General features: G+C 51.7%; 2 protein-coding genes across 6 annotated transcripts; one reads left to right on the top strand and one right to left on the bottom strand.

Moving 5' to 3' along the window:
* The first annotated feature begins 78,080 nt into the window (after window positions 1–78,080).
* Window positions 78,081–240,532, top strand: RAI1 (retinoic acid induced 1). Of its 4 annotated transcripts, none has more exons than XR_012896197.1 (7): window positions 78,081–78,386; window positions 138,565–138,674; window positions 225,691–231,337; window positions 235,530–235,623; window positions 237,970–238,019; window positions 239,616–239,818; window positions 240,060–240,532. XR_012896197.1 is itself a non-coding variant. In XM_075899744.1 (6 exons), the coding sequence occupies exons 3-6, from the start codon at window positions 225,707–225,709 to the stop codon at window positions 239,628–239,630; spliced, it is 5,790 nt and encodes a 1,929-aa protein (XP_075755859.1). In that variant the 5' UTR covers window positions 78,081–78,386; window positions 138,565–138,674; window positions 225,691–225,706; the 3' UTR covers window positions 239,631–240,532. The 4 variants fall into 4 exon arrangements, 2 of the variants coding, with proteins under 2 accessions (XP_075755859.1, XP_075755860.1); XR_012896196.1 differs by having other exon boundaries at window positions 239,616–239,948; XM_075899744.1 differs by having other exon boundaries at window positions 239,616–240,532.
* Window positions 240,533–243,927: 3,395 nt separating this feature from the next.
* Window positions 243,928–274,126, bottom strand: SREBF1 (sterol regulatory element binding transcription factor 1). Of its 2 annotated transcripts, none has more exons than XM_075899746.1 (19): window positions 273,741–274,126; window positions 261,264–261,674; window positions 260,413–260,585; window positions 260,182–260,310; window positions 258,991–259,209; window positions 258,445–258,559; window positions 257,568–257,770; window positions 256,669–256,873; window positions 256,019–256,188; window positions 255,455–255,716; window positions 252,343–252,509; window positions 251,821–251,989; window positions 251,378–251,486; window positions 251,101–251,210; window positions 250,689–250,821; window positions 250,311–250,473; window positions 249,471–249,656; window positions 249,182–249,293; window positions 243,928–248,577 (listed from the first exon to the last, which is right to left on the bottom strand). In XM_075899746.1, exons 1-19 carry the CDS (start codon window positions 273,844–273,846, stop codon window positions 248,354–248,356), a joined length of 3,366 nt encoding a protein of 1,121 aa, XP_075755861.1. In that variant the 5' UTR covers window positions 273,847–274,126; the 3' UTR covers window positions 243,928–248,353. The 2 variants fall into 2 exon arrangements, with proteins under 2 accessions (XP_075755861.1, XP_075755862.1); XM_075899747.1 differs by lacking the exon at window positions 273,741–274,126 and adding an exon at window positions 265,922–266,074.
* Window positions 274,127–285,056: the final 10,930 nt, after the last annotated feature.

The following is a 285,056-nucleotide window of genomic DNA, read 5'->3' as shown; positions in this document are numbered from 1 at the left end:
CGGCATCCTTGCTGAATTCCTGCAGGTTTGAGCTTCTCCTTGTGATGGGGGGAGGCAGTGCCGTGTGCATGTGGCACCACTGCCCTCTCCTGGGTGGAATGTCAGAGGTGTGTGTGTGGGGGGGGTGGGGGGGCTGCAGCCACAACCAGGATAAAAGTCTTACTACAGCGACCGCAGATTCCTCTTTGAACTACAGACAGCTACGGTCCCAAGTGCCCCACATTTCCAGGTTTGCTGCTGACCCTGGTGTCTGTCTCTACACAGCCAGGAATGCATCCATTGGGGGCTAACCCTCCAGGTATGAGTAACCCTCTCCCAGAACAATCCAGTATTTGGCTGGGGGGAGGTGAATGATCCGCCCTGCCATGCACAATCACTGGCTGCAGCATTCAGGGCTGCGGGGGTGGGAGGAGAGGGGGTCACATGCATTTCCCCAGCATCTCGAGGTGCGGTTGGGTCTGTGTAATATGCTTGGTGTGTGAGCGGGTGACAATCATGGGGTTCGCCTGCAGGCGTGATGGGCGTGTAGCACATACATGGGCCTTTGTGTCCGTGGTGATGCACAGGCTGGCTCCAAGCTGCTGGGGGGGTGGGGGAGAGTGAACATATGCAAACAGGCACGATGGTGGGAGCATGGGAACATGACGAGCTTTTCTGCCTTATTAAGCAAAATCCCTGCAGCTGTAACATCAGCCACTGGCATCTCCACCACGCCTGTGCTCGCATAAGCCCCAGCACCCCCCACCCCCACACCAGTGGATTTCAGACCCCGAATGCAAAACCACTAGATTCCCCCCACACCTCCAGTAATTTGCCAGCTTTTATTCCTGCCACACACTCCCACACCCGGCTGCAAGTGATCCGAGACTTGGTGGAAAGGCCACAAGCCACAGAAGGGAGAGGGGGGGAGCCCGACTGCTCAGCTGTTGCAGGGTAGATCCCTTTCTGCAGCGGAGTGTCTGGGTGTGGTGTGAAGGGCAAGCAGGCAGTGGGCTAGTGGCTACAATCGTCCAGTAGCCAAAGCACACTGGGTAGAGGGAACACAGGCGCAGCTGTTCCTTCGGTTTTTTTCCCGGACCTGCCCAACTTCAGGGAAGGATTTCATTTGAGTCTGTATTTGTGAGCAAATTCTTCCGCTCCTTATTTATTTCCAGGGCACCTGCCAAATAACCTGCAGTCCCTTTCCCATTGCTTTCTGCTAAGGAAATGAACCAAGCAAAAGGGGCAACAAAAATAGTGAATGGGCCTTTGGATAGCATGGTTTCCCCTCCGCTTCTCATATCTACGTGGAGATATGGCTCGTTCGAGGCCAAGAGGATGGAGGCCATGTAAGGTCACGGGCTCATGTTCTCCCACGAGTGGCCTGTGACAACCAAATGTGGCCACGTGACACAACCTCCATTCCTCCTGGCCTGCTGATGTAAGGAGGCACACCGGTGAGGGCAATGACATCACCAGCACCACCCACCATTCAGGGGTGGAAATTGAGCCAGTATCGTGGAGTGACAAGATGTGCCAACCCATCCTGCCGAGCCAGATTCTGGGTTACGGGGGCTGCCTTAGCCCACTGGCCGTGTCATCCCATGACAGCGCGATCCTGGGAAGAGTGGGCAGGCACCCGGAGAATGCTGCCGAGTGCAGTGAAGTCAGCAGCTCTTTGCCTGCTCAGCCCATGTCAGGATTTAGGGCACCCCTCCAAGGTGACACCAGGCAGCGATAGCCAGGTTCGGCGCGAGGCAGCCAGAGAGATCACAGGCATCCCCATTATGCTCAGTACGATGAAGGCCTGTCCCGGCTGCACTATGAAGGGCACCCTGGGTCGGAGGCAGCTCGCGATGGCTGTGGGCTAAGAAGGGCCGATACCATGCCGCAGAGCAGTGGGGGCTGCCCGTCTCCTGCACCGTATTGCAAGTGTAGCCCTGTGGTCCAAGCGTGGTAGAGGAAGGAGCTCTCTGCTGCCATCTACTGGGGAACCAAGGAAGTGAGGCAGCAAGGGACACGTGTTCATAGGACACTCTTCCTGGCAGGTGGGGAAACTGAGTCAAAAAACTGCTGCCCACGACATATTGGGGGGAGGGCGGGGAAGAAGGTGGTGGTTACTTACTATCCAGGTAAACATACTGGTGATTTACTGTGCCCCCACCCCCTCTGTTGCATACACAGCCTCTTTGCTTGCCAGTGGAGAAGGGCTGCCTGTTTAGGGAAGCCAGGTGAGGTGTTTAGATTTTCTCAGGGTCCCGGGAAGGGACTCGAGTCCAGTGTCTGTCAGGTTTTAGTGAAATCCCTGGACATTTTACCCCGGCTCGTGTTGCAGTCGGTGAAATCTGGCAGAAGGGTTACACGGGTCTGACCCCCAGTTTCCAAAGCAGCGCTCAAGCTGTTTGATCATTTCACCTGCCACACCCCGGTGCTCTGCACCACTCTGGCTGGCCCTGTGGTCGGCAGCGGGTATATTCTGGCACATGGAGCTTTCCGAAAGCGTGGAGAGCAGCAGTTCTCTTCAGGCCCCGGTCTGGCTGGTGGCAGGGGACTGGAAGGTGCACGCCGCAAACGGGGAATCGTCTGGGACAATTGCAGGAATGCAGATTCAGGAGTAACCATGCACTTCTTATAACCACGCCCACCCTGTGACCCAGAGATGCGGCCCCGGGGACTGCCCCACCAGGGCATGTATGACCCCAACCACCCCGGTGCAGATGTCTCTAGAGCTTGACTGTGCTGGCAAGAGGAGATGTAACAAGTCATGAGCAGTGACGGTTGAATCTCTAGCTTCTTGATCTTAAAACCTGATCCTCTCCTGTGTGGTGGGCAAACACTGGCCCATTGGGATTCTATGTGTGGCCATCCATGCACCCTCCCCCTCCCTGCACGCTGAGGGCCCTGCACGTACCTACTCCTCCCACTTCCCCCCAACACCTCCAGAACCCGGTGAATCAGCTGATTTGCACTCTGTTCCTGCTCCTCCCCTTCTCCTCCAGAGCTTGAATGCCCATTTGCGGGTTCACACTCTGGGAGGGAGGGGGAGGCGAAGGGACAGGTGTGCTTGAGGGAGGAGGCAGGAAAGAGGCCAGTTGGGAGGTTTGAGGGAAGAGATAGAGTGGGAGCAGGGTCTGGAGTGGAGAGGAGGGGCATCGAGCAGCCCCTGGCAAAAGGAGAAGTGATGCGTATTTTAAGCAATGGCACGTGTGAGGTGCATGCTGATTGTGAGAGTCGCACGCTCCCTCCGCTGCTTTATGTTACTTTGACGGGCCATTTCATTTGCCCCTAATAAATGGATCACTTTGTGTTGAAAAGGCATGATAAAGGTAAAGGCATGGCAAAGAAGGATCTTATTCTGGGGGTCATGACTAGCTCACATGCCTGATTTCAATCTTGCAGCCTACTGAGATGCAAGAGAGCTATTCATGGAACCCCACTCACTATCCTTGGTTGCCCATTGCTGCTTTCCTGCCTGACCTAAAAGGCACCTGCGACAGATCAGCCTGTTTCTGTGTCCCAGCCACCACTAGAGGGTGACAGAGTAACTAGGGATGTCAGTGTGTAGTCGAGTACAAGATTAACCGGTAAGCTTATTGGTTAATCTTATCGACTACACGTACTCCCTGCTCTTGCTGCCTCTGGACTGGGCCAATGCTCTGTTTTCCTAAAGGGAAACAGATACATGTGGCTTTTGTCTCAGGGCCTTGGAACACCCTCACCCAGGAACAAGGGGGCTGGAACAATTGGTACAAGTGGGGAGGGCGGTGCTGCGAGTCACTGAACCAAACTGTAAACCTTGTACAAGATGGAAACCAGAATGCAAAAGAGGTGGGCTCTCACAGCCGTCAGAGCCAGGCTCAGGGAACGCCATTCACCCACAGAGGGAGTCTCTTCAGAATTCAGGCCCACCGCCCCCTCCTTATCTTCCTCCTCATTCCACAAGTCTGGGCTTGTCATTTCTTTACAGAGAACACGTTAATCATAAAACCAGGATCGAGGCCCCTTGGGTGCCAGGTGTCATACCCAAGATAGATCCCTCCCCTATCATCCACTTATAAAAACAGAGGCTAGGGACACCATACCTACCCATCCTAGCTAATAGGCATTGATGGACCTAACCTCTATGTGAGACATAGTGCCTGCCTCCTGCAGGGAGTTTAATTTTCAAGCAGTGGCTGGGAGGTCAATGAACACAATCTGTCAGTCTCTCCATCCGTCTGTCACCTTCCTCTATCAGCCTTCCCTGTCATCAAGCATAGGGACTTTTTCGGGTTCTTTCTTTCCCTCGGAGTCTGTTTATCTCTGCTCCAGATCTGGGAGGAAGGGGTGTCCAGTCACATGTATGTCTCACACACACCCCTACATGTCTCACTGTGGGAAAGTAACTCGCTGTGTGAGCAAGCAGTGTGGGAGGATGTTGAGAATTTAGAGCAGAGACAAAATTGGTTAATATTTCCCTTCATTTTCACACTCAGGCAGTAATGTTCTTCTCTCCTTTGCCTCTACATAAGAACGTGCCATCCTGGGTCAGACCAAAAGTCCATCTAGCCCAGTGTCCTGTCTGCCAACAGTGGCCAATACCAGATGCCCCAGAGGGAGGGATCAAAACAGGTAATTCTCACATGATCCCTCCCCTGTCATTCACTTAGAGAAACAGAGGCTAGGGACACCATTCCTACCCATCCTAGCTAATAAGCATTGATGGACCTAACCTCCATGAATCTATCTAGCTCTTCTTTGAACCCCGTTAAAGTTCTAGCCTTCACTGCGTCCTCTGGCAAGGAGTTCCACAGGTGGACTGCGCACTGAGTGAAGAAAAATGTCCTTTTGTTTGTTTTAAACCTGCTGCCTATTAATTTCATGGGGTGACCCCTAGTTCTTATGTTGTGGGAATAAGTAAATAACTTTTCTTTATTAACTTTTTCAACACCCGTCATGATTTTATAGTCTACTATCATATCCCCCCTTAGTCTACTCTTTTCTAAGCTGAAAAGTCCAAGTCTTTTTAATCTCTCTTCATATGGGACCCGTTTCAAACTCAATCATTTTTTTGCCCTTTTCTGAACCTTTTCCAATGCCAATATATCTTTTTTGAGATGAGGTGACCACATCTGTACGCAGTATTCACGATGTGGGCATACCATGGTTTTATAGAGAGGCAATAAGATATTTTCTGTCTTATTCTCTATCGCTTTTTTAATGACTCCTAACATTCTATTTGCTTTTTTCACTGCCGCTGCACACTGAGTGGATGTTTTCAGAGAACTATCCACAATGTCTCCAAGATCTCTCTCTTGAATAGTTGTAGCCAAATTTGTCCCCATCATATTGTGTATATATAGTTGGGATTATGTTTTCCAATGTGCATTACATTACTTTGTCTCTTGTTCCATCCCACAGAAGCAGAATAGTCCAGTGATATTTATTTGCATTGAGGTAGCACCTTGGAGCTGCAGCCATGCCCCTGGATCCTGTTGTCTCAGGCACTTAAGGCACAAAAAGACGTCCACTCACTACACTGAAGAACTTAAAGCTAGTCAGGTTGGTCCTATGCAGTGGGCCCCACAGCCTCAGCTGCCCAGAACACGTGGCACTCCAGAGCACTTCGATGATGACTATAAAATGAGGGACAACTGATGGAGTCAACCACCCATGAGAAATTGTCAAGGCTGTTTCCCACTCTGGCATTTTGAGTGCAGAAGGTGGGAGCCTCTAAGGGACTTTAAAATACTTGGCCACTAAAGGCTTCTGTTTAAAAACTCTCCAAGGTCACAGATTCCCCATCCATGGACTGGTATTGCTGCCACCACCCAAATGCAAAAACCCCTTTGAGAGTCCAGGAAGGTGCATTTTGGAATTTCTTCCTATGAGGCACCTCAAGCTCTTTAACCCTCCCTTTAGAGAGAGCTTGAAAATACTGTAATTTTTCTTAATAGCTGGCCTTGCAGTCTTAGGCATGTGCACACAGAGCCTCCTGCCTTTGAGGACACAGGAATCAGATCGTTTTTTTAAAAAGGTGATTTTATTTAACAAAATAAGGAAAAGGTACTTGGTGAAACACTTCTTGGTTGCTGGGTGTTACAGAGCAACTGAAAAAATGAAAGATTAAAACACAGAATTGCTTCCCTGGGATTCAGTTTGGAGAGTTACAATGTAAGGGGGGTCGTTACATGTGTTCAGCACAAAGTCCGACTATCCCAAAAATAAAGAAAATACCCTGATCACATCTGACTAAACATACCCTGTTCTACTCACATATCTGTTGTTTCAAGGTTTAGTCCTTTCCTAGGCATGGATGTCGCTGGATGCTCCCAGGCTCAATTCATGTCTCCCAGGTCCCCTCTGGTCAAACAAAGACTGGAACAGGAACACTGCTTCCAATTCAAAAGCTATTTCCATTGGCTCTCCTGGCTTCCTGCCAATGCTTCCTGCTTCCCTAGCATTCCTGGAGACTCTCTAGGACCGTGGTCACCAACCAGTAGATCACGATCTACCGGTAGATCTCAGGGGCTCTAAGAGTAGCTCTTGAGCCCTCTCTGAACTGCACACCTGCGCAGTACATTTACATTAGATTTCCTCATGTAATGTAGGCGGGGCTTCAAGGAAGGGGCGGGGCAGTAGATCTTCGCCTGTTCTGAGACTTAAAAAGTGATCTTGGGTGTAAAAAGGTTGGAGACCACTGCTCTAGGACATACTGTCTATGGTTAACTAAATGGCTGGAATGTCCAGAAAAGGGTAGTATCCCTCCCATTCATCACAGACAGTTACAAGAGTATAATAAACAGCAGTCCCAGCACACCACCCCGCTAAACGTTGAAATGTTATTGTAGGCCTCCCGACAGGGAATTCTGAGCACTCAGAATGCGGCCCTGTTGTGCTAGGCATGGTATAGACACAGGAAGACAAGCTCTACCCCAAAGATCTCCATCTCGATAGACAAGTGGCTTATCCGTGAACCACACAGTCTCCGCCAAGTTAGGAGTGGGCCCTGGCCTAAAGGAACATAGTGCCACACTGCCTGAGGGGAGAAAATACCACAAAGATACCACAAAATTGACTTCAGGCTGAGGCTCTGAATCTTACCGAATCAGTCCTGTTAGTGGGCTTCTGCCGTACTGAGCCACTCTAGATGCTGCGTCAGTCATAAAACCAAGTTCTGCTCTGAAAACTGTTCCTGTAAAAATGGCATCACAGAGGCCTAGTTTGCCAGTGAAGACATGGTTTAATTGCTAACAGCCAGCCTTGTACACGCATCTAAGAGTCAAGCTGTGTTCTTTCTGTCCTTCTCAGCCACCTTAGCCCAAATGGGGCAAAGAATGACCCCAATGCAAGTTTTTGAGGTTTGTTTTGCACTTCTGCAACTCTTCTGGCTTCCATGCACGTAGGCTGGAACAATTTGTATAGTGGGAGGGGAGGTGGAGAACCATTGAACCAAACTATAAACCTTGTATGTAATGGAAACCACTTCAAGCCAGAGGGTGCTGCAGCACCCGTCCATGTACCCCAAGTTCCGTCTTTGCCCACGAAAGCTTATGCTCCAACACTTCGGTTAGTCTATAATGTGCCACAGGACTCCTTGCCACTTCTGTTTCCATGGACACTCACCCTTGGGTTTCCACATGTGAAAGGAACTTAGGGCACGTGTACACAGCACAGCTAATGTCGAATTAAGCTACACAACTTCAGTTGTGTCAATTGCGTAGCTAAAGTCAAAATAGTTTAACTCGGCTTTTGGCGCTGTCTACACAGCAGGAAGTCAAAGGAAGAGCACTCTTCCTTCGTCTTCCCTAACTCCTCGTGCAATGAGGGGTACCAGAGTTGGAGCAAGAAGTCCTCCAGGTCACCATTATTTCGAAATAACAGCTTGCAGTGTTGACGCGCTCTTTGTTATTTAGGAATAATGTCCGTTATTCTAAAATAACACTGCTGTGTAGACATACCCTCTGTTAACAAGTCTGTTGATGAGGCCCAAGAAATGACTGAATCCGACCCCCCTGGAGTAAAGAACTGCATGTTGGGAAAGCCAGCTACTGAGACTGCGAATACCTGCAGGGCATGCTGAGTCCCACCGCGCTACTTTTCTAGAGATTTTTGGCACTTGAACCTTGTGGCCACATAAGCTCTGCTGGGTTTTGGAAATACGCCTCAAATGCATTTTCAGCAGCTGGATCCTCAGCTTGCTGCTGGCCTTTGCACCATCCCTTTGCTTAGAAGCTACCGATTGTTCTTCACCCCAGAGGCTGGGTCCAGTTCGGATTCCTCACATTCTCATCTGGACGTGTTCTTGTCTTTATCGTCCGTCTCCGTTCCAGGCAAGCAGATCAGATCAAAGGCACCTGCTACATTCCTAGAAACTTGATGCACTAAACAGGCAGGGCGAGGGCCGCATCACTGAGGTTGCTTTGCTTGTGCACCTGCAAAACCAGCCAGAATCTGCTAGTTGCCCTGGCAACCATGTGAATGTCTCCAAGTCAAGCCCTTGACAGCAGCTGCTTGCTGAGGAGAATTTGCCCTTACAGAGGCAATCAGACTGCAATCCATCAGCGCTCCAAGGGATCTGTGGAGAAGAAAATAGGCTTGGGGCCATGTGGTAACACTTAGACCTGGCTCTCTTTTCTTGGCCAGAGTGACACTAATTAAGCCACTGCAGAGCCCGAGAGCTGTTCTTGCACTGCAAACACTTAACCTTGAGGCTCGGCTTTTAGATCTCACAGGGGGCAAATTTTTCATCCTGCTATTTCCAGGTATTATGAACGTAATCCTGAAGAGCACAAAGGAGCAGTGGTGTTCTGAGTTTGCAGCCCTTACAAATGCAGCAGTCTTGGCACAGCATAGAAGTTAGCCTGACACTTCGGCCTTCCCAGAGAATTCTTATTTTCATCCATAGATTTCAACGGTGGGTAAACATCATCAGCCCCATTCTAGAGAGAATATGAAGGTGCGCAGATGTCAAGTGGTTTGACCAAGATCACACCGTAAGACAGTGGCAAAGGGAGAAAACAATTTTTCCTGCTGGAGCGTCAGACTGTACGTGTGATTATGTCACCCATAAGTGGCTGGTCCACAATGAGGCACAGTCTGCTACTTACTCCCAGGCTTTGTCTACACTGCAGGGTTTTTGCACAAGAAGCTTTTTGCGGAAGAGATCTTCCACAAAAACTTCTTGTGCAAAAGCATGTCCACACCTCAAAAGCACATCGCAAAAGTGATGTGCTTTAGTGCAAGAGAGCATCCATACTGCATGGACATTCTTGCGCAAGAAAATTCTGATGGTCATTCACAGAATGGCCATCAGAGCACCTGTGCTTTTTCTGATAGGCTCTTTTTGCACAAGAAACACATGTTGAGCATCCACACACACCTTTTTGCTCAAGAACTCTTGCACAAAAAGGAGCTATTCCTCATGGGAAGAGGAATAACTCTACCGGCAAAAGCCCTCTGTCCTATCAATTTACTGTATTTTTTTTGCGCAAAAACGCTCTTGAACTGTGGACACTCTGCCGGTTTTTGTGCAAAAACAGTTGTTTTTGCGCAACAACCTTGTAGTGTAAACATAGCCCCAGTCACAGAGTTGTTCCTTTAGCTCAAGAGAACAGGAGCCTGTTCACAATCGGATGGGTTCTGTACCTCTTGATTTCTGTGTGTACAGTGCCACGGACATTTTAGATAATGTGGTGACTTAATATACCAACCAGTTTGGGGCTGGGAGTGTGGCCATTGTACTGCCCGGCTGCCAAATCCCTGGGGCTGGTCGGGGTGGAGGGACTGCACTGCTCAGACGCTGAAGCCCCAGGGCAGCAGAGATTGTGCTACCCAGCTACCCGAGCACTGGGCCTGTGAGCACTGCGGCCATGCAGCTCAGGGTGCTGGCTGCATCCAAAGCCTCGCCTCTGCCAGCCAGTCTCTTGCTGGTGCGCCGCACCAGGGTGTAACAGCACACAGGAAAGGGAGAACTCGGCTAAGAGACTCCCTAAGCCCCTTGCTCCCTTGGCCTCTGGAGGCCACGCCTCTTCTAAGGAGCGCTCTCCATTCCAGCTCATGCTCAGAGAGCTCCCAGAGCCAGGCTGGGGCTCCCAGGAGAAAGGAAGAGACTGGATCTCAAAGGGATGGTCTGTAAAGTCTTGGCTGGAAGATCTTTCGTCATGCTGAGCTCTGGATCCAATCAGCCCTTTCCAGGCCTCCCTTCACCCAGTGTCACCTCCCGCCCCCCTTCGTCCCGTCCCACTGAACCCAGTTGCCTTTATTCATCCGCCTCCCGCTGCTGATCCCTGGCAAAACCAGCCGGCTGAGTTTAAAGAGCGCTTGTCAACCTGGCTGGCAGGGCAGACAGACAGACAGATCACCCCACTGCTTCCCACCGGTAGAGTGCCTCCTGCCGAGGCACCCGAGAACCTCGCACTCCGGACAAGGATGAGGGATGTGTCAGCAGAAAACATTAATCCCCTGCTGGAGTTCTTGTAACTTGGCAGCATTGCTCAGCTCTGCACTTCACAGCTTCCCCCAGGACAATCGTGTTGTCTCTGTGGCTGGAATGGCTTTCATCCCCCTTCTCCTCCAAGGCCAGCCCTGGCTTTTCCCTGCTAATGGCCCTGCGCCTGAGCTGGCTTTTATGTGGGTTGCGGTGACCTGGGAGCAGGAAATTGACTGGAAACCCCAAGTGTAATTAATCTCTGTTCCTTGGCCGTGCTGGGGGCCATGAAAAGGCGTAGGGAGGGAAAAGCAGATGAGACCTTTGACGCTCTGTCGGGTTTTATTGTTTCTGGTGCTATTTGTAATTCAGGCAAGACCTTTTTTCTGGTAAACATACACGTCCCTCTGACATTGAGCTTTTCCATTCATCCAGGTGAATCATCCTCATCCCCGTGGTTCCTTTTGTAAAGGGAAATGTTGTCCACCTCCCGCTCCGGGAAGACAGAATCCAGCTAGTTGGGGAGCATGGCGGACCAGACGGGGGGAACTAGAACCCATGAAGGGATCCTCTCTGCACTGCAGCAGGCTAGGGATGTGAAAGGTTAACCGGTTAACCGGCAAGCATCACCTATAACGTGCAAGGCATATCGGTACCAGTGGGGGCTAGAGCAGCTTCCTGCCTGCTGTGGCCAGGGAGCTGCTCCAGCCATGCAGAGCTCCAGCCATGCAGGGCACCCGCCGTGGACACGGGCTGCTCCGATCATCCAGAACAGCCCCTGCCTGCAAGGGCAGATGAGGGGCCCAGGGCGCGGGGCTTATTGAAGCGCAGGGCCTGGGGCAGCACAATTTCGTGCATGCGCCACAGCCACAGCCAACAGGTAGTAGCGCGTGCGCGGGGCCTATTGAAGCACGGGGCAGCCGCCCCGCTCGCCCTGCCCTATATCCGCTGCCTCCTGCCTGCAGTGGGGGTGGGGAAAGGCACTCCAGCCCTTCCCTAGCAGGCAGGGAAGCTGCCCATGCCCCCTTTGATTGGTTAACTGGCTAAACATAGTGTTAAATCGGTTAACCAATGAAATGGGATTTTACATCCCTATTGCAGACTCTGAAAGCTCCTACATGGGCGAGTGGGGGGGCATTTCAATAGCGAAGGCGAATGAGGCAGCTGCAACTCTGCCAGTCCCTGGATGGCTGGAGCTAATCAGACCCAGGCTTCTCTGGGACTGTCCACTGTGCCTTGACGCTGAGTCCATTGCAACTACAAGCGGCCCTTTGCCCTGCCGGGGGCCCTCAGCTCTGTGAGGAAGCCCAAGCGCCCAAAGGCTCGCCTGGCTGGGTCGGACCCTTCCCACGCAGAGAACGGCTCCGAGGAGGCGATAGTGTGAACGGTCGTCAGTGTCGTCGGGGGGAAAGGGCCCCTCATCTTCCTGGGGCCACCTGCCTTCTGGCTGTAGCTCTGCTGACTCCAGAAGCATATTTGGCCCCAGGTGCCGCCTTCAAGAGTATTAAGCCTTAGAACTAGAACGGGGCCAAAGCTAGAGCCGATCCCAGTTCCAGTGCATCTGAACCACCAGTGCTCACAAGGCCCTCTGAGCGGGTTTGGTTTTGTCCCCGCTGCGTACTGCGAAAGCACCTCTGGGCTATCATACCCCAGTTCGATTTATCTGAGGCACCAAGGCAAGAGCTGGCTGGCAGGGTAAAGCCTGCGCACTCCTTGACTGGGGCTTGTGAGCAATTTCTTCTGCAGGAGAAAAGGAGTTATCGACAGTTTCCAAAATCAATCGGTTTTGGTGGGGAAAAGTTGCACATTGGGGCAGCCCCCTGGCCTGCTCCCCCAGGGCTTATGGCAGTGACAGATATAGGGCAGGGTGAGTGGGGCGGCTACCCCGGGCCCCGCGCCAAGCCGCCGCCCGGGGCCCAAACGGCTGCGCAGCGGCCCGGCTGAGCGGCGCAGAACTCAGCAGAGCACAACAGCGGGAGACAAAGGCCGTGACAGAGACTCCAGGTCCCCCGGCCGTGTACATCTCCGCCCCGTCCCCCTTCACCTCCCGCCGTGGCGCTCGGCTGAGTTCTGCACCATGCAGCCGGGCCGCCGCACAGAAGCAAGCAGCGGCGCAAATGTCCGTTTGGCCTCCACGAGTGAGAGGCAGGAGGGGGAGGACTAAGGAGAAGAGAAAGAGAGAGAGAGACAGGAGGGGGAGGAGACTTAAATACAAATGAAATTTTTTAATTATTAATGCAGAATTTTGTTTAAGAATGACTTACAATATAATTAAAATAAAAATTATCCAACTAAATTAAGTTTCTATCAAATTTACCCAATTCACATTTAATGTGAAAATAGCCTTCAATTTGCACATTTGATGCCTTTTTTCTATTTTTTCTTCAAAGGGGTCCCTACAAATTGTGCAGCCCTGAGCCCCGCAAAACTCTCATCCACCCCTGGCTCATGGCATGGCTGTGTTGAGATATTGGCCTTCAGGGGCAGGCACAGAGCCTGGAAGTCAGCATGCAACAAATCCTTCATCCACTGAGGACAGCACGTGTCCTCTAAACACAGATCACCTCCACAGGGATGTCAGAGTTTAACCAGTTAATCCATACGCATTAGCTTATTGGTTGACCTTACCAATTAAACTCCCCACAGCCGCCAGGAGCCCACAGGTCCAGCAACCCGCAGAGCATTTAACCTTGTAACTGGCTGAATTTCAATTGGTTCCACAGCTAGTGGGATTTTTTTTAGTAGGGCAGCATGGTGTCGTGGGTCATCATTAGCCGGGCACAGAAGATCTGGGTTTTATTCCTGGCTCCATCGCTGACCTTAGGCTAGTTCCTCCATTTCTTTGTTTCCTTTCCCTTTCTTTGTCTGTTTCAGGGGTGAGGAACCTTTTCTGGGTCAGCAGCCTGCTGACCCAGTCGAGGGCCAATTAAGAAAAAAAAAGATTGTTTGCTCCAGCCACGGGGCAAAGGGTTTGGGGCATCAGTGCAGGCTCCTCAGTGCTAGGGGAGGGGAGCCTTGAGCCTTGGAGGATGAATCCAGGCAAGCAGAGGCTGCCCCCTGCCCCCAGGCCTTACGTTCCCCACCCCTCAGGATTACAATCCCTTTTGGGGCAGGGACCATCTCACTGTCTATATGTACCATGCCTAACACATCGGGGTCCTGATCTCAGCTGGGGCTTGTAATAAGAAGAGGAGGAGGAAGAAGAAGGTCAGACTGTCCAAATGAGAGTTCATTAAAGTCCCTCCAGACTGCTGCCTCCTTGCAAGCAGCACGCCCTTCTGACGCAGCCCCACTATAGCCACAAACCCCTCTGAATGCACATTAACGAGTCTAGTTTGATGCCAGCAGAGTCAGGATTGGGAATGATTAGCGGCTGTAGTCCTAGCCGGTGGGTCATGGAGATCTGGAAATAGCCGGAAAGAGAGCTCATTACCTGATGGGTTAAAGAAACAAATAGAGGACGAAAGGAAAGGGGAGAAAGTCAGAGTTATTTACCCAGACTGTAATAAGGGCTCCCTAGGCCCTGTACTGTGGCAGGTTAGTCGAGCTCATTAGCAGCAGCGACCAGCTTGGAGTTGGGCAAGTCAAATACTTCTGTTCAATGCTTTGACTGGTATCCATGTGCCAGATGGAGGCCAGGGCTCCAGGAATGGAGAAACAAAGGGAGCAACTTTCTGTTCAATTCAAACTGTCTGTGCAGAAAGACCGCTGGTGGGAGGGGGGCAGGGATGAAGGCAATACTGCAGACTCTGGCATCCAGCTAGCCGGGCAGCAGCTGGGTGCGTGGGTGTTACAATGGCACATGGCCAGGATGTACCTCCCCAACAGCCAAGCGCCTTGCCTCTTGAGAGCAAAGCTTACTGAGCAGCCATGCCAGTTTAGCACTGCCTGGCTCCCCGTGACTAAGGCTACGTCTCTGCTGTAGACACAGGCTAGCTGCTCAAGGCTGGAGCCAGGGTCCAGGTTAACCAGCCCGTGCTGCCATGGCTTCACTGCTCTCGATGCATGACCAAAGTGAGCGGGGGGATGTCTCCATGCACTGCAGGCCCACCTCGGACTGCAGTGGGGACACACAAGGGTGAAATCCTGCCACGATCCAAGTCAATAGGCTTTTGTCATTGACTCCAGTGGGGCGAAGATTTCACTCCAAGTGGCTCCACTAGCAGGGATTACAAGCAGAAGGATGTTTTCTGCACCAGGGGACAGTCCTGCACTAAGGGGGCTTTCAGCCTCTCCAGCATTTTGCAGGGCTGGGCACTTAGAACCAACGTAGGACTTTGGGGTGGTGTCTCCAGGAAAGGCCTGGTAGCTCCAGCCAGGTCTCTCTGCTCCATCTCCTCTGGGGCCAGGGGAACAAGCGCATTTGATGTACGGGGGCATCGGAGAACTCATGCTGAGAGTCAGAAAACTCAGCTGCGAGGACAATGAGCAGGGAATCCCCAGCCGCCCACATGCCTCCTCCCCCCTGTGCATTCTTTCCCTGTATGCCGTGTGCTCCTGCTAGCAGGTCACGCTGCCACAAATCCTTCCACTCTGTATTGTTCCTTTGCCTGCCCGCCTTGTGGCCTTGCCTTTTCAAAGAGTTTCCTTATTACCTCTGCCTGAATGGACAGTCTGTTCCAGGCTCTCAAGGCTGTGGCTCTCCACAGAACATCTCTGCAGCTGATGCTAGGCACAAAGCAGCTGCCTCCTGTCCATGTTCAGCTACTGAGATTTATTGTCCTGAACAGTTTGATGGGGGTGGGAGGGAGTAAACGGGTGGCACTCCCACGCTCATCACAGCCAGGCCTGTCTTTGCTCGGGAATCTCCCCTCCAGACACAGTGCCTTTCCTCTTTCCCCAGCGGTAGATGTTTTCCTGCCCTGCATGATCAATAGCTGGGGTGAACTCTGCCTCCTCGGCACATTTTATGATGCAGAAATATGAAAACACAAACAAAGGCAAAGTGTGGGAGTGAGGCCAGCTGCCCAGCAAGACCGTAAAACAGAGCTGGCCCTGCTGCAGGAGAATTGAAAGCAATTAAAATGTCTGGTGCAGTCAGCTTGGTGATTTTTTTTTTTTATTTTTACAAGTAAACATGTTTTTCAGGAACTGTCTGGACTCAGTTCATGTCCATGTGGAAGGCTGAGATCTGTCCCGGATTTTGTACCTGCTCTCTTGGGATTAGCAGGTCACACCAGTGTGCGTGCGAAGGCTTGCAGACCCCGTGGACAGGGCTGGGCATCAGGAATCCTGGGTTTTATTTCCAGAATTCTTCCCACTGACTTGTGGGGTAAAAATGAAAAATGAAAAGAATAACCTGTCCGTGCCTCAGTTTCCCCAGGTGTAACATGGGTCTAGCAACAATAATACGATGCTGACGCAAGAGCCCTGAAGCTTGCATCACATTCGGTACCAGACGCTATGCTGCTCTGAAAACTTCACTCCTGCAGAGATGCCAGAGACACAGACAAGAAAACACGTGGCAAGGTGATATGTGGGAGGTCACAGGGACCAGAAGTGGTGCCAGGTTCTTCCCACTAGCTGTGAGCATCCCTCCTAGCTCATCACAGAGATGCACAGAGCCATGGGTGCAGCCTTGATCACTTGCTGGCAGCAGCGTTCATGTGTGCACCTGGATGAGAGGACAAACGGAGAGTAAAACAGGCTGGAGAGAAAACCCCAGGGAAGACTGATGGTTCCTCCATCAGGCCTGTGCTGTGCAGGAATTCTTCAGTGAGAACTTAGCTAGTGCACGGACCTTGCTGATCCTCTGCCGAGGGATGAAAGCCACCCCGCTCTTCTCCCTTCTTGCTGCAACGGAGCCGTGCCCGTCGCCCCTGCTTGGTGAGGAAAAGTGAGCTGCTTCCCTCTCTCAGGCCTGGCACTGAGCGTGGACTCAGAGGGCCTGACCCTGCCGGCCTTAGTGCCACGGGGCAACTCTTGCAAATCAAATTGCTCCGCTGCGTAACAGCAGGACGATCCGGCCCATGTGGAGCGATGCCCCTCGTACATGGAAGCAGTCGAGGGCCCCATGAGGAGCTCAGTCCCCCAGCGTGGTTGGCAGAGAGCCTCATGCTTCTCACCTTTCAGATCAGGGTCTGATCCCTCCTGCCCAGCCTCTCTGCATGCAGCCGCGGCACTGTCAGACTCAGAGGGGAAGAGCAAACAACTCTCCTGACACACTAGCATGCAAATGAGGCCTTTTCCCATAACGGGGATGCCTGGCTGGGGAAACAGCCCTGTCCCAGCTGGCAGTCCAGGTGCCCTTTCAAACGCACCGTCGCTGGCATTTGTTAGCTCCACATTGCAGGCCAGAGCCTGGGGAAGTTAGAGCAGGGACGGGGGGTTGGGAATAATGCCAGCAGCTTTGGACGAGCTATGCTGAAAGCAGCAGGCGCCCCTGCAGCTGGGACCTTGTCATATGATTGCACCATGCCTGCAGCTGCTGCCCGTTATGGAGCTCAGGAAGGCAGAGGTGAGCTAGTGGAACAATGAACCCACCTGGGCAAACATCACCCATTAGCAATGGCTGCGGTTCTGGGCCCTTTCCAGCCAGTGTACCTGGGCATGGGTAGGGGGTTTCAAGGAACAGTATGTGCCTAGAGATGGGCTGCATGGGGATAGCTGGGGGCTCCATCTGTCTGTCCTCCATCTTCTAAAGCGGGGTGGGAAACCTAAAGCCCAGGGGCCACATCCAGCCCACGGCTTGCCTGGATCCGGCCCCTGAGACTTGGGGTTCCCCCCAGCATTGGGGAGCCCACACTGGTGCTCCAGCCCCCCACCGTCTCCCCATGGGGCTGGAGCACACAAAATCTACTCACCTGGGCCTCCCCCAGGCTCTGGTGTGCAAGGGGAATGTCAGGGGCCATATCACTGACAGGTTGTTGTTTTTGTTTGTTTTTTTGCTTCTCACTCATGTGTGGCCCCCAACTGATTTTTCTATGGGTCAGCGGTCCCCGGCCCAAAAAAGGTTCCCCACCCCTGTTCTAATGGGTGGCCCCTGTTCGTGTCAATCATCTCCTGATGGGCTGCCATGGTGCCAGAGATGCCCTCTGTGCAGCCTCCCAAGCGACTCCTCTCTTCCACCTGCCCCTGGTCAATATTCCCTCTAGACCACATGTGGGAGTGGCACAGCTTGCATCTTTGTACCCAGGAAGGCAGCATGCAGCTACAAGAGGCAGGAGGGGGTCTAGTGGACCAACCATGGGCCTAGCTCTAATCCCACTTTAGCTCTAATGGCAAACTGCCAGCAACCCGATGAGTGAGCTTTTCACGGTCCATGCCTCAGTTTCCACATTTCTCTAATGGGAGCAATTCCTACTCCTGGATTCCCAAGGACTGGTTAATTAATGTTTGCTAAGAGGAAGGGCACTATTTATGGGGCACTAGGAGGAGCAGTAGCCCTCCCTCCCAAGTTTGAACCTCTGGATTTCATACTTGAGGTCTGCTTAAACCTGCCGGACCTGTGGGCGACTGTGGTTCCTGTAGTGCCAGGGCCAAAAGAGGCACCGATGCCTGCAGCAGGACACACTCGGCAGAGGAGCCATTTATTAGACAAGGGGATGGAATCAGATCAGTTCAAAGAACAAACATGCCAAGGCAGCAAACGGGCAGCTGATGATTCTAACCCAGGGGCCCCAGGCTAGGGACGCCCGTTTGAATCCCTCTCCTTGAACACAGGTGTCTGCAATTGGACACAATATCCCAGATGGGGGCTCACCGGTGCCTTGCACCATTAATTCTTTAATACAGAAGAAGCAAGCCCAGAGTCACATTAGGAGGCATCCCTGTTGCCTGTCTGTTCATGGCTCGGCTCCACCAGGTGTGTGCTCAGGGCTCCTGCAAATGTTTTCATCACCTTGGGCAGTCGGTGCTGAAAAAAGATACATGAATCGCGTATCACTCTGCACTGCCATCAGGGAGAGCCGCATGCAGCCTCTTAGCCATCCTCCCCCAGCAGGGACAGTGGCGCAGGGGTTGAGACACTGATAAGAGCCCATCATCAGAAATGAACGAATGGTGGTTCGTGCTATTTTACTTGATCAAAAAGCACATTTGGCAGCACCTGCTGCAGCGCTTGAGCACTGGACAAAGGCCTCAGTGCATGAACATGCAAGAATGGACTTGCCCTGGTATGTGGACAAGTGGAAATCCACTCCATAAGGCTCTCATGTTGCAACATTAGGCAGGCTGGGAAAGATTGCATGGTTGCACCAGATCCAGATGCTGGTTGATCAGGGAGCAAGTTCCACCGCTGCTGAGAATGTGTGGCCACTGCTTACGCACACAGGGTGAAATTCACTCGTATGAGGCTTTGGCTCTATTTAAGCCCAAAGTCTGAAATCTGACCCTGTAGATGGTGCAGGAGATGAAGGGCAGATCTGCTAGCTGGACATGAATTTTCCACTAGCACTGGCTGCAAACCACAAATACAGAAGGAAAATCATGGAACTGGAGCAGATAAACAGCAAAGAGTTGCTTCTGCCAGCCACAGGGAAGTCAGAATTATCTTTAGGTTGCCTTGCTGACCTGATGGGGGCGGCAGCTACAGTCTCAGGCGTCTCTAGCAGAGTTTCAAGCATGCAGCATCAGAAGGGGTAAGAGGTGGGTGAATATCTGAAAAAGACTAGAGCTGAGCCTAAGCCCAGGACTACTGACAGGGAGGGGCAAAGGGGGCATTTGCCCCCAGGGCTGGGTAATTCAGAGGGGCCGGGGGCTTGCAGCTGCTGCCATTGCTGCTGCAAAAATGGAGCAGGCTCTTTAAATTGCCGCCAGAGCCCCATGCAGCTCCATGAGGCTGTGAGGGCTGGCTGCCCTGGTCCCGCCCCTTCTGCCTGAGGCCCCACCCCCTCAGGGAATGGGGAGCAGCCCCTTGCACAGGAGCCCAGGGTGGCTGTCAGCTCCCCTGCCGAAGCCACAAAGTTCTGATCTGAAGCCAAGCCTCCCCAAAGTTCAGGGCAACGAGGTTTGGATGCAGGGATTTGACAGAAGCCATTATCCAGCTGAGGAGGAGAGGAAGGAGAATTCATCCCTGGGGTCCCCTGAAGTCAATGGAGGCCATAGCACCAGAGAGGAGCTTGGCTCAGTTGCAAAATTTGAATCCATGCTTGAATGCAGAACACCCACGAATGCAGGGGAGGCTGGATCTGGGAGTTTGGTCTGTACCCAGCTCCTATACCCTCCCCTCCTCCACACTATATATGCACTGGCATCTTACGCCACCACCTAGCACTCCTTTTAAGACTGGCAGCAGCATTCAGCAGTGGCTCCCTTGGGGCAAATCCAACTTCTTTACCCCCAAACTCAGCCCCAACTTCTGCCCGCAGGACAAGGTCAAAGCACGTGCAGAAGGCCAGTGCCTGGCTAAGGACCCTGCTTCAAGTCCCTGGCAACCCTTTGCTCCTTGATAGGTCGGAACTAGCTGTTGGGTGGTAGCTTATCAGAGATGCTCAGGCGTGAGCCGGCCACACCGAGCTCCCTGCTCAAACCGGGAAGTGATCACGTGGCCGACAGGAATAGCGTTGCCAGTAATGACCCGGACAATCCAGTATTTTTGCCTCCTGTCCAGTAAAAAAATTCCGAAAATCCCAGACACCAGGAGGCGAAAATCCCGGATGCTTACCGGGTCGCAGGGGAGCTGTCTGGCCCAGCACAAGGAGGCAAGATGGCAGGCGACCACTGACAGCCTGTTCGGGCCAAAAAGCCTCAAAACCAAAGCGTTTCTTAAAGGGGCCACACTTTTTTTTTTGGTTTGTTTTTTGTTTTTGCTTAACTCTCGGGGTCTCGGGCTCCATTTTTCCTTTATTTTTTTGCTCAACAACTTTGGTTCCCCCACCCTTTTTTTCCTGTTTTTTGGAGGGAGGGGGGATGTTTGGTATTTTTTGTTAAACCATCTGGCAGCCCTAAATAGGAAGGAGGGAAAACAGCAGCACGAGCCTGGTGGTGGCCTGAGAGGACGGGGTCCCAGTGTGAGAAGAGCTGTTGGTGTTGGCTGGGTAGCAGGGAGGCAGGGGAGCATCGTGAGGAGAGAGGAACACCAAGTGTCTGAGGGGTTCTTCGTTTGCCAAATGTCAGAGGGTGAACTGCACCCAGTTCTGAGAAGAAGCAGGACAGTATCTACACAGTTGGAGGTGCCATTCACAGAGGAAATTGGCTCCTCAAATCAAAGAGCTCTTGTGTGTGTTGGCTTCTTCCTCGTCACATTGAACAGTGAAACAAAGAGAGAATGCTTAAGAGAAGCCAAGATCTCCACCACTCCCCGCCTTGCAGGGCCGCTTCGGGGCCCCAGCACACAACTGACGGAAGACACTGCAATGCTCCACAGACATGTGAGAAACCAGCAGAAATGCGCCTGCTCCCCGGAGATCTGGGGGCATCTCTTGTGTTTCATGGAGCTGGGCTGTTCCTGCGAAGGGGGCTCTTTTCCAGTCATGGCAAACAATGTGGCTGCTGTCCCTGGTCCTCAGCCCGGGGCCTGGGCGGCTGACCGTGATTTGATCTCAAGAATGCTGAATCTCAAGTGTAAGGAAATTCTGACTTTCTGTAGAGCTCCTCTCACCCTTCTGTGAATCAATGGGAGAATTTTGGTGGACCCTGCCGTGCCTCCAGGTTAAGTAGGTGGGTCTCAGTTCTCCTCTTACACAAATTTTACTCCTGGGGTGACTCCAGGAAAGTCCAGGGCGTTGCTCTGGATTCACCTTTCATCAGACCATACCCCAGTGTTGGTTGCTGTTCAACAGGGAGAATACTGCCCTGTCATGCAAGTATGTCTACACTGCAACACTATTTCAAAATAACTAGCGCAATTCTGAAATAACTTAGTCTGCGTCTACACAGCAGGCAGTTATTTTGAAATAGTGTTGAAATTCTGTCAAGCTGGAGGATTTCTTACTCCGACTCCTGTAAACCTCATTGTATGAAGAATAAGGGAAGTCGGAAGAAGAATACCCTATTTCGAAATAAGTGCCGTGTGGATGCTCCCAATTTTGAAATAAGCTATTACGAAATAAGCGACGCAATGGAAGTAGCACAATTTGCGTAGCTTATTTCGAATTAAGCCCTGCAGTATAGACATGCCCAAAGAGGGAAAGGTTTGGAATCAGATGCTCCTGTTTGCAGGGCTCTGGCTGGCTGCTGCTCCCAAATGGCTCTTGGACGTCAATTGTGTAACTTATTTCAAAATAGGGAGCATCTACACAGCACTTACTGAGGGTTTTTTTTAATATATGTCCTCCATTTTGTTTTCTCTCTTTAAGATGGCAGCTAGCTTCTTGGTCCCCATCTCCTGTCAGAAGGAAGGCAGTGGCGGGAGAAACTGGGCACGTGACTCTAATCCGCCCAGCAACCAGAGAGTTTATAGGGGGTGCTCACCCTCCCCTCAGGCTGTCTGCATGCATGAGAGCAGTACAGCTCAGTGGTGCTAGGGCGACAGGTGGAAATTGTCAGGCCTTGCAGGCCTCTGAGGCAGAAGCCAGGTAGCATTGCTAGGGCGACAGCCAGCCGGCTGTTTGGACTTTTAGATCACTTAGGCCTGTGGTTCTCAACTGGTGGTCCATGGTGACTTTTTCGGTGGTCCACAGGAATATTGTCCAAAGTCACACAGCGTGAGCAGGTGCCGCCATCAGGCTGTTTTCCGCCGTGTTCACAAGCACAAGGCGCGTCATCCATAGCGTCACCTAGGACGCAACCGTGTTGGGTTGCCAGTAACTTCCGTCTGATGCTCTGAGCGTCAGTGTAGCTGCCGCCATTGTGCTGAGCGGTTGCTGTGTCGTTCATCCTGTGCTACATGTGCTGGAGGTGGTCCACGAAAATTTTTTGACTGGCCTGGTGGTCCATGGACTGAAATGAGTTGTTAGCCACTGGTTTAGGCAGAGGTATCAAGTGCAATGGCTGTTGGCACAGGGTTTAGTTTGTTAGTTTGGGGTCCTTAGTAAGACGAGTCTTACACACACGCACACTATCCGTTTCGTTTAGGACGGCGTGTCAAGAAGAGAAGAAAGAAGACTGAAGATCAAGGAAGAGGGCTGTTCATGCACCTGAACCCGTAGCCCATTCCTGCCTCCGCTGCAGTTTTCCAGTCTGAAGGCATCCACTTACCTTCCAGCTCCGACGTCGGGATGGTGGTAGGATAGTTCTGTTACGGGGTTCTGGTTTTTCAGCCTTGGTTTTATGACAACCGGATTTAATTTATGTTTGTTCCTTAGATATGTAAATAAACCAGTAATTGTTTAATTTTCATTTGTCTGACTTGACTAGATACATGGTGATACAGATATGGAGCAGGTGGAGGACCTGTGTTTAGTAATCAGGACCAAGTCTTGGTCTAACACCAAGGTGTGCAAGGGTACTTTGGAGAATGTCTTTCTCCTTTTCAGTCACTTCACTCCTCGACTTGCTTCTCGCTTGTGTGGCCTCTGACTGATTTTTCTGTGGCCCCTGACCCAAAAAAGGTTCCCCACCCCGAGTTAAATAAACAAACAGTTTTTTTGTAGGCCGCACCTGAGTTCTACAGAAGGTGTTCTCAGCACCGATTGTGGCTGCCTGATTGTTCAAAGCAAACAAACAGTTCCACAGAACAGGGACAGAGCTGGCAAAAACAGTCACTGCACAGAACATGTGCTCCCCATCTGGCCAGCACGGAATGTCGCCATATAGGGGCCGAGAGTGCCCACTGAAATGCATCCACCTCTGGCCTGGAACGCACACCCGTCATGTCACACCACAGCCTGTATAGAACTCTTAATTCTGATAATAGCCAGATATCTGTGGTGGCCATCGCTGGTGGGGGAAGCCTGAAGCACTTGGCGGGATGGAGGGGTACTTTTAGGGAAGTCAGTGACAGACAGAAAGAGGCATCTCTTTCCTTTTCCACATTTGCAGGAGGAACGGCACTTCCAGAGAAACAAACACTATCAATAACCCGCCGAGATGTGTCATCTGCATGGAGCAGCTTCGTCTGGCTCTGTCGGATAGCAGATAACAAATGGAATTTATTGGTGGCAATACACCCTCATGTGATTGATTTGATATGTGCAGATTATTTCCCCTTGTGTTGTAATTATTCTCAGTTAATGCTTTCTCTGGGAAGCTGTTTACCCATAGCTTTTCTGACGGTAAATCAGCATTTTCCTGCCAGCCGGCAGTGATTTTGCTAGAAGAGTCGTAATGCACCAGTGACTGTGAATGGGGCATGATTGTCCTCGAGTCGATGGAATGATTCACCAATCTCAGTCTATGCAACCAAATCGCCCTCTAGTGGTGCTAACTTAGGGTAACTATAAACCCTAATGTTACAGCTACCAGAGAGTCTTCTGAAGCACAAGAGAGACCAGTAGATATTTTTGGCCTAGAAGGTCATGAGTTCTAGCCCTGAAGGTGTCTAGCATGGATTAGTTACACTATGCAACTATTCAGAACCCTAGGGAATACTAGCTGGGTGGGGTCGGGTTACTGACTGCTGGAATTTTCCCTTCTAGCAAGTATGTCCTTTCCTTTTAGAAACATGATGACCAATGGCAGAAGTCACCATGCGGTATTGTTAATTTCTGAAGGAATGCAGAGTACAAAACTAAGAAATGTATACTCTTCCGTGGAGGGGGAGCTATGGCAAAGGAGAATTTCCTCTCCTTCATCTTGCTAAGTACAGTTAGGCTATGTCTACATTTGCGGCTTCTTGCGCAAGAACATCTTGCTCAAGGGTTTTTATGCAAGAACTCTTGCACAAGAAAACGTCCACACTGCCATGTGCATGCTGTGCTTTTGTGCAAGAGCTCCCATGGCAGTGTGGATGCTCTCTTGCGCAAGAAAACTCCGACGGCCATTTTAGCCATAGGGCTTTCTTGCGCAAGAAATCCCTGCCGAGCATCCACACTGCCCTCTTGCGCAAGAGCTCCTGCGCAAGAGGGCTTACACCTGTCAAAAAAGAGCGTAGCTCTTGCGCAAAGAGCCCCCTCTTACCACGCCGTACTGTAAATTTACTTGCGCAAGAGCAGGCGGGCAATGTAGACGTTCTGCGGATTCTTGCGCAAGAACGGCCAAACTTGCGCAAGAAGCCGCGAGTGTAGACATAGCCTTAGTGTTTGAGACAGAGTTCCTTCTGGGGAATGGTGTTTGGGTTGAGATTTGTATACAAAGGGATTTCCTGCTTGAGGTTTGTGCTGGTTGTGACCACCTCTGTTCCAGGACTGGCAGATGTAATGTAAATTAGCAAACTATACTATGAAAATATTCGGATTCCATGTCATTAATTTCTGCTCCATCAGGGAATCAAGAAGCAAAATCCCAACAACTTCTACTAATCAGTGGAGGAGAGAGGGCAAAGGATGGAGGGCAGAGCTCCAGAATGTGAAACTGACTAGTGTGTTTTACTCGAGTGAAAGAAAAAAAAAGCACCGTCAATGGGGAAACATGCTTGCATGTGTTGAAAACCTAGTTCCTGCTCCCTTGTGATTATTAAAGATCACATAACATGTACTCCAAGCATAGCAATGTTGCCTGCTCTCTAGCATACAGACCAAATGATTACTCACCTATATGTGAAATTCTTTTTCACTCCCCCTTTTAAACTTATTTGTGCAACTTTTCTATGTGCTGCTAGCAAGCTGCCACGTTCCACTCTAGAGGTGGCTGCATTCAAAAGCTGGAGGCAGTAATCCATCTGTTTCTCCTTCTGCAAGACTCCTTCTGGGGTCTCTCTCGAGGCAAGCTGTTTGTTCAGCCTGGAAGCTCTTGGAAGCAGGAAATGTGCGTTTACTTTGTATTCTCTGCGGTCCAAGGGTTACTGCTGACAGTTAACCAATCAATGGTGAGTCGTCTGAATGTGAGATCATTACCATGCTACGGGCATGCATGAAATCAGGATAAACAAGGAGTGAGATGATAGAGAGGGCAGCAAAGAGATGAGAATCTTGGCTTATGTGGACGAGATGGAGTTACAGCATGTCTAAAGTACCAAGGAAATGATAGAATCATAGAATACTAGTGCTGGAAGGGACCTCGAGAGGTCATCGAGTCCAGTCCCCTACCCCCATGGCAGGACCAAATACTGTCTAGACCATCCCTGATAGACATTTATCTAACCTATTCTTAAATATCTCCAGAGATGGGGATTCCACAACCTCCCTGGGCAATTTATTCCAGTGTTTAACTACCCTGACAGTTAGGAACTTTTTCCTAATGTCCAACCTAAACTCAATCAAATCAAACCTAACCTAAATCAAACTAAGCATGCTCCTCTCTTACAGTGGCAGAGCACGGGCCTTGGCCACACACTTGGCTCTTACTCTTGAGTGCTGGCAAATGATGACTCCGCTACTTAAAAGCTCATTGTCTGGAGGTAAATGGCAGTTCAGCAAGTCACAGGGCCAGAGCCTGGAAGCTGGTGCAAGTGGGCACAGCTTTGCTCAGTTCAGTAAGCTATGCCCTTCTGCACCAGTGTCAATAAGAAATGGGACCTACTCAGTCTGCCCCAATTGTGAGGTTGGCTGGGAAAGTGGGTGAGCATTCACAAAATGGTCCCAGCGCCTGGAATAAGAAATGATAAAGGAACAGGTAACAAAAGGCCGACTCAGCTTGGACATAAAATGGTTCATACAACTCATTGAAAGTGAAACCCAGACAAAGTGAGTCTAAACTAAAAGGCTGTGTCAGCTGTCTACACTGGCCGCTTGAATTTCTGCAAGAACACTGACTTCCTACTGTCTGAAATCAGTGTTTCTTGCGGAAATACTATGCTGCTTCCGTTCGGGCAAAAGTCCTTTTGTGCAAAGCTTTTGCGCAAAAGGGCCAGTGTAGACAGCTCAGATTTGTTTTGCACAAAAAAGCCCCGATTGCAAAACTGGCTATCGGGGCTTTTTTGCGGAAAAGCGCGTCTAGATTGGCACAGATGCTTTTCCGCAAGAAATCAGCTGCTTTTCTGGAAAAACTATGCTGCTCCCGCTCAGGCAAAAGTCCTTTTTCCAGAAAACTGTTCCGGAAAAGGGCCAGTGTAGACAGCACAGTAGTCTTTTCCAGAAAAAAGCCCCGATCACGAAAATGACAATTGGGGCTTTTTTCCGGAAAAGCGCGTCTACATTGGCCACGGACGCTTTTCCAGAAAAGCATCGTGCCAATGTAGACGCTCTTTTTCCGGAAATACTTATAAGGGAAAACTATTCTGTTTTAAGCATTTCCAGAAAAGGGTCCCAGTGTAGACGTAGCCAAGGAGTCTTTTGGTACATTAGAGACTAAACGTATGTCTACACTACCAGGAAAAGTCAAATTAAGCTATGCAATTTCAGCTATGTTAATTGCGTAGCTGAAGTCGAAGTAGCTTAACTTGACACTGTGTACACTGCAGGAAGTCTAAGGAAGAACCTCTTCCTTTGATTTCCCTTACTCCTCATGAAAGCAGGGTTACTGGTATTGACTGGAGTGCCCCTCTCACTTCGAATTAGCTGTCTTAACTAGACCGCTCATTCGAACCCTGGAAGATCAACAGCAGCAACTTCTATCTTCCTCTGTAGTGTAGACATCCCCTAACAGATGTATTAGGGCATAAGTTTTGGTGGGTAAAACCCATTGCATCAGAGGAAGTGGAATGGAAATTACTGAAGCAGGGGTATAGGGAAGAAGCTGCTTGTGTTAATGAAGCTAATCAAGTCAGGGTGGAAGCTTGGAGTGTATCATATAATCTTTCTGCTTTAGTTTTAAAGGTACTTTCTACTTTGTTTCAGCTCCTTTCCTCTTGTGTATTCTAAGCAATCCATCTCCAAATGTTGGTTTGTCTTGGTGTGTTGACCATGGAACTAAGCAAACGGAGGTCTCTGAACACCAAACCCTAAACCTTAGTTACAGCGGGTTTAATATTGGACAGTTACAGGGTCATACTAATACCTTTGACTCTTTAGCCTCCAACAGCCCCATCTAAATTAAGCCAGCGCCCCTAGTCTGGAGGAAGCTGCCTTTCAATGAAGCATTTTTCCAGGCACACAGATCAGCTGCATGCCTTCGGCCTGGATGGCTTTTCTTTTGGATGAACAGGCAGGAGAAAGGCCCAAAGGAAAGCCTCCCTGGCAGTACAGTGAAAGGTGGGCGTCTCCTCGCCAACATGCCATGTCACTCTGGCATCACAAAATGGCTGCCATTCTGGCATGTAATGCTGTGGCACAGAGGACAATCAAGGCCCTCCTGGTTTCCCGAGTGACACACCCAGCAGGATGCAGCCAATGTCTGGTGCCAGGGCTTCATATCCAGCAAATCCCTGTATTCTGCACTTTGAGGGAATTGAGAGAACACAGCTATTAACCTGCAATGTTTCACCAACTTTGGGATGCTTCCCAGCCCTGGTGAACAGCCCCAAAGCTGCCTTCCCTTCCTTGCAAGCAGGGAGGAGAAATGCCATGTGTCCCATAGGGCAGTTTCCGCCCCTGCGTAGCTTTGGATTCCAACCTCTGCCCCCTTCCAGTTCTTGATTTCTCACTATATCACTCTCTGACGACAGGCCTGAAAACAGTATCTGCTTCCAGGAATGAAGGGCATGGGGTTTCCTGCTTGCCCTCCGCCATGCCAGCAAAGGACACAGAGCAAAACAGCCACCCGTTATGCAGGATTCTCATAAGACCTGGCCGAGTGAGCCTAGCAAGTTATACAATAACTCAGTGCAATCCCGAGGGATGCAACTGAGGTTCCAAAGTCCCTCAGCTCTTCATGGTTCTTTGTGCATCTTGACAGCTGCTTTAGGCAACTGTACACAGCCCACAACCCCCAGGGGGTACCTGCCACACAACTTCCCAGCCAGTTTTCAGGATTTCTCCTCCCGGGTGGTCCACTTAAGACAACTCCTATGAACTTGGGCTTCAGTTGAGACCCTGCCAGCTGGGCCTCCTGTATCTATTACCAGCTCTGGTGACCTCAGGGCAAGCATGGTTTCCATGCCCCCACCAAGATGCTTCATCCCTGGCTTGAGGGACCATCTCCAAGAAGGAGAACTTGGTTCAGTCTTCCCATCCCACTCCTTCATCTGCCTTTCTGGTAGTTACCAAGAGGGGAACTGCTTGGGAGCAGCAGTGATGGGGACTTTAGTGCTGTGTACACCTCTTTGCTGGGAGGTGTACACAAATTCCAGCACAGACATGGCAAGTCCACCAAATTCCTGCATAGATATGGCAAATTCTAGCAAAGCTTTTGACACTCCTACAAGCAACGGGGAGGGGAGGCACAAGTTTCAGGACTGTAAGGAGCAGCCCTGCCCTCTTCCCTTGCTCCACCTGTCACTCTGCTTCTCTCTCCCCCTCTGCTAATCCCCATCCCCTGCCCTCTCCCTGGAGCTCAGAACAATAAGTCTCGTTCCACCTCCATTAGGAAACCTCTCTGGCCAACCAGCCAATTGTGACGTAGTGGGGGTACCTTGCTGGTTGCTATGCTGGGGCTGTGGGTGACCTTCACTGGCTGCTGGCTGTAGCATGGCCCAGCAGGACAGGGAATGAGTCACTAGACAAGGGTCTCTCAACCTGTCTGACCAGCTACCCCCCCAGGGAGAGAAACAAAGGAAGGTGGAATGCTGCCCCTGGCTGGGGGGCAGGGCTGGAAGTTTAGTTTCTGGCTGGTATCATGGAGGAAGCAGCCTAGGCAACAGGCTGGGATTTAGGGGTCCAGGCTCCCCCATCTCAAGGGGGGCGGAGGCATCCTAGGCCTGCCCTGTAACCAGATGACTTCTGTGCTGTACTGAATCCTGGAGAAGCAATAAACTCCCTCTATTCTACTGGCTGGTGGAGTCTGTTCATGCCATGACGGGGGTGCAGGAGATGGGAAAACCCCAACGTGCCATCACACCGCTCTCTGTTGCAGACCAGGGCTGAGCCAACCTTCCGTGTTTCCAAAGGCCATTGGGCTCCTGGTAGGGTTGCCAGGTGTCCGGTATTGACCTGGACAGTCCAATATTTTCACCTCCTGTCCCATAAAAAAAAAATCAGAAAATATCGGACACTTAAAATTTTTTCCCAGCCAGAAGGTGAAAATCCCAAGCGCTTATTGGGTTCCGCAGGGGAGCTGTCCGGCCCAGCGCAAGGAGGCAAGATGGTGGATGGCCACCAGCAGCCTGCTAGGGCCAAAAAGACTCAAAAGCGTTTCTTAAAGGGGCCATGCTGGGTTTTTTTCTCAACAACTTTGGCCCCCCTCTTTTTTTCTCAACAGAGTTTTTTCCCCAGTGCTTTTTTTGGGGGGAGGATCGGTATTTTTGATTAAATCATCTGGCAACCCTAGCTCCTGGGTCTGATTCTTGGACAGCAGAGGTTGTAAAACGCAGCGCATCAATGGTCTGCTGATGGCAAGGCATGTCAACTCCCTCTTCCTCCCAGTGAGCACAAGGAGGTGGCATTATTGGGGTGACCTGTCCTGGAGGAAAGACCAGTGTCCTTTCCCACACTCTGCTATTCATCAGTCTTTGTACCAACCTGGGCACCTTGTAGTAGGAAGATTGAGGGGAATTGTAGGAATTTTTAGAAAAGAGCAACAAGAAAAAAGAGAGAAGAACATAAGCACAGCCGTATTAGGTCAGATCAAAAGTCTGTCTAGCCCAGTATCCCGTCCTCCCACAGTGGCCAATGCCAGGTGCTCCAGAGGGAATAAACAGAACAGATAATCATAAAACGATCCTTCCCCGTCACCCATTCCCAGCTCAGACAAGTAGGCTATGTCTACACAGCAGTGTTATTTCAGAATAACAGATGTTATTCCAAAATAACAAACAGTGCAGCTACACAGCAAGCCATTACTTCGAAATAATGGCAAGCTGGAGGACTTCTTAGTCCGACTCCTGTAACTCTCATTTCACGGGTAAGGGAATTTGAAAGGAGAGTGTTCTTCCTTCAACTTCCTGCCGTGTAGACAGCATCAAAAGCTGAGCAAAGCTATTTTGACTTCAGCTACGCAATTGACATAGCTGAAGTTGTGTAGCTTAATTCAACTTTAGCCCTGCTGTGTAGACATGTCCACAGAGGCTAGGGACACCAACCATACCCATCATGGCTAATAGTCATTGATAGACCTATCCTCCATGAATTTATCTAGCTCTTGTTTTAACTCTATTAAAGTCCTGGCCTTCACAACATCTTCTGGCAAGGAGTTCCACAGGTTGACTACGCATTGTGTGAAGAAATATTTCCTTTTGTTTGTTTTAAACCTGCTAGCTATTCATTTCATTCAGTGGCCCCTAGTTCTTATGGGAACAAGCAGTGCTTTTTTTGTGGCGGTACTGTAGTACCGGCACCTCCAGTCAGAGCTTCCCCGGAAAGAACGGAGCATACCCGCACCTCTGTAATGAAAAGGGCAATGCCAGCCCCACTGCCTTTTTTTTTTTTTTTTTTAATAACAGAAAAAGCACTGGGAACATGTAAATAATTTTTCCTTATTCACTTTATTCACTCCAGTCATAATTTATAGACTGCTATCCTATCCCCCTTTTAGACTCCTCTGTTCTAAGTCCCATGAAAAGTCCCAGTCTTTTTAATATCTCTTCATATGGCAGCTGTTCCATACTCCTAATCATTTCTGTTGCCCTTTTCTGAACTTTCTTCAATGGGTTGGGAGGGATGATTTCTATGGCCAGGTTAAAAATAGGTAAACATGTGGAGGCAGATGAGCAGAGCTGTAGCTCGGAGAAGGATGGAGATCATTTAGAACATCAGAGGCCATAACTAGCATGAATGGGATAAAATTGGACACAGAAAATGGGGGATGTACATTTGGGAAAACCTCCTGGGAGTGAGATCCATCAGGCTTTGGAAATCTCCCAGGGGAAGTGGTGGGAGCTTTTACGACAAGATAGACAATGCACTAGAGCATGTAGTGAAGAGACAATCCCTCACTGGTCAGGGAAGGCTTTGATGAGCCAATAGGCATTTTCCATCTAGAATTGTTCAGATCATTATTGCGCTGCCATTTGGATGCAACATGTTCTCCATATCCACAGGCTCTTCTTCCTCTGGGTCTGCTAGATTTCCCAGGCTGCTTCTTTCTGTGCAGGACCCACCTGATCCTATGGAGCCATGGTCCAGCAGAGCTGTAGAGGACCAATATTAGGTATAGTGCCAATGTCCTAACCTTCAGCAGATATTCTCCATCGCATTTATCAGCCCTGTGATCTTCATGGCCCCAAGACCCTGCTCTCCTAAACCCTGAGTATTGTCACATGACCTCACAGCCCAGCTGATATTATTTCCCAGAGCCCAAAGAACAGAACAAGGCAATGTTTGCATGCCAGGTAACTCAGCAAGGAGACTTTCCCAGGCCCTGGAAGCCCCTAGTGTTGAATTTCAGGCTGGCTTTCTCTTCTCAGCTTCATAAGGAACTTTCCATATTTTCTCAGGGGAGCTGAGACATGGCAAGCGTCATCCTGTGAGGTGTGGCAAAGCCGTAAAGCTCTGGAGGCCACTGTCTCTGGCAGCTCCGTCACCCAGCACGGCCAAATGCACGCAAGCAATCGGCAGCAAATAATCATCCAGGAAAGAGACCAGGGAGTGGCATCAGAGTAGATGGGATCCTCAAATCCAGGGTTCTATTTTGAGCTCAGATGAGTGGCCTGAGCAAGTCAATTCACTGCCTCAGTTTCCCTTCCTGTAGAAGAGGGACATGAAAGGTGTGGTAGAAGGTCTTTTTGCTCCATGTCTATAAAGCGGTATGAAGTCCTTGGTGGAAAGGTGCTGTGAAAGGGGAAGGCACTTGGACTCTAAGCAGTAGCTGGTTTTAGTCTGGGTTTGTACTTAAATACAGCCTGTGTGATAAACTGCCATAGTTAGCGGCTGTATCAAGCAGCGTGGGGCATTTTTGAGGCTGGAGTGAAGGAGGTATAATGAGCAGCAGAGATGAGACTGAAGAGAAGAAGGTTCGTTAACCCTCAGGGGAGGCAGCAAATAGCTGGCTGATCTTTCTGCTCAGACAGCAACACCACTGAAGCATCAGGAAGTGTCGTAAACATTTCAGGGGAACACTACCCACAACACCCCTGCTGGGAGAGCCACAGCCCACATACACATGTCTTGCTCAAGCTCACAAGGGAGTCAGTGGCAACCCCACAAATTCAGTCTCTGGTCTCCAGAGTCTCAAGCCACTGACCATCCATAAGGGTTATTTGACTAGGGGAGGCCGGAACTGCAGCATTGTAACTCGCCATGAGGGTAAAGGACTAGCAGATTTATTAGCTATAGCTGGTATGTGCCCTATCCCAGCATGCACTGGGCTTTGTGCAGCATCGTGGGAAATGTGTGACGGTTTCCCCATGCAGGTTATGTTGGGTGAGTTCACACCGGCCAGGAGTCACTTTCCTGGGAAAAGCTATTCCAGCCCTCCGGGTGATACAGGGCTCCCAAAAAATCAGATCTCAAGATACAGAGCTCACCACTTTGGGCTGAGCTCCAGGAGTGGGCATGCATCCTCTCTGCCATAGATGAGGCAGAAGCAAAAGATGAGGGACACTAGAGAACACTAGAATTTTCTTTGTATTTATCCCAGTAGCTAAGGAGCACCTTTACTGGCAGCCAGAGTTTCTCTCTCCTCTAATCTTGGACACAACTTATGCCCCTGAGCCAAAGTATTGAAAAAAACGTGTGTGTTGTGGCCATTGGACTCATTCATCTACCTCAATGCAAATAGGCCCGATGACAAAGCGGCTTAGATCACAGTGGGATGATTCAGAGCACACACAGACTGATGCTCTGCGTCTCTGTGGGGCTCTGCCTGCCTATCAGAGGGACACAGATGTTGAAGGAGAGGACTTGGGCCTCTTTTCCACAGAGATATCGTATGTGCACCCACTGCAGCCAAAAGAGAAATCCTGCTAGAAAAGTGGGGTCCGGGCTTCGGAAAACCCAGCCTCTCTGGAGAAAACAAGTCAGACAGACTCCACCTGGGGCAGGTACACATGTGCCATGTGCACAGCTCCCGGTGCCTTCATTTTCCACACACATTTCAAGGGAGGAGGCTGATTCCCTGGGGTAGGAGACCTTTGCTATAGCTACACTCAGGGGCTATTTTCCTGTTGGCTTTCGGTCAAGCCGTTCTGTTCACAAAACACATCATCCAAATGAGCTGCTCAGACAACCGGGGAGGAGGCACCCTCCAAAGAAGCCAGGTTGCGGGCACTTGTGACTTGAAAATAAAACAGTAAGACTATGCCCTGTATACACTGAACCAGAATGGGGGGCTTAACAACATGCTGCTTGGCTGGAGTTATCAGACAGCAATTTCCATCAGACACTTCCCTGCTGCTTTTTATCATGCTCAGGTGAGTCAAAAGCCCTGAGGATTAAACCTAGAGCTAGCTCCTGGAGCAGATTCATGTCTTTACCCCAGTTCTGTCCCAGGAGAGTATCTCCTTATTTACTCGTAGACCTGAAGGTTTTTTCTATTACCTACCCCATTTGCTGCAGATCACAGCCTAGAGACCCTTGCCCAAGCCCCACTCCATTTCTACCACTATGAGATCCAGCTGCACCTTGAACTCACAGCTCCTTCCCTAAAAGCAGCCCAGCCCAGCCTCATCTCGCCTCCCCCCAATTATCTGATCAATGCTAATCCCATCACTTTGGGTTCACCCTTTTATAAGCTCTTTCCCAGAATGCTCAGCTCATTACTTGCCCTTTAAATCTTGGAGTGAGCAACCACTGCAGCCTTACAGGGGTCATATTGTACCTGCAGTCTATGGGTTACTGCCTCCTTTTTCCTGTGCAGCTTGTATGTATGTGCAGTTGTTTGTCTCATTTTAAAGGGGGTGAGACATTCTCAAATACATTATTATTTATTATATTATATATTTAAAAGGGCAGAACATTGCTCAGTAAAGGGAACTCACAGAAAACTGCCCTGTGAAAGCCAGTGGGACTCAATGTTCTCTGTAACCTGCACTTGGACAGCCATGGAGCTGATCAGCACAGCACCCACAGCCATCAGCATGTGTTTCTATTGGTGGTGCACATCTGCGCATGCCTTGGTGCACATAATTTATTCCACACATGGCTGGAAAAAATGAGAGGGAACATTGCTGTACAGCTCTTGGCTACAACTTAGAAAATCTCTTGTTCTTGAATTTCTTTTGCCACTCCCACTATACCACCAGGCTGATTGGCCCCCTGGTCTACAATGTTCGTGACCCCCAGGGCATTCACTGAATGGTGAGCTTCAAGCCCTGGCAGAAATGTCCAAAATAGGTGTGTGTGGAGGGGGTAGAAAATGCACTGTGCATATTAACAGGGGAGAGGTGGAAGAGAGAGTATGGTATAGTGCTTAAAGGCCAGCACTGGTAGGCAGGAGAGTCTGGTACCAGGCCTGGCTCTACCATTAACTGGCTGTATGGCCTTGGCTAATCTGATTGATTTCATCTCCCTCGTTTAGCTTCTTCCCCTGTAAAATGGGGCTCACAATCCCTGCCTTACAAAGGTTTTGTGGGAGCTAAGGCGCCATGAGAGCTTGGCAGTGTTAGAATCAATAGTTTTGCAGTATGCACAATCGAGACTGGGAATTCCTGCACTTTCTCCAGGACGGGAGGCCCTGGGAGAGGGAGGGGCTGCCCACAGGAGGTGAGAAGCCTCAAGTTGGGGGGTTATACAGTGAGCCCACAGTAGCTCCTGTCCTGCAGGACTGGGATTAGCCTGGCCCTTAGGTCTGGCCTGGAGACAAGCTCCTTCCACCAAGTGTCTAGGCAGGGCCCCACTGGCCCTGGTGTGCTGTGTTTTTGCATGTGCATGATTCCTGAGAGATGTGTGTGTGGGGGGGGGGGTGCCAAAAGCATACCAGGCACGCCTCAGCACCTCACATAACCGTGCCTGGTATGTTGATTAATCTGGCCCCGATCCTCTGAGGGAAAGTGCTAGAGGAGTGGGATTTGTCGGAGTTCTTGTCCCACGTGCTGCTGGCTTTGGGTGTGTTGAATTGCTTTCCACAAATATTGAGCAGCAGAGGGGTGCCTTTTTCTGCCTAGAAATCACAAGCAATGCCTTTGGCACACATGTTCCAAGGCAATCCAGACCAATTCAGGCTGGAAGGAAGGTTAAATTCGGGGTGGGGAGCCTCAGACCCAGAGGCCAGATGTGGCCCCTAGCGTGTTTGGATCCAGCGCCCAAGGATCAGAGCCCCGCAGCACTGAGGAGCCTGTACTGGTGCTCCAGCCTCCTGCCACACCACAGCCACAACATCTACTAGCCTGGGCTCCCCGGGCTCTTGTGTGAGGGAAATGTCGGGAATGTCTTTCTCCTTCTCAGTCTGGGTTGTTGGGGGGGGTTGTGCTTCTCTCTTGTATGGCCCCCCAACTGATTTTTCTGTGGGTCAGTGGCCCCTGACCCAAAAAAGTTCCCCACCCCGGGTGTGAATGTTTAACACTGAGCATAACTAGCCCCCTGCTTTGTTTGGTGCGGAGGCTGCACGGAAGATGCGGTGGCTAGGTTTATTCCCACGTTAGGACTTGCTGGGTGCCTTCCCATTTGGGTCGGCAGGCATGGAAAGGCCTTTGTCCTCCCTGGCCAGCCAGGCATGGTTATGTGAGGCTATTTTAGTCACTCAGCCACCAACAGAAACCATTTGAACCTAGACTCTAATCCCTGCAATAAGGCCTGAGTTCCTACCTACACTGTGCTCAGAGCCATCCTTACCCATACGCAGAATACTCAGTTGCATAGGGCATCTGAAAATTTGGGGCACTGCTGGGTTTTAATGTCCACCCACATCTTCCTCTCCCTGTTCTGTGGCTCTGCTTCCTCCCAAGGGGAACTAGATAACTTAAAAGTGACAAAGCCTGCCAGACCTCTTAGCAGAACACTGAAGCGGTGAAAGAGTCATTCAAGTAGCAAGGATGCCATTTAACAAGCATTTGTCAATCCCGGATACATCCTGTCTGAATTTACTGAGTTAGTCGACAGGACCTGAGTTTAAAATTTGCTTTAAAATATTTCATTAGTGTGTTGCTGAATATTATAAAATCACATCTCTAAAAACTGTCACCCACCCGGGTTGCCATCGGGTATAGGGACACCAGTTTAATGATACTGCTTAGAGCCCCATCAATCCTAAGAACAGCCCTGTCCCTGATCCCTGAAATTGTTCTCTTAATGGAACGTGGTGTCTTCACTTCCTCTCCTAAATCCTCCTGGTATGTAGCATCTCTTGGGCTAAACCGTTGTTGTGTTCCACCCCAGAAGTGGCTGCATTTCACCGGCGAGGGAGTGAGCGTCAGAGACAATTTGCAAGGGCTTTGGGATCCTTCAGGATAAAAGACCCCCATGGAAAATGTATAGGTGTTGTAGCACGGAGAGAAATCCACCAGAGATCAGGACCCTCTTGCACTGGGTGCGGTCCATGAGTTAAGAGTCTCTGCCCCAAAGAACTTACAATCCAAATAGGCAAAAAAACCTTATTCCCATTTTACACGGGGGAAAACTTGAAGCCTTGAGAGATTCACTCATCCCAGGTCTGTGGCAACTAAAAGTCTAGTTTGTCCCAGAGCTGTCCTTTCCTCTCAACACCATCGTATGGTTGGCAGAGTGTGGCATCGCCATATGTGCAGCCCTACATTAACTTGGCTTTAGTGAGGCCCACACTGGGAAAAGACCGTTTTGCACTGTGCTCATACACAGAGCCGTAAATAGCTCCGCCGTGCTATTGCGGGGCTCATTAGACATCAATGAAGCCAGTGCTGAGCTCAGAAAAGCAAAAGCTGAACGCTGCTGGGGGAACGATTAACGTCCTCAGCCAATGCTCAGATGAGGTTTCGGGGCTATTTTTAGAAGGGCTAATATCTGTAAATGGCAGAATCGGTCTGAAATGAAATAAAGAAATGTGACGTGCAGAGCGGGCCTGCCACTGGGTTTTACTATATCTGGAGTCAGCATTGAGCCATCTTTCCCGAACCACCTGCAGGCCCTCATCTGGTTAAAGAACACTCGGGAGGTGGGAGGGAGTTATCTTTGTTTCCCCTCCCAATAGATATCTTTGAATGGGAGGAGGGTGTAATGTGCTTTTTCCAGGCGAGCCCATATGCTGAGCTGGGAAAAGCACTGGTGTGGTTTTGTGGCAGGCTGCACTCAAGTCCCTAGTCTGCCACGCACTCGCTATGTCACCATCTGTCAAGTCGCCTAGAATCACAGAGATGTAGGGCTGAATGGGGCCTTCAGAAACTGCCCAGCTGCAGCCTGGTTTTCAGCTGGTGGCAATCAGCAAAGCTCTGCTGAATGCCTGTGATAACACTGGAAGCATCTGATTGATGCCTGCCGGGCTGGACTCTATTTCAGCTCCTCTGCCTAGGGGCAAATTATCTCCGAAGGATGCTGAGTTGAGCTCCATGACAGCATGTGAGCTGCCCAGATGGCGTGGTGGGTATGAGCTTCCCAGGCTGACCTGCGGTTTGTCCTGCTTCTTTTTTCTGCCCTTTCTCGCTCATTGCTGGCTTTTATTTCATGTTACATGAGCAGGCTCCGTTGCTGCATCCTTAGCCTACCCTGCTGCGCTTGGGGAGAGAGCTGCTTTGCAATAGACGAGACCACCTGCTCCAGGGCTGCTACCATCCCTCTTCTCCAAAACCCCTCCCTTAAGACCAGGCTGATGCACATTGTTTCCACCTGTCATTTCTCCCCAGGCCCTGTCAGTTCCCATAGACTTTCTGAACTTGTGAATGTAGCCTTCTAGATGCAGGCCAGGGCAGTGAGGAGGCTGAAAAGAGACAGCCTGAGACCGGAGAGACACATGCTCTGCCCCGTTGTTGCAATGGGGGTTGTTGACTCTGGAACATAATGATAACACTGCGTATCAACACTCTTAGCACTTTCACTGCTGGTCATTTGAGCAGAAATACCCAGCTTCTCTGGTTTACAGGTGGAGCATGACTAATCCCCCCCACACACACACACACTTTTCAGCCCCTTGCTGATCACCAAGCTAAGATGAGGGAACACATCTTTTCCCTTTATCGTTGCATTCATGATGCCGCCATTCGCTTCCACTCCTGGAAACCTCAGTGTCACTGACTGACTCGGCAGGACACGGAGGCTGATTAGGAAGGAGACAGCATCCACTGATTTTTGCAAAGGTCTCTCGAATGTTGGACCTGCCACACAAGAGCGGCATGGTCCATCTAGTGCCACGGTGTCCAACATGCTAGCCACAAGCCATGTGTGACTATTTGGCCGACTGAGTGTGGCTAGTTGGCTCACAAGTTATTTACATTTTCAGAATAATGTGGCTAGTTCACTATAGCAGTAGCCACTACCGTGGCTATTGCATCAGCACTGGTTGGACATCATGCATCTATAGGTTTCCTCCTATAGCCAAAAGAAGATATAGGGAAAAGACGAGGATGGAGGGATGGATGGACAAAGCAAGGCCTTACCTTCAGGTCTCTCTGGGAATGGCTACACATTAACTGCCGGCAGCCTGCCCATGTCAGCTGATTCAGGCTCTAAGTGTAGATGCTGGTCTCAGACTGAGAATCCTCTGGGACTCTTCCCCCTCACAGGATCCTAGACCCCAGGTGCCAACCTGAACCCGAATGTTTACATTGCAACATGCTAGCCCCACCACCCAAGCCCCGTGAGCTCGAGTCAGCTGCCACAGGCCAGCCGCCGGGAGGGGGTGTTACTGCAGTGTGTACACTCACCCTGTCACACACAAATTTTGGAACACTACAACTCACCCAAACTGTACCTGAAGCCGAGATTGGTGGGAGAGTGGGTCTGAGCTGAGGGGGAACCCGGGATCCTACTTTGAGGTGGGGACTCGCCTCAGTGGTCCTTGCTGTTGTCGAGTTGCCAAGGCAACTCCCTGATGACAGAGGGCCACGGGATAGCTTTGCCAAACCCACAGAGGGAAGCAACAGAGCTGAGGGAGCTCTGGTGAGGGCCCCCCTGTGCAGCCCCAGTAAAGCTAAAAACATGATAGCCAGGTTAGCTAGGGAGGAGCACGCCAGGCAGCTCTTCTCCTAGAAGGGCAGGCAAGGCCGGCCCACAACATTTTGGCACCTGACATGGGGAGCTCAAATGCCTGTTATGTCTCTTGTGCCCTCTTTCCTCCAGCACAGCACTCCACCATCTTTGGGCATCTAGAGCAGAGAGAAGACATATGCACCAGCAGGGCTGGCCCAAGCCATTTTGACGCTCTGGACCCGGGCTTACGGCGCCGCCACTGGACGCACGACACATGCGTGGGCCCGCCTGCACCAGGAGCATGGGCCCGCCCCGGTGCGCATGGCGCATGCGCTGCCCCGCCCAGCCGCTGGCACGCAGCCTGGGACCCGCCCCCAGGGCGCACGGCGCATGCGCTGCCCCGCCCAGCTGCTGGCACGCAGCCTGGGACCCGCCCCCAGGGCACATGGCGCATGCGCTGCCTGGCCCGGCCTGGCCACTGCTGCTGGCATGCAGTGCCTGGCCGTGCAGGGCCCTGCGGCCGTGGGGGGAAGGGCGCTGCTGGCCGGTGCCGCGGGGATGCGGGCGGGCCAGCGGTGCGAGAGCTGAGCGCACGGCGCCTGATGGCAGCTATACAGGACACCGCGTGCCCCTTACAGCTGCCATCAGGTGCCCCCCATCGGTTGGCGCCCCGGGCAGCTGCCCAACTCGCCCACCCCTTAGTCCAGCCATGTGCACCAGCAGCAGACACAATGTTCTACACTCTGGGTCCTAGTACCGCCCCCCACAGTCTGGCACCTGAGGCGGCTGCCTCAGTTCACCTCATGGTAAGGCCAGCCCTGAGGGCAGGCAAAATGTGGCCTGTGGGCTGTGTCCGGCACACCAAACCACCAGGCCCAGTCCGGGCCCCTCATGTACCTCAGAGCTTCGCTTGCTGCCTCCGCCCCCCAACACAATCTCGCAGCTCCCTCCTGCACCCAACCCTCATCCCACAGCCTGTACCTCCTCCATTCATATCATGGAAGAGTGCAGCTCTTGACCACTTACCAAATTCTGGGAGTGCCCCCCCCCCCATCAAAAATTATAGCCTTCCCTGGGGACTAGAGACCAACTTGCCTGGGTGCACTCTCAGACTCTGGGACCACACTGCCCCCCGACACCAAGCTTTGAGTGGAGTGTGTAGCTGAGTGGGAGGTGACGTGTTAAAGGCATGTTTGCTTTTTGGACAGAGTTATTGGGACTGAATTGCAGAGACTGTGGAGTGGGGATGCTGCTTATCCATTTAGATGTAGCTTGTTGCTGTGTTTGCCCAAGTCGGTGCTCTGTCCCCACAGAGTCTTTCTTTCTTTCATACACAAGACTCAGTGCGGATGAGGGAGGCAGCGCTGCCTGATAAGGATGCCGAGGGAAGGTGTTTCATTTTTTCCCCCGGGTTCCTGGAACATGGCTCAAGTCAGCAGTGGGGTGTTGATTTCAAGAGGAACCCCCTAGATGTCTGAACCTGACCCCGACCTACATGGCAGAATGGTAACACAGGGAAAGGCTGTCTTTGGAGCCCAAGGGATAGCGCTCAAGAGGGCCCCCGCAAGGGAAGAGGTAAAAAGGTCTACTTTACTGGGCCCAGAAGGCCTTGGTGGGCCTGGCCCAGGCCGCAAATTGTGGTGCATGTGGGAAGAGGCCTCTGTTACAAGTTTGTACTGGGCCTGAAAAAGCTATGCTTGGACCCTGGTGCTCAAACACTGAGCAAATATAAATCTGCACATGGATCAGTAAAAGTGGGAGTTGGGAGGTGCTAACAGAATCTCTCTGCAAATGTCTGTTAGCAGGGAAGGAAAACAGCCTCACCATATCTGCCAATATTGACTGCCGGGCTCATTTCCATAAGGGCCCATTAAACCCCGCCTCCCCCTCCATGCAGTCCCTTAAGAACCAGGGCTCCATGATGCAAAGACCCTTGGCTGCCTCGTAGCATTCCAGGCTGCAGCACAGAACCCGGTGACATGCTCTTGACCCTGAGGAATTCACCCACTGCCAGCTGCAGGTGCATTGAGTTCAGGGGACGCTAAGTACAGCGGGTACAGGAGTTCACCGGGTACATTCTCCTGCCTTGGCAGGCTCTTTCATCTGAGCCATGCACACTCTACTCCCAAGCATGCTGAGTTGTTACTGATTTACCCAGCAGCTCCTAGAGTCCTGGACTTCTCAGAACAGCAGCAATGTTTTGATTGAGTTGGCTCCCTACCTAGCCAGGAGGCAATGATATGTAGGCAGGGTGTATAAAGTTGTCTGGAAGGCACTGCCAGGGCTGGCCTTACCATGAGGCGAACTGAGGCGGCCGCCTCAGGTGCCAGACTATGCGGGGGGCACCACTAGGACCCAGAGTGTAGAAAATTGTGTCTGCTGCTCGTGCCTATGTATTCTCTCTGCTCTAGATGCACAGAGATGGTGAAGTGCTGTGCGGGAGGAAGGAGGGCACAAGAGACATCACAGGCAGGCAGGAGAAAAGGTGGCATGGGGGCATCATTTGAGCTCCCGCCTCAGGTACCAAAATGTTGTGGGCCAGCCCTGGGCACTGCCTCTTGTCGCGCAGCTGGAAAGGACAGAGGTGTCTCAGCTTCTGAGGTTCGCTCCTCGCTGAGCAGCACTTGTGTTAATTGATGAACATTTTGTTCAGGAACTGAAGTTCCGTTTGAATGGAAAATGACAACAGGTAGTTTGCAAATGCGCTCTGTGCACAGTGTACGCAGTCATATTGTGGGGTAAGACTATCTGAACCGGGGACCAGCCCTTCTGGTTACAATCACATAATGTGCCAAGCGGATGTTTCCCATTGCTTTCCGAAATGACAAACCCCTACTCCTGGTAGAACAGGCACCTAACAGTCAGCCAGGACACTCTCCACCCTGTCTAGGGCATGCATACACCTTGTAAGTGTCATTAGACTGCATGGAAAAAGCACAATAATTGATAGGCACCTCATGTTCCCAGAGTCCTTCCTACCTTATAAATGCAATGTATATGAAAATATATACATAGAATAACATCCTTGTTCTATACAATCCTTATACATCTAAGTACATACAAATATATTAAGAACATAGGAGCCACCCTATGGCTGTGTCTACATTGGCCAGATTTTGCACAAAAGCAGGTGCTTTTGCGCAAAATCTTGCCAGCTGTCTAAACTGGCCGTGAGTTCTTGCACAAGAACACTGACGATCTAATGTATGATCATCAATGTTCTTGCACAAGAACTCTGACGCTCCTGCTCGGGAAAAAGCCCTCTTGCACCAGTGTTCTTGTGCAAGAGGCCAGTGTAGACAGGGACAGGAATTTTTTGCGGAAGAAAGTCCCGATGGCGAAAATGGCCGCCGGAGCTTTCTTGTGCAAGATAGCATCTACACTGACATGGGATGCTCTTGCGCAAAAGCAGTTTTTGCACAAAGGCACATGCCAGTGTAGATGCTCTCTTGCTTTAATGCAAGAACTCTTGCGTTAAAAGTATATGCGCAAGAGAGTGACAGTCTAGACGCAGCCTATGGGTCCATCTAGCCTCATATCCTGTCTTTGACAGTGGCCAGTAAGATAGCTTCAGGGGCGAGTACAGAACAGGGCAGTTGGGGAGATCCAACCCATCTTCCCCTCCTGGCTACTGGCAGTCACACATGGCTTGGGGTTGCATCGCTGACCACCCTGACTAATAGCCATAGATGGATCTAGCCTCCATGAGCTTATATAGTTCTTTTCTGAGCCCAGTTGTCGTTTTGGTCATCACAACATCCCAGGGCAATGAGTTCCACAAGTTATTATATAGCATGTATATAGCTACACTGTCTGAATATAATAATAGCTATAACAGGTATGTATAACTCCTCCACATACAACAGCAACTTAGAGGCATTTTATTATGAGATATACATTATTATTCTAATATATTATATAACATTTCTATTATATGAATTATATGATTCCCTGATATATAATATATTATTATTAGTGCGTATCAGAAAATAATACTGTAAAAAATAGATAAGAGATGAAAAATCATCATAGAAATGTTCTGGATTTTCAACCAAGAATCAAACTGAAAAGATTCAAAATGGTAAACACTCTGTCAGTGGTTCTTTCAGGGAAAAGGCCACTTTTCATCAGAAAAAAAAATAACTCAGCAGTTTTGATTGACACTAGCGTGCATACAATATACGTTTGTGTATCTGTCAGTATCTTGTGTGTATCTCTGATTAGAGACTGTGACAGGTCACCTCCCATCATGTTCTGAGGTGTCCAGAACAGGGCTGTTCTAGATCCATCTATAACCCTACTGTGTGAAATGATCCTTCATGCAGCATACAGGCAGTTGATAAGCTCTAACTTGATCCCTCCGTGGGCAAAGACCCACTTCGTCAGATGCATGTAGTGGAAAATGTTTGTGTATCTGTCAGTATACAACATGCATGCATCTGACAAGTGGGTCTTTGCCCACGAAAGCTTATGCTCCTACACTTCAGTTAGTCTATAAGGTGCCACAGGACTCCTCGTCGCTTTTGCAGATTCAGACTAACACGGCTACCCCTCTGATACTTGACAACTTGATCCCTGTTGCCTCTGACGTAGTGCGACACTTCATCACATGACAGCTGACACCCAGAAGCTCTCAGGTAGCTCTCAGAAGCTCAACAGCAAATCTAGGAAGGGTCATTGGTGAAGGATTCTGATTCCTAGAAGAAATGGCTGCGGGAAGGCTCAGTGCCCCAGCTAATGGACTGGGACCATCTGGGGTGATATGAGAGGGTTTTTCATTGGTTGGAGCACTTTTTGGGACATGAACGTTTTGCAGGCTTCTAAGCAATTCCAGAGGAGAAAACCTTGTGTCCTGCCAGTTGTCTTGCCTAGGGAGGAAGAGTGCTTGTGCTTCTTTCATACTAGAGTTTCATGTGCATTGGGCTTGCCTGGTGACTCTCCCAACAAAAACAACAACAACAAGCCCTGTTTAGGTGGCTTGACTCTTCCCTGCCCAGTCTATACAGCAGAACTGAATAAATATATTCTACAGGCCATTAGCGGGGTGCTGATCACTGCTCTCAAATGAACTAACGTTTGCCCTGCTTTTTCAGCGCTGTAGCCTGAGTCTGTCTGTCTCCCTGGACTCAGAGACTCGCTGCTGGGGGTGTATCTTGGCTGTACCTATAGGACTGTCCCTTGTCTTGACTCCCTGAAGCAATCTGTGCATTTGGCCTTTTCCCTGGTTCTACTGCTGTGCATACTCTGCCCTCAAAACCTGGCAAACACTGCCACTAGGTGCTGGGAACGAGTACTACAACGTGGTGCAAAGGGATTCGGAAGGGCCAGTTCTCTGTCCAGAGAGGGAGTCAGAAGTAGATTTTGGCAGGGGGAGGCAGAATAATTTTGTCACTTCCACTGACTTGGACAGAGCATCTCCGGCTTCTCCTTAGCATTAGCAGGGGTCAGGGCTGCCGAGGAAAGCTCCGGTCAGACCCATTCTGTCTTTGCTCAAGGATGGCTCTTTCAGCCCCAGGACTAGCTCATGGGATGCCAGAGCCCCACAGTCCCAGCTCTTTTACACAGCAGAAGCCTGTGGGTTTTTAAGGTTGGGGGAGTCTAAAGAATTTCCTAACCAGGGCTTGTTCTCACCGGGTGTGGGGAGAGGTTGAAGGGAGCCGGGCATCTCGACCAGTCTCACTTCCAGCAGCAAGGTCCAGAAGAAAAGGAACATGCTGCACGTTTGCCCAGCTTTGGCTACTGCCCTGCAGCAGGGCAGATCTCCAGGACAACCGTACCCCTAGGTGTGGGAAGTAGAGGTACAGGAAGTGCTGCAACACCCCCAGGTTTTCCGCCTGGCTTCCCTGCACCCAGAGGCCAGCCCCACGACCAGCTCTACCAGCCACATGTCCTGAACTCCAGGCTGCCCCTCCAGTGTCCCACTGGCCCTGCCAGCTTTAGCACCCTTGGTCCTACTGGCCATCGTCCCCGCAGGCTTTGCAGTCCACTGTCTGTGGGGTCCAGGCTACTAGCCCTGCAGGCTGAGCTGCCGCGCCGGCCCAGGGTCCCACAGCCACTTCCAACGGTGTCTGGGTTACTCCCGGACCAGATGCTATTAGCAGCAATGGCACCAGGTCTGTCCAGTCTGGGAGAGTTGGCAACTTTCAGTGTGACCCCACCTGGGCGGTGAGAGGTTCAAAAAGGTTTTGGAGAGGGGTGCCGCTCAGCACCCCACCCTAAAATTAGTTTCAGTGCCACTAGCTGTACTCAACCGTGACCTCACCTGGGGCATCAAAGGAGGAAATACTTGAGAATTTCCATAAACTCGATCCCAAGTGGCAGGAAACCCAGCCCTTTCGGTGCAGACGACAAGAAGCCTGCTGGTCCCATTCACCCGGTTCTCCCTTCCTTCAGGATATGGTCACACAGGAACATTCAAATTGTCGCTTGAGCCTACAGTTCACCGGTGCAGCGCTCACCCTGCCAGACCCACTTCCCCTAGATCTGGCTACCAGCAGCATTACCCCAAGATTGGCGTCCCCTATCCCCGCTTCTGGCAGCACATGGAGCGCCGAGTGACCGGCCTTAGGGCCCAACCTGCAGACTGTGGAGCATCTACGCAGTGCGTGCCAGAGAGAGTCCTGAGCTGAAAATGGCCCAGTCCAAACTCTGCCAGGGATTTGCCGGAAGGGCAGAGCCCAGTTTCGGATTGGACCCATCGCGCTTTGTTAGCTCCCAGTCTAGGCTCTGTTCTGCCGTGTTTGGCTCTCAGGGTTTAAGCCTTTAGGCAGGGCAAGTCGGCACGTGGCCATCACTCTTTGAATCAAGCGTCTTGATGGTACCCGTGTACAGTTCCCGTCCCATTCCCCCCATGGCTGGGCTTGGTCCTGAATCCCTCCCTGCCACCCTGCCCCACCCCTCCCATGAGGTGCACTGAGCTCCCAGGAGCTCAGGGCTGGGGCCCCCACATACACTTACTCACACCAGGACACCAGCCTGTTACCATCCCCCTCCTTCTAGGGCTGCCTGCATCAGCCTGAATCTCATTTCCCAACATTAATCAACGCTGCCTCAAGCCATGACTCATTAAACCCGCCTGCCTAATGAGCAGCCTCAGCTGCTGCAGACCAGACCCAGCCACCCAGCTCCTGTCCCCCTGGCTCCGGCAGGATGGTGTGAGCGGGGTTGCTATAGGTAGCGTTGTGAGCTCATCTGCCGGCCAGGCACGTGGGGAGTAATGACCCTGGGCCCGGGTAAGACGAGCAGGGCTGGGTTTAAAATGGCGCCTGTGGTACCATGGAGCAGGGCCCAGGCTCAGAAGGGTCCCTGGGGTGCTCTGCTTGTACTGTGCCCCTCCGGCCCGCTGGCTCCCCTCACACCCATTCGCTCTTGGCCTACCCACCGGTCTGCTGAGGGCTCCTCTCCACCTCCTGGCCTCACCTGCCGACTCCTCTGTGCCTTCTGGCTGGATCCCAGTGCACCTCCGGCTCCAGGAAACCTCTGCTTCCCCCCACCTGTCTCCCTGGAGCTGGGCCACTGGGCTCTGAGGGAGCCCAGCCGAGGCCCTGGGGTAATTCCCGACCTTGGGACTAGTCCTGGCTGAACTGGCGGCTGAGCTCGAAAGATACGGTCACCTCTCAGCAGAGCAGGTGAGTGTTGGGGGAGAGGGTCTCTGGAGGCCCTGAGCAGGATGCTGGGCTGGGCACTAAGGGGCGAGAGTTTTTGTGGGGAGTGCTGGGTAGCTGTGGTGGGGCTGTGGGAGGGGGGTGCCCGGCTGTGGTGGTGGTTTGCAGGGCATTAGGCATAGTGGGGCCGGGGGGACACTGATGGAGCTACACCCCTGGTGACCATGGGGTCCTATTTTTGCCACATCTTAGAATCATAGAACATTAGAACTGGAAGGGACCTCGAAAGATCATCGAGTCTGGTCCCTGCTCTCACAGCTGGATCAAGCACCATCTAGATCTCGCATCTGCCCACATGCATCTGTATGAGGATGGGGCACGGGATGTGCACGGCCATTTGCATGCACATCACAGTGTGGGCTTCTTGCCCTTGGCAAAGACTCATGCCCCAGGAGGTGAGAGGGGCTTGCTATTTCTGACCCTGGCTGCTTGCTCTTCCTCTGTGGCAGAGCTAATTTAAGCACCTCCCTGACTCATCAGATCCCTTTGGCAGTACAACAGCAGCTCTCCCCGCTGGCTTTTCACCGCACACGACCCTTCTCCGCTCCTCTTGGGTCACACGACTGAATCGGGACATCACAGCCGCCACTTCTCCTGCTCCAGCTTTGCCATTTCCCACGGGCACGTTTCAGGCCCTGAGTCACTAGGAAAGCTGTGGGGTAGCTGGGTTGCTGTCCTGCAGGCGATTCACTTCTGTGGGAAAGAGGGACAGCCTCTTGCAGGGCGTAGTCAATGACAAACCAGAGGGACGGGACAGTCCCGTCGTGAAGCAATTGCATGTTGCTGTCTGAGAACTGCCTTGGAGACACTGTCCAGAATGATGCTAACACGCACAGTCTGATTTCCAACCCAAAGGCTCCAGGGAAACAGTGGGTTTGGGCCTTTCCTGTGTGCATCAATGAGGATAGGGCTGAAAAAAGAGCAGCCACTGTGATATGGTGGTAGTGAGGAAAAGAAATGGGGGATGAGGTGAGGACCATGCCACGCACAGCCAGATAGAGAACCTTATCAGCTGTTTGAGACCCCTACACAGCACCCTAAACTCGAAATAAGATACGCAATTTGTCTACACGGTGCCAAATTTCAAAATAACGCACTATTTTGAGACATCCTTTAACCCTCATGGAACGGGGGCTATAAGGATGCCAAAATAGCATGCCTGTTATTTCAAAAAATATTTCAAAATAACAGGAAACTTGTTAAGACACGAGGTAGCTATTTCAGGATACTTCCGGTATCCCAAAATAGCCGTGCAGTGTAGACGTGCCCTTATTCTCAGGATGAGGCCTCTATGCTCTGCAGGGCTGTGTCTAGACTGGCCAGTTTTTCCGGAAAATCAGCCGCTTTTCTGGAAAAACTTGCCAGCTTGCCACTGGCCGCTTGAATTTCCGCAAAAGCACTAACGATCTCATGTAAGATTGTCAGTGTTTTTGTGGAAATACTATGCTGCTCCCGTTCGGACAAAAGTCTTTTTCCGAAAAACTTTTGCGCAAAAGGGCCAGTGTAGACAGCAGAGATTTGTTTTCCGCAAAAAAGCCCCGATCGCGAAAATGGCAATCGGGGCTTTTTTTGCGGAAAAGCGCGTCTAGATTGGCTACAGACACTTTTCCACAAAAAGTGCTTTTGCGGAAAAGCGTCCTGCCAATCTAGATGCGCTTTTCCGAAAATGCTTTTAACGGAAAACTTTTCCGTTAAAAGCATTTGCGGAAAATCATGCCAGTCTAGACGTAGCCCAGTAGTATAAACATTGACACAGAGTGCTCCTGCTTTAACCTTCTGTGCCCATAGTCATCACGGGCTCTGGGAACACCACTGTGACAATGAGTCAAATGTGGATCAAGTGTCAATGGGTGCAACTCCTTTTTGGTAGAGCTGCGTTTGCATTAATACCAGATCTGAGTTTGGCCCCATCTCTCTGTCAATTCAATGTCCTGACCACTTGAAGTGAGTTCTGCTGACCTAGAGCCAGCAGGGCGGGGCGGCAGCCAGCTTCCCAGGAGCAAGGCTGGCACGCACTGGCTCCTGGCTACTAGCCCCACACCCGGAGAGCCAGCTAGGCTGCGGGATTTTAACCGTAATGGAAACCAATACGCTGATGCTTATCAGTTAACCAATTAAACTCTGACATCCCTATTCCCCACCATGGATAATACTGGAAATTGCTTGCTGCAAATCAATGACCTGATCATTGGAGCCCATTTCTTCATCACATGGGCATGACTTTTAGGGATTCATTTGCCCTTTGTAATTGGGAGGAAGGAGATTTTTAATCAACCAAGTTTAGTGTTCATGGTTGATCACTCAAAAGCGCCATGTCGTTTTCTCATCTACGTGACACAGCAGTGCTTCTGCTGGATTATTTGTATTGCTGAAGGCCATAGCTCTGGAGTTATGGGCCAGGGCCTATTGTGCGAGGAGCTGTACAAACAGAACAAAGAGACCACTTCTCCCCAAAGGAGTTATTGGATTCGATTTCAAACTCTTTAAGTGGGGGGCTAGGATCCCGCTGCTGGCACACAAGTTCTTCTTTCCTTTGCAAGATGTAGAATTGCACCAGTCTGTCTCCTATGGACCTTATCTGGCCGCCAGCACTAGAGCTGGCACAGCACCTAGCAGAATGGGGCCTACTCTGGGTTGGGGCTTCTAATGGCTGAAGGCTTCACAATCTGCCCTGTATTGACTCATAGCCCAGCGCAAGGGAGGCCAACGGGGAGCCTAGACCCAGGGACACTTGCCCATGGTCACACAAGAAGCTGGGAATTGTGCTCAGGTTTTCTATGGCCCAGGCTCGCTGCTGAATCATCATCCGCTCCCCATCCCCCAGGCATTAAGCCCCATCTGTATGAATGGAGGTGACTAGCAAGCAAGGGGCAGGCAGGGCCGGCTTTAGGAAGTGCAGGGCCCAATTCGACGGGGCCCCAGCAGCTGGGACTTTTTTGTTGACCAAAAAAAAAACCAGCACACAAAGAAACAAGTCGCAGCCCCTTTAAATCTCCAGCTACAGGGCAGAGTCTCGCCTTCCAGCCAAACCCAGGGGCCGACACTCCCTCCCACAGCGCACCCAGCACGCCAGCACACTTCCGGGTTTAGGGCGCGAGACCCTTTTAGGCACAGGGCCTGATTCGGGTGAATCGGCCTAAAGCCGGCCCTGGGGGCAGGAAGGCGGCTCAGCCCAAGGGGCATTTGGAACACAAACGCCACCTGTTCTGCCTGTGCCAGGCAGCTCCAGGCTGTAACCCCTTAAGCTCAAGTGAGCTCCCAGCAACCCTTGGGCAGGGGGACTTGGCTGATCCTAGGTGGCTTTGACAGCCCAGCAAAGAAGGCCATGGCAGAAGGGAATTGGTTTCCCTAGAACAGTCTGGAGCTGCCATGTAACCAGGCTGGGGGAAGCCAACCTGCCTCCCTGACAGTCCCCAACAGGACCGGCCCTAGAGCCAGACCAAATGGTACCTCTTCCCCCATTTGTTAAACTTTGGAATGCCTGATTTTTTTATTCTATTTGTGGCCCGTTTCATGACTTGGGTGCACAATTTGCATGTGTGATTTATGATCGGTGACACCCCGCCTCGAGGACCTGGCTGACAGCATTCTAGAATGTGTGAGGAAAATGTCGTCTGAAAGGTTCCACGACATTCTACAAAGGTCCGGAACATTCTAGGCGGGGTCTGGCAAATGACTCCACCTATGGAATCCCTGGATCATGTTACTTCGAACATTCTATGCTCCCTTGTGCCGCTAACAACACCCCTAAACCTGGTGTCCTCACCGCAATCCCGGTACCCCAAGCAGTCCCTAAATCAACCCTTCTCCCAAGCAGCTTCGCCATTGACTGGGCAAATCAGTGGGTGGGTGGGAGAAGAATAGCTTCAGGTTTGGATTTTAAGGAATGTCTGGGGCTGGCACAACAAACTGGCTGGACAATCCTGGGATCAAAGGGTCAGTGAGCACCAGGAGCTGGGAAAGACATGCAATGCGATATTGGGGACTGTGATCCCTGAACTCCACATTCCCCAGAGCTACAAGCTGCAGGCCTCCCCGGAAGGGGGTGGGGGGAGAGTAAACCAGATCTGGGATATGATGGCGAGGGGTAGAGCTGCAAATAAATTCTCCCTTCTAACATCAGGGTGGGAGGTACAGTGTGCATCTCAGCTCTCCCCCCTCCCTGACAGCAGGGAAGGAGGGCAAAGCGCGCTGCATAGGACCACTAGCAAAGCAGTAGAAGACACACTGCACAGAAAGCTGCCAGCTGCAATATAAAACCCTCTCCAGGCTCCTCGCCAGCACCAGAAACCACAGAGCTTCCAGCCTGACAGCATCCTTTTAGCACAGGCTGGAGAGAATGCTAGCCACTGCTGTCTGGGCAAATGGCTCCCTTGACAGAATGCTCAGCCAACAGTGCTGGCCCTCTGAGTCTCTCCAAGTGCGTTACAAATGGCAGAGAACTAACCCACTGTGACAGGCTCAGTCAGAGATCCCCTTGAGACCGTCCCTTGAGGTGCTGAAAAATGCCACTAAGTCAGCCTACCTGCCCTCCGGCTAGAACCTCTGGTCTTCCCCAGAGCTAGCATAGAGTTGGAGTCCCAGCCCACAGCAGAGCGACACAGACACTAAGAGCATCTCCGCTCTGGGAAGACTCAGTCACAGGGTCTTGACACAGCATCCAGGTGCACACTCCCCCTGGGAACACAACTGTAGATAAATCGGTCTTACTCTGTATAAAGTTTATACAGAGCAAGCTCATCACTTATTTGTCCCCTTTATCAATGAGAGAGGAAGAGATGCACAGCTGCTGTCCATCCCCCCAACTAACAATTATTTATATTGGGTTTTTTAATAAACAAAAGTGATTGTATTAAGCATAAAAAATGGGATGTAAGTGGTTGCAAGTGATAGCAGACAGATCAAAGTAAGTGACTAAGCAAAATAAAACAAAATGCTCCAGCTAAGCCTAATACGTTAAGAGAACTTGTTACAAATAATACATTCTCACCCTAGTTCTTATTTCAGAAGAAGTTCTTCTCAGGACAGAGATGTTCTTCTTGACCTGGGTCTAGCATTTCTCCTTCACCCCTTTTGTTTTATTTTCATGTATCTTCTCGGGGTGGGGAGGCTGTCTCGAAAGTCAGCTGACGATAATTACTGTTTACTTTCCTAGGCATATTTCCTGAGGGTAGAAGCCTTCGCTCGATCCCCCACCACCTCTGTGGAAAAGTACAAAATTCAAGATGGATTCTGGTGTCTGGTGACATGGACGCATAGTACATCTGCAAGAAGACAATTCTCCCCAGATCATTAGTTTTTCCCCACATGAATACATTGATAATAAATCTACAGTCAATTTCAGATACAGAAATGATAGATGCATACAAATAGCATATACACTTTCAGTGGATTACAATCTTTCCAATGATAGGTTACATGACATACTTTGCATAAAGCATATTTGAGTTAGGCATATTCCTATTCATAAGCACATTTCAATAAAGAATATGGGGATGCAACATCACACACACCTTGGATGAGGTGGAGAAAATGAGACCGGAAAATAAGTTAAGGGACTTACCCAGGGTCATGCAGTGAATCAGTGGCTGAGCTGAGAATGGCCCCTTCCCCAGAGTCCGAGCTATTTCCCCTGATCCTTCCCCAGAGTCCGAGCTATTTCCCCCAATCCTTCCATCTCTTCACAGTATGCTACCACCCGTCCCTCCCCCCCGAAAATGCACTGGCTGCTATGTTCTATTGCTAGAGCTGTCACCTCTAGCCTCTTCCCCTCATTACAGCAGCGATTCCACAGAGATTGCATCTACAGAACGTCCTTCCTCCATGATGTTATATTAGCTTAATAGCTTTTTTCCAGTCCATTTGAGAGGAGAATTTACAATGATCTCTGATTAAGATCTCCTCGGCAGTGCTGTACATCTCTGCCTGGTCTTGCAAGCCAGACAGTCCTACTCTTTCCTGTCTGCATCGCTGTGAGCTGGAGGGCTGGGGACACAAATGAAACCCAGTTTCATCCCACCATCTGATAATCACCTCCCCCCGTCCTGTCTGAAAGCTCACAGGCTTCTCTGGAGTGCCCTGCAGTCTCCGCTCCATTTATTAACGGCTAAAGAGCGTTAGCTGCTGTCTGATTCATAGAGGCTCTTTTTCCCCCACTGACCCATCTCTCTCCAGTGACAGCTCACAAAAGCCAGCAGGACCCTGGGCACTGAGAATGAAAAGACATGAACAGCAATTAACTAGCCAGTACCCAAGAGTTCCCCGTGCAGGGCAGTACCCCCCGGTCCACAAGGAAATGTCAGTGACCGTTTCTCGTTTGGGCAACAACCTTCCCAACCATTCTGTGTAAAGCCATTGTGTCCAAGCACATGTGGCTATTTGAGTGTGGCTAGTTCGCTATAGCAGTCGCCACTATCATGGCTACTGCTTCAGGCCCAGTTGGACACCACGGATGTAAAGGATGAAGCTAAGGCTCTGACCAAGAGACTGACAAGGTGTTTTACAGGCCTCCTTTTAAGGCCCTCTCTCAGAGCTGGCCTAGTAAATAAAATATGCTACACCGGGGGTTGAATCAAAATCCCTTTATTGACTAGGGGGAAGGTAATGGACAAGGAACGGAAAGGAAGGGAGATGAAAATGGAGAGCTGAAACTATCACACATCACACACACAGGTAGGTAAACGGACAAACGAACGAAACCATCTACTTGCCTCATGGATGTCAGTGTCATGGACTGCTGGCGACAATACTGAATGTGTGCAGGATTCCCTAACTAGCCCCCACCCTGTCTCCCTTTGTGCCGCCCTATGCGTGGATGAGTCCTACCTAACTGGAATATGTTAGGAATGTGAATGGTTCCTCAGTAAGCATCACCCTTACTGGGTGATGATTACTGGTCCTGGTTAACCCATGCCTGGGAGCAGCCCCACCATCCACAACCCACCATGCTACAGGCTGGGATCGGCAGGCCAGCAGCCAGGAACCCCATGGGAACTGGCAGCCCCGTGAGCTGGGGGCTGCCCTGGCAAGGCTGGGTCCATCGTGCCGTGGGTAGGGGGCCACTCCAGCCCAGCAAGACTGGAGCGAACCCCGGCTGGCGGGATCCTGCTTAATCGGTTAGTTAACTGATTAAACAGAATGTTAACCGATTAAACGGGATTTTACATTCCTAGAATGAATCCACGAGTGTGTGTGCGCGCCCCAATAAAACAACAAACACCGAGATGTTCCGCTCCAACTCATGAGCAGCTGGCTCAGGCTGACAGCTAACACACCCTTCCAGAGAGAGAGAAAGACAGCTTGCCTCAGGGAGGCGGCTACCACGTGTCCGCTTCCTCTGAAAGGCAATCTGGAGAGTCCCTGAGTGAGAGTGCCCTTATATGGATTCCTGTCTCCTACCAACTCCCACCTTTCCTTTCCCGCCCTTTCCAACCTTCCTGCCTGTTCCTCCTCTGGGAGGAACAAGAGCCCTCTCCAACTTGGTGGACTCTCGTGGTTATGAACAAACAAAATGGTGATCACATCTAACATACATAAATGAACCCCCTTTTCAATGGACAAACCTCAGTTTAAACAAGGGAACTGAGCTGTTACATCTGGACTGGCAGCCACCAAATTTCAGGGGCAATGGCGTAATAAGCTGGCTGAGTGGTTGTGATCTTATCGTCGCCTAGTAGAAGTATCATAGAATACTAGAACTGCAAGGGACCTTAAGAGATCATTGATCCCAGTCCCCTGCTCTCATGGCAGGACCAAGCACCATGTCGATCATCCCTGATAGATGTCTATCCAACCTGCTCTTAAATATCTCCAGTGATGGAGATTTTGCAACCTCCCTAAGTAATTTAACCACCCTGACAGTTAAGAAGTTTTTCCTAATGTCCAACTTAAACCTCCCTTGCTGCAATTTAAGCCCATTGCTTCTTGTCCTATCATCAGAGGCCAAGGAGAACAATTTTTCTCCCTCCTCCTAGTGACACCCTTTTAGATACTTGAAGACTGCTAGAAGTAAAAACCTTCTACTGGCTCTTCATGTAAAGAGGTCTCCATTCATTCAAGTAACCTGGTCACTGTTAGCAATCAGAGAGCCTTTACCTATGTAGCCATGGTTTAGGACATTTAGATCTGGCCCGCACTCAGCAATGACCATGTATCACATGGGACATGTGCAAAGCACTATGCAAACAGGGACTGCTTCTCTCAGCACCAGGGAGATAGATATTGTTACTACAGTGCTCCATAAACAAGGTGCCTGCGTGGTTGTAGTTTATTCACTAAGGCTACGTCTACACTGGCATGATTTTCCGGAAATGCTTTTAACGGCAAAGTGTTCCGTTAAAAGCATTTTCGGAAAAGCGCATCTAGATTGGCAGGACTCTTTTCTGGAAAAGCACTTTTTGCGGAAAAGCGTCCGTGGCCAATCTAGATGCGCTTTTCCGCAAAAAAGCCCCGATCGTCATTTTCGCGATCGGGGCTTTTTTGCAGAAAACACTACTGTGCTGTCTACACTGGCCCTTTTCCGGAACAGTTTTCCGGAAAAAGACTTTTGCCCAAATGGGAGCAGCATAGTTTTTCCGGAAAAGCACTGATGATTTTACATTAGATCGTCAGTGCTTTTCCGGAAATTCAAGCGGCCAGTGTAGACAGCTGGCAAGTTTTTCCGGAAAAGCGGCTGATTTTCCAGAATAACTTGCCAGTCTAGACACAGCCCAAAGGCGCAGCTACACTGCAGGGCTTAACTCGAAATAAGCTACGCAAATTGGGCTACGTCAATTGCGTATCTTATTTTAAAACAGGGAGCATCTACACAGCACTTATTTCAAAATAGAGCACTCTTCCTCCAACTTCCCTTATTCCTCGTACAATGAGGGTTACAGGAGTCGGAGTAAGAAGTCCTCCCGCTTGACAGTATTTTGACACTATTTCGAAATAACTGCCTGCTGTGTAGACGCGGACTAAGTTATTTTGGAATAGCGCTAGTTATTGTGAAATAGTGTTGCCGTGTAGACATACCCTAATAGATTAGGAGCCAATAGACGGCACTCAAAACAAGGTGAAGAGTCTGGATTTTGTAGGACAAATAGAACTTGTGGACTTGTATGCCACACCCACTCTGTACGGCACTCTGGCCCCCTCCAGTGGTGGCTGGGCCATATATACAGGTTAGTGAGCTTGTGGCAGCTTTGACTGATAGAGGCAGGTGTTTTAGCTCCAATAGTGCAAGCTCAGGCATTAAAATCCAAGGTTCAATTCCCACTGGTGACAACCCGTTCCGGGATGAGGCAGCTTCTCAGCAGCTCTCAACCTGTACAACAAGCTGCTTTTGACAATTGGGAAAAACTATTCCCCTCAGGTCTGTTAGTGCTAACCCTCCCCTTGGAGGACAGGTCGGAGATGGCTTGAGCTAATCCAGCAAGAAATCTCTCTGCAAATCATAGAATCATGGAGCTGGAAGAGACCTCAGAAGGTCATCAAGTCCAGTCCCCTGCCCAAGGCAGGACCAATCCCAACTAAATCAACCAAGCCAGGGCTTTGTCAAGCCGAGACTTAAAAACCTCTAGGGATGGAGATTCCACCACCTCCCTAGGTAACCCTTTCCAGTACTTCACCACCCTCCTAGTGAAATAGTTTTTCCTAATGTCCAACCTAGACCTCTTCCACTATAACTTGAGACTGTTGCTCCTTGTTCTGCCATCGGTCACGACTGTGAACAGCCTTTCTCCATCCTCTTTAGAACGTCCCTTCAGGAAACTGAAGACTGCTATCAGATCCCCCCTCACTCTTCTCTTCTGCAGACTAAACAAACCCAAATCCCTCAGTTTCTCCTCATAGGTCATGCGCTCCAGCCCCCTAATCATTTTGGTAGCCCTCCGCTGGACCCTCTCCAATGTGTCCACATCCTTTCTATAATGGGGGACCCAGAACTGGACACAATACTCCAGGGATGGCCTCATCAGAGCCGAATAAAGGGGAATAATCACTTCTTTAGATCTGCTGGCAATGCTCCTCCTAATGCAACCTAATATTCCATTAGCCTTCTTGGCTACAAGGGCACACTATTGACTCATATCCAGCTTCTCATCCACTGTAATCCCCAGGTCCTTTTCTGCAGAACTGCTACTTATCCATTCGGTCCCCAGCCTGTAACAATGTTTGGGATTCTTCCATCCCAAGTGCAGGACCCTACACTTGTCCTTGTTGAACCTCATCAGATTTCTTTTGGCCCAATCCTCTAATCGGTCCAGCGTATCTACCTTTCCCCCAGCTTAGTATCATCCGCAAACTTGCTGAGGGTGCAATCCATCCCCTCATCCAGGTTGTTATTAAAAATGTTGAACAAAACCGGCCCTAGAATATGTTGATGTTAACAAATGGCCCCTCTAGTTGAAGCTTTTTTCTCCATTACCATCTTGGCATCAAGATGCTAGGGTGACCGGCACGTTATCTATGGACAGATTTCTTCACTGATTCTTCAGTTCCAGACACGCCCCTGGGGGCAGAGGAAAGGATATCCCCTTTCAAAGAAACACGAGTAGCCTGACAGGCCATGGAGACAGTACTCCTGGACCCTAATCTGATCTCTACTAAAGAGACTCTACAAGACCTTGGGCAAGTGACATCTCTCCTTCTGCCTCAGTTTCCCATTTGTATCTCCTTCCCTAGGATCTGGGCAGTCCTAGCTAATTATTATTTTAAGTGCTCTTGGGCCCTTAGATGGAGGGAATACAGAAGGGCAAAGCATTACTCTCTTGACACTTGTCCCCTGTTTGATCATGGTGCAGGCTGGGCTGCCTGTGCAGTACAGGGTGCTGAGGATGGGCGAGGTGAATTGGATGGCTTTGCCGCCTGGGGTTCACAGTTGTCCTGGGATACACAGCAGGGTCCTATCTGAGTGTAAGGGAGACTGAATAAAGCACTTCGCCCACACACCCTTTCCTGGATGGGCAGCTGCAAAAGACACACATGCAGCCGGATCAGGCCCAATTACACAGGCGACTGCAAGCCCCTTTCCAAAGAATTGCTTCGTTTGTGAGGCATCAGCAGCCACACCTCCCAGCTGGAATCTCAGTGATATGGTTGAACCTCTCTAGTCCGGCAGCCTCATGACCCGACCGGTTCCGAATCAGAGAATTTGCTGGACCACAGGTCAAGATTGTCTAGCAGCATGACCAGCACTTATACTGCTTCCCGGGTTGTTAAAGGACATTTAGGGGTAAATTAGAGCTAAATAACAGCACAGAACCCTGAGAGCCAGGACTGGTGGCAGTAAAACTTTATGGGACTGCAAGAAACTTGGCCACACCCATGAAAAGTGGACATCCAGACACTAAAATCATGTGGGAGAGGGACCATGGATGTTTCCAGACCAGAAGGTGCCAGACTAGAGAGGTTCAACCTACCCCTGCAGTCTGTATTGCATATGATGAATGTTCTTGCTTGTCAAGAGTAGACAAGAGAGGACAAGGTCTAGGTGTCTCCACTGCAAGCAATGAAAAGCAAATCTAAGCTCCATAAACTTAGGCAGGAAAGAATAGCCCAGGGCTACTCAACACGTGGCCCGGGGGCCACATGCGGCCTGCGGTGCAGTTTGGGTTTACTGTGTGGTTTGGGTTAATATGTGTTTTAGTAGTTAAATTCCTGGACTGACATTGCTCATTAAAAGTGCTGTCATAGGGGTGGAAATCAGGTAAATGTTGCATTTTATTAATAACAGCAGAACTGACTTAAATGGGGCTTGTGTGTTGTGTAGTCTTGCCTTAATCTTTGTATTCATGCCCATCAGTGTGAAAGAAGCTATTTGCATATATATTTGCATGTACATGCAACCACACTTAAGTTGTGGCCCTTGGCATGTGCTGTGGGTAACATTGTGGCCCCAGGGCTTCCAAAGTTAAGTAGCCCTCGAGTAGCCCAAGCAAAAATGCTTTGTTGGCCAGCCCTGCCTGCTTCCTGCCAGGCAAGTTGGACTCAACCAATATAAATACTGGACAGTAGAAATGGCATCACCTCTGCTATTTTTGCCTAGCATTCAAAAACAAATGGAATCAGAGCCAGAGAAACAGCTCATGGAAGCAATACACTAAGCCCTGGTCTACACTAGGGAGTTATTTTGAAATACCCCCTTTTGGAAATAACAAGCGGAGCATCCACACTACCAACCCCGTTATTTCAAAATAACAGGTTGGTTATTTCAAAATCTGTACTCCTGCTTTCCTCGGGGAATGATGCTAATTTTGAAATAGTTTATTTCAAAATAGCATTAGTGTGGATGCTCCGCTGCTGCTATTTTGAAATAACTACCCCCCAGAGGCATTCGAAGTAATTACTCCCCAGTGCTTCCTGGGGCTGTAAGTCAAGGTAGCATGTCCACAATAACGGACCCTGCCTCGGACTAATTTCAAGACTCCCCCGTAGCGGGGACACACTTTTTTGATTTTGTTATTTTGGGAGTTATTGTTCCGAATTTAGTTATTTTAAAATAATTTCCTAGTGTAGACATGCCTGAAAGCAGGACTAGTCAATATGCGGTCCATTTGTTTGCAGCTGGTGGTGCGGTTTGGGTTTACACGGGGCTCAACACATGGCCCGCAGTTGGGATCCTTAGAACAAGGCCTCCACTGGGAACACGCTCCACAACAGTGAGGTGTCTCCCAGGCAGGGTGAGCACTGAAAGATGCAAGCAGACAGGACTGGCTGGCACAGACGGGTACCGGGTGTCAGCATTTCTAGCCCTCAGGGAGGAAGTGCCGGGAGCACTGGGGCCTTGTGTAAAAGAAGCTATTTGCATATATTTGCATATATATTTGCATGTATATACAACCACACTTAAGTTGCGGCCCTCAGTATGCGTTGTGGGTATCATTGTGGGACTCGGGGCTTTCAAAGTTGAGTAGCCCTGCCCTAAAGGAACACCATGGGGGAGGGGGGGATGTATTCCAAATTCTGTCAGGAGGTGGCAGTGTGAGACATTCTTATGTACCACAGTTTGCATTGTAAACATTGCAAGTGCCAATATTTCCTGAGGATCTGGGCTCTTTTGTATTAGACCCACTGGGGAAATGACAAGCTGTAATCCACCTTGGCCTTCTGCTGCTAGTGCTAAAGTGACTGATGCTTTCCGATTTGCTTCAGTTTTTACAACAGAATGGATTTTTTTTTAAATGTATAGCACTGTCACTACTTCACACGTCCCAAAGCGGCCAGACCATGCTGTGCCGTCCAGGGAACACTGGTGTTGCAACTTGCCAACGCAGGGCATTGCAGTAAGTTCCTAAGTGCTCAGCCGTAATGCGCAGGTTTGGACATCAGATCTGGGCTTCACAAGAACTGGCCCACAGGCTGGGAGTGGACCCCTGCTCTCTGTAAATGGTGCAGCAAGAGCTATAACTTGCCCTGACCAGCTCCCCGCTGTGGACAGTCGCCATCTCAGTGTAATGTTTCACTGGAAAGACACCGCCTCTACCACCGGCGCTGCACTTCCCCCACAGTGCGCTGCAGTGGCTACTGGGTTGACACCACGCTGGAGAGACTGCAAGAGCCACAGCCTGCTTGGGAAGACACTCGTGGCAACTCAGGACTTTCAACTCCTCCTTCAGCTCCTCCCCCCGCGAGCCTTTGCCCAAAGGTAAATCAGATGGTGAATGTACAGAAGGGGCCATGAATAGGTTTTCTTGGGAAGGGGGAGCAGGGATCATCTGCTTTTCCCAGGCTCAGTGCAACGGGGCGCCGGCTGTCCAGGCAGGCTCTGGGTCACAGCATGTGCAGTAGGGAGGTGATCCCCAGCTGGGGCCTTAGGGCAGGATCTGATCCGTCTCTTGCACTGCGAGGCAGGTGCTGGGGAGCCAGGAAGGAAGAGGAGTTACAGTAGTCGTGTGAGCCGCATGCCTTTATTTTTAACCTGTCAGAGCAGCAGCCCAGAGCTGAGCTAGAAAGCAGGGGTGGAGGCGACAAGGCCCAATTTTCTGTGGCCTGACGACCTCTTTATGCTGCTCTGGTGCACCAAGGGGCCATACAGGCCACAGATCAGCCTACTGGGCTATACACCAGTGCAGGACCTTTCCCAGCTGGTGTAGCTGCCATAACCTCTTGGCATTCCCCCCTAGGCTCCCAGAACACAGGGAGGTGCATGGGGTGGGTGGGTATGAAGCAACCTCTCCCTGCCTTCTGCCTTATTCCAATGCTGCACTTGGCTCAACCGGGGTGGAATAGAAAGCCCCCGGAGTCCATGCAGGAAATGCTGCTTCCCTTCCAGCACTGACATCCATGCACTTGCTGATGAAAGGGTTAAATGAAATTCATCTCTCCCCTGGCAGCTCTTCCCAGCACTTGATCTTGGCGGGATGCTGAGCTGATGGCTGCACCCCCCACATCACCCGGGGTTCACTGGCACAGTCTGCCTCATCCACTCACTCCGAGCCTGAGGCTGCTCTTTCCCTGGGCTCCTAATCTGCCCCTCTCCTTATGCACAGGGGGCTCTGGGATCAATTACCAATGAGTGTGGCCTGCTCATTAAGGCTCATTATCCTCCACAGTAAACTTGGATGGGGATGCCCTGGCTCGGCTCAGAATCACAACCTTTCTTTCTTAACATACTGGGTCCCCCCGAGATTCCAGGAAAAACCTTGCAGCAGCGCCTCCTCCATGCCATGACCTTAAGCTCTAAGCTCCGGTCCAAAGCAAACGTGGGGTGTTCAGAATGTGGACGCAAATACAACTTCTGCCATTTCTACTACAAATTACTTTGTTAGAGGCCAAGGTGGGATAATGGACTCGGGTGCTAATCTTTCATCCAGGGAAAGATCCTCTCTTAGGTTACTGGTGGGACGAAAAACAGTACCGGGAGAAGGATGCTTTAGAGAGCTCTACCAAATTCGGCCTAATCTCAAGAGGGTATTTGCCCACCCCACAAAAAGGCCCAGGACTGGAATAACAGGGGAGCTATGGCCTATGGAGTAGGTTTGACTGGCATTAGCAGGAGGGCTGTAGGTTGAGGTTTAGGAGCATTGGCAGAGCTCTGAGGGTGGGGGATGTAGGTTGGAAATGAGAGGTATATATATAGGCAGAGCTGGAAGGAGGCTATAGCTCACAACTGAGGGGCACTGGCAGAGCTGTGTGCAGGAGATTTGCAGTGTCTGTCTGCACTTTGCCTGGCTGCAGACGTAACCCCTGACTTTCCTGGGTCCAAAATCCACATTTTAAAATAAAATGAGAGTAATGATGCTATTAACCCCCACATCCCCACAGGGAGCACCGAGGGCATGCCAAAGGCCTTGTTCCTTTCTTGGTTGGACCCATTTTAACAACTCTCTGGAGCTTATGCTGATGGTTGGGGAAAGATGTAGTTAAACAACTGAACTTTTCTAACAGAGACAAACTTCCTAGAACTTCGGCCTCCAAGAGGACCCAGCACAAATCAAACATCTGCAGGTGACTTACCACAAAGCACAGAGCAGAGATGGAGTTGCCATGACAACAGACAGCTTCTCTCATCTCAGGTGATTAACACAGCAGCCCACAAGGAAGGATTGGAAAAATAAAGGAAAGCAAGAACGAGGCTGATTGAGAATGAGGCAATAAGGATACAAATAAATCAACTCAACGGATTGGTAATTCAGCACAGATGGGGATATAGCCATATATAAATAAACCAGCTGGGGTAACACCTGAACCGTCTTTCTGAATGTTTCCACTTTCCTAAGGCTTTGGAGTGAGTGGGGGTTATGGCCTCATCTAAATACAGAAACTGCATCCAATTCCACTCCTGTCACAGAGCTTTGTCTATTTCTAACACAAACAACCAACATTCTGTCTGGATATTCTGCACTGAACTAACAAAATACTTCTGAATTATGGCAGCACTGGTGGTACTTTTGTACTCCCAAATGGCACAAAAAAATCTTTATCAACCCATGGGTAACACTGCCACTGAACTACATCAAAGCTCTAACTCCGCCCCCTGCCACTGAACTACTCCTAGGTTCTAACTCCACCCCCCTGTGTAGCCAGACAGATCCCCCCCCCCCCATCACATCCATCTTATTTGCCTCTCTGAGGTTCCTGAAGCATACAGGGCAGAGAAGGAGCAATAAAATCAGCATAGTCTATGCTGGCTCATCTGATCCTGAGAAGCTGAAAACATAGATATGAGGAGGAGAGAGCGATTAAGGCAATAAGCTGGCCTCGAGGCTGCGAGAACTGCCCGGACTGGCACCCATGTTGATTCGATCACACACAGTCCCTGGGAGAGGAATTTCCCACTGAGAAAAGAATGCCCAGTACTTCCAATGTAGTTCTCTCTCTTACAAGTGTAAATTAAGTTCACAACTCCCTTGTAAGAACTGGTCTCACAAAAGACAGACCAGCACTATTTGGCATCACAGATAAGAAAGAGAAATACGTGACCCCATGGGTATAAAGATGGGTCCAGCAGCACACTCACTTTGAGTGTCAATCTACCCTCTACCTGCTGGTCGGGTTAGGTGTGTGACCTCCCGAGGTTCTATGGGGACGCCCACGTTGTATTTTCATCTTTCCTAGGAATTGAGGGACCGGCCCTGGCCTGACACGCTGGAGTCGAGAGACACAGAAGGGGGTAAAAATTGTACCTGGATGTGGTCCTCTGTCTTAAGTGTACACATAGACTTAGAGCTCTTTAAAGATTAAGCTGTTACTTGGTACTATTATTTCTATTTTACTATCTTTATCTTCTTTGTAACCATTTTTAAGATCTATATTTTGCTAGCAGTTAAGAAATAGAGCAATAGCCATTGTAACCATATGATTTATAAGCTTCTTTAATAAACCTGTAACTGTTTAAGTTTTAACCTGACTCCTTCAGTTGCTGTAACAGAACCAGGCACAATTTAAAAGAACTTCAGCCGGTCATAAGGGACAGGTATAGGGAGAGCTTGGGCGTTTGGATTTGTGTCACTCCCAGGTGACAGGTCCGTTGGGGCACCTCTCAGCCTCCCCCAGGCTGCCCGCTGCGAAGGAATCACGGATTCTAGCAGCTAAAATCTGAGGTGTAATAAGCTCTCCCTGTAAACTTATTGGGGCGCCCGTCAACCTCCTCCAGGTTGCCCGCTGCAAGGGACCCCGGTCTCAGCAGTTGAAGTCTCGGGTGTATAGCACACACACACACACACCACTCACTGCCCTGACCGTCGGCTGACACCCTGTCACTGAACTACACCAGAGTTCTAACTCCGCCCATCTGCCACTGAACTACACCAAGTTTCTAACTCCACCCCTCCACCAGTATGCACTAAATTCAGGGTCTAGCTCTGCCCGGAACTACACCAAGGTTCTAATTCCAAACTTCCAGATGCAAATGATGCACTGACAGCCTGATAAGGAAACCAAAAATATCTGAAATTAGAGAGTCCAAAAAAATCCTCAAGCCTTCTGATAGCACTGAACATTGAGAGATCCCATGCACACCATCGGTTCCCACTTGGTAGGTGTTCACATGGCAGGAAACCCTGTCACAAACACTACTGAAATATTTCCAACCTCAAGGTGGTCAAAATCTGAAGGTTGCCCTTAAAATCGTAAGAATAAAAAAAATATAATAATAATGGCATCTTTCAATTTGCCTTTTGAGAGGGAGTAGGGCAGTCATTCTCAAAGACACCTAAAGACTGGAACAACCAATTTCTTATCAACTGGGTGAATGGGAAAAAAGTATCGTATGGAGCAGGGTTTCCCAACGTATAGGTCGGGACCCAAATATGGGTGGCCATTACATTTCAAAAGAGTCTCCACGTGTCTCCCCCCGTGGCTCTGCCCTCCCTCCTCCCCCCGTTTTTGAATTGCCTTGGGTGACCAAGTCTTCCTGAATTGTCAAAATGTGTCCCCATCTGGAAAACTTTGGGAACCGCTGCTCTGGGGGCTTTGAAAATTTCTTCCTAGATTTGTGGCCTTATACACTCACTTTGCACTGTTGTAAATGACAACAGAAAGCCCAGAATCTACTTTTGGTCCATAACTGAGTGGTAGATGGTATAAAGGCTTAAAGCTCAATTCGGTTTGGACCAGTGAGTTGCAGGGGTGGGGAACCTTTTTGGGAGAGGGGCCGCTGACCTATAGAAAAATCAGTCAGGAGCCACACACAAGTGAGAAGAAAAAAAAAACCCTCACTGATGTGGCTCCTGACCAAAAAAGGAGAAAGCACTCTCCTCATTCCCCTCACATACCAGAGCCTGGGGTGGGAGGGGGGACAACCTAGTAGATTTTGTGTGCTCCAGCCCCCTTGGGAGACAGCTTGGGGGGGCTGGAGTGCCAGCACAGACTCCCCAATGCTGGGAGGGGGGGAAGAGCCCCGAGGGCTTGATCCAGGCAAGCTGGAGGCCACATCCAGCCCCTGGATCTTAGGTTCCCCACTCCTGGTTTGGAGCCCCAGGGACAATAAGACTGCTAGCTGGGAAATTACATTAGTGTAAGGTGATCATCAACCCACTCCAGCGCCTGGAGCCTGGAGGTCAACAGTGCTATGCTGGGGATAGAAGAGGCAACATCTGAGGTACACTGCATGGATCCCCTGTAGGAGCAGTGTTTCTACCATGGTGAGGGAGGGACCCAGGTCAGGTCTTTAAGCTGTATATGTAGCAAAGTGGTGGTGCTTCTCCGGTGCACTGCACCTTAACTCTTCCGAGGGGCGGGTCTCAAGTGGATATTGGCCATTTTCTCAGACTTAAATTGAAGGGTCAGGGGAATATGTATCTTTAACAGAAATGTCTTCTCGTCTGCTTTTTTGTTGTGTGTTTGAGCTAAATAGGCAATACAAAAGCCCAAGCCAGAGACAGGCTAGAAAAAAAACTCAACAGTTTCCACTCTCAGTGAATGTGGTTTCACATCCTTGGAATTTGTGAAGTCACCAACACACTAGAGCCTCCTGGGGTTGACGCGACCTGAATTTCTAAGGCAAAAATCCCAAACAGTTAGATTTAAAAAACCTTCCAGTCTTCCTTTGTATATTTCAGAAAGGGTCATAACACCCTTATTTGTTCTTTAGTTGTCACCTTTAAAAACAGATTAGCTCACGCTGGCAGGTGCACATAGCATCCTGGATCCACCAACCTACAAATATATTGTCACTGGAATTCTGGGACATTTTGTTTCCTCTCTCTCTCTCTATTTTTTCCTTACTGCCTCCTCTTTTCTGCAGGTTGCTGGCTCCAGAAAGCTTCTGTCTGGAACAGATGTGTTCTCATTCTTAACTAGCTCCCACCACCCCAATTCAAGTGTTTGATATGGAATTCTGTGACACTTTGGAAGCAATCATCATAGAACCCTTTATGATGTCATAAACACTCCAGGGTGGCCATAATGAATGGGTCAGATCAGATGGAAGGGCAGGATTTTCATCCCATGGAGGTTTCTATATACACGGGAATAATTTGGTCACCAACAAAATTAGGAAAAGGAGGGGCAGAAAAAAATTACCCAAGATGCTGGCAGAATATTCTGTGTCCGGCCTTACACTGCATAGCCCCAGACATTTGCTCCAACAGTTTGTGGACTAGATTTTCACTAGAGCTGGAATAATTTTACAGACACGCTCCATTACGGACACTTGTTTTATCTAGCACTGTTCATCACCTGAGTATCTAGGCACCTCCTGTCTCAATCCAGCCCTGTCTCACATCTTCCCTGCAGCAATGGTTAGTTACATAAAAAAGTCCTAGCAGAATTCAGAGGGCTAGAATTGCACAGGCAGGACCAGTAGTTCATGGCCATGCTCCGCCCACTGTGGGATACCAACCACAGTGGGTGTGGCTGGTTGGAAATGACTAGAGCTCTTTATTTTATAATATTGGGGGAGAGGGCGGAATTTTGTGTTATTTCATGTTATCATAGAGTAAGATTCTGCTCTTGAGGGGTGGGAGAGCTTGGAGGGAGTTCTCTCCTCAGGATGGGCGCCTCATTGGTAGGGGCTATTGTAAAACATTGATGACAAAGGTGTGGCAGGGCCGAGCCAAAGTCATATTTGGCCTTCCCCCTCACCAGAGCGGTGCTGTGGCCATGTGGTGCCAGCCAGCTCACAATGCTCAGGGGTTGCCGAGGCTGGCTCTGTGGGACAGATGCCACCACCGAACAGTTTTAAATGTTGTGGTTTTTTTGTTTTATTTCATGCTGTTTCACATTTACAAAAACACAAGGCTCTAGGAACAACCCCTCTCTCTGCCTGTTGTCTGCTTGTGCTGGCTACTCCTTTTCCTGAGTACAGGACTGTGTGGGAACTTTTTTTAAAATGGGTGAAACAAGGGTTAATGAAGCTCTAGATTGTATCTTCCCCTCCCCCCCGCCCCCCCGCCCCCCCCCCTGCAACCCTTCACTGCTCTGATCTTGGATTTTAGAAGTTTGGTTAGGCCCTTGGGTGTTGGCTTCTTCTCTAGTTTTGGCACAGTCTGTAACCTGATCCCTGTTGTATTTGCGCCAAAAAACCTGGCACAGAAAAACATGAATCAGCCACACAGAGAGCAACTGGACACCTGGCCTTTTAATTATTGGTCTAGTAGTTGATCAAAAAAAAGCCTCTGGTGTCGCTAAGAGATTCCTGGACTGGCCTACAACTAACAGCACACACCATTGTTTGAAGATAACATTTAAAGGCCCCAGCTGAGATCTTAGGGCTCGCCGAGGCATTTATGTGCACCCGCCTAGTGATCAGTGCCAGCCCTGCACCTGGGCGCTCAGCGCATGGGTGGCCCCTGCCCTGGGTGCGTGTCACATGTGCAGTGATGGCCCCGGGCACGGGGTGCACGGTGCATGGGCAGTCCCTGCCCCGGGCACGTGGCACGTGTGTGGCCCCAAAATGTTGGGGACCACTGTCTTAGGGGGATAAGAGATATAGTGTACTGCCTAAATAGAAAATATAAACAAATGTGCGAGAAAGGAATTTCTCCCTCATTGGGGTACAGAGAAATTAAGTTTCCCAACATTGCACTGAGAGGTTGGGGGCAGGGCTGGGAATCTGACCTAGAACTCCTGGGTCCCAAACCAGTGTTTCACCAAGACGACCATCCCTATGCCACACACAGTACTGTTGTAAGCTGCAAAGCATGGTGCCTGAGAACCAGGAAGTGAAGCTGACGCTAAGCAGAACTAACACTGACCAGGGCCTTTTCACTGTCCACACTGAGCCAAGTGCAGAAAAGGCATTAATCCAATTGGATAATTGAAGAAAATCCTTTTGTTTTTAATAATCCAAGTAATACAGAAATAGAATCAGCTGCTTAGTTCCTTATGCATCTACTTTCCAACTCCAACCAATGGTTCTTCTAGTTAGTCACCGAATCTGGCTTGCTTTACACAACTAGGCTACGTCTAGACTGGCATGATTTTCCGCAAATGCTTTTAATGGAAACGCTTTTCCGTTTAAAGCATTTGCGGAAAAGAGCATTTAGATTGGCACGGACGCTTTTCCACAAAAGCACTTTTTGTGTAAAAGCGTCTGTGCCAATCTAGACGCGGTTTTGCGCAAGAAAGCCTCCATCGCCATTTTCGCCATCGGGGCTTTTTTGCGCAAAACAGTTTTTAGCTGTCTACACTGGCCCTCTTGCACAAAAACATTTCCGGAAAAGGGCTTTTGCCCAAATGGGAACGTCAAAGCATTTGCGCAAGAAGCACTGATTTCGGACAGTAGAACGTCAGTGCTTTTGCGTAAAATCAAGCAGCCAGTGTAGACAGCTGGCAAGTTTTTGCGCAAAAGCACGTGCTTTTGCGGAAAAACTTACCAGTCTAGACGCAGCCCTAGTGTATTTTGGTGAGTGGCACATGTCAATAATGATCAAATATCAGGTTCCTATAGTTACAGAAATCCAGTCATTGTCACTGGGCTTCGCTGTTAACATTCAGAAGGAAATGACTAAGGTAAAAGCCGTCTATCAGTTTAAAAAGCCAAATTAAATCTCTCACTAAGCACCTCTTTGTTGATCTTGGTGATGGAGCCATGCCAGCGACAGACACGTATTCTGCCAGCCAGAGAAAAACACCTGGTATAAGAGCAAGCCAAACTGCTTTAGCTTCTGTGAGCCAGGGCTTTAGCGCAGGCCACGAGGTCTGTGCCTGCATCATTAACACAATCCCTAGCTAGCAGCCTCCGTGGCATCTGTCCAGCTCTCAAAGGCGGCAAATCATGCCTGGGAGCACGCTCCTTCCGAAGCCCCTCTGTTACCAGTGCTGCTTTCATTGCAGACTTGAACTCACTCCCTGTTTTATTGCTGCCAATTGCCAACAGCAGAGATGCCAGAAACTGTAACGTGGGTTAACTCCTTCCCTGCTCCACTGATGTCTGCAGCCTTATATGTATTTCAGGTGTCTCACGTTGCTGCGTGTTCCGCTGCAGTGCTCAGGGGGTTAAAGACATGTTATCTACAGCCCCACACACATACCCACGCTCCCTTGGGTCTTCACAGGCAGCGGCTGCCCCCGATGAAGAATGATGACCAGAATGCACAAAGCCCAGACACCTACAAACGCTGTGCCCCCATGCTAAAGAAACGACTGTGCTCTGCTCCTGTCTCCTTGTCTGTACCCCCGTCTGCTCCCCTGCCCTTGCCCACAGCTCTCACTCCGGCTACATGAATATGGATAGCAAAGGGGAGAGGCTGCTACCCTTCTGTGCTGACCCTGGGACCTTCAGATCTCAGCGGGAGCTGAGCCGGTGTGGGGCTTGGAGCTGTAGACCACACTCCATTCCTGGGGAATGCTCTGCAGGCTCACGCTGAGAAAAGAATGAGCAGATAATAGGATTTTCTGTTGCTTCAAAGGACACACAGGCCAGACCCCATCACCAAGCAGAGCGCTGAAAAACAGCCACCAAGCAGCTAGCGTCCTTCCCAAGCATCGCCACGGGAAGGAGACTGTCAATATTAGTATTCATATGACTGCTGCAGAAGAGCCCAGTACAAGTGACAGTGAGAGAGCAAACGGGTGATCGCAGCCAAGAGGAATGGAAAGAGACCGAGATGGCAGGCCTGGCAAGCAGGGTTCCCTGTAAGCTGTGCGCTTGGGTGGCTACCCAGGAGAGATTCAGACACAGCCCAGTTGATTAGCAGAGTGCCCACAACCAGCAGCATGTGTCTACTTGTGGTGCACATTCGCACATGCCTCAGCGCACATAACAAAATGCATTCTGCACATGGATGGACAAAAATTAGAGGGAACATTGCTGGAAACCAACATCTTTGAAGGCCACACGGGCAATGACTGTCCCACTGACGTACCTCAAATCTAACCTAAACTGATCAGCTCTATAGCTGAGAGGCTGTGCCACTCTCAGTGCCCCATTCCATCCCTGATTTCTCTACCGACATAGTTGGCATGGAGAGGGACAGTTAGTACTAGCCATAGGGAAGGGTTTGAGGATACAACTACAGTTGGATTGAGCCTCCCCAAACTCACTCTCTCTCTCTCACACACAGCTGGCCTGCCCCACACCCACACACACCCCCACGGCCTGCTATTCGCCCCAGTGGGAGACGTTGTGTAGGCCAGGCTCCCGCAGCTGGATTCATTCTTACCCATTTTGAAACAGTGGTAAAAGGAGGTCTGAATGGGGTAATGTTAGAAATGGCCTCCGTGAGCAAGCAATCCTGTTCTCTCTCTCCTCCTACACAGCAGTAACATGCCTGATAACAACAGAGGGAAGCAGGAGTGAAAAGTCACCTGCAGCCTCTTTATGTAGGACAGTCCTAACACCTAACATGGCTTTTTCACGCTGAATAGCTGCTAAACAGGAGACTTATACAGGGCTCTCTACTGTGTATTAATTATGGCACGTGCATATATATCCTGGCATAGACATCCATACAGCATCGGCACCCACTCTCTCTCACACACACACCACAGATCTCCTCTCTAACTCACCCCAAGAGAGACAAAAACACTCGCACAAACACCCACCCAGGGACACGGAAACACAGACAGCAAAGCAGGAGAACCGGAAATCTTCTTGCTACATAGGAGCGTTTGATTCCCTCTGGCCCCAAACGGCAAAGCGGGGGAGATTGCGGGAGCATCTGGAGAGTCATTTGAAGAGCTCCCGTTTTCCTGTGTCTGCTCCCATTTCGCTTCGGATGGCTTATCAACAGTGACTTTCCCGACAGCGATCGATAGAAAACATTTTATCTCCTTCCCAGGCGGCAGAATCCTTGGAGTGGCTCTGATTTCTGTTACTATGGTGACATCTTCTGGGCTTATTAAAGCTCTTTCCTTTCTTGGTGTGGTGGTGGGGTTGTTTTTTTTAAGCAAAATAACAAGAAAGTCAAACAAATCTGGTGCCTGCAGCCTCTCTCCATGCACAGCGCTTCCTGCACTGACCTGCCTTTGTGGGGGAGCGGCTTGGAGCTGCTTTAATCTGAAAACATATTGGAGCCTCTGAAATTTAGTGAAACTCAAATGCACGTTGGCTCAGTTGGGGCCCTCCTGTGCTATAATCTTATCAGGTTCCTATCTCCCTCCTCTCTGAGTTTAACTCCCAAACCTAGGAAAATCTACTTGGCTACACAGCAGGAGCCACCTAATGCACAAGTGCAGGCTTGGGGCCCTCAATAGCCTTGACTTGTTTTATTGCTCCGTCCCCCTCCGGGAAGGAGTGAACTCACCATCCAAACCCACCTTCTCTGGGAGCCTTGTAAATTGCAAAGCTGGCCCTGAGGCCAGGCTCAAAGGAGGAGGAAGGAAGGACTCCGGGGCTTTGACTTAGTGTGTCCATGACACAACACACACACTTTGTGTGTTAGACCCCAGATTTCTGAGACTACTGCTAGTTGCTAGATGGTTATTTGTTCTATAGGATCTACCAGCTTTGCTACTGCTCTGTTTCTATGAAAACAACGAGGCATCCTGTGGCACCTTAGGGTATGTCTACACAGCGGCACTATTTCGGGATAATGGACGTTAACCCAAAATAGTGTTGTTCGCATCTTAACAGCATGCCCATTATTTCGAAATACATTTGAAATAATGGGCGGCTTATTTTGGCTTCCTGTAAACTTCGTTGCACGAGGAATAAGGAAGATGTCGGAATAGCAATTTATTTCAAAATAAGTGCTGTGTAGACAGCGCCAAATTTCAAAATAAGCTATGCAATTTGCACTACTGTGTAGATGCATCCTTAGAGACCAACAGATTTATTAGGGCATAAGCTTTCATGGGTAAAACCCACTTCATCAGATGAATAGGAGTGGAGTTACAGAGAATATATATACGTATATATGGAGATAGACATCAAAAGAATGAGGGTACTTGTGTAAATGAAGCTAATGAGCTAATCAGGGTGGAAGTGGCTCATTCACAGCAGTTGATGTGGAAATGCGGATATCATGAAAGGGGAAATTGCCTTTGTAGTGCGTTAACCAGTTAAGATCCTTCTTCAGTCCTAAATTGATTGTATTGAATTTGTACATGAATTCCAGGTCAGCTGTCTCCCTTTGTAATCAGGGTTTTGAAATTCCTTTGTAGAAGGGTGGCTCCTTCTGAATCCGTTACTGAAAGTCCAGGGAATTTAAAGTGTTCCCCTACAGGTTTATGGGTGTTACCTTTCCCAATGTCTGATGTGTGTCCCTATATTCTTTGGCACAGACACCATCTGATTTGGCTGCCCCTCTGAGTTATTCCTATGAGATTTTATCTCCTCGTTCCCCCAGATCCCAATTCAACGATGGGGGTAGCAGTTCATCCCTCAGACCCTGAATAAAACCAGCAAGGGATCTCCCTTGGAAGTGACTCTCTGCCCACAAGTGGCCACAGCAATCACGGGAGAGAGAGGCTTGGTGAGAGAGGTTAGCTGTGGTTCTGCTACTGCCAGAGCCCAACTCTGCCATGCTGGGAAAGTCTCTCTTCAAACGCACAGCAATGGCCCAAAGCACCATACTGATGTTCCTCCTCCAAGTGTCTCCAAGCGCCCAACTGAGCAGCTCCAGGATTAGCCCTGCCTGGCTGCCGGGTGAGCGGCCCCACAGCACAGTCCGACCCAAGATCCTGTGTTCTCACTCCATGCGCTTCCCCATGTGGGGGGCTAGGACGTTGGTGGGCATGCCCGATGCCTCTCTCTGCTGCCGAGGAAATTCTCCAAGAACTTGTCTGCCCTGCGAGGCATACGCAGGGAATTGTGGGAAGGCACCAGAGGACTATCTGCACGTTAGCCAGCATCCAGTGGCATGGGAGAGTTTTTAAAAGTGGCACTACTAAGCCCCCTTACTCTTGTCCACCAGCTGAGGTCAGGAGCAAAGTCCAGGCATGTGGGGGCAGCAGCCAGGACCTGGGCATGGGTCCAGGCTGGGGTCCCAACTGGGACCCCAGCATGCAGCCAGTAACCCAGTGTGCGGGGCCGGCAGGGCAGCAGCTGGGAACCTGTTGCATAGGGCTGTCAGTAGAGCCTCCAGCACATGGGGCCAGCAGCTGGGACCCTGGGCGCTAGGCTTGGATTTCCTGCACCTCTAGTTCTCCCACCAGCATCCACATTGTAAAATGGAGCAGAAGTGAAAGCATTACCCAAGCTCAAGTCTATAGCCCCAGTTAGACCAGGCACCTGGGTTGAAAGCACCACTGCAGGTAGGTAAGAAGCAATGTTCCCTCTATTTTTTTTCCATCCATGTGCGGGATAAATTTTGTTATGTGCACTGAGGCATGTGCAGATGTGTGCCACCAACAGAAACACATGCTATGGGCAGCTGTGGATGCTCTGCCAGTGAGCTGGGCAGCACCTGAATCTCTGCTGGGTGGCCGCCCGAGTGCTCAGCTTACAGAGAATACTGGTGAAAAGGTCTGGTATGTGGCAAGGAGGTAGGTAAGCAGCAACACGTGAGTATCTAGGATAACTCTACAGTGAAGACAAACTCTAACTCTGTACCCCTCTATCTACCTCGTTAGGCAGATAGAGCCAAAGGTAGACTGGGATACTAGCTGGTGAAAGAGGCTGTTTCCAAGGGCAGAAGTAGGAAAATGTCTTAGAAATGGTGCTGGAAGATTAGACAAGGCTTTCTGCCTCTGAAGCAGTCAGGAAAAAGAAAAAACCCAGAATATATTTGATGATGGCCCCTATTAAAAACAAGGTCTTTCAGAGACCAAAGCAAAGCTACTGGGGTGGTGAGTTGCTTGTGGACAGGGCATTTTCACTGTCGGAGTCATTTCATTCCAATTTCAAAGCTGCTAGGGGATTATCGTGGTAGGTTGGCAGCCCTTATTAGCTCGGACAGCTCTGCTCACTTCTTTAATTTAACCGTCTGACCCCTCTATTCCATTTAGTTAACATTTCTAAATGATAGCTTCAGCTTTGGCAACACACAAGAAAAAAAATGAAAGATGCTTAAAAATAAAAAATAAAATCTGGGAAATTCCAAAATCAAAATAACTTTGTTTAAAGAACCAGTTAAGGTCACTAAGCAACAGAAATGTCTTTACTCTCACATCACTTAGAAAAACTAAAATTCTGAAAAACAAGGAAAGGAAAAGTTAAGGATACCAAGAATCCAACATGGCTTAAGTGATAAATAGAAACATGTTATTCCGGCTTAGAACTGCATATGCATACATTCGCGTATACCACAACCTTCTCTCTCATTGACCCAAAATAAAAACCATTCCTTCATCAGCAATCTCAAAATGCAACATTTTGTATGTACATATTGATACCATATTAACTTCAAATACAAGCTCATATAAAATATATCCACAATTTTACTGTACTGTATATTGTACATCTTCAAAGAAATAGCAATTAAGTCAGCCAAAAACATCCAATGTCAATTTACAAACACACATATGATCAAACTTTCCTCCTAACAGAAAAACCCAGCGAGGTCCCTAAAGTTGGCTAAACGCTCAGGCCAAAGGTGACAAGAATATGTTATCTTATATTTCCCATTCAACAGTATTCCTAGAAAGAAAACAGTTATAGAAATCAAGATAGGAAAGATTCATAATGGGGATGAAAGTTTGTTGTGCTATGATGAAATACGCATTACTTTGTTTTTGATCAGAATAACGTGTTATTTATTAGTCTCACTTATGTTGCATTGTGGTAGGTTGCCAGGTCCCTCAGTCTGGATCAGGGACTCATTGTGCTAGGCACTGTTAAAACACAGAACTAAGAAAAGATGGGCACTATTATGTGGGCAACTGAAGATTCCCAATGCCCTTAGATTTTAATTTTCTTACTCTTACACTTGGCAACCCTGATTGTTTCTTTAAATATTTTTCATTGTTTCTGAAATACATGTAGAACAGAGCTTGGAACCTTTTACTCCTAGGAATAATACTTTTTCACACAAGCAAACCCATTGACTTCTATGGAACTACTCGAATCCAAAACAGCTTGTAAGACCACATGACTGGTGCTTTTATTTAAAAAAAAAAAAAAAAACCTCTTGGATCTTTGGGGCTAATAGGTGGGATATAAATGTAACGTATATATGAGAGGAGACCTTTGAGGAAATCAAGAGGCAGCAATTTTACATTGCTCAAAGGAAATACTTTTTCATGCACCCTACAATTAGCCAGTGGAACTCATTGCCACATATCACCACTGAGGCCAACAGTTAAGTAGCATTCGAAAAAAAGGATTGGACTTGTGTATAGATAACAAGACTATCCAGAATTATAATAGTAAATATCAGAAAGATAAATAAGAGCTTTGCAAAAGATATAGGCCCCCATGTATAAGCCAAGCTCTAACTCCTAGGGGATGGAAGGAACATTTTCTTAAGAGGGTAAATATCCCACAACTGGTTCTAGGCCACTGTCACAGACAACACACTATACTTGATGGATCCCTGTATGGCAATTGCTAGGTTCTTATTCAAAGCCTGGAAATCATCAACTTGAAAATTATACCTGTCTACGAATGGTTCACCCTCCATCAAGCCAAGGACTACAATGGCTGTAACTAATAGAGGAAAAACAGCCTCTGTGTCTCACTCTTTCCTCTCCGAGCATAGGCACCTTCCCCCTTTTTTTGTGGAGGGCTTTTGCAAAAACATAGAGAGGAAAATACGTGTTTGAATAAGAAAATGTGGTTGTAAAAGCAGTAGCCACGTGACTGGGGAGAAACTATATCACCCAAAGGACTATTAATTCCTTGAGGGCCCCCTTTCAAGGTCCCAATCATGATTATGATGAAACTTTGATATTACTGTATCATCAAAAGGCCTGTCAAGACGGAGGCCCAGGGTGTCACGCTTTAGAGACACACCATCCCTGCGGTAGAGCCCCCCCTTCCTACAGCCTGCTTTGGCCGAAGGAAGGGAGCGGTCTGCGGGGGGCTAATGGAATTTTCATTCGGGTTAATGCAAACACTGGGGTATTAGCAGACAAGTCCAACAAAGAATAGATGTTTACTATGGGCCTAACAGCAGTGTAGCTTAATGTAAAGATATAAAGTTCTTTTAGTGTACGTTGCTACCCTCGCTCTGGCATGCAACCCGTTAACTCACTGCAGACACTAAACATAAAAGAATGAGCAAAAATACTCCATGGAAAGGAAAATACAAAATAAGCATTAGACCCCTGGTATCCAACACATGTGGCTATTTGTCCAGTTGAGTGTGGCTAGTTGGCTCACAAAATTATCTACATTTTCCAGAATAATGTGGCTAGTTTGCTACAGCAGTAGCCGCTATAGTGGCTTCAGAACAGGTTGGATACCACGACTAAGGCTGGCTACAAGCAATTTTCTTCACTTACTGTGCTTCCTCCACCCTGCCTTCCCACTGCACCCCATTTCCTTCAAAATGACTCCATGCCAAGATTCGCAACTGTCAGTTACTAGGCCAACCTAGGCAAATGCCATTTGGTCTTGCCACTCAGTTACCAGTTTATAATTCTGGGTCTCAAGCTAAAGTGTTGCTGGTGGTCCTGCCACTCCCCGCAGAAGCCTTTTCTTAATGGCCTAGATCAGGGGTCTCCAAACTACGGCCCGCGGGCCGGATGCGGCCCGCGAGGCCCTCTCATCCGGCCCGTGGAGACCGTCCCTGGGGCACCGCCGAACGGGCCCTTCTTGCCGCGGGGGGGGGGGGGGCCCTGTCAGGGGTGTGCGGCGTGTACTCACGCCGCGCCGGGGCAGGAGAAGCGGGCCGCTCTGCTGACAAGCGGCCGCGCGGCGGCAAACGGCGCAGGGGGCGGGGGTTAGCACGGGCGGCGTTCCCCCGCCCAGACTGACAGGGCAGCCGGCCAATCAGGGGGCAGGATGGGCGGTGGTGGTAACGCCCGCCCGGCGACGTGCGGGGGAACGTGAACCCCGGCGGGAACTTTAAAAAGGTGACCCCTTCCGCCCAGGGGGGGGGGGAAGGAGTGAGCGGTGGCAAGCAGGAGGGGAGGACAGCGTGCAGAGGAAGGGGAGAGCAGGGGGAAAAGCCCCCCCCCCTTCTGGGAGAAACGGATTCGCAAAGCCAGAAATGTCTGCTATTTTGGCATCCAGGAAACAATTTCACCATTCACACTAATACAGGTGTTCATGTGTAGTGTATCAATGTGTTATTAAATAATAACTGAATAAAATAACATTAAATAAATAATTAAAAACAACATCCATGTTTTGATTGTTTTTTATTTGGACCTCAAGTGTGTAGTCGGCCCCCGAACTGCTGTTTGATAGTTAATGCGGCCCTCGGGCTGAAAAGTTTGGAGACCCCTGGCCTAGATCGATCTCCCAGGCCCCTGCTCTGCTAATGGAGATTCTCCTTCATTTCACCATGCTTTTGGATAGAGGATTGAAGCCAGGGTGGATGACTGCAAAATGGTGACTGCATAAAGTGGTGGACTTATTACCTAGCCGGGCACTTTATGACACCTTCCATCGGAGGCTCCTGGCCACACACGAGCTGTGAGACCCCTCCTTCCCCATGCTGGACTCGGAAAGCTGCAAAACTGCCACCGAGAGGCAGCTTTCCAAGCAGCTGGAGCCAGCCACCTCCGTTCCAACAGGCGCCTCAGCACAATGCCCCTGTCTCCAAGTTTGGCTTTCCCGAGTCCAGCCCCGGCCCCCTTGAGGGGCTCGCTCATGGTCTGCGCTTGTAGCCCATGCACGCAGCGGGCGGGCCCGGCCGGTTCCGACCCGCGGGCGGCTTTGCAAACCAGCCACGCACCCGCGGGCAGGCCCACGTGGGCGGCCGGCAGATGGGGCTGTCGGCCCGGGCAGAACACCTGGATTTCCCCGGAGGGAAACATGAGCGTGCACTTCCGACAGCATCCAGCCATGCCTCTAAGTTTCTTCTCCCCCCCTCCTCGCCCGCTCGCCCTTCCTGTGCGAAGTGGGATCTGGCTGCCATTGACACCCGCGCCGGAGCGCGCTGGGCTGCAGGCGGAGCGGCGGCGGAGCGGAGCCAAGCCCGGGGGGCGCCGTCCCTGAGCTGCCCGCTGGACTCGCCGCGCCCCCGGGGGAGAGGAAACCCGGCCGCGGGGGGCGCTCCCATGGACGGGCACCGGAGGAGCCCCCGGCCCGGCTGCCCCGCTCGGCGCCGGCGGTGAAGCGAGGTAAGAGCGGCGGAGCCCGGAGCGGAGCGCACGGGGCTGCGGCCGCGGCAGCTCCCCGGGGAGGCGAGGCCCGCGGGTGCGCTGGGTCTCCGGGCCGGGCTGGCGGAGGAGGCGGCCGGGCGGGGACCGCTGCTCTGGCTCCGGCGGAGCCCCTGCCTCCCTCCGCGGCTCGGCTCCGGGGCCCCAGGCTGGAAGTGACTCCGCCCCGGGGCTTGCGCTCCCAGGCCCGCGGGGGTTCCCAAGCTGCGGTGGCCGGCGCGGCTGCCAACTTTCCAGGCGCTGCACTTCTGTGTGTGCTTCTCCCCCGCCCCCGGCCTAACCCGGCATCTGCCCGTGCCTGGCTCCTGGGGAGCGGAGCCTTCCGGCTCGCCAGCAGGAGCGGCTCTCTGCCGCCGGCTGCAGTGACCGGGGCCAGCGCAGGGAGACTCTAACCCACCCCCTGCGGGACCCCCAGGCAGAACTTTGCCCTCTACACTCAGGTTTGCGGAGCCCCGGCCTGGCAGCCCAGGCTACCTCTTCTGCTGCTCGCCTCGGGCTGGAGCAGATTTTGCAGCGGCACGCCTGCTGTGGGAGCAGCTCTGGTGGAAATGCTCGGCCCTAAAAGGCAGCCGGAGCCATGAGGCCTTTGCGTGGCGAGTCCACGGCCCCCTGCACCAGGCAGCCTGAAGGAGACACCGTATATTGTTCCTTTTCGGCGAGGAATAGACTTTTCAAGGGCTTTCCATCTGCTTGCAATACATCTTGGCTGACGTCGGGGACCTGTCGGAGCCTTTCATTGACGTCAGAGCAGGGGAACTGCTGGGGTGTCTGTTTGCTCCCTGCTGCCTGGGCAGACGCCCCTGAAACTCCATCAAGCCCTTCCTTGCAAAAGGCTGCAGCCCTAGCTGCCCCCTTCGTAGCAGTCCCCTGCTGCCAAGCAACCTGCCCACCGGCCACATGGCCTCTTCTGACTGCTCAGAATGGTGCCATGTACTCAGCTTGATTTGGAGAGGGGTCTCTGGCTAGGGGAGTGTCCCAGAAGCCTGGGGCAGGATGGCTTGGGCTCCTAGGGTCATGGTGTATGATCACATAGGGGCCCCCAAAGGTGCAGGGCCTCTCAGAGGGCTGATCCAATTGGTCCTGCTTAGAGTCAGCTGCAAAGACCCGTCAGTGCCTGGCAGCCGCTGCCTGTTGCACATCTGTGTCTTTAGCGTGACCTGTAAAAGGGCCAATTTGTGAGGAGCAAGGATACAGCTCTCCCCCCCCCCCCCCCCACATCTGAACAGAACCATTGTTGTTGTGCTAGAACAATGCCTCCTTGCTGTGGTGATGGAGGGGGATTGTCTGGGAGTCGTGTTCGGCTCTTGGGTCGTGTGCTGATCTGTAGCAGGAAGGATTTTCATTCTCATTTATTGTTCGCAAGGCATGCTGCACGTAGGGATAAAAACATTGTTCTCCCCATTTTACAGATGGGAAAGCCGAGGGACAGGAGCGGTTATGCCCAGGGTCTCACTGCAGAGATAAATCTAAAATCCAGTAGTTCTGATTTCCTGCTCCTATCCACTGGACTTCCCTGGTTTATACCAATCAGAGTTCCCCCTCATTGGGCTGATGTGGTTAAGGCATGTCTGTGTCTCAGCCAAGCGTGGTGGAGGAAAGCAGGAGAGGTAGCCAGCTTCAGCCTCACCACCTTTGACTGCCCTATCGTGATGGTCTGGGTCTCCATTTTGCAGCTGGGTGACCTGGAGGTGACCTTTTCAGTGTGAGCGCAAGGGAGACTCAAATGCAAACCTGCAGGATTGTAGTCCTGCCTTAACCACTCAGTCATTGCACCAAAGGCTGATGAAAATGCAGCCTGAGCTATGTTGGGGGATGGGTTAGAAAAGGAAACTAAGCAGCCAGTAAAAATGGGGAATAGGGCCTGTTTTATGATAGGTTCTCTCCTACCCATTGAATCTCCCACTGACGGAAGGATGACCCAACTACACTGAGACAGGGGCTTTAAAAATAGCAGCCTCATGATATGATAACAACTGAATGTTTCTCTACTACTGCCTTTTGTCTAGGAGGCCTGCAAATTGCTTTGAAATGCAGCTTCCTCTGGAGTGGGACATGAGTTGTTCACAACAGAAAATGAAGAATCCAACACCCACTTGAAGCTACGTGGGGAAATGTAGAGAAGTAGAATATAGCGAAATTAGGAATTTAGTTACAGGACTATTACGGGTACTAGCCTTGTCTCATGAAGAGACCACCCTTGCTGGGGACTGGTGTCCAGTATCTCACCCCTAAGATGTATTGTTAGAAATACACACAGTTCTCCCCTTTAGAATCCACAGCCTCAGGAAATAGTTTCTGGGTTCATATAGGCAGGGCAGCTGCTCTCAAATGTGTAACACAGAAACAGCCATACTGGTTCAGACCAAAGGTCTGTCTAGCCCAATGATCCCTCTCTTGTCATCCATTTCCAGCCTCTTACAAACAGAAGCTAGGGACACCATTCCTACCCATCCTGGCCATTGATGGAATTATCCTCCATGAATGTATCTAGCTCTTTTTTGAACCCTGGTAAAGTCCTGGCCTTCACAACATCCTCTGGCAAGGAGTTCCACAAGTTGAGTGTACTTGTGTGAAGAAATAATTCCGTTGTTTTAAACCTGCTGTCTATTAATTTTTAAGAGGCCCCATTATCACACACAAACCTGGCACTCAGGCAAATGGGTTACCTCTCCCAAAAGTCCGCACCACCCATTGTGTCTAAACCACAGATTGAGTAACTGGGTCCATTTACATTTTGATTTCTCCAACAAACTGGCGCCAGAACCCAAGTGGGGGAAGCCCCAGGCTGGAAGAAGGCAGTCTAGAGCAGGGGTGGGCCAAAGGGCCTCTGCGGGCTGGATTTGGACCGCCAAGCAGATGGATCCGGCCCGTGGAGGCCCGACTGCTCCCCTGGCCCCAAGCCTTAATTGGCCTGCGGTGGGGGAGCGCGCGAAGCCTCCTCCCGCCCTGCCAGGAGCACATGGTGCTTTGAAGCGCTGTGCGCTGCTCGCAGGCCAGGGGGAGAGCGGAGGAGGCTTCCCGCGCTCCCCAGGCCCTGATTGGCCTGGAGATGGGGGAGCGTGCCAAGCCTCTTCCAGGGTATGGGTGCCTAGTGGGAAGGGGGGGCAAAGGGGCTCCCCCACCCTCAAACCAATCTTGGTCTGGGGGTGGGGCAGCCCCACCTCTTCCTGCTTAGGCCCCGCCCCTTCCAGGGTGGCCCGGGGCTACTTCAAAATTTTTTGAAGTGGCCCCTGGGCAAAAATTATTGCCCACCCCGGTCTAGAGGCTTATCCTTGAAGTTGGGCCCTCAATTGTTATCTGCAAAACCAATCTTTTCTCCTGCATTAAACCTTGTTCTGAGTTGTAAATGTTAGGTTCAGATTTGGGGAGATTCAGAGCTGGGTTTCAGTTCCTCTCCAGACAGGGCTCAGCCATGAAGTTTGGATTCAGACCCAAACTTCTCCAAAATGCAGGCCTGTTTAGATTCAGGCTTTACCTTCAGGACCATCCCTAGTGAAATTACATCTTTGTAACCACCTAGGCTACGTCTACATTGGCATCCCTTTCCGGAAAAGGGATGCTAATGAGACACTTCGGAATTGCAAATTCCGTGGGGGATTTAAATATCCCCCGCGGCATTTGCATTTACATGGCTGCCGCTTTTTTCCGGCTCGGGGTTATGCCGGAGAAAAGCGCCAGTCTAGACACGATTTTCCGGAAAATAAACCCTTTTCCGGAAGAACCCCGAGCCGGAAAAAAGCGGCAGCCATGTAAATGCAAATGCCGCAGGGGATATTTAAATCCCCCACGGAATTTGCAATTCCGAAGTGTCTCATTAGCATCCCTTTTCCGGAAAGGGGTGCCAATGTAGACACAGCCCTAGTGTTTGGCTGTTAGACAAGGGAAGGTGAGCTGTAAATCCTTCTCATTTACTGGTCAGTGGAAACACCCAAACCTTTGGGATGCTAGAGGTTTCGTTTACTTAAACTGGTGGAAACAGGCTTCAGCTTCACATATGTCAACTCTTCAAAGCCCTGTGACGCTGTGCCCTATGCGACATGCCAAGAACCAACCTCCAGACCCAAGAGTTTCAGTTAACCAGGTTTTTATTCTCATGGGTTTGGCTCACTCTTATCACTTTCCCCTGTTGCATCATAAGCCACCTTTAAAACTTTTGTCAGTTGCAGCCACACCTGCAGGAGCAGACCCATCTGTGGGTTTCCTGGTGCTGCGGGTGCTGCATGCCCAGCTTGTGCATTCACAGACCAATGTGCAACAGCGACCTGGTTTGGAAAAGGAGTGGGGAGGAGAGAGAGGGGAGGCAGGTTAGATGGGGAAAAAAAGGCAAAAAAAAATTGTTTTTCTCAAACTTTTACGTCTTATAATGTACCATCATCTTTCAGACCCTCACCTGCTGGGCTTGATTCCCCTCTCACTCTAGCTCAGTCTATACCAGCCCTGTTTCGAACCAGGACCGCACATCTGTGTTAAAGGTTTGCATTGAATGCAGCTGTGCTGACATAGCTCTGTTTGTGCAAAACATTCCCTTCCCCCCAGTAGTCAGGGCCTTGGCAGGGTTTGTACAGATATTTCCCCATTAACTCCATTGGAGCTACTCCTGATTTATGCCAGAATAAGTGACTGCAGAATCAGTCCCGGTGTTTTCAGCTAGGTCCTGCTGCCAGGTTATGCCTATAGCCTCGCTTAGCTCTATCCAACATACAGTTACAGCAGGGAAACACAGACTGCATGACTTCACTTCAGCTGACATCATCTCATCCATATCAGCAGCTGACACCCAGCTCCCCAGTGCCTTGCACCTTGGGTGGTCATTTACCCGGCGTGTGAAGACACTGCCATGTTGGTGCAGTCCCACCTAGGGATGTTAGGTAGCAGGTAATTGAATAGTCAAGTAACTGCATGAATTCTTAGCCGTTACTCGACTATTTTATAGTCCCCCCAGGGCAGGGCCAGGAGCCAGTGCAATCCAGCCCCACTCCTGGGGAGCCCCTTGCCACCCCGCATTGCTGCCTCTGATAAAGAGGCAGCAGCGTGGGGTGCCAAGCGGGAGCCCCTCTGAAATGGGAGCCAGTTTAAAAACCAGCTCCCCTCGCAGACCATCTGCCTGCCATCCTGCGCTGCTACCTCTGATACAGAGGCAGCAAAGGGAGGGGGGGATGCGAATAGTTGAGAAGATTAACCAATAAGTTTAGGCTTATTGGTTAATCATATACTTTACTACTCCTTTACAATCCTAGTCCCACCCCCGCTTTCCATTCAGGTAAGCGACAACACCACCTACAGGCCACAGAAGCAGAGAGAGCGAGACCGTTTATGTTTCCCTAATGCAGATAAGGGCAACGCTGAGGGATGCCCTTAAATTGCACCCCTGCAGTAATGGTCCCAAGAGGGATTTCCAGGGCAGGTGTGGGCTAGCTAAAGGACAGGTCCACTTTGGCCATCCTGCTTCCTTTCCCTTCTTCTCCAGCCCACACATGGCCTGCAACTCTCCCCATTCTTGGGGCCAGCCCTGTTCCCAGCATAAGAACACATGCACTATGGATCCTCCCCCAGGTAAACAATGGCACTTGCTCTGTGGCTCCTGTGTGTCAGCAGTGGTCAGTAGAGCCCGAGGTGTAAGGTAGAAATCCAGCACAGCCAGGTGGAGCAAAGATAGCCGAAGTGTAGACTAGGAGTCGAATGCAGCCCGCGTGACCATCACATGTAGTGTGGGAGTGACCCATGGATGCTACAGATTCCCGCAGGCCCTTGGCCGTCTTGATTTGAAGCAGGATGGAGCCTGGCCTGCTAGGACTGGTCTCCCAGGCCAGGCCATCCTCAGATAGAATGACCCCATTCTAGGCCATCCTGATGTTGGCAGGGCAGCTCTTGACGTCACCAAGTTTGGGTGTCCTCGTGTGAGAGCTGAGGGGATGATAGGCTCGGCTCGCAGATTAGCTGTGTGAGTCATTTTTGTCTTTCCATGACAACGCTTTGCCTTTAAGTGTACACGCATAGGTGGGGGACACAACAGCCCGACGAGAGCGGGAGTGTGAGACTTCTTGTCAGAAGAACGAGTCGGGTTTTATTATCCCTGGGAGACGAGCAGAGAAAATCTATACGGAAGGCATGAAATAGCAATAAAAATGGACTTTTTGCCAAAGCAAAATTAATTGAGTGAATCTCTCTCCTCAAGCCTGAGCTCTGAAAGGCTTAGGAGCTGGATATGAACGGCTCTGGCCCCTTCCAGGCTGTGATCCCCCGAGGATGGGAGGCAAAGCCCTCCCTCTGTTCCTGAGCACTGGATAATTAAACAAGATCTGACCAGTCTACAGGAGCAAAGGGACTTTTGCTGGGGACCTTCGCAGCAGTGACGGATCCCCACAAGGTCCAGTGTCAGCTGGAAGGTCTCCAGAGCAGGGACTCTATTTATCTGTGTCTGTTTGGAGTAGGGATGTGAACAAGTAGTTGACTAGGGGTTCCCCCTCCCCCTTGCTGCCTCTATCAGAAAGAGGCAGCAAGGCCGGGGGGAGGGGAAGAGGAACGGGTGGTTCAAAGCGGCAGTGCTGCGTGGAGCCCGGGTCAGCTGGGGACCCAGAGTCCCCAGCTGACTCCGGGCTCCATGTGGCACTGCCACTTTGAAACACTGCAGGCCACCTCCGGTCAGCGGGGGGCTGCCTGAATCCCCTGCAGCACTTTTGCCTTTGAAGTGTAGCAGCTGCTCCCAGGACTGTTGCTACACGTCAGAGGCGGAGGCACCCTTATTGACTAATCAAATAGTCGATGCAAATTGCATCAACTATTCGACTAGCCAATTCATCTAAATTTAACATCCCTAGTTCTGAGTCCAGCACCGCGAGCCTGGGTCCCGACTGGGTCTTTTGAGTGCGCCTGTACCATATATAATGTATTTTATACCAGTAATACAGACGTGGGTGGGTCTCTGTGAAGAGATGAGAGGTTGGGGCAATCGCAGAAAGTCAGTGTAATCAGCCTAAAAATCGCCCATGTTAATTTTGGGGGAAGCAGCCGTGATGTGTTATGCTCCCTTCAGCTGAACTTGGCCCGCGACAGAGCATTTCATTGTCCTGTGCTTTTGCGAGTCCTGATCTTTATGGGATGAAGTCTTGTTCCTCCCAACTAGTTTTCTTTCCACGTCTCCATTTACTCTCCACGCCCATTGTGGGCTCTGACCTTCTTGCACTCTTCCTGTGCAAAACCTGCATGGTGGCATAGCCATACCAGGGTCTCATCCTCTGATGCAACATTTGAGGGAGGGAGGGTCTAGCCACGCTCTGCTGTTGTTTTTCAGTGGGAGAACGGAGGGAGGAGCCGGGGCGCGAGACCAGTGAGGTGACAGAAGGACTCTTCTCGGCAGCTGGTGCAAAAAGGACGAAGCTGCATAAACCTCCTGGGCGCACCAGAGACGTGGCGATTAAATAGCAGGAGAGCTGGGAGGCAGAAGCAGCTTCCAGGCAGGAGGTGGGGGGGAAGGACAATTTGAACATGAATCTCCTCCCCCTCTATGTCTACCCTCCAATTCTGAGGTCTCAGATTCAGAACCATCAAAATATAGCCCTTTTCAATCCCTTATCTCGCGGCAGCAGAAACAATTGGCCTGTGAAGAAGGGGGAAACAGACTGTTTGACTGACAAACAAAAACACATTTCTGCACAAAAGGAGGAGGAGGAGGCAGCTGTCTGGCTGCCGCTTCTGCTTTTTTCATTCCCCTCCCTCCCCTGTCCCCGCGCTGGCTGGCGGTGTTGAAGCCGAGACGTTGCTCCTGCCAGCAAGACACCCGATGTTCTGACTGGCTGAGTTCAATGTCAGCCGCGCGGCAGCAAATGTCATTGTCAGCCCTGCTGTTTCCAGCCATGGCGGCGCTGACGCAAGCCGCTCGTGTCACAGTGGCGAAGGGCCCTGTGGGACGTGGAGGGAAATCTGGCAGCCCCTGGTGACCGTCTCCGCTGCCCAGGGCAGAGGAGGGGCCACAGGCAACGGTGGCGAGGACGTGGGCCCATCTGGTAGCAGAGCGAGAACTCAATCTAGAGAGAGAGACCAGAGATGGAGCTTTGTGAGGTGCTGAACTGGTTTCCCAGAGGGGAAATTCAGCCAGATTGCCAATCATCTGCTGAGATCTCAAAGCATGGGCAGTCTTGTCTAATGGTCACAGCATCAGGCTGCCAGGGTTCTGCTCTCTGCTTTTCCTGCTGACTCACGCTGTCACTGAGGATGACTAAGTTAGCAGCACCGTGCCTCAGTTTCCCCATGTGGAAGCCAAGGTTGGTGGGAGCTACTCACTATTGCAAGGCTGAGAGAGCCTAGGATTAAAGGCACCATTTGTAATGGACAGTGATTATGAGTTGATTATGCAAACATCATAGCCACCACGTTATTGCTGAGGTTAGTCCATTCGGGCATTCCTACCGCAAGGGACATCTGGAGAACCCACTGGTTTTGGGATGCTTTTCATCTCTCCGGCATGATTTCCCATCGTCCGAAGCTTTTCCATTGATTTTATTTTTCTTTCGAAAGAAGCTGATTCCCCGCCCGCCCACCTGTGAGCCTTGATTGGGTGTAGTATCACTTTCTTATCTGATTTGGCCTTTCCAGAGGGCACTGCCAGAAGAGGTGAAAAAGGAAACTGTAAGCACTAAGCATAATCCCCCATCCCTACTTGCAAGAAGTGTAAGAGCAGTCCAAGATGGCTGTGAACAACAATAAACACAACTAAAAGAATGCAAAAAAAGCCATTGAAGCCACGGTGAAATTCCTGGTTGCTTTTAGTCCAAAGCTGGTGTCCGTGGGAGCTAAATGAGGACAATTACCTTTTTATTAGTGGATTACTCAACTTTTCAAAAACTTGGTCTGTGGCACTACGCTTCCAGTAGCAAAGCAGTCCCACATCATAAAAAGATAGTTTGGCATTCCAGATGAGTTAACAGCAGAGTTGGCCCTCAATTCATGAATGGCAAATTTCAACAATTCTTCCTGATGCCTTATGCCAGGGATTCCCAAACTTTTTGACACGGGGGACCAGTAAATCCATTCAAGAGCTTTTGGAGGACTGGTAACATTCATTTGTATATTCATTAAGCAAATGATGAATATTCAGAAAAGTTTTTTCTGGTCCTCCCAAAGCCCCCAGTACCAGCGTTAGCAAAGCTTTTTATACAGTCACCCATAGTATTCTTGCCAGCAAGTTAAGGGAATATGGATTGGATAAATGGACTGTAAGATAGATAGAAAGCTGGCTAGATCAGGGTTTCCCAAACTTTTTACTTTAGTTAGAACCTGGTTTTTTTTTAGTACTGTTTTTTGCAGCCCCAAAATATAAACGCATATAAAAAAAGAATGAAAAATGAATACATTTTCAGTGTTTCATCCAGCTGCATCCTCCACCTAGCTGGGGCCAGGGCTTGCGGGACCCGGGGCTGCATGGGCACTCCAGGAGGCGGGAGCAGAAGCAGATTGGGGGTAGGGTATCTGGTAGGAGGGAGGGTGCAAGGAGGAGTAGGGTTTCCAGGTGTCCGGTTTTGTACTGGACAGTCCGGTATTGGAGGGTTTTGTCCGGGAAATAAATTGAGAAATTACCAGACATATAAAATGTCTGGTATTTTCTAATTAGGTAAGTTTTATAATTAGGTGTCTCAGTCCTTAGCTGCGAACTGCCTGGCTGGTAGAGGTGCTCATACTGGGTGAGTGTGTCTACCAGCCAGGCAGTTCGCAACTACTGGAGGGAGGGTATGTGCAGGGGATGGGGAGGCAAAATGGAATCCCTGGGGCCGGACTCATTCGTGTGCCCGGGTCTACATGTGCCTGGGTCAGTCCCACTCCCCCACACACACTTCTCCCGATCTCCCCAGTCCAGCTGCCCCTGTTCAGCCCTGCTTCCAGAGGCTGGTCCCCCCACCCAATCTCCCCCAGTCAGCGCTGCTCCCCCAACGACGACCCCCCCCCCCCACCAGTCCCACTGCCCCCATACAGCCCTGCTTCCGGAAGTTGGTTCTCCTGTCCTCCTCCTCCTCCTGATCTCCCCCGACTGCTTCCCCCCCCCCCCCGTCCCCGTCCCCAGCCAGCTCTGGTTCCGCTACCTGCCCTCTCTGATCTCCACCGGACAGCCCCGCTGCCCCAACCCTGCTTCCGCTGTCCACCTGCTTCCTGGCGGCCAGTTCTCCCCGCCCTCCCACCTCCTCCCAGCCTACCCCTCTCTGCTCCCCTCCTGGCAGCCATGCTGAGGCCCGGTATTTTTTACCCGTGGCCCGGTACCGGGCTGTGGCCCATAGTTTGGGAAACGCTGCCTTATGCCAAGGCCTTACTATGCATAGTCATAAAAAGTTGGTACAAACAGAAATATTTGGACCAGTTTTCATGCAAACGCATCTCACAAGGCTTTATTGGGATCACCAGTTCTGAGATTTAGGTCTAGTCACACCATTGTGGGCCGTCGATCGTAAGTTATGCAACTTTAGCAGCATGAGTAACGTAGCTGAAGTTGATGTAGTTAAATCAACTCACTGCGGTAACTCCATGTCAACTCCATGTATGCTTCTTGCTCCGGTGGATTACTGGAGTCGATGGGAGAGTGCTCGGCGGTCGATTTATCGCATCACTAGACACGATAAATCAAACCCTGCTGGATCGATCGCTGCCTGTCAGTCTGGCTGGTTGAGAAGACATGTCCTTAGGAGTTACAGGACTAAAACCATAATGCCTTCATCTGCTGTAGACAACTTCTTGACCCAATAAGCATGTATGCTGAAACACCTTCAAAAGAGCAGAACACCAGGAAACTAAAGAAGGAGAATTACTAGGACAAAATGCTGAGGAATTACCCCTTTTGCAAGTGGAAAAGAATTGCTGGCAAGCAGCCCAAACTTAACTATACTGTTCACATCAGTGTCATACATCATAACCCACCCTGAGGGGCGTTGCTGCCGGAGGAACAAAAGATTGTGAACCAAACCAGAAAATGCTTGCTCTCTCTTTAGGACGTTCAAAATGGTGCTGAAGGTGCTCATGCACTCACTGAAGTAGCATCTGCCCCTCCACTCACTGATGGTGACAAAACAGCAGACGTAGAAAAGGCAGGACTTGGGTGGCAGACCTGCCTCCATCACCAGAGAGGTCACAGCCAGAGGAATTGTTTGGCTACCAGGAAGTGTCTGTGTGATCACAAAACCTCTGAGAGTCAGACATGGTGCAGTAGTTCTTGATGGAGGTCTAACAGACTGGATTCCGCTCTGGACAAGTCTGTGTGGCCTTTCTGTAAGTTTGTGGTGGGTGGTTTTAGTTGACTGTTCATTTATTTGCGCTTGATTTTTGACAAACAAGGGAAGATGCACCTTGTCATTTGACTCAGGTACAATGTTTGTGTCACTTGGGCCAGGAAATCAAACCAGCCCCCTGTCAGCCCAGCACTCCTGTGTTTTCATATTTGATTACAGCAGTAACCTGCCCAGACAGCATTACACAGGATCCTCCCAAAACCAGCACACTTTGCCCAGTGGAGGGAAAGTGAACCACTAACAAAGGGCTTTGCAAAATCAGGTAGCCAACTGCAGAATTTCTATCTTCAGCACTGCAGTGCCACCCACAGAGAACGGATATCCAAGCATTCAGTGCTCTGTCTTGAGCCAAGGGACCTTTACCTAGAGCCGGTTGGAGCATTGCATGCTGGAACATGTAGTTTGCAAGGGCTAGACCTCCATGTTAAATGCTAGTACAGGCCTGGGCCTTGTTGGGCTGCACTATGGTCACTTCCTCCTGTCTTGACTGCTCTCCATTCGCTACTACCAGGGAAACAGGCCGCCAGCTATATTATTGGTGGTAGTTATCGAAGCCGTATGAAAAATGGGCACCACTCGACCTGTCAGTCTTTTGAGGCTCAGTGAGGCTCATTTCTGTCCGCTGGGGAGGTCCATAGTGACCTTTAAAAGACGGTTCATCCTTTTCAGCATGGGGCAGCCCTGTCACCTTAGGCTGCTGTTCTGCAAACCACCGCTCAACGTGCGGCTGTTCCAGCTCTTTGGCCTAAAGCCGGGAACCCACTTGGGCACTTTCTTCTGTGCTGCTTGGCTGGAAGAAGAGGCTAAAAAGAAAGGGAGACATGAGGGAATGAAAGGCCCATTATAGTGATTCTAGCAGTGATGAAAGAAACCGAGAGAGATGGGAGGCAGCTGCACAAATTAACTGATCCACTTGGCTGGTGACGGACAGATGCTGTTTCTCCGATCAGCCTAGCGACACACTTGTGCCAGTCAGCTGTTCCATCCGACTTGCTTTGGCCTGGCTGTTGTGACTGCCCCTCATGCCGGAGTGCAGATCCCTTCCTGGAAACACACCCCTCAGAGCTACCTTCTCCTTTTGCCCTTCTCTCTATACCAGGGGTTTTCAAACTAGGGGGCGTGACCCGGGACTGGCTGGTGGAATGTCGGCGGATGGCTCTTCTTGTTGCAGGGGGATCAGGTGAGCAGCGAAGGCAGCTACCTGCCTGGCCGGGCACCACAGACTGCGCTGTACCCCAGAAGTAGCCTGTAACAGGCCTAGCTCCTAGGTGTGCGTGTGTGGGGGGAGGGAGGAGAGCGCACAGGGCTCCATACACTGCCCCTACCCCGAGCACTAGCTCTGCATTCCCGTTGGCTGGGAACCGGCTGCTGGGTGCAGCCTGGACTGCGGTGCCAGGAGAGGCGGGAAGCTGCCTTAGCCCCCCACCGTACTGCGGACTGGGAGCTGCTCAAAGTCTGACCCCCCCCAATCCAGAACTCCCTCCTATACCCCAAAGCTCTCATCTTCAGCTCTATCTTGGAGCCTGCACTCTAGTCAAATTAAGTCATGAGCATCAACAATTTTCTTCAGCTGGGTCATGAGGAAAAAGAAGTTAGAAAAGCGCTGCTCTACACACCCTCAGCCTTCCCCGACCTGCCAGTAGCTCTGCATTCACATGGTGTCCTCTGCAGCCATGTACCCAGCCCACTCGCCCTGGTTCGCTCTTGTGCCCTGGGCTCCTCTTCGTGGGAGCCACACCTCTCAGCCGGCCCCCAAATACAGGCTCCCGTCCCAACTTTCTTCCTTCCTCAGCTGTCTCCTTGAAAGGGCCGCCTTATCCTCCCATCTCCATCTGCCTTGACCCCGCCCCTCTCCCAGCCTGTTCCCTTTTTCAGACTTACCTCCCCGTCAGTGCTAAACCATTCCCCTTGGGGATTCATCAGCTCAGCCTCGCTCGCCTCTCGGGGTGAAGGCCCTACAAAAACCACCATATAATAAAATTAAGCTAAATCCCGAGGCTACGTCTACACTGCATTCTTGTGCAAAATCTTGCGGAGCATCTACACTGCACGCATGTTCTTGCACAAGTAAATTTACTGTACAGCATCAGAAGAGAGGGCTTCTTGTGCAAGAGTTATTCCTTTCCCCACGAGGAAGAAGCCCTCTTGTACAAGAGCTCTTGCACAAGAAGGCAGTATGGATGGCAACGGGTTTCTTCCACAAGAAACCCCTATGGCTAAACTAGCCATCGGCTTTCTTGCGCAAGAGAGCGTCCACACTGCCATGGACGCTCTTGTGCAAGAACTCTTGTGCAAGAAGCCTGCCGTGTAGATGTAGCCCTAGAGTTTGACTAAGCTAAAAGCGCTAATTGCAGGCTTAGTTGCCTGTCTCTGACGGCTCAGCTCTTCCTGGCTACAGACACAGTAAAACAGGCCAGAAGGCTGCTCTCTCCACTTGTGAATCTTAGGCTTTGACTCAGCCTGGGATGGGGAAAGTACAGAGCTGTGCTGGGGTATGACTGAGTCTCATTCGTCTACCAGACCACCATGCCCCCCCTCACCAGAGGAGCTGAGCACCTCGAAGTTAGTTCTTTAATGCCCATCTCCTCACGTGCCTTGTGAGATAGGGCAGTGCTATTCTCCCTATTGGACAGGTGAGGAACTGGGGGGCTAAAGTCCAACTACTCAGAAGTATTGAGGGGTCTTGCTTTCATTGAAGTCAATTGGAGTGTGGTGTCTAAATAACTTTGAGGATCTAGGCCTAAGTGACTTGCCCAAGGTCACACAGGGAGTCTGTGGCAGAGTGGGAAATCAGGAAACCTCTCAACTGTGTTCAAGTCCCAGGCTATAGCTTTAACCACTTGACCCTGTCACGGGTCAGGACAACTGCGCCGGTACTCCCCCTCCATGGTCCACCAATGGCACTCACCTTAGGTTCCTGGCTCATAAGCTGTCCCCTTCCTTGCGTGGAGATCTGGGTTTCTCTCTGTGTCCTGACAGATTTTTCCAGGCTGCGCTGCGCTGCACTGCCTACATTGAGGTCTCCAGCAAGCTGGACAGCCTGCTTGGCTTTCTTCTCCAGAGGCTATACGCTCTGCTTGCCCACAGTTAGAGGCTACTATCAGTTCTCTCTAAGCAAGCACATGTGGTCAGGTGAAAACATTGCAGAGAAAACATATTAAAACCAATAAAAGAACCTGCAGACGTGCTAATGAGCTTGTTATGGATCATCCTGACTCTCTACTGGGGGTTCTGACAGGTGGTCAGTCCTTCAAACCTCACCCAGGGGGTTTTCTGTGGTTACGGGTTCATAACCCCTTTTGCTCAGTATCCTCCCACCCCCCATGAAGTGGGAGTCACTGCTTTATACAGCGTGGGCCTTTGCTCTTGGGACCCTGGGAACAGACGCTTGGTTAATTCAAAAGGTTGGGTCTAGCGGTGAGACTTTGCATTCCTCTCTTCCCATGTATTTCTGAGGAACCACACTCAGCAAAGAGTTCATTCTTGTCAGCACCATTGTTTAAAAGACGCAGAACACTTCCCAGGGTTTACATTAGTCATGTCTCCCCCCCTAGCCCCCCGAGATGTTCTATATATTCCCACAATAGTCATACATGTTTGCGCATGTAATACAGTGCCCTCCAAAAATGCTTAAACATAATTTGATAAGGGTTCACTTTAATTCAATAAGGTTTGTCCAGGAGAGTGCAGGAAATCGCTGTATCTGTTATACTGTCCTGCTTTTACCTTTTTCTCTTCTTCCTCTGGCGTGTCCCGCACTGTATTTGGAGGCTACCCTGAGCTCCTGCACATGCAGAAAGGGGTAGCCCGCTCTCAAGCAAAGCCAGGGTGCTGTCAGATCACCCTGACCTCACACACCAGCCTCGCTTCCCCTGTCCATTGCAAGACTCAATCTCAAAACGCCCTCCTCATTTTTAAACCCTCTCTCTTCTGCAAACCACCGCTCAAACCACCCTGCCTCAGAGACCTCAGAGTCTCTCTGCTTCCCTGCATTTGGCTCCTACATGCAGCCTTCTACTTTTGATGCAAGAGCATCTGTCACCTAGAACAGCCTTTCTGTATCTTGTTGCTTCATTACCTGGCCACTGGTTTACAAATAGTTTTCCTCTTGCTCATGCTGTGTAATTTATCTTTTTTTAGTGTTAATTCTGGAAAGGGTTTGGGATTAGAGTTTGCATGAAAAATACTATACGGCTTGAAGCTGTAGTGTAGAGTCTTCTCTATAGGTGCTGGAACTATGAGGGTGGGGCGGGGGGATATTGCAGCCCCTGACTTGACATGGTAACCGTTATATACAGGATTTACAGATGGGGATGCTGTGAGCCAACTATAAAAATTGTTCCAGCACCATGAATGTTGTGGGATCAATCTGTGTTGGTAACTGGGCACTGGTGTTATGTAACAACTAACACACTTACCTGGTGTTGCTCGGGTCTTTAAAGAGGGACTTAGGGCAGGGAGCTTGGGTGTGTGTGTGCAGAAGTCAGGGGTAAGGAGGGGCTCTAGGCAACACTGTATATGTAGGGGAGATGGCGGGGGCGGGGGGGGGGGGCTTTAAAGATCCATACCAAGGTTGCTTGCTCTTCCCCTTTCCTGTGACTGTCAGCTCATCTGTCCCCTGGATTCCCCAGCCAGAGGGAGAAATGCAGCAAACTGTGCACTCTGCAGTGGGTTGGGTCCTTAAATCAATTAATTTTCGTTGTTCTTCATTGAAATCAGTGCACTGGGGTGGGGCTGGGGATGAGGGATTCGAGATGCAGGCTACCCCAGGCAGAGAGGGGCTACCACAACCCCCTCTCTCCAGAGAAGCTGGGGGCCAGGTGCATCCCGTAGCCTAGACGGGGGAAGGCTTTGCCTTCCCAAACCACCAGACACAGCCCTGCTCATACTCTGCCCTGGGGGCGGAGTGTTGCTGCCTCCTGCAGCTGCCCTCCCTGCACTCTGGAGCTGGTCCGAGCGCCCCCTACCTCCCCCTGTGCTCTGGGGCTGCGCCACACAGTTCACCCTCCTCCCTCTGCTCCCCCAGTGCTCTGGGGCTTGGGAGGCTGGGCTGTGCGACGCACCCTTCTCTCTCTCCCAGTGCTCCAGGGCTGAAGAGGCTGGGCTGTGTGGCACCCTCCTTCCTCCCCCGGCGCTCTGGGTCTGGGTCGAGTATGTGCATGCCCACGTACCTCACCCTCTGCATGGCTGGGGGGTGCACACGGCGTGCTGCCCAGCCTCCCCCTAGGGGGAAGGAAAGGGGTGAGGCCTCAGCAGAAGGGGTGGGGCTAGGTGGCCCACGTGCCTGTCCATGGCCACTGCAGTTCCAGCGGGCACAGACAGGGGAGGGGTGCATGTCCCCCATCTGGGGCAAGTCCAGGTTTGTGTGCCCCCTGTGCTCCCCAACCAGAGTGAGGAATGCAGCAAACTGTGCACTTGCCCTTCACTTCCTGATGAAGGGGAACAGTCAGCAATGTTACTGCATGAATTGGAAGGGCTGGACTTCAGTTCCCTGCTGCCCTCCCTAAACGGTGTCTGGGGGGTGGAGAGGCTCGGGGCTGGGGCAGTCCTGGATGTAGGGGGCACCCTCAGCCTTCCCCTTTCACCTACCTGATGATTCTGTCTCTTTTCTGTATGGTTTTATGAGAAGCAATCCCATTCCAGGCACATCCCATTGTGCTGGCACAACCAAACCCTGACCTTGCTTTAAGTTGGGATAAGAGAAACCAGTATACCGAATTTGGTGGTCCTAGCTCCATGGTCACCAACAGGTCGATCGCGATCTACTGGTCGATCGCAAGGCCTCGACCAGTCACTCGCGAGGCGTCCTGTCTGCCCCGCCCCCATTTCCCTCCCACCCCTGAGAAGCCCCACTACTTACCTCAAGTGAAAACGGAGGCAGTGTCGGCTTCCTGGGGATGGACAGAAATCCCGCAGGTTAGCGCCACTTCCGGAGATTCCAGAAGTGCGCTAGCTGCTCTGCCGGGTGTACTGCGGGAGGGAGCATCGGCTCCCTGCACCGCACAGGAGGGGTGAATCAGCCCCGTGGGAGGTGCACACGGGTTGGCCCCGGGGCAGGTGTGCGCGCGGGGCTTCCCTGCGCGGGGAGGGGGTGTTGGCGCCGGGAGAAGTGCGCCCGGGACTTCCCTGCATGGGAGAGGGAGGTCGACCCCAGGGCAGGCACACGCTGGTTTCCCTGGTGGGGGGGAGAATCCTGGGAGGAGGGAGATGCAGGGGACTCTCCGCCTCCACTGGCACCCCATTCCCCTGTCCCCACCCTCCCGTCCCCACTCCCCGAACTCTGTCCCCTGCTGCAGCACCCTGTTCCCTCTCCCCTGCCCCCAGCCGCAGAACTCTGTCCCCACAAAATGTATAATTATGAATGCTTCATTTTAGATTTAAATAACATGAATAAAAAACAGACCATTTATTTCATAACTATAAACACGTGATTTTAATTTTATGTATCGCATAATTTAAAAATAAACTGTTTATCAGAGTATGTAAATAAGGGCTGGGGATAGCAAGTGATGGACAGGAGGAGAATAGAGAGGGCGGGGCTTCAAGGAAGGGGCGGGGCTTCAAGGAAGGGGTGGGTGGTAGATCTTCGCCTGTTCTGAGATTTAAAAAGTGATCTTGGGTGTAAAAAGGTTGGAGACCATTGTCCTAGCTCTTACTCTTTTGGAGGATTTCTTGAACAGACAGACATACAGATGCACAGACAAACTCACTTAAAAATATAATAGATGACTTTGAGTTCCTACGATTGTATTCATTATTCGGATAATTTCTGCAGTTAATTCATGGTGTTCACAGTTTTGTGAGTTCGTTGTGAATATGCAGGCACAGAAATTAGAGGTTTGAATTGGCCTTTTATGTCACATGACCTGTTTGTTTCCTAATTGGATGAGTTTAACTCTTAGTCGAGTTCCTGGAGTAAGTGCTTGCCAATAAGATTTTTAATTCCACTTTTACTCCAAGTATCCTGCAATCCCTGTTCAAAAATCAACTGTTTTGGTGACCATTCTTGCTGATGAAACCCATTGGCAACAATTTTTCAGAAAATGCAAACACAAATGCAACTGAATTCATTAATGTAAAAATTCACGTGGAGGTTTATGGACACTTGTTTGCAGAATTTCCATAGCCCCTGTAATAATAATGATCAAAATACTCTCAATACATAAAAATAATGTAAAAAGACATTGATAATAATACTTTCCTTACAAATCTTTCCTTCTAATGATCTTATTGTGCTTTACAAACTTCCTTGACTTTAGCCGAAGCCTTTGGTGAGTTTGGTTTGTGGTGTTATCCCGTTTCATACCGTAGGTTCTGAATAGGACCCTGGGCATTCAGAGCCGAATAGGATGAAAGCAAAGCACAGAGCGATCAAGGACCAAATTCTTCCCTGATTTACACCCTATGCAAACAAGACTCCAGCCATCTCATGCAGAGTTTGAGTCAGGGCAGTTTATGACCCAAGTGACTTGCCTGTGGTCACGCAGAAGATCTGTGATGGAGCTGAAAATGGAACCACGCGCTCTTGATTCTTGTTCTGGTGCTGCCAGAGCAGCCTTTCTCCCATTTAGAGATCAAAACTAAATGGTGCACAGAGTTCAGACATTTTCTCTAACCAGCAGGCTGGCTCCCGCCAGTTCTTGTAGAATCTCTTCAGTGCTAGGTTTGGTTTTTTCCCCCCTCTTTTGGTAGCAGTCTGAGTCAGTAAAGCCACACTCCTCCCCCCACTTAATAACAGACACTCGCATGGCATATTAATGCCTTCAGAGTGGAGCATTGTGTTAACGTTCTTGTTGGTACAGCACACGCACATTAGGACCTCGTGCTTCCGACAGCTGCTGCTGATTTCCCTTTAAAATAAAACCCCTCTAAAGGGACGGTGGGGATAGCTGAAATGCAGAGCCGGGGGGATGCCGTTCATCATATCCTCTTAACAGGTTTATTCGCTCATTAAATATTGAAGACTCGTTTCGCTTTATCAATAGCATGGAGGCATGCAGGCCCAGGGCAAAGATTTATGCTCGCAATAGGGCTGGCTCACGTGAGGTTGTTCGACGGGATCAGCGGGCTGGGTGGAATTTCAACCTTTTTCCGCCTAGTTTCTGATTGCAGTTGGAAGGCAACAAACAAGGGCATTTGGCCCTGCAGCTCCTTTTGAAATGCATGGGAGTTGGGGGCAAAGTCCCTACCTCCCCTGCCCCAGTTGGGTTTGAAAATCTCGGCCGATTTTTAAAAGCAGGATCAGAAACATTCTGGAGACATGATTGCGTGGTATGGTAAATAGCCCCTCTTAAATTAAGTATTAGGCTCCGTGAGATGGAATAATAGCAATTAAAACCAAAATCAGTGAAAACTGTAGCTCTAGTGGGAGGTGTTTTGAGAAGCAGCGTTTTGACCCCAGCTTCCTGCTGCTCTCTGTAGAAGGGTCTTCGCTGTTTGCTGTCGATGGGAATCCCAACTCTTGTGTTGTGTTGGGGTCGTCTTGTTTTCTGGCTGTTGCTAGAGCTGTTCTCTTAGCAGCATGCGGTAGGGGCTGATCTGGCCTTTGCCTCTCGGCCGTGCACTGGGCAACGCAGAGGTGGCCAGATCACAGCCAGGAAGTTACAAAATGTGACCGATTATAAAACACATTGCTGGAGCCTGCACTGACACAGGTCTGAGCATGTGATGCTTTCGTACAATCCCAGCGGCCTCTGCTCAGATCAAGAAGGTGCATCACATGCTGGGACCTGTCATCCGTCTGAGCTGCACCTTGGTATCAACAGCTTTGGCAACATATTTTTATGGCTAGTCCTTGGGTTCCTAGCAAGCTATCAATGCCCTTGTACATAAAAACGGCCGTACTGGGTCAGATCAAAGGTCCGTCTAGCCCAGTATCCTGTCTGCTGACAGTGGCCAATGCCATGTGCCCCAGAGGGAGTGAACAGAACAGGTAATTAAGTGTCAACAATTTCCAGCCTCTGACAAACAGAGACTAGGGACGCCATCCTGGCTAATAAGCAGGGCTTGACAAACAATGTAATCTACTCGCCCGTGGCAAATAGATTACACCCCGGAAGAGCCGGCGCAGAGCTATCTACGCATGCGCAGAACAATTTGCGCATGCACAGAACCACACAGCTGGCGAGCAGGGCTCGCCGCCACTCAGCGAACCCTGCTAATAAGTATTGATGGACCTAACCTCCATGAATTTATCTAGTTCTTTTTCAAACCCTGTTCAGTTCCTGGTCTTCACAGTATCCTCTGGTAAGGAGTTCCACAGGTTAATTGTGCGCTATGTGAATAAATGCTTCATTTTGTTGGTTTTAAACCTCCTACCTATTAATTTCATTGGTGAAATTCCGGCTCTTATGTTATGGGAACAAGTAAATAACTTTTCCTTATTCACGTTCTCTCTACCTTACATGATTTTATAGACCTCTATCGTATCCCCTCTTATTCTCCTCTTTTCTAAGATGAAAATCCCAGTCTTTTTAATCTCTTTTCATATGGCACCCATTCCAAACCTCTAATCATTTTGGTTGCCCTTCTCTGAACCTTTTCCAATGCCAATATATCTTTTTTAAGATGAGATGAGCACATCTGTATGGGGTATTGTAGATGTGGGAGTACCCAGGGATTTATATAGCGGCAGTAAGACATTCTCTGTCTTATTCTATCCCTTTTTTAAGGATTCCTAACATTCTGTTTGCTTTTTGGACTGCCGCTGCACATTGAGTGGATGTTTTCAGAGAACTATCCACAATGACACTCTCTTGAGTGGCCATAGCTAAATTAGTCCCCATCCTCTTGTATGTATAGTTGGGATTATTTTTTCCAACATGCATTACTTACATTGATCAACATTAAAATACATTTGCCGTTTTGTTGCCCAATCACCTAGTTTTGTAAGATCCTTATGAAGCTCTTCACAGTCTGCTTTGTTCTTAATTATCACAAGCTGTTTAGTATCCTCTGCACATTTTGCCACCTCACTGTTTACCCCTTTCTCCAGATCATTTCTAAATAGATTGAATATGCCCGGGGAAAGCTTGGAGGCACCTGGGGCAGTGGGGAGTAGGGGTCAGCACAGAACCATTCAAAAACCTGCCTCTAGCACAGGAGGCCGGTGGCAGTGGACAATAGACAGATCAGTGCTGGATACATTGCTGGTGGGCACATGTTAAATGCCTGTCTGGATTACAAGGGATGGTAAGCAGAGGAGGTGTGTGTGAGGAAGAGATTTCCTCTCCTGCTTTCCAACACCCTTCAAAAAAGGATCTGACAGTGTTAAAACTGTGAGGGGTGGTGGGTTTTTTTTTTAAGTTCTATGATGGCTTCCCACCCCCACCCCTTTTAATAGCTAATGCATCTGTCACTACTTTCCTAATGAGCATCCCGGCTGCCCCGTTGGGACTCCTACCTATCCATGTGGAGCTCAAAGAGTGGAGGTAGCAGACGGACTCCCTAGCTCGTCCCCTCCTCCCCAAGGGCAGGTCGTCCAGAGGGGGGGAGGCTGCTATATCCCTGCACAGGGAGAGCTGGCTTGCACCCCTTGCAGTCACGGCCAATAATGACAAAAAGACGTGCTGCTGCCAGAGATAGAAAGCCGAGTGCCAAGCACTACAGTAATGTCACAGCCCTGGGACGGCTGCTGCTGAAGAGAAATTTCCTTACAACAGGCAGGGCATGGATTTAATAACAAAGACCTTCTCCGGTTTTTTTCCTGGGGGCGAGGGAGGAGGTGGATTGTCAAGTCTCTTTCCTCCATGCACCATTGAAGTTACTTTCAATAAAACACACCATCACCCCCCAGCATCTCCTGCCGCGGTCTCAATAGTACAGAGGGCCGGGCGCGGCAATGCTCACATGCTAGCCAGCCTCCCTCCCACAATGGCGGGGAGGGTGGCTTTCCAATTGTAATAACAAAAGGCAAAGGGGGGGAACTGGGGAATAATGCTATGCTAGGTTCACCAAGGGTCATCCACGGCGTCAGTCTTTCTCCCAGACCATTGCTGGTTAAAAGCCCCGCTCGCTGGCAGATCCATCCCCAGAGCGCTGCATTAACCCAAGTCAGGCGTGATCTGAATCACTGGAGTCAACAGACTTTAGATCAGGTTTTCAAGGAGAGCTGGTCTTGTGGTTCACAGACCTGGCTCCGCTACTCCTTGCGTGGTCCAGGGTCACTTAGGACCAGATCTTACAAAGTGCAGAGGTCCCCCTCAGTTCTCGTTGTGTTCGGGGGGAGTGGAGGTGACCCAAAATGTTGCTGGATCAGTCCTGCAAGCAGTCCATGCATCTCCTGTCTGTCTCCTGGAGAGGGTTAAATACTCACCTACTGCACGAGGGGATTGCAAGATTAATTCAGACATTTGTGAAATGCTCGGAGACCTCTCGTAGGCGGTGCTAGAGAAGGGAAAGTGCTGTTATCAGTGTGCATAGCTTGGCGAGATGACTAAGGGAAATGCGATAACTGTCTATAGTTGGAGGGTATAAATGCCCCAGAGGGAGAGACTGGTACAAGGGACATGACCAGCTGCAATGGAATGAGGAATAGGAAAGGAAAATACAGGGTGACTCTTAGGAGATATTGCCCAATGGTGAGATCTGATCAAGTTGTGTGCTACTCTTCCCAGGCTAGAGGTGAATATGTGGACCCTTGGACTGGACAAAGAGCTAGAGAATATGCCGTTGGAAATAAGTGTGTGCTCTTCTCTAGTGGATGGGTATATAAAATCATGAGAGAGATGTAAGATCATGAGTGGTGTGGAGAAAGTGAATAAGGAAAAGTTATTTACTTGTTCCCATAATATAAGAACTAGGGGCCACCAAATGAAATTAATGGGCAGCAGGTTTAAAACTTAATAAAAGGAAGTTCTTCTTCACACAGCGCATAGTCAACCTGTGGAACTCCTTGCCTGAGGAGGCTGTGAAGGCGAGGACTAGAAGAGGGTTTAAAAGAGAACTAGATAAATTCATGGAGGTTAAGTCCATAAATGGCTGTTAGCCAGTATGAGTAAGGAATGGTGTCCCCAGCCTCTGTTTGTCAGAGGGTGGAGATGGATGGCAGGAGAGAGATGGCTTGATCGTTACCTGTTGTAATCACTCCCTCTGGGGCACTTGGCACTGGCCACTGTCGGCAGACAGGGTACTAGGCTGGATGGACCTTTGGTCTGACCCAGTACGGCCATTCTTATATTCTGGTGATTTAGCAGATTTCAGGTCTAATTTCTATGCTTCAGTGCAGTGCAAAGGTTTTATAACAGAGGAGCCAAAACGGAACCATTCAGACTTTGATTTCTAGTCCTACCTAATTCATGGTCCTGGTTTGGCCCATTATATAGATTCAGTAGGAGGGAAATCATGACAGCTGGGTTTCTAATTTGCATCCCTGCTTAGAGTGTGAGTTGGACTCATCCCTTTTTGGAACCAGGCACTGAGTGTGAAATTTGAATCGTGCATGTGGATTTTGAATGGCTCTGAGCCAGTGTTTGGTTTCGGTTTCCAGATAGGACTACTGAAGGGAGAGCTACCCATCCCTGATTGAGTTTCTGATTCAAACCCATTTATACTTGTAGTGGGAAGGAATCCCAGTAAATATGGCCAGTGAGGACAGCTGAAGCTGAGTAGCTATTGCTTATTGGCATTGTGCTGTTCCCCATACCCTGTTGGTGCCAGGTGCTGTACAAACTCATAGACAGATATGGTTACTACAGTGAAAAGTCTGTACAGTATTTATTATTTGTATGTCAGTAGTTCCTAGTGGCCCTCCTTCATCTCTGTGGGCCACAAGATTGTCGTAACCAAGAAGGTCTCCCGGGATAGGGTAGTTTTGCTAACGGTGCTTAAGTACTTAGAATTTGCGGTGTGCGCCAGTTGTACCGAAATAGCACTTTGATTGGCTGCAGAGGGAACGCACGGCTCTCACAGTCAATGTCATGTGCATTCAGAACACATCTCACTTGACGTGCCTTGCTTTACGTGTGTGTCGCTTTAGTATTACTGGTAGGGGAAAAAAAAGGTGGACGTAAATCTGAAGAATCTGACAACTTGTGCATAGGCAAAGGTAAACAAAATGTCTCAAAGGCCGCACGTAGAGTCCACCCCGGCCTAGAGAGAAAAGCCCGGTTGTGCCAGACCTTGTACAAACACCTAATCAAGAGATGGTCCCTTCAACAAAGAACTTGCCATTTAAGTAAGCTTAGTAAATCTAAGTCCCGCTCACCAACTGTACCTTCCTCCCAACTGTGAGGCATTTGCTAGTCAGTTTCTAAACACCTGGCCTGTGTTGTAGAGACCGCAGCCTTCCTGCCCTCCAAATTGCCGCAGCTTGTGATCGAGCACCCACACACGTTGTGCTCTTGCCCGTGAACACTTTACATTGGTTCTTTCTCCCGTCTCATTTCCCATTAAAATAAGTCCTTCCCACTGAAAATATAGAGCTCCTCTTTGTGGATGAAAAAACATCTCACCAAAGACAACCGGACCTTCCAGGGATTGTATTCCCTGATGGCAAACAGTGCTTCTTTGTTAGAGCTGTTGTCCCTGACCCGTCTCCAATGTCTGGGGCACTGTCTCTTTAAAGCTGTAGTGTGTAGTGTCAGAGCCAACAGAGAGTTCAGCTTATTAATGGATTCGCTCGGTTAATATCCCAACAGTTTTTTTCCCACCAGAATAACATAGAAAGGGGGAGGGGAGAAGAAAACCCAGTTGCATTTCTGAGGAGGGAGTCAGAGAATGGCTCATTGCGTTAGAGAAATGGACCTGGAATGGCTGGTCCGTGCCACAATGAAATGCTGGGCCAGCCCTTTGCCTTTCTATGTGTGTGTCTCTCTCTATCGCTTTCTCCTGCGGGGTTCCCTGCATCAAAGCTTCTTCCAGTTCTTATGCTAATGAGGTGCATTAATGCTTAATGACTGTGAACAGGCTTGTTTAATTGCACCTATCTGAGCAGGAGGCACGTTGCTGTAGAAGAGGGAACGACCATGTAAGCAGCTGCATGCCCTCCTGGACAGTCTTAATTACATGTAAAACTGATGTGATCTAAACCACCGGGTTGGTGATTAGTTTAGTGAGGCAGGTGGTGCTTTGCAATTCAGTGCCTCAGAAACTCAGAGCAAGTCAGATCCGATTCTTTCATTGGCGATGGAGGCGAAGGCAAGCCCCGATCATCCTTGAATTTCCTGTTGGGTGGGGAAAAGCACGGCAGAGTAGATTAATTTAATTAATTTATTGCAGTTAGTTTGCGAAGACATTATCCGCCAGCGTCTGCGCAGAATACTGAGCAGGCCCGTGAATGCAATGCTATTTTGCCTGTAAACCCTCTCACCCAGTTACAGGAGGAATGAGCTGCCATGGTCTCAGCTTTCTGCCGTGGCATCTCCCGCCGTTTGAATATGGCCGATTGTCTGAACTACAAAGGGGCCCGGCGCTGATGCAAAGCCATCCCGGTTGGCAGAAGACCTAGATTAGTGACTTTGCATGCCTTGGCTTGGCTGTAAACTGCATTTCTCCTAAGCGGCTCGCGGAGCTGCTGTCTCTGCTACAGTATCACACCGGGATGCGGTTGTTCTGCGGCTTTCACCGGTGGAATGTGGGTGCATCTCCATGAGCCAGGCGGTTCAGTAGGGGTGCCCAGATCTGAAAGTGCCTGTCCTGGCGAGCTGTCTGCTGCTAATTAACACGCCTCGCTTTGCGCAGTTGTTTGTTATGCGTTGATTCACTGGAGAAAAAACACTTTCGGAAACGTAGCACTTGTTGTGTAGCGGCTACACAAGGCCCAAACCCAGCAGTAGTGCAGGGCCCATCCAAACACAATTACGCCCCAGCAGAGTCTCCTCTTTCTGTCCCCCGCTACTCCTACCCTCTTGCTACCCTCCTGCAAAAGGAGCCTTTTGCTCAATCCTACTCCCAGAACACTTCCTCCAAGTTCTGCTTCCTGTTGGCCTCCCTGCTCTCTCCCCCACCCACGTGCCCCCAAACAGCCTGTTCCTGACTTCTGTGCCCCTCACAGTCACTTCCTCCTCCTCCCCTAGCCCAGTATTTCTCAACCAGTGATACGAGTACCCTTAGGGGTACTCAAGAGAAGTCTGGGGGCCAGTACGTCAACACACCTTAAATTTGGAGAAAACTTAATTTTTGTTTTAAGTTTTAGAGCACTTTATTATTTTTGTACTCTTTACACTCAAAAATGTCATCGCCCATCCAGCTACGATTAAGTTGCAATAGTAGAAATGTGTTGCAATAGTAGAAATGTGTTGCAATAGTAGAAAAAAATGGTCTCTCTGAAAACTGTAGGAACTGGGGGTACTTACAATCTTTTTAAGGGGTACTTTATAAAACAAAAGGTTGAGAAACATTGGCCTAGCCTACAAGCTCCTTTCACTTCCTCCCCAAGTCCTGTTCGCTGGACAGATGCTTTTTTTCACTTCTACCCCTTAGTCACTGCTGGATCTTCCCCTTCCCGTTTTCCAGCTGTATTTATTATAAAAAAGGCTTACCCGAGGCTCTTCTGCCTTGCACCCAAGTTAAAATCACATCCATGAGTGTAGGGCAGGATTTGCTTCTTGGCTTCTGCCAGACGTACGGCTCCCCTCTGGTTGCTGATCCCCGTTCCCAAAGATTTGAAGATCTTGCCTGAATCCCTAAATCTGTGGGATTTAGCTTCTTTTATGTGTTTGTTTCTCTGGCATTGGGGTTTGGCCCAGCATTAGAGCTCTGTACGGTCTGTATGTGCTGTTGCCAGTTGTTTTTTCTTGCAACAAGTAGAAGGATTTCCCCAATAACTAACTAAGCACTTGCACCCGGACAGCTGGCCAGCTCCCTTGCCTGACTTAACTTTGAGTCACTCAGTGCATTTCGCCTCCAGTGGTTCACTCGTGTGACTGTCCTCTATAAGGCAGATGCCCAGTGGCCATGCTGTAAAAGCACGAGGGTAAGTGACAGGGAAACAGCAGTGCTCTCGTGATGAGACTGGAAGAAACGGGTTTTGTTTCTGGAGAGGGAAGAAGGTGCCAGTGACTCCCTCAGTACTGCCTACCAGCTGATTCATTTCCTGTCTAGGGAGGGAGTGTTGCAATTGTGGGGGAGAGAGCCTCAGTTTCAGGGGAAAAGCCATAGCAGGGCGGGCCAGATTCACGCGGTTTACAGTCTCAAAGTGCTGTCATGGAGCCAGGAACAGGGTCCATACACTCAAGATGACCCCTACTATTAAACCCTTAATATTAAATAGTTTCCCCCTACAAGGTCCTGGGTGCAATTCCTCAGCATTCCCGGGGAAGACTTTGGATCAGCCAACGAGGAGACTCTTCCCCAGTAAATCCATCCCATTTCTTACAGCAAGCCTGGGCCTGTTAGGAAGAGAGGCTGGGGGAGTGGTCGCCCAAGAACTGCAGACGTGATGGGTAAGGCTCAGAGTTACCTATCTCACTGTCAAGGGTCAGGACCTTGGTTTCAGTGACTGCCAGTCAGAAGGGACGTGATCAGTCTCATCTGTGTCTTTGCCTCTGGAGCAATAGGTATTGATGTCCAGTGGGTAACCCAGTCTCTTGTCATGTGACTAGCATCAGGCAGTAAAGACCGTTCTTTTTTCCCAGCCATGTCTCACTTCTAGTGCAGAGTAACTAGGTTAATAGCTCCGGTTACTGCTGCTCGAGGTTGTTGCTAGATGGGGTTTAGGTTGGGCTCCTAAGGCAGCAGTGAATTTGCGATCTAGTGAAGGATGTTACTGAGGGATTCAAAATTTTACATCTGCTCTACAAATGCCCAACTTTTTGAGTGATTAGGGGCCAGCGCCCAACTTTGGAGGCCGTTAGTGGACTGGAGGGGAGCTCGAGCTGTCCAAATTGTGATTGAACGAAGTATCACATTGGCACAACAGCCAATGTTCCCTCTAATTTTTTCCCTCTTCATGCAGAATAAATTTTATATGCACCAAAACATGTGCAGATGTGCACCACCAGTAGAAACACACGCTGCTGGCTGTGGGTGTGCTGCTATCCAGCTGGGTGGCATTTGAATCTCTCCTGGGTGGCCTCACAAGCACTCATCTTACAGCCTGCTAACAACCCTCCTCACCCTGCTAGCATAGCCCAACTGAACTGTTTTCTTAGAGTTCCTCCATTTGCCAAGCGCACTTCCTTTCTTTTGATTCTTGACACCTACTTACAGCCTGACTTGCATCAACAGAAAAAAAAAATTACTGCATTCGGTAGACAGCTTTCCTGTCTAATGACGTTAAATTTATTAACCAAACCCCCGGCTGCACTAGGATGGGATCTAATAATATTCAGGCTATGGAGACATCAAGTAGAAAGAAGCTTAAAGCCCTTTTTATTTCACAGTAAAACTGTCAGTAAATAACGGGATTGTCTTGAGACTGGGAAAATGGGGATTTAGCTTCCTGAACATGAAAAGTGTGCTTATTTTTTTTATCAGCTTCAAAAAGCTCCCGCAACCTTGAGTTTTTTCCTTCCAATACCGTTTTCCACAGCTCTGCCAAGCCCCCAAACCACACAAATCAAGAAGCAGACTCTAAAGATCGTTTTTAATTAAATTATTAAATTAATTCCTTTCCTTCCTTCCTTGTCTCCCTCATCCCCCTCCTCCATTCTCCCTCACTGTTTCCCCAACTAATGACTTCTAAGCACTCTGGCATTTGTGCACTACCTGTCACTAACACCACACTTCCATGCTGGTGTTTAAATTGGCCACCGAGACATAATTCCCTGCAGATGTTTCCCCATTGATGATATTCTCGGAGGTAAATCTCCAATAGCTCCCTGTTTTCTTTAATAACGCTAATAGGCACAGATTAATTAAACTGTTTATATTACTTCCTCCTTTCTACCAATGCCAGTTAGAAATCATATTACCTGCTCCTTTCTGCTTGCCTTGTCCTCAAGGTGCTTAAATTCCAACCAATTTCTAAGATTTCTCTGAGGCTGTAGCACAAGGTGAAACTACAGGCACTGTCTCCAAAGGGCAAGATTCTGCTTTTGGTGCAGCCCTTGCAAACTTCTTGAGCTCCATAGACTCACATGGGTTTAAGTTAATTGAGGGCAGAATGTAGCCCTGCCTGTCTGAAGAGTTCTTTCTTGCAAGCAACAGCAGGCCTATTGTTGAGTCTAGATGCCCCCTCTAAAGGACTGCAGCTGTAGGCAAGAGGAACTGTATACATCTATCAGCTCCTTGAGGGCCCCAGGATGTATTGGTTAAGATTGTGGGATAGCATGTCTAGGCTGTCGTGAAGGGCTCTTTTGAATGACAGTCTGGACAGAGTGTTGCACATCTGTAGCTCTACAGTTAGACTTCACAGACAGTGGGAATGTGACTGTCCCAGGGGGTCCATGTGACAGTATGCGGGAGCAGTCGGGATAAAGGAGGCCGAGTGAAGAATGCATGGGTACACATTGGTCAGATATCTCAGCAGGGCATGTTGACCAAAACGAACAGGCCACAAGGCAGAGGCCTGTCTGTTCTCACACAAGGATTTGCGATGTCGTTGCAAATCGACTCAGGAGCTTCCTGCACTAATTACATTTATAATCATCATTATGCTAATATCCCCCATTCATCTCCTACTGTTTAGTCTCAAGGATCCCAAAACTTTTCGCAAGCAAGGGGCAAAACCCTGAAGTTCTGGCATGGTTTGTACTCTGTGGGAGTTGGGTCATAGTGAGAACAGCAGAATGCAGCCTTCCCTTCTGTAGTGATAGGAATTACTGCAGGGCAGCCACGGCTGGGTTTAAAAGGTCTGTTCAGAGCAAACTTCCCAGTGTGGGGGTGAGGAACATTTTGATCAATGAGACCTGGGCAGCCCCTATGCTTACAGAAAGTGTCATTTGGGGTTATTAATGTCCACGCAGAGTACGTGGGTTGTCTGCTTCTAAGGTCTCCCCTGAGAGACTCCAGGGATCTCATGAAAACCCCCAGAGGTTCTAACTTATGTCCACCTGTCCTGAGGGGCTATAGGCTCCATCACAGCCCAGAATCCCCTTAGCACCAGGTGTTATGGACCTGTCCCCTCCCAACCCTACCTCCAGCATCACCATGCCACCAGGCTTTACAAGAAGTGCAGCACAGGGCTGCATTAGGGATGTAAAATCCTGTTTAATCCATTAACCAGCTAACCATTCACATCCCTAGTCTGCATGTGGCTGCTCTGCACTAGGCTAGTACAGGAGGGGATTTGCCTGTGATGAGTTTCCTATATGTTGCCAGAGTGGCATATGGAGACCAGAGTGGGGGACCGAGTCTCTCCTAATGTGACAGTCTCCAATGAATTGAATGCAAAGAGCGTGGTCCTTGGAAATGTAAAGGTGGAGCACACAGAAAACAAGGCATCACAGCTGCATGACTAAATACGCCGCGCCAGTGCCTGATCCTGGGCAGGACTGAGGGCTCATAATTCTCACCCATATCAATGGGAGCTCAGACCCAGCGTCTTTTAGGATCAGGCCCGAATCTGGGCAGAAATTAGTCCTTAATGTTCATATGTGAAAGGTAAAAACCTGATCGGGGAAATTCTCATCTGTTAATTTACCTGAGTTATTTACTATACTGATTACTGAAGATACTCTGATTAGTATATGAAATATTTCTATAGCTTCAGCCTGATTAAGCGATAGCTGCAAAATAAATATTTGTCTCATTATGGTGGTGTGATCACGCAATCAAAAACCCGATCATAGAGGGAAGAGGAGAGAGATAAGGCTGGTGTGGGAAAGGAAGGGAGAGAATAATGACACAGATGGCGGGGGGGGGGGGGTGATGAAGGGAGATAAAAGGATGGACATAGTGGGAGGGAAGGCTTAGCAGTCAGTCTCTTAGGATTGACTATCTAGGAGGGCATGATTGTTCTCATTACAGTGGTGCTCCTTGGGTATAGCTCCACTGAAGTCGCTGGAAGGTATCTGACACCTAGGGTCCCTGGAATCAGAGGTTGGAATCCCGGGATCAGCTGAGCGCTTCCAACTTTTTGAAGCCGAGCAAGTGAATTCCAGGAAGTGTATGGTGTGTGCAATAGGGATGTTAAATTTAATCAACTAATTGATGGAAAATCCATCGACTAGTCGATTAGTTGATTAGTGGGGGAGCCGCAGCGGGGTTAGCTTCCGGCCCAGGAGCTAACCTGCTGTAGCTCTGCCTTTTAAATGTATTAAGGGCAGACAGGCTCTTAATACATTTAAAAGGGTAAAGCGCAGCAGGAGGGACACAGCACAAGCCAGAAATCAGCTGTCCTGGCTCACTCTGGGTCCCTCCTGCTGTGCTTTAGCCTTTTAAATATATTTAGAGCAGACAGGCTCTTAATATATTTAAAAGGCAGAGTCGCAGCGGGGGAGGAACCTGGCGCAAGTCTGTTCCCCGCTGCCTCCCGCAGAGATGGTGCTGGGGGGAACCAGCTTTTAAGCCGGCTCTCACCGGCTCCTGCTCCACCACTTGCTGCTTCTGATAGAGGCAGCCAGGGTGGGAGGAAGCGACTAGTTGAGGACTAGTTGACTATCTGATAAACTTGTGCTTATCGGATAGTCAGCTAGTCACTTGCATCCCTAGTATGCAGGTCTTTCGGATGATGCCTTAAAAATGAAGCCCTTGTCTGTTCTGTGTGAGCAAAAACAACCCACAGCACGAGGGCCGCAGGCTTGTGCCTCAACACCCCCCACACACACACGCAATGGCCTCCCCCCGTGAAGTTGGATCAGAGCACTAATACCCTGCAGCCCCACCCTGCTCCCTCCCACCCTCTCCTCTACACCCCCCCACAATCCCAGCCTGCTCCTGCATCCAATCACCCGTCCACCGTCAGCCCGCTCCTGCACCTAACCTCCCACCAAGACCCCCTATCTTTAGCCTGCTCCTGCACTCCACCTCCCAGCCAGACCCTGCCCTTCCACCCTCTTCTGCACCCATTTTGATTTCGACATCATGGCTGGTGGTCCATGGAAAGGTCTGTGTTGAGAGGGGTGGGCTGTGGGCCAAAAAGTTTGAGAACCACTGTTCTAAAGGAGTGTCTTGGCTTCTTTATGCTCATCTCTCTGGCCCCGATCCTTAGGTCTGGCCCAAGAGGGTAGGGTAAAGATGGTTTAAAATTCAGTCCCTAGAGTAAGCCGAATCCAGCCCGAGGGCTGCTCTAATACACACTGGCTGGTAAGGACCCCCCAGGGACCATTGCACACCTGGTGATCACGAGGGATGTAAGAGTGTAGCCGTTTAAAGGGTAACCGATGTTTATTGGTTACCCAAACGGCTACACACAGCTTCCAGTCCTGCTTAAAAGTTGACTCCCGGCATGCACTGGCTCCCAGGAGCAGCTGCTGCCTCTGTATCAGAGGCAGCAGCGGAGGGCAGCAGGCAGGAGCTGGTATGTGTAGGGAGCCGGCTTAAAAGCTTGCTTTGGTTCACACCAGCTCCTGGGGAATATAACACTGTTAGCCAATTACTTGCATTTTTACATCCCTACTGATCACTGGAGCACAAGGCATTTGGGATAGAATCATAGAATGGAATCATAGAGTTGGAAGAGACCTCAGGACCCTTTAATCTCAACACATGAAATAAGTTGTCTGAAAGAGATTTAAAAACATGCTACTAATGTGAACCGCCCCGGTACCATGTTCTTTACGTAGGATCTGGTAGGAGAGCAGAGCAATTTTACTGTGGTTGCTGGAGAAGCTATGGCCAGAGGTTGCCTTGAATTCAGGAGGCCCAGTGCTATGTCACCCAAAAGTACAGGAAACCGCCCCAGATGCCGCATATAGTTAACGCCTCGCAGTGCCGTGTGCCATCACTGCACCTTGAATGAATGTAAACACTGTTATACTGCAAAAAAAGCTGAAGTCTTTCTTCTAAAGGCAGGGTGTGGTGGGGAGAAAGTATGTTGCTAAAGGGAGGCTGCTCTTTGCATGGCATTATATTTAAGTAATGTTCACAAACGGCTGTACACTGACGAGGTGCGTATGCGTCAGCACTGTTCTCTACTGGATGCCTGCTCGCTAGATGACTAGCGCTGCCGTCTAAAGCTTTAAGACCTGCCACTACATCGAGCAGAGCGGCTTTTTTAGCTCAAGCAGCAGCAGGCTGCTTTTGGAGCTGATGGTTTTGAAGATCTATCCTGGATGCGGCACGTTTTCAGATTAGCTGTTGTCTGCAGTGGTCAGTGTTTTACCCGCAAATTCATTGCCCTGGTCTAGGAAGCACAATAGGACCTGTGTTATTCCTGTGTTGTTTTGTGTCCTGCCATCGATCATCACATTAAAAATGACTCCGGGCTTGCGTCTGATGCCCCTGTCTGAGTGTCAGGAATAAAAGCGCTCGGGAGTTTAACCACCCGGTCTTCCGTGTGATGCTCCCGCTGCATCAAAGACCAGCTGCTCTGCATGAGACTTCCAGAGAGAGCGAGTGAATGGCAGCATTCACATCTTTGTTGCCATGAAGCATAACCTGGGTTCAGCCCCAGATGCTAAGAGAGTTGTGGAGGCAACATGCTTAGCCGGAGGGCTTGGGGGGGTGGGGGGAGTGCTCTTGTCATTCCTCTGGCCTGTGGTGTGGCTGGGTCCTAAAGGGAGTCCCATTCAGTCCTCAGTCTGGAGGAAGGGAAGTGGAAAGCCTGACTGGGAGGCAGGGGTGGCCCGTCCATATAGGAGAACTAGGCGGTCGCCTAGAGTGCCAAACTAATGGGGTGCCAAATGGTGGCGCAATATCATTGAGGGGTTTGGAGGTGGAGGTGCCGATTGCATGGTTCACCTAGGGCGCCAGTTGCTGGCAGCTAGTCTAGGTGAATAGTCCTAAAACAGACGATGGGAGATCTCAAGGGTTTTCATCGAGCAGCCGTGTTTCACTAGATGCAGAGACTTGTTCTGGACACCTCGCCTCCTCCCTCATATACAGTCATCTGAACAACCTCCCCTCCCAACAGTTGTGCAACCTCCCAAGGGCAATAACTGCAATTGTTTACATGGAAAAATAATATATGTCAGGAAAGTATTTAGTCATTTTAACTGTTCTTCTGGTGGCTCCGCTCCCTTAAGGTGGTTCCTGGCGCGTGGGGTTTTTTTTTTTTTTTTTTTCTTCTGCTCATATTTTGTAGAGGCGATTTCTAGGCCAAGTTTACACTAGGAAATTAGGTTGGTATAATTGTGTTGCTATGAGGTGTGAAAAGCCCACCCTGATGAGAGACGCTGTTAAATCAACCTAACCCCTGGTGGAGACAGTGCTGAGTTGACAGGAGAATTCGCTGGTTGATTTAGCAACTGCCTCTCGGAGAGGCAGGCTACCTCTGCGGACAGGAGAACTCCTCCTGTAGGTGTCAGTCGTCTCTTCACTGAAGCAGTGGCACAGCTGCAGTGTTGTAAGTGTAGATCTACCCCTGGTGGCGGCAGGGAAGCTGGCTGCTCTTTTCCATTTCCAGCTGCTTCTGCAGCAATCAAGACGCTTCTTTGCAAGAAAGGCCCTGTGAAGCAACCGGAAAGCTAAGCTAACGGTTCTGTGCACCCCTCTCTGAGGACTGCTGACCATCCATCCCGCACGCTACAATGGCATCTGAGCACTTATCTGAGGCTTTACAAATGTTAACTAATAGCAATAAAGATGTGGGCTCAACCCACTGGGACGGCTTTTAGAGACTAAAGGAAGCATGTGATATGATCTGGTGGCCGAGCGGGACTCAAATGAGGTGCAGGGTTCAAATCCCTCCAAATGCTTCCCTGCACTCTCCCCATAGTGATTTTTCCTTGGGGTAATAGTAAGCAAGAACGTCTGTTATGGCAGTTTATAGAGTGGCAGTTAAACTTTCCCTGCTTCCCCATTTCCTTCACCCATTCGCAAGGGGGTTTATTTGCATAATACAATTGTTGTCAGAGGCTGATTTGCATAAAAGACATGGAAGAAAGACCACCAAGGGATTGGCTGGGCCAATAAGAGGCCTTTTAAGACACCGAATTAGAAGCTGTGTTTGGGCCTCATCTGGATGCAGTATTGGTTACCCCCTCTTCATAAGGATATGGCAGAATTAGAGGGGGATCAGAGAAGGTTTGGGGACATGGAAAAACTGTCCTATGAAGAAAGACTGAGAAGACTGTGATTGTTAATTGTTGTTAATCATTATTGAGGTTGCAAAGTCAGGCCCTCAAAAGTAAGGATATGCTGGTATTACAGTTGCTTGTACACCTTAATGCAACCCCTTTGCGCGTGCACATTATGATACGGGATGTGATCACATACTGGTTTTTTTCTGCAGGACCCCTGCCTCATCGAGTGCATGGAATGGAGAGTGCTCACTTAATAAGCAGCTGATCGATATTTGGTTTTCTCCTTATTGTTCAATGTCTGGTCACTGGCCTTATATACTGTATGCACTTCAAACCCAGCTCTGAAGACAGAATCGTTAATTTCCTCCTGGGCTTTTCTCTGCTGCTCATTGCTGTAGTAGTTGATCTCTTTGAAGATGTTAGTGGCTTTACCGTCACGATATCCCTGAGATGTGGGGGTGGAGTTATCCCCATTTCACAGCTGGGGGATTGAGGCAGAGAGAAACTGATAAACAATTTCCAGTCATTTTGGGTGCCCTGTTTGAAGTGTGTCACTGATGGTTTTTCACAGCCCTTAGCTCTGTGTGTTCAAACCCCAGCTCCCATTGACTTCAGTTGTAGCTCTCAGCATGTCTGCACATCAGACCCTAGGGTGTCAAGTGGCCACTGAGAAAATGAAGAATGTGCCATCAGTGACTACTTCTGAAAAGTTTGGTTTAAGGGACATGCCCAGGGTCACACAAACTCAGTGGCAGAGCTAGGGATAGAATCTTGTTCTTGGAGGCAGCTTTCAACAGAGCCTCCTTTCTCTTTCTGCAGTCCCCTGTTTCGGTTGCTACAGACCTTTTCACTTCTGCAACAAATGAATCAGGGTCCAATACCTGCCTTCATTACACAGCTCTGATTCGTCCCCAAAGCAGATCTGTCCTGGGCATTGAATGAGGCCTGTGAAAAAAATAAGATGTGATCATGTGATTTAAAGATTGTATCCCATAGTGCATGTGCAAGGGGGCCACATTAAGGTTACAATAGCATCCTTAGTTCTGGCATGCCCTAATTTTTGAATGTTTTTACTTTGCAACCCTAATAATGTTCATTTAATATTTGGGACGGGTGGTGTACAATTTCCAAGATTACTTTTTATAAGCAAACTGGTATGTAGAATCATATTGACAGCCACATGGTTCGTCAGCAGGGTGGAACCTTTAGAATCCACCACACAGACCTCTGCAACTTGTGCTAACAGAGTAACTTACAGTGGTAGTAGGTTGTTGTCTTCAATGTAGACCTTCACTAGAAAGGGATAAGACACGCACGTTGCCAGCTATTTAACAGCTATTTACTGACCAAGAATGGTGAGACCCAGGAGGAGCGCCCGCTAACTGGCCCAGACTTTTCCTCCTGTTTCTCCCCCCCCCCCACTTATTCTGCTGCACCCCATCAACTTGTCCTTGTCCCAGACCTGTCACTTCCCTATCCTTGGCTCTTTGTCCCAGTTGCCTTCTCCTCCCCTGCCTGTCACAGTCTCCCCTCCTCAAGCTTTTCATCCCAATTCATCTCCTTACCCAGCCGGTCCTCTGGCTCTCACTGAGTCCTAATCTCTCCTCTTCTCCCCACATCTAGCTTCGGCTCCCCCCTCCTGCCATATCTTGTCCCTAGTGAGCGCCAGTCCCTTCCTCTTGGCTTCTTGTCAGATTTGTCCCTGGCCTCCCACCCCCTTGGGATCCCAGGCCTAGTCTTTGTCCCCAGGAACCACATCCCAATGTTCCCCTCCCCCGCCCCCCCGGCTACTTTTCCCAACTCTGCCAAGCCAGTCCCAGTTCTTCCCCTGCACCTTCTTGTCCGATCTGCCTCCCCTCCCTTCTCCTTTCTCCTGGTTCCTACCCCCCAGTTGCTATGTCCAGCAAGATCCAGTCTCCCCTCCATCCCACAAGCACCTCGTCCAAGCTTATTATTTCCCCCACAGCCAGCAGGTCCTCTTGCCCATTTCCCTTCCAGGCCCAGCCTCCCCACGCCACGGCTCCCAGTCCCTATTTCCATGATCCACACAACCTGTTTTTGCTCCCTCTCCATCCCTCCAATCTTCCCAGACTCTCTCCCTGGGATACGGGCATTTGGGCACTCGGAATTGGAATCCTCTTCCACTCAGCAGCTTTGCTCCTGTAGCCCCGGGATGGAATATTCTCAGTCCTCCTCCTGTGTGGCTGGCAGGTGTGGGGTTAGATTAGATGACCCTTATGGTCCCTTTTCACCCGATGCCTCTGTGTGTAACTCACCTGCACTAGGCTGCAGTCCCCGGGTTACGTACAAGATAGGGACTGTAGGTTTGTTCTTAAGTTGAATCTGTATGTAAGTCGGAACTGGCGTCAGCCACTGCTGAAACTGATCAGTTTCAACAGCAGCTGAATCTGGACGCCAGTTCCGACTTACATACAGATTCAACTTAAGAACCCCAGGCGTCCCCAAGTCAGCTGCTGCTGAAACTGATCAGCGGCTGATTCCAGGAAGCCCGGGGCAGAGCAACTCTGCCTCGGGCTTCCTGTAGTCAGCCGCTAGTCAGTTTCAGCAGCGGCTGACTTGGGGACGCCTGGGGCAGAGCAGCTTGGGTGCTGCTGGGTTGCTCCAGTAGCGCCGCTCCTCGGCGCTATTGGACCAACCCAGCAGCACCCCATCTGCTCTGCCCCAGGCGTCCTGATTCAGCCGCTGCTGAAACTGACCAGCAGTGGCTGAATCAGGACGCCTGGGGCAGAGCCGCTGGGGTGCTGCCGGGTTGGTCCAGTAGCGCCCAGAGCGGCGCTACGGGACCAACCGGCAGCGCCCCAGCTGCTGTACCACAGGCGTCCGGAGCAAAGCCGCGGAGCACGGGGGCAGCGGGACAGCCCAGACGCACCGTGGCTGTCCTGCTGCCCTCGGGCTCCGCGGCTTTGCTCTGCTTTGCTCCCCGTCTCCCTGGTCTGCAGACCAGGGGGATGGGGAGCAAAGCTGCAGAACACACGGGCAGCGGCCAGCCCAGACACGTCTGGGCTGTCCGCTGCCCGCGTGCTCCGCGGCTTTGCTCTGCTTTGCTCCCCTTCTCCCTGGCCTGCAGACCAGGGAGACGGGGAGCAAAGCAGAGCAAAGCCGCGGAGCACGCGGGCAGCGGACAGCCCAGACGCATGCACCGCTTTGCTTCCTCTCCCTGGTCTGCTGGAGACCAGGGAGAGCCCCGTTCCTAACTGCGGATCCGCCATAAGTCGGATCCGCGTAACTCGGGGACTGCCTGTATTTGGTTTCTTTGACCCAGAGAAAGGGAAGGAAGCAGTGGCCAGGGGACATGGATTTTTGTTGGCACGCTCTGTGTCTCGCCGCATCTGCTGCATGTAGGGCAGGATTATTTAGCTAGTGAGGCCCAGCCGTTCCTGGACTAGGGTGAGGGTGTCAGCAGACGTACTCAGTAGCTGTTTCTAAGGCCATATAAAAAGTTTTCATTTGGAACCTGCAGTCTTCCCGGCCCCACTTGTATTCACCCTCTGAGAGCAGAGCCAATCAGAGCTCAGGGGGGAAAGGTTATAAATGTCAGGGTTAATTAAAGACAGCCCTGTGGACTCGGCTGCTGATGGAGGCAGGACCAAGAGATGTCGGTTGCTGAGGGCAGGGGAGGGGAACAGTACCCGTATCGTTGTGGATACTGGTGAATGCTAGTCCAGATTTATTTACTAGGGATAGCTTCCATCCTGCTAGTGCAGTGTGTTTTGTGGACCTAGGAGGAAAACTGGGAGGGGAGCGTGTTTCACACCTGGAGGCTACAGAGCCTAAAGAATTGGCGTTTAACTGCTTGAAACTGGAATTTTGTCCAAGTTAGAGAGAGAATTCAGGGTAGAATTCAGTGAGATGAAGGTATGTAAATTCTTACCTGACTTAGCTGGGCTTACGTGGAAAAGACAATTGCCTGTAGTGCAGTATTCCCTGTAAGCTGTGCTCTTATGCTAGATTCAAATGCTGCCCAGCTGATTAGCAGAGTGCCCACAGCTAGGTTTTGTGTTTCTATTGGTGGTGCACATTCAGACACAGTTGTGTGCACATAACAAAATTTATCCCGCACTTTGATGGAAAAAAATCTGCACATGGCTGGAAAAGATTAGAGGGAACATTGCTGTAGAGCCATGGTGTCCAACACACTAACTGCTAGCCACATGTGGCTATTTGGCCCGTGGAGTGTGGTTAGTTCGCTATAGCAGTTGCCATTATGCTTCAGAACTGGTTGGACAGCACAGCGGTAGAGTGAAAGCCTTATAGAAATTCATGGATGGATACTCTCTATGCTGATCCCACTTAGACATAGCAGCTAAGGAGCCCCGTCAGCTCCTAACCCAGATCTGCTGGTGGCAAAGATCTTCAGACTTCTGTTGGCTGATGAGGCTCTGAAATGCTTGAGAGAGAACAGAGATGCTGACGAAGTCACGTGACACGTTACCTATTGTGGCCATGCCATGGAGACCAAGAATTCGTCTCTGAGAGAAGATCATATACAAAAAAATCCAGACGCGTAAATGTTCCCTTGAAACCTTGCCTTTAAATGTAGAGAACAGCAACAGAGTAGGGAAACCTGGAGAAGAACCAGTAGATGCACTGCCTAATAGCTTATGTTTAAAAAGTTAAATATTCCAAATGCCATTCGCCCTGTTTTTGTCGGTATTCAGTGATTGTTTACTAACATAGGGGGTACTAGGGAATTCAACTGAGCAGCTGCATTCAGGGTTTTGCATCAATAGCCCTGATGTTTAGTTGTGAGTAATACTTTCTAAAAAGTCCTGAAGAGAATAGTGAGAGCACTTTGGCCTGTGGTTCAGAAAAGGGTTAGGGAAAAATGGTGAATGTGATAGAATTAAACAAAATCTTTCAGCACCCCCGTCCCAGCGGGGACGGCACACGCACAGTCTGGTCAGCAGTAGATGCTGGGAGGGGATGATTCCTTCTCAGAGAGAATAAAATCTTGCACTAGAGTTGAATTATTCTCTACCTACTCTGCTTTTTTTTTTTTTTCTCGACAAACGCTTATAACTTGGCCACACTTGGGTAGATTTTCCCAGGGATGACAAAAGGCACAGCCTTGATACAAAGGCCCATCCCCCTGCCAAATTTCAAATCCCTGCTCCAAAGAATGGGAGTGCAGAGCTGTTCAAAGAACAGGCCAACAGAATGTCTTTTACGTGCACCAAACGTATATTTTCCTACCCTTGTTCTTGGCAATGGCTGAACTGTTTTGGCTGAAAATTTCCAGAAATATTCAGCTTGAGGCAGACACTGAACATGGAAAATTTCAGCTTGGAAGGTTAAAGTTTGGCAAAGTTATGCACAACTGAAAACCAGGTCTTAAATTGGGAAGTGTTGGGCAACTTTAATAACAGACAGCATCACTTGTCTTGACAGTGATGAAGAAGGTCTAGAGAAGGAGAATCAATAATTACTGTTTTTCCTGTCTCACACAAAGAACAAGGGGACATTCAGTGGAATAAACAGGTGGCAAATTTAAACCGACAAAAGGATTTTTTTTTTCATGCAGTGTGCAATTAGACAGTGGAACTCTTAGCCACAGGAAGTAGCTGAGACCAAAAACCTATGAGGGCTCAAAGAAGGATCAGATATTTACATGGATAATGGGACTATCTGGAGTTATAATAGTTAATGCTAACAAAAGCTTTGGAAGGGATATAAAATCTCATGCTTCGAGTTCAAGACAGTCTCTTAACTGTTGGGGATTAAGAGGTAACATTCACGAATGCGGATTATCCTGCGCCTGCCTAGCACATGGGCTTTGTGAACCTTCCTCTGAAGTACCAGGTGCTGGAAATATTGAAGATATTGAAGGTTATGGACCTCAGTTCTGATCCTATGTGGCAATTCAGATGTTCTTGGGGCTCAGCCAGGTCTAAAGGCATCCAATGGGAGGAGTGTTATGTGAGCATGGTTTTGTGGAATTGGGTGCCACACTGCACCTAAGATATGGGCACGACCGATGTGCCCGCTAATCTTTTCTAGTCATATGCAGGTTTTTCCTCCATCTGTGTGTGGAATAAATTTTGTCGTGTGCACCAAGGCGTGTGTGAAAGTGCACCACCAGGAGCAACACAAACCTGGCTGTGAGCGCTCTGTTAATCAGCGGGGCAGCATTAAACTCTCTCCTGAGCAGCCCCACAAGAGCTCAGCTTACAGGAAACACTGGGCACAGCCCCATCTTTGCAAGTGAGAGGAGAACCCATAGGGATCCAGCGGTGGGCAGCTGTCTCAGAGAGAGGCCCCGAAAGAGGCAGCACAAAGCTGTATAAGTACAGCGGGAAGTGGTTTTGGAGGGAGCCCCAGATGGAGCTGAGCCCTCCCTGGAGAGAAGAGGACAGGACCGGCCTATGGGCCTCTCCTCTCTTGCGGAGGCAGAGGCTCAGCCGGGGGGCTGGGGCAGAGCAGAATGAGGGAACAAAAGGGACGGACGCACAAGCAAAGTTTCTGTTTTCAGGCCAGATCAGGCCTTGTTTAGACTTCACGGAGGGCTCCCCGTCCCAGGTGCTTCACTTCAGAGAGGTGATCAGAGTTTTGCTGGGAGGGGGGAGAGTCACCTGGAACAGTATGTAAGCCACACCTGTGCGTTAGAACAGGGGTGGCAGTCCCCGGCTTCCCTGCATCTGGCCCCTGAGGCTCGGGGCTCCCCCCCCCCCAGCATTGGGGAGCCCACGCTGATGCGGGGTAGATTGTTTTGACTCACTCGTGTGCAGTCCCTGCCTGACTTTTCTGTGGGTCAGTGGTCCCTGACCCTAAAAAGGTTCCCGACCCCTGCTTTAGAGTCTGTTGTCTTGGGCTGTGAGGCTAGCTTCACAATGCAGTTTAGAGACAGACCCTACAGGACCGTGGGCTCAGACTTTCAGGCAGCTGTTGGAATCTTACTGGGCAAAAAGAAAGGTGGTGGTTTAGGTCTGAGGCCTCCCAGAAGAGCCTTAGATCTGTTTTGTTGTGTTTTAAAACGCTCACTCTTCTCTATCTGCTGGATCATCTGCTCCTCACATAGGGGGCTGTAGCAGGGCCTAGTTCTCAGCTGTGCTTAGCTGAGTAGTAGTGATAATAACCTCTAGCTCTTGGGTAGTGCTGTTTCCTAGTGGATCTCAACGCTCTTTACAAAGGGAGACAAATAGCACTGTAAGCCGTGTTCCCTGGAAGCTGTGCGCTTGTGCGGCCACTCAGGAGAGATTCAAATGAGTAGCATAGGGCCCACAGCTGAGGTTTTTTTTGTTTTTGTTTTTACTTGTGGTGCACATTTGCACATGCCTCCGTGCCCATCAAAAATTATTCTGCACATGGATGGAAAAGATTGGAGAGAATGTTGATTGTAAGGATTTAATGTCTCAGGGCTGTCCCTTCCTCAGACTTTCTTTAGCCAACTCTACTCAATATGGCAGCCTGTAGATACACAATATACAGAATCAACCCAGCACTGATATCTACACCAGAGGCACAAATCTTTGGAATACAATGTGTATCACAAAGCTACGGCTGCAGCTGTGGTATGTGTGTGGGTTGGATCATGCCTCCCAGATAAAAGCTGCCCCACAGGCACCTTTTGTACTAGACCATGGAGCCCTGAAAATGTGAAAGAAACAACAAAATGTAGGACACCACGCCAAGCTGACCCACTGGAGACTCAGCAAAACCACAAGGGAGGGGGCTCGACACACAAAAATTGTTTATTAACAAAGCATCCTTGTTCCATTTTTGAATGAGTTTGGCGGAAATGGTAAAACTCCCCATGTGGAGACAGATGGGAAGTTCTCTGGCTCTGGAAAGGGAAGGGGAGGAGGGAATGTGGCAGGCTGACAGCCCAGCAGATAGCTTTATACAAGGGTGGCCATAATTTTTGATGGGGAGGGCACACCAAGAATTTGGTAAGTGGTCGAGGGCTGCACTTTTCTATGGAGGAGGTGTGTGGTTTGGGATGGAGGTTGGTGCAGAAGGGAGCTTGGGGTAAGGGACTGGAGTGCAGGAGGGGGTGTAGGGTCTGGTAGGGAGTTTGGGTGACGGAGGAGACTGTGATCTGGGACAGATGCTTGGGGTACAGAGTTGGGGAGTTGATACATGTGCAGAAGAGGATTCTGGCCGGGGCAAGGGGTATCGGAGAGGTTGCAGGGTCTGGGAGGGAGTTGAGACCTGGGGGAGTACAGAGGGGGTGTGGAGGGCTTAGGTGGTGACCCAGGGCAGGGAGTTAGGGGGGAGGGAGGGGCAGGGGGCCAGAGGCAGGTCATGGCCAGGAGGCACTTACCAAGGCAGCTCCCAGCCAGCAGCCCTGCAGGACCCCAAGGCAGGCTCCCTGCCTGCCACAGCCCCAGAATGCTCCAAATAGCTAGCTGCTCCCTGTGGCTCTCTGCTCTTGGGTGTTGAGCGAAGGGGGAGGATTTGTGCACTGCCCTCACCCCTAGAAAAATCTTCCAGCTCCCATTGGCCAGTGACCACGAAGCCCCTGTCCTCTGGGTGCCTGGAGAATAGAGCCACAGGGAGCAGCCAACTGCTTAAAGCAGTCTGGGGCTGCTCTGAAGCAACTGGCTGGGTGGTGAGGTGGTCCGAGGGCTGTATCAGGCAGCCAGTGGGCCGAATCCAGCCCACGGGCCATATTTTGCCTACCCCTGGCTTTATAGGATGCTACCTGCAAGATGCAACCTCGGCTCACTCCTCCATTGGGCCAGGTGTGGCTCCAGAAGCTGATGAGCTTCGACCCGTGGAGGAAGGGCGGTTGGAAGACTAGACAGCCTTTCTGAACCTCACCAAGCGGGCCAGCCGCTTGCATGATCTGACGCTCCGTATCTGTTCGCGGCATTGCAGGCTCTAGCCGTGGTGAGTTCTGACCCCAGAACTGCCACTCGCTGCTGGTGTGGTCTGGAGCCAACGCTCTGACTCTGCCTATGCCCATGTTCCAGCTGCAGGGTGTGTTCGGAGGGGCTAGTGGTGCCTCATTGATTGGGGCTGACGGAAGCACAATTGGAAACAACATTCGTGGTGTCTCCCCGCCCCCGAGGATCCACAAATGCTCAACCACAATGAAAGGCCTTACATCAGACTGACCATTGTTCCATCTCCTCTCCGGGGTGAGCCTAGCCCACTCCTGCCCCCCGCCCAGGTGGTGAGGAACGACTCTACCAATCCAGAGAAGGGGTGAGATTGGGGTACAGCTGCCTCGAGAGCCCTGGCCAGCTCAAGGATCAATTAATTTTTTTAAACTGGAAAGTTTACCCTACCGGCAATGGCAGCGTTTACTTCCTGTACCCACCAGGGGAAGGGGAGGTTTGAACTGGGATCGTTTTCGTGACGTTGGGATTCTCTTGTTTGCACTTGCTCCTGGAAATGAGTCAAAATTTTGCCTCTGCCTTGGCCCTGAGTGAGGCTTGTGAGAGAAATCCAGCGTGTGGGGAGGAGGGGACAAGGTGGCCTGGCCAGTAACAGTGGTTTTTGGTGTCAAGGTGAAGGCTACGGCTAAGGCAAAAGGCGGTGGTGGGTGTGTGGACGGCCTGTGACTCACTGGGGTTCCACCTGTGGCCTGTGCGCCCTGTCTCTATCCCTGTCCCCCATGCCTCTTGTGCACTGGGGTACTGGAGCCCCGCTTCCTACTCCTCCCCCTCACTCCCATCAATTTCGGAGCACCATGAATCCGCTGGTTCGCACTCTGTCCCTACGCCGCCTCCTCCCTCCCTCCCTTCCAGGCTGGAACGCTGTGAACAGCTGATTCCCAACATTCAAGCTGGGGGAGTGGGGACAGAGTGCAAATTAGCGCAGATTCACAGGGCTCCGAAAGTGCTGGGAGGGAGGAGGATGTGTGGGGGCTCCCATGTGTGAGAGACATGGGGGAAAGGGGCAAAGAAGGGGGGCACGAGCCACAGGTGGGACCCCAGTGGAATGTGGGACGCAGGTTGCCCACCGCTGCAGCCCACTGAGCCGAAGGAGGGCCACTCATGCAGCACACTTGCTAGTCTTGATTGCCCATCGCTAGCATAAGGGGAGGAGAGAGGTAATGTGCAGGGAATCTCAGGGGTCCCAGAATGCAACATCTGTAGGACCTACAGTTTGCAGACCTGTACGCAGGGGCTACGTCTAGACTGGCATGATTTTCCGCAAATGCTTTTAACAGAAAAGTTTTCCGTTAAAAGCCTTTGCGGAAAAGAGCGTCTAGATTGGCACGGACACTTTTCCGCAAAAGCACGTTTTGCGGAAAAGCGTCCGTGCCAATCTAGACGCGCTTTTCTGCAAAAAAGCCCTAATCGCCATTTTCGCGATCGGGGCTTTTTTGCGCAAAACAAATCTGAGCTGTCTACACTGGCCCTTTTGCGCAAAAGGACTTTTGCCCAAACGGGAGCAGCATAGTATTTCCACGAGAAGCACTGATTTCTTACAGCAGGAAGTCAGTGTTCTTGCGGAAATTCAAGCGGCCAGTGTAGACAGGTGGTAAGTTTTTCCGCAAAAACAGCTGCTTTTGCGGAAAAATTTGCCAGTCTAGACACAGCCAGGGGGTGTGAAGAGTGCGAACGCAACCTCCGCATGGTCCTCCAAGGAAGCATGCTCTGATCAGCTGGGGGAAAGCTTTGGCTGATTTCCCCACTTGCTTGGGGACCATGGAAGGTGCATTCACACCCTTGCAGTCCACATTTACAAAAAATACCCCCCCCCCCCCACACACACACACACAAGTTCCTGTGTACGGGCCTGCTTTGCAGTTGGCCTAGCTCCTCGTTGAGGTTGGAAATGAGGGAGGGAAGTTCTATGCTTGAACGCCTTCGCTACAGCACAAGCTAAACAGGACGGAGATGGTTTATGCTAGCAGACTGTGCTGCTTCTGTAGCTGCCTGCTCTCACTGCAGATGTCTCACCAGCAGCTCCTGCTCTCTGCTCCCTTCCCTGCCTGCCCTGAAAAAACTCCCTGATGGGTCTTGCTCCTGCTGCTGCCTTCTGTCTTTGAGGGATCCAGTCCTGTCCGCTGTGTCTGAATTCCTGATTGCTTGCTAATTGCTTGACACACTCTGCTCGCAGTGCAAGAGACAGGCTCCGTGTCATCCTCTGCGGTTTGCTAGGAGAGCGTAGGAGCCTCGTTTGGCCTTGACGCGGAAGAGATGAAAAAGGATGGTATTTGAGGGGATTAAGGCAAAAGCTTCAGCTCTGTTTTCTGTCTCCGCCGCTGCTGCTGTTGGCGTGCCCTTTGCACGTTCGTTTTAGCAGGACTATTTCCTAGAATGGTGGAGGAGCTCCCCAGTCTTGGCTGTGTACGGCCCTTGCAAGTGGAGGATGCCTGTGGGGAGAGGGCTAAGCACTAGGCATACGCCTCAAGCCCTTCGCCAGGCCTGCCCTCTGCTCGGGGGAAGATGGGACAGGGTGCAGGCAGACAGCGAGCGTGTTTGGGGTGGGGGGCACTGGGGATCAGGCTGAATCTTCTGGAAGCTTGGAAGCCTCCAGCTCTTGGGGCGTCCTTTCCTGATTCCCCCCTGCTGCGACTCTGGCTTTTAGCTGTGGGGCCAGAGCAGGTGGAACCTTCCCCAGCCAGCCAGGGAGACCCCTGTCCTGAGGTCCCACCAGAGAAGCAGAGGCAAGGTCAGGGAGCACTAGCAGTCTGTCCGGGAAGCTGCCGGCCTGGCAGGTGTCTGAGGGAGTGGAGTGGGTGGAGGGGGACCCAGGAGGAAAGCTGCCTGCCTGGCAGGTGTCTGAGGGAGTGGAGTGGGTGGAGGGGGACCCAGGAGGAAAGCTGCCGGCCTGGCAGGTGTCTGAGGGAGTGGAGTGGGTGGAGGGGGACCCAGGAGGAAAGCTGCTGAGTCCTGGATGGTTTTGGGTGCTTGTCTAGTGGCGTGCCCACTGGGGGGGGCTTTACGCTTACAAATGTCCATTTCTTCTGGGTTCTGGCTGATACGGGATGGCCGGCCTGCTGCAGCGAGTCAGCTCCCGCCATCCCTGCGGTGACTCCCATTCACCCTCCTCCAGGACCTGCCTCTGAGTGGTCAGTCAGGCTCTCCTCTCTCTGCACACTTGCTGTGGGGGGGTGCTGTCTTGTCTGGTGGCACTGAGACCACTTGCAGAGAGAAGGAGGAGTCTGCTCTACAGCCTTAGCCGAGAGCTGGCTGGCTTTTAGCTCACACGCTAGAGCAGTGGTCACCCACCAGTCGATCAGGATCTACTAGTCGATCGGGATCTACTGGTGGATCTTGGAGTCTCTGACAGGTGATCCTGATGGGTTTGGCCAAGAAGCTATCAAGTGCCAGCACTTCGGCTGCTCCTCCCCCCACTGCTGCACACCTCCTGCCCTCTGCCTTGGAGCTGTCCCCTCAGGAGCCTCCTGCTTGTCGGGCAGGGGAGGGAGAGGAGGGTGAGGATGTCAGGGTGCCCCCCCCACAGTCTGTATCCCATCTCCACAGAGCAGAGAGGGGACACAACAAGGCTTGGGATGGAGTTTGCTGGCTGCTTTTGGGAGTGGTGCAGGGCGGGGGCAGGGGTGAGCCTGCTTTAGCCCTGTTGCACCACCATCCAGGAGCCACCTGAGGGTCCAGCCGGAGCCCACATCCCAAAATCCTACCCCAGTCATGAACCCCCTTCTGCACCCCAAGCTCCTGCCCTAGCCCTGAGCACCCCTACATCCAACCGCCCTCCCAGAGCCTGCACCCCAACCCTCAGCCCCAGCCTGGTGACAGTGAGGGAGGATGGGGGAGGGAGGGAGGATGGAGTGAGCAGGGATGGGGCCTCGGAGAAGGGGTACAAAGAAGCCGGGGCAAGGGTAGTAGGGAGTGAGGTAGATCTTGGATTGCGTTTACATTCAAAAAGTGATCTTGTGCTTAACAAGGTTGGAGACCAGCTGCGCTATCGGCTCCTGCACTAAGCTCCAGAGGTCCCAGAGTGGAAGATAAATGGGATCAGCTCCCCCCCTAGGCTTTAATGGGTGAGTCCCGGGGGGTGAGGGGAGGGGCTGGCCCATGTGCGATCCAGGATGTCCATGTGTAGTCCGCTATACCATGAACAGATAAGCCTTGGCTTGCCAGAGGCAAGAACGGGGGGTGGGGAATGGGAGATGGTGCCTATGAGGAGCTGGCTTTAAGCAGGCTCTCCCCACCCCCATGCTGCTGCCTCTGATAGAGAAGCAGCAGCACAGAGGGTGAGGGAGGCAGGCTGGAGCCAATATGCGCAGAGCGCCAGCTTTTGGCTCCCTGCATGTGCCGACTCCGCCGACCCACCTGCCCCCCTCCCTGCTGCCTCCCACAGAGGCAGCGAGGGAGACAGGCAGGAGCCAGTGCTGGGTGGAGCCGGCTTAAAAGCCAGTTCCCCCCAGCATCAGCTATGCAGGGGATGGAGCGATGGAGGCTGCTCTGTGAGAGCTGGAGCAGCGTCGGTCCACAGGGAGCTCAGACCCCCTGTGGACAGGGACTGCTGCCACGAACCAGCTTCTGCCCTCAGCCAGCCTGGGTCGCTGTGGACAGAGGCTGCTTCGCGGCAGCCTCCTACGCTCCCCCCCTCCCCAGCAGCAGCCTCTGTCCACAGGCAGCCAATCTGGGCAGGGAGCTGGTTTTTAAACTGGCTCCCCTCGCGGACCGGTTCCCACCTGCCCCCCTGAGCTGCTGCCTCTGACACAGAAGCAGCAGCACAGGGTGGCAGGGGACTCCCTGGGAGTGTAACGGCCGCTGACCCTGCCCCCGGGGACTATCGAATCATCGTGCAACTGCTAAGATTTCATGCCGTTACAGGACTATTCAATTACGTGCTGTCTAACATCCCTAGTGTGATCGTCCGCACGTTCAGGGCTGGAGATGTTAATGAGTTTGCAAGAATTCCCACGCTGGTGCATGATTGTGGGAGCACAAGAATATTCCTGTAGAATGGAGGCTGTCTTGGGGAGAGGGGGGGGCTGTCCAAAAATTATGATGCCCTGGGCTTAGCTGTTCACTAGGCAGCAATAGCTAGCAGAGTCCAGTGCCTCATGTTCCCTGCCCTGCTCATTCCTTGTTGCCCTCTGCTCAGAGGTGCATTACTGCATCCCCTGTGGGGTGCAGGAGGCAGCCCTGCTTAGAGGGCAGCACTTGTGCAATATGTAAGTTGCACGCTCGGAGTGCCGCATCTTGTATTCGCATAGTGCCGCTCAACCCACGGGGCCCTGCAGCGTTTTACAGCCTGTGACTATGGGTCACCGCCTCCATTGCTGAAATGCAGCCAACTCTGGGGTGAAGCGTGGCCCTCCAGGGGAGCAAGCGCAGGAGACTGTATGCAATTGGCAATGCAAGGTGACTTTACGTGGGTGGAATGTATGTACCCAAGTTAGAGCACAGCCGAGACCTGAGGTTAGCGCTGCTTGTCTTACAAAAATTGCCACTGGATCTTCCAGGAGACCTTGCAAAAGGCAGCACCTCGTACAACCGGTGGGCTGTAGGCTCAGGGCAGGGAGCCGCCTGCTGGGTGAAAACCCAAGGCCCCCTTCCTTCACCAAGTGCCAGGTGAACGGGACTCCAGGCAAATCATAAAGCTGGGGGGAGGGAGGGAGGAATTAAGAAGCTGAAATGAGTCACGTCCTGTCAGTCACTGCTCTCCTGTTGTTGCATTGACCCAGACGTGGTTTTGAGGTTCACATGCCACGCCAAGGTAAAGCCCCCATAGAAAGCTGCTTCAGGATTAGGGATGTTAAAATCCCGATTCATCAGTGAACTTGTTAAATGTTGGCTTAACCTAAGGTGGAACCAGTTAACCAACTCAGTGAGATCCCGGGCAGGGGGCTGCTTTAGCCCAGCTGGAACAGCCCCCAGCCCGCGAGGCTCCAGCTGCCAGCTTCATACGGGGCTGATTGCTGGCTCCCAGCCCCGCAGTGGGGCTGGGGTTGGCTACAAGCTTCCGGGCCCATTCTGCAGCCCAGCAGGGCTGGAGCAGCCATCTGCAGGTGGGGGGCTCCTCCCAGGCCTGGGTTAACCATTGCCTGGTAAGGGTGATGATTACCTGGTTACCCATTCCCATCCCTAGTTCTAGCCCTAGATTTGTGACTGGTACGTGCAGTATGATCTCCGGCAAATCTTTGAACCGCCGTTTGTCTTTCATAAAAACGGGGATAACAGTATTGAGCCACCCTGGGGGGTGGGGTCTGTAATCCACCTTTCTGATCCGGAGCCCCTGGAATGAAGAGTGTTGCATGAGCACAACATAGATTCATCTGCCGTCACTTCCCACACAAGTGGCCGAACACCGGTGCGAGAGCCCGTGGAGAAGGGTAGGATGGTGAAGAAAAAGGCGTTCAGAAGGGACGACTCGGGTTCAGACACTGAGCCGTTAGGTGGCTGTGCCTAGCTGGGTTCTGTGGCTTCCTTTGCTTCCCCGCTGTTACCAGGTGGAATCAGCATTTTCTGCAGACAAACTGAGATCCCCATCGGGGCAAGACTAGGGACACGGGGGCACTGTGATCGCGAGGGGCAGTTGGTGAGTGGGTGGCGGCGGTGGTTCCTCACAGCTTTTCCTCATTAGCAAGGTATGCCCCTCATGGCTGGCTCCAAGGTAAACAAGCTTTATGTGAAACCCCGCCCCTTCCCTCGTTGAGCGTTGGGAGAATATGACAGTCTGGCGTCAAGAGAAGCAATAAACGCTCTGTGATCAGCTCCGGCTCCTGTGCTGAAATGCGAGGGGGATCCGGTTACAGGGAAGGGGGGGTTAGCACAAAAGAGATTTCCTCCTTGAATCAATTCTTCTCCATTTTGTAGGGAGACGTGAAGGGAAAACAACAAGCGCCTCTCTCTCTCTCTCTCTCTCTCTCTCCCCCCAATGAAGGTGGCTGGGGTTTGCGGAAGCAGCAGCTCTAAAGCCGGCACACACCAGCTGCGTCGCCTCAGAAGGGTTCAGGCATCTTGCAAAACCATTTATATTCTGAGGCTGGCTGAGAACGGAGGGTGATTGTCCCAGGAGGGGTCCAGAAATAGAAGCTGTAGGACAGGTTTTGTGCCGGTTTGAAATCAGCCACAACAAAATGAGGCAGCTCCGTGCTAGTTTCAGCCCCTGCTCAGTGATGGGCCTCAGTGAGGTGCCGAGGGATCTAGAGGTGGACGTTCAGTGCCCTGTACAATCAAGTAGAAGGGTCCGAGAGATTTAGCGATGGTGCCTTCTGCCCTGCATTAAAAGCAAGCCAGCTAGAAAATACTAACCCCTCCAAAGCGCTTTCCGCACAAGGACAGCTGCACCAACATCACACGTACTGAGCTTAGTGAGTATGCGTGGGCGGCGGGTGTTAGAGGCAGGGGAAGGTAATGCCTTCCCAAAGGGCCAGCCTGGCCCTGTCCTCATTCCGCCCCCCAGGCCTTACCCCCCTTCAGCACTTCTCCCCCGTCTCCTGGGGCTGTCTAGGTTTCAGCCCCTCTGAGGTTGGAGCTGGGCACCATCCACGCTCCGGGGCCAGGAGGGCCACCCTCTGGAAGCCTTCCAGGGCCAGAAGGACCCACCCTCTCCATTCTCTGTAAAGGCTGGGGCTGTGCGATACCCATTGTAGCAGGGGTGACCTGCACCTAGAGTGCTGTGGAGGTTGGCTCCCATGGGGCCTTGAGCATCAGGGTGGAACTTGGGGGCTTGCCTCCTCCAGCCTTAGCCTCACCCGCTGCCCATGTGAATATAGAAACCTTGCCTTCACACGATCCTGAGCGAGATGGAAAATCCAAGGTGGTGACGGAAAAAAGGCACAAAGGTAGCAGCACGTTTTCTTAAGTCACCATGGGAACGTACATGATTTCCGTTTTCCGTCTAGAAATCCGACATGTAGAAGTTGGAAAATGTTGGTTGTTTCGTTGCTAAGTTTTCTGATGACCTTGGGTTCCCAAATGAAGATACTGAACTCCTACATTAAGTGGGACACCAACACCGCCTTCCGCGTTAAACTTGACAAGAAACAAGTTAGACGGAGTTGTCTTCTGGGTTTTCTGCCATTCTGTCTACCAAATCTTGCTCTGAAAAGCAAGCTCCCTCCCCCCGCCCCGTGACTAAAGCCTATAGAAGTCCTCAGAGCTTTTCCCAGCGGTATGTGGGAGTTTACCACATGCTGAGAAATGCTGAAATCCATTATCCGTAGACGCGCTGGATATGTGACGTTGATATGGGGCTTAGCAACTTTGGAAAGAAGTTTGTAGGTGTACGCCGTATCGTTTCAGACCCTGCTTTGCTAAAAGCTGGAGTCACAATCGGAGAGCAGGGGCTATAGTTTGTTTGTTTTTTTCGGGGGGGGGGTTTCCCCCCTCAAACATGAATTAAAAAACTGGCATTCTGGCTTATTTCTTTTCAAATTTTAACACATACTTCCAGTGCTAGCTGCTAAAGTTTGTTTCTTCTAGGAACCCGGCACCCATGTGAATAACAGCACAATTAGAAATGTTCTTACCTAGGCCTTCATCTCATCAGACCACGATTGCTGGAGGTCCCTTTTCCATAGCCTCTCTAGATCCCAGAACTCGACTCTCATATGTGCACAAAGCTGTTCCTTACCTTCCTACACGCCGCAGAAGTCAAGACTCTGTCACACCTATCCTCAAATGCCTATACCAGAGCTCTGTTCAATTTACGATCAGGTTCAAAGTTGTCTCCCCAGAAAAATGACCTGGCCCAAGGACCAGAATGACAATATTCCATGCTGCATCAGTGATCGGTTTATGGCCCAACATCTCACAATCCCGCGGCGCTAGAAAAGAGGGCCGTACACGACTGGAAAGATCTGAAGCCGTTTTCTCTGCGTCCACCGCAGCTCCAAATCAGGAGCCCCGCTCAGACGCTGCAGCTCTTAACAGATGACTTGGTGAGATTTTTCATCTGCGTGGTAAAGATCGCAATGGGCAAAAGGCTCCTGGAGAGGTACTGCGTTCCCGGTCATCTGTGCACTTACGTGGACGCTCAGGAAAGATTCGAATTCTGCTCAGCTGATTAGCAGAGCATCTGCAGCTAGGATTTTTTGTTTCTTTTGGTGGTGCCCATTTGCACGTGCCTCGATGCACATAACAAAATGTCTTCTGCACATGGATGGAAAAGATTAGCGGGAACATTGGAGGGGTAAGCTACTGTGATGGTTCCAGCTCCTCTTGGCATCCCTGGAGGGACAGAGATGGTTGTAGGGCAAGTTTTGTGTGTGCTTTGGTCTCTCCTGCAATGAGTTGGTAAGGGAGGAGGAGAGGCTCTCTTCTTGATGCCGTGGTTTTCCAGGCTGCGAGGGCTGGGTGTTAAACTCTCATGTTCAGATGCTTACCCACCACCTAAACACTGGGCTCACTACCGCTAAGCCTACACTGGCGCGATCTTGCGCCAGAGCTATGCAAATGAGGCTAAGCGTGGAATATCGCCGAGCCTCATTTGCATACCTAATGAGCCACCATTTTTGCGGAAGATGCTCTTGCGGAAGATGGAGCTGTCTGCATGGCCCCTTCTTGCGCAAGAAAAACCCTCAGGAATAACGGCATTGCAGACAGCTCCTTCTTGCGCAAGAGCTTCTTCCGCAAAATGGCGGCTCATTAGGTATGCAAATGAGGCTCGGCGATATTCCACGCTTAGCCTCATTTGCATAGCTCTGGCACAAGATCGCGCCAGTGTAGACATAGCCTTCATGTTTTGTGTTTTAACATGGACCCGGGAGAGGGAGAGAGACTCTTCCCTAGACAGCATTCTGTCTCCTGGTGTTCCCTCTCATCTTTCCATTCATGTGCGGATTTTTCCCATCCATGTGTGGAATAAATGTGTATGGACACCGAGGAATGTGCACCATCAGGAGAAACCCCAACCTAGCTATGGGTGCTGTGCTAATCAGCTGGGCAGCATTGAAATCTCGCCTGACCAGCCACACAAGTGTCCGGCATATGGGGAACGCTGCATCGGCCTGTGCTTTGTAGGGAGTGATGCCTTGTGGTTAGAACATCAGCAGCTCTGATAGTCTGTGCTGCGGTTCGGGGGCCAAAGGAACAAGGCGACTTTAAGCCACCTTTGAGCCCGGCGGATGATGCTAGGGAAGCTGCTAGCACAACTTATACAGCTCTCGGGGCTGCCCAGGATCTTCACGGCTCTGTGGGCTGCCCCTCAACATACTCTCATACCAAGGCTTACAAGGGGTTCCTCAGAGGGCAGCCTGAATTGCTCCAGGGGAACCTCCTGTGGCTGGAGCCAGGTCTTTCAGGACCCTTTATGCACCTCAGACCCTTGTCTGAGATGTAAAGGTGCTAGAACAGGTTCACCCCTGGCTTCAAATCATGGCTGTGCCACTGACTTCCCATATTATCATAGGTATAATCTCCCGGTGCTTCATCTTCCCCTGTTTTTTAAAGGGAGCGGATCATCCGTATTCCTTCCCCATCAGAGTGTGGGGAGTCGGACTTCTAGTGTACGTAAAATGCTTTGAGATCTCCAGGTAGCTGCCTACCTGTGAGTCTCATCCAAACGCCGGACCGGGCCAAGAGCTGCTAACGTGGCACACAGACACGGATGAGGATAAATTAAAAGAAGTGAACTGCCAAAGCAGGGAAGTGCAATGGATTTGGAAAACATGAGGCGCCATTAAAATGTATTAAAAATAATTCAGAGCTGCTAGGACCAAGGATCGAACCTAAAACCTTGGGGAGAGGGGAAAAGAAATTGCTTCAGATTGTTCTTGCATTGCTTACCTTAAAGAAAAAAAAATCTGCTAAATGCAAATAAATATTCACACAGACTACGGAGAGGGAGGAGACGGGAGGCATGCAGGGAAAAGTGAGTGGGATCTAGGTTTTGCATCGTTCACTGAATTACTGGCAGGTCTTTTGTAACATCTGTTAAAAATAAAACAAACATTCATTTCCATTTCTTGCTGCCTGAGATGGCTCCTGCAGAAATTTCAACCTGTCCAGGAATTTATCTGGAAAGTTCCCCTCCATGCCTCCTCTTCTCCAGGGGAGATTTCCTTCCCAGACTTCCCAGGGGCTCCATTAGCCCCACATTAAAGCTTTTTACGCCACTTTCCATTGAAGTAAAAGGAATTCTAATAACCCACTGGGGGAACTCTGCTATTCGCTCCTCCCATGGAAACAAGGTCCTGACTCAGAACAGATCTCCACTCAAGGAAGCCAGGGTCAAGACAGAAGGAAACCAAGGAGAGATGGAGAGATGGTTTCCATTACAACAGATCCTTTGAGACAAATCACTCCTCCCCCAGCAAGGCAGCCCTTCAGGAAGGAGATCAGTTGTTCTAAGTGGACAGGCTGTGGTCCGAGGCAGCGTTCCCTGTAAGCCGTACACTTGTGCAGCTGCTCAAGAGAGATCCAAATGCTGCCCAGCTGATTAGCAGAGTGCCCACAACTTGCTTTTGTGTCTGCTGGTGGTGCGCATTCCTCGGTGCACTTAAAAATTATTCTGCACATGGATGGGAAAGATCTGCAAGTGGATGGCAGATCCTCCGCACACTTCAAGTGAATGACAAAATCCCTGCTGATGTGCGTGGGCGCAGGCTCTATCCCTGAGGAGAGAGGAGCAGCAACGTAAACCAGCAGCAGTGATGTAAGCGCCTGTAGAAGACTTCCAGAAACTACATTTAGATCAATGTGTTGAGGACTGGTGAAGTCTGAACCCTCTACAGTGGCTTCCTCTACGTGCTTCCACTTCCATGTAGCGTCACCGAGAGGGAAGATGGTGCGTGAGAACTGAGTTGATTAGACATAGGGGAACCCCATGGAAGAAGAGACAGGCTGAGCAGAAAGTCTCCCCTGGAGTCAGCTGAGAGCTTGGCTGCTCACAGAAAATGAGAAGCTGGGGGAGAGGCAGCATCTCTTGAGGCGCACTCATGTTGGAGCAGAGAATTTGCGGTGGAAGGCAGAGAAGAAGACCGTGACTGGGGGTGAAGGAGGGGGTCCAGGAAGACCAATCCGGGCAGATGATTCCAAATAAAGATTGCAAATGGGGACTTTGCAGTGTGAGAAGCTTCAAAGCCAAGGGAGGAGTTGCACCAGCCTGGACATAAAAGGCATTTCTGAAATCTGCGGTATCGCCATCAGGGTGATGTGATTCCTAGCTCTCCAGGAAAAGTAGGCTTGGTCACCGAGCTACACAAATGAGCCACATGAAGTCTTTCGGGGAGGGGGGGGGGGGAACAAACGTGTCGTCACGAGGCTGACTCCCTGCAGATGTAAGTTGCAGGTGAGGGAACCCGTGAGTTGTGCCGTCCACCTCTGGATCGGAACGGGGGCGGTGAATACAGAGTGCTGGGAGAAGTCACGGCGCGGACAAAATCTAGTCAGAGCAGCAAAAAAAGGGTGGCTCTTAGCTCCGTGAATATCAACTGAATGTCACCTGAGGACGTGGTATGGAGAAACAGTTTCTCAAGATCACAAGCTGTTGGTTCATGTAACAGCTTGTTCTGGAAGAGGAGAGGTGACCGTTGACCTAATTCTGAGTCATGCGGAAGTGTTGGCCCAAGACATAAGGTGTGACTGGGCCACAGATAACAGTGGCCACTGATAATTCAGTTCCAATATCCTTGCAGCTCCGGTCATACCAGAGTTAACTCCGTGAGAGGTGGGTTTTTTCCCCCCAAAATGAGGACGCTAGCGGAAAACAAGTCTGAAGGACAAAGATAGGAAATGAAAACCCATAAGAGCAGCTTGGAAGCTACAAAGTATAGTTTATGGGAGTCAGAGAAGGTCTGAATATTCACCAAGAAGGAATCAAAAGGACAAGAGGTGAACAGTACTGTGAAACGGCAAGATACGGGGGTTAATTCAAGCCAAGAAAGTATCCCTCAGAAAAAAGAAATCCAGACCGAGTGATGGTAACAGACTAGAATGGCAGCTTTGAGATTAGGTGTAAACTAGAGTTGAAGAGGAAATGTGCAGAACCAATGTTCTCCCAATTTTTTTCCACCCATGTACAGAATAAATTTTGTGATGTGCACCAAGTCACGAGTGATGTGCACCACGGGTAGAAACACATGCTGCTGGCTGGGGGCGCTCTGCTGATCAGTTGGGCAGCATTTGAATCTCTCCTGGGTGGCTACCCAAGCACTGAGCTTTCAGGGAACACTGGCCACACAGCTTAAAGACAAATGGTAAGAAATGAATTCAGTATCTGGGAAACTCAGAGCAGCTCCTCCCAGATCAGCAGATCATACCAGGGCAATCTCTGTTTGTAGGTGACGAAGGAGAGACACTGACAGGACTCCAGTGGCATTGTTCTAGCAGCTTGAGTACTAACATTGTATCGGGGTGTATTACTTTAAAGGGATGCTTTTGCCTTTTATTAGCCTAGTGAACCCTGCCCTCTAGAGATGGGTGTGGAACAAGTGGCCAGAAGGAAAGGGAGGGGCCGTGATAAGTGTATAGCTGGGAGACAGGTCTTTCTGTACCTCGCACATTGTCTTCTTATTCCCTGTGTTCATGGTAGCTTGGAGGTGGTGTTCATTTGCTTGGTGCAAGCCACAGACCGTGGCAAGCCAGAGAATCCTTAACCCACTGTGGCAAGATCTTGAAAATAAAGGGGGGGCTTTGTTTGATAGCTCCGTGGGTTGCTTGAGCAGTACTCCAGAAAAGAGGTGCCCCCCCACCAGGCATTGCTCATAGCTGGATGATATTAATTGCTTGGGGGCACTGAAGGAGGTAAAGAAGAAAGTAAAGACCCTGATAGGCAGGGGGCCTAAGAGGCCGCCTTTGCTCAGCCAAACTTCCATTAGATTGAGCTGGAACAGCAGTAACGTATCGTTAACATAGCTACCGTGCCAGTATGTTAATGGGTAAGCAATGTTGGATGATAGTCAGTATTGCCGACCAAAGCAACAAAAAATCATGAGGCAACCCCTCTGAAATCATGATGGTAAATGTGGGCTGGTTTTAATTTGCCTTCTGACTTTTGCTTTCTGCTGCTAAGCACTAAAGGAGATTTTCTTTCAGGTAAAGTAATAGGAAGGGAGCTCTGGTTTTGGATTAAGAGGATCTGACTTCTAGCCTCACCGTTGTCTGCAAGTTCTGACTGCCTGGGATATAAAACATTGTGAAGTCCTAACTGACCACAGATTTGTTATATTATGTGAAGGAATAAACCACCCCAACTGGGTCTGGAGCTAGGAGCACTCTTGTGGGGGAGGGGAGAAGACTGCTGTGAAAAGAACTGTTCCAAAGAAAAAGAAATTGGAAGGAGTTATTTTAAATGACTATGGAACACTAGTAGTGAAACCTTGGTCGTCTTATGAGGATTGATCTTTATTTATTGTTTAACCTCTGAATATATACAAAAAATAATAGTGAAAAAAGGGCTCCAATATACTCTTCCCCATAAGTCAATAATACGTGAAATTAAATCATGTGAAATTAAAAGCCAATAGACTGGAAATGGATCCAAGGGAATGCTTTTTTACGTAAAGCACAGCATGAAACTTGCTGCCATGGGATATTATTGAGGTGACTAATTTAGTAAGGTTAAAAAAGCTGAAGTAGCATTTGCAGAAAGGGATATCAATCTTCATGCTTCAGGGTCTGATCACTGGCTGGGGTCAGGCAGGAGTCCCCATTCTTCCCAAGGGAGAGTATTCTCCAAAGAACTGTATTAAGAGGGTTTTATCACGTCCTCTGGGGTATCCAGCATGGGAGGGGGACTCAGACAGAAGCAGAACATTTGGCTTTGGGGGGGCAGCGGTCTGTCATATCATGGTGATTCTTCTGGTTTTGAAACTTTTGATAGGGCCACTGAGCTTCCTTTAGGCGAGGTCGTAGGGCTCTGTGATTTCCTTTAACTTGGCAGCGCCTAATGTCCTTGTTTTTCTCACGATTGTTCATTTAGAAGAGGGGCTTGGGGAAGGATTGCTCTTTGTTAATGTTCCCCTTCCCTTGTTCCAAAAGCAAAACCTAAAACGACCACGCAAAGAGATTAGCTGCCGTCAGATCTAATTTGCCAGCCACCATCTACCTAAATCCCAACAGATGCACAAAGCTTGGAGTCCAAGCTTCTGTATTTTTTCCTGTCAGTCACTGCCTTGGCTGCAGCTGGCTATGCAGAACAGAAAAAGCTGCAGGTGTGATTTGTTCTCATTCCTCCGCCCCCACCCTTGCTCTTTCTTTTCCCAGCTACCTTCCGCGTCCACCTCTGTGATCATTGCATTCAAAAATCAAATACAGCCTCAGACCCCAAGACTGCTCTGTATCTCTCTCATGCAGGTTTAGTTCAGGACTGGGATGTTTGGGGTGGGTGGGTTTTTGTTTTTGTTTTTTGTGAATGTGATCGCTTGAGACTGAGGAAAGAAAAATGAAAACCTATAAAGGAATCAGCAACCTCCTTCCTCCTTTTCTCTCCCCCCCCCCCCCCCCGAGGATTAAGCAAAAAAAAAAAAAAAGTCTGCAGCTTTCTGTTGACCCTGCATGATGGCATTTTTGTGCTCTGTGTGCTGCTTCTGCTGCTGATTGCTATTCCTGGCACAAACACGCGCACACACACACACACTCACACACACACACACAAACCTAGCATAGATCACACAGGCAAGCAAGCCTGCTACCCACTCAATAATAATAATAATAAAAAGACACACACTGTCACTAGCTCCTCTCTGCATCTCTTGCCATCCTGCCCAATGACCTGACGTCTCTATCAGAGATCGGACGAACCACCTTCCCGTCTTTTCCTTCCCTTCCCTCCCCCCCCCCCCCAGCCCTCACCTCTTCCCTAGCTCCACCAAAGCACTCTCCTGTCTGCTGTAGCAGCCCGCAGCCAAACCCCCAACCACTCCTACCACTGGCATTAAATTTTCAGGCTGGATGCTATAGGGCCGTTTCTAATTACCTTATATCCCCCAGTGGTCCATGAATAATGGCTACTGAAGGAGCTTAGAAGGGTTGCTGAGAAGGAAAGAAAAAAAAAATTGTGCTATTTCTCACATTTTTTTTTCCTAAGGATCTAATCTGGCTACTGTGTTCTGGAAGAGGAGGAGGAGAGAGAGAGAGAGACAGCCCGCGAGAGTGAAAGAGAGAGAGAGAGAGAGAGAGGAGCACAAAAAATTACAGGTATCGTTACAAGCTATCTCTTTGTGCCTTTTTTTACTGGAGGGTCTGCGGAATGCTCTGTGGGAATTTATAGCGCTTTTCCCCGATTTATTTTTCTCTCGTGCAACTTGCCACCCTTACCAATGAGACCGCAACGTACATCTCTGGCATTGCAGAGTTTGAGTCCTGCTTGCAGCAGTTGGGGTTTGGTTTGTTTGTTTGTTTTATAATTAACAAAGAGGGTTGGATTTGTTGCAAATATCTGGGGACTTTCTTGGTAATGGGCATCTGCACAAAGGTATGGCTTAAATTTAGCAGATTTGGGTCTGGACATGTACGAAAGAGATTTGTTCATTTCGCTCATCCTGACTCCCACTTTTCGGAAGTTGGAATAATAAAAAAAATCCACCGCTGGGGTTTGTAAGTGAATATGGGAGTGAGGTTTGTCAACGAGGTTTCTTTAACGTTAGTTATTCATGTGCATGTTTTTCTACTTTACAAAGTTCCCGCATTGATGAGCCTCCGTGTCCCACAATCATTGCTGTTGTCTTTGTGTGCGAACTCTGCTTTGATTTGTTGTCTTCCGTTGATTTGGTGTGCATCACGCTCGCCTGCCAGAAAACATTGTTCTAGCAGAGATGTGAGTAATCCCAGGATTTGCACATCTGGCTGGGTGTTCGGAAACCCCCTCGGTGGGACTTTCACATGCTCTCCGGCTCTCTCTTTCCCATGGCAAATTTATACAAAATCCCTCCATTGTCATTAAAAAAACAACCCCAACAACTCACAGCTCCCTTAAAGAGATTTCACTTTTCAGTGTGCGTGCGTGTGTGTGTGTGTGTGTGTGTGTGTGAGAGAGAGAGAGAGAGAGAGAGAGAGAGTGAGAGAGAGAGAGAACGCTTTTGTTTTAAGTAAAGAAATGCCAATGATTGAAAACAAATTCTGTGTCGCATCCTATTCATATGTGTGTGTTGGGGGAGGGGGGATTGGAAAAGTGCTTATACTACAGAAGCAGCGCTTGAATGACCGTGTAGTACATGACAGCCGGGGGGTGGGGGCTGTCCGTTCTCTATCATTACGGAGCAGCTCACAGGGGCGTGTGTGGGGGGGGGGGGGAATGGAATTTGATTTTTCTGAATGCAAAGAATGATTTCTGCAATTGTCAAACTGGCAGTGGAAAACCAAAGTGGTCCATGAGATGATATCCATTCAAACTTTACTGGCTGGTATTGTAACAAAGCCAGCACACAGCAATTAAAAAAAAAAAAAAAAAAAAAGCCCAGAAGAGAAAACATATGTGAAAATTAGGGAGTCGGGGAGAGCACAACTATAACATGAGTCCATAGACTTTGAAACCTTACCAGCCGCAGAAATGTGGCAGGGGCGATATTAAGACATTATCCAAGTGTGGCCACTGCTCTCTTGGATTTAATTTTTGCATAGCAGTTAAAATCTGTTCAGTGCCCTGGGAGAAGCGTACTGCTTGGAGTGCATCTTTCAAAATAAAATTAAAAAAAAAAATTCTGCACGCTCCCCTCTCTTCCCGCACTTGTTTTGTTTGTTTGTTTCCAAGGGGAGGAGAGTCTGGGGGAGTGGGCAGGGCGGGGAGAAAGCTTGGGGGCGGAGAGTCGATTTAAATTGGACTTAATGGATTCCCTGGGCAGCTCTTTTAGATGAAAGTCGAAATAAGAGCCAAAGTGAATCTCAGCAGAGCTGTCTGTTGCATTAAAGATGCAGCGTGCCTCTGCTTTCCCCCTCCCTCCCTTTTTTTCTTGAAAAGAAAAAAAAATGTGTTAGCCGTACAGAAAAGAGTAGAGTTTCTAGGCCTATAATGAGAGCTCTAATTGAAGAACTTACAGCCTCTTGGGATAGTCTTTACTGATTACTGCGTTTGTTATCCCTGTCTTGGTCTGGCTTTTTATTGGGGGTTTTTTTGTGTGAGAGTTGCATGCTATTTTTATACCTCCTATTTGGCCCCTGGCAGGTAAGGTGCTCCTGTACACAGGTAGGGCTTCTCTTCAGTGTAAGCATCCCAGTATGAAGGCAGGATTCCATTAGAATAGGCTTGGCGTTTTCTGATTCACGCGCAACATTCAGCTAAGAGACACCCTGCCCTGGGAAGATAACTCCAGCATTTAAAGGGTTAAAAGTAGGCGAAGGCTTTGTCTACACCAGGGATGGGCAATCATTTTTTATGGGGGAGGCACTCCAAGAATTTGGTTAAGTAGTCAAGGGCTGCACTCTTCCATGATAGGAACGGAGAAGTGTGGGGTCTTGGGGTAGGGGACTGGGGTGAAGAAGGGCATTTGGGTGAAGGAGGAGACTGAGACCTGGGGCAGGGGATTTGGGAGCAGGAAGGGGGGACAGGGTTCAGGAGGGGTGTACAGTCTGAGAGGCGGCTGTGACCTGAGGCAGGGGATTGGGATTCAGTGTTGGAGAAGGGAATGGGTGCAGATGTGGGGAAACAAAGGGTTTGGGTTGTGACCTGGGGCAAGGTGCAGGGGGGGAGCAGAGAGTTGGGGGGAGGGAGGGACGGGGGTGCCAGGTGTAGGCTCTGGCCAGGAGGCGCTTACCTAGGTGGCGCCCAGCCAGCAGCCCAGCAGGACCCTCAGGCAGGCTTCCTGCTTTCTGCGCCCTCTCGCACCGCTCAAAGTGGCTGGCTGCAGGGACCATGTGCCCTCTGCAGGCCGTGCACCTCTGGGAGGGGGAGAAGTACTTTGCGCACTGCCTGCACAGCAAGCACGGCCGAGGCAGCTCCCGTTGGCTGGTTTCTGCAATGGGATCCCCTAAGATGCCTGGTAGTTGTGCTCCTTAATAAGCCAGAGATGGCCCCTGAGTCTCCTTCTCATTTCCATCCCCTTAGCCTCTCTGGGTCAACACAGGGCCAGGTCTGAGAACTGAACTGGCATCTCCTGAGCATCAGAACGCAGGGACTGTGCTGGTTGGGTTCCATGTGGCGGAAGGGCTTGCCTGATAAGACTCCAGGTGTGCCCATTCTTAAGCCCCACTCTGCTTTTGTTCTTCTCCCGCCGCTTAAAAACTTCTAGGGCGATGGTTCTCAGAGTGTGGTCCGAGCGTCTTGCAGGTGGGCTGTGTGCTCAGGGCTCCCCCGCCCTGCAGTGGGCACCCCGAGAGGTTGGAGCACCATGAGGCTGCACCTCCATCCCACTCCTGCACCTTCCCTCCTTCTCATACCCCCACCCCGCTCCTGCACCCTACCTCCCGGCCAGACCCCCAGCCCACTCCTGCACCCAGCCTCCCACTATCCCCCACCCTCAGCCCACTTCTGAACCCTGCCTCCCAGCCAGATCCTGCACTCCCACCCCCTCCTGCACCCATTTTGTCATCATGGGTGGTTGGCTGGTGGTCTGCGGAAAGGTCTGCATTGAGCAGAGTTGCTGTGGGCCAAAAACCACTGTTCTAGGTAGGGATGTTAAATATCAGTGAATTGAATAGTCCATTAACCTCTTTCATTCTTATTGGTTATTCGACTATTCTATAGTCCCCAGGGGTGGGGCCGGCAGCCGTGGCGCTCCAGCCCCACTCCCGAGGAGCCCCCTGCCTCTCCACGTGGCTGCCTCTGATAGAGGCAGCAGCGCAGGGTAATAGCAGCCTCTGTCCCGGTGGTGCTAAGCTCCTGGACCCGGCACAAGCCAGAACTGAGCTTGTCTGCCTGGCTGCTAATACACTTTAAATGCAGAGCCACCCCAGGGGTAAGTCCCAGACCTGGTGCAAGCCAGGACTGAGCCCGGCTGCTAGCTAGCCTGCTAAAGAATTTACTGCCGGGCGTAATCTATAGCATTAACCTATAAGCTTTTTCTTATCGGTTAATCAACTACGCTATTACATCCCTAGTTCTAGGGCTGCAATTAAGATGTAGATTTAAAAATCAGGAGAGCAGTGAGCTCTTGCTCTGTGGTATTTATAATTTGCAAGGCTGCACACTTGCATAACAGAGGGAGAAGGGGAAAAGTTGGTGCGCAAACGCTAGGACGATGGGGACCTTAGGAATACCATGGCTAGGTAGGTTTAGAATGAAGGGAAAGTAGTTCGCCTAGACGTCCGCTCACTTAAAGAGTTGCATATTGACAGTGACGTGTCCGAAACTACAGATTCTGTTTTCTTTGGTCCCGATCCTTCCAGTACAGGGTATCCCGATCTACAATTGGGTGTAATGTCTGGCACTGCTATACAAAATAACAGCCCTTCGTGCCTGTCGTGTGACCATCTCAAAGCATTTGGCAAACGCTAAAGCTTGTGTTGGGGTGACTTACGTCACTCAGGGATATGAATAAACCTCCTCGCCCTCCCAGAGACACAGGTTGCATGGACACACGGGCCTGTGTGGACAGCACTATGTTGGTGTGAGTTGGTTTTATTATGCCGACAGGCGAGCTCTCCCATGGTGTAATGTCTTTACCAGACTGAAGAGGCGTGCCTTGAGGCTCTCAGCCTTCCTATTTGGCAGGCTAGCGTTACACCCATGGTATAGATGGGGCAGGCAGAGGCTCAGAGGGTTAGAAACTTGCCAAGGGTTACATGCTGAACTAGTGACACAGCAGGAGGAGAACCCCAAGTCCTGGTTCTTAATCTTCTGCTGTCACCTCCAGGACACCACTCCTTCCCTGCGGGATGAATTCTAGCTGTTGGTGTATAGAAGATAGAGGGAAGGTGCTGTTTCTCTCCTGGATGGGAAAAGCCTAGATGGGATGGGAAAAGCCATTTGATCGACTTTTGACACCGATGGGGAAACACCACTTTTCATGGAATCCTAGAACACTAGGACTGGAAGGGACCTCGAGAGGTCATCGAGTCCAGTCCCCTGCCCTCATGGCAGGAGCATCACTATAGTTCAGTATAGAAAAACTTCTCATTGGAACCTGCCTGAAATCGCCTGTGAGGATTGCCGTAGGTACCTACAAGAACCTTACCTTTAACAGCTCTTGATTATTTTTTGATGAAGGCCAAACTTGAATCAATAGCTAAACTCCGGTTGACTTTAAAAAGGCCAGTTTTTGGCTCTCCATATCTCTTGTGGCTGCAGGGAGAACTCATATATTCTATTCCTGGCCGGGCTGCTGACTCTCTGAGTGATCTTGAGCAACTTGCTTGACTGTTCTGTATCTCAGTTTCCCCAGCTGTCAGATGGGCACAGTAGCACTTAATTAGGCCTGAGGTAGGCAATACATGTTTGTCAGGCCCTCTGAGATCTTAATCCACAGAAGGGCAGATTATTTGGACAAGAAGAACCCTTTCTTTCCCCTTTTGCTACTTTGCACTCTCTCTCCTCCTTTAGCGTCTTGAAAGCATCAATAAAGCACAAGCAGGCTGAGGCTGGGAGGAGAAAGCTGCTTGTGGTTTAAGTGCACCTCCCTGATTGAAACAGGAGGGGGGACTTTTGGGTTTTTTGAGAGAGCCAAGTTCTTGTCACTGGACCAGGATGCATGCTGCCTTGCCCCAGCAAAGGGATCACTAAAAGCCACAGGGGCAGTGCAAATTTTGACATTCTGTCAGTCCCTGTCTGTCTCGGAAGGCGCGCACTCGGCTGCATGGAAGAAAACAAGTGAGAAGAGTGGGAAGGAAAAAGAGAGCCTTTGCTGCAGGCAGTAATTGTATTCAGTCAGCACCTGTGAAGTTCCTGCATTACACTCACTGAGAGAGAGAGACCTTGTCCTCTGCCCCAGCCCCACGGAATAGGAGGAGGATGCAGGGTAAGGAGCAATTGCAAAGGACGTGATGGTGGACCCTAGCTGTGTGCCTACAATACACTAGAGCTTCCTGCTGCATTACTTATGACTTGAAGTAGGTGAACCTTTCAACTCCCTGCCCTTGGGGAACAGCCAGGCTGCAAGGAAGGTGTCAATAGCCTTTGCTTCACAGCAGGAAGGGAGGGGGAATTATCCTTTCTGAACTTCTACATCTCCCCATCCCACTCCTCCCCTGTGGAAAAGGTGGTCTCAAATGTTTAAAAGAAGAAAACACTTTATTATGTGCCCCTCTCTTAGCAAAAGTCAAGGCAAAAGATCAAGCAGTTCTCCCTTTTATGCAGTGTTCAAGATTGAAGATACACTGGTAGAAAGGGGAGAACCAAAACAGCAAGGCAAACTCAAATCTTAAAGAGATTCCTTCCTTTTTGTCCCCAAGAAGACCAATCCATAAGAGGTTCCAGTCCACCTGGTAATTAAAATGACTGCCTTGATTGAAACAGTTTTGTTATCATCTCGCTTGCTTACAGGACACTCGCGAGTGAACAATAAAATTCCTCTCCTCTAGCTAGATGGATGGATACAGAAAATAGTTGGATAGACAAATAGATGATCTATCTGGTTAATCTAATCACAAGCATAAAAGAAATGGATGGTGCCATATATTAAAATACTATGGAAAGATACATAGCTGTTGGTAGCATTTGGTTGTATATAAAAATATTAGGCATCGTTATATTTAAAGAATGAGACAAATCCTTCTGTTGAAGTCAGTGGAGGTACGGTGGAGATTAATTTGGCCCAGTATGTAGTGTTTGGTATGTACTGCAGTGATGCTTTGTTCGAAACAAGGGTTAATCAGATCTATTTGCCATTGCTGCATTCTACTCCAGTGGGAGGGCAAAGCCAAAAATCACAAATTGTTATGTCATTAGGTCTAACGCAGTATAACTATGCATGAATATGTCAAGCCATACATGGTTTACACCACTCACCTACCAATGAGAATATGTGCGTGTTGTTGCATAATAGACCTGGACCTACCTGCAGTTCCGATGCAAAAAGAACTCCCATTGAGTTCAATGGGAACTTTGTCTTTCTCTGGAGTGCATGGCTCTACCCGACAAATGTGGGCCAAAATCAGTCGTGGTGCAAATGGGCTCACCTCTAGTTAGCCCCAGGTTTTATGCTCGCACAAAACCTGAGATGAAACAGGGCTGGTTTCATTTTAATTTGGAATATCGTCCTCAATAAAACCCCATGAGGTTTTTTTTTTTTCAACTTTCTTACAATCAGACTTTGCTTCCTTCCCTGTAATTGCATCTCCATTGTTAGTCACTGCTTGATGTCTCACCAGGGGATACCTTTTTTGGTGCATTTATCATCATGGCTAAAACTTGCTGTTGTGTTCACTGTCTGTGTTTGTATAGAACAGTAGTCCCAGCTACTGGGATATTGGGAGACATTTCAATATTGTGCGACTGGTCTTCATTTATTTTAAACCTCCCTTTGGCTACTCCACACTTGCTCCCTGTGGGGTACCACATGTGGACTCTTATTCCAGGACAAAAGTTACTTCTCTCCAGAATGGAATGTTCACATGAGGAGCTGATCTGCAAGAGCTGTTCTAGACCATGTCCCCGTGTAGACAAGGCTGTCATGCAAATGAACATGTAAGACTACGTTCAGTAGACAAGAATGATTGTTTTAAATATGGTTCTGACTGTTGACTACTAAAATTAATGCCTAGCAAATGTGCATACACCTTACTCAGTGCTGAGAAGGGAGGAAGGTCATAATATAATCCTGTAATACTGTATCTCTCCCTGTGACTGTTTAGATATGGGTCACAAAACACTGTATTCGCCAAATAGCGTGACCTTCACCATGGCTGTTTCTGTATACACAGAAACAGTCCTATAAAACCATGACTATTGCTAGCTGATCTCTAGAACAGTGTAGTTCTGTAATGCCATGGGCCTTCACCGGGGCTGTAGCTGTGTAAGCCAGAGAAAAGTATAGTCCTATAATACCATGTCCTTCACCATGACGATTGCTATATGAGAGACACAACAGCAGAGTCCTCTAATACTTTGTAATTCACTGGGACTATTGTGATTTGATCCACAGAATGGTATTGCCCCGTATGACGTGTCAGATTTTAAGACTGTTTGGTATTAGCATCCTCTGTCTCTCTATTATCTGGCTTCCGAGCAAGGGCTAATGCCATTGAGGGGGAAAAATGTGAAAGAAAGCAAGGAGATAAAGAGAAAATAGGACAGAGAGAAGAGATGAGGCAGGCAAAGGAAGATGACCAAGAGCAGACAAAAGCAAGTAAAGCAGTCCCTGAAAGAGATGGAAAAGAGAAATGAAGGCCTTGCAGAACTGATGCTCCGGAAGAGACCCTGGGCTGGTCCAGCTCATGAAGATGAAGCCGGATTTTGGAGGTAGGCTTGTAAATTAGAGTTAAGTGATGAGATCTTTAAGGCTTCAGTAGGAATGCAGGGAGTGATCTACAGGCAGTCCCCGGGTTACATGGATCCGACTAACATCAGATCCCTACTTACAAACGGGGTGAGGCAACCCCACACTAGTTGCTTCCCCCCAGCAGACTAGGGAGATGGGAAGCTAGCGCCCCCCCTCCAGCAGACCAGGGAGACAAGGAGCGGCTTTTCTCAGCAGACACCTCAGCTTGAGAATAAAGGACTGAGGGAAGTGAGGTGTGGGAGAATAAAACTGAGCTCTGGAGAAATGTTTGGTTAGAGTTTCCCCTACAATATGTACCAGTTCTGACTTGCATACAAATTCAACTTAAGAACAAACCTACAGTCCCTATCTTGTACGTAACCTGGGGACTGCCTGTATTTGAAATCAATCTGGGCACCTACTGTTGGAGAGCGGAGGAAATTTCCCCTGCAGATGTTAATAACATGGTCCGATGGAGTCATCTCCCTTCTGAAGCCAGAAAAAGGGAATAATCATTGCTATTCAATATGGGTTGTTCTATACACCTCATCTGTGCTGTTATTGTCCTACTGCAGCAGTGAGGATAGGGGCCGCATTATACCAGGTATTGGACAAAGTGCCCTGACCCCGAGAGGTTGCAAGCAAAGCAGATGAACAAGAATCCTAGCATAATGGCAATAGCTGCCAAAGGAAGCGTTTAGGTGATTTTATTGATGTTTCATACGACCGTTAAGCTAGCTCTGTAATAATACCATAGCAACTCCTTTCCTCCCTTTGTCTTTGATCCTGGGGCCCACGGTATATAGTTGTAGTGAGTCAGCTTGGCCTCCCTCTGAGCTGGAAGGAGAAGGACACCTTAAGAACCTCTGGTGGGCGGTGCCAGAGCAACCCAGCCCCGCCCACAGGAAACAGGAAAGCCGAGCAGGAAGTATAAAAGCAGGCGCTCTGACCTCAGTTGGAGCCAGTGGCTGAGCAGGCCAGATGCTCTGCCCAAACTCTCAGGGAGGAACTGCATTTCTCTAGACGGGAGAACTGGCCTGAGCCTCCGCGGGGCCTGGAAGACTGGCCGAGGCTGCCACGGTCATTGCAGGCCCGAGACTGGGCTGCACCGCCAGGACTGCTGCTTGACCCGGACCCAGGGCCCACGGACACTCTGCCAACATCACCATCCCCAGTGGACCCTGAGGAGCAGAAGCTGAGCCCAGGAAGCAACCCAGGGGTAGCCGACCTAGGGCCAGCTGAGGAGATCATCCGGGCAGCGTGTTGTGGCCAGGATCCCTGCTGACCCTGTGACCTGGTTGGCATGTGGCGGCCAGGATCCCAGCCGACCCAGTCTGTTAGGGCCCTGGGCTGGGATGCAGTGCAGCAGGGGGGCTAGCGTCCTCCCTGCCATCCCTCACCTTGGGTGGCAGGTCCCCCCCACCCAGTTCAAAAACCTCTGCACTTGTCGGCTTTCCGCTAAAGCAAGGAGACCCCACCCCCCCCCCACACACACACACACACACACCGGCTCAGCCTGCAGACAGTCCTGGGCTTCTCTCTAACGCGCACACACACACACACACACCCCCCACACACACACCCCTTGACCTGTCTGTTAGCTGCCCTGCCCAGCCCAAAGGCCTGAGCCTATAAACTGTGACACGGCCTGCAGCCAGGCTTGAGATGTAAACTCTGGACGGCCTGCTCTGAGCCGGGGCTTGAACTGCTGCTTGGCCGGAAGAAGGCCTGAACTTTTATTTTGTTGCTTGTCCTGCCCTGAGCAAGGCCTGGGCCTGTGAACAAGACCGTTGATAACCTCACCCTGAGCTAGGGCCAAGACGTTGGACTGCTACCGAGCCGAGCTAACGGCCAGAGTCAGCTTAGTCTCCCTCCAGGCTGCGACCAGCACAAGTGTCTAGCAAAGCAATACCCCGTAGGATTTTGTGAACGTGCCTGTTTCCTTTGGCTGAGCTCTGCTGTCGCATCTCTACAGCACCTTTCACGCCAAAGGACCGCTTGCTTCAGAAACTTCTGAATGGCAAGCGACAGTTGCCTCCACGGCTTAAATGCATCTGCTGCTTGAGTGGAAACAGACGCCATTTGAAAGCTCGTAACACTGCTGAGCAAAACAGGAAGTGAAGAGCTATCTATCCCATTGAAACTATGGGGGGGGCTTAGGTTCAGTCCGTAATGGCGTGGGCTCTGCATGTGCATTCGGGGCTCAAAACTGAAAGAAACTGAACGCTGCAGCGCTCCATGAGGTGTGCGTGTGTGACTTTCCGGGGGGGACAGGAACAAGGATCTGATCCTGTTCTCAAACCCCCCACTGACTTCAGTGTCGGGATGTGAAATGTTGGTTAATTGAATAGTCGATTAACCTCATGAATTCTTACTGGTTACTCGACTATTCTATAGTCCCCTGGGGTGTATCAGAAGCCGCAGCATGGGGTGCCAGGCGGGAGCTGGTCCGCGGGGGGAGCCAGTTTAAAAACCAGCTCCCCTGTGTGTTGCTCTGTGCTGCTGCCAGCAGCCCCTGTCCAGGGGGGTCTGAGCTCCCAGAACTGGCACAAGCCAGGAGTGAGCTGGACTGCCTGCCCACCTGGCTCCTATATCACTTGAAATGCAGACCTGCGGTGAGGGTAGGTGCTCCTGGACCTGGTGCAAGCCAGGACTGAGCCAGGCTCCTGGCCAGCCTGCTAAAGCCTGTCTTTGCTTATATTGCCTACATTATAAGTGAAGTCTCTACCCAACCGCCCCAGGCAGAGTATGGGATGGAGTATGTATTGGATAGAAAGAAGGAGAGAAAAACACTCCTCTGGCTGGTTTTCTGGTGGTGCAATAAATGTCAAAAAAAAAAAAAAAAAAAAAAAAGCTAAGAAGTAGGAACCGTATGGAGTGCAGTTGTTTCAGGAGCTGATTTACTGTGAAGATGGAAAGGGTTTTGTGATGCTTCCATATTAGCTGGTTAATCCTAGTCCTTAAATATAAACATCAGCTGGGACAGTCAAGTCATACAGAGGTTCTATTATATGAATTTGATTTTTTTTTAACGTTCTGAAGTGGATGGTTTGCACTGTACATTTTTTCCCAACAAACTGCTTTAGTTAATATGTGGGCAGAATGTAGATGTCCCTGTAACCTTTTGGTAAAGAGACAAAGAAAGATAAAAGGGTCCCAAGAGGGAATGTGGTTTGCAGGCACTGTAATTTGGGCTGAGGGGACATCGCATACCAATGGTCTTACCCTGAAAGAGATGCTGTACTATAAGATCTCCCTTGATAAAATGCAGAGCAGAAAGTCCTAGCGCCTGGCCCTGTGGGAGGTCTTTAAGGTGCAGCTCTAGACACCGAGAGCAAGCAGCTGAAGGCCAGCTGGTGATGGGATGCTGTTGATGTTGGTTTGTTTTTGTTTCGCTGGGTTTTCTTTGCAAGGGGACATGATGCAAAGCCATCCGGAGAGATTTCAATTTGCAGGAGGAGCAGGGATGAATGAGTCCAAGATAAGAGGCATTTGTGGGTCTTGGAAAGGAAAGTTCACAACTGTTTGCAGGAGGGACTGAGCGATTGATTAGGAGGCGCATTTTAGGAGCAAGCGGGTTTCAGGCAATCTTTAGCTCAGCAGTTGGCATTTAAGATAAGGTTTGCTGGCGTGTTCAGAACAGCACCTAATAGATCAGGGAGAGGAGCTTATGTGCTCATTTTCATAAAGGAACAGGCTAGTTGCACCTCTCAGTTACACCTGTGGAAATCAGAAATGATTCCATTGATGTCAGTGGCCTCACTTCCAGTTTACTCAGGATGTAAATGAGAGGATTATCTGGCCCATGGCTTTCAGAGCCTTTTCCTTTTTCCCCTCCTCAGCAGTCTATGCCACATATCTGCAAACAGCTGTAAGAAGAGCAGAGATCATTAGCTGGAAGGATCAGATGGGCTAGTTTCTTAAAAGGATTGTCTGATTTCTCTATTGATCAGGTTGATTTAGAAGGGGTAAGCAGGTCAGGGGTTATAAATTATCATTTGAAGGGGAGCGCGAAAGACAGTGCTGCGCTTCACTGCAGTGGTAAGGCAAGGAACGTGTCTGTCTGCAGGGACATGAGTGGCTGTATGCTGCGGCTGGCATATAGGCCTCCCACACGTTAAACTGGTGTTAAGGAACCGTATTTGAACTCATGTTTTGGTTAAACTAGTTTCTGCAGTTTGTCTGGCCAAACAGACAGGAGAAAGCTTAATTAGATTTGCATTTAGATGGGGTTTTGAACACTGCTGTATTATGATTTTGATTACATATGCTGTACACATCATGTGCACGGAATAGTTTGCAGAAGAACTCCGGGGAGTGCAAGCCATGAACTCACATGCTGCGTTCTAACATGGCAGGAATTCTTGAGAGGTTTGTAGTCACTCCTTGCACTCTTTTCCCAGGGAAAGAAGTAATGATACGGTTTAGAGCAACCAGGAGCCCTAGGTACTATCTCTGACTTTCCTGCAGACTTTTTTTTGGGAGGGGGTGGGGAGGTTGGGGCAAATGACTTAACTGTTCTGTACTTCAGTTTTCCTGTCTGTAAAATGGGAACAGTCTGCATCGTAGACCGATGGTGCTGCAAACTCTCACGATTTTATTGCGGTCTCATGATTTAATGGTTTATTAAATCCCCAGCTCCTGGAATCAGGTGATTACATTAGACTCCCTCAGCTGTCAATTAAAAAAAGAATTCTAGCCCTCAAGGCTGCAGGAAAGAAGGTGGAAACCCCTGAGAGCTCAAAAACCGGAAAAAAAATCTCCCCTCCCCCCCCAACATTTATTATATTTTAATAAAATCTCATGGGTTTCTTGAGCCAATCCTGAGCTTTGGCTTTGGGCTTGGGCTCATGATATTTGAAGGCTTGGTATTGGTGACACTGGAATTATTGTGCGGCAGCATGAATATTTGCAAATGATGTTGAGAGCCTTGACTGCGGAAATGCGAAGTGTGATGATTATTCACTCAGGTAACAGCTGCTGTAGTCCAGGATGTCACCGGCAGGTCTCAGTGACGTTGCCACGCACTAACGTATCTATATCTGTCTGTCATGTGGCTAGAGCAGCCAGCGTCACAGTACGTGGGCCGAGCCAGTTCACGTGAATTGTTTTTTTTTTTCCGTGCTGGGTCCTGTGCCTTTGAAGCCAGAGAGAGTTGACTTCAGTGAGATGAGAATCCGGGCCAGTGCTGCTGGAAGAACGGTCGCGTGTGACTCTGTGTGTGATTAACAACAAAGATAATCATATGGGGCTGCTTTCTAGTCCTCTTCCGTATGCACCTGGCACGGCTTAGGTGACTGAACTTTGGGGGAGGGGCGGTATGCAACTTTTTCTTTTGCGGTGGTAGATCTTTCAGTGTAGGGACACGGGGGTGGCCCTAGGAGGTCCTGAGCCTGGGGCAACCCCCCAGCTCCTTCCCCACCTCTTCCCACCCTTGCTCTGCCCTCTCCCTACCCCCATTCCACCCTTTCTCCCAACACCCACCCCTGCTCCCCTCTTCCCCCTTTTACCTCTTCCCTGAAGCCCCTTCCTCAGAGCTGCACGACCCTGGAGATTACCAGGGGGCTGGTGTGGGGCAACAGAGGGGCTGAGGCCCCTTCTGCACTCACCGCGGCAGCGGGAGCTTGGGAAACAGAGCAGTGCAGCAGCCCTCTCTGTTCCGCCGCCCTCTCCCAGCCAGGTTCAATACAGTGGACTGTCCCATCCATAGGAAGACTGGAGCGGCTGCAACAGGGTCCCTCAACACACGGGGCCCGGGGCGGCCAGCCAGAACTTTTTATGGCAGGACGGCTCTGTAGGGACATGTAATACTTTCAACAGAGGAGCAGGGGGAAAAAAGCCTGGTGTGATGGGGCAACGTACAGCTGTTTGCAGTATTCCTCTGCTATGGCAATTGGTTTCCCGGGGAAGATTGTTCTGTCTTTTGTCATAGATTCATAGATTCCAAATCCAGAAGGGACCGACCTGCTGCCTAACAAGCCATCAAACTTCCCCAAAATAATTCTTAGAGCAAATCCAGCCTTGATGTAAGAGTTGCCCAGTGATGGAGAAGCCCCCACAGCCCTTGGTAAGTTGTTAATTACTCTCACTGTGATCCCTGTACACTTTATTTCCAATCTGAATTGGTCTAGCTCAGGGGGGGCAATAATTTTTTGCCAGGGGCCATGTCAAAAATTTCTGAAGTGGCTCCGGGCCGCACTGGAAGGGGTGTGGCCTCCAGCAGAAGGGGCGGAGCCAGGATACTTCCGGGTTCCCCTCCCCCAGGCCATGATTGGTCCTGGGGTGGGGAGCACCTTTGCCCCCCCCACTTCCCTTTTCTCCTAGGTGCCCATGCCCCAGGCTGGGAGATTTCCCACACCCCCAGATCAATCAGGGCCTGGGGTGGGGAACGTGCGAAATATCCTCTGCTCTGTCCCCAACTTGCATGGTGCTTAAAAGTCCCACACGCTTCTGACAGAGCTGAAGGAGGATTCACATGTTCCCCCGCCCCCAGGCCAATCAGGGCCTGAGGGCGGGGGAGCGTGCGAAGTCTTCTCCCGCCCTGCCAGGAGCGAGGCCAGAGCAGAGAAAACTTTGCATACTCTTCCACCCCCAGGCCTTGATTGTCCTGGTGGCGGGAGAGCACACAAAGCCTCCTCCAGCCCTGTCAGGAGCCTGGGGCGGGGGAGCTGCAGGGCCTCCGTGGGCCAGATCTACTTGCTTGGCGGGCTGAATCTGGTCCACGGAGGCCCGTTTGCCCACCCATGGTCTAGCTTCATCATCCAGCTATTGGATCAGGTGGGTTAGCCCTGCCTCTGCAACTAGAAGAGCCTATGAGCAAATATTTGTTCCCCAGTAGATACTTGGACTCATAGGAGTAGAAGGCACTAGGGATGTAATAGTGTAGTCGATTAACCAATAAGCAAAAGTTTATAGGTTAATGCTAAAGACTACATGCATTCTCCCCCAACCTGCCAGTACATTTTTTAGCAGGCTGGCCAGCAGCCCAGCTCAGTCCTGGCTTGCACTGGGTTCTGGACTAACACCCGCTGTGGCTCTGCATTTAAAGTGTATTAGGAGCCATGTGGGAAGGCAGCCGGTTCAGTTCCAACTTGTGCCAGGTCTAGGACCTCAGTCCCTCCCCTCGACAGGGGCTACTGCCACCCTATGGTGCTGCCTCTGAGCTCAAGGCGACAGGCAGCCATGAAGGGAGCTGGTTTTTAAACTGGCTCCCCTTGCGGACCAGCTCCCGCCTGACATCCCACGCGGCTGCCTCTGATGCAGAGGCAGCAGCATCGAGTGGCAGGAGACACCTTGGAAGTGGGGCCAGAGCATGCTGGCTTCCAGCCCCACCCCTGGGGACTATAGAATAGTCGACTATCCGATAAGAATTCATGCGGTTAATCGACTATTCAGTTAACCGATATTTAACATCCTTTCAAGGGACCACAAAGGGATCAATTCTAACTTTCTGCAAGGATGCAGGATTTGTTGGGTCTAAAGCATCCAAGACGGATGGCGCCAGCCTCCTTCTGGAAGCCTCCAGTGAAGGAGTTTCCACAACCTCCCTACACTTCTGTTCCATTGTTCGACCAGTCTTAGCATTAGGAAGTTTTTCCTGGAATTTCATCTAAACCTGCTCTGCTGTAGTTTGAACCCATCACCTCTTGTCCTGCCCTCTGTGGCAAGAGAATAACTTTTCTCCATTTTTGCGATGGCAGCCTTTCAAGTATTTGAAGACTGCTGTCATGGCTCCCGCGTTAATTCTCCTCTTTTCCAAACTCAGCATACCCAGGTCCTTCAGCCTTTGCTCATGTGGCTGTATTCCAGCCCTTTGATCGTCTTTGTCTCCCTTCTCTGGATCCTTTCCAGTTTCTCAGCCTCCTTTCTGGACGTTGGTGACCAAAATTGGCCAGAGTACTCCAGCGGAGGCCTAACCAGTGCCGAACAGACCGTACCATGGCGTCCTGTGACTTGCATGCTATTGCCTTTGTTCGTGCAACTCAAAATTGTATTTGCTTTTTTTGCAGTAGCATCACATGACTGACTCACGTTGAGGTTGTGATCCATAACTCCCAACTCCTTCTCAGCAGGGGTGCTGCCAAACCAGTTTTCCCCCAGTCTGTATTTGTGCATTTGGCCTTTCTTCCCCAAGTACAGCATCTTCCGTTTGTTAAATTTTGGTATATTGTTTATCGTCCAGTTCTCCAATTTATTAACATCCCTCTGAATTTTAGTTGTAACCTCCAACAGGGGGTGCTGACAGACTTGCTGTGCAAGATGAGGGGGAGGGTAGCTCCACTCCCTCGGAGGGGGTGGAGCTTTGGGTGGGAGGGGCGGGGCTAAGGGTAGCCAGCCCTCTGTGCTACCTGTACTGTCCCCCTCCCACCAGCCCTGAGTGCCACCCAGAGCCCTGCGCTCCAGCAGCAATTTAAAAGGCCCTTTTGAACTGCCGGGCTCTTGGGCAGCTGCCTGCTATGTCCTCCTTCTCTCCCCCCATCAGTGGGCTTGCTCCAAAGTGTTGGCAACCCCCTCACCGTGCTATGTCATCTGTAAATGTGATCAGTCTGCTCTCTCTTCCTACATCCAGGTGATTGATCAAGAGGTGATTATCTGAAAGAACATCAGAACAGATCCCTGTGGATCTCTATTGGAAACCTCCCTCTAATCGGACATCTTCCATTCACAGCTACTCTTTGTTCTTCTTCGAGTGCTTGCTCATGCCCGTTCCAGGATAGGTGTGCGTGCATCCCACGCCCAGCTGCCAGAACGTTTCTCCCTAGTGGTATCCGATGGGTTGGCTCCAACGCCCTTTGGTGTTGCATGCTCATAGAGCCAGTATAAAAGGCCCTTCCAATCTCACTCCCCTTCTATTCCTTCTTAGCACCCATGGTAGTTGCAGGAATCCCTCATTGTTAGGTAGTCCTGCTACTGGTGTTTTTTTCCCTCAAAGGACTGGAGAGGGTGTACTCACAAGTTAAATATCCCTTTCCCCACTGGGACCTGAACCATGTCCTGGCAAAGCATATGGGCCTCTCAATTGAGTCACTAACACCTTGTCTCCTATTATATCTTTTTTTGGAAAGTGGCCTTCCTGGTAGACATGACTTTGGCCAGCCCCTATATGTGGTGTTTTTGGAGGTCAAAGTTCAGTTATGACCTGACCCTTTGTTCTGCCCGAAGGTGGTGTCTCAATTCTATTGCAGCTAAGCAACCTTCCTTTTGATGTTCGACCCAGGGATGTGAAGAACTAGTCGACCAGTAATTCCTCCCACCCCCACCCCTTGCTGCCTCTATCAGAAAGAGGCAGCAAGGAGTGGGGGAAGGCGGGGGTACTTCAAAGCAGCAGCGCCACTTGGGGCCTGTGGCCAGACCCTGGGCTCCATGTGGCACTGCCGCTTTGAAACTCCACAGTGAGCCCAGCGTCGGGCTCCTTGCGGCGTTTCAGAGCGGCAACGCTGCGTGGAGCCTGGGATCAGACCCCAGGTTCCATTCAGCGCTTTCACCTTTGAAGTATAGCAACAACCCTAGGCCTGTTGCTTCACTTCATAGGCAGAGAGGTGCCCTATCAACTAATCGAATAGTTGATGCAAAATGCATTGACTATTTGATTAGTCAATTTAATATTTAACATCCCTAGTTCTACCCTAAGTTCAGAGGAGCAGAACCTCCATTGGTTGGTTATTAGGTGGGCTCTGGCTTTCTACTGTCAAAGCACCAGACAGCGATAGTGGAAACAATGAAAGGTCTCCCCCTCTCCGCACAGAATATCTCATCCTGACTGACTTCTTGTATCCGAGCATGTTACAAACTCGCAGGCATCTCACCCCCCGCTAATCTAACTGCTCACTCCAAAAGGTCTCAAATCTTCCTCCACCGCTTTCCCAGCACAAGTCCCGATTCAGGACATCTGCAAAGCAGCCAACTGGCTGTCCCTTCATACATTCACTGCTTGCTATGCTGTTACACAGCGGCCGAGAGATGATGCCAACTTCGGCCACACAGCCTTGCAGTCAGCCTGTCCTTGAACTCCGAACACACCTCCCGTAACACTGCTTGTGATTTACCTGCATGGGAATGGACACGTGCAAGCACTCGAAGAAGAAAAACAGTTACTAATCTTTCTGTTACGGTTGTTCTTTGAGATACATTGTCCTTGTCATGTCCATTCCAGAACCCTCCCTCCACCCCCCTTTTTGGAGGCAGTCGGCAAGAAGATATACTGATGGGGCTTGGAGTTGACAGGGCCTTTCTACTGGTGCTATGAGCTTGTGGCATCAGAGGGTACTGGAGCCAACCCAAAGGATACTACTAGGGGAGAAAATCCAGCAATAGGGCTTGGGGAATGCACACACCTATACTGGAATGGACTGGTGCAGTAAGTCCCAAAGAACAACCATTACAAAAAGGTTAGTAACCCTGTTTTTGTGGTTGTATAACCAAAGACGGTGTTCACGTCTCCTCTTAACTTTCTCTTGATTGAGCTCCTTTGGTCTACTGCTTTAAGGCAGGTTTTCGAATCCTCTCATTGTTCTTCCGGCTCTTCTCTGAACCAGCTCTAATTTTCCAACCTCCTTCTTGAGTTGTGGACATCAGAACTGGACACGATGCTCCGGCAGTGATTACCTCAGTGCTGAATAGAGAGAGAAAATAATCCGCTTCTACCGGAGCACCCCTGTTTATGCATCCAAGGATTGTACTGGGATCTCATGTTCAGCACTTCAGTTCCTGGAGGACCATTTCACTTCGGTAGATGATTGTGTCTTCCTACCACTGTGCTTGTTGTGTGGGAGACGGAGGCTGTGCACAGTCTGTTTGTTAAATAGCAGAGGTACGTTGGGATGTCACAAGGGCTGAACTGTAGGGAAATGTTGAACAGTTCTGGCATATTAGCAGTCTCCTGACTGATAAGGTTTGTGCCCCTTAGAAAAGATCCCCAGGCCCACCTCGTCCTGTTCTTGCTGTCCCTCGTTTCTTGCTCCTGGGAAGTATTCTGCAAAACGTAACACCTCCCGGGGAACACACGTTTGGAATGTGTGCACATTGGCCAGTGAATGCAAAGTTCTATCAGATAATCACATCGCCTGCGTCTCCTCTTCCTATCTCCGTGGACGGTTCTCCTCAGTCCTGACCTCTCATAGTCCTTGTTAATCTTACCCTATATCCCCCCCCCCCAAAGCACTGCCCCTTTGCCTCAGTCTTGATCTGCAGCATCCCTGTTTCTCCAATCCTGAAAGCCAGGTTCTGCCAGGGCATCTCAGTCGTGACCTTCAGCAGCCCCTTACAATCCCATTTTCATGCGCGGAAGCGGCCAGGCATAGGAAATGGTGTGACGATTTCCTGATGGGACTAAATAGGGACTAGGATAAGAACAGCCAACTCGTTATCGCTTGTGACCTAGCCCAGACGTTCTAACTCAGGGTGTTCAGATGGAAAAGACCCCAGCGCTAACCCATTGCCCGTGCACCCGGCCTCCTGGCCGTTGTGTCTTGGAGCATTTCTGCCACAGGGCTATAGAAATCTCAGTGTGCAGAGCCATTCAGATGAGACGAGAGCTTCTGACACAGAACAAAGAATCCACGGCAGCGAGAACAGCAGGAGTCTGCAGTCGGGGAGATTGTGGCAAGGGGACCAAAGGGATAACTTATGGCTTAGGCAGCAGGAATGGGGAAGGGGGCGAGTTTAAGTGGTGGGAATAGGGGGAAGAAGCAGACTCCAGCTTGGGCTGTTCCTGCCCTTTCAAAGAGAGCAAATGTCCTTCTTTTTTCAAAGTGCCTCCCACCGCCATACAGCTCCCACCCTACCCCCCTTTTCCTTTATTTTTGTAAGTGGTCACCGCTGGCAAGCCGCCTGTTGGCTGGAAATATCCCTGTACTTGTCACATGTAGCAGCCCGTTCTGACATGCCAGGATGCAACAGGAGGAGATGACTGGGTGTGCTGGCTTTGGCTACCGTGTTAGAGGAAATATGGAGCGGTGGGTAATTATTTCTCTCTCTTAATTGAAATCTCAGCCTCAGTGATTTGCGAGAACGGGCGAGGGAAGAGGCACGGGCAAGCGTGACATCCGCGGAGGGCTGCGTAATGGCCCAAGAGGGAGAGGGAATTCATTGAATCCACAGGTGGGCAAAGGATCTCCTAACTCATGGGCGGGTACAGCCGTTGCTGGGTTAGCCAGCCATTCCCTAATGAGGTGATGGGAAAGGATTTCCTTCCCCCATTGGCGCGTCCCAACACACCAGCCTTTTATTAGAATTATTAGGATTATTATTAATACTGTGCTGTCTTCTAATGTTTCAAAACAGAGGGTTGGGTTTTGGGAGAGTTTTTTTTGTTTTTTTTTTTTTGCCTTGAATAGAGGGCCAATTAAATCAAATTATCATCTGAAGACTGCCAGGACACCCCTTGATGACAGCCAGCAATCAGGTGTAGCACAGCATGGCTGATAAGGGCCAATCAAGACATACAAATGAGGTGTTGACATTCAAACAGCAGGTACCGTACCATATAGCATGAGCCTTGTTTGCTGTCTGTCGAGATGGTGCCGAGCCAGGCCTGGGGGAGACTGGGCTGTGAAAGGCAGCAGAAGGGAGTATGGATGGCAGGCGGGCGCTCCGTTGCTCCTGGGAATCATTTATTATTAACGACAGTCATACTATGAAAGCAGGGCTGGATCATGCAAGCCTTAATCAAGGCAATTGCCTGGCCAGGCCAGCGTGTGCTTGGGCCGATAGAGGGCTACAGAACTTCATCTTTGCACTTCTAGAGCCCAGTCCTTCCACGCAAGCCAAGATCACTCAGCTCCCTTTCAAGAAGTGCCGAGGGCCAGACCTACAAAAAGGGGAATTAGGAGCACAACTTCCATTGATTTCTGTAGAAGCCAAGCGCCTTAATACCTTTGAAGATCTAGGCCTGTGTACCCTGCAGGATCAGGCCCAGCTGGCACCTTGAAACAGAGCATCTCAAAGAAGTAAATTAGTAGTCTCCTCATGTTACAAATAGGTAAACTGAGGCACTGGGCAGTGACATGATTTGCACTGTGAACCAGTGCCCGAGTCATTGATAGACAGCTGTTCTTGTGACTCCTAAGTCCTCTGCTCTTACCGATAGACGGGGTTCTCACATTGGAGATCAAGCCTTTCTTCATGGTTGGCTAGGATGGGAATCCAGTCACTTTCCCTGTGGTAACATGGAAAAAGCAAAGACCCAGTCGATTATGCTGCCTCCATCCGAACATTCAGAGCAGACTCCTGCTTGTTTAAACACTGTTCCGTGATGGTTTCCTTAACCAACGTGGACGGGGAGTTTTGGCCTGAGAACAGTGATAGACCTATGACAGATTGTTATAGTGTGGTTTGGCTAGACGGGGTCTCCAATAAAAAAAGGGGGGGGGGCCTGTCTGCAGTGGTCAGGGAAACCATGCTAAAGCCCTATTAAGCAGGAATATAGCCAGGAGGACAAGACCTTAGACGGCATTCGGGAAGCAGGATCTCTCCTCTGCCTTTAGAGGCCTGACCCGAGTACATCCTCTGAACGGAGTTGGGTGGTCTCAGCTGAGCTCTTCGTGTGGTCTTACGCTCAAGTTCCTAGCACAGTTTTTTGTCTGCCCACGAAGCGTCTCCCTAACATTGGCTCCATTATTCACGGAGGCCAAATCCAACCTGTTTGCTCGGGGAGGGAGGCTGCTGCAGAGCAGCGTGACAGAATCTGGCAGTGTGAAACTTTCCACAGGACCTCACTGGGCTCACACCTTGCCAGGACAGGCTGGGAGAGTCCCGTCACCGCCGCCAGCACTACACTTCACCAGCATTTTTGAATTAACAAGGGGGGCGGGGGCGGAGTGAGGGGTGCTAGCGATGGGAGGGAGGCCAAGAGGATGTTGCAATAAAGAACTGATCAAACCAGTTTGGAGCCCGTTTGGAGAGAAGAAATAAGCTACATTTTGAACGACCTCATCAGCATTTCCTGTCTCACGGTGGAGAAACTGCATGTGGTGAAAGGCTCTAAAAATAGGATCAACAAACTTTTAACCACATTTGCAGATGTGAAGGTAAAGTCAGACCAACCCCGTAGGCACTGAAACTGAGAGAATATCCCAGAGCCCTTCAGACGCTTCCCCTCTCTCCCTCCCCAGCGCCACCAGCCTTAAAACCTCTGCAGGATGCAGGAGAAGGTTTCCTGAGAGGTGTCAAGGGGGACTAGGACGTAGCCTGGCGTATTACTCGGGATTTGCCTGGGGTGAAAGGTTACCGCATGCACCCGCTGCTTGTGCACCCAGCCTTCCAGGGACCGTGTCTTGGCGCCTGTCTGCCATGGTACATTCGCAATGGCAATATGAGATGGTGGCTCTGGGAGGATGCAGATAAATGTGGAAAAGGAGCATGTGGCCCCGAGCTGGAGTGGTTGTGATGGAGACTGAGTGGAGGGCAGCAACCCCTGGATTAGCAGCTGGAATGAGTCTCTCCGTTGCTGCGCCGGCCTCCTCCCTGTCCCCATTAAGCTTGCTCAGGAAGACATTAAGATCAGAAGCACGTACGGTGAGACTCTGTCTAACAGCGCTGCTGGCTGACCCTGATTTGTAGCAGGGCTGAACGCTGAGGCTTGCTGTAACGGTACAGCTCTTCCTGTAGTAATAGTGAGCGAGAAGGAGTCACATGCACACCCTTGCTGGAGAAAGGAAAAAGGGGGGGAGGAAGGGCCAGGCAGGTCAGCTCCAGGGAAGCAGGGGAAATGAATCCTGGGTGTAAATGAAAATCCAATATCTCATTTGTGGCACATTTGCTTAGCAAGCCACAGCAGTGCAACCACACACAAAATAAGTTGAGGAAGCCCAGGAGTGAGTGTGCATTAATTCTCCAGCCATGTTGGGGTGGGGGAGAATCAGCCAGACAGCACAAGGTACAGGGCAAAGGGTTGTCTCACCCCACCCTGGGGGCGGTGCCTCTTGCTCAATGACATGGGTATTGCACACTGAAAGCGAGGGTCGTGCAGGGCTTGGGGATAAAACCTTTGTAGCTGGGAAATGACCTTCCATCTCCCCAGTGAAAGCTGTCGCCCCCTTTCCTCCTCCCCGCCCCCGCTTCCTTCCTCCCCTGCTCTCCCTGCTGCAGGATCAAATCAGCTCCTTAGGTTTGGTTAGTTTTCCTCTCTTATTTGGATCCTCCTGCTGGATTCCATGCCAGGCTGGCCCTTTCTCCCCTCCTCTGTATGCTGCTTCATTGGTGGGTGCCCATCGCAGTGGGAGGCTGGCGAACCCTGGGGCCAGAGGCTTGCTTAGCGCAGCGACGAGGAGAAGGAGGGTCAGGGAGCTCCTCCATCAGAAGTGAAATTGTCGTTGGCTCTGCGTGACCTAGAGACTGTCTTTGGGATGCATGCCACAGCCGCTAGTGCTGTTTCTCCGGCGCGGATGGCAGGCAGCCAGCCGGCCGGCTTACCACACAGACCGACCCACTCACCTTCAGCCCAGACAAAGGGAGAGCAGGCTCACCCTCCAGTTCCTGAGAGCCAGGCCCATCGCTCATTACGACAGCCCGGCCATGTGGGCAGAGACCGCGCCCTCTTCCTGCAGGTCACACAGCCGCCTTCTCACGGATCCGCTCTCCCAAATGAGCCGCTTCTCTTGAATTGGTGTAACGGTGTAAGTCAGGGGTGGGGAATCTAAGGCCTGGGGGACAGATGCGACCCCCTGCTTGCCTGGGTCCAGCCCGTAAGGTTCAGGGCTTCCCCCTGCCCCCGAGCATTGGAAAGCCCACGCTGGCATTCTAGCTCCCTCCGCCCCACAGGGCTGGAGCACACAAACTGTAGTAGCCTGGACTCTGGTGGGCGAGGGAAATGAGGGGGGTGTCTTCTTCCCCTCTCAGTCGGGGGCCACATCAGTGAGAGTTTGGGGGGGGGGTTGTTTTTTCTTATCGCTTAGTGTGCGACCCCCGATTGATTTTTCTGTGGGTCAGTGGCCCCCGACCCAGAAAAGGTTCCCCACCGCAGTCTAAGTGGTGTAATGATTAGAACGAGCGCTTCAGCCTTGGGAAGCCTGAGTCGCAGTCTCTGATTCTGCCCCGCAGTCACGAGCGTGGGGAAATCACATCGCCAAACCTTGCCTCGCTTTCCCCATCTGTGAAGCGAGGGCTTTTGGGAGCCTTCATGTGTTACCCCGCGGTGGCAGGTATGGAGGAAGGCAGCGCCGGAGTATATTTGTCATCACCGCGGATGATATGATCTTGCATGGCGTTTTTGTCCATGATGATTGTGTTTAGTACCAAACTCTGCCTTTGCCACAGTCACATTTGCCCTGCATTGGTTACGTTACAGTCCCTGAGTTGCTCTTGCAAAAACTAGAGAGCAAAGTTAAGGCAAAACGAGCCTATTCCTGTGACAGGGAGGGGGGACGAATCCTGTGGTGGTGCTGTTTACGCAAGAATGGTGAGAAATGCATTGCCCTTGAAAGGTGTGAGACTGACGTACAGCGAGAACCTGTTTATAGTAGCCACTTTTCGGACACACGTACAGCGGTTGTACGTGGCTCCCCTTCGCAGGGCCGGCTTTAGGAAGTGCAAACCGTTTCGACAGGGCTCTGGCAGCCAGGATTTTTTGTTGAACCACCCTCCCCTCCCTCCCTCCCCCCCCCCCCAAAAAAACAACCACACACACATTTTGGTTGAGCAAAAAAAAAAGCACACACAAAAAAGTCACAGCCCCTTTAAATCCCCAGCTACAGAGCAGAGTCCCGCCTTCCCACCAAACCCAGGGGCTGACGCCCCCTCCCGCAGCATGCCCGGCATGGCAGTACACTTCCGGATTTAGGGAGCGGGGCCCGATTCAGGGGAATCGGGCGAATTGGCCTAAAGCCGGCCCTGCCCCTTTGCCTGACCAGTCTCTACAAAAGCAGGGCAGTGTTGTTAATGGGAGTTTTGCAGACACCCAAACCAAGAGGCAGAGGAAGAAGAAATCTTGTAAAATTCCAAACCTGGAAGGATGAATCTGACCATTGGAGAAAGGAGAGACAGGGAGAGAGAAACATTAAAGGAAAGAAAATTAGATTCCTTGGGTTACCTTAGTTACCCAGTTTCTAATGACTCCCGCTTCCAGGCGCTCATCACCTTTTGTATATAAAGATTCTCCAGAGAGCTCTGGATCGCCCCATTAACAAGAGAGAGACCCTTGTTCGTGATTTCTGCCAAGGAAGGGGAGGGGATCAAGGAGTTCTCTGTGGGAGACGCCTGCCTAGGAGGTTTTTAATAGTTCCTTTTTGTGAGATGGCTAGGGGGTAATCTATATCTTTCTCGCTGTAATTGCCTCTCTTTACCTATCTTTCTCTCTGTAATTGCCTGCCTGCCTTGTTGCTTGGGTTTGGAGAAGCTGTTGTCAGCCTTCACCCGGAACCTTGGATTATCGAGATGGAGAGAGGAAATCGTCCTTTGGAATTTTATTTAGCTTAGAAAAAAAATCCAACCTGGGTAGTTATCCCAGAGCAGAGATTTAGGTGGCTCTGGGGAGTAGGGGGGGGCAACATTTAACCTAAAATTGTTAGACAAAAGAATTTCCGCTCAGTCCTGCTATCTACCTTGTTGTGTAGTCTCAGTAGGTTTCCTTTTTAACAGAGTGTTGATGTGTTAGCTGGCCAAACAAGGAGTCAATATTTTGGCAAAAAGTGTCACCTTTTTTTGTTAGAATAATAATCTGGAAGGGGGGGGACGAGGAAGGCAGACAAGCAAATCCGTTTGATCAGACACCGCATATTTTATGAAAGCACATTTCAGCTCTTCAGCTTTGGAAAGCTTTTCATACCCTTTAATTTTCTAATAAAAAGGAATTACATTTGCTGAAAAGCCAGTAACAAGATTCACTGTCATTGTCTTTTGTACAGACCATAATTCCTGTCTTGGGTGCCTGCCTAGATAGGAAGAAACCCGTTTGTGTGGTCCTAGATGAAATCTCTCCAGGAAACTCTGGGGGAAGTGGGTGGGATGGGGTGGCTGACCAAAGAGTGCTGACCTGGGGGATAAAAAACAAGTTGGCTAATCAGTCTGAAACCTTGCATTCCATCAAAAGACAGTTCTAGACCTTGGGGAGAATAAGGTTGCTAGGTGTAGTCAGCAGGAAAAGCCAAACTTCCTTCAGTAAATGCTTTGAGCTAAATTCTGCTCTCATTTAAACCAGAGTAACTTCAAGCAAATCCCCAGGAGTCAATGACATTTCTCCAGATTTACATCAGCACCTAGAGAGTTGACTTTGGCCCTTCATGGAATCGTAGAACGCTAGAACGGGAAGGGACCTCAAGAGGTCATCAAGTCCAATCCTCTGCCCTCACGGCAGGCGCAAGCACTGTCTAGATCATCTGATAGATGCCTATCTAACCTGCTCTTAAATGTCTCCAGTGATTCCACAACCTCCTTGGGCAATTTATTCCAGTGCTTAACCACCCTGACAGGAAATTTTTCCTAAAGTCCAACCTACACCTCCCTTGCTGCAATTTAAGCCCATTGCTTCTTGTCCTGTCGTCAGAGGTTAAGGAGAATAGTTTTTTTTCCCTCCTCCTTGTTAACACCCTTTTAGGAACTTGAAAGCTGTTATCATGCCCCTTTTCAGTCTTCTCTTTTCCAAACTAAACAAACCCAATTCTTTCAGTCTTCTCTCCTAGCTCATGCTTTCTAGACCGTAAATCATTTTCGTTGCTCTTCATGTTCGTACCCTTGAAAGTGGCACGGTATCTTTATCCTCTGCTCGCTAGCAAGTATGCTCTCTTGTGGGGCTTCTCTTTTGCAGTCCCCCCAAAAGTACGTGTCTCTTCTTTCCTAGGCGGAACGGATACCGTAGATAGTAAAGAGAATATTAAAGGGTGGCTTGGTTACTGTCGGGGAGTATCTACATCGGAACGAATATTTGGTAATGGACTCTAGAGAAAGGTGTTGCATGAGCCCGTGCCTGGGAGTTGAAACTGGACAAATTCAGACTGGAAATAAGGCGTTTATTATTAACGTGGAGTAATTAACTATTGGAACAATGTACCGAGAGTCATAGTATATTCTCCAGCACAGACTACTTTTAAATCCATGCTGGATGTGTTTTGTAAAAGCTCTGCTCTAGGGAGTATTTTGAGGAAGCTCTCTGGGCTGTGCTGCTCAGGAGGTCAGGCTAGAAGATCACACTGGTCCTTTCTGAGCTTGGAATCTCGGAGTCTCTGCTGCTGCCATACCCCCGCCCCCCTTTTACCCAGCAGCCTGGAGTACAAGACGCGTAGTGTCTCTGTTAATGTTGTTACCAAAACGGCTCGCTTAAAAAGCAGCAGCTGGTTCTCAGTCACAGTCCTCCTCTTTAAACTAGTGGATAGTTATATATTTATTCATATTGCGGGAGTATCTAGCAGCAATGGACCAGTGTGTAACTGCGCTAGGCGCTGTACAGACACAGAACACAAACACAACCCTTGCCTCAAAAATCTGTGCCATTCTCTCTACCCCTTTTTACCCCACATCTTAAAGCATTTTTCTGATATCCGTGGGTTTAGTCTCTCATCCCCTGATCAGAAAGTATTCTGTGGACTGGGGAAACTGAGGCACAGAGCAGTCAAAGTATCTTTCCCCACACCGAGGTGACAGCGGAGTCTCAAATAGAACCCAGACATCCCGATCACCCGTTCCCTGCTCTGACTGTTGGGGTCACTTTCCTGCCCAGTTTTACACACAGGCTGTTTTTGGAACAAGATGATCAATGATCGTCTTTGTTGCCAAACAGCCAATAAGTGGCCACATGAGGATTAGACTTCTCTAGCCATGTCTTAGTTCAGGTTTATGTAGTAACCACTAGACCACGTTGGCTCATTACAGATTTTAAAGGGACTATCCTTTTTATTCCTGTCTGGTGATATCTCTTGACACAGGCAAACGTTGATGTCCTCTTTGCATGTGTAATGTGGGTATATTACGTTTCCACGTATGTACAGACAAATCTATACCACACATCTACTATCTATTTGTCTGTCCAAGAGCTCCTCCTAAACGGTAAGAACTAGGACCATCACATTCGGCATGCAGCTTCCTTTTATAATAACTTAAAGAAAGGTCCAGGTTTGGTTGTGCCAGGACAATGGGATGTGCCAGGAATGGGGTTGCTCCTCATAAAACCATACCAAAAAGAGAATCACCAGGCAGGTCAAAGAAGCTGGCTGAGGGTGTGCTCCTCTCTCCTGTTTGGGACTGCCCTAGCCCCCCACACCCTACCTATGCCATCCCTGAGAGGGGCTGAAGTCTTTCCCCTCCTCCCAGTTCATACAGGAACATTGCTGGCTGTTCCCCTTCACCAGGGAGTGAGGGGAAAGTGCACAGTTTGCTGCATTCCTCACTCTGGCTGGGGAACATAAGAGACAGACAAAGCTGGCCCTGCCCCATTTGGGGAACATGCACCCCTCCCTCAGCTGTGCCCATTGGCGCTGTAGCAGCCATGGAGAGACGCTTCTCACCTGGCCCCAAGCTGCTGCGGTGGGAGAGGCTGGGTTTGTCCTCTCTCCCTGGAACAGCCTGCATCCTGAAGCCCTTTTTGGGCCTTCAGGAAGGTGATGAACGACCCACCCATCAGATGATTTTTGGAAGGATGAAGAGAACAAAGATGGGAAGGGCTTTAAAAATAACATCTGCATTAGTGACTGGATCAGAAGATGCCTCTGAGGGAAGTGGCTGGACCCAGGCTTGGTGGAGCAGGAAATACTGACTTTTCCCCCTCTGGGGATGAACCTTTTTGACCACCAAGCTGGGCATTAAGATGCCCACCTAGGCAATGAAAACTAGCAGCCTTCGCTGTGTTCATGTGCTTGGCTAAAAACCCCACTTCCTGGGGAACAGGAGTCCTGATCGCATGGCACTTCGCACTGTGTTTATGCCTAAGGACATTGGCCAAATGGCATCCCAGTTACGTGACAGCTGAGACCTTTTTCTGTCGCAGCAAGGTGGGAAAGTAGGTGAATCAGCCAGTTTATAACAGCCTGCACTGAACTTAAGAGGTCTGCACTGGAATGAGTTTCATCTTGTATGAATGCCCTGTACACAGAGGCAAAGAGGAGTAATTACTCACTGTTCGCCATATGTTATTCTCCTAAAAGTATCAGTTGTCCTATCGAGGAGCAGAGACCGTGCAACATGATTGAGATGACCAATCCCAGGCCACGAATAATGACTAGCAAACAGTTTGCAAACTGAGGGTCAGTGAGTGGCAAGTCACAAGGCGTGTCTAGATGAGGTTGTTTTTGAAAACATATTAGCAAGCCCGTGTGTAGACAGGGCAGGTCATGTGTAAATTAGGGATGTAAGTTTAACCGGTTGATTGATTAAACAGGGGCGGGGTGCTGGTGGGGCCACTCCAACCCAGTGGGCTAAAGCAGCACCCTCTCCTCCCCCCGCCTGCTATACCCAAGCTGGAGTAGGCCTTGTGCCGCTGCACCAGTCCGTGGGGCTGCTAGCTTCCGACCCGCATGTGTTGGGAATCGGCAGCCTCATATAGGGGGCAGGGAGATCAGAAGCCGCAGCGGGAGGGCTGCTCCCAGGTAACGGTTAACCATTACCCGGTAAGTATCACCTGTTAAGGGTAATGCTCACCGGATATCCAAAGAACCGATTACCCGTTCACATCCTTAGTGTAAATACATATTAGGTGTCAGGGGTAACCAGTAGCAGCTAACACATGTTCAAACGCAACTTGTCCTGTCTTCACTAACTCCGGTCATCTGAAGAAGTGGGCTGTGCCCACAAAAGCTCATGATACCATTTCCGTGTTTTGTTAGTCTATAAAGTGCTACCAGACCATTTGTTGTTTTTCAAGTTTATCCCGTACAGACTAGCTCGGCTATCCCCTGAAGCATTTAGAATATGTTAGGCTGTGTCTGCTCTACACAGCTTTTAGGGACCAGGCTGTCTTGACATGGCCCTGTCACTCAATGTCAGCACATGTGAATGCTGATTGTTAGCACTTTTGCCAACAAAATACTTCTAGCCCCCATGAGTGGCCTTCGCTTTGTCGACGGGAGCATGCTCCTGCCAACAAAGCAACGTCCACGCTTGCACTTGCTGTGGCAAAACTTTTGTCATTCCAAGGAAAGGGAGGGAGGGAGGGGAACGTTTCCGCTCCCATGAATGACAAAAGTTTTGTTAATCAGTTGCAAGTATAAACAAAGCCTAAGTTACGAGCAAACATTTTTTAGAGGATCCTGGTCTCGATATGGCCGCTCTACGTGTATCTTCTTAACCTCTATCACGTGTATGTGGAAACTTGGTTATTTCTCACTGAGGCCTGAATGCTATTCCCAGTAAGGTGCCATTAAGTCAATGAGAAGGTGTCCTGTCAGAGGTGGCCCGTGAGCCTAGGCAAACTAGGCAGTTGCCTAGGGCACCGCTGGCCCGGGTGCCCGATGATGATGTCACGGAGCGCCCCGTGATGACGTCATGGTCATTGACGGCTGTGCAGGCGGGGACGCCAATCGCTCCTTCCACCTGGGGCGCCAGCTGCCGCAGCCAGCCTCGAGACGCTCCTGAGGCCCGTTGTTTCTAGTGGACATTCCTCCAGCTCACGACACCATCCCGAAGTTTGGCCCAATAGCGACTCTGCTCCAGGGCCTCCCAAAGTCTAGAAGTGTGTGTGCGTTTGTTGGGGTGGGTGCTGAGATCCATTGACAGAGCTGTGTGGGAGAAACCTGATTGCCATCTGCTTGTACTCCCTTTCAAGGGGCCTGCAGTTCCATGAAGCTTTAAAAGAAGAGCGAGATTACATTTGAAGAAGGGTAGCAGCACACAGTTGCAGATAAACTCTTGGGTTGTGTCTAGACTGCATCCCCTTTCCGTAAAAGGGCTGCAAATTAGACATATCGCAATTGCAAATGAAGTGGGGATTTAAATCCCCCCCGCTTCATTAGCATAAAACTGGCTGCCGCTTTTTTCTGGCTCGGAGCTTTGCCGGAAAAAAGCACCAGTCTAGACACGGATCTTTCGGAAAATAAAGCCTTTTCCGAAAGATCCCTTATCCCAGAGTGCCTTGCCCAGAGGGATAAGGGATCTTTCGGAAAAGGCTTTATTTTCCGAAAGATCTGCGTCTAGACTGGCGCTTTTTTCCGGCAAAGCTCCGAGCCGGAAAAAAGCGGCAGCCAGTTTTATGCTAATGAAGCGGGGGGGATTTAAATCCCCACTTCATTTGCAATTGCGATATGTCTAATTTTCATCCCTTTTACGGAAAAGGGATGCAGTCTAGACACAGCCTTGTAGCAGCACCGAATCACCTTCCCTTCTAAAGGAGACTAGATGATATTATCCTGTCAGGGATCAACAACGGCAGAAGGCATTTAAACCAGCACGATTTTGTTGAGGCCCATTGAAACCAATAAGAGTCCATCTATTCACTTGAGTGGGCGCTGGATAAGGGACGTCACTAAGAATGTGAATGCCATATGGAGGATCAGGGGTGAGGGAGGAAAGAAGAATACCATGGACTTTCCCCTGCATAGAGCAAGGCACTGTGTTTAAAGTTTCTGGTGTTCGCCTGTTACAGAGTGGGCCCAACGCTGCCAGATCCTGAACTTTAATTCAGATTGGGAATGAATGATCGTATTCCTGTTCGTAGCCACCTCTCTGGTTCCCCCGCTATCAGCTCAATCCTGCAAGGTGCTGAGCTGACCCGGATCCAGCAAAGCGTTTAAGCTCATGCTTAAACTCCGAGTAGTCCCATTGAGTTCTGTGCCTCTGCATGTGCTGAGCACCCGCCTGTGAGTACTGCCAGCCTCAAGCATTCAGAAATCACAAACCAAGCTTCCAACATCATGAATTTGCCTTCAAAATTAGAAGCTTTTGGAAAAATGGCTTTGGGATCCTTCCGGTTTTTGAGCCTACAGGGTGAGCTTTTCCAGTATTAACTCTGCATCCGTGAAGGCTAGAAGCTTGCCTTTGAATTTGGGCTTTTGTTTGTTTGTTTGACTGTTTTAAATGAAAGCCAAGATTCTCCCTTGTTCTCTCTGCTCCTGGAGCTGAAGCTATCCAAGAAACATCAGGTATCACAAGACTCATGGTAAAATCACAAGAGCTGGCATGACTGATAATTGTTTTGCTGGTTTGGAGCCACACCGAATCGGGGACCGGAGGCAGGATTAGTTTGGGAAATGGCTGTTTTTCCTGGGTGAAATTTATCCCAATAACAGAGGCCCGGCCTATTTTGAAGGCTACCACAGGATTTCTGTCGTGCCTGATCTCTCTGCAGGCCCTTCTGCACAGGAATGAGTTTCATCTCGTATGAATGCCCCATTCACAGGAGCGAAGAAGGGTAGTCATTACTCACTGTTGGCCATTTGTCATTCTCCTATTCTAAAAGTATCAGTTGTCCTATCGAGGAGCAGAAACCGTGCAACGTGATTGAGGCGACCAATCCCATGCCACAAATAACGACTAGCAAACAGCTTGCAAACCACCCCATAGGCTGAAAATTGTTCATCCAAACCATTTGGCAAATACAAACAATGAAGGCATTTGTGGCAACCAGAGAAACAGGGCTAAATCATTAGAGAATTTATTCCCAGTACCTTAAACCTTCAAGCCCTTCTTTAACATAAGCTTGTTTTTCTGCAAATGGGTATTACTCTGCTCCCTCTGAAGGAGGGAAGAGACCATAATGATTAGCTCTTGTTTTCCTCCAAAGTTCTTCCTTTGATCCTCAAGCTTGCTTGCTTTCCTGGGTAGAGAAATAAGAACCCAACCCTACAAACAGAAATAAATATCTTTTCTATTTTTTTCCCTTTCTCATTTTCATCGTTACTTCCCAGATGGTTTCCAGGGGTTTAGCATTTTCAAAGCTTTCCGCAAATGTGGATGACAATAGGAAGTGTTGCCTCTTAGCCTGCGGCCGGCACAGTTTTAAATGAGGTCCTAGGTAGTCATGGTTACCTCTCCTCTTCAGTAAGAGATGCCTTTTATTTCCTGCCTTTTGTGTTTGCACATCTCAGATATACATTCTCCCAAACCGGATGGGTATTCACAGATAGAGGGATGTGGACAGTTAACACATAAATGGTGTCGGGGTGCCAGGTTTCCCCAAATACTGGGGAGTCTCCTAGATTGAAATAATTTTCCTTCTCTAAAATTGGGAAACGACTCTCTCTCTTCCTACTCTCCAGAGTAAATCAGGAGTCACTCCCCTACCAACAATTGTGTTACTCTGCTAGTAAATCAGTAGTGAGTAAGATTAGAATCAGGCTCCTTGTCTTCCTCTCTCTTTTTCTCACTCCTTCTTGCTATAATAATTAACAGTCTGGCAGGAAAGAGCCTGGATCAGCTCTTAAAAATGAGCTTTCCCCTTGGAATATACATAGACACGCACCCTCGGAGACAGCAGGCACTCAGCTAGCAGTGTGATTAGAGTGGTGTCAGAACCGAAACAGAACAGCATCGAAAGCCAGGATCTTTGCACAGCCACCCGTGAATAAATGGGAGGTGATGGAATGAGCAAATAGCTGTTGGGGTTGGGTTTTTTTTTCCGAGAGGGAAGTTGTGGTGTTCTGGCTGCTGTTTTTTGCTCCTGTTTCTATTCTGAGGCGAGTGCCTTTTATTGGTTATTAGAGGAAACGGATAGCCCAGGCATTTGAGAGCCACGGAGCTTGTCTCCTTGTGCGCGCTCAGACGCAGACTGCACTGCACTCCCGACCGCCGTGGACCTGGCTAGGTGAGCAAGGATGGTATTAAGAATCCTACGCAGCGAGGTGCTGCTTCCCACCTTGGGGAAGTGCGGGGGGAGCCTCAGCCGGGTCTAATTGCCTCCCCCAGCGGCAGTCCTAGATGGCCACGTCAGCTATGTAAGTACAGAGCCCACAATTGAACTCGGCTTAAAACGCTGGAGATCAACCTTCTTTGCGAGGCTTCTTGAGGAGCGAGCAAGTGGCTTGTGACTTAGGGGTGGCGGAGGGGAGGCGGGGAGAGAGCGGGCTGTGGGGGGAGGAAGGAATGATGTGTCTAATGAGGATCAGCGACAAGAGGAGGTGCTGTAACTTTGGAGCAGATAATCGTATTCATATGAGTTCGCTGTGATTTATATGCAGCCTTTGCATCTCCCCGATTTGCACAGCGCACGCTGTGCGTGATTGGAGATACGGTAGCTCAAACAGAAAATACTGGACAGTGTGATGAGCAGCCCGCAGCAATCAACCAATCCCAGGTACCCTTTGAGTTGAATTTGAGGGTCTGTGTTCATTTGCTTTCCCCGCAGCCGGTGCATAGACGTAGCTCTAAATATGTTTCTCATCAGGACCAGGGAAATGACACCAAGTGGCTTGATTCCCTTTGGATAAAAGTGCTGCAAAATTTGTACTTGCAGTGTGCACACTCCGGTGGGCGAGAGGGGTGTGTGTGCGGGCGCGCGCATGACTGCTCAGGCAATGACTGATGAAAGATCATAGCCTTATTCTGCAGGATCATTGCATAGAATATGGGCAATGCTTCTGCTCCCCCAGGGGACGACTCTGCATGTGTGTGCGGGGGCGGGGAGGTTGAAGCGGAGAGGATTGTACGGTAACAGAATCTTGTGCCCCCCTCCTCTTTTAAAAACCAAAAGCAGAAAGGTTTGAGGATTCCTTCGGCTTCTATGGAAACTTAATATGCTGCGAAATAACACAGATGCCTTTAAAGCAAGCCGAGTTTCTCAGCAGTCGCTCTGCCTTTCCGACAGGAGGACAGACAGCTCAGAACAATTATTGCAGCATAACAGTAGCAGCAGACATATTGGCTTTTCTCAGCCAGCACGAAATAATTTGCAAAACTAAGCAGATGCACTAAAGGAGCAGGCTCTTGCTGGCTTAGATGTACGAGCTGTAGTGCCTCCGATTAGCAGATCACCATATTTGCCCATTGCAGCATATCAGTGAATTGCACATTGGTTGCACCTGGTTTTCTATTTACATTTTTTTGCCAGCACTGGGCACAGTTACAGGCGCAGTGGAAAGTGTCTATAATTGCCAGCATATTAGCATCAAAATATAAAAATAGCCATGCTGGGTCAGACCGATGCTCCAGCTAGCCCAGTATCCTATCTCTGACCGTGGCCAATGCCACGAATGAGCAGAACAGGGCAATTTTCAAGTGATCCATCCCTTGTCATCCGGTAGGTTTCCAACAGTCAAGCTCTTCCAAACATGGGTTCCAGCTCTCCAAGTGTACAGCTTAGAAGCTGATGAGGACAGTTGACATCTTTTTTTTTTTTTTTTTAATGAGAAAAATGCATTCTGGCCATGAAGGATGTATTTACAAGTGGGAAAGACTAAGGAAAAAGATGGCAAAATCAGTATAGCTTCATTCATTTCAATAGCTACTTGACACCGGATGAGGATCTGGCTCTTGGGATCTTGATTTTATTGAGTAACAAAGAGAAATGAAAAGTATACTAGAGGCCAGATCATGAAGCCTTTGGGCATAACTGTTATATGATTGAATCCTGGAGGGATTGCTCGGAGCTTACACAATTTTACTCAGGATCTTGACCTCTTACATCATTTGCGCACCCATGACATTTCATTGCCTTCGTGAAGTTCCTTTTCGTTGACACCAGTATGAGTAGAAGACAATCAGGCCCTCCGACCTTCCTCAGGAAAGATGTTCCTGGAAGACAATGGTTAAAACTCTGCTGAAGTCAGTGCAGTTACTCCTGATTTTAAGCAGGGTAACTGAGAGCAGTATTTGGCCCAAGATATAAAGGCCTGGTCTACACTAAGGGTGTTAAAATGCGGTTAGTTGACTAGTCAATGGAATTTCCATTGAGTAGTCGACTAGCCGACAGGCACTTCAAAGGAGGAATGCGGAACTCCATGTACAGCCCGGGGCCAGCGGAAAGTTCCGCTGACTCCAGGCTGCACGCAGCATGCCTGCTTTGAAATGCACAAGAGTCCACCGCAGTGGATGTTGTGCATTTCAAAGCCATGGAGCCTGGCGTCCATGGGGGACTAGTCCCCCGCTGACCCCAGGTTCCATACTACGCTGCATGCTGCTAGGCGCCCAGGGTCAGCTGGGGAGTCCTCAGCTGACACCAGGTTCCGGGGAAGAGCTGTGTGGAACCTGGGGTCAGGTGGGGAATCGCCAGCTGCCCCTAGGCTCCAGGGCTGCCCCCTTTGAATCACGCAGAGGCGGCGTTTTAAAGGGTCAGCGTGCAGCACAGCTGATCCACAGATCAGTTGTGAGGCGGCTGCCCCTTTAAAACATCAGCTCCGCGCATTTCAAAGGGCAGCTGCTAGGGAGTCTAGGGTCAGCTGGGGACTCCCAGTTGACCCTGGGCTCCCCGCGGCATTTCCCCAGAACCTGGGATCAGCTGGGGCATTCGCCTTGCTACGTGGAACCTGGGATCAGCTGCGAACTCCTCTGCTGACCCCAGGTTTCAGGGAAATGCCATGGGGAGCCCAGTATCAATTGGGGGAGTCCCCAGCTGCCCCTTTGAATCGGGCAGAGGTGGCATGATTGAATCTCATAGAGGCAGCAAGGAAGGGGGTGATACTGACTAGTCAAAAGACTATACGATAAGCAAATGCGTAACAGATAGTAGACTAGTCTTTAACATCTCTAGTCTACGCTGCATCGGAAGGTTGAAGTAAGATACGCAACTCCAGCTACAAAAATTATGTAACTGGAGTTGACATATTTTTCATCACTTTTCCATGTCATCCACACAGTGGGAGACCCATTGGCTTCCTTTACTCCTCATAAGGAGCAGGACTACTGGTTGCCAGCAGGGGCACCCTCTGAGTTCGATTTAGCGGATCTATAGTAGACATGCTAAATTGAACCACAAAAGATCGATTGTGGCAGCATCGATCTTCTGTGTAGTGTAGATGTGTCCAAAGGTTCCACTTCTGATGCACGTACTCACATTGGAGTCATACGTTGCCTACAAGACGTCCTGTTATTACTAATTGAGGCACTTGTGAAGAAGATGCTGTGTAGCAGGAGCAAGGAGAGTAGAATCAGGCCTTGAGATTTCATTCGCATTCAGAATGTTTGCCTCCATACCTGAAAGAAAGAAAAGTCACGTGTCACCCAAATCTCCCAGTGGTCCTTTTGAAAGGACCAGTTGCTAAGGGGGCAGCTGTAGTGGGAGGTTACATGGCATCTTTGTTGTCAGTGCTGAGATTAGGTAAGTCTGGAGTCAGTCCAGAGTGTTTGACACCTTCCATTGGTGAGAGAGGCAAGGATGGAACCTTCTTTGGGTAACATGATCAAGATGCGATTGGCATGCAAAACTGAACAGCAGCTGCAACGGCAACTGAGGGAGACTTCGCTATATTAGCAACATTAATTAAGTTACAAAAATTATGCATGTTATCAGTTATGAGACGACCTTTCCTAAGCTCAGTTATTAAGGCAATAAAGCATGACCTACTAGTCCTAGCCAGTTTAATGGCTGGCTAAGAGAGGGGTTTTTCACGTAATACTTTTAGCAGGTCATTAGCCGAGCTATAGGCCAACATGGAGAACCTAAGTGATGTGCTGGAACAGCAGCTGAGAAAAATTCACACTGTGTTCATTTGGGCATGTGGGGGAGGGCGGATAACAACTTGCCCTTCTGGAGCCGTTTGTCAGGATAAACCAGGCAGAAGGAGAGAAATGGATGGGAGAGTTTTGGTTATAGGTTTGTTATTTGAACACTTTGCCGGAGGAGGAGTTTTTCATCCCCAGATTATTTTGGGTTTGTTTGTCTCAAACACAAGCCCAGGAACGTAGCAGGCTGGGCAAGCAACTAGTCCGCCCCCTTGTTTGAGCTGCTGTGCATGACTTTCTTTGGGTTTGGTCCTGTTGTTGTTTTTGTCAGCCACACTGCCAGCCCGTGGGCACCGTTGGAGAAGCAGAGGTGGAAGCTATGCAGGCTGACGCGTTCCCTTCGAGGGCTAAGCCACTGCTGTTCCAGACCTGGCGGTTCAGAACAAAATAAGTAGGAATTAATGAAAACCACGTGCCATTTTGTGTGTGTGTGTGTGTGTGTGTGTGTGTGTGTGTGTGTGAGAGAGAGAGAGAGAGAGAGAGTGTGCACGCAAGTGTGTGTGTGTGTGTGTGTGTGTGTGTGTGTGTGAGAGAGAGAAAGAGAGAGAGCACACAAGTGTGTGTGTGTCTGTGTGTGAGAGAGAGCACGTAAGCAGTGAAGATTGCTGTTGTGCAGTGTGTTAAGGAAGCGTAGAAAGTACCCTCGACTTGGGTCATGGAAGATAAAGTCAAAGGTATGAACTTGGGGGCTTAAAAACCTTGTTGTTGGCCTGTCGCAGGAATGGGGTTATCAGTGATTTATCTGTGCAGTTTCTGGATGGGTGGGATGTCTGGCAAAGCTCTCAGAGCTGTAGGTTGAGGTAAACGGGGCTGATGCTTAGCACGTAAGCCGACCATCCGTACTCACCGACTCCCCCGGGGCTGCTCTCTTGAGTCAGGACCATGCACACATTTATGGGCCCTGGCCCATACCAAATATGCCACAGTGCCAACCCCAACCATTACAGGCGCAGATCCTGCACCCCCTGATGTCAGTGGCAGTAGGATCAGTCTCCCAGATAAGCCGAGAGGGAAGAAAATAAATCTCCAGGCAGGGGAGTTATTGGCTGTGTGGAGCTAAGGAACAGATAGTTAAGAGGGAGGTGATGCTGGATTTCCCCTACAAATAAATCACAGAGGGTTATTAATGCAAGTGCAGGCAGAAAACGAGCATGAGCCAGGGCTGTGCGTGTGCCGGGAGCTTTCCAAACCGGCAGGTAAACAGCGAGAAACCAAAGCAGCGAGTTTGGTGTATGAGAGAGAGGAGCGGGCTGAGGAGTGACAGATTCCCTGGCTCCTTGCCGGGAGCATCATGGATTCTGACACCATCCACCCACAGAGGCAGAAGCCAGTTTTAGCGCATCCTGCTACCTGCTTCCAGGAGCCCTCCCGGGTGTTCGCCTGCTGCATAGTTACAGCAGCTGACACGGGAGAGGTGGCGAGGGATGCTGCTGTGGAGAGGGGCTGGCACAGAGCAGACGGCCAGGGCTTGCTTCAGAATGAGCTGCTTAAAATGGCTTGATGAATGTGCCAGTCCATGCAGCTTTGGGCACTGCCAGAGGGAAGCGGGGGAGGAGGGGCTCATAGCTCTGAGGCAAGGCAGGGGAAAGGGAATTGGCAACCGGTAGAAATTACCTTGAGAATATATAACGGGAAGGGGTAGGAGTCTGGGACCTGCCTCTGGGGCTTGGAATCAGGAAGAAGAGGTGTGAGGTGGCTGTTCCAGCTACTCTGCAGGGACCGGCTCTTCCTCAGTATGAGAATGGGACCAAGGCATCCTTTGAGGAGCGCCAGTGCAGACAGAGAAGCTGCACCTGGGAAGAATTTGGCCCAGCACATTATATGAACCTTGGGATCTTGCTCCTGCCCTCAGCAAGTCCTAGCCAGGGAGGGCGAAACGCGATTGCACTGGGGCGGAGTATGAACAAGCCATGCGTGTGAATGCTCCTGATTTCAGCCCAGCTCTCCTCTTCTTGGCTTTCCCCCGGCTGCTCTGCTGCTGGGCCGGTGGGTCCTGGCCCGTGTGGCCTCAGCTCCCCTGCTCCCTGTGAGCCTTTCAAGGAGCAAGAAGCTAATGCTAAGGAACGGCAAATCTGCCAACCTGCTTCACAGCATCCCGGGAGATAACCCTGCTCTCCCTCGTGGCCACACTGGAGGAAGGAGAAGGCCCCAGCTCTGCAGTTATACGGGAGGAGAGATCAGAAGGGGTGCCACAGCCCGCAGGATTCCTGTGAGGGCGCCTGTAGCAGCTCCGCAAAGCAGCAGGCTGGCCCCCTCGCCATGCTCGCTCCCATGGCCCAGCTCTGGGGACGGATTTGGGCACTCAGGCCTGACTCACTTTAGTAGTGGGACAATTCTTGAGCTGGTGGCATTCTGCCTTTGTGCCTCTTCCCCCCGCCTTTGTCAGGGAACATCTGTCTGAGGTGTCTCCATGGGGAGAGGGTACGGGGGGAGGGGGTCTGTGATCTAATGCTGGCTCTGCCTCTGGGAACTGCAGCATGTTGCTGCACAGCCCTGCCTCAGTTTCCCTATTAGTGCATGAGGGAATACTTGTCTGGCGAGGGATTCGGAGGGCTCATTAGGTAACGCCCATACAACTCTTTGAAAAGGCCCCTCCTCCTGCCTAAGGAGGAGTGCGGACACATACTCACCTCAGGGGTCTTATTCCCCTTCTGTGGCCCATTCCCCCTGTGACCTCCTGAGCTGCCAGCTCTATAGCAAGAGAGTAAGGCTGCTGCTTCGTACTGAGAGAGGCCCTTTCTTCCAAGGGTCTCAGTTCTCCCCAAGCTTGTGAGACGGGCAAACTTTCCCAAAGTATGGGGATGGTAAAATGAGGCACGAAGTCTAGTGACTTGCCCAACCAGTCACTGGTGAAGCTGGGACTAGAGCCCAGGACTCCCAGCTCCCTGCTTTAACCGCTAGACCATGCTTCTTCCCTACGGTGAAACCACATTTACTAAACAATCTGGACTTTCTCCAGCCCTCTCCGAGCTTTCTTCAGTCCCCCGTCAGGCGCAGCCCATGGTGAAGTGGAGGGAGACCGCGATTCTCGGAGTAAGGGCCAACAGGAAGCGAGCAGGCTCTTGCTTCCTCAGCAAATAAATATGTTGTCCTTCCATCTAATACCATAACTTGTCTAGTTAGCTTCCAAGGCCAGCGGGGGCAGAGAGCAGGGAGATGCCACCGTTTAGCCAGATGCTCTTCTCCCCTAGCCAGTGCCCCACGCCAACCCCTTTCCCCATCCCTAATAGGCATTTCCAAACACTGACCCTCTCGATAAACAAAGGAGAGGGGGAGGAAGGGTGGCTGGCATGTTAATGCACTTCCCCCCCCCCCCTTCCTCCCTTCATCCCTCTGGGAAAGGCCTTTGCAGATATAAGCAAACCTTGATTAAAAGCTGCCTGACAGCCAACGGCAGCAGCAAGCAGCAGGCAAGGAAGCGCTTCAAGTCTAAAGGGAGCTGCTGCTGCTCCTGCCGCTGCTGCCTCCATTCTCAGATGTCCCTGATCCTTTAATCAATCACAGCCAAGGAAGAGAAGAGCAAACACGCATGCTGAGGCAGAGGTATGTACGTGCGTTCATGCTAGCCGCCGTGCAAGCGCCAGGGCTAATGCATGTATTTGGATGGATAGAGGTTCCCGTGGAAGGAGCAATCATTTTATTTCTTGGGAGGGAGGAGGGAGAAGTGGGGGAGGCAGCGTATCAGTTTCCTTTTCAGTTTGGGAGAAGCCTCCTCTCCCCACCGTTTCCCAGTTAAAAACCCAGCGTGGATGCTTACTGTACACCCACGGTAAGGCAGACGCTGTAACGGATGGGTTGTTTTTTTTTAAACATGGGATGATAATGTGTTATGTGTCTATAGCACCTTCCATCAACGAGTCTCCCTGTGTTTTAGGGACATGAAACCCACACTATAGAGAAACAGTATCTTTTCCATTTTACCGGGGTGGAAACTGAGGCATGGAACAACGGAGTGATGGGAACCTAGCGTTCCTGACTCCCATACCCACCTCGCATCTCCCGAGTAGAAACAGCCTCTTATTGGCTTTCAGGGATGTGTATTCTGTGGGATTTACTCCACTTTCTCTTTTGTTCCCTTACCGCCCAGGCATCCCTATATATTGGGCTAATTTATCTTTATGGCCTAGGAGAGAGCAGGATGGTTCAAAAGGAAGCTACTTTCCCTTTGGGTTGGCCAGAGCTAAACCTGGACTGGAACATCGTTTTTAGCACTTATGTGGGCTCTGCATTTTCAGCACGCAGAGTTCTTTAAAACTCACCAATTCTGAGGGGGAGTCAAGTAGTGTTGTCTTCCTGTGACGGGTGGGTAAACTGAGGCAGGCTCAGTGACTTGCTCAAGACCTCAGCGAAGGTGCACGGCAGAGGCGGGAGAAGAACTGAGTAGCTCCTGATGACTAGTCTTTTGCTTAGGCCACGATACTGCTGGGCTGGATCAGCCATTCCTAATCTTGTCACCCAAACACCACTAGGGAGAGCAGAGTTTTGGGGCTTGGCTAAGAAGCTGCTCAGGCTCCTCTCTTGATTCAGGTTGTCCCCTGGAATGTCTTACTAGCTCGGTCGCCTACAACGGTGCCAAATGGAGCTGTCTCCATTCTCCTCAAACAAGAGTCATGGAGAAGACTCTTAAGGATGCCAGCAGTGCAGGATTTCACCCTCTAGTTAGCTGCTGCAACTTGACTCCACACTCCGGACCTCATAATTGCATGTTGCACGAAAAGTACCTCGTGCAATGGAGCTAATTGCTCACGAACATACCAACTAATGACCAGCCTTTTCCATCTTAAGGGGACATGGGGATTGGGGAGGGGAGAAGGAAAACGTGTGTAATTTCAATGCCATAGGTTGAAATTCTTTAGCCATAACTCAGGCCGTACCCGTCGGTGGGAGTTTTGCTTGAGTAAGGGCAGCAGAAGTAGGCCTATCGCCTTTATAGAGCTGTTTATTTTGGTTACTGATTCTTTTTTTGTACCTCTCTATTAATATATTTTGGCAGTGCGCTGGGACTCACGGCTCCTATATTTGTATTCTAGGGTGGAGCCACTCAGCTCTGTAAATTAGCGTCACCAGATCACCTCAATCAGAAAGGCTAATGAGACGCCCTCTGCAGACAGACATACTCAGGGGCTTGAGACAGCTATAGACAGATACCTAAATACGTACAGTTTGCCGGTGCGCCATATGCTTAGGATCCAATGTGCGGTCAAGTATCTTCAACCCTGAGAAAAAGGGCATGCATGCGTGTGCTTGTGTGTTTGGTAAGAGGCTGAATGTCTCAACCTCTGCAGCAGTTTTACCTGACTCTGGCATGATGTGATCCGTCACCAGCCCATTGCGCTCTTCTCTTTGTAGTATCCACCTGACAGCGATACATATACAGTGCCTGCGAGAAAGGGCTGGAGGCTAGGAAAGAGGAAAGCGCTCTCTATTTCTGCCTTGCAGAGGAGAGCGGAAGGCACCCGGGGGCAACGCTCAGTCCTTTCTGTTTGTTCCTAAAGCTCAGGCACCCGTCTTGCTGTGTAATAGCTGTGAGCTGGGAAAGGCACGCCGAGCATCGACATGCAACGGAGCAGAGCAAGTGGTTCTCTTGACCTCCGCGTTCCTCGCCAGCAGACACACATGTGACATGAATGCACATACCTTTCACAGGTGGTGTCATCTGTAGGAGCAAAGCCTCTCCTCCTGCATCTCGAGTGGCTTGATGCAAAGGGCGCAGTACCAGTGGGCTTATGGACTTTCCCCACCCACACTGCATGGAGTGGCCACGGAGGTGTGTCATGACCCCTTCTACAGGCCTGTGGCTACAGGAGACTCTACAGCAGTGGTCACCAGCCTGTAGATCGGGATCTACTGGTAGATCTTGGAGCCTTTGACAAGTGATCCTGACAGCTTTGGCCAGGAGGCTAAGTGCCAGCACTTCATCTGCCCCTCTAAGCATTGCTGTGTTGCTTCTGCCCTCTGCCTTGGAGCTGCTCCCAGCCCCAGGAGCCTCTTGCTTGCTGTGCAGGGCACAGAAAGAAGAGGGAGGGTGCTGATGTCAGGATGCCTCTCCCTCCACCTTGTACCCCATCTCCATAGAGCAGAGCGGAGGCAGGAAGGGAGAGAGTTTGCTGGCTGCTTTTGGGACTGGTGCAGGGCCAGAGTAGGGGTAAGCCTGCCTTAGTCCTCTGCACCACCACCCAGAAGCCACCTGTGGTAAGTGATGCCCAGCTGGAGCCTGCATTCTAAACCCCAACCCCAGTTCTGAACCCCTTCCTGCACCCCAACTCCCTGCCCTAGGCTCAGCTCAGAACTCCTCCCACACTCCAGATCCTTTAGCACAAGACCAGAGTCCGCATCCCCCTACCCCGCACCTCAGCCCTCTGCCCCCAGCTTGATAAAAGTGAGTGAGGATGGGGGAGGGAGGATGGAGTGAGCAAGCGTGGAGCCTTGGAGTAGGGGCGGGAAGGAGGTGGGGAAGGGTGTTTGGGTTTGAGGTGGATCCTGGATTGCATTTAAATTCAAAAAGTGATCTCATGCTTTAAAAGGTTGGAGACCACTGCTCTACAGTCAGCGTTGTTGCTGAGAGAGCACTAGCTTACAACAGTGACCCCTTGACCCCTTGAAGGTTGTGCCTCTAAGGACCTCAACACCTACTTTTTCTATATGGAAAGCTTCAAGAATTGAAGTCCCCATGGAGAGAGGAGGACTTACAAAATAGCTCATATTGGCCGGCCACAAGATATCAGCCATCCAAGAGGAACTAGTTGGCTAGACCAATACTCTTCTTCAGCTGATTCACTCCTCTTGGGCAAGGGACATCAGCTGTAGTTATTTAGCTTGTCTCTCCAAAACAAGACACTTGACTCCTCTTCCCACAGGGGAGAGAGCTAGCCAATTTTAGCCTCTACCTCCCCAAAGGGAGCATTAGAATCATAGAAGACTAGAAGGAACCTTGAAAGGTCATTGAGTCCAATCCCCTACCCTCATGGCAGGACCAAGCACCATCTAGATCATCCCTGATAGGTGTCTGTCCAACCTTCTCTCAGATATCTCCAGTGATGAAGATTCCGCAACCTCCCTAGACAATTTATTCCAGCGTTTAACCACCCTGACAGTTAGGAAGTTTTTCCTAATGTCCAACCTAAACCTCCCTTGCTGCAATTTAAGCCCATTGCTTCTTGTTCTGTCATCAGAGGTTAAGGAAAATAATTTTTCTCCCACTTCCTTGGGGGAAGTGTTGGGCTCCTGTGAAAGCAGAATGTTCAAAGGAACCGGCTATGTGAGTTGGGGGTTTTTGAGGCTGACCACATGGTAGGTTCTGTAGGGCTGATATAATGTTTGCAGGCTGCTGCCCTGTTGGAAATGCTGGTGGAACTGTCCCTCTCGAGTTTGCTTGTGAGGGTCCCGTTGGACTTGGTGGAATTGCACACCTGGACTGCCAATCTGTTGTATTGATCGTTCTCCTTTGGACACGGAAATGTTTTCCTGAAAAGACAGCAATCTGCCCACACCCCGGTGTGTTCTCAAAAGGCTGCCAAATTCAGCATTGAATGGGGGGGGGGGGGGAGAAAACAAAACAAGAAGGGAAGCTCACCTGGGAAGCTGATGCATTGGGGGAAAGGAGAGAATAGAAGCTTTGGAGAGGGGCTATGGTAGTGAACTGCATGCAGCAGAGGTTGACGTACAACAACAGATACAAAGCTTAATGGGGAGGGATCGCAGGCTTGAAGGCTGGATTCGGAGACAATAGAGGGATGATATGTTAAGTGGCTATAAGGAGAAGTTAGAAGATGTGCTATTAGTATGCAGTTGGGAAGTGGAGGGAAGAGGATAATGTAATAGGTAGGGGAGCTCTGAATGTCAAGAAATCCTTAAAAATAAGTCAAAAGATGACAAATAAAAAAGGGAATGAAGCAGAGGCTGGATCTTTAATTGAATTCAAGAGATTGGTGGGACAAATAATAAAGTTGGTTTGGGTTGGTCATTTGTGGTAGGAGTTTGCTTCCAGTTCCGAATCATAATGAAGCCTATTCGTAATGGATCTTTGTGGGACATTGTCCTCATTAAGGCAAAATGTCTTATCTGTCAAAGAAACTTTATAAGGAAGTTATACCTCGTATAGGCTGTGTATATGCAAATCATGCAGCATGCCGTATACCATCCTTAATTGAGACATCCATGGGTACCTTTTCAGCTTGGTGCTCAGAGAAATTCCAAATACTGCGATTAGATCAGAGTAACAGAGGGCCGGGGACATACATATGTCCTAGCTGAAAATGGATGGCCACTTTCTGAAAGGGCAAAAAGCAAAAGCCACACCAGGTTTGCTTCCTTAGCAGTCCTGGAAGTTCACATGCAATGAGCGCTTGTCTCCAAATTCATCAACTGTAAATAAACTATAGGGCCAAATTTTCAGCCAGCTTCTGATTTTGCATAAGCAGTTTGTTGCATCCAGAAACTGGGTGAGCACCTGTTTTGTGCATGCAAATTCTACATTTGCACCCACCTGTCTCAGAGCCAAATGCTTCACCTCCCTGTTAGGGATGTAAAATCTGGTTTAATTAGTTAATAGGTTAAACATTAAGTTTAACCAGTTAACCAATTAAACCGGACAGGCAGAGGAGCTCACCACCCACCACAGCTGGACTGGAACAGCCCTCTATCATAGTCGGGGGCTGCTTCAGATGGGCTGGAGCACTCCCCACCCACTGTGGGCCCCTGGGGGCTGGAGCAGCTCTCTACCTTTGGTAGGCAGGGGGGTGCTGCAGCCCCACTGGTTAACCAGATAACCATTAATATCCCTATTCATTGTATGAATGTCCCAAACAAATCTGGACAAACTATTGTGCATGTAAAGTCCGATACCATGACAAAAAAATTAGGCCCAAGGCTGGCTGATGTGACTCTTCTGCACATTCGCCATCTTACTGGTGGTGACCTCTGTAAATGTGGCAAAGACTGCGAGTCAATTTTCACTAGGGATGTGCATGAGTAAGTGATTAACCGCTATGCCCAGGCTTATTGGTTAAATTAGTCGACTACTCGCATTTCCCGCCCCCTTGCTGCCTCTGTAATAGAGGCAGCAGCATGGTGGGCGGGGGCAGGGGAGGCTGCTGTGAAGCAGCCTCTGCCCACGGCGGCCCCTGGCTTATCGTGGGCAGGGGCTGCTTTGTAGCAGCAGCCCCTCTCCATGGGGGGGGTGTCCAAGCTTCCTTCCCCCATCTACTACCTCCACAGCAGCCTCTGTCCATGGGGAGCTCGGACCCCCAGCGGACAGAGACTGCTGCCACCCCATGCTGCTGCCTCTATGAGAGGCAGCAGCGCAGGGCAGCAGACAGCCAATCCGTGAGGGGAGCTGATTTTTAAACTCATAGACTTTAAGGTCAGAAGGGACCATTATGATCATCTAGTCTGACCCCCTGCACAGTGCAGGCCACAGAATCTCACCCACCCCTCCTAGAATAATCCTCTCACCTATATCTCAGATATTGAAGCCTTCAAATACTTTGAAGACCCCAAGATGCAGAGAATCCTCTACCTGTGATCTGTGCCCCATGCTACAGAGGAAGGCGAAAAACCTCCAGGGCCTCTGCCAATCTACCCTGGAGGAAAATTCCTTCCCGACCCCAAATATGGTGATCAGCTAAACCCTGAGCATGTGGGCAAGACTCACCAGCCAGACACCCAGAAAGTTCACTGTAGTAACTCCTATCATCCCTGATACATCAGCAGCAGCACGGGTGGCAAGGGACTCCCGGGAGTAGGGCCAGAGTGCACTAGCTGCTGCCCCTGCCCCTCGGGACTATAAAACAGTCAACTAACCACTAACAATTCATGGGGTTAGTTGATTATTCTATTACCCTCTGTCTAACATCCCTAATTTTCACTTGGCCTTAATGTTGGTGTCAGTGATGACCAGTAATGTGGCATTGCCAGTAAGTTGAATGCAGACATGTAAAGCCAGCTTTATGCCCTTGGATGCTCAAAGAGGCTCCAGTTAACTGTAAAAGGATACGGGTCCCAATGAACCATTGGGTGATGATCTCTGCAGATAATGTTCTTGACCAATTCTCCAGGCTAACTTCAATGGGAGCAAAACACCTGATTCATCCAAAGGTGGAACTTGGCCCTTGAGTTGAAAATCCATCTTATGCAGCTAATATAGCCAAAGAACTCACCAGGGTGTCTGTAAGAGCTTCAGACAACGGGGAGCTCCCACATCCGCATTCAGCCATGGGAGAACATGTGTTGGCACATGAGCATTGTGCACTACTGAGGCCTCATGGGAAATTGCAAACAATTCTTCCTTGTAGGACAGTCCTCCTTGGCATTTCCCTATGCTAGGACCTGAAATCCAAGGCTCTCAATGTGCTTTGCAAGTCTCAGCATGGAGGGGAAATAATACTCTGAGGCTGTGTCTAGACTGGCAAGTTTTTCCACAAAATCATCTGATTTTGTGGAAAAACTTGCCAGCTGTCTACACTGGCCACTTGAATTTCCGGAAAAGCACTGACGATCTCCTGTAAAATCATCAGTGATTTTCCGGAAATACTATGCTGCTCCCGTTCGGGCAAAAGTCTTTTTCCGAAAGACTTTTGCGCAAAAGGGCCAGTGGAGACAGCATAGTACTGTTTTCCACAAAAAAGCCCAGATTGCGAAAATGGCAATCGGGGCTTTTTTGCGGAAAACCGCGTCTAGATTGGTCACGGACGCTTTTCCGCAAAAAGTGCGTTTGCGGAAAAGCATCCTGCCAATCTAGATGCGCTTTTCCGAAAATGCTTTTAACGGGAAATTTTTCCATTAAAAGCATTTTCGGAAAATCATGCCAGTGTAGACGTAGCCTGATTGTATAAATGGAAAGACTGGGTTAAGTGACGTGCCAGCAGTCGCTCAGGAGGTCTGTAATGGATCCATGAATATAACGTACCTCTCTGGATTCTCAGTCTGATGCTTAAGTTTAGTCACACTCCTATTACCCTTGGTTCTGTATGTCACAATTAGCAATTTCTGGTGCCACTGAAGTCCAAGGATCTTTTCTGCTGCCCTCAGTAGGACCAGTCCTTATATTATCTTCACTCATTATCACTGGTAGCTCAGAAGTGAATCTGGAGTAACAGTGGAGCTACGCCCAGTTTGCACTGAAGTGGCAAAGCCCCTTACCTGCTCCCCAACACAGCACTCTTCCAGGATGAGGTGGGTACATTGTCTTGTAAGAGACACAACAGCACCTCAAAAGGAAACGAAGGTATTGTAGGGCAAAGAAAGTGTTGCTTAAGGAGTGATTTAAACATGTAAATGGGCTTGAGTAACATCTCTCACTGGTTGTAGGCTGCCTTAGTAACTCATTTGATTTCACTGATTCATGCTGGGGTAAACGAAATCAGAATCAAGCCCTGAAACCCTAGCTTCATTCCAGAGATGAATTTAACCCCTTTGTGCCAAATTCTACCCTTGGATTTCTGAATGAGGCTTTTTCTATAAGAGCATCAAAAGGAAGGATTTGGCCCTCCAATCTTTGTCACTTTAGTTGGAAAGCAGAAAACATTTTTTAGTTTGCTCCCCGGGTTTTATCAAAAGTTTTCTAAATTTCCTGCCTCGCTCTAATTACCAAGGAGATCTTGTGCCAAAACTGCGAGAGTGTGTCATTAGAGTTCCTCCGCTCCTGCTAATTATTCCCTTCCTGAAGCCATCCTGATCCTTCAAGGATTTAATATTTGTGGTCATATAAATGGTTTCGCAGCAGCCAATTGCAATGTATCAGGATTTATAGCTCCAGGTGAGCAAGCAGCTTTGCAGACTCTTAAAAACAAAGAGCCAAATGTATTCCTGGTGAAACTTCAATTCAGTCAGTTGACTAAGTGACACCAGCCATTAATTTACCCCCAAGATTCAGCTCGAATGCTAATTTGTGTGTGTTTGTTTTAACAAAAGAGAAGAAAATGAGAATGTTTGATGCCAAATCCTGAAGTCTTTACTCAGGTTTTATTGAGTCCTCTCTCGGGCCAAACTGCAACTGAAGTCAATTGCAATTAGCCAGAATGAGGACCATGGCAAAACAGATAAAAACTGCAGGATTTATCCCAAAACGAGTTTTATCCTGAGTGAAAAGTAAGGAAGGATTTCAGGATTTTCTCTCACTGATCTAAATGATCAATCTAAATAAAGCCAGTCTATCCTGCATTTAACACCTCATTTTTACATCAAAAGCTAAGTATGGGACACTTCCAGTCCACTTAATTAGCCTCATTAGCACAGGTCCTACAATTGACAAGTACGATTTTTTTTTTTACTGTTATAAAATACTTGGTTTCTGTTATTCCTTTCCAGCTCATCATCTGAAGAAGTGGGTTTTGCCCAAAAAAGCTCATGATAATCTATATATTTTTGTTAAATCTCTAAGGTGCCAGAGGACTACAGCCGCTCCCCGAGTTGCGAACGGTCGAGTTACGACTGTTCGCACTTACAACCAAAGCTCCCATGGAGCGGTCGTAAAAGCGGTCCCCGAGTTACGAACGTGACCCTCGCTTACGAACAGCGCGGTCGCGTGTAACTCAATGGGGTCCGAGTTACGAACAACTTGAGTTATGGCCAAGTGTTTGGTTCGTAACTCGGAGAGAGGCTGTACTAGTTTTTTTTTTAAGTTATTGACTAACACAGCTATCCTTCTGAGACTGATCTAAATGAGGCTTTTGCCTGAGAAGGGAGAAAGTAAAAACAGCGTAGCGTAAAGTTTTCAGCCTTTGACCAGCAATATGGACTTAGAATTGTTTCCTAATCTTGCATCTCAGTTTCGCAGATGTAAATCAGGAGTAGCCCGGTTTGCAGGGGGGTAACTAAGCTGAGAATTGTGCCCCCCCCTCCCATCACTCTTCTATGAGGAAGCGTCAGTGGATCTTGTAAGAGACACAACAGCACCTCAAAAGGAAAATAAGACCTTATCTTCTTTTCTTTGGCACAGTGTTTCTAATCAGAGCACAACAGCAGGCCATCATGGGCATACAGACCTGTTCTATTTCAGGAGACTACTTGAAATACACCTGCGAAAAGGGAGAGAACCTGAAAGCACCACAGAAATAGATGACAGAAGCAGCCTTCCAGTGGAAAAACAACCACAAGGATGCCTGCCAAATTAGAAAGGCAATGATAAAAGATGTTGTAGGGCAAAGCAATTGTTGCCTTGTGAGTGATTTAAACACATAAACGGGCTTGAGTATCGTCTTGCCAGTTTTATACTGCCTTAGTAACTCCATTGATTTCACTGATTCACGCTGGGGTAAATGAAATCACTGAAACCCTAGCAGTTATACCAGAGATGAATTTGACCCCTTTTGTGCCAGATTTTGCCCTTGGATATCTAAATGGGGCTTTTTCTATGGGAGCATCGAAAGGAAGGATTTGGCTTTCTAATCTGTGTCTGTTCTCCCATCACTGAGCACAGGTGATGCCTGTCAGTATTTGTGTGAGCAAGACGCATGTAGCAATGGAGAAATGAACCCCTACAATTGTTTTCTTAAGAATCTGTGTGTTTACCGCATGCTGCGGTTCCACTTCTGCCTCCCACCCACCCCCCTTTTCGGAAACATTATAAATCAAACGGCTTAAAATGTAAAGCATCAAAAATTCTAAAACCTTCATCTATTATTAACTGTGACAGTAAATTCTACCTCAGAATGTTTTACATAGCAACTGTTACCAAGACACTCTGCATCTTAAGCTGATGTTCCAACAACTTTAAATCACAACAGCGCATTCCAGCAGTGAATGACGATGACTAGACAGGCCCAGCAAGAAACATGCTGGCATTCCTGGTACCTTTTCACTTGATTGGAAAACAATCAGAGAAACTAATCAGAGAGTTAGCAAAAGCAGCCCATACAAGCTCTCTCTGTAGTAAATTATATATGTGTATTTATATACATGGGGAGTCTATCGTCAGGATTCTGGAGACGTGACATTTTATCACCACCCACTACTGTGAGTATCGTTGCGAGTGTATAATACAATGGCAATATTTCCTATTTATGTATTTCCTTTCATCTGAGAGCTCCAAGGGGCTGTAATAAAAGAAGCTTTACGACATACCCATGAGGGAGGGATGTATTATTATATGCATTTTACAGAGGGATAAGATTAGGCAAAGAGAGGTTATGTGGTATGCTTAAGGCCACTCAGCAAGTCAGTGTCAGAGTCCAGGTTAGAAGCATCTCTTCACATTCCTTGCTTTGACTGCTTGATCATTATTGTTTTGAATGATAGTGGCAGCTGGAGAATCCTGTTGTACCGGAGACTGTAATACATGTCCCCAAAAGTTTGTAATCTATATATACAAGACTGACAAAAGGTCGGAGAATGGCAGGATAGTGATCTCCATTTTACAAATGGGAACTGAGGTACACCCAGGATGGCTGCGTCAGTCCGAGGTGTGGGAAAGCTACCCTCTGACTAACATGACTATGCTGATAGAAACTCCTGGGTAGACTAGACACTAGGGATGTGAATGGTTAACAATTAACGGGTAAGCTTTCTGGTTCTGGTTAACCAGTAGGGGTGAGAGCAGCTCCCCGCCTGCTATTGGGCTGCTCCAGCCCTGTAGGCCTTCCACAGCCAAGGACTGCTCCAGCCAGTCGGCCAGAACAGCTCTTGTCCACAGCGGGCCAGGCCCAGCCCCCCCCCCCCCCCCAACGCAGACTGGGGCTGCGAAGGAGGGAGGCCGCTCCAGCCGCTTAAACATAATGTTTAATCTGCTAACCAGTTAAGCAGGATTTTACATCCCTAGTAGACACAGCCATGCGGACAGGCGAGTGCCCGCTGAAATGCTCTCCCAGCGCATGCTGTGTCTGCACTAGGGGACTGTGACTGCCTAACCTTTGTCATGTAGACGTAGCCTTAGTGATTTGCCTGAGGTCTCACAGGAAGGAGCCTAGTAGAGCTAAGAAATAAATTCACATCTCCTTTAATCCAGTGGGTCTCGACCAGGCATCCAAGGGCCCCCGGTTGGCGGGGGGTCGTGATCAGGTTTCAGTGAGGCTGCCAAGCAGGGTCAGCATTAGCCTCACAGCCCAGGGCAGAAGGCTGAAGCCTTGTGGCATGGGGTTGAAGCCTTACCCCTGAGTACCCCTGCCCCCCTCTCACAAGCTGAAGCCAAAATCGGAGCAATGTAGACTTACGGGGTCCCCTGTGGCATGGAGCCCTAGGCAGTTTTCCTGCTTGCTACCACCTAACACCAGCCCTGACTTTTGTCTGCACAAAAGTAGTTATGGTGGCACAGGTAACTGTGGAGTTTTTATAGCATGTTGTGGGGGGGGGGAGGCAATGGGGAGAAGGGACTCAGAAAGAAAAAGGTTGAGAGCCCCCAGGCCCTTTTTGCCACCCCCAGAGTGCCAGGCAGTGTGTGCCGGGCGGCTCTCAGAGCTGCTGGGGGTGGGGACCGGCATACTCCAGGCAGTGCTAAGGACTGTCCCCTTTTGCTCATGGCCCCACCCCTTCGAGTAGCACAGAGAAACCCCCCTCCTCCAATCTTGCTCAGGGGCCCGGCAAGTCTGTCAGCCCCCCTGCTTAAACTACAATACGGCCATCTTCCCTTTCCTTTCCTGCCCTCTTTTTCATGACTAAAGTTTGGGCCGGACAGATGATCTCACAGCACTGGGACTCCAGAAACTGTGAACCGGTTTCTGGCTCGGCCTCAGGCTTCCTCTATGATTGAGGGTAAATTGTTTAATCTCCCGGTGCCTCAGTTTCCCATCTGTACAGTAAGAGGTAGCACACCCCTGCCTCACCCGTGCACTGTGAGGATAAAATCCATTAATGATTATGTGGCATTCAGTTGCTATGGCGATGAGGCCAGGCTAAGTAGAGAGCTGTGAGCTGACTGCATACTTAAAAGTCCACCTGTTTTGTGGTTGCCCATTTGATCTCTACAACTCTGGGTGAAAGCAGCTCTCTCCGGCTGCCTGCATGCGGAGTCCCTTGCTTGTGCACACACGCTTGCGGTAGCTCAACGGGAGAGAGTGCGAGTATAAATAGTAGTGTAGCCGTGGCAACGGAGGCCCTACCTCCCAGCCCTGCTGAACCCCTACCCTTGGTTGTCAAGTGGGTTCGTATTTGGTACAGCTCAGCCATGCCTCTATGGCCGCGCCTTGTGCAACCGCAGCCACGCTGCTGTTTACACGTACGTGAGTGGGGAATTGCACCTTCCTGGCCCGGAGTGTAGATCTAGCCCTGGCCTCTGTGCATGTTTCTTTTTAGGCACATGAGTTGATCAAAGCTTAAATCAGAACTTTCAGGATTGGGCCCAAGAACAATTAGAGCCGGAACCTGGGAAGGGTGAAAAAGGAGGTGAAAGCGTGTGACCAGATGGACAGAAAAGAACTGAAATGCTACGTGTGTGACCATGTGTAGAGTTCTGAGGGAATCCAGCCCTCGGTTGCTGATGTGCTGAGGCTACTACTTGTTCCACCAATCACCATAATCTCACTATTACCTTGGGCACATCTGCATCGTCTATATACCCTCGTCAGTTTGTTGAATCCACCTGCCATCTCTCATCTGATATTGAAAGTCTTTGGGGGCAGGATCTTTCCTTTTGTTATGCAGCGCCTAGTGCCTCTGGGTGCTACTACTTAAACAAATAACCATAGCCTCTAGGGGTGTGTCTAGACTATAGAGTTTTGTCCACTAAAGTGGACTTTTGTTGACAAAACTATATCTGCGTCTAAACTACCGCTGAGTTCTGTCGACAGAATGCGGCAGTTTTGTCGATGGCGGTAAACCTTATTCTACGAGGAATAACGCCATTTTTTGACAGAGTTATGTCGAAAAAAGGTGCTATTGCATCCATCTAGACTCTCTGTCGAAAAAGCGGCTTGCTTTGTCAACAGAACTAGAATTGGCTGTAGTCTGGACGCTCTTTTTCGACAGAGGCTTTGTTGACAGTATCTGTCGACAAAGCCTCTGTCAAAAAAAAGCCTGTAGTCTAGACGTACCCTAGGAGTATGTCTATACTACCCCCCTTTTTCAAAAGAGGGATGTAAATTATAGACAGATTGAAATTGCAAGTGAAGCTGGGATTTTAATTTCCCGCACTTCATTTGCATAATGGCGGCCGTGCGGTCTTTCAAAAAAGGGCTTTTCGAAAGTAAAACCACCATCTAGACGGGGTTTTTCCCCAAAAAACTGAGGAGTACGGATCTTTCGAAAAAGGGTTGTTTTTTTCCCGAAAGAACCCTGTCTAGATGGCGGTTTTACTTTAGAAAAGCCCTTTTTCGAAAGACCGTGCGGCCGCCATTATGCAAACGAAGCGCAGGAAATTCAAATCCCGGCTTCATTTACAATTTCGATCTGTCTGATTTACATCCCTCTTTCGAAAGAGGGGTGTAGTTTAGACATACTCTAGGTGACACAAATAATACCAACCACTGAGCCTTAAGTCTGCTTGCTGTTATAGCTGCCACTACCATCCTCCGTGATGCTGAATCAGATCTAATCCTCCACATTTTGAAGTCAGTGGGAAGATCTTGATAGCAAAAAGAAGGGCAGAGAAGTAGGCCGGGGGAAGACAGATGTTGAGAGAGACAGAAAGCATCTCTCTGGCTCTAAGAGTTTTATAACATACGTACCAGGTTTTGAGCAGCCAAGCTTACGGTGCATATGACCAACAGTGTAAATAGCTCAGATTTTTTTCATCAGCATCTCTTTGTGTTGTCTGTCTGGGTGAATGCATCTTGTCCTCTGTAAGGCTGGTGCATGTGCTTTCTTTTTTTTTCTTTTTTTTTTTTACCCCAAAATATGTCTCTCCACTGCTCAGCAAAGATTTAATGGCCAAGCTAGTGCTGTAATGAGGTCTCATAATCCCCAAACTTCATTACTTGTACTAAATAGACTCTACCAACATTGCCAGTTCACTACAGAGTAACGTAAATAAAGAAAACTAGACTACCGTAGTGAAAATGAATGAACAAATGATATTTTGTGATGGAAAATATTCACTTTTTATTGCTTATTTTTCATATTGCTTATTTAAATTTTGCTTTTTAAATTGTATTCCTCCACTTACTTGCCAACTCGCAAATCCTAGTAATTTGTGGTAGGTCTCCTAGCCACAAGTAGCAATTAGTGAGCTCCTGCTATATATATGTGTATCTGCTGGTATACTGTGGTTTGGATACTTGCATCTTTCTTCTGCACTACTGTGGGAACTGAAGTCAGCTGGCATAGTCTCAGTAGAGGTTCCCCACCTTTAAATGGCTGGACTTTTCCAACGTCTGGCCCTTGATTCTGACATTTGCTTTGCCAGAAGCCAGCATTTGTTAACCTCCAGCACATAGAGGGTAGCACCTCTCTTTGGTCAGGGTTTTGCCCGCAGGGTCTGGCTTTATCTTCTGGTTCTTTTTTTTTTTTTTTTTTTTTTTTTTAAGTGAGTGTCCCAGTGGGTCCCTCGCTGCAGAATGCAAGTGCATGTGGGCACCCTTGATTGGAGACTTTAATTAGAAGTGCCCAGGTCTGTGTCCGCATATTATACAGATTGAATTGCTCTAGTCTGGTACCCTCTGGTTCAGAAACATCTGTGGTCCGGCATGATTTTAGTTAGCTGGATGTCCACTTATCGTGGGTGTGGCCAATGTTCCTTCAGTGCCATAACACCACCAGTCCTGTGTCTCAGTGTTCTGTGCTGTTATGTAGTTCTAATTTACCTCTAAATGTCTCCTAAGAGCCCAAAAAACAGTGGAAGTGTTGGTGATGCTGCTAGACAGTATTGACCTCCTGTGGTTCTGCAAACTCTCTGGTTCAGCTCCTGTCAGGTCCTGAGGGTGCTGGACTAGAGAGATTCAACTTGTACACTTGTGCGCTGGTGGGGGAGCATGCAGAGACCACTTCACTTTGCACTGTATTTGGAAGCACTTGGATTTGCCTGGGCACGCAGGGCCACAGCCAGGAGCACAATGGATTACAGCTGAATTAGAAATGAGGCCAATTTCCCATTTGGACTCTGCAGCACTCTTCCTTCCTGTAGGAGAAAACTAGCCCTTTCTAGCAATCCAGGAACCAACAGTCACATTCAGATCTCGATCCAGGGCTAGCTCATGAAGCCCCCGAACGTTTGGATCTATTTTTGCTGTCTGTCTATTGTCCTGCACATGTATAATTATTATTAATGCTGTCTTTCCTACAGCTGAGCAGCAGAGCTAGTGTGCACTTAGAGCTCTCTGTAATAGGCAGGAAATCAAAGCACATAGAAACAGGCCTCTCAGAGTGACTCACTGTTAGGATTCCTTCACTCTTGGGAATCAGCCACTTCCGTGTCACAGCGGCTTGTCTCTTGAGCAAGTCTGCCTGGCACCAGACATCTCTTCCCCCCTCACTCCCCGTCACAGCCTCCCTCCCCATCCTGTAGCATCTACACTTTGACCACAGCGCATATAATACCTGTCAAGGTCAAAAGGTCAGCAGGCACCGCTTGAATTCCATAATTGTTCTCTGTTTCACAGCAAACTAAAAGGACATACGCCCCCAAAAGCCCTGGGTCTAGATTTCCCAGCCTGCCCCTGGCAGCCAGAACACCACTCAGCTGTTCAGTCTCCCAAGTTGCATCCGAGTAGCCGTGATTTATTCATTCATAAGGAAAGCAGCATAGCTGATTGTGCGTATGTATAGCAGCGGGCTAAGCCATCCCTCTTTCTCTCCGCCGCCGCCTCCTTTCATCTCTGGGGACGGGCAGCAATTTTCCTTCTCTGAAGAAGCTTGTGAGGGGATGAGTGAATCTAGGAAGCAAATCTAATTGGCAGCCTAGTAATTCCCCATGGGGACATGTACTTTGGTCATATCTAAGTACATTCCAGCCAGTGTTTAAGACGCACTGAATCCAAACTTGGACAGTAAAATACCAGCGGCTCTAAGCTCCTTATCTATCTCAGGCAGATTAACTCCTTAATCATCCCTTTTGGAAGTTCCCTGCCCCAAATACCCCCACACACCCCTCCTTTTTCTTTTTCTTTTTTTTTTCCAGCTGGAACAAAAGGAACAGCTCAGATTTTACAGGGAGGTAGAGGTTGGGGTGATTGACAGAGTCAATAAAAGGGCAAGAGATGAGGGTCTTTAGAAAGTCTTCTCCCCTGGTTAACCTGCAGGAGTATTTGTCTTTAGGATTCAGAGCGGGAATGTATAATACCGAAATAATTTACCACACATCAGACGTTGATTTCCTTCCCTGGGATTCCTGCTTGGCGTCCTGTGAAATAGGTTAAGCCTGCAGTAACATTTCCCCTGAGTGCCCCCACTGAATCCTCCCCCCGCCCCATCCCTGCATATGCCTGGTCTTTTCATTACACTGCCTCCAGGGAAAGGGGGAGCAGAGTAGTTTGGGGGTGCAGCATGCCCTGGGGGCAGCAGGTACAGTGAGGATTGTGTTTGGCTGCAGAGGAGTGGGGAAAGCAACGGCTAGGACTGGAGACTTGGAGAGTAAGTGACTCCGCCACCAAGCCTGTCTCAGACACAGGAGGTAAGGGCGGATTTTTCCCTGCAGAGCAGCCAGCTACTCCTTCCAGCAGCCCGCCAGGCAGTGCTGAGAACCATCCTTAATCCCCTCCCTCTCTGGGCAAGGGGGAGGAAATTGCTTCCTAGAACCACCTCCTTCCATTGCCACTATGGCTAGCAGTACTGTCAGCTCCTGTCTCTCTTCCCTTGTCCTTCTTTCTTCCACTTACTACCCCTCGCACTTCTCCCTGCTCTCTTTCTCCTTTAGCTTCCTTGTCTTCTCTGCCCCATCTTCCCAGTCCCCATGCTGAGGGCTCGGAGTCAGTGAGCCAGGCGTTGGCCTGGGTGCCCGCAGGACGGGCTGCGTGCCGCGTTGGGGGGGGACTATTAAAGAAATGCCTCCTTTGTTACCCACGCGATAACTGTTCTAAAGGGGTTTTTATGTTAATGTTTTTTTTCTAACAGGGAAAAAGAAAAATGAGGCTTTGATAAGCTGCTGAGACTCAGCTGGTGTTGGCCAGTGTCATTCATAGGAGCGTCAGAGCATTACGCTTCATTACAGAGCTGTCTGCTCCTTTCAGGGAGATGACTTAGAGGGCTCTCCTGGCAGCAGTACAGCTGAATACATCTCTGGCGTACCGACCTGTCTACCAGCAGACGCCAAACCTCAGCCTCAAACGGGTGAGAGGAGGAGAAAGAAGGTGGGGTGGGGACAGGTTTTCCTTACCAGGTGAGGGATCATTTCTGCACTTTCCAAACGCTGGGAGAAGGCAATGCTGAGAACACCGAATGATTTGCAGAACACCGCGCGTCACATGGGTTGTTATGGGGGCATTTGTCTCTTTGTTTTAGAGATGGTCTCTAATCTGCAGGAGACAGGCAACTGTTTAGAAGGAATGTGTAGTCAGGGAATCCAAACATTTGATGCCTCAGGTCAGGGCAGTATAGGGAGCATGGATCAAATGGCTTTCCTGGAGGCTCCTGCTTTGTTTGACCTGGCCCCAAATTATTTTGGGGATGTAGTGCTGGACCGCTCCCTTACACAACATTTTAAGGGACCATCTAAAGTAGCATTCTCCCTTGAAATGTCTAGGAGCTCTTGTCTATGCCCACAAAAATCGAGCGTGTGAAAATCAGGCTGTGCATCTGTCTGATTTTCACCCATAGAGGCCCTGTTTTGTGCCTGCACATGTGGAGGCTGGGAGGCTGCCTTTTCAGAAGGCTGTTGAAGATTAGACCCAGTGCATTTTAAAACAAAACAAAGCTAAACAGGAAAATGAGACAGGCAGTAACTGCCCCCTTGATTTTGCGTATCCTAGCAATTTGACTAAATGGTTATGAGGACCGATGGGGGGAGCAGCCAAGCTGTTGTGATTCTGAACTCGTTAGACTCTTAAGAGAGGAAGTGTTGGCAGATACAAAGTTCTTGGATTTTGGTTCTGGCCCATTGCAATGCAGAGAAAAAAAGAGGACAGGGAAGGAATCTCGTGTCAAATCTTGATCTTGGTGTAAATCCGGAGTAACTCCATTTATTTCCATATGCTACTCTGAATTTACAGAGACTGAATGGAGAGCAGAATTTGAGTCCTTGAATTTCAGCAGAGCCATTTTGAAAGAATGCTCAGCAGAAATTGATTGAAATAAAGTGAAAAGGACACAGAGGGGAAATGGAGAGTGTTCAGAGGTAAATCCGTTTATGCCCAAAGGGTTATGGTATAACATCAAGCAATAAATACACTCTGGGGTGGTCTGGTCTCACATTGATACGTGGGAGAGGATGGAGGAGGTTATGTGGGTAATACTTAATAATACTATTGGGAATTGTGGACATAAATCCTCCTGCTCGTCATTGGGGGGGAGAAGAAAGCACAGCATGGGGGGACAAAAGGGAGGGGGGGAGATTTTGTTTTGAAAAATCCAATGTGGATTGAGCAGGGAGAGCAAATAGCAATCAAGTCTCAGAGGGGGGCCGTATATGATGGGAAACAAGGGGTACAGAGGAGGTTACTGACAGAAATTAAGGAAGTAAAATAATAAGAAAAGCAAATGTGCAGATTGAAGGGAAAACTGCACAAAAGATTGAGATAAATGAGTTCTTTTCCAAGTACACAAGAAACAAGAGGGTCAGAGGAGACACAGGGGCCCCTAGGAAGTCGGAAAGGACAATTTATTGGCAAAAAGAGGTAATCATTGCTTTAAAAAAATTAAATGAATCTTTGCCTCCATGCTCACAAAGGAGAGAAATAGGATGGATCCTGGAACGGGAGAGACAAATTTCCCTGGGGAAGGAGAAGAAATATTGAAGAAAATCAGGCCAGGGCTTGTATAGGTGAGCAAAAAATGAGGATGTCTGAAGAATGCCAAAATACTATGCGCCATCCCAGAATTCCATCTGATTAATAAAACTTCATTGGAAATGGGAGAAGTTAAAGTAAGAGGCTGTAGCCAAGAAGTGATTGAGAGAAGGACCAGCCAACTACAAAGCGGGGGCCCAGAGACTGATTTCACTTACATCAGTATAAAGCAGACCTGGCTACTCTGAAATTCACAGAGAAACCAGTGTGAACAGACTCAGGTGCATGGTCTTCATGAGGAAAGTGATGAAGAGCATGAATCGGGGTTGATTTGGGGAATGCTCATCACGTAGTCCTAAGGCTACGTTCTGACTTCATCTACAGCGGCATAAGTCTGGAGTAGGCCCATTGGACATTACTTTGGATTTACACTGCTGAAAACTAGGAATGTAAAATCTCGTTTAATCAGTTGCCTGTTAGATGTTAGGTTTAACCAGTTAACCTATTAAGCAGGATCCCAGGCAGGAGACCACTGCAGCCTGGCTGGGGCAGCCCCCATCCCATAGGTCTGCTCTTCCCAGTCCTGTGTGGGGCTGGCTCCTGTCCTGGCCCACAGCGTGGGGGGCCCGACAGGTCTGGAGCAGCCCTCTGCCTATAGTCGGTCACAGGTGAGGAGCAGCTTCTGGGTGCCAGTTAACCATTACCGGGTTAGCATCACCCAGTAAGGGTGGTGCTGACCGAGTAACCAGTTAACTGGTTACTTATTCACATTCCTACTGAAAACTAGAGCAGAATTTGACCTGTAGGGATTAGGTGGGGAAAGACCTCTCAGGCAGAACATTCTGCAGCACTCTGTTCAGCCTAGTTTCAAAAGGTGCGTCTACACTGTAGGGCTTAACTTGAAATAAGCTACGCAAATTGAGCTACGTCAATTGCATATCTTATTTCGAAATAGCTTATTTCTAAAGAGGGAGTGTCCACACAGCACCTATTTCGACAGAGCACTCTTCTTTCGACTTCCCTTGTTTTTCATACAATGAGGTGTACAGGAGTCAGAGTAAGAAATCTTCCAGCTTGACAGTATTTCAACACTATTTCAACATAACTGCCTGCTGTGTAGACGTAAACTACGTTATTTTGGAATAGTGCTAATTATTTCAAAACAGTGTTGCAGTGTAGACCTACCCAAAGAGTGGGAGCACTTTCCCTCGCTGCCCTAGGAAAATGGCATTCCTAAATCCCCTTGACCAAAGATCCAGTTACTGTGGATGTAAAATCCCATTTAATTGGTTAATCATTTATATGTGATATTTAACCAGTTAAAGGGGCGGAGGGCAGAGGGGCCACTCCAGCTGGGACCCACCACAGGCGGAAGCTGCTCTGACCAAGCTGAAGCGCCCCTGTCCATGACAGGCCACACAGGGCTAGAGCAGCACCTAAGAGCCCTGGTCTGGGTCTGTGGGCCCGTTATGCTGGGCACTATGCAAACACAGACCAGACAGGCTGGTTCCTAGCGAGCTTATTTTTCATGCCCCTACTCTGGTCTCATGCACGACTCTTCCACGCGGTCAGGGAGAGGGACGTGTGAAGAGGGGAGCCACAAGTGAAAATAGAACGGGCATGGCTCTGGAAGAGAATGGACGCACTCTGCAAGCTGAAGCTCTGTGCAGAGCTGAGGGCACTAGAAGGTGCTCCAGGAGGATCAGTGCCTAGCCCAGTCAGGCCAGTGAAGCAGGTTGGCAGTGAGGGGGGTGGAGCTGGTGGATGTGAAAGAGGGTTCTTACCAGACTCGCCCGGTGCTGCAATTACACAGCACGAGAGGAGTCAGACTTTGCCCTTCCATAGCGACTTTCAGACAAGGATCTCCAAGCACTGGACAGCTGGGCTACGTCTAGACTGGCACGATTTTCCGCAAATGCTTTTAACGGAAAAGTTTTTCCGTTAAAAGCATTTGCGGAAAAGAGCGTCTAGATTGGCACGGACGCTTTTCCGCAAAAGCACTTTTTGCAGAAAAGCATCCGTGCCAATCTAGACGCGGTTTTGTGCAAGAAAGCCCCCATCGCCATTTTTGCCATTTTGTGCAAAACAATACCGCGTTGTCTACACTGGCCCTCTTGTGCAAAAGCATTTGCTCAAGAGCACTTTTGCCCGAATGGGAGCAGCATAGCATTTCCGCAAGAACACTGACAATCTTACATGAGTGTTCTTGCGGAAATTCAAGTGGCCAGGGTAGACAGCTGGCAAGTTTTTCCGCAAAAGCAGTTGCTTTTGCGGAAAAACTTGCCAGTCTAGACGCAGCCCTGTAGTTTAACGTAGCCCTCTGGCCTGGGTATTAACTCCTGTTTTACAGGCAGGGAAATGGAGGCACAGTGAGGTTGATTTACATACGGTCACATGGTGTCAGTATCACAGCTGGGACTAGTACCCAGGAGTCCTGAATGTCAGTTTCCCTGCTTTAACCAACCTGCCCTTTGTGTAAAACACTTGATTCCCTTGTGGTGGTGTTAGCAGCCGCTCTAGAAAGCTAACGTACTGTGGTGTGCTTCCTCCAGGGTTATTTGGAGGAAGTAATTCTAGCTCTGACTAAGGGATTTGAGAGAACCTACCTGGAGCGCTGGGTGCCCCTTGGACCTTTGGGCTTTCAAAGGAATGAAGATTAAAAAGATGCAGGACTCGTTCTTCTGCTGATTTCTCATTCTCCATCGATTCACCTGTAACTCAGCATCCCATTTCCTCCTTTGCCCTCAGCTCCCTTCCTGTTCAGTGGCTGCCCTACCCTGCCTTTCTCTCCTGGTCCCGTGTATCGTGGATGTTCTCCACCACTGCATCCAGGCCCCAGCCCTTTCACCATCCACCTCGCCTCTGAAAGAATCCCACCCCCAAGCCTTCCTCCATTAGAACCCTCCTGTCCAAGCTCTACTCCTGCTTGCGACTGGTTTGTGTGTCCGTTCTGGTGCAGGGGCTGCAGCCTGGAGTAGGAGGAAAAGCAGCCATGGATACACACCAGTGACTGAGGCTGGGAATGGAGATGGCGTGGGGTGAAGTGCTGGCCCTGTCAAAGACAGTGGCAGTTTTGCCATAGTCTTCATGGGGTCAGAATTCTCCCTCGAGGATTGGTAAGAATAGGAGCCGAGGTGAGGGAGAAGGCGGCTGCAGAGGTAGGGACAGGACTGGGGGGGCTGGATCGGTCGAATGTGCTGCAAACTAGGGATGCTAACTGGTAACAGTTAACCAGTACCAGTAACCAGCCCGGCCGGGCCCCCACCTGACTATGTGGTGGGCTTCGACTTCCAGCCCTACATAGGAGTGGAAGAAACCCGGGCAGAGCAGCCCCTGCCTTCAGTGGGCCCAGCCGGGCTGGAGCGATCCCCCAGCCACCCTTGTTTAAGCAGTTAACCGGTTAAACCAGCCGTTCTCAAACTGTGTGATACCGCAACCCACCTCTAAGTTGCTCACGACCCCCTGGGGGATCGGGACCCACAGTTTGAGAACCTCTGGGTTAAACATAGCGTTTGACTGATGAAATGGAATTTTACATCCCTTCTAGAAACATTAGCGAAACTGAGGTTTGGCGCACATGACAACTTTGCATTGGTATAGCCACATCTCTCAAGAGTGAAAATCTACCCCTGTGAGGCATAGCTCTCGTGCCCTAGCCCCCAGTGTAGACAGCAGTAGGTGAAAGGAAGAATTCTTCTCTTGACCTAGCTACCGCCTCTCAGGAAGATTGATTACCTACACCAGTGTTTCTCAAACTGTGCTCCGTGGAGCCCCAGAGGCTCCACAAGACATCTCCAGGGGCTTTGCAAGGTTGACAAACTGGAAACATCGATAGGTACAACACATACAATCAGTGGACCGCTGGGATGCCGCATAAATTTTTACGCATGTAAAGGGCTCCGGAGCCCAAAAACTTTGAGAACCGCTGACCAGAAAGCCAGAGGGGCTTGGGACATAAATATAAAAAAAATGAAGAGACATGAAAACAAATTAAGGCACCCAAAAAAGATGTAATTTGAATATTTTTTTTTATTGCAACGAGTGCTTTTCTCACCTTTTCCTGTGCAAATGCACTTATTACTGAGGGGGAAAATCGAGCTTTTGGGCAGTGTCCCAGTTGATATGAAGCAGGCGGAGCTCATTCCAATGCTCTTGTCCTGTTGTTGATTGTTCTTTACCTGCTTCGACATGTTATCAAATGCCAAAAAAGTAACAAGGCTGTACATTTGAGGCCTCCTTTGAGCTTGAGGCCCAGGCCAAATGGCCCTCCCCGTGATGGGCCCTGCCCACAGGACAGCCTTTCCCAGCGGCGTTGGCAGTGTCTACTCTGAAACGCTGTAGCTGTGCCGGGGTAACATTTTAAGTGTGGAGAAGTCCGGAAAGAAAAGGAAACACGTGACCTGATTATTGGCATTGGACTATCCCAAGATGTCAGGCCCCAGGGGAGGAGGGGGGGAGGCTATTGTCGCCATTAGCCCAAATAAAGCCACTGACACTCACCTTCTTGCTCTCTGAGGCTCCTCACCACCATATTCTGCTGGGCCAGATGGTCTCCCCCAGTCAAAGCACGGAGCTGAGATAACCACCATTCCTGCCGTCCCGCCCCGGCACCTGCAAAGAGCAATACAGACACTGACTCCAGCTCTGAGGAGAATGCAGTTCAAAGGCACAGCATTTAAGAACCCAACTCCCAAAGGGGATCAAAACCCCAAATAAATCCGTCTTTCACTGCGTGAGAGTTTCCCGCATGTTGAAAGCCCATCCAGGTGAGCCCCCATTTAACAATGAAAAGAGAATGTGCACAGGTATCAATTATTTACACTGAGCTTGATAGTAAATAAAAGCAATTTTACTAAGTATAAACAGTAGGATTAAAGTGGTTGTAAGTGAATGAAAATGGACAGAGCAAAGTAAATGACAAATTTAAAATAAAACACGGTGCATAGCTATTTCTAATACACTAGAGCTTATTGCACACGTACCCTAAAACTGTTCTTATTTCAGGCAAACCTTCAAGCCAGGGTAGCTCTTTTACTCTCCCTGGGGTCCCTGGCTATTCTTTTGGATGTAGCATGCCCTCAATCTTCCCTTATTGACCGTTTTTTGTCCTTACCCCAGTAACGTGGGGCCATTATTGATGATTAAGTCTTAAACCATAAATGCAGCTTCTCTCTCCAATCACTGATTAGCATGCTCCTCTCCTCTCTCAATTGTTCTGTGATGCTCTGCACGGAGGATACGCCATAGAAATCAATTATAACTTCTATTGTAGAATAGAAGGACCAGAGGCGTGACACAGAACTGCCAGGATGCCACAGATTGAGGGTCCCAGTTCTCTGATCTTACAGTGAGTAAATGGGGGTGTAACCACACTGAGGTCACTAAGGTAGCAGTAGCATACGGACAAGAATCAGGCCCTTGGTCTCTCTTTCTTGGAAAAGGAGCGATTAAGAGACGACCTTGTCGAAGTGTAAACAGTTCGGCAGGGGTTAGAGAGGAGAGATAACATGTCTGGTTGGGTAAGCAGAAAAACAACTGGGCATAGATTTGACCTAAGGAAGGTGCAGGGAGGGCAGGAATGTACAGAGCCTCCTCTGTCCTTTTAAAGGAATCATCCTTTGAATTCTGGACAAATATTTGTCTAACACAGACATGGAGAGTGTTGGTTTATTTAGGCTCCTTGCCTCATTCCATCCGAAAATACCTCAGAGTATGAAGAACCCTCAGCAGATGTCAGCTAAGTTTCATGCAAGCGTGGGAGAATTTCCCCGCTGACTCCATTTCCTTGTTAGACCCACATGGAGGCTCGACCCTCTGCCTTTAGTAAGGCCCTTTTCCACCACTCCGGCGGTGTCAGACAGCAGCTGGAGATTCCTCTGTTGTTGGGGAATCTCCCAGGGACATGACTCCAGGTCTGGCTTGCCACTGTGCCAAGTCGGGAACGTGCCACGGTGGGAAGGTGGGAAAAGCACTCTTGCCTTTTGCTCCTCCTGGGCAGGCAGAATAGCCCCACGGGGGAGATAAGAGCAGCTCCACGGCTTCTCTGCTTTGCATGCGGGAGTTGCCTTAGCAAATGCTGGGATTGGAGATGGCGGGAGAGGTGAAAACTGAATCCTCAGTGCCTGGTTTTCCTCCCGGTGACGTCCAGGGGGGACCTCGCTTCCCTGGGAGAGAGCAGACAAGTCGGTGAGGTTAACGCCACGTCCACTTCTCTTCTGGTGCCCCCTGTAGCAGCTTCCTCGTAGCCCCTCCTTTTACAATTTGACAAGGGGTTTCTCTTCTTGTGAAATGGGTGGTGATGTGGGATTGGAGCCGTTCCTTTAGAGTCAGGGTGAACTCTTAGACTTTCTACAGCCGGGGTACCAACAGCATCTGCAGGCCCCTGGGCAAGATCACGGGGGGGGGGGGAGGGGGTGGAGCTCCACACTGCCAAAAGGGGTGGGGCCTTGGGCAGAAGGGGCGGGGCTGAGGGAAGCCAGCCTCCATGCCACCCAGAGCACAGAATGCCCCCTCCCAGCCCTCAGAGCCGTATAGAGTGCACCGCATGGCACTCCAGCAGCAATTTAAGGGGCCTGGGGCAACTGCTTTACCCCTACCCCCACCCCATCTACCGGCCTGTCTCCAGCACTGTTCGTACAGGCACGTTGCAGTGCTTTACGGACATGGGTGAATCAGGACTGGCAACACCCTTGAGCCACAGGAAAGGGATCCAATCTGTAGGCATCATTTCACCCACCGGGGTGTAACGCGGCAGCTGTTCCCAGGTTCCCAGCAGCCTTCGACATCAGTGTAGGAGAGGAAGTGTACTGTGTCCTGTTACCAGCCCTTAACAAACATTTCACAACGACTGGCGGTGGAATTTGGTCAGAGCCTGAGACACCCTCCTCCCCTTACGAAAAACACTCTGAGCTCTTCACCGCAAGTGACCAGAAGCTCTTCTGAGACCACCTCCAACCTCGCAACCTAGGCATCTCTTCAGTGGAAAGACCACCACTAGCTGAGTCACCCTGCCCACTTCCTGCCGTAGGCCTCCCATGCAGCGAACGAGCTGGCACAGTCCTGTTCGTTAATGTGATCTTCTGGGATCACAGAGGGATTTTAATCCCGTCCCTGGGAGTTTGGAAAACAGGGCTTTGAATCAGGAAAGCCTGAGTATTGGAACCCAAAGGGTTAATCATTTCCTTTCTGCCTACATCCTTACTCGGATTTCAGTTGTCTCCGGCCTTTATTTAACACATCATCCAGACAGACCATGGAGTTTCCAGCATTGTTGAGCCCAGGGTATTGGTAGACAGAGCATAAGAGCTTCCTCAGACTTGAAAGCTCTAGCCAGCAAACCGCAAGAAACACTCAAATGCAAATGAAGGCAGAACTAAAGTCCCTGGTAGGTGCTTGGCCCCGGGAAAGGAGGAAGCTGCTTACAAAGCAATGTGATCCATAAACTGAGTGAGGATTGATTTGATCTTTACTCCTAAAAGGTTAATTTCCTCCATCAAACAGACAGAACCAGTATTTCAAGCGTGGTCCCCTTGGAGCTCAGAGTCAGCCTGGAGTGAGAGAATATCCCATGGAAGTGTTGGGGCTGACAGCAGAGGCAATGTGAACAACCGTGCAATTTACACAGTGGTCGTAAGCAGGGCAGGAAGTGGATGGAAGTGGTAAAGTGGGGTAAAACTGAATGCATTTGATATTCAGTGGTTGTACAAAATGAGGGTCATATACGTAGTTAGCAGCCGGATTCTGCCCTCCGTTGTACAGATATAAATCTAGAGCCTAAAACAGTCAATGTGACCCAGATTTTTCTATATATATAGGCACTGTTCCACTCAGTTGCAAGGCCCACATGACTTAGATGGCTAAATCCCATTTTCAGAAGCACAGTGGATGCATAAGAGGCTATGTCCCAGTGACTAGGAGCACATGACGGCCATGAGAGGCAAAAGAAGGTTGTAAACCAGAGTTCCTCATGTTACCCTGCATGCTCCTCCTCCTCTTCTTACCTTCCACCTCACCCATGTTTGCCCCCTCCACAGCTCAGCGGTCCTTGTTCTGCACACCCACTCAAAGCCAAATTAGTCGAGGTTCTTCTGATCAACACCGATTGACACCTTACCCTGCAGTTTCCATTGCTGCAGAATTTGGCCCATGGACTCTTGTGGCTTGTTTCCTCCAACGTGGCCTCGGGATAATGAAACAGCAATTTGTTTCTATGCTTTCAGCGAGACAGCTTGTCTGATCACAGTGCCGATAAAAGGGCATTTTGCACCCTACCTGTTTCTGATGGAAGAGGCCTCTCCCAACAATTTGCATGAGAGCAGAGCACAAACTATCTAGAGCAATCAGGCAGGGTGATCACATAGAGAAGACTCTGTAATCCATACGTAGTATGCAGTAGAGCAGGGGTGGGCAAACTACAGCCCATCAGACCTTTTGCTTTGGCCCTCAGTCTCTCAGCGGGGCCATCACATGTTATGACTCCAAGTGGCTCCTGGAAACAGGGGCAGCCAGGAGGCTCCGCATACCGCCTCTGACCCATGTGCCAGCTCTGAAGCTCCCATTGGCCAGGAATCATGGCCAATGGGAGCAGTGGGGGTGGTGCCAGCCACCTGACCGCACCTCTGCATAGGAGCCAGAAAGGAGACATGCCACAACTTCTGAGAGCTGTTTGAGGTAAGCACCACCCGGAGCCTGTCCCCTTCAGTCCCTCCTGGGTCCTATCCACCTTTCCTAGCCCTGAGCCCCCTCCCACTTTTCATACTCAATCCCAGCCAGGAGCTCCTGACTGCACGCCAAACCCCTGCACCCTCAGCTGGAGCCTTCATCCCCTCTTACATCCAAACCCCCAATTTTGTGAGCCCTCAGGCCAAAAAGTTCTACCCTATGCTAGAGTGAGAGGTGGAACAAAACAGTTTTATTAGTATTATTAATAATAATTAATAACTGAAGCATTTGGCACCTAGTCAAAGATCTTAAACCTTCTTTATCAGTCTCAGTGAATTTGGTCTCACAAAACCCCTTCTAGGTAGGTATTACTATTCCCATATCACAGGTGGGGAAACTGAGGCAGAGAGGTAGTGACTTGGCTAAGGAGGTCTGTGACTAAAATCTAGACTTTCACCACCCCCACACCTCCTCCCGCACACTTGTGCATCACAAGATTATTCTTCTCTCCTAGGACTGGACCAACATTTCTGCTGGCAAGCGGTGATCCGGCAACTCTTATGTGTTGCCTACGTACAGGACATTGTGATTATATAAGCAAATGAGTTACTTCCATGTTTAAATATGGTATGGATTTTGCATGTACCTACGGTTGTATAAACCCTTACCCAGTAATGGCTTGAAAATGGTGGATGAGGGAGAGGCATTGGTTAAGTAAAAATGTGTAAATGAACGGTCTGTAATGTAAAACAGAATGATACTATAAAGAAGCATGGGAAATGATTTGGTTCTTTTAAGACACAAGGTTGTTGTGATGTTTTCTTTTATATTTAAATTACTTTGGAATCTCATGGCTCTTTAGAAAGAAAGGAAAGTCACAGTGTATGAGACAGAAAATAGATTTTACAAAAAGAAGAGAAGGTAAATGCTTTGTATCCAGATGACCTGTCACTTTGCTCTGAGCAGCAACAGAGGGTTATTGAAAGCTTACCATGGTGGCTGACGACTTTCAGTCTATTCATAGTGAAAGTTCTGTCTGCATGTTCTCTTGGAGTCCCTATTTTCAGATCTAGAGCAACAAACAGCCACCCATGTGAGTTCCCAGGGGTTTCCGTTGAGTGCGTGCTTAACATCCATGCTCCCTGGTAGGAGCCCAAGAACTCAGTATGAAATTCAGACAAAAGCAACGTGTGTAGTGGGATCCTTTGCGAAACTGGTTGAGGTTTCTCCTTTACAGGGATGAACAAAAGTGCCATAAGGAGTTTTTAAGGATCAGCACTGCGGAGCTTTGAAGGGACCCTGTCTAAGTTCCATCGAAGCATGATTGGTGCGGCATGGGGCCATGAGAGGCAGTGTTGAAAGAAGAGGGCAGGGTGCTCTTTCGAGGAGATGAAAAGGTCCAACAGGGCCTACAGTGTAACCAGAAGTGTAATTTACAGTGTACATAGACGTGGCTGGGCTAGATTAACCGAGCTCACTCACTAAACATAGCACTCCGGATGCAGAATCGCGGGCTACTGCACCAGCTGCATAAGCACGTACATAGCAAGGGCGCTAGGACTGGCCACGCAGAGGTGTGATCATACAGATATACTCAGTGTTGCTGTAGCCGTGTTGCTCCAAAGATTATGAGAGAGACCTGGTGGGCGAGAGAGAAAAGCTTTGGCACTTATGCGGAGACACGTACCCAGGGTTGATGGAGCCCTACCCAGTACTGTTAAACTGGTGCCACTATGCCCAGTGGCAGGTGGGACCGTGTGTGACTTTTCAGTGATGTGATTTATGATCTTCAGCAACAAACTAATGAAATATTTCTAAAGAGGATTTTTACCTAAGGTCCTGTTGACTAACATACTGCATTTAAAAACTGACAGTATAGCCCTGGGACTGGCAAATGACTGTTAAATGGCTTCATTGACACTGGAATGGCTCTTTCGCAGGTTCTATGTTCTGCTAAGAGGTAGACTTTTTCACTTCTAAGTTATCTAGTTCCTTTCTGGAGGAAGCAGAGCTACAAAACAGCGATAAGAAGAGGCAAGCAGGTGGACATTAAAACCCAGTGGTGCTGCAGATTTTCAGGTGCCCTACGCAGCAACATATACTATGTATGGGTAAGGACGGCCCTACATGTATCACCTATGGAACAGTTATTTGATTGGGACCACAGTATGGTCCTCAGTCCAAATGACAAGCAGCTGAACTTACACCAGAAGCTGCATTCAGTCAGTGCTTTTGTCTGGTGCATTGCGGGGACTCCCGTTCCGAAAGGCCCAAAGGAGCAGTGAATTGCAATACGCCATCTCTTCCTCTGCTTGGGCCAGGTTGAGAACAGACAACTCATAACACTGGGTTTTTAAGTCTTACCGTGCCACAATTTAGAGTCGGTCCTGTTAGCATGAACTCAAGATTGACAGGACTTGTGGTTCTCGTGAAGTCTACCCAATCAGGTAAGAGAAGCCATCAGGTCAGCACTGAGTATATGAGGTACTGTCTTTCATTAGGCATTACATTGTCCCCCCAGTCGTTACTGATCTGAGATCAGTTCACTGCACCTGCTGCAAAACCTAGGCAGAGTGAGGGATGTAAAGGCTGGAGTGTCAGTATATCATTCCAGCTGTCCTTGCTTTTGTCTGCCTGCGTCACAAGCTCCTGGCAGTGCGCGGCAAAGATTTAGGTGCAGAAGCTGAAGTGCCAGGTCCCTTGTTCACCTTAGTCCTGTTTTCTGCATAACGATCAGCTTGTTTTCCATTCCCTGGCAAGACTCTCAAGGTTGCTGTCAATCTAGGGGGATGGGGATTGGTGGGAGAAGTAATAAACAAGAGTTCTTCCTCCCCACATGAAAAGTCTGGGCTCTGCAGTCTGCGACAGTGCATCCTTCCCTGCTGTACCCATCGCTTGCCTGGGAATATTTAACTCAGGTTGAGCATCTGGCTTGCAGGGAGGCTCCTGGCTTTCTTTGAATGGAGATCGCCAGCTGGCATTTCACTCAAGCACAAGGGAGTCGAGAGATTCACTCCGGGTTTTAGAACTCAGCATCTTCCCAATATTCTCGCGGCTGGAGTTCAGGGTAACATGCCTCCCCTACTAGCTTGAAATTCCATCCATGATTTCGGCCTTGGGAGGAGGTGAAAAGAATGGAGCTTTGCCCTTTTGACCCGTGATATAATTTAGGGCTCCCAGTTTTTGTGGTTTTTTTTAAAGGTACTTGGGAAAGGTGGAGAATCGGAAGCCAAAATTAAGGAAGAAAGACTCAAAAACAGAAGGGGGAGGGGAGTTTCCAGGGATTAACACACCCAGGCCATGTCTCCCCACCACATCTGTTGTGAGACTGAATGCACTATCTATATCTGCATTAGAAAACACCACAGCAAGCATCTGTGCCAGTCTCCACAAGAAGCAGAAGTGAGCACGCTCTGATCCAAAAGGACATGGGGCTCACGTCTGCCCTTACATATGCGGGTTGCAGTCAGTGGAGCATTAATGGTGGCGGCGAGGGGAGAATCAGACCTGGGGAGGCAGGAAAAAACGTCAAGTCATGGTCCCGTATTCCGAGCCAGTGTTTTCTTTTGCAATTCCTAGATGGGGAGGAGCAGAGTCTGCGAGCGGAGGACCAAAGGGGAGGGCTGCGCTGAGGTCTCCAAACTGTAAACCCAATGATCTCAGATACTACAGTGATGAGCGTGGTGTAAACGCTGAGCGCAACAGCCTCGGAAACTAGCTAGGCAGAGGACGTGGGCAGAAGCTGCAGCAGGCGGCATAATGTAATTTATTACATCAAAGGAAGGAAGATACCCCAGCGGGGAAGGGAGGAGGCATTGTCTGGCTGGGAAGTTACCGAGCATTTAGAGTATTCTCCGGGCTCCCCCTTGAAAACAGATCACCGCTTCCAGCCTTAAAAAAACCTGACAGCAGCAAAGCCCCCAGGGAGAGCGCCAGCCCTGCTGCTAACTAGGAGGTTGAGCGCCCCAAGAGCCCTGCACGCTGCCACCGAGTGCCACCTGATCATTAGCATCCTTCAGCAATTTCCATCCTCCGCCGCCACCTCGCCAGTCGCAGGCGGCTGGAGGAAAGAGATCCATTATTTACAATTGTTAATGGGCAGGGGCATGCACGCCGGGGGAGAGGGGGGAGGAGGGTCTCAGCGGGGACGCAGGCATTAGCGCTTTCGGGGAGGGGAGGCTGGACCCAGAGCCTTTAAGGGTGGGAAGAGAGGGGGGTTTCAAAGGTGGAGCCTGAAGGAGGAGGAGGAGCAGCCGTGGAGCTGGAGGGAGGGAACAAAGCGTTGGCTCTGCCTGCCCGCAGTGATGCACAATGGAGCCCCCATGTGCGGAGCGCTCAGGCGCAGGGTTTTCAGCTCCGGCGCGGTCGGCGGGAGGCTGCCGAGCGAGACGGACGGCTGGGCTGAGCGCGGACGGCTGTTCTCACAGCGCCCCTTGCAGGCAGCCCCGCTGCACCCCACCCGGCTGCCCCTGGCCCCAGCCCTGCGCAATCCCCCCGCATTCCCCGGTGCGCACGGGGCTTCCCTGCGCCGCTGCTGTCGGGGTTTTGCGGGGCAGCCTCCAGCCCCTCACACTGCGCCCCGAGCTGAGCTAGGAGGAACCTGCCTGGGGCATCCCCCATTGCCTAGAGGGGGGAGCCTGAGGGAGAAAGGGGGGGCTGCAAGTGGCTGCAGCGAGCGCACGGTCCCCCCTCCCCCACGCGCACATTCTCGGCACAGCCCCAGCCTCATTTATCATCATCTGTGGTCAAGTGAAGTGTGCAAGGAACAGCTGCTTCACTCGGCTGATTTCCGAGGGAGTGTACAGCAGGGAATCGGGGAAGATGAATGATGGAGGCTGGGGAGGAGAGCTGCTTTCTCTTGCCTCCTCCCCTTTGGGAAGTGTGTGCGTGGGGGGGGGGTCCCTTTAGCCACACCTCCTCCCCCTGGGTCCCTGTGCGTGCCCACATGTCTGGAAAGGTACAGCCCCGGGTTAGGTCGCTGCGTCTTGTTGGTGTTGGCTGCAGAATCCTTCTCCCTCTCTGCTCTAAATTAATACTGATGGTTGGGGGCGGGGGGAGCAGGAGTCGAGGCTGCCTTGCTCCTCTCCAGCCCCTGCACCGGGAGGCAATGGTGTGATTGCTGGGTGACCTTGCACCAGGCTGCCCTGGGCAGGGAGAGAAGCTCCGGACACGGGCTCATTACCCCTGTTGGCCCACTGGGCGCTGGTGGCCAGGCAAGACAAGAGGGAGGGTAAGCTGCAAATAGCAGAAGTAAGCCCTGGGAAGTTTCATCTGGCCCCTGGGGAGTCCTGCCACTCCCCAGAAACTCCGGGCGTGCTGCTGCCTGTGTAGCATGCCGAGGGAGCAGCTGTCCCAAGCAGCCGCCTGGCCACCGTCTCCTCCACACTCAGATCCCAGCCACGGGTGCCCAAACCCCATGGGCACTGGGAGGCACCCCACCCCCAGCCTCCCTCTTGGGGGGGGGAAGCACCAGTCTACCTAGATCCCTCGTTCAGGGGGTGCATGAGGCTGCTGGGGGCATCACGGCGAATCCCTTGCTCCGAGGATGCTCTCAAACTTCATGAGTCACAGTCTGATTGTCGGGAGCGGGCCTGGCTTCATTTCAAGTGGCTGCACAATTAGCTCCGTCCTCTGCCAGCTGGGGGTAAGGGGGGGGTCCTGCCTTAGCACCACGCTGCATAGACCTACAGCCAGCCAGGCCTGAGCAGTTTCTGATCTCTCTCTCACACACACACACCCGACTCCCTTCTCTCCTCCTGCCTTAATAATCAAATTACACGCAGCCGTTTGCGGTGTGGCACCCTGCCAGAGCGTGGTCCAGGGAGCGCCGCTGGCATCTCCAGCCTGCAGCTCCCGAGCTGCCTGGCCCGTTCTGCCCAGGGCACAGGGCTGCACAGCACCAGCCCTTGCCACCTTTTCACAGCTCCCCATGCAAATGATGCCTAGGCTGTAATGTGAAACCTGCCCCCCTCCCACCACTGCCACTCGCTTCCCCCACCGGTGGGTGCAGTGGGGCTGGAGGGGGGCAAGGTCACTGCATGGAGCTGCCGTTTCCCCTGCTACCCGGGCAGAGGGCTGGGCAGATGCAGGATCCAGGCTAGATGCACAACAGCCTAGGTGCCCTGGCAGCTGGCATCCCAGGGTTGCTGCTTAGCAAGGGGGCTGCGTTTTGTAAGGCTCCATCTGGAGATCTGGGGGCCTGAGAGCAGTCGGGGACTGTGATGACAGTGCTTTCCCCAGATGATTACCATGCAACAGCCTGGGTTATTTTTAGTTTGCAAGACCTTGCTGATGTCACATCACTAGAAGAGCGAGCAACCAGCGACTGAGAGAACAGGCTGGAGGAGCAAGGTCCTGAGCGGTAGCGGCGAGGGTTTGATCCTGCAGGGAGCTGAGCTCTCCCACGGCCCAGTGGAAGCTGGAGGCAGTGTACAGCGGGAGCAGGCCCTAAGAGGACTGGATGTTGGAGTGGTGTGGGGTGCTGGGAGAGGATTGGAGCAGCCCAGGACTGCAGTGGCTGGTGGGGGTGAGTGACAACATCCACAGGAGCCGCGGCATTGCTGAGGGTGGGGGGGGATGGGTGCCATTCCCAGTAGCTGTCGCTACTCGGCGCTGACGTCAGAGCATGAAGTCCCCGAGCCTCTGTTCTTTCATTCAGCCGGCTGACGTCAGTGCAGAGTCCCCCGACTTCAGAGGGCTTTGAATCGGGGCCTTTCGTTTGCAGAGTGGCGGGCCTTGTTCTTCTCCCCTGGCGGGCATCCGGAAACCATCGCAAGTGACGGCGGAAGGCTCGGCACATCTGAGCAGCCGGCGTTCACTGCCACGATCAACGGCACAGCTGGGCCATGACACCTCAATGCCACCACGTGGCTCCATCTCACTTGGCTGGTCTGATGTCCTGCCCCGGTCCCCAGGCTAACCCCCTTGTCCGGTATGCACAGAAGGCAGGAGAAGGCCCTTGCGTTAAGCAGTCGCCGGTCGCCTCCTGGAAACGTCTCAGCGGCTCTTTGATCTTCCCCATCTGTGGAGAACTTCCCACCCCCACTTCCAGACTAAGTTCTGGGCCCACCTTTTCCTAGCACAAGGGAAGGCGTCGGCTGTGGACTTCTCCCAAGGGTGCTGCTGCTAAGTGGAGGATCACTGTGAAAGGAAGCGAAGGATTGCTGTGTATTTGGCCAGTGACTCCCCTTCATCCTTCGCGTTCCCAGCCCTACATCAAGTGGTGGGTGTTTTCATTCTAATTCACACTCTTATCCCCCTCCAAAATGGAGAGATGAAAATTGAAGTGAAGTCACAGGGGGGCAACAGACTGTACAATCGATCTGTGAGCTAGAAAACAGGACTATAGGATGTAAGGCATCACTGACTCACGCTGCGCCTCCATTTCCCCATCCGTGAGATGAGTCTACAAGTCTAACCTCCTTGCCAGGGAAGAGTCCATGAGACATAAGTCATGGTGGGAGGGAGAAGGAGGGGGGCAGAAAGTGCTTAGAGATCCTCACAAAGAGAGGGAGGTTCATTGCACTCTGGGGAATGACTGGCCCACGGTGTTCCCATATTGTATTCAGCCAACAGGTAAACATGCCTCTGAGCTCTGGTGCGGGTTTGGAGTGGCATCTCTTACTTAGCAGAGAAATGTGTGGGGACCCTCCAGAAATTGCCTCTCCAAAATACAAAGTTGTCATTTGCCGGCATTTGCCACCTGCATGAAAAGGTGGTAGCAGGCAATACCCCGAAACTTCCCTTCTGCCTAAAGGGGTCCTCCACCGAACCCCCCTTTTTCTTCTTTCCTCTTCCTGTGCACCGGTGTAGCTAGAGTAGTCATCATCACTTTTTGGAACCAGCCAGTGCTGGGGGTCAAAAAGGCTGGGTCTTCTCCTGCCTGTACTTCTCATGCTCATGCTGCTTTTCTGACAAACAAATGCCTCCTGCCAGTGTTCGCCCTTTGCCCTCAGAAAATATCCCTCTGTGCAGGAGCAGGCTGCAACCAGGAACCATGCCTGGGTGTGCACAGCTGTTGCGTGGTGGAGGGTAATGTTTTCTCTCATCTTTTCCATTTGTGTGCCAATTTTTTCCACCCATGAGCTGAATAAATGTTGTACGTGCACTGAGGTGTGTATGAATGTGCACCACCAGTAGAAACAAAAAACCTAACGGTGGGCATTTTGCTAATCAGCTGGGAGCCATTGGAATCTCTCAAGAGCGGCCGCACAAGTGCGCTGCTTACAGGAAACACTGGGGGAGGGGGAAGGGCTGTTTTTTGGATGGGCTTTCTGGGTATGTGTACACCAGGGGTGGGCAATAATTTTTGATGGAGGCCACTCCAAGATTTTGGAAAGTGGTTGAGGGCCGCACTCTTCCATGATTCTAATGGAGGAAGTGCATGGTTTGGGATGGAGGTTGGGTGCAGAAGAGAGCTTGGGGTAAGGAACTGGGATTCAGGAAGGCCTGTGAGGTCTGGGAGGGAGTTTGGGTGAAGGAGGCAGTTGTGACCTGGGGCACTGGATTGGGGTGCAGGGGTTTGGGTTGTGACCTAGACAGGAGGGGGTTGTGACCTGGGGCAGGAGACTGGGGTACGGGAGGGGGCTATGGGGTTTGGGTTGTGGCCAAAGGCAGGAGGGGATTGGGGTGCAGGGTCTGGGAGGGGGTATGGGCTCAGGAGGGGGGCAGAGGGCTTGGGTTATGTGGGATAGGAGGGCAGAGGGCTGGGGGAGAGGAAGGGGCTGGTGTGCCAGAGGCATGCTCTAGCCGGCAGACTTACCAGTGAGACTCCCAGCCAGCAGCCCAGCTCATTTCTGAGTGCAGACTGCAGGGCCATGTGCTCTGTGAATAACAGCAGGAGGGGATGGGGGAGGTTGGTGTTTCCTGCGCTGCCCACTCTTGAAACTGGCAGCTCCTATTGGCCAGAAACCGACCAATGGGATTGTGCTGGGGGCGGGAGCTCATGAAGCACCACTCCCCCCTAGCCCTTGCTCACCGTTTGTGAAAAACGAACATGCCTAGCTGCCACTTTTCTGAGCAGTGTGCGAGGGTGAGGCAACAGGAGAGTCTGCCAGAGGCTCCCTGCTGCGTCCAGGGGCTGGATCTGGTGGCTTGGCGGGCCGGATGAGGCCCGCGGAGGATGTTTTGCCCAGGCCTGGTGTACACTGAAAAGAAAAACTTGTGGCACCCAGTTACAGAGCCTGGGTCTCTTGACGCAGGCTCTCTGGGGCAGAGGCTGCCGGGCTATAAATAGCCTGATAGGCATCCCCACTTGGCTCTGAGACCATTTCTCCACCGGGTTTCAGCACCCAGACTCCAGCTGAGCAGCAATGGCTACACAGCTATTTTTAGCCCGATAGCTCCGGCCCCTTGAACCCCAGTCATGTGACGTGGATGAACCGTTGGCTTGGGGAGGCTAGCCCCCCAGCCCCACCCCTTCTGCCTGAGGTCCTGCCCCTCCCATGCCCACCGGAGCCCACCCACCCTCATTGTGGTCACTGGCCTGTGCCTCATGCTCCATGTCTGGCGGCTGTCCCCCCCACACATACCCCCAAGCACCAGGGGGCTGAGAAGTGTGGCCCAATCTACCCTGGCCCTGGCGTGCGAGGCTGCCAGGCAGTGCAGGGCTGGAGCACAGGGAGGCCAGGTAGCATGGCCCCAGAGCACAAGTTGCAGGCAGTGTAGCCCTAGTCCTCTGGACTCCGGAGCATGGAGAGGCCAGGCAGCATAGCCCCAATCTTCCCAACCCCGGAGCAGTAGGTTGCAGGCAGCATGGCTCCAGCCCCCTGGACCTCAGAGCACAAGGAGGCTGGCAGCATGACCCCAGCCCTAGAGTGCCGGTTTCAGGCTGCGTGGCCCCAGACTCTCCCCCCTCTCAGGCCTTAGAGCACAAGGAGGCCGGGCAGCCACGCACAGAGAGCCCTCTGGATGCTGGAGAGGCACTGGGGGTGGAGTGTGGGTGGGCCCCACCTGACTGTTCGGGGAAGGCTAGGCCTCCCCTGCCTCTCTCCTGAGACTTGGAGGCCCTGTTGGGTTTGGTTTGCAGTATGGCCATGCGCCCAGCGTCCCAACCTCCGCCTGAACTAGGCAGGGGCGGTTAAGCGGACTCCAGGCCATTCCCACCTCGCCCCAGTGCTGTTGTTTCAGTCTGCCTGGCTGCAGACTCAATGAGACAGCCGCGTATTGATTTCCTTTGTGAATGCAATCACGGGCTGGGCTAGAAACTTCTTCTTAATTGAAAGCCGGGATCCTGGAGAATACGGCATTGAGCAGTCTCGCGGGGGGAGGGAGGACCCGGGCGTGTGAATGTGGACGGCCCCCCCAGGACTCCGCTGGGGAGAGAATGTTAAACCTTGCTGCTGTAGACAGCTTGACTTGAGGCCACAAAAGCGTTCGTTAGGAAACAGCCTGCATCGGGCTGGAGCATCTGTTAAGCTCCACGCTCGCCAGGCCACAGGGAGAGAGAGAGCGCCCGGAAGGGAAGAGGTGAGGGAATGGTGCTGTGTCAAAGCTGCACCTGCTGAGACAAGACAGATCTAGCCTGGCTCCGTCCATCCTGACAGCACAGGCTGGGACTATGTTAGCAAGAGGACCTAGGAGACCTATTGGAAGGGAAAGAGGAGTTGGCTCCGTCGCGGTTCGCGGGGGTGCTGGGAACTGCATTTCAGGACCAGTCCTGCAGGGTCTTGTGCTGTTCCTGGGTGGGGCTGAGCATCCTCCAGTCTGGCTGATGCCACCTCTTTTTAGGGTCAGGCCTTTCACCTGCCTCCTTCTGTGGGGTGGGTGTAAGGAAAGTGAATTCCTGGGTAGAGTTTGTTAGAGGAACTGCTGGCTGGGGAATAAGCTCTGTGCACAGGGCTGCTGACGGGGAGGTGGCAAAAGGCAGCAGTTGCCCTGGGGCCCAGCAATTCAAAGGGCCCGCAGCTCCGGTGCCCTAGGCCCCGTTGAATTGCTGCTGGATCACCAGGGCGCCACTCCACACAGCGTTGAGGGCTGGGGGCGCGCACCATACTCTGGGCAGTGCTAAGAGTTGACTGCCTTCAGCCCTGCCCCTTGTACTCCAGGCACTGGCCCTTCCAGGGTGTAGAGCTTGCCCCAGGGCCTGCGATGGCTTTCGGCGCCACTGGCTGTGCATGATCCCCCGCCTCCCAAACAGCTCTGCCAGTGCAATGCAGCCAGACGCTCCCACATAGGCCTGCCCATGCACTTCAAGCATGACCTGAGGCGTGGCCAGCCATTCTAGCCCTGAGCCCATGCAAAGCTGCCACAACACGTCCTAGAAGCTCTTGCAACTCTGCTCCAGCCAGCCCTCCTGACCAGGGGCCACTAGCAATGCTGAATTGGGGTGCATGGTTGGAGGGAGGGGGGTAATGAAGAAAACTCATTTCACTTGTGATCTCATCCAGACTAGTCTCCAGGTCTCTCTTTCTGGCAGCAGCAGCAGAGAGGGGTGAGATACTGCCAGGAATGGGTTTTCTTGAATGACAATGGAGACTCCTTAGGGCTCCTCTGTCCTAAGTATAGGTCATGTAGTCTCTCTAGGTAGCCAGCCTGAGGAAGGGTGAGGCCTTGATTTGAGTGAACGCAAAGAATAAATCGTATCTTAAATGGGCCACTCAGGCTCACTCCTGGTCAGCTTCCGGAGGGCACTGCTCCTTCGGATGGACACTGGACTTCCGTCATCGCTGCTTATTATGCCAGTCTTGCCTGCTCCTTAATATTCATGAGCAGGAATATTCAGCTGCCCGTGCACGCAACCCTCTAAAGAGGGGGACTGGGACCAATCCAACAAGCGCCGACGCCATCTGACCGGGGCAGAACAGGGAGATGTACAGGAGCTCTGAGGCCTAAGTAATCATTTTCAGCATCTGTAAGACTCATAATGCTAAAAGACTTTCTGTAGGATCTGCCTCTGTAGTAAACGAATTGTATGTATGGATCTCCTTATTTCAGAGGGATTGTTGCTAGAGCAACCGCCTCTCTCCCCTCTCCCTTGCCCCTTCCAAGATGAAAAAGAGATTTTCGTAGGTTCTGTTCTGTTCTCCAGCCATGCCCTGCGTTCTCTTCCCCGTTGCACCCTCCTTCCCCCTAACTCTGATCACTGCCCCGAAAGACTCGCTTGCCACACCATGCCTCCCTGTGGCTGAGAATAGATTGCCTGATCAAAGCGGCTTGCTGCTGAGAGTTGCAGACAATATGTGCGTGAGTTCCCCCACCTGTAAAATGGGGGATAACATTCCCCTGCCTCAGAGGGCAGAGCGTTTGCGTGTTATCAGAGGACTTCTGTGTTCGGTCATTCCAAGAAGGCAACATTTATGTAATATTTTTAACAACATAGGTTTCTGCCAAGGTTGTTGCAGCCTTTTCATCTCCGCTGGCTCCTCTTCAGTGGAGTCGGGTAAAAATCACTGGGAACTAGTGTTCCGCTCCCCAGTGATCACTGTTCTCCTGTGGCTGTGAAACATTTCCGGGGGGTCCCTTCCCCGGGGGACTCCGTTTGATCAGTGGTGAGCCGGTGTGGAGGAGGGGCTGTAGGTCGTGGAACAGCATCTCCTGTGCTGTAGTGTGATCGTCCGAACCACTGGTCAGATAAGAGGTGGTCCCCATGACAACTGCGTGCTGCCAAGGCCTCGCTGCGCCGTGGGGGCCAAGGTGCCTGAGGATGGAATGTCTTGACGCTCCAGGGCCAGCACAGACGATGGGGGTGGATCTGATCTGGTGTGTCCCGGGTCAAAACCCCCAGCATCCAATAGGAGCAAAAGGAAATGACCCAAACTCCGTGCTGCATAAATCCGGAGAGCCTCTGGACTGACTCTGGAGTGGGACCAGGGAACAGAGAGCAGAAGGCAGCCTTGTGTGTAACCAGCGTAGCAGAGGATCCAAGGGGAATATCCAGGCTTGTGTGGGTGTTTTCCTTGTGCTGATGGGCTCCCCCTGAGATGTACTCGGGAGGAAATCCGCCCACAGCTTTGACCCATGGCTTCTGTCAATTTTATTTCCCTTGTTTCCCCTGGGGCTAAATGCTGCTCCTGCTGAAGTCAAAGGCGAAACTTCCATTGACCCGAACCTTGTTTTTAAAACCTTCTCTGGTTTTGTTCTAGCCAGCGTCACAGTCCCCACTCCCTGTCCAGCCCTGTTCCTGCTCCAGCCTTCCTTATGCTACAGCCTCCTTCCTGTCCCCTCACTGGGGTCTCTGCAACAGCCACCTTTTAGGACTTCAGCCTCACTGGCTCCCTTTTCAGGTCTCTAAAAGCATCTTTCTCCCTTGCCTGTAACGCTGTATCCTCCTGCTACCACTTATCTCTGCCGTCGTATTCTTTCAGTCCGGGGGAGTGCTTTATGGCATGAAGCACTAAGGTATTTGTGTCACCCTGACACAACCCTCTCCACTGCTGTTGTGCAGCAGGGCATGCTGACCTGAATTGCAGCTGCTCGGTCTCAAAGGGCTTGACTAACAGGCGAAACAACCCCCTTTCTCTGACTTGGGCTGCGGCAGACTGGCGCGGTCGCGTGGTTCGCACAGTCCGAGCGGTTTGGCCCAGCTGGGTTTAGAAAAAGCCATGTTTTTGCACGGAGCCTCTAGCCTTGTCTCCACCGCTGGACCGCCTGTTGTGCTACCAGTGTGGCCTAATACTGCTCAGCAAGTATGGAAGGAGGGAGAGGTCACTGTGGGGTAAGCACATGGAAATCCAAGGACCTTGAATGCTCAGTGCTGGTCAATGTGTGGGGGAGAGCCCACAGCCCGGGATGCGCAGATAGTCTCAGCCATCAGTTGTTGGAGGCGCTATTGTCAGAAGGCGGCTGCTGTCGGCAATCGTCACGTTCCCCATTGCTAATCAGTTCCCACTGCTAGGCTGCTCCAGGCTTTCTCGTTCCTCACGGGCTCTAGGGGCTTCACAGACTATTGCTTTTAGAGGTTGGTGGGGAAGGGATGGATCCGGAGAGACAGCCTTCCCCACGCAAGGATCCATTTCCAGCTGGGGATCAGTTGAGTGGAAATGTCACCGTGACCCCAAACTCTCTTGGATTCCAGTTGGATCCTTCCCTCCCACATTGCTCCCCCTGTGTTTTCCCCTCTCTCTGTGTGAATGTCGTGGCCCCTCCCCCCCAAATGGTATCCTTGTCTTGGCCTGGTATTGGTTTGACTATTTGGAAAAGTAATAATAATTAATAATCAAAGGGAAAGCAAGGCGTCTTCCATTAAAACAACAGCCCCATGTTTTTTCAAGCTGCATTCATTTGTCAAGCCCGCTTTCCTTCGGTAGCTTTTGGGCCCTTTCCACCCTGTCATTTTCTCCCCCTCCTTTCCCCCAGTCCCTCCCCTACCGTGCCCCTAGGACCGCTCTTTCATTTGTGTTCTTTTGTTCCCTGATTCCTTCCTCTTCCCCAGCCCTTTTGGTGGGACAGGGGAATTTTAAGCCACGATTTCTGTGTCGGGTGACTTTAGCACAAGGTTCACCGTATTTTAAATCAAGCTGTCTTTTCTCCGAGATGTATGCTTTAACCGCATCCAGCTGCTTGTGCGTATTGGGAAATCCAGCTGTAATACAGAGCAGCTCGATTAAGCGGAGCCAGCATTCCATTAAAGGGGAGGGGGAGTAGAATAAGGAGGTGCGGGGGGGGAGGTAGCAAGGGGAAATTAGCAATGCCACCTTTATTAGTAGCTTTTAATAACGCTTTTTGGTCGTGTATTTCAGAGGCTTAGGGTTTCTAAATAAATAAATAAAAGGTGCTGAAATGTTAATGATATCCACAGGACACTCAGCAGGAAACGAGAGCAATCTGGGACTAATAAAAGCAGAAATGTAATTTGTGCAGATAGACAAGACGCTACAGACAAAGGTGCAGGCAGCCTCATTTAGAGCCACGCCGAGCTTTGCATGTTCTGGCCTCGTAAATATGCTGCCCCGGTGCAGTAGAATGAGGGTGGTGCAACCTTTCCTGGATGGCGCCGCACAGAACATGGGGACCTTTGATGCGGGGGTAACCATGCTTCATGCGCTGCACACTGCCATGCTGGAGCAGTTGTAATGGGGATTTGTATCCGTGCTTGTTATGAAATTGTGAGTCTGGATGTGCGCACGTTTGGCCGTGCACACGTGTCTGACTGCACACAGGGGGAGGGGCGCATGAGCACGTTTGTATGTGTTTTGCATGTGTCGGGGGTGTGCATGGGGGTGGTATGTTTTTAACAGCCAGCCTGAAATCTTTAGGGACAGGAGCAGGTGAGGGCTTGGATCTGCATGGAGAGAAAGATGCCCGTGTAAAAAAACAGAGAGAGAGAGAAAATCCTGCCTCTGTGCAGAGCTCTGGCTTGCCTCTCGCAGCAGGCGTCTGGCGTAATGTGGTAGACGCACCAGACAGAGCTGGAATCGAAGTGGGGAAGTAGGGCAAGAGTCCGTTCCCTGTATTAAAGTCATTTCCTTAATAAACAGAGAGAGGACAGAAGGGAGCGGGAGGGACTGCTCCACCAAGAAGGGGAGTGGTATGATTTTGAAGAGGAACCAGGCCTGGCCTTATGTTGTGCCTCCCACCAGCTTCTAGGGTCGGGCACTGGCCCCTTCTGTCACCACCCTTTGTGGGCCAAACAGGCTGGAGCACTGGCCAGTGTTCCCTGTAAGCTGAGCACTTGGGCAGCCACTCAGGAAAGATGCAAATGTTACCCAGCTGTTTAACCCAGCGCTCCTAGCCAGCAGCACGCCTTTCTGCTGGTGGTGCGCATCTGCACCAGCCTTGGTGCACATCACAAAATTTATTCCACACATGGTTGGCAAAAAAATTAGAGGGAACATAGGATCTGGCCCCTTCTGTTACTGTCCCTGGTGGGCAAAGCAGGCTGGATAGCCAAGCTGTGGGCCGCCCAAGCCAGAAAATCAACAAGAATGGGAATATCATCTTATTGTTAAGGCAGTTGAGTGCCAGCACCTCCCCCCTCCCATTCCTGCTCCCTTTTGGGCTTTTGGAGGACTTCTCATTTACACACGGCTAAGCCATTCCTTCTTTCTGTCTCCTCCTCCTTTCACCTCTGGGGGCACACCTGTAAAACAAGCTCTTTCTCACCCCTTGTAGGCAACGCCTTCACTGCACAGTTAGCTCCGGTATCTAACCCCGGCGCTAGCCTAGCCTGGGTGGGATGAGCAGCCCCATGGCCCTGCACCCCTGGTGTCTCTTCACTCAGCCGTGTATGTGTGTCTGGGAAAGAACTCTGGGATACGCCCAATCTACTTCTGCCAGTTGTGGGAGAACTGGTCCCCTCCTTTGAGGGGACTTGTAGGAAGGCATTGGAGGACTATCAGTCCCACATGCATCCTTGATGCAGAGTGCGTGTGTTAAACCAGAGCCTCTCCCGGTCCCCTCAGCCATATCAGGCTGCTTGGGTTTAAAGCACCTCCAAACCTGGGTCAGATAATGTGCGGATTGTGGGCAGTTGGGGCTGAAACCCCAGGTAAGAATCCGGGTTCACTGTGCTGTGGCCGCATCCCCTTAGAGCAGCGGTTCCTAACCTTTTCCAGATGGGGACCCATTTTGACAATTCAGGAAGACTTCGTGACCCAAAGCAATTCAAAAACGGGGGGAGGAGGGAGGGAAGCAGAGCCACCTGGGGAGACATTTGGCGACCGTTTTGAAATGTAATGGCGACCCTGCCTTAGAGGGACGTGTCCAGTCACATCCCGCTGAGTTGGTTAGCTTCCCCTTGAAGGAGTAAAAAGGAAAGGCGCATGCCAAAATCAGTCAGTACTCTGGATCCAGCATGCGAATACCAGCGTAGGAATTTACCTGTGCCTGGCCCCACCCACAGGCACTAAAGAGGCTGTCAGGGCGGCTCGGGGTGGGAGAGGCAGCCGTTTCTCTCACCAAGGGGATTTCAAGCACCATTCTGTCGCTACTCAGTGAACGCCGGATGAGCCATTAGTAAATCCTCGCCCAGGGCCACCTCTAGCAAACTCAAGTCACTGGTGGGGCCTGATCCTTTTGATGCGTGATACCCCCTCTATGCCCATAAGCCCTAGCTCCTCCCAGAATCGAGCCTGTAATGTCCATGCTGATGTACCTTTCATTAGCACGCATTGTCTCGCTCCCCCCCCCCCCCCCCCGGTATCTGTTCATCTACCCCTAGAAGATGGAAGATGTGAGGCAGGCACTGCCCGTGTCCTGACCAATTTGGGGGTAGGCGCTAGGGGTGTTTTATGATGGCCGTGCCTCGCTCCGCTTCTAATCGACATCTGCGTCAAGGGGCAGACAGAGTCCAGATGGCATCACACCAATTGAGGAGGTTATGGCTGGGGGAAGGGGAAATGTCTGGAGGGGAGAGAAGCAGGACTAGGAAGTGGCCGTGACTTTCCATAGCAGAGCCTGTGTTTCTGTCCTCACTGCAGATAGGTCAAATAATAACAACAATCATGATTAATAATTTAAAAAAAAAAGAGGCATTGTAACTGGATTACAGGATCCTGAAATCCCAAGGGAGGGTGTGAGGAAAGGAGGGAGGATCGTTTTGCTAAGTGATTTCCAGCAGTCGAGGGGCAGAGAGGGATGAGAAAACAGGTGTGTGAAACACTGAGCAACCTAACACCATTCAAGCCCCATCCAGACACCACCTGCATTGGTTGCCGTCCTTGGCAGATCTGAGTCTACAAGGATGCTGAGGCTGGCAGGACAGGCTCAGTGTTCCTGAACCAAAGGGTGTCAATTGACTGCAGCTGGTAAGGGAGAGAGGTGGGGGGAAAGGAACTGTCATTGTATTTTTAGTTTTTTGTTTTTTTCCTTTAAAGGCTAGAGGGGGAAGGAGGGGGGGTTCTGACTGTAGCGCACAGTCGGGAGGCCTGCATTGCAAAACAACAGCCGCAATACAGTCACAAATCTCCGAAATCTCGCACCGGCTTTTAAATAAACAAGCAACAAAATAACCCCGTAGCCCAAGGTAAAAGAAAATGGCTCATTTGAATCCTCTCGTCTCTCTCTCTCTCTTCACAGATAACAAGCCCGAGCCATGCAGTCCTTTCGAGAAAGGTGTGGTTTCCATGGCAACCAGCAGAACTACCAGCAGACTTCACAAGATACATCACGCCTGGAGAATTACAGGCATCAAAGTCAGGCAGGGCCGAACTGCGAGCGTCAGAGGCTGGTGGCGAAAGAGTACTACAGTCAGCAGCAGCTGCCTTACCCAGGGTACGAGAACAGCACCGTGGAGAAATATCACAGGGGGAATAAGCAATTGCCCAGCCAGCAGCTCCAAGGCCGGCCAGCCTTTTCAAACTACACAGTCCAAGAGAACAGCCCATACCCAGCCCGCTATACTGGGGAAGAGAGCCTGCAGACCTGGGCAGCTCAGCAACCATCCTTAGCCGGAGGAGTGGCCAAGTATGAGGAAAACTTGATGAAAAAGAGCCCAGCTCCCACCGGCAGCAGGCAGTACCATGAGCAAGCAGCTCAGCTTCCGTTCCGAACACATTCCCTGCACCTCCAGCAGCCACCGCCCCAGCCACCTGCTTTGCCGTACCCCAAGCTCCAAAGGCAGAAGATCCAAAATGACGTCTCGTCCCCCATGTCCTTTTCCCAGACCGGCCACTTTACCCAGCACTCGCAGTCCCAGTTCCCAGCATCTTCGACATACTCCTCCGTCTCAGGAGGGAGCCAGGCGGCTCACTCATATAAAAGCTGCACCGCGCCCTCCAGCCAGCCGCACGAGCGGCCCCTTGGAGGTGCGGCTAACCTTGCATCTGGGCAGCGCGTACAGAACTTGCATGGCTACCAGGCAAACAGAATTAGCTATGACCAGCAGCAGCAGCAGCAACAGCAGCAGCAACAACAGCAGCAGCAGCAGCAGCAGCAGCAACAGCCACCTTTGCAAGGAAGGCATCATGCCCAAGAAACACTTCACTATCAAAACCTAGCTAAGTACCAACATTATAACCAGCCAGGCCAGACCTATTGCCAGACTGATGCGTCAGTGAGGACCCCAGAACAATATTACCAGCCATTTAGTCCTAGCTCAAGTCATTCTCCAGCTCGTTCTGTTGGTAGATCTCCATCCTATAGTTCCACTCCATCTCCACTGATGCCAAACCTGGAGAATTTCCAGTATAGCCAGCAATCTCTCAGCACAGGGTCTTTCTCCACCGGCATCACCGACCACAGCCATTTCATGCCGTTGTTGAATCCTTCTCCAACAGACGGGACCAGTCCAGATGCTCAGTCTGGGAACTGCAAAAACTTGCAGAAGGAGAAGATCCCTGAAAATCTCCTGTCCGATCTCAGTTTGCAAAGTCTAACTGCGCTCACCTCGCAAGTGGAGAATATTTCCAACACCGTGCAGCAACTTCTCCTCTCAAAATCAACAGTGCCCCAGAAAAAAGGCATCAAAAACCTTCCTAGGACCCCAGAACAGCTAAAAGGCCAACACTGCAGTCCGGAGAGCAGCACATACTCTGCTGAGCAGGTAGGGACTCCCCTATCGGACCCTCTTAGCACCCCTCAGTCAGTACATGCTGAAGCTCAGGATGCCGATTATATGAGTGGGTCTGAAGATCAACTAGAGAGGAATTTCCTCTTTTGCAATCAAAACCGCAGTCCAGCGAGGGTCAACAGCAACTCCAAGGCCAAGCCCGAGTCGGTCTCTACCTGCTCAGTGACGTCTCCGGACGACATGTCCACGAAGTCCGATGATTCTTTCCAGAGCATTCATGCTAACCTGCCCTTGGAAACATTCACCAAGTACATGACCAATGAAAGGGAGTGCCCGAGGCTGCTCCTCAGTGCACTATCTCAGGAGGAACTGGCTTCCGAAATCATTGTGCTTCAGGATGCTATCAATGAGAAGACTGACAAAGCCTGGCCCAGCTCCCCTGCTTTAAACAAAGACCCCACAAAATCCCCCTTCCATTTAGAAAACCACAGAACGTGTCTGGACTCAATGGTCAAGAGCGCATGGTCCAACCAAGGTGACTCGGGCACCAGCAACGAACCCCTGAAATTAGACAAAGCCTCCGGGGGAAACAACAGTAAGGATTTCGGTGAAGAGGTTTATGAAAATCCCCAGGTGGAGTTCGCAACAACTGAGGCAAAGGATGCTCTTAAAGTCCCCAGTTCTCTGGCATATAATTCCAAACCCAACATCCCAGCTGCTACGTCCAGTTCTGGGGCTGCCAGCTACAGCTGCTATTCAAACACCACGGCCAACTCAGTGGGTTCTGAAAACACCATGGATCATTTTGACTGGCCAGAGGAAAGCATCAGCGAATCATGCCTTAGGTGGAAGGAGCTTGGGTCATGTCTACAAACGTCCGATCTTTCCAAGGGTTTGTTCAATAGCAAATTGGCTGGGTCTTGCAAAGAGAAAAAAAATGCCTGCTGCTTGGATATATGTGACGGTGAACAGCCAGCCAAGAATGAACAAGCAGAGGACTTCAGCCAGCAGCAGATGGGGGAGGAAGAGGAAGAGACTTTAACGTATGATGAAGCCACCAAAGCAGATAGTGAGAGGTGGCTGGAGGACACCAGGCACTGCTGTTCAGGTGGGGACTTCAGTGAAATCCCGATAATATCCTCTCCCGATCTGAAGGAGTCTGATTTGGAGCCAGAAGAATATTCATCTCTGTGTGAGCTGGCTAGTTCGGAGCAAAAGTCTGTGATCTACGATACATCCTCACCTAAACCTCCTGAGAATGCTGCAGTGCTCCTCTCCAATGATGTGCCGGTATCAGCAGAAGAAACTGTATGCACAGTGGAGAAAGAAAATTCCATTCCCTCCTCCCGTTTGTCTGGTCAGTCCGTTATCCTCTTAGGCCCGGCAGTCGGTACTGAAACCAAGGTGAAAAGTTGGTTTGAATCTTCTTTGCCTCACATAAAACCTGAAGACACAGCAGTGGGGGAAAATGACCTCCAGGAGAAGACAGAGACAGAAACGGCCTCGTTGGTCAAGGTAAAGACGCAAATCCTACCGGAAGATTTACTGGCAAAATCAGAGTCTGTCTCGAGGGGCAAGAGTCTTCGCAGCAAGAGGGTCCATCCTACATTGTCAGAAGGAGAGGAATCCAGCAAACTAGTACCAAGCCCGTTCAAAGACATCCAGGCAGCTGGCATGGTGGCCAGCACATGTGCGGGGCCAGATGGCCAGATGGAAGCAACAAGCAAAAATGCCCATGGCCAGACTCCTAGATTTCCAGCGGAAGGCTTGCCAGCTCGAATGTGTACCCGCTCGTTCACTGCCTTGAGTGAGCCCAGAACACCAGCCCCACTGGAAGGATTGAAGGTGTTGGCCCATCAAGAAAAGTTAGGGAAGAAACCAGTTTGTGGCATGAAGCAGAAAGTTGCTTTCAAAGCCAGGAAACGCACTGGAAGACTGTCCCCAAAAGTTGTCCAGAATTCTGGTGACCCCACTTCTCTCCTGGTCCCAGACTTGATGCAGAATGAGGACTTTATTAGCCAAAAAGCTAAAGGCCTGGATCCCCAAGATGCAGAGGTGAAGGATCAGAGATCCATGATCCTGCGATCTAGGACCAAGACACAGGAGGTCTCCTACATGAAAAGGAGAAGGGAGAAGAGGACAGCAGAGGTCAGGCTCAAAAACTGTAACACACCTAAGAAGCTCCTTTCAAATAACCATCTGCCCCCCACCTTCAAGATCATGTCCCCGGGGGGGCCTCACAAAGAAGGGAAAGTGGGCAAAAGAATCAAACTCCCCAAATCCGGGCCCGGAATGGGTAGCAAAATGTCTGAGCGGCCTCTGCATTCGCTGAAGAGGAAATCCACCTTCATGTCCCCTATCCCTACCAAAAAGAGAAATTTGGTTTTAAGGAGCAACAGCAGCAGCACAAAAGAGGAGAAGCCCGAAGCCTCCCCCAATCTCTTTAAAAGGATGCCGTCAGCCAAAAAGGCGAGAGCTAAACTACCCACAAAGAGCTCCTGCGAGGCGGCCTTGAAGCCCCCTCCTTCTAAAGAACCCCCCAACGTCTGTATTAAAATCACCTCTCGGGCAGCATTTCAGGGGGCCATGAAGACAAAAGTGCTGCCCCCAAGGAAAGGCCGGGGCCTCAAGCTGGAGGCCATTGTTCAGAAGATCACCTCACCGAATTTAAAGAAGTTTGCATGTAAGACTGCCGCTGCCGCTGCTGCCGCCGCCGCTGCTACTGCACACAGTAATCCTCTGAGCCCTGCTGGCTTGGAGGAGCGGGCCTTCAAGAATGCAAGTGTAACCCCGGTGGTGGGAGAAGAAGGGCCATTAAACCAGGGCATGGCACAAAAGGCTCCTGCCGTTTCAGTAGCAGAGCAATTATGCAGAAATTCGAACAACAGATCCTTAAAAGGAAAACTAATGAACAGTAAGAAACTGTCCTCTGACTGTTTCAAGGGTGAGGCCTATTCATCTCCCGAGACAGTGCAGCACAACAGCGGCAGCATGCCTGCAAAGAGCATCAGCCTGCTGCCCAAGAAGAGAAACCGAAAAGGGAAAGCAGCAGCCCTCAGCGTGGCCAAAAACCCATTGGACAGGCGTGCGCATCTGGCCCCCGCTCTGCTCCTGACAGCCAGAGAGAGGGCAGGCGCGGGGGACGCGCTGGGGAATGGGGACGACGGACAAAGGGATGGGAAGAAGCCAAAGATCGAGGACAAAGACTTTGCCAAGAATGAACCCCTCGAGGGGAAAAGCTCCCAGGCCCAAACCCGGGCCCAGAAGCAGCGCACGAACCACTCCAACTACAACGGCTACTCCAAGAGACAAAGGAAACGGAAGGCCAAGAACGTGGCCTCGAGGTGTAAAAGCCGGGCGAAGCGGCGGCGGCAGCAGCAGGCCCCTCTGCTTAACCCTGCAGAGCCCGAAATCAGGCTCAAGTACATCTCGTGCAAGCGGCTGCGGACAGATAGCCGAGCGCCGCCCTTCTCCCCCTACGTGCGGGTGGAGAAGCGCAACGAGTTCACCACCACCTGCACCGTCATCAACTCCGCCGGGGAGGAGGCCCGGCTCCATAAGGAGCACCAGCCGTCGTCCTCAGCTCAGGCCCTGCTTCCCGGAAGCGCCTCGCTGCAGCCCAGAGCGGCGCTGCCTTTATCTTCCACAATGCACCTGGGCCCGGTGGTATCCAAGGCCCTCAACGCAGCCTGTCTGGTCTGCTGCCTCTGCCGGAACCCTGCCAATTACAAAGACCTTGGGGATCTCTGCGGGCCGTATTACCCGGAGCACTGCCTGCCGAAGAAGAAATCGAGGCTGAAAGAAAAGATTAAAGTGGAGGGGCCGAGCGAAGAGGCTCCCGTGTCTTCGCCAGCGGAGAAAGCGCTCAAAACGACAGATAATAATTGTACAACGAGTACAATCAGTGGAAAGCCGCCAAGGCTGGACAGTGGCGCTGACTCAGCGAAACAGAGCGCTCTCCGGTCGAGTTCCAGGGGGATGTTTAGGAAACTACAAAGCTGTTACTGCTGTGATGAGAGGACAGAGGGAGAGGAGGCGGCAGAGAAACCCAGGCGGCACGAGTGCAGCAAAGCGGAGTCCCTGTCTCAGGAGCCGGTGGGCGACACGCAGGAGCATTGGGTTCACGAAGCCTGTGCCATATGGACTGCTGGGGTTTACCTGGTTGCAGGGAAGCTGTATGGGCTACAGGAGGCAATAAAGGCGGCGGCTGAAGTGGTAAGAGCCTCTCCTTAGGCTAAAAAGCCATTTGGCATGCGCACGCCCGCTCACCCGCCCAACGCGCCCGCCTCTGTTGGCAAAAGTCCGGGATCACCCAGATCAGAGAGGGCAGGTCAAACCCCCAGCTGTGATGGGAGCAGGGAGGGGGATGGGGTGGGAGCCTTGTCATAAGACATAAGGTTTATATCCTCCAAACAAGTCTAACCACATTCTTTGCAGTCTCTGCCAGGGAGTTGAGGTGTAGCCCTTGAGGAGGCCACTCTAGGAAGGGAATTCCAGTGTGCATGGGGCTGTCGGAGAGGCTGGCTCGGGTTTCCAAGCCAGGCTTCTAGAAGGAGGTGGAGCCCCCTCAGCTGGAACAAAGGGGGCATTGCACCTGACCTGACCAGCCCCTTGGGAGAGCTAGTGCCCCACCCTGGCAAGGCAAGGTCTTCCTAAATGACCCTGCTCTGGGTGGCCTCCTGTTTGAGAGCAGGACAAACAAGGAAGGCCAGAAGGGCCTCGTGCCGGCCTTCCAAAGGGCCTCTCTTAACGTTCCTGCAGAGATCACGTCTGCTTTGCAGTTGGGCAGCTAGACCCACAACACAGCGGCCAGGCGCAGATGTGGGGTGCAACCTGTGCAGGCGGATGTGGGCAGCTGCCAGGACTGTTAATAGACCCCCGTGGAACGGGTGCTCTGATATGGGGTTGACGGTTGGTTGAAGGACCTTCTTGGGGACTCATAAAATGTTAAGGCCCGAAAAGTAGATCACTCGTATCTCGCAGGTCAGGGCATTTTCACCGGGTTACCCCGTGACTTGTTCCTGTTCTGAGCACGCGATGCTCACCCCAAATCCAGCCCATTCTCTAGCTATCCCAATGGAACGCAGCCGACCGTCGAACTGAGCAATTAAAAAAAGCCCACAGGGCCACTTTCACCACCCAAACACCACGTGCCCTCCAGGGGGAAGCCGTTGGAAACCGGAACACCAATTAATGAGCAGCTGTGTGTCATTAGTATTCATTTGGGGCCACATCCTGCCAACTCCAGTGGGAATGCCGCCTGGTAAAGACTGCAAGGTTTGGCCCTGTATTGAGCTTTCCTTGACATCCCCAGACTTTGCACAGGGTTACTAAATAGAGGAGGAAGGTGTCAGGAAAAGGGGATTTAAACATTCACCAACGGAGTCTAACTTTGGGCAGCAGAGTCAATATACATCTTGTTTTGAGTCCGACACATGATCCTTATTTGCTGCTGTCAACTGGTTCCAGGTGGCACCTTGGCATCTTCCCCTCGCCAGCCTCCACTGCTCTAGTTCCATTCCTGGTGTGCCCCAGAGCCTCAGCAAGGTGTGTCTGGGCTCTGTTTATTCCATCGCCCGTATCCCATCTGCATTTTCCCATACCGCCCTGCCCTTGCCCCCATGTGGTTCCCGAGCTGTTGCGCACACACTAAGCAGCAGCACCATGGGTGCAGTTAGACGGCAAGGCTTAACGGTGCGTTAATAAAAAGCCTGAGGAGCAACAATGAAAACCTGCCAATTGTCTTAAGAAATATTGCTCCCAGGAAATTAAAAATAAGGCATTGGCATAGATTGGGGTTTGTCTGGCAAGAGGCGTCCTGGAACCACGCCCCAGGCCGGGGCAGAAGCTGAAAACAAGAGGCTAGAGGTTCTCAAAAGCATCCAAGTGATGTGTCTGCACAAGTCCCATTGACTTTCAGGGAGACTTCTGTGCCTCAAAACTCCCACCCAAGATGCCTGTTTTGGCCTTAAATTAAATTCCATAACATTGTGGAGACACAGCACCCAAGGGGGTTCTGAGGTCTGCCGGAAGCAAGTCACTCCAGCGTGGCTTGCGTCTCAGAGGTGCTGTACTAGCTAGAAACAGACAGGGTAAAAGGGGAAAGAGACCCTTCTTCTAGACCCCTGCCCCTTTCCTTTTCTGTGCCAAAAGAGATGCACTGTGAGGATAATTAACCCCCGGGACAATTTACCTAGGGAATGTGAAGGTTCTTCATTGCTTGGAGTCTTCGGTTGAGACTGCATGCTTTTTAAAACCCTTTTCTAGCCCCACCAAAAGGTGATGCAGGGGATGGTGGGTGATGTTGCCTGGCTCTGGGTTATGTGGAAGGTCAGACTAGCGGCCCTTGTTCAGCTGAAAGTCCAGAGAGCCATGGTTTTACTAAAGTGGCAGCCGTGCCCCCAAACACCAAGTACTTGTGGTGGCTATGTCACATTAGATTGTTCTTGCAAAGGGAAGGTGTCCCTCGGGCTGCGCCATTTATGCTCTCAGGCACGTTTACACCTGCGTCCTCGTTCGTACGCATGCCGTTCCACAAACTAGATAGGCAAGCTCAAAAGCATCGTGATTTTTAGCTTCTCCAGGCTGGGATCTCTTCTGCACCTTCTTCTGGGTGTCTGGAGCACCGTGCTCAGCAGTGGGGCTACAGCACTGGTCCTAATTCATTATCAGAACCCGCCAGGCAAAGGAGAGCAGCCCTGCGGTGCCCAGGTCTTCCTCTGGTTTGCAATCAGGGCCAGGGCCTCAGCTCAGCTCCCTTGCATTCCGTGAAGTGCCCCAATTCAGGTCAGCTGAGGAGCTCTGCCCTCTGAGCACGGAGAGGCATCGCTGCATGGGGAGAACGGCCTGTTCCAAAGTGATCTGCTGTGGTTTTGCAGCGAGCCGTTGCTCTTATTTAAATTGCTTTATGAAATCACCAGGCAAAGGGCCATTCCTGTCCTCGAGCACGGCTGTAGAGCAGGGATGATGCGAGAGAGCGGATATGGCCGAAGGAGACGCTAAAGCAGTGAACCCCTTGCAAGGCCAAGGAGCTGGGGTCAGTGAGCCTGAGGAGGGTGGATTGAACAGTCAATTCCCCATGGAGCCAGGGTTTTCATCTTCCCCTCCTGGGCTAAGCTCCACTTCCATCCTTCCCTCTGGGCTTTTGCAGCTCGCACAGTGCCAAGGTGTCCCCTCTCTCCTGACCCTCCTACCTGCAATTCCCTGGCGGACAGTCCTCCAGCCCTGCTGGTTAATGCTGCGTGCTGTACGCAGACTCTTAGAATTGCCTTCTAAGGGACAGCGCCTGTTCCCAGAATGGGGCAGAGAGAGCCCGCCCAGAATCCGTAGACGTTTGGCAGACAGAAGAGGACGAGCTGCAGACTGGCGCATGTGAGGCGCTGGGATCTTAGGCCCGACTCGACTGGGCTGCCTTGGAGAGGTCACTGCGCCTGTTGGCGCTTCCGTAAAATGGAAAGGACAATGCTGACCTAGCCCGCAAGAGGGTTGTGAGGATTAATGGCTATTTGGGACCCCCTTTGGGATCCTCTGGGGGAAGACACTGGGAAGGACAGAGTATTATGACTCGTTATTCAGCAAAGAAGTTAATTGGGCATTCACTGGATAAGTGTTTTGCCCCATGTTAATAGGAGGAGTTGCCCTGACAGACAGTCGAGTTGCACTAGCCTAGAGGTGGGCAGTACGCGGCCCGTGAGCCGAACACGATTCACCAGGGTTAGCGTCTGGCAGCGCGCCAGAAGTTACCCTGGAAACCATGTCCAGCCCGCGGGCTGCTTATTGCCCACCCCTGCATTAGCCCCTTCCCATCACCCACTGGTCTAATGCCCCGTTAGTGACTCACCACTTAGAACGTAAGTGGTTGTCACAGCCCCCCCCCCCCCCCCCCCCAGTGTGCAAAGCCGGGGCTGGTGGCAGGTGTTTTTTGGCTCACAGTTCTGGTTCCAGTCAGTGGAAGTGGAGTGGTGAACAGTACCCCAGGGCGAGGCTTTGGAGAGGACAGGGTTGCAGGCCACATCCATTCCACAGGCTCACCTGTGGCTGTGGGGAGAAAGGAGGTAACTGGAATAGAATTGAGGAGCTGGGGGTGCTAGGAAAGGGGCTGTGCCAGGGACCAGCCATATACCTACAGGAAGCATGCTCTGTCCGCAGCTCCCCCGTCGGAGTAAGGGTTACACATCACCGTCATGAGGAAGTGAATGAGTTTGGTGACGCTATTTGGACTCAGCCAGGGTTTGGGGGGCTATGGAACAAATGGGGTGGATCTGAGTCTGGTGGGGATGTGGAGCTACCGCCTTCCTGTGCTCTGCGGAGATCACTCCCCATAGCTGCCTCCGGGATTTATTTCGCTGGACCTCACTGGATTCTCTCTCTCTTTTTCCCCCCCTCTGCCCCACTGGTGGATTTACAGAGATGTCCTAGTTGCCAACAGGCAGGAGCAACCATTGGCTGCTGCCACAAGGGATGTGCCCAAACCTACCATTACGCGTGTGCCATTGACACAGGTAAGGCTCGCTTAGGAGAGGAAGGACCTCCGCTTCTTGCTCCTCAGGATTCAGTTGCACAAGACGAAGGATAAGCCTCCAGTGAGGCTGGTTCCAGTCTCCTCTTTCCAAGCACTAATACTCCGATTGGGGGGCTCATAAACGAGAGGCACCCGCGCATTGCGCCCAGCTTTCCATGTGCTCCCCCACACACGTCAATCCTGTCACAGCCCCTCGTGCGGGGCCAGCATTCCCCCAGCAGGTCTGCCAGTGCACCACCAAATCTGACCAGTCTAATCCCTCCTTCACAGCTGGCCTAACGTGGTTGCATTGTGTCCTGTTCCTGATCACGCCCAGGGTGGCACCATGTGGTAGAAGTAGGGTTGTAATAGTATAGTCGATTAATCGATAAGCAAAACCGTGTAGGTTAATACTATAGACTACACGTATCCCCCCTCCCCATGCCAGTACATTTTTTAGCAGGCTGGCCAGCAGCACAGCTCAGTCCCAGCTTGCACTGGGTCCTGGACCTACCCAGGCGGTGGCTCTGCATTTAAAGGTGTATTAGGCAGGCAACCCGGCTTAGTTCTGGCACATGCCGGGTCTGGGAGCTCAGACCCCTCCTCCCTGGACAGAGGCTGCCTGGAGACTATAGAATAGTTGACTAACCAATAAGAATTCTGAGGTTAATCGACTATTCAGTTAACCGATATTTAACATCCCTAGTTAGAATGGAGGCTGGTGGGGGGGGGCTGGGAGGCAGGTCTCCTGCATTCTGTTCCTGCTTCGTCCATTGGTTTGCTGCGTGTCCTTGGACAAGTTACTCTGTCTCACTGGGCTTTAGCTTCCCCCGCATGCCAGGGTGTAATGGTACCTCCCATTCATTCACGGGGCCAGCAGTACTGGTGAGCTGTATTGGAAAGTCTCCAGCAAAGGGGAAAGCCTTTTTAACAGGGCCAGGAGCAAGCACGTTATATCCTGCCATCGATTTTGCGACCACGGAGTGTCCATTTGCCAGGCGCACGTGCCAGAGAGGTGGGGCCGTATTTGGGGGGTTGGAAAATCCCACCGGCCCTGTCTTAAAGGCAATCACAGGGTGGCACCGTGGGGTCCTTTACCAGTCTTGGAGCCTCCCTCTGTGTCCTGCAGATTTCAAGGAGGATTTCCTCCTCACGGAGGGACATGTGCAGGAAGGAGCGTTGCAGTATTGCCGAATCTGCTGCCATATCGCAAATTCATCCTAGGCAGCAAGGTGCCCGTTGGGGGCCCTGTAAAGGGCTCACCCGGCCCCTTTCCTGGAGGCTGGGGGGAGAAGAGGGTTCGATGCACAAAGGCAGGGTGAGACTGATAAGAAGGAATGAGGGGTGAGAGGGTAAAGGGCAGGGTGGGGTGCTGGGCTGAGGGGCCGCTTCTGGTCCCATCCCTGGCATCCGCTCCCTGGGGAGCTGGAGGACCACATGCAGCACAGGGGCATAGATGGGTGGGCTATGGCCCACCCACTTTGGATCCAGGCCCGCACCGCTCTGGCTCTGCTCCTGCCCCTCTGCGCCAGGCACTCCAGCTGGGCCTGGAGAATGGAGTCAGAGGCTAACCTTGCTCCGCTGACCTAGCGTTCCTGCCAGGGAGCGGCGCTGGGGGCATGTAAGCCCCTGAGCCTGCTATGAGGTTATAGGAACTGAGCTGGGGCAAGCGCTGGCGCCCCAACCCCACTTGCTGCCAAGAGCAGCAGGCAGCCGGAACATGGCAAACCCCAGCGCCCCGACCCCACTCCCCGTTGGGAGCTCTGAGCAGCCAGAGAGGGGCAAGCCCCTGATCCCTGTCTCCTTGCCAGCTGGAGGGGGAGAGAGGTGGCCCCATCAGTGCCTGCTCACCAGAAGTCAGAGCCCGCCCACTTGTCCCATCCTGGCCACACCACTGACACAGTGCCTCAGTTTACCCCTGGGAGTGAGGACCCCCCTGCACAGAGAAGTTGCTGGCAGTAAGCAGTTATGGTAAAGAGCTGAGCCTGGTGCCAGGCTGTAACAGCAGGGGCCAGGCTGAGGCAGAGCTGTGTGGGCACTGCCGGGCGAGGAGTCCTGGGCGAGCTGTGGGAGGCCTTCAACATACCCCGGGTTTCCCATCAGCCAGGACCGGCCCCTCTGGCTGCTGGAGGAGGGGCCATTATGGACGCTTCAGTGAGTCCCATTCAGTCCTCCCCACTGCAGGACAATGTCTGTGACAAAGGGGAGAGCAGCCGGGCTTGGGAGAAGGTTTCACAGCTCTACCACCGCCCCCAGCTCAGAGCACTCAGCCGGTGGGTTGGTGGGGGCAGGGGACACAGCTGCTCACCAGCACCCTCTAAAGTTGGGCTCTCCTTTCCCTTGGCAGGTTGCTTATTAACTGAAGAGAACTTCTCTCTGAAATGTCCCAAACATAAGGTGAGTCCAGGCCCCCTCCCAGAATCTGTCCCTGCTCCTGGCTTCCCCGGCTCTGACAATGGTGTGTGTTCCCCTCCACTGCTCCCAGCAGGCTGAGGGGAGTGGGGGTGGCTGGGGCTCTGCAGGAAGAGCCCATCTCTTCTCTACTCGGGGCAGACAACGGCAGCCCCTCTGCCGCCCTCCCAGCCCAGGGGCTGAGCTCGTTACCTGCTCTGGAGGAGGAATGAAACCCAGGCCTCAGGGCTAGACGGCCTGCCTACCCAGCCGGGCCTCCCAGCTGCCTTTGCACCCCCCGGCTGTGTCACCCTTCTCTCCTGCTCCCAAATCACAGCTCCCTTTGAGGCATATTTATAGACCCTGCTCTGTCGGCCTCCAGCCCTGGCAACTCGTCCCAGACGTCTGTTCCCCTGCGGGGGAAACGCACCCCCCGACTTCCCTTCCAGCTCCTAGAGACAGTCGAGCCGCCTGCGGATTCCTGCTCCCCCGGCGGCCACAGCCGTTTGCTTACACTAGTGAGGCAGAGCACAGGCAGGCGCAGACCGGGAACAAAGTGAGGTTGAAGCGGGGGCCTTGGAGGGGAAGAGGTGGGGAAAGTCGCGGCAGCTGCCGGTCGCCCCTGCCACCTCCCCACAAAGCAAGGAGAAAGGCTTTGTCTTCCCTCAGGAACTTGCTTCCAAATGCTGGCCAGGGCCTGCTAATTGAATCGGCGCTAAAAGCGCTTCCTGCCTCCCCAGCGGCAGCGTGTGCACCTTACTGCAGGCAAGCAGAGGCGAGGGCCGGGCTGCGCAGCCCGGCTCCGGATTGGGAACATGCCCACAGTTCGGGGTTTGAGTGTTGAGCGGGGGGAGGGTGATTGGGCCAGGCCCAGCTGTCGTTTGTAATCCAGTCGGGTCATCACCAGCTGGCTGCTGAGGGGGGGAAAATGTACAGATGGATCTGGTAGCTGCTCTGAGCACCCGTGTGCCTTGCTGATGCCCAGGGACCCCAGGGGAATGTACGGCACCCTGTGGACGCATGGCTCCCGCCAGCAGATTTGGTAAGCTGAAGCGGCCTAGCTGAGGCTGAAGGGTCAAGCTAGGTAGGGCAGTTCTCTGGAGCAAAGAGGACCCTGCCCCAGCGCGGGCAGGGCAGGACAGCAGCCAGGGCGGGGGGGAAGAGAGGGGTACCTGTGTCCCTTTCTCTGAGGGATTGGAAGGGGAAGGGAGGTGATGGAGGAATGGCTTCCCACAAGCCAGCAGATGGCTAGCAGGGACCCGGAAGAGGGCAGGTTGCTGGGAGATGAGTGTTGCTGCCTCCCGGTGGTGGCTTCTCTCTCTGTGGTGCTGACTGGCTGCAGCGACAGGCCGGCAGCCTGACTGGAGCAGGCTGTCCTTTTGCTCCGTGCCCGCGTGGGTGAGCAGTGCCAGCCGCAGGGTGAGCCCAGGGAATCCTCCAGCTGTCAGCAGCCGCTCTGACTGCCTCTGCCTTGTGCCATCCTATTCCCCGCGTGGAATTCAAGCAGATTAACCATTGCACCATTGGAGAGCGCCCCCCCCCCCAAGCAGTGGGTTAACCCTTTCCCTGCCGACGCATTAACCCTTTCGCTTTCTTTTGCAGAGGCAACCGTTATAATCCATCTGCTGGGAAGTCGCCCCTCTGCCTGGCCCAGACCTCCGCAGAGGCTCCTTGGTGCTTGTCTACCAACTGCAAGATCCCCCAGAGAAAGGCAAGGACGAAAGTGGAGAATGTACCCCTCTGCGTCCATTCCCCCGTGCAACAGTGCTCCCCCAGGACGGGGGAACACCCGGAATTCAGGCCAGGTGGGAAGCCAGTTCCAAGTTCTACTTCTTCCCTTCTGCTCCCTCCCCCCACTCTCCCCAGAGCCATTCCGGATGGGCACGGAGATCCAGCTCCAGGGTCTTCTTGGAACTCTACCCAGAGCCATTCCAGGTGGGCACATAAAAGCAGTTCCACGTTTTTTCTCCTCCCCCCTCTGAACTCTACCCCGGAGCCAGTGGGCAAAGAAATCCAGTTCCAGGTTTTTCCTCCTCTCCCCTTTAGGACCTGTAACTGACACTGATAGTAACATCTTTTACCTGGGACAAGGCCCCAAGTAAATTCCGGCCTGGAACATTTTCAGCACCTCCCCCTGGAAGTGGATTCTGGGTCAGCCTGCTGCGGTGGGACTCCCTTGACCCGAGAACGAAGGCGGCACGTGGACGGTGGCTTCTCTGACCTGGCTCCAGACGATGCAAATAACAAAACCCACAGCAAACACAGACTGTGTTTCAGAACTACATTAGCTGCACAGGGGTGGGGTGGGGGTGGGGCGGGAGAGGGTGGGGGGAGGGTACAGTGTAAAAGGGTTACTGACTATGTTGTCTTACCCTGGAACAGCTGGACTATGAGAGCTTTCCAGTCCTCCATATCTCACTCTGATCTGATCTGAGATGTTGCCTTCAGCAAACCTCATGGTGTCTGTCTGTATATATGTGCTCGACATGAGAAAAAAAATGGCCTGATATTTGAAACAACACTTTGCTCTTTTGGTTCTGTTTTTCATTTGCAGCCCCGGTTCCCTGCCGCAATGTGGACAGGTGGGTGGGGGTGACTGGCACAGGCTGGGGGTGGAAGTTGGTGTGTGCCCGGGGAGGCGGAAATGCTGTTTTGGTCCTAGCCTGCCTTTGGGAGTTCCTGCTGCAGCCGTCGCTTTGTACCACACAGGGCTGTGTGGGCCTGGAAGATGGGCTGAGTTTCTGGCACGGAAACGGGAGTTTGAGATCGTTCCCCTCATGAGCCAACCTACGACTCCCTGCATTGGCTCTGAGCTTTCAGCTTTGCTCTCCTGCCCCCTCTGGACTGGACTTGTGTCCTGGTGTGTGCTGCTCTAGGAGGAACACTATACGCACCCGCAGCAGCTCAGGCAGGGAGTGACAAGCAATACTGATCCATTAGACCAGCCCGGACCCTGCCCCGGCTGCCGGCTTCAGCGTCCCGGTGCGCCATTCGTCCCTCCGTACCCAATGCTGCCCGCTGCTGCTGTGCCATGCAAGAGTCCGAATCCCGCACCTGCCTTCCAGGTGCGCTGCTGAGCTTTGACGGCTGCTCGTTCCCTGCTGCTTGGGCTATCTATGAATGCACCATGGTGACCCCATGGTCATGACCACAGAGTGACCAAGGTGCTTGGCTGGTGGCTGGGTTCTAAGGAGCAGCCATGGATTTGGGTGCCAGCCCTAGTCACCCCAGGGAGCCAACCGAACTCTCCCTCTCCACAGGGGCCTCCTACGCCCACCCAGCCCCCTGGGTCACGGTCCCATCTCCGGTGTGCTGTAAACCGGACTTCCAAGCCCCAGCGTTTTTCACACCAGCGAGGGCAGTGGCTCCCGTCCAGCTACCAGCCTTCTGCACCTCCTCTGTGTGGCTCCTCAGAGGCCCCTTGTGCTCCATGCTGGCAGGAGGCCAGGTAGGAGAAGGGGGCTGCCCCCTCGCACGCTGTGGTGAGCTGGCAGCCACCACAGGGAGCAGAAAGCTCAGCGAGCAGCTGTCACTTGAGCCGGCCCAAACAATTGCTCGCTGCACCCCCCCCCCCATCTCCCCTGCCCCCCTCTCCCGCTTGAACATGCGTCTGCAGCACCCTCTCTCCTTGCTGGAGCTGGAAGCAGTTCTAGCTTTGCTCCCGTCCTTTTGCATAACTGGTGAGTCTTGAACTCACATGAGCCCCACCAGGCGACCTTCCCGCACCTCTCGTTAGAGCAGGGAGCAGCCAGCACACGCCAGCAACCATCTAGAGCTGGAAGAACTTACCAGCCCCTTGCCCTATGCCACTGGCATGCAGGCGCCCCGTGTCTTTGGGGCCCCAGCATTGCTGGTTGCAGAGACATTTGGGTAACCGCGACCTGGTCCCTCTCCCACTTAGCTGAGTTGCTTCGTGACGTCGCAGCCCTTTCTTTGTGCTGTCCGATGCCCTTGTGGGAACGCTGCCTCCATCCTGGAGACTGGAGGGATCGTGAATGGACCAGGCTGAACACGATGGAAACAGCCCACTAGTGCAGGCTTAGACCTGCCCTGCTGCTGGGCATGCTGGCCCAGTGACACCAGTTAGATGACCGACGGACAGTTTCTAAACTCAGATCCATGATGAACAGCAATACAGAGTGACAAACCAGAGCCGCACACACACACACACAGTTTAAAGGGCGAATTAGCGGAGGCAATTTTGGTTGGCATTTGGCCGGATCTGTCCTTAATGAAGATTTGCCATGATAACATACACCAGAAAGAATGAGCCCATCTGAAAATGAATTACAGTAGAACCTCAGCGTAAGGAACACCAGCGTTACGGACTGAGCAACCAACCACGCATCCCATTTAGAACCGGATCTATGCAATCAGGCAGCGGCAGAGACAAAATCCAAGCAAGGCAACTCCAGTACAGTGCTCTGTAAACTACTTTAAAAAGGGTGAGGGGAGCAGCATTTTTCTTCTGCATAGTGGTTTCAAGGCTGTAGGAAGTCAGTGTTCAGTTGTAAACTTTTGCTAGAACAACCATAATGTTTTGTTTAGCAGTGCACACATGTCAGCGTTACGAACAGCCTCCAATCCCGAGTTGTCTGTAACACTGAGGTTCTACTGTACATTTGTGTGACTTGTAGAGGCTTAAAATTCTCACATGGGTTGGATGTGAGCAGTGATTCCCGTCCTCTCCTGCCCAGCTGACCCGCGACAGCCTGATCTGTTGTTGCATTGCAGCCAGTCAAAGAACCTGGACCTCCCCCCCGCCAGGGCTGTGCCCAAGCAAAACCAGTTTCCCATTGTAACCTGTCTGTTGGTAGTACTGTGCGCTCGTCACCACCGCCTCGCTTTGCTAGTCATCTCACCACCTCGCCCTCAATGTTTGCTGGCCAAGAAATGTCTGTTGTTTCAGAAGCTTGCCTCGGACCATGAGAAAAAAAACTATCTGCGTCCTTGGCACCATTGCCTGAAATCCTGGCTGTTTTTAGTGGCATCTTGTACATATGACTGTAAAATGGTAAATCGTGTGTATTATATATTGCCTCATTATATAGTGTATATATATGTATACATATACATATATATAATATATATGACGACTGTAAATGTTAAGACTAGTGTACTTAGTATATTGCTTCACACTGAAGATTGTGTGTAACAAGCTGTTTCTAAAAGATGTTTATTTTCCTTAAGAGTTAAAAAAAAAAAAAAACCAGGTCATTGCATTCAGAACGTCAATAAAGATACAACAATTGTTTTGGAAGTATGTGGCCGTCTCGTCGTAGCCTGTGTTTCTCCTGGTGACCCCTTCCCCTCCCCCAGCAAGCAGCTGAGGAATAGAACAAAGGTTGCAACAATGACATTAGTTCTAAGAGTGCATCCTCTGCGTGTGCGCGCGTGCATGCGCTCACACACACACACACACACACACACAGGTAACGAAAGCAAATACCTCTCCTCTCCTTTGGCCCCCACCTCAGGGGCATTGCCATAACAGTGCAGCCCCCGTTGTCAGGGAGACGGGGAGCCTGGCCAGCCAGAGGGGCACGGATCTTGCTCACCCAGCAATCTCATAGACTCATAGGCTTTAAGGTCAGAAGGGACCATTATGATCATCTAGTCCGACCCCCTGCACAGTGCCGGCCACAGAATCTCACCCACCCCTCTTAGAATAATCCTCTCACCTAGATCTCAGCTACTGAAGTCTTCAAATGCTTTGAAGGCCCCAAGATGCAGAGAATCCTCCAGCTGTGATCTGTGCCCCATGCTACAGAGGAAGGCGAAAAACCTCCAGGGCCTCTGCCAATCTACCCTGGAGGAAAATTCCTTCCCGACCCCAATCAGCTAAACCCTGAGCATGTGGGCAAGACTCACCAGCCAGACACCCAGAAAGTTCTCTATAGTAACTCCTATCATCCCTCCATTGACCTATTTCCCACTGATAATGAATGGTCAATTAGTTACCAAGATCCTGTTATCTCATCAAACCATCCCCTTATCATAGAACTGGAAGAGACACCAGAAGGTCATCAAGTCCAGCCCCCCTGGGGCTCTGATTACTGGTCTGCTTCCTTCAAGGTATCTCATCTCTTTCTGCCCCTCAAGCCAAAGCTCCCTGCTGGCCTCCCATACGCGATTGCTGACGCCTCCTGGGACCTTGTCAACATCCCCAAAACTCAGCCTGGCACCTGGCCTGCCCACATCATCTCCCCAGCGCCGCTGGGGCCCCTTGTTTTAGATCCCTTAGCTTCTGGGCGCAAGTCTGCCCAGGCGCAGGGTCCCTGCAGGTCTCCTCTTGCCAACACTGGCAGCCGTCTGCCCCTGGGCCACTAGCGCATGTAGATACTGCCCCGCCCTAGCACCCCCATCCTTGCCTAGGGGAGCCCCAAGATGCCCCATGTGCTTCCTTCAGGGCCCCCCCCCCCCACCTGCCACTATGAATGTGTATGGCCTAATGGCTGGGGGAGAGGGGGAACCAGCCAGCCATGCTATGCCCCAGCCTCCAGCCACATCCCTTCCCAACAGCGGCACCACCACGTCCCGGGCACCGTTGCTGACCCCCCACCCAGCTGCCAGGTGGTGTGTTGATCCCCCCCCACCCCGGTGGTGGCATGTTGAGCCCCCCCCCCCCCACGGTGGTGGCGTGGCCTGTGACAGGCCCACGCAAGGCTGACGTGCCGCGGGCTGGGGCCTGCCATGAGCTAGGCTGGTGATGCTGTGGGCGCAGCACCAAGCGAGGTGCCAGGCTGCAGGCTCAGCAGTCACCCCTCCCCCCATACACATTGCCTGGGGGTGACTGGCCCCCAGATGCCCTGCTGCTGCCCTGGAGAGGGGCAAGGGTATGAGGCCAGGTAGCACACAGAGCCAGGTGGCTTGGGGGAGTGATAGCTGGGGGCCCCTGACAGCCTTAGGGGCATGGCGGGGAGTCCCTGTTGCGCTTGGGCCCTCCACTGTCCTGGGTACTGCACAGACACAGGCCCTGCCACTGACGGGGGGGGAGCCAGCTGGTATCTGTCCCCTCCCTCCCCGCCCCCCCAAGCACCAACCCAGCAGTGGCACCGCGTGCTGGGAGCTGAGTGCATGGGGCAGACACCTGCCTACAGCGGCCTGAGGGATATGTAAGGCCCCCGGCCCATTGGCAGGGACTGTGCCAGGCAGCCAAGTGCTCGGTGTTTGGCTTCGCCGGCAGGGCCCACACCTGTGGCTCCACTTTTCTCGCTGGGTAGCAGCAGGGAGCCCCCTGCCCAGTCTCTGGGGCCTGCCCAGCGCTGTGGGGCTGGGGCGAGGCAGGGGCTGAGCCAGTACCAAGGCAGTCGATCGGCTGCTGCCACCACCCTAGGCCAGCGATGCTCCGGCGGTGATGCAAGCTAACAGGCGTCCCGCCCTCCCCTGCGGCGTGCAGGGTGCAGCAGATGAACTGTCTGGGCCCTGTTAGCTGTACCCGGCCCCCAGCCCGCTGGAGGAGCATCCCCTAACTCGGCCTTGGCCACAGCCACCCTAAACAGCTCACATCAGGGGCTGAGGCAGGGACCGAATCCAGCCGCTGCCAAACGCCTGCTCTCCCCCGGGTCTTTGCTCAGCCCTGTGCCTGCCGTGCCCAGCTGGTGTTTGCATGCCCCAGTGCAGCGCTGCCAGGCCGTGCCTACGCCCTCGGCTGAAACCAGGCCCTGTGCTGAGGTGCAGTTGTAGCTGGATGAGCCTTCACGCCGTGGGACTGGGCTCAGCCCCTCCGGCTAGCTGCCCTGTGTGATGCTGGGGGAGAGGAGGGCATGATGCGTGGCTCAGAGAGGCTCACAGCAGGCTGTGGGGGAAGGGAACAATAGAACCAGCCAAGCAAGGCAGGAGCCAAAATGTCCCGGCTTAGCTCGGTAGGGATGAGTCTGAGGCTCAGTGGTAGTGTCTGTGGCAGGGAGCCAGGGTGTCTCACCCTCCCCCGGCAGCCCACCTGTCCTGATGGCAGCCCGGGCAGCGGAAGAAGGGCTAGCGTGCCCCTTCCCAGCCCTGCTGAGGGTGATACAGCCTGGCTCCGCTTAGCCCTGCCCTGACACAGACACGATGTTCCTCTCCTGCTCCCACTGCTCCGCCTGTGCACCATACGCCCCATGCTCCCAGTGCGGCACCTTCCCAGGCTGGGTGCTGATGGCCTAAGGGGTGCAACAGCCCACAGCAAAGGGGCCTGCCCTGAGCACCCCCTCCCCCCCCCCCCACTTCCAGGACTCTGCTTAGGGGCAGCTCAGTGCTGACACCTGGGCCTCTGCCCATCACAACCCTGCTCCCACCCATCCAGGAGGAGTCGTGCCCTCAGCCAGCCCCAGCCTCCCCCGTGCGACACACCCGCCTGTGAATCACCTGGTGCCCCAGTGATCCAGCACGTCCGTCTAACCCTGCACCAGGGAAACAGGCCCTGGGAGGGAGTGATACCCTACAGGTCATGCTGCCAGGCAGCGGCTGTCAGGAACAGCACCCAGGAGTCCTGGCCTCCGTCCTCCTCCCATCTGGATGGGACCCTGGTGACTCTACTTACCGTCCGTGTGCCTGGGGATGGGAGCCAGGGGCAGGCTCCAGGGACACGGTGCCAAACATGCTACACACCCACCCGCGCGGGGCAGCAGGGACAGGCAGAATTTTGCAGAATGTCCCCCCCTTTCTGCAACAAGCGGGACCCTGTTGGCACTTGGGACGTGACACGCGCTCTCCAGCCTGCCAGGCACCCAGAGCCCTGCGGGACTGACGCCTTGATTTCCACGACCACGTGAACAAGCCACGTGCTCCAGCACTAGTGTCGGGCACCAGGGGGACAGCCTGCTGAGTCCTCAGCACAGGGGCTTCCTTCAGGCTCCATGCCACAGCCCCTGCTTCTCAGGAGAGGCCCAAGCCAGCTGCTCCTTGTGCCCAGGCTGGATCACAAAGCAGGGGGGAAGGGAGGCAGAGGCTCCCCTGAGATGCAGCAGCCATGGCTGGCCCCTGCTGACACAGGCTGGAGGGGATGAACCACCCCAGCTGGGCGCAATAACACCGCCACCCCCGCGTGGGCCAGGCCAGGCCGTGCACTATGAGCCTCCCAAGTTGGGGTGTCAGGTACAGCGCCCCCCAGCCAGCACAGGCACGGTTATAAATAAGCAACTTTAATCATCTGTACAAAAAACTCTCCAACTATGAAAATAACCGGTAGAAAGGAAACGCCAGGGCGGGGCGGGGCGGCGAGGTACAGTACTGCGAGTCCTGGCACGTGGCCGCCCCCATGCCGGAGCAGGAGCACGCTGATGCCACGGCCCCCCCGCCGGGGGTGCTGCCCACCCCAGACCTCCCCCCCCAGCACTAACACTGAGCCCTTCTGCAAACACAGCCCCAGCCCTGTGGGTAGCACGCCAGACCAAGCCGACATGGAGCCCGGGGCTCTGTGCCCGGCCCCACCCCTGCGATCGCTCTCCCCCAGGATCACCGAAGGCTGCCCCCACCTCCACCCGGCTCTTCTTTTTCCCTGAAGCCCCTTGAGCTGGTGCCCAGGGCTCTGCCAGCTGCTGATGCAGGGAGTCAGGGGCCTTCCAACAGGGAAGTGAGGGCGAAGGCCGGGGCATCAGCCCAGAACTGGCTGTCTGGAGGAGGCACGGGAGAAGGCTGGAGAAATGGACCAATACTGCAAAGCAGAGAAGGTGCCACTAGAGGTCCCAGTGCCCACCCTCAGTGGCTGGGGGCATGGAGGGAAGGGCAGTGGGGCGGAGGAGCGGAGGGCAAGGGCAGGAGAAGAGCACACCCAGGCCTGTGCCGGTCCCATGGCCCATAAGACCGTAACAACAAGGGCCTGGCTGTCCCCCAGCACCAGTGGCTCCGAGGGCGAGTGCTCAGCAGGCTGCAGAGCCTGGGCCACAGAGCGCCTGGCAGTCCCCACATGCTGGGGGCGAACTTCTAGCTGGGGCCAGTTGGACCCCACAGTGCGTGTGTGCAGGAGGCCAGGTTTCAGCAGTAGGCTTAGGAGCAAGGGCACCCCCAGCCAATGTCCCAGCCCCCATGCTCAGCCCCCAGAGCCTGCTTCGCGCCACCCCCGTAACGCTCTGCCTGCAACACCGCTCCACAGCCAGCACCCCCAGGCTAGCAAAGGGTACTACACCCATGGGGAAACTGAGGCACAGGGTCAGCGAAGTGATTTGCCCAGGGTCAGCGAAGAGAGTCCAGGCTCCCAGCGCCCTTGCCCCGGCCCCCAGTGGTAATGACAAGCCCTCCTGGCAATGAAGCAAGGAGACACGTTGGCCATGACACAGCCGCTCAGAGGGAGCAGCGGAGGCCGGGCCCAGCAGAGCAGCGGCCTTCCCGCCCCCGCGGTCCATGGCTCTCCGGCCGCGACGCTATCCAGTGGTGACCGTGGTGCCGCTGCCCAGTTTGATGATCATCTGCTGGCAGTCGTGAAGCGTCCGTTTGTCGCCCAGCTTCTCCAGGGTGCGGGCGGCCTCGGACAACATGCCTACGCGCTGGCCGGGCGCGGAGAGGAAGCTGGGCGGGAGGTAGCAGCAAGCCAGCAGCAGGGCCTCGGCATGTTCCCGCGGCGTGGGGTGGCTCTCCGGCTCGCCGGCTGCAAAAGCCAAGACAGGGTCCAGCCTGTTCAGCACTGGCTGCCAGCGCCGACAGAGGGGTCCAGGTGACGGAGGGGCAAGGCAGGGCCACAATCAGATGCCCATTGCTTGTGGCACAGACGGACGGGGGGGGGGACTGGTCCTTTGCAGGCATTCCAGCCCAGGCTACCCTCTACCCCCGGCAGGCCAACAGCCACGCTAGCACCGGCCCTGCCGGCCACACACTGCGGAGCCTGTTGCTCCGTACACCCCGGATTGGCCTCTGGCTGGTCCCCCTCAGCCCTGTACCAAGTAGGCTGAAGGGTGGGGTGAACCGGGCCCATCTGCTGCCCCAGGCTAGGTGTGTTGGCATCATGTTGCATGTCATGAGCTGGTGCCGGGTCTCAGCCTCTCTCCTAAGGGGTGGCCATAGAGCCCCTCGGCCAGCTCTGGTTGGCCAGCTCTGAGAGGCCCGGGACAGACAGGGCCATGGGGGCTGAATCCTCCTCCCAACATCGGGGCAGGAACAAGGCACTTGCCGCAGTCCCTGCTCGCCCAGCAGAGCCCCGCAGGTTGGTGGGCAGAAGGCAAACTGGGCTCGCTACCCCCAGGCCGCCCCCTCACCTGCTTTGTTGGCTTGAGCCCCTCTCCTGCGCAGGCTGCGGTCCAGCAGCTGGTGGGTCCTGGTGGGGCTGGCTCTGGCCATCAGCCTGGCGGTGGCTTCATGCAGGAACACCTGTGGACCAGCCCCCAGTGAGAGTCAGCCCCCAGATACCCCAGCGCCAGGCCAGCCCCCAGGCAACGTCAGCACCCTGGGACTTCCACAGAGGGCCCGCCCCAAAGCATGGTGGGAAGCAGAGGCAGACGAGGCACAGAGCTGACCCTCCCCCAGAACCCCCGCCCCCCGGCTCACCCGGCGCATGGCTGGCCGGAAGGTCTGGGCCAGGCGCCGCAGGCTGCTGAGGTCCTGCTGGAAGCCCCGTAGCTCGAGGGCCGAGGCCTGGTAGACGCAGCTCAGCTGCTGGCTCACGTTCATCTGCTGCTGCCACAGGTTGGTGCGGGTCACCAGGAGCAGGTCGCACAGGAGCAGCTGAACTGCCTGGAGGGGAGGGGCACGGGTGAGAGGGACGGACGGACAGAGCCTGCAGGACAGACGCTCCCCAGGGCGGTGCCCACACAGACACCACAGAGCGCAGGGGCGACCCAGGGAGATTGGGCCCGGCCCTCCCCACCTCTCCCGCCGCGGTGCCATGCAGCAGGTCTGCCCATCGGGGTCCCAGCTTGCCACGCTGACAGGCGAGGGCCGGTGCGCTGGAGGGCTTCTCCCCGGGAACTGCCAGGCGGGTGCTTGACGCCGGGCCCCGGCCCTCGTGCCCCGGCCCCTTGCTGCGGGCTGGTGCTGGAAGTTGGCCCAGCTGGGCTGCACTGCAGAGGCATTGCACACTCCTTCTCACACATGCAATGCAACTACAATGCACCGCAGCTGCGGCCACCACGCGGCGCCCGCCGCCACGTCCCTGCCAGCCGAGGCCTGCGTCCGGCGGGCCAGGCCCGGGGCCATCTGGGGGCACGACCCAAGCGAGTCAGATGGTTCCACGGCATTCGGCACCGCTCCCTGCTTCCTGCAGCGCCGTGCGTCGCCCAGCGGCGGCTGCCTGGCACGCGGGAGAGAGTCCAGAGACACAGCTGAGAGCAGCGAGCACTCACAGCGACTCACCCGCCCCCTCCCAGGCCAACCCGCCCGGGGACTCACCTTGTCCAGGGTGCTGGTGGCGGGCGAGCTGAGACCCAGACTGTCCCGCAGGGAGCCGCTGGCTTTCTCGCACTGGCCCAGGCTGGCCTGGCTGCTGTCCTGCTTTCCCAGCAGGGCTCGCACGGCCTTGAAGGAGTGCAGCGCCGCCCTGGGCAGGGGCCTCCTACGTGAGCAGAGGGGGAGAGGGTCACGCTGGTGCCCAGCCCTGGCCCTTGCTGCCCCCTCTCTCAGCCCCACCTCCAAATCTGTCTCCCTGGGATGCAATGCCCCCCGCCCGCCCGCTCTGGTGAGCATATGACACTGTGTCACGCCTCCCCCGCCTGGTCCCCAGGGGGTGCCAGCAGCGGACACCCCGTCCCCATCCCTGCAGACACTCACTCCGACACCTGCAGGGCTCTGGGCATGGTCTCCACCAGCGGGTACAGCCGCTCAGCCGCCTCGTCGTCCCCCTGCAGCCAGTGAATCGCCACGGCAACGATGGACGCCCACCACCTGGCCACAGGGTCGCTGCCTGCAAATGGGGGACATGGGACCGGTGGCACCAGCCAGCAGATCACAGCGAGGAACCGACAGCCGCCTGCCCCTTCCCATCACCCCCTTGCCTTGCACAGTCCCCCCCGCACCCCAATCCCAGGCCAGTAATTCTCACAGCTCCCCCAGGTCACCGCGCTCAGCTTAACCTGGACACCCCAGGTGCCGCGTGCTCCCGTCAGAGCCCCAATGGCAGCATCCGCCCAGCCTCTCGGCGCCGGCCCCCCGCCCCATCTGCACTGATCCGCGATGGCCTCACCTGTGCCGGCCGCCATGTCGGAGCTGATGGAGAGGGTGCAGTTGGGGGCGTCGGCCGCGTCTGAGCATCCGTTGAGCAGCTGCAAGTACTCCAGGGCATCGGAGAACTCCCTGGGGCCGAGGGGGAGAGGAGCAGTTGGGGCGGCTGCCAGGAGAGTGAACCGTCCTGGGTCCTCACCCCCTTCCCAGGGACTCGGGGTGCATGGAGTGGTTGCTGCAGGCTGGCAGGAAGCCAGCAGCTGGATGTCTCTCTGCCCTGGGCCGCTACTGGTACTTACCCTTCTGTGTGGGTGGCCGGTGGGCTGGGCTCTGGCATGGCCACGGAGCACAGAGCCTTCTCCAGCAGGTGCTCACGGAACAGCTGGGTCACCTGAGCCAGGGGGTCCACTGGGAAGCACCGAGAGGGGTTTGTTAGCCGGGCTGGGGGGAGGGACAGACTCTTCCAGCTCGCCCTGCAAATCCCACAGGGACCAATCACCTCCCTTGCTGGGGGCATCCTAATAAGGGGCAGGGCAGGCTGGTCCCTGGCAAGGTGCCCAGCAACCCGGAAACCAAGGGTAAGGGCAGCAGCAGAGCTGCAAGGGAACCCAGAGCGACTACGGGGTGGGATCGAGGGGCATCCGCAGAGCTGAGCCTGGGAATGTGGGCGCAGTCCCTGCCTGCCTCTCCCTGGGGCTGTGCCCGCCCTGCACAGACAGCTGGGCAGTGAGACACGGGGTACCTGGGTTGCCGGTGGAGCTGTAGATGCTGTCCCTCGGGGTGCCCTTCACAGACCAGTCTCCATCGACGAAGAAGCGGTGGCCCACAGGGTGGCAGAGCCACTGCATGGCCGGGGGCACGGTGCCGCTGTGCGACAGGGACACCTGCCGGGCGCTGCACAGGAAGGGACGCTGCAGGGGCAGAGACACGGGTCAGCCCCTCTGGGCGAGATGGGGACAAGCGCAGCCCTGGGGGCAGCCAGACAGGATGGTGCTGTCTGGGCAGAGCACCATGGCCAGAGCTGGCATCCAGTTCAGGGCTGGTCCGAGGCAGCAGGGAGGTTGGGAGGAAAGATGCCCAGCTATGGACCCCTCCTCGCAGGGGGTGCCAGGCTCGATGGGCCCCAGCCACCCCAAACAGTAAGAGGGTTCCTGATTGTGGGGAATGCTGCCTGTAGCGCCCCATCCTGGAGCAGCCCTGGGAGGGTGGGGCATGGAGGAGCCCCGCCTACACTGGGCCAACCCCGCCCCCCAGCCATACTCACCGCCAGGAAGTGGACGCACCGGTGAAGGCTGGTCTTCACGCGAAGCGCCGCGGCCACGTAGATCTCGGCAAGCGTCGCCACGGAGACAGTGTCACCCGCGCACTCGGCCAGGTTGACAGCGCTCAGCGCCATGTTGATGCCAGAGAGGTGGCCCCCAACGTGCTTCCCTATGGGCGAGGAGATGGGGGACATCAGCCTAACATTGAGGGGTGTTCCCTCCTCACCAGGCCCCCCACGCTCATTCCTGCTGAGGGCCACGGGCCCTGAGGCCGCCTCACTCCTACAGGACTCAGGTCACCTACGGAGTTAGCCGGAGGAATCACAGATTCATAGAATCCTAGAACTGGAAGGGAACTCGAGAGTCCAGTCCCCTGTATTCACGGGAGTTTATTCCAGTGTTTAACCACCCTGACAGGTAGGAAGTTTTTCCTAATGTCCAACCTAAACAACCCTTGCTGCAGTTTAAGCCCATTGCTTCTTGTCCTGTCCTCAGAGGTTAAGAAGAATATTTTTTCTCCCTCCTCCTTGTAACACCTTTTCAGGTATTTGAAAGCTGTTATCATGTCCCCTCTCAGTCTTCTCTTTTCCAAACTAAACAAACCCAGTTCTTTCAGTCATCCCTCGCCGGTCATGTTTTCTAGACCTTGAATTATTGTGTTGCACTTCTCTGGACCTTCTTCAGTTTGTCCACATCTTTCTTGAAAGGTGGTGCACACAATATTCCAGTTGAGGCCTAATCGGCGCAGAGTAGAGCGGAAGAATGACTTCTCATGTTTTGCTCACAATACACCGGTTAAAGCTTCCCAGAATGTTTGCTTTTTTTTGCAAGTGTCACACTGCTGACTCATATTTAGTCACTATAGTGGCCCACTATGTCCCCTAGATCGCTTTCTGTAGGACTCCTTCCTAGACAGTCATTTCCCATTCTGTATGTGTGAGACTGATTGTTCCTTCCTAAGTGGAGCACTTTGCATTTGTCCTGATTGAATTTCATCCTATTTACCTCAGACCATTTCTCTGGTTTGTCCAGATCATTTTGAATGATGACCAATGTTCCCTCTCAGTTTTTCCATCCATGTGTGGAATAAATTTTGTTATGTGCACCAAGGTATGTGCAGGTGTGCACCACCAAAAGAAACACACACTGTTGGCTGTGGGCGCTCAGCTGGGCAGCACCTTAATCTCTCCTGGGCAGCCACCCGAACGCTTATCTTACAGGGAACACTGATGATGACCCTATCCTCCAAAGCACTTGCAACTCTTCCCAGCTTGGTATCGTCTGCAAACTTTATAATCGTACTGTCTATGACATCATCCAAATAATTGATGAAGATATTGCACAGAACTGGTCCCAAAACTGATCCCTGAAGACTGGATCAAATGTCAGAAAAAAAACCTCTTTCAAAAGCCCCCTTATTCCTTGTGGAACGAGGAATACAGGGGCTTCTGAAAGAGTGTGTCTGCTCTTCCGCAAAAAAAGTGGAAGAGCAAATGCGTTCCTTGGATGCTGAACAGTTCTTCCAGGATAACCTGTGTAGTGTAGCCGTACCCTAAGAGCAGTTATCCAACCAATATATGTACCCACCTTTCAGTAGCCCCATCTACTTTGTATTTCCCTAGTTTATTAATAAGAAAGTAATGCAAGACTGTATCAAATACTTTACTAAAGTCTAGATTAGGTATACAAGGGAGTAGTCAGCTACTCACATTCCCCCCACTTAGTGTCTCTGTATCAGAGGCAGCAGGGGAAGAAGCAGGAGCCAATGCTGGGGAGAGCTGGTTTAAAAGCTAGTTCCTTCCCAGCATCATCTCTGGATTTCTGCCTGAGCTCCTTGCTGCTGCCTCTATCAGAGGCAGCAGCAGGGGGGAGGGAGGAGCTGCTGCCATGAAGCAACCCCTGTCCACAGGGGGTCCCAACTCCCCGCTCGGCCCTCCCCGTGGACAGGGGCTGCTGCTGGCTGGGCAGGCAGCCTGGCTCAGTCCCTGCTTGCACCAGTCTGGGACCAAACCCTGCTGCGGCTCTGCAATTTAAAACACAGTAGGAGCCGGGGGGCAGGCTGCCCAGCTCTTATTACCTTTTAAACTGCAGAGCCGCAGTGGGGTTTGGTCCTGGACCCCGGCACGAGCCAGGACTGAGCCAACTGTCTATCAACTAATTGAGTAGTCGATAAAAATTCTATCAACTACTCGATTAGTTAAAAACCCGCTTCTTAACATCCCTAGTCTACAGATAGCACATCTACCACTTCCCCCTTATTCACAAGGCTTGTTATTCTATCAAAGAAAGCGATCACATCGGTTTGTTCTTTACAAATCCATGCTGACTGTTACTTATCACCTTATTATCTTCCAGATGTTTGAAGATGAATTCCTTATTTGCTGCATTATCTTTCCTGGCACAGAAGTTAAACTGACTGGTCTGTGGTTTCCTGGGTTGTTCTTATTTCCCTTTTTATAGGTGGGCACTAGATTTGCCCTTTCCCAGTCTTCTGGACTTCCGTGACTTTTCAAAGATGGTAGCTAATGGCTCAGATACCCCCTCAGCCAGCTCTTTGTGTATTCTGGGATGCATTTCATCAGGCCCTGATGACCTGAAGACATCTAACTTTTCTAAGTAATTTTTAATTTGTTCTTTTCCTAGCTTACGTTTCTGAACCTAGCCCATTTTTCACTGGCATTCACTAGGTTAGGCACCCAATTGCCACCAATCTTGGTGAAAACCAATAAAAGGAAGTCATTCAGCACCTCTGCCATTTCCACATTTTTTATTATTGCTCTTCCTCCTTTATTCAGCAATGGGGAAGGTGGGCAGCACCTGGCCTCTCCCCTCTCCCTCCTGCACAGCGCCGGCTGCAAAAGCAGAAGAGAGTGGGGGTCTGTGGATCGGGGCTGAGAGGCACAGACAGAGCTAAGTGGGAGGCTGGCACAGCATCGGATCAGGGACTGACCAACCCGCTATCCAGCCCCAATCTCTCCTTCCCATATCCAGCTGCGATGGGGGAATCCAATCCCTGTATTCTGCCCCTCAGGGGCATCCAGTCCCCATATCCTGCCCTCCTCTGGCCTAACTCCAGTAATCACCCCCCCATCAAGGCCCGCGGGTGCCCCCTACCGGTCATGTGCAGCTGGTGCAGCTTGTGGTAGACCAGGGCAGCGTCACGGGCGCTCTTGCGCACGTCAGCCTTCAGCTCGCGGTCTCGCCGGAAGCCTCCGGCTCGCCCAGCCAGCCAGCGCCCCACCCACAGGCGTTGCAGCAGGTGGCGGATCAGGTTCCACATGAGGCTGCAGGTCAGGTCGAAGTTGGAGGTGGGGAGCGGGCGGCCCAGGGCCTTCAGGGCCGTCCACAGGTGCTGGGAGGCCTGGGCGAAGTCCCCCTGCCAGCACGGAGAAGATGCAGGGTGTCAAGACCCTGCTTGCGGGGTGGGGAGTCCCACTGCTGAGTATCAGGCCTCTGCCAGGGCAGGGCTTTCCCTGGGAAGTTGGGAGCTGGGCAGGGCTGGTGGGGAGGGCCAAGGAAGTATGCCAAGTGGGCAGAGAGGGGCGGGGCCTGGCAGGAATTGGGGGTGGGGCTGTGCCAGGTAGGAGCTGGGCCCCCCCAGGCAGATGCACACGACTCTGGGTTGGGACCCGCCCGCGGCCCCTTACCCAGGGCTCCGCCAGCAGCTGTATTCCTTACCCGCGCCAGGTCCAGGTCCGCCTGCTTGCGGTGCCTCCAGAAGAGGACGGACGACTCCGAGTAGGGGCGGGTGACCGGCTCGCCGTAGATGAAGAGCCGGACGAAGGCTCCCAGCACGACGAGCACATTGAGCCCCCAGAAGATCAGAGTGGGCCAGCTCGAGGCCTCGTCTGGGCAGGGGGCGCAGAGAGACGGAGGCCAGGGACAGTGTTAGCACCACATCACAGCCCCCGAGCTCCCGCCCCACCGGCACCCGGAGGGCCCCCCGTGCTACGGAGCAGGGGCTGTGGGACCACATGGGGCCACAGACCACACACAGCCCTCCCCCCAGCTGCTCCTGCCACAGCCCTGGACAAGCAGCAGAATCCCGCCCCCCACAGCCCTCCAGCCTGGCCCCGATAACCCCAAACCCCAGCTACCCTCCTCCCTGGCCCCCGTCACCCCAACCCCCAGCTACCCTCCAGCCTGGGCCCCATTGGCCCAACCAGCCCCCCAACCCCTGGCTACCGTCCAGCCCTCCGCCCATCACCCCAGTTACCTAGCCCCCTGCTATGCTATGGCCTGACCCCAGGGAGCTCTGGCCCTGATCACCCCCTGCAGCACTAAATCTCTTGCCCCAGGGGCTGTTCTGTGCCGATCCCAGCACTTACCTCCGGCATCCGGCTGGCCCATTATGTTCCTGCCGAGGCTGGGGGAGCCCCTGCTCTCTGGGGCGCCCTCGGGGCTGGCGCCTCTCAGCAGGGAGGCCAGGGGGTTGAAGGAGAGGCAGAGGAAGACGAAGGCGCAGAGCGCCATGCGCGAGCGATCCAGCATGCCCAGGCTGCCAGGGGACAGCAGCTGCTGCTCCTTTTTCCCCTGCAAGCCAAGCAGAGAGGCAGGCGTGAGTCCTTGCTGCCACAGCGGGTCTCCTCTAGCTCAGCAGGAGGGGAACCCCCCGGGAGCGCACCAGGCCAGCTGGCAGGCAGGGGCCAGACCAGCTAGGGGGAAAAGGACCCATGTCACTGGCCAGTCATCAACATGGAGCTGTGACGTAGGCCAAGGGATCTGATGCCAGGGCTGCTCCTTTTGGAAAGCCAGATCATGCTGGGAAGGAGGAGAGCTTTGAGCTCAGGGCTGCAAGCCAGGCCTCTTTTCCCAGCGTTGCACGCGACGTGGGCAGGTCACAGCCCCGGTCTGTGCCTCAGTTTCCCCTTCGAGAGCAGGCTGCCACTTCCCCACCTCCCCAGGAGAGCAGAGGCGGCGCAGGGCCGGGAAGGTGAAAGGCACTCAGCTATGACTAGGGGACTGGGACTGCGCAGATCTGTCATCCCCCAGCTCAGGCCAAACTGGGCCCCAAAGACCCTGGTGACAGCCCAGAGCCTCCACGCCTGCTGGGTGGGTGACAGAACAGGCCCAGGGACTGTCATCACGGAGCATGGCTAGAGCTCGCCTTGGGTCAGGTGTCGGACCCCACCCCGTCCCTAGCGCCATGTGGGCACTTGCCAGCCCCGGGCTCCAGGCTGGGGTCCCACCAGAACCATCTCCTGCCCCACCCAACGCCCCTCATCACCTTGGTCTCCTCGAACAGTGGGCTCTCGGGCTCCGAGTCGCTGCTGTTGCTGCTGCCGCAGCTCAGCGAGAAGGGGCTGCTGTGGGAGGGGGAGCCCACGTCCGAGGGCGGGGGCGTCAGCATGTCCATCATCTCCGGCTTCGTCTCCTCCATGGGCACGTCCGGCTTCCCGCTGCATGTGGCCACCAGGTCCTTCAGGGACTCTGGAAGCAGAAGGGCATGAGACCAGGCTGCCACTTACGGCTCCCCTAGGCTGACCGGCAGCAGGCAGGCCCCATGGCTTTGGAGAGCTCGCGCCACCCTGAAATAGGCCAGGGCTGCTGGGGTATTCCTGACCCCGAGCTGGGCAGCACCAGCCCCTCAGAGCCAGTGCCCCTCCACGACTCCTCTGCCTGCCCTGCCCCCAGCACCTCCCCACTGTCCCACAGTGCCCTGCCACAGCCCCACAGTGCCTCTACGACTCCTCTGCCTAGCCCACTCCAATGCCCCCCACTACCTCACTACCCCCCACTGCCCAACTCGCCCCAGTGCCCCTCTACCTCACAGTACCCCCCACCGCCTCACGGTGCCCCCCATGGCCCATCTGCCCAGCCCACCTCACTGGCCCCCCCACTGCCCTACAGCATCCCCCCACTACCCTTCTGTCTGCCCCACCCCATTGTCCCCCACTGTCCCCTCCTCTACAGTGTCACCACATGTCATCTCTCCCCAACACCTCCAACCTGCTGCTGGAGTCCTGGGCCTCTGCTGGGGCCAGACCGAGACCCACCAAACTCACTTCACTTGCGGCATAACCCGGGATCAACTTCCAAGTCCTTCGAAGGGACTTAACTAACACCCACCCCAGCTCCCGCCAGGAGAGCCTCCCTGCACTCACTGTTGCTCTGAGCGGCCATCCTGAGGGTCAGGTTCTCCTGCTTCAGCTTCTGGTTGCTCTGCCGCAGGAAGCGGATGTAGTCGATCGTCTTCCGCAGAATGGCCGACTTGTTCAGCTGCCCGAGAGGGACGAGGCCTTTCAGGCACAGCCTACCCCTCCCTCCCCCCCCAGTCAGCCCTCCTCTGGACGCAGCCAACCCCGGAGAGAAGGTCTAGATCAGCCCCTGGCAACGGCAACTGGGTGCCATCCTGGGGGGGAGCAAATGCCCCTTGAGAGCAACAGGGTGGCAGAGCAAAACCCACCAGGCCATGCCAGTGTCATGGGAATGCAGCATGGCTGCCGGAGCTGGGCAGGGCAGGGCCTACAGTCCCTCAGCCCCTTCCCCAGCGTCCGCCCGCCCAGCTCTGCCACTGCCCCTCACTCCTGGCCTGCAGTGCGGCCCAGCACCCGCAGGGCAGGGGAACCCGAGCGCTTGCCTCTGGGACAGACACCCCCACCCTGCTGCGACAGGACCCATGAGCCCCCCGTTTCCAGGCCCCCGGGTACCTTGGCCTCCGAGCCCACCACCAGGTCCTTGAGCTCCATGATCCTGTCGTTGATGGAGGAGCGGTAGCGCTTCTCGATGGCGTTGTGCGCCGTCCGCTTCTCGCCCTTGTTCTGCACCACGGCCGGCTTCCCGCTGGCCGCCAGCCGGTTAATGGGCAGCTTGTCGGTATCCACCATCAGCGGCACGGTGGCCAGGATGGTGCCGCCGCTCACCAGGGCCTGCAAGAGAGCCGGGCGTTGGGACTGGCCCGCGCCAGCAGCCTGCCCCACCTCCCAGTGGCCAGGCGCCTCCCTGCCCCCCCCAGGCAGCTCCGCCCAGTTCTGTCAGCACCCCGCACTCCTGACGCATCGCAGCCATCCCGCCCTGGGCTCCAGCCCCACACCAGCTCTGCGGCTGCCCCGTCCCAAAAGGCAGCCCCTGCCAATGACCCCCGCTCTGCTGCTGCCTCCTATCCAAGCCCCTGGCACTGTCCCCCGCTCTGCTGCCCCCTATCCCAACCCCCACACCCTAGCAATCCAGCACCGCCCCCCCCGCTTTGCTACCCCCTATCCAGCCCCCACGCCCTACCAATCCAGCACTGCCCCCCCACTCTGCTGCCCCCTATCCAGCCCCCACGCCCTGCCAATCCAGCACTGCCCCCCCCCGCTCTGCTGCTCCCTATCCAGCACTGCCCTCCCGCTCTGCTACCCCCTATCCCAGCCCCTGCCAATCCAGCACTGCCCCCCCGCTCTGCTACCCCCTATCCCAGCCCCTGCCAATCCAGCACCCCCCCCGCTCCCGCTGCTCTGTTTCCCCCAGCAATCCAGTACTACCCGCCCCCTCTGCTGCCCCCATCCCAGCCCCCACCTCCTGCCAATCCAGCACCACCCCTCCCCTGCTGCCCCTATCCCAGCCCCAGCCCCTGCCATCCAGCACCACCATCCCCCTCTGCTGCCCCTATCCCAGCCCCCATCCCAACCCGCCAGTTGCAATGGGCTGAGGTACCACAGCGGGGTGACGTGCCAGGAGCCATGCAGCCTCAGGCCCCGGCACAGAGTGAGAATGTGGGAGCAAAGCCCTCACCCGGGAATCAGGAGCCCAGGGTTTGGTTCCAGCTCCCCCCGAGTGTCTCTGACTCCGGGCCTGAGGCCAAACTGCAAATCCAGCCCTGGAGGTGGAGACATGGACTCATGAGGGGGGGTTTCACCTACCGGGACCTGCAGCGGTGCAGACTGGACGGCCGCCGTGGTGGCCAGCGACGTGTGGGTGGAGGTCTTTGCCCCGGAGACAGCCGTCAGGAACAGGGACTCGGCCTTGATGAAGTGGGGCTGCAGCAGGACCTGTGGGGCGGGCAGGGGGTTAGCTCTGGAGCCTCGCACCCCAGCTGGGGGAGCAGCGCCTGGATTTCCCGCTACCTGACCATGCTCCTGGCTCCAGCTTACCGGGACTTGCTGGATCTGGGAGGAGACGGTGTGGGTGGTGCCCATGGCGGCTGTAGCCAGCAGCTGCTGGGCTGAGATGTTCTGGACTTGACCCTGCAGGGTGACGGGCTGGATCTGCGGAGGGGAGTGAGGGAGGCTGGGCGGGGATGGGGCAGCCCCTCCGGGCTGTATTGCTGAGGGCAGGAAGGAGAGCAAATTAGATACAGTATGGAGCCTGCTCCCCACACTCCAGGGCCCAGCCCACCTGTGGTCCTGCAGCAGCCACAGAACCTCAACCACCCATCCCGCCCCTCACTCTGCCCCATCACCAGCCAGTCTGAAAACAGACCACGCCTCCCTCCCCTTTGGCCCTTTCCCCACTGCACAGACCCCCACCCCTGCAGGGATACCCCCTTCAGGGCCTTTTTACTGGATCTGCACTCTTCTGCTGGCTGACCCTGCAGCAGCACGGTTGCCAATATTATAGGCCCTACGTAAACACTGGTCCCCACTTCTTTTTTCTCTTCCAAACACAACCAAAACCCCCTGCTTAGCGAGTAAGTAGCAATTAGGCATTTCAATGCATGTTTTCAAAGCCCCGAAAAGACACTCCCCACCCAGGGCAGGAAAAAAAATTGGAAGCCAAAATATTTAAGTCTAAATTCCTTTCAATGGACCCCCTGCAGCAGTAGCTGTCAGCTTGCACCGGGGGACAACGCCTTTTCTACAGACACTGATCCCACACCAGCCCTGCCCCTTCAGGGCCAGTTCTGAGTCCCACTGGGTGCCCACCAGAGAAATCCACAACTCTGGTGGGAGCTCAGGGGGCCCGGCACCGTCTCCAGGGGCGCTCCGCCCATCCCGCGCCTTACCAGTGAAGCCGTGCTGACTCTGGTAGCCTGCCAAGGACTGTGGGGTGAACTGGCCGTGGGACGCCGGGGCGAAGCTCTGGACTGCCATCACCCCCTGCGGCGGCTGGGGCGGAGCCCGGGGCTGGCCGGCAGACAGTCCCATGGGCTCCTCCTTGACGCCCGGCGGAGACACCTTCCGGCTTGGCTGCGGTTGCGGTGAGAAGCTCTGCAGCGGCGGAGGTGCCTGGAACATGCTCACGGGAGTGGCGGGAGGCGCCTGGCTGGGCCCCAGGTAGCCGTCGAGGGGGCCGGGAGTGGACGGCAGCCCCCCGGGCAGGCTGGCCTCGGGCATCGGGGTGGCGGGTGCGCCGAACGGAGCGTCAAACAGGCCTGGGAACTCATTGTCCTGCGTGTTAATGAGCTGGAGCATGTCTGGAAAACACCCCACGCCGGCCCAGCAGTGAGAGGGGGGCCCGCCTGCCAGAGCGCCGAATTCTACCTGCGCCGAACACAGGGCTGGCTGGCAGGCAGGGGGCCCACGCTCTGCAGTGTGAGGACTGTGCCAATGCAACCAGACCCAGCTCAGCCATTACACGGCCGGGGGGGAGACGCTGGTGGAAGCCAGGCATCCAGGCCCGCTACCCCACCTCAGGGCTGGCACAGAGGACCTGCCTCCCCCCTGCTGGACCCGGGGCCTCGCGCTGAATCTGGCCTTCGCGTCAGCCGTGGGGTTCGTTATGTGGGCACCTCTAGGAACCGGGAGGAAGCCCCAAACTCTATTCAGACTGGGAGGGGCACCGCCCCCTACATCCCAGGCAGCGACCAGGAGCCAAAGGCTGCATCTTCCTGCGCATGCTCAGTGTTCCCATTTGCACCCTCCTGCCCACGGGTTGCCAGCGTCGAGAGGGCGCCGTGTGGCCAGCTGGGCAAGCCAGTGGCTCCACTGCGGGCAGAACAGGGCGAGGTAAGACACGCAGCCCCCGCGGGCCGGCCCTCTGCATTCAACGGCTGCAGGCTGCCTTGGGCCTCCGGCACCTTTGCTTCAAAGCTCCCTCCATCCCAGCCTGCCTCAGGGGGGCCCAGTCCCCAGTGCTAGTGTGCAGAGGCGAAGTGCAGAGGCGAAGTGCAGAGGCTCTTCAAGTGTCTCCTAATGGGCAGCTCTAGGGTCGGCTGCCCAAGCCCCCCCCATTTCAGCGCCCCACACAGGGCTGGGGGAGGAATTTGAGGAGGTAAAAGAGCAGCCCCGTACGGCAGACTGGACCAGAAGCCTTCAGCCTCCCTGGGTCTCTAGCCAAGCCCTGTACAAGCTGCCCACGTAGGGTACGCCCTGGCCCACGGGAGTCGTGTACCATCCGTGGCCTGTCAGCTGTGGGTGTGATAACAGCATCAGCCAGCAGGGGGGGCCCGAAGACCAGGAGAGCGAGGAATGTGCAAGAGAGAGAGGATCTAAAATCTCACCCCTTCTCTTAGGGCTGTTCCACGCCCAGCCAAGCCCCACGGGCCCGATCCTGCAGCCCTTCCTCACCTGGGCTGCTCCCCTGGCTTCACAGGAGAGCAACTCAGTAAGGGAGCTGGGCCCAGGTGCTTTCCCATCGCAGCCTGACAGGGAACACCTACGAGTGAGCGGCAAGAAAACAAGGGACGGAGCAGGGGCTGCAGGGCCCCGGCCCATGGTGGCTGCAGATGGGGAAGGGCTATGAGGGTGGCACAGAGCCAATGAAGGCCCATTGCGGTGAGGGGCTGTACGTACACATGCCAAGAGACAGAGCTCTGCTGTCCAGTTCCCCCAGAGCTTACAACCCAGATGGACAATGCAGCGGGAAGAAGAAAAGCAGGATTATTCCAGCCCCACTGTACAGAGGGGAAACTGAGGCACAGAGCAATTAAGTGACTTGACCAAGGTCTTGGGGTGCACACAGCAAAGGAGGGACTTGAACCCAGGTCTCTTGTGTGGTAGCCTGATCACTATCACTGTCCCTCGCCTGCTGACATGGAAGGAAATCTCCAGTTTGAAAGCAGCACGGTTTTCTGCTACCTACACCCCTGCCTGGGTTTTTCTTCAGGGTTCCAGAGACCTTTTTTGACCAACTGTACTAAAAAACTCACCTCCCCCCCCACACCCGACTCCATTCTGCCCCTTGTTGTGGATTTCTCTGGTGTAAAGTCAGCTCTTACCCAATGTCCTGATGACAGCAACACTGGAGCAAATCACTAAGGATGCATCTACACAGCACCCTACACTCCAAATAAGATACGCAAATTGCGCTATACAAATTGCGAATCTTATTTCAATCGAACAAGCTATTTTGAAATTGTGCACGTCTATGCAGCACCAAATTTCGAAATAACGTAGATTCTCTCCACCGGGATATTCGCATGGCACCAACATTAGCATTGTTTCGGCATCAGGCTAAAGCCAGTCTTTTCACTCGTGCTTTTATTGCGGTTTGCATTTGTGCGTGTCCCTCCTCTCAAGATGGCTTCGCAGGTTTTGTGTCCTTCTGGGGTCTCATATTTTAAATTGTTTATATATATTTATACTGTGTTTTAAAAATGTTGGGAGCCGCCTCGAATATTTTAAATAGAGAGGTGGGGTAAAAATATTTTAAACAAACAAATAAATCAATGTTGAGACATCCCTTAGCCCTCATGGATTGAGGGTTACCGGGATGCAAAATAGCACACCCGTTATTTTGAAAAATATTTCAAAATAACAGGCAGCTTGTTAAGACTTGGGGTAGTTATTCTGGGAGGGACTTGAACCCAGGTTTCTTGTGTCCCAACCGCCGGTATCCTGAAATAGCTGTGCAGCATAGATATACCTTAAGAGGCCAGGCCCAACCAGCAGACAGACCTGGGGAGCAGCGGGGAGCAGCAGGGAGTGAGGGGGGGGGGGTCTGGGTTTGAGCCATGTCAATCCTGTATCCCCAGGAAGGAAACAGCCCAACCACGCAGCGGAGGAAATGTCTCCAAGTCAGCAGTGCCCATCTCATTACTCATTGCTGTCTTCTTACGGCTGCCCTAGTTCTCCCTGCTCCATGGAGCCTGGCGTTCTGGTTTCTGCAGGGGCAGTGTGGGGTAGGGATCAGGCCCCACATCATGAGCTCACAGTGAAGAAGTGACCTGAGGTCTGAACAGACCTGTACCCCTCCCGTCCATATAGCCTGGGGACAAAGCATGGGACAGGGGAGGAGAAATGCAGCTCTCCATGCTCTGCTTCATTTGCCTTATTAGCACTTCCCATGAGTCGGGGGGGGGGGGGGTGGCTACTCCATCACCAAGCCCCTCTATCAGGCGAGAAAGAGGCAGCATCCCTGGGAACACTCTTCTGGCCTGTCAGGTGTGCAGGAAACGCACCGAGCATCCCCAGGGACCTGCCTTCAAGAGAGCTACGCGCTTGCCCCAGATCCTGGGAGCTGCCCTTCCCGTCTAGACAAGCCTGCTGCATGGACCTGGGGCTGAAACCCGGCTCTGCTGGCTGCAGGAGGCGGAGACAGAGCTGTGCCTTAAAGCCAGATGCACGGGCATCATTCCAGCCAGAGGGGAAAGGGGAAAGTTAACGGGGGCTGGGGCTGCTCAGCACCTTGGAAAATCAGGCCCCAGGGATCCTAAGCTGGGTTCCCAAAAATGGAGACGCTCTGAAAATGCAGGCGGGGGTGAAGTTCATGCACCAAGTCAGCAAATGCCAGACGTCCTGGGTCCCAGGCCCCTGCTCTGACCTCCACTGTGAGAACATGGCTCACATTTCCCTGCGGCAAAGAAAGGCCACGTGCAATCAAGCCAGAGTTGTACCCCAGAGCCAGAGCCGAGCACCGCTTGGGTCACTCCTGTACTTGCAGGGGTCATCCTGCACAGTGCCGGGCAGAACAACCGGGAGGACAATAAACAGCCGCACTTGGGGTCTGTATACCTGCAGAGCCGCATTACACAGTTATAACAAGATACACAGCGAGGCAGCACGCTGTAGAGGGGCCGGTCCATCTGAGACCACGTAGTGTGATTCTCTACGTAGAACACAACAGCCTCTCTCTCACACGCATGTACCGTGGCGTGTGCAGCCTATTTCTGATGTGGCCATCACCGTGGCTTCATGGCACCACATCCTCGCATAATCCAGGGGCCTGGCATGGAGCATTTCTAGGCGGTCACAGATCTGACGGGGAGACGCCCCCCCCCCCAACATGTTTATTCTGTTTATTCCGCAGTCTGTCGCAGGTGAGTAGTTCCCCGCTGTCCCCATCACTAATCCAGCCCCACACTCCCCAGACTCAGCTGCTCACAGAATCACACAATTTCCTCCCCCCGCCCCCCGTCCCAGGCAGCTTTCAAAGGGACAGGGTCAGGCTCTGCTGGGACTGCTCCAGCGGCTACGGTTGCACCCAACTGGAGGGGGTCCCTAGCTCTCCAGTCGCCCCAGGATCCTGACCTGACAGGGTTGCATTCAATGGAACCAAGCAGGAGAGATTTCAGCCCCCCTCCCCGCCCCCAGCGCCAACAGGGGTGACCTTCTCCCACTGCAGGGGGGGGGGATGTTTGCCCACATGCCCCACCTCAGTTTCCACACAAGGGGGGGGTGCACATCTGGCGGGTGCAGGTTGCACATCTGGACGTCACTATGCACCAAACAAGCAGTGTGTGTGCACAGGCGGGGGAAGGAGGGGGAGGTGGAAGGGAGATACCTTCGAAAGTGCACTCCATCCCGCCGCGGCCAGGACAGGCGCCCACGGGGCCCACGCACCCAGATCAGCCCAGCCCAGCTGGAGGGAGAAGGTGGCAGAGTCTGGGCAGCCAGGCTGTGTTTGGTTATTTCAAACCCAGGTGCCGCCCGCCCGCCCCCTCCCGCCTCCCCGGCTGTCGGGGAAGGAGTGCGGGTGGAATTGTGAATCACAGCTCGCGCATGAGGTGATCCGGCTCCGCCAATCGGCGCCCGCCTGCCCGGCCTTGCTATGCGGCCCTGCCAGCCGCCCCCAGACAGCCCGGCCTCCCCGCACAGCCTCCAAGGGGCACGGGGCAGGGTTACTCCAGGCTGTTCGCCTTCACCCTCGGCGCTGCCAGCCGGGGTTACTCTCGGTCAGGCACGGTTAACCCCTTGGCAGCCAGGCGCTTTTGAAGGACACTGCCCTGCGGTAACTTGCTTCTCGCCGCCCGTCTGACACAGCTGCACCCCCGCCCCCCACGTAGCCCGGGAGGGTCCCAGGCCCCCGGGGATCAGACAGGAAGCGGGCAGAGTGGAGGGCAGGCCCTGACAGCTCAGGACACAGCGGTTTGTCCCCCCTCCCCCAGCCTTTCAAGCAGCCATTAGAGCTGGATGCTGCATCTCCGCACAGGGCAAGGGCCCCAACCAGGCAGCAAGCAGAGACCCCTGTGCCACTCTGGCTAAGGGGGGGGCGTGCCCCGGCACCAAGCAGAGAATCCTGTGCCACTCTGGCTAAGGGGGGGCGTGCCACGGCACCAAGCAGAGACCCCTGTGCCACTCTGGCTAAGGGGGGGCGTGCCCCGGCACCAAGCAGAGATTCTTGTGCCACTCTGGCTAAGGGGGGGCGTGCCCCGGCACCAAGCAGAGATTCTTGTGCCACTCTGGCTAAGGGGGGGGGCGTGCCCCGGCACCAAGCAGAGATTCTTGTGCCACTCTGGCTAAGGGGGGGGCGTGCCCCGGCACCAAGCAGAGATTCTTGTGCCACTCTGGCTAAGGGGGGGCGTGCCCCGGCACCAAGCAGAGATTCTTGTGCCACTCTGGCTAAGGGGGGGGGCGTGCCCCGGCACCAAGCAGAGATTCTTGTGCCACTCTGGCTAAGGGGGGGCGTGCCCCGGCACCAAGCAGAGATTCTTGTGCCACTCTGGCTAAGGGGGGGGCGTGCCCCGGCACCATGCAGAGATTCTTGTGCCACTCTGGCTAAGGGGGGGCGTGCCACGGCACCAAGCAGAGACCCCTGTGCCACTCTGGCTAAGGGGGGGCGTGCCCCGGCACCATGCAGAGAATCCTGTGCCACTCTGGCTAAGGGGGGGCGTGCCACGGCACCAAGCAGAGACCCCTGTGCCACTCTGGCTAACCAGGGAAATTTGTTTCCAACCGAACCTGGGAAACCAAGAATAGCTGCAGCCCAGCAGCCCAGTCTGGGGACTGGTGAAAACACAAAGCAAAATCCTGCTCGGTCTAACCTCCCCCCCCCCCGCCCCCCAGCACCAGCTGGGCTGAATCTGTGTCTGGTCACAACGCGGTGGCGATGAGGGGGGACAGTACAACCTGGAAAACAGGGCCGATGAAGCCAGTTCCTGCATTGCCCCCCTGCCTCTTGGCCCTGCTCACACTGGTGCCAATGTGCCCAGTCCGCTGGGCTGCTGCTGGCACCACTGGCAATGCCACAGCTCCGAGGCAGCAGAGCAGACCACTGGGCCCCACTGGTTTTGTGGCCCAGCCCTCAGCTATCTGGAAGTCAGACTAGTGATCCAGACGGTTCCCTCTGGCCTGGAAAACAAGCCAATGATCTATCCTGGAGCCTTCAGCCTCCCTAGCGGCCTAATGGAGGAATGGGCACCATGCACGTCTTTGTACAGCGCCTAGCGCACTAGGGTGTAGGGATGTGAATGTTTAACTGGGGAGCCTCACCCATAACAGGTGAAGCTCAGAGGTTAAGGTTAACTGGTGGGGGCTGCAGTAGCTCCCCTCTTGCCATGTAGAAGGGCTGCTCCTGGCATCTGGAGCAACCTCTGTCTGTGGAGGGAGGTGGGGCACAGGTAGGGGCTGCTCCAGCAAGGCCGGAGCACATCCCCACCCTCCCCCCAGCTCCTGCCTGCATCCCCTTCAACCGGTTAAGCAATTAAACAGGATCTGCAAAGGCTCTAAATAATAATGTAACTTGTCCCCATCCAGCCCTCCCACTCCGACCATCAGCACCTCCGATGCCACAGCCGCATGGCAGCGACAGACCCGGGCACCACGCCAGCCTCCCTTGCGCCAATAAACCCACTGGAGCGAAACCAAACTTCCCCTGGAACTGGGGCTGCCGGGGGGCTTGGGGCAGCAGAGCCCCCACAGAAGGCAGAGACCTGTGGCTGTCTGTGAGTGCAGGAGACTCTGCAGAGATGGAAGGGGTTTGCTAGCTCAGAGTCCCCGGCCGGAGCCCGCGGAGCCTCTTGCTCGCAGCCTGCGGAGGGGTGGCTGGCCCAGCGCCGGTCCCTGCTGCTCCTTCCCAGCCGCTGAGCAGTATCAGAAGTAGTTCCAACGGGTTCCCAGGCCGCCAGATGTGGCTTTTGCAAGGCAGCAAAGGCTGCTGTTGCCATAGGGACGGCATGGGGTCACGAGTGGGGTGTGGGAGGCATGGCCGGGGAGATGGTGCCTGGGAAGGGAGGGGGCCACGAGACAAGGTGCGTTCCGCCCTACAGAAGAATTGGAGGATCCCTGGATGGGAGCCACGTGCCGGGGCCTGAGTGGGATGGTTTAGCAGACCGGGAGGACACAGCTTCCCCCTTGGGCCCCACTGTCACACCCTGCAAACTCCCCCCTCAGCAAGAAAGCTGCAGCCTTTCAATGTAAGTGGCTTCCCGAGGGTCACACACAGCCCCCCGCGCTAGGGGTAAGGGGGGGGTTTTCTTTGCTGTCAGTGGGCACCCTCCATGCTGCGAGGATACTGAAAGGACAGGAGCGCCTAGACCATCCCAGCCGGGCACGGGGGAGAAACGGCTGGCTCCACAGGAGAGAAGTTCTTTATTGTTGCATTAGTGCAAGGAAAACACGATCCAGAGGGTGCCGGGAGATATGCAGCCAGACTCCTCTGAAGATACCCACAATGCCTCATGTCTCGCCACCTCCTCTGCCCAGGATCCTGCGAAAATGAGCCAACAGCAATCACGCAGCAGGGAGCCCCTGAGCCTGAGCGCTCTGCTGTGTTGAGGGTGAGGAGGAAAGGGCGGGGATGACAAAACAGCCTCCTTCAGACACATTAGCTCTACCCCGCTCTTTCAGCCCCTTCCTCTCCTCCCCCTTTCCCTCTTGCCTTTCGCCCCTCTCCCTTTCAAAGCGCATGCCAGCCATGGAGTGGGAGCGTGTGAAATGGGGCAGTCCAACGTGCTATTCATAACCAGGAATGGCACGCTCCCTAGCATCACCAAAATTCAGCCACCTCTGGAGCCAAACACAGCAGCCACTAACTGCACACAGCCACGCCGGGACAGGGAGTAAAGGACATTGCAACTCATTGAAACAGAAGAGGCGAGGAATTTAACAGACAGAATTCAACTGCTCTACCTGGGATTTGGCCCAAAGCCTGGGACTAAAAGCCTCAAAAGACTTAAGCGACTGACCTCGGCATCAGAACTGAAGCCCCGCCAGGAACGTAGCCACAGTTTGGTCCTGGAGATAACAGCAACAGCTGTGTAGCATTTCCGAAACAGGGTGAGCCCTTTGCCCCGGGACATCTATGTTTGAAGGGCCACTGATCGGAAGTTACCTTCTGAGTTCCCCCGGGCAGCAGGAGGGCATGTTTGCATTTTAGAGACTGTCGTCAGTCTCTTGTCTGACATAGCTGTGGGCATGGCGCCCGCCTTGGTGAAGGCTGGGAGGTCAGCTTAACACAAGGGGAGAGCGAGTCCTGCTCTACCTGTCACGCACAAGGGGAAAAAGCAAAGGCAGCCCCCTGCAAAGCTCACAGGCCAAGCTGCAGTTCACGGTCTCTGCACCAGCTCCCAACAATTCACTGCATCGGAAGAGAGTTACTGCCTGGCCCTTGGCAGTGATTTTCCACAAGTGCCGAGCGTCTGTGTCTCCTACAACTGTCAAAGGGAAGGCTCAGCACCTTTGAAAATCAGGCTTTTGGGGCTTTTCCCTGTGCAGGATTCAGGGAGGCGGGGGTTTTGCAAAGGTGAGCGGGAGTGACTAACCCACAGTCACACAGCGAAACAGCAGCAGAATCGAGAACAGGCTCCTGACCCCAGCTTCACAATGCAACGTTGCCCAATCCGCCTTGCCAAGCTCAGCCTGCTCCTCTTTCTGTCCTGTTCCCAAGCCCTAGCCTTGCCCAGCTGGCAAAAGCCCTTGCCTGCTCCAGCTTGCCCCGCTCACATCAGGGGCTCTCCACACCTGCAGCAAAGCTCCCCCTAACTCCAGTGGGACCGATTTGTGGGTACCCTACCCATCCCATCCACAGCGGGATGGTTCTGCCAGGTGTGCTGCCAGCAGCTTGCACGTGGACTGAAACAACCGAGGCAGGGTGGGGTGTAGCAGAGGGCCTCTCCGCAGGAAGACGGAGCGGGTCATGGGGGGAAGAGATCCTCTGGGGACTTATGCAGGCAAGGTTTTCTGTATCCATGAAGGCTACCTGTCCTGAGCGATATGCCTCATCCCATGTCAGCCTACCAGCTCCTATGCAGCTTTCACTGCATGTCTGAGCAGTGCCCAGCACAATGCGCCCCTGGAATGTACCAACTCAGTGAAGTGAGGGTTGGGATGGGCACACGCAATTCACACGTGAGCTAATACATATGTGCCCCTTGCATACATGACAAGGTCTGAAGGGTGAGGGGGATCGTCTGACACTTGGAATGTTAGAGGTCCCCTCTGGCAAAGTGCCTGAGCCTACTCCACTGAGCAGGGCCCAGGGAGTGACCTAGCTGCAGTGCTCAGCGAACCCCCAACCACCCCTTTCAAAAAGGGTCAGTGCCATGCCCCAGCAGCTGGCACCCCCACTGACTTAGCACCAGGATAAGGATCTGCCCTGATGCAGCAGTTTGCAGGACCAGGCCCAGACTGAGCGACTACCTGCTCGGCCTTTAGCAGAAGGGCACGTGCCAAACCTCTGACAATATGGCAGCAGATGGGGGACCACGATATCTTTTGAGCGGTTCACGAAGGCAGGTTTTATGGTCTCATAGAATGCAATTAACTGGAGGTGGGTATGGACAACAAATGCCAGATCCAAACTCCCTCTGCTCTGGCTCTCAGCTGCACAGTCCACATATTCAATAACATAGCTGCCTTTTGCTAATCTTCTCAAGGATAGGCTGTGTAAAAATCCAGCAGGATTGCATCATGAAGCTGTTCTAGTAACCCTCCAGAAGGCCGATGAGAGGAATTAATATTGCCAGAGCAACCTTAAAACTGCCACATTAGCTTCCCCCACCCCACTACCTTCTTTCCCTCGGTTAATAGTAACCCTTAATGTATTGTTCTTTATTATTGCATCAGAGAATACAAACTACATGCTGGGCAAAGCCACAGGAACAGCCTTAACTCTGAGCAATCTTCTGCTCAAGTGACCAACCACACAGGTTTCAGCTTACATTTACCCATCACTTTTCCATCAGTTTTAATGCTCAGAGGGATCCTTGTGACCATCTACCCTGACCTCCAGCACAACACAGGTGGGTCAACTCCATGCTAAGATTCTTGCACCAAGCCCATTCACTTGTGGTTGAAGAGAACGTGTCTTTTGGAAAGTTTCAGAGGGGAAGCCGTGTTAGTCTGTTTCAGCCAAAACAAAGAGGAGTCCTGTGGCAACTTAAAAGACCCACACATTTATGAGGGCATAAGCTTTCGTGAGCTGCAGCCCCCTTCCCTAATATCTGTGTAAGCCTTTAATGTACCACAGGACCTTGTTTTTTTCTTTTGGAAAGACATCTGTTCTGGATTTAAAGAGAGAAGCCCGCACCCTACTGATGTTGATGGCAAAAGTCCAACAGAGAATTCTGATGTCAAATGACAGACAGCCCATTTCCCTTGGTCAGCTGTTCCAATGGTCAGTTAAACTCTCTGTTAAAAATGTGTCCCTTCTCTTCACTTTGAATCCATCCATTTTCAGCTCCCTGCCATTGATCTCCTCCTGCCTTCAACTGCTCCATGAAAGCACCCTCTTGGCAGGTTATTTTCCAGTTTGTTTGCTTTTAATTTGAGACGGCAGAAAAAGAAATCACCTTCCGCCACTTTTAAACCCAGCTGACAAATCCAATAGGTGTATGCATGCCTTGCTCCACAGTTAGCCATCCTAACAGTCTCCCATGCGCCACTAGCTTTGCCACATGTGAGCCTCAAAAGGCACCCTCTGACTAGCGAGGCAGGCAGCACCTGCTGGATCCGAACTGGACTGGCTTCAGGTCATCCATGAAACCAGAATGTATGTAGCGGAAGTCATGGACAGACGAATGTCAGAAAGGACGGGTTGAGTGCGCAGCAGGATGCAGATGTCACCTCTGTTAAACCAAGCTCACTTAGGGCCTGACCCAAACTCACTTGAATGTCTCCCAGGGACCTGACCAGGGTCTAGAACCGGTCTTCCCACCCTCCTATGGATACTTGGGGGATTTCCTCCTTTCTAAATGGGCCCCTTCATCCCCACTGTCCTTGGGCATCAAAAATGGCACAAAATAAAGTCCAATCCAGGCACAGACCTAGCCAGGAGAGCCGCAGCTCAGGAGGGGAATGTGCCTAGCTAGTCCTTGGCCAGTATGGAAATAAGTAAGATCCCTGCGACAGACTCTGGCGGAGACCCTGGGGCAGCCTGACCCGCTGCAGAGGCTGCTACGGTTTCACCAGGGCCCGCAGGCTGCAAGCAGCACCCCCCTTGCAAGGAGCCGGGTGCAGGGCAAGCAGCATTTCCAAGCCAGGCTCCTCCGCTCTGCCCCAAGCAGCATTTCCAAGCCAGGCTCCTCCGCTCTGCCCCAGGCAGCTCAGGCAAAGGGGCTGGGGAATGAGCAGATGCCCAGGGCCAGGAGGTCTGGCTTGGCCCCTGCTGGGCGCTCCCTGCTGCACTGGGGGCCCTGTTCTCCAGCAGGCCAAGGCCAAGGCCACGCCCCCTCCGCCGCCCGCTCGCGGCTGAACTCTCCCCGGCAAGAGGGAAATGACCGAGAGTAACCCTCCCGCTGACGTCAGGGCCCCGGGGGAGCCAAGGGGCGGGGCTTGGGGCAACAACTCAGCAGCGGGCGTGGAGCCAGAGCCCGGAGCAGCGCCGGGCTGGTCCCTTCTTAGTGGCGCTGGCTTCCCTGCACCCCCTGGCAGGGGCCAAGCAAAATCCTCAGCGAGTAGTGACCCCCCACCTAGGGGCAGTGTGGGGACAGCCCCCCCCCGCGAGAACGGAAACTCCCCCCCCCCCAGCCATGCACCAACCCGGAGAGCACCCCGAGATGCCGCCCGCCTGCAGAGCGCGCCCCTCTCGCACACACGTGGGCAACACGAGCGGCTGCACGGCCCGGAGCTCAGCCACAGCGCCGGAGGATGGGAAGGGGCCGAGCCCCTGACAGATGCAGCACGGAGGGGGGCAGCAAATAACCCCTCCTCCCCCTTGATGTTGAAGGGTAAAGAGCCTTGGAAAAAAGCCCAGCGCCCTTCCCCCCTAAGCCAGGCGGGTTCACAAGTGCCTGGACATCAGGAACATTCACCCCCGCTGCCCGCAGACCCGTGGCCGAGCTGCCATTTAGCAAGGACTTGAGCCGGACCCAGCTGTCCCCTGCCCCGCTTCCCCACGCCTGCTCCCCGTGGGGGCAGCTGCCCGGTGCCCGGCCGCTACCCACCATCGATGTCGCTCAGCAGGGCTGTGTCTATTTCGCTGGATTCCTGCAGAGTCAAGGAAGGGTCCAGGCTGTCCAGGGACGTGTCCTCAAAGGAGAGGCTGGTCATTGTCCGGCCTGCAGGGTCGTGTCCCCCCTGCCGGGGGGGGGGTCACGTTGGAGGCTGCTGCTGGGCTCTAGGGGCTTCCCCCCCTTTTCTTTTTCCTGCTAACAAATCCTTCCCCCGGAGGAGTCCATGGACACGAGCCACTCAGCAGCCCACAGGAGCAACCCAACTTCTGGGCAGCGGCCGCAGCCTGCCGGCAGCCCCCACCTCCATAGCTGGGGAGGGGGAAAAAAAGTTGCTCAATGGAACTGTGCTTCAAACCTGCTGCTACCGGGGAGGGCAGGGAGGGGTGGAGCCCCATCTGCTGGCCCCACCCCCTCTGCCTGATTGACAGCCACAGCCTTGCAGGGCAGGGGGGGCTGAGCCTGGAGGCTGAGTCAGGGGAGCCCGCGGCGCGGAGAGGGGCAGGCGCGGGGGTCCCCTCTCCCCTGCCGCGGATTGGAGCTGCAACGGGCAGGACTTTCCCGGGAGGGGGCGGCCGCGTGTCCCGCCGACGGAGACAAGCGGGGTCTCCCCTTGGCGCGGGGACCCAGCGCTCCCGGGATCTGGTGTCACAGGCGCGCTGGTGCATTTCTTTCCGGGGGGGCTAAAATGACCCCCCCCACACCAGCGCGCCCTGCAGTGAGACACGTTGCGGGTAGCGCACCGCGCCGCCCTAAGACTCCAGCTAATCTGTGACTGCAGCGGAGAGCGGCTCCGAAAGGGGGGAATGCGAGCGCCCCCCCCCACCCTATACCGATGTACCCCTGGAATCCACAGCAAAGAGCCCCCCGGGTTTTAGCTGCGCGCGGACCCTGCCGCCGCAGCCTCCCGCTTCTGTTTGACAGCCAGCCTGGACAACCCACTCCTCGAGGCAGAGTGGGAAGCCGGGCTGATCACTGCGTGAGCCTGGAGCCATGGCTTGGCCTTTTCCCACTCACCCTAGTCTAGGGTGTGTTTGTATCAGGTTTAGCTAGAGCTGCGTGGGGGAGGCAGACCCAGAAGAAAGTAAACCCGCCCCTAGCCAGGCCTGCCTTTTGGGGACTATTTATGTTTGCCATGTGCAGCACTCCAAGAGAGATCGATTGCAGAGTGGCAACCTAACCCTAGATTTTTGCACAGCTCTGCAGCATGATTTGCTACTACAACTCCCCGCTCGCCTACAGCTAGCAGTCTGAACAAGTGGGAGGATAGAAAGAGAGGGGCTACCCCGCTCCAGATGCCTGAGAGAGGAGGATTAGGGAGAGTGCCACCTAGCTGGCCCCAAATCTCAGAGAAATATCTTGTGTTGTCACCGATCCGAGGCTGAATTAATGGAGGGAACAGGCCAGGAAGACAGCACAATTAGTCTCTGCAATGCTCAGCTGAGAGATTCTGCAGATTTCAAAGCTCAGCTACACTGACTAGCAAGAACTGAACTTGTTCTGAAGCAAGAGGTGGTGATGAACAGGGAAAGGGCAACTGCCTTGAAGTCCCCGGGGGTGTGATTTTGGGGTGTGGTTACCATGGTGTAATCATCTAATAAGATTAGGAGTCTGGGGCAAAGCTGCCAAAGTTGAGTTTATATCCACAGATAGCCCACGGACCCTATTTGCAGATGGATCCAGATTCAAATTTAATATCAAGCCCACCCTAGAGCACAGAACAGATTCTTTCACCCAAAACCATGGCAAAGGAAGTTGGAAGCCTCTTTCAGGCAGGGCCATCCTTCCCAAGTATGAAACACACAATCACTCCGTGAACAATATCAAAGAACAGCCTCCTGCCTCTGAAAGAAGTGACTACCTGGCCTCCGTCCATACACCCTCACTCCCTCTTGCTAATGAGCAGCCAGGCTGGGACTCCCCTAGTGATAAACTAATGCTACTAAAGCCTAGAGACAGGAACCTGCAGGCATCTGCCTTCTCCAATCTAGACAGCATCTTTCAGTTCCTTCCATGTTTTAAACACAGGCAATGTATAATGTACTTCTGCCATGAAATGGGTATATAGGTCACTGAAAGTGGCCTACACAGCAGTAGCTTCCAGCAAAGGCTGGCGTCTAAAAGGACACATGATTTGCCAAAGGTCAGTGGCAAAGATGAAGACGGTGTAGACGGAGCTTGGTCCTGCCTTGAGGGTGGGGGGCTGGACTCGATGACCTCTCGAGGTCCCTTCCAGTCCTATTATTCTATGATTCTAAGACAGAACCCAGGAGTTCCAATTCACAGCTGCTCTAGATACCATACTGATTCCTCTCCTTCAGCCCCTTGGGCAAAAGGCACAGTAGTAAGCACCAGGTGATAGCTTTCTCTGGCTCTGATGATCCTGATGATCCAGGGTATGGAGTGGCTACAAGGAGAGGATATGAAGATGAGGGCTGTTCAGCTTAGAAAAGAGACTATGGGTGTGGGTGTGAGAGAGAGAGAGAGGGTATGTCTACACTACCCTCCTAATTCGAAATAGGAGAGTAATGTAGGCATACCGCAATTGCAAATGAAGCCCGGGATTTGAATTTCCCGGGCTTCATTTGCATAAAGCCGGCCGGCGCCATTTTTAAATGCCGGCAGTTCAAACCCCGTGCCGCGCGGCTACACGCGGCACGGAGTAGCTAGTTCGGATTAGGCTTCCTAATCCGAACTAATCATTCCACGAGGAGTACAGGTAGTTCAGATTAGGAAGCCTAATCCGAACTAGCTACTCCGTGCCGCGTGTAGCCGCGCGGCACGGGGTTCGAACTGCCGGCATTTAAAAATGGCGCCGGTAGGCTTTATGCAAATGAAGCCCGGGAAATTCAAATCCCGGGCTTCATTTGCAATTGCGGTATGCCTACATTACCCTCCTATTTCGAATTAGGAGGGTAGTGTAGACATACCCCGAGAGAGAGATGGAGGTCCGTAAAATCATGAACAGCAAGAGGAGTAAATTGTTCTTTCCCATAATACAAAAAACCAAGGGTCACCCAAGGAAATTAACAGGCAGCAGGTTTAATAAAAACAAAAGGAAGTACCTTTTCCACATAATTTACCACCTGTGGAACTCATTGCCACAGGGTGTTAGGAAGGTCAAAACCAGATGACTTTATGGCAAAGGTTCATCAGTGGGTTCTTGCCCAGATGGTCAGCAATGCAGCCCCTAAACCTGACTACTAAACACCAGAGAGAAAGAGGGTGGATTACTCCAACTGCCCTTTTTTGCACATTCTGCCTGAAGCTCTAGCATGGTCCACCGCTGGAGACAGGACACTGGGCAAGATGGATGGTTAGGCTGACCTAGTAGGGCTGGGCTTATGTTCTTTTGGAGAATCAATACATTTGACAAAGTCGATCATTGCCCACGAAAACTTATGCCCAACTAAATGTTGTTAGTTTTTAAGGTGCCACAGGACTCCTTGTTATCCCTGAAGTGTACCCCAGGGACAGCAAGAGCATTTCAGACTAATCTCTGATTGAACACAGCCTAGGCGAAAGATTTGGCTGTGTGAATAAGATCAGGAGTTATTGCAAAATCTACAGTAGCCTTCCAGCACGAGGCATTACAATCAAACGTGTCTATTTTCCCTGCCCCTCAGGCAGCTCCCTGCTCTGCATAAGCAAACTTTTGCTGGGGGTTAGCCCTTTCTAATGCAGCTGCGGCCCCTTGCAGTATCTTTTAGGCCCACACAAGCTACTTGAGTAGCCAGTGTAGAATGAGACCAAGTAGCATGGCGATGCAGGGGTTAAAAGAGGACCCGCCTCCATGCATTTCAGGCGACCAATGGGTTCCCGCCGGGGTGGGGCTCCCCCGGCCTAAGTTCGGTTGAGCAGTGGGGAAACCCCGCCTGTAGAACCAGCGGTAGCAGCCAATGGGCAAGCCTGGCCGGAGTGGAGTGATTTTGCGTCACTGCTGCGATTACATCATGTGAATCCTCCAGGGGAGGAAGCAGCTGGTGCACGTGGTTGGAGTCACCAAACTCTCCCCAGGCTGGCTGGGAGGGAGGGGGCAGTGGGAAGGGTAAACAAACCAGGCCAGGGCCCAGCTGGGCAGGCCTGGACTTGCTCTGGCAGGGCTTGGGAAGCCAGTTTGAGGCTCTGCCAGGACTAACCACTACTCCTGGAAAAACTAATAGCACCTTAAAGACTAACAAAACATGTAGATGAGCTTTCCTGAGTGTAACCCACTTCTTCAGATGACTGGAGTATTAGAAGTCCAGATCCAAGAATAAAGAAGGGGGAGGGAAAAAATAGAGACAGTGAGTAGATGGTTCAAGTAATTAGAACAGGCTGATAAGAACAATTAGCACCTCCATTGTTTGTTAGGTACATTAAGTCACAAGATGTGGAAAGTAGTGTGTGAGCCAGCTGATGTCCTTGTTCATACTATTTGCATAAGAATTAAACTTGTAAATGAAGTTAAGTTCCAATCTTTCTCTGGGAATTTGGCTTGTGGAATTGGGTGACTTGGAGACCCATTAACGAGTGTCCAGGTAGATTAAAGTGTTCTCCAACAGGTTTTTGTGTAGTGCCTTTTCAGCTATCGGATTTGTGTCCATTAATTCTTTCCTGTAGAGACTGTCCAGTTTGGCCAATATACGTGGCAGTGGGGCATTGTTGGCATAGATCAGTGTTTCTTAACCAGTGGTACAAGTACCCTTAGGGGTACTCAAGAGAAGTTGGGGAGGGGATATCAACACCTGAAATTGGAAGAAAACTGAATTTGTTTTAAGTTTTACAATGTTTTATTATTTTTGTACTTTTTACACCCAAAAATTTCACCACTCACCTGGCTATGATTAAGTTGTTTAAACAAATGTGTTGCAATAATAGAAAAAAATTGTGAGTATCTGAAAACTGTAGGTAGTGAGGCTATTCAATATTATTTATTTATTTTTTTAAAAAAGGGGTACTTTATTAAAAAGGTTGAGAAACACTGGCATAGATCATATTAGTGGCTGTGCAGTTAAATGAGCCTGGCCAAGCCGGGGGGGAGAAGATGAGGCAGCCAACACCAGGGACAGATGTGAGTTGCCCAGCTTCATTCACAGCCAGGAGGCACTCAGATGAGGATAAGAGTGCTGCCAGACACCACGTAGAATAGAAAGTCGAGGTAGCAACTGAAGCATTGCCTCCCACAGCTCTCTTGATGCACTTCCACTGATTCCCTGCACTGCTGCTTTCCAGCCTGGACTGCTGCACCAGCCTCCCTTCTAATGCTCCTGAGTCCTGCCTGTCAGCAGTACCCCAATGCTACGGTCCTGCCCCTCTGCCTGGCCTGCAGCACACTCTGCTCTTCCAGTTCCAAGTAATGTTCCTCCTAATCTTTTCCATCCACCTGCAGAATAATTTTGATGTGCACTGACACATACACGATATGCACTACCTGTAAAAACAAAAAAAGCTGTGGGTGTTCTGCTAATCAGCTGGGCAGCATTTGAATCTCTCCTGAGGTACTGCATGAGCACATGGCTTACGCTAGGTAATATTCCCTCTAATTTTTTTCCATCAGTGTGGAATAAATTTTACATGCACTAGGGATAGATTTGGGCCCCATGCAACTATGCTGCAATTGCATTAACCCAACTTGAATTACATTAACTTAGGGAGAAAGGCTGAGGGTGCCTCTGTTTCAGTGGTTCTCAAACTTTTTGTCCCGTGATCCATCTGACTCAATGTAAACCTTTCCGGAGACCACCAGTTGCTAATGGAAACTCACCGTTAATTCCATAATTACGCCCAAGCCATTTTGCTAGTGCTGCAGCTAGGGAGACTGGTTTAATTTAAATTATTAAACAGATTGTTTTAACTTTCTCCTGTTTAAAATGAAGTTTGATAAACTTAAGTAAAATATTAATTTATGTCCAACAAAAGGTTTCAATGTTTTCTTTATGACAGAGGTAGGGAGCCTTTTTGGAGAGGAGGGCCACAGACCCACAGAAAGTTGGGGACCACATAAGTGAGCAGCAAAAAAACTCCAAAACCCCCAACTGAGACACCTCACTCCTCTGGTGCTCCAGCCCCACAGGGCAAGGAGAGGAGACAGGGAGGATTGAGATTCAGGGCTTCCCATAGGCCATATTTACTTTTTTGGGGTTCCAGAGTTAGTGGATTTTATGGACCCCCTTAGGCTCTGGGGTGGGGAAAAAAATGAGGGGTTTAGTGTGTGGGAAAGGGCTGCCAGTGAGTGGGATAGGAATGAGGTGCAGGATCTAGGTGGGAGATGGGGTGCAGAAGGGGGAGAGGTTGCGCGGTCTGGGTGAAAGGTAGGGTGTAGAAGCAGGCTGGGGGTAGGGTTTCTGGCCAGGAGGGAGTGTGCAGAAGGATGCTTGGGGCAGGGTGTCTGGCTCGGAGGGAAGGTGCAGGAGCAAGGGAGGATGTTGGAGTAAGCTGGGGGTATGGGGTCTTGGCAGGGGGAAGGAAGTGAGGGAGGAGGATTGGGGTGCGAGGGTCTTGGCATGAGGGAGGGATGCTTACCTGGCTTTGTGCTTCCTTGCAGCGGGGAAAGCCTCTGCACAGGGTGCTGCCACTCCCCCAGCAGGTGGGAAGGGAGCTCAGCCACATGCAGCAGGGATGCTGGCACAGCCACGAGGCTGCCGTACTAGCTCCCCACTTGGAGGGCATGGGGGGGGGGAAGAAACCCCGATTTTCTCTGCCAGACCAGGCTTGCTGCCATTCCCTCAGTGGGGTGAGAAGGGGAGTGAGCTCAACTCCCCACCCCATGCAGTGGGGATCAGCACCAGCTCCCTGCTCGGAGGACACATGGGGGGAGGAAATGAAGAAACCCCGACCTTCCCTGCCAGAGCACGCTCGTTGCCAGCGGGAGGGGAAGGGAGGGGAGAGAGCAGTAGCACACTGAGCACACCTGCTGAGCCTGAGCACATCCTGCCTCACAGTGCCCAGCTGGGCTTTGTGCAGCTCCTGCCTGGGCTGAGACAGCAGCTCCAAGGGGAGGAGATCTAGGAGCAGCGCGGTTGGGTTTTGCCTTGTTCCCCACTCCTCCCGGCAGCGGCAGCCACTGTAAAAGAACAAGTGGCCTGGAGGAGGCAGGAGCGTGGTCAAACTGGAGGCCCTGCGAGGCAGTGGCGGTGCTGCGGGGGGAGGAAGGGAGCTGCGTGACAGTGCGTGGCGCAGTGGCTGGAAACCGGCCCGGCTGCCCACCTGCAAAGCTCCAATGGAGCTTATGTGCTCCAATGGGGGAGGAAGCTGCTGTGCCAGGCAAGGAGCAGTGGCACAGAGCCATTTCTTGGTCGCTTCTTCCCTGCAAGCCAGTGTCCCCATCGCATAGTGAAATGTTCAGTGGGGCTTTCCAGGACATTTCACTACTTGATGGGGGCACTGGTACAGAGTATTGAAATCCGGGACGTATGGTCAGCATACCTATAGTGCAAGCCTAAACTCCTTAGAGCGGGGACTTTGGGTTGTGGCTTGTAAGGGCAAGCCGCTAGCTGCTTTGTTTACAGGTAAAGGCGATTGCAGCTCCTGGTGGCTGCGGATTGCTGTTCCCAGCTAACGGGAGCTGCAGGAAGCAGTGCAAACTGGGACACCGCTTCCCTCCGCTCCCATTGGCCAGGAATGGCAATCCGCAGCCAAAAGGAGCTGTGATCACTTGTACCTGCGGGGGTGCAGGTAAGCAGCCAGCTAGCAGCTTGTCCTTACAAACTGTGACTCAGGGTTGGCAAAGCTCCCTCTAAGGCATGGCTTTTCAAATGCACCTTCAGCGGCTACCGAATCAATTGGGTGCCTTTTCTTCTACAGGAGAACATACACAATCAAAATATATACAGCCAATTGATTCGGTAGCCCAGAGTACTCCCAGCTCAATTTCATTATGCATCTCACTGTGAGCCTCTCCTGAGCAGTGACTGCCAAGCATGTTTGACTTGGATGCGATAACAGCACTCCTAACACATCGGTAATATGCATAGGGATTCAAACCCAGGTCTTCAGAACGAAGGCATATCGCACGCCTGTACTGCCGATCGGGCTATAGTCTCCACAGGCATAGCTTCCTGCTGATGTTTGGTTTGCATTCTATAACATGCAACTGCAAATGCAGCATCTGTGGTTTGGGGAATTTACCATTTAGTGCCTTTCATGCAGTTTTCTGCTCTGTCGGGCCAATGGTAGCTATACACCTTTGTTCTGAATAGAACTGGAAACTGCACCTCCTGCCAGACCATTTGACACACAAAGAATCAGGCACATGATCTGACTATCAGTAAACAAACCAGTGCAATGTTTGAAAAGGCGATAGGAGCAGCAGCGTATTGACTGTGTGTGGTGCATCATTTCTAAACACCTTTGTGACAGCAGAATGGATGAATCTGAAACAGCCGTTGGAATTTCAGTTCTGTAGGAACATAAGAACATACGAACGGCCGTACTGGGTCAGACCAAAGGTCCATCTAGCCCAGTATCCTGTCTGCCGACAGTGGCCAGCACCAGGTGCCCCAGAGAGGGTGGAACGAAGACAGTGATCAAGCGATTTGTCTCCTGCCATCTCTCTCCAGCCTCTGACAAGCAGAGGCCAAGGACACCATTTTATCCCCTGGTTAATAGCCTTTTATGGACCTCACCTCCATGAATTTATCCAGCTTCTCTTTAAACTCTATTATAGTCCTAGCCTCCTCTGGCAAGGAGTTCCACAGGTTGACTACACGCTGTGTGAAGAAGAACTTTCTTTTATTAGTTTTAAACCTGCTACCCATTAATTTCATTTGGTGTCCTCTAGTTCTTCTATTATGGGAACTAATAAATAACTTTTCTTTATTGGCCCTCTCCACACCACTCATGATTTTATAGACCTCTATCATATCCCCCCTCAGTCTCCTCTTTTCTAAACTGAAAAGTCCCAGTCGCTTTAACCTCTCCTCATATGGGACCCGTTCCAAACCCCTAATCATTTTAGTTGCCCTTTTCTGAACCCTTTCCAAGGCCAAAATATCTTTGAGGTGAGGAGACCACATCTGTACACAGTATTCAAGATGTGGGTGTACCATAGTTTTATACAGGGGCAGTAAGATATTCTGGGTCTTATTTTCTATCCCTTTCTTAATAATTCCTAGCATCCTATTTGCCTTTTTGACCGCCGCTGCACTCTGTGTGGAAGTTTTCAGAGAACTGTCCACGATAACTCCAAGATCTCTTTCCTGATTTGTCGTAGCCAAATTAGCCCCCCATCATACTGTACGTATACAGGCAGTCCCCAGGTTACATGGATCCGACTTACATCGGATCCCTACTTACAAATGGGGTGAGGCAACCCCGCACTAGCTGCTTCCCCCCAGCAGACCAGGGAGACGAGAAGCTAGCGCCCCCCCCCCCCCCAGCAGACCAGGGAGACGCGGAGCGGCTTTTCTCAGCAGACACCTCAGCTTGAGAATAAAGGACTGAGGGAAGTGAGGTGTGGGAGAATAAAACTGAGCTCTGGAGAAATGTTTGGCTAGAGTTTCCCCTACAATATGTACCAGTTCCGACTTACATACAAATTCAACTTAAGAACAAACCTACAGTCCCTATCCTGTACGTAACCCGGGGACTGCCTGTAGTTGGATAAACTTACTGTCAAAGGCATCAATTATTAGCAGCACCCACCAACATCCCTCTAAAATTTTTTCATGTGTGGAATACGTTTTGTTCTGTGCACCAAGGCATGTGTGGACGTGCACCAGTAGAAACACACAGTGCCAGCTAATCAACTGAGCAGCATTTGAATCTCTCCTGGATGGCTGCCAAAGTGCTCAGCTTACAGGCAACACTGCCATCCACCAACTCGTGATCTAACTAGCAGGGAATGTGGAAGGGAAAAAAAGGCAACCCTTACCTTCCCTATGGCACCATTTGGGATGTCTCAAAGTGAGAGTGTTTCACTTGAATTCAGCTGCTTTGAAAGCCAGCCTGCAGATACCAAGGGAAATGCTGAATTCTCACAACAGTTCAAGCTAGCAAACCCCATACTTAAACAAAAACAAACATCTTTCAAACTACTTACGGTTGTTTTTACTTTCCATTTAGGAACTAGACAGCACCATTTCTTCAGCTGCCTGTTTGCATTTAGAACATTTTTTTCATGACATTTCTAGTGCTATATTAACAAAGTAATTACTCTTCCATTTACCACGCATGAGTCTGCTGTCAGCTGCCCTAGAAGAAGTAGACAAGTGGACATAGCTCTAGGAGACAGTGTTTTCAGCAGTTTACTGAAGCTGCACAGCCAGCAGGGGAAGTGCACAGAACAGGTGATTGCTAGCATTTGCACTGAAAGGGCTGAGGTGCCAAGGTAAAGAAGGGATATACCTAGAATTCACGGCACACAAAAGGAATCAGATAGACAGGGGCTTAATAATGCCCTCTTGCTAGTAAATCACCAGATCAAACTGATAATGAGTTACCATCTGAAGGCCATTTTATGGTCCCTATGAAATGAGTGTGTGGTTTGGTACTAAATGGCCAGGTGTCACCAACACAATCTCCACCATTGACACCAATTTGCAGTCTGAAGATTTAAATCTCCATTTTATTCAGGGTTCCTATAGGCCAGGGTTGGGAAGATGCATTACTGTTGCCTGTATTATACCAGTTCTCTGGACAGAGACTTGTGGTTTCCAGGTTCAGTCCAAACCACCTCCCTCCACACACACTAAATTCACCTAAACACGAATGCTGAGAACATTAGCAAGTTAGAGAAATGGTCAGAGGTAAACAGGATGAGGTTTAATAAAGAGAAATGCAAAGTGCTCCACTTAGGAAGGAACAATCAGTTCCATACATACAAGATGGGAAGCGACTGTCTAGGAAGGAGCATGGCGGAAAGGGATCTAGGGGTCATAGTGGACCACAAGTTGAATAGGAGTCAACAGTGTGATGCTGTTGCAAAAAAAGCAAATATGATTCTAGGTTGTATCAACAGGTGTGTTGTAAGCAAAACTCGTGAAGTCATTCTGCCGCTCTACTCTGCACTAGTTAGGCCTCAGCTGGAAAACTGTGTCCAGTTCTGGGCGCCACATTTCAAGAAAGATGTGGAGAAATTTGAAAGGGTACAGAGAAGAGCGACAAGAATGATTAAAGGTCTAGAGAACATGACCTATGAAGCCAGGCTTCATGAACTGGGCTTGTTTAGTTTGGAAAAAAGAAGATTAAGGGGGGACATGATAGTGGTTTTCAAATATCTAAAAGGGTGTCACAAGGAGGAAGGAGAAAATTTGTTCCTCTTGGTTTCTGAGGACAGGACAAGGAGTAATGGGCTTAAAGTGCAGCGGGGAGGTTTAGACTGGACATTAG

The sequence above is a fragment of the Pelodiscus sinensis genome, chromosome 16 (genome assembly GCF_049634645.1).
Source record: "Pelodiscus sinensis isolate JC-2024 chromosome 16, ASM4963464v1, whole genome shotgun sequence".
Classification (NCBI taxonomy): domain Eukaryota; kingdom Metazoa; phylum Chordata; order Testudines; family Trionychidae; genus Pelodiscus; species Pelodiscus sinensis.
Note: the sequence above shows the minus strand (reverse complement) of the source record. Positions and strands in the feature narration are given on the sequence as shown.

Bases quoted from the DNA above. Each gene is read 5' to 3' on its own strand.
- RAI1 (XM_075899745.1), top strand. From the start codon at position 225,707: ATGCAGTCCTTTCGAGAAAGGTGTGGTTTCCATGGCAACCAGCAGAAC. The intron at 231,338-235,529 runs GTAAGAGCCTCT...GTGGATTTACAG, and splicing joins TAAAGGCGGCGGCTGAAGTG to AGATGTCCTAGTTGCCAACA. The intron at 235,624-237,969 runs GTAAGGCTCGCT...TTCCCTTGGCAG, and splicing joins CGCGTGTGCCATTGACACAG to GTTGCTTATTAACTGAAGAG.
- SREBF1 (XM_075899746.1), bottom strand. From the start codon at position 273,846: ATGACCAGCCTCTCCTTTGAGGACACGTCCCTGGACAGCCTGGACCCT. The intron at 261,675-273,740 runs GTGGGTAGCGGC...GGTGTTTTCCAG, and splicing joins CCTGCTGAGCGACATCGATG to ACATGCTCCAGCTCATTAAC. The intron at 251,487-251,820 runs GTACCCCGTGTC...GGTGCTTCCCAG, and splicing joins CAGCTCCACCGGCAACCCAG to TGGACCCCCTGGCTCAGGTG.